This window comes from Mustela nigripes, chromosome 8 (assembly GCF_022355385.1).
Source record: "Mustela nigripes isolate SB6536 chromosome 8, MUSNIG.SB6536, whole genome shotgun sequence".
Classification (NCBI taxonomy): domain Eukaryota; kingdom Metazoa; phylum Chordata; class Mammalia; order Carnivora; family Mustelidae; genus Mustela; species Mustela nigripes.
In genome coordinates this window covers 71,605,611-71,828,902 of record NC_081564.1, presented here as the reverse complement: position 1 = coordinate 71,828,902, position 223,292 = coordinate 71,605,611, and the positions used below count along the sequence as shown (strand labels likewise).

At 39.3% G+C, this 223,292-nt stretch overlaps 2 protein-coding genes across 7 annotated transcripts; one reads left to right on the top strand and one right to left on the bottom strand.

The window, feature by feature from the left end:
* Positions 1–36,376: 36,376 nt before the first annotated feature.
* CCDC68 (coiled-coil domain containing 68) lies at positions 36,377–96,679 on the top strand. Of its 6 annotated transcripts, none has more exons than XM_059409707.1 (13): positions 36,377–36,543; positions 46,782–46,874; positions 49,515–49,645; positions 50,775–50,861; positions 54,623–54,763; positions 55,976–56,101; positions 56,363–56,491; positions 62,460–62,542; positions 69,636–69,741; positions 71,061–71,144; positions 81,145–81,221; positions 83,393–83,491; positions 96,593–96,679. In XM_059409707.1, the coding sequence occupies exons 3-12, from the start codon at positions 49,529–49,531 to the stop codon at positions 83,451–83,453; spliced, it is 1,011 nt and encodes a 336-aa protein (XP_059265690.1). In that variant the 5' UTR covers positions 36,377–36,543; positions 46,782–46,874; positions 49,515–49,528; the 3' UTR covers positions 83,454–83,491; positions 96,593–96,679. The 6 variants fall into 6 exon arrangements, with proteins under 6 accessions (XP_059265690.1, XP_059265688.1, XP_059265689.1 ...); XM_059409705.1 differs by lacking the exon at positions 96,593–96,679 and adding an exon at positions 43,464–43,543 and having other exon boundaries at positions 36,378–36,543; positions 83,393–86,383; XM_059409706.1 differs by lacking the exon at positions 96,593–96,679 and adding an exon at positions 43,464–43,569 and having other exon boundaries at positions 36,378–36,543; positions 83,393–86,383.
* Positions 96,680–98,588: 1,909 nt separating this feature from the next.
* On the bottom strand, positions 98,589–150,814 carry RAB27B (RAB27B, member RAS oncogene family). Its single transcript, XM_059409711.1, has 6 exons — positions 150,561–150,814; positions 110,275–110,446; positions 108,518–108,603; positions 103,612–103,715; positions 100,274–100,397; positions 98,589–98,785 (listed from the first exon to the last, which is right to left on the bottom strand). The coding sequence occupies exons 2-6, from the start codon at positions 110,425–110,427 to the stop codon at positions 98,596–98,598; spliced, it is 657 nt and encodes a 218-aa protein (XP_059265694.1). The 5' UTR covers positions 110,428–110,446; positions 150,561–150,814; the 3' UTR covers positions 98,589–98,595.
* Positions 150,815–223,292: the final 72,478 nt, after the last annotated feature.

The following is a 223,292-nucleotide window of genomic DNA, read 5'->3' as shown; positions in this document are numbered from 1 at the left end:
TATATATATATATATATATATATATATATATATATATATATATATATATATATATATATATATATACTGGAGCTTTCTGCCTTAGTTAGTAAGCATGATGCTAGACCCTCTGTCGTACTTCTCAGTCGTAGAGCTACCCAGTGCACTGGACATTGACGCTTTCTATAAAATCCAAGCATACACCAAGTCCCACCTAGAATTCTACACTTAGACCCTGCAGCGCAGTAGAGCCTGTGCTCAGATGTCTCTAAACTCAGGGCCACACAACTAAAACAAAAGCCATGTTTCGAAATTCAGTTAATTTTCTCAAAAAAGTAGGCTGATGGTGTCTTGTATAATGAGCTGCGCTAGTGATTTCTTTTTAAACAAAAACATACACCGGGGGGAAACTGAAAACTAGGATTTACAACATTACATATAATTACAGAGTAACGAGGCTGATAGGCCACATGTGGTTCTCATTCTCCATAACTCATACACATAGACATAACTTTCTGTTGCCAGAAATCTTTCTTGCCCAAGCACTGTTTAAATACATGAGCTTGTGAAACTGTTCAAAGAACTCGTAGCAAGAAAACACTGGTAGGCAGGTATATTTTTTAACACACGTATGCCATGTTTTATAATTTTTTTCCTTTGAAAGAGTAAAGATGATGATCATTTTTTAAAAAGATTTTATTTTTTATTTGACAGAGAGAGATCACAAGTAGACAGAGAGGCAGGCAGAGAGAGAGGAAGGGAAGCAGGCTCCTCTCTGAGCAGAGAGAGCCCAATGCGGGGCTCGATCCCAGGACCCTGAGATCATGACCTGAGCCACCGAAGGTAGAGACTTTAACCCACTGAGCCACCCAGGCGCCCCATGATGATCATTTTAGAAGATGGAGAAATAAAGGAGAGCCAAGAGAAAAAACAAAAGAGAACCAAAAGTTTACAATTTTTAAATAATCACCAATATTTTGATCTATTATGTTTTAGTCTTTCTCTTACAAAATTATTTATTAATATTGTGTATTTTATGAGCAAATATGTTATTTTAAGGGCCTGGAATGCTGAACATAATGAAGTGAACATTTTATCATATTATTAAGTATTTCTCACCAGTTGGATCAATCAACATGTAGTCTAAATAAACCGACTTTTAAAACAGGAAAACAAAACTGATACTTCCATTTGAAGTGTTAAAGAATATTTATCATTCTTAATCTATGAGACTAACTAGTCCATTTCATTTCATTAAAAAAATAAAAGTTGATACCTCTTTAATTTTTAGAAACCATTGCTATGATTACTGGAGATTTAAAATTTTTTTCATGGGCTGATTGGCCAATTATATATTATCTTTTGTAAACTAGCTGGCCCTATCCTCCCTGTAGTTTGTTGGAGAAGGAGCATGAAAGGTTTTATTTGTTTCTTACTGGTTGGTAAGATCTATCTCTGGAAAAGAATAATAAACCTCTGTCATTTATTGCAAATATTTTTTCTCAGTTTGATGTTTGGCTTCCTTATGGTCAGTTTTAGTGGTAGAAATTTAATATTCTCTGTGTTCAAATCTCAGAGACTTGGAAAGAACCACAAATGTGAGTGCATAAGTAAATAAATCGTTCTAATCAGGACATTCCTAAAATAGTTTGGACCTGGGAGTGCGTATGTTTGTGTATACAGGTGGCTGCTGGCTGGTGCGCCTCCAGCCTCACCCCTACGTCCTCTAAGGAAGCGGGTGGTCAGCTTTAAAGTGCTTTGTTGCGATCGCTTTGAGGAAATGTTCCAGGCAGGTAAGGCTCTCTCTCTCTGGTGCTCTGTTGGTGAACTTTACAAAGGACCCAGTCAGAGAGTGAGTTTCTTTAAGATAAAATGGGAAGAAGACCTGTAAGAGAGGGAACATCTGGGATAAACTCATTTTTGTGCGTGAGCACCAATGGAGATGCCTGTCTGGGTCGGCTGAACAGCGTTTCGATAGCTGTTGAAAATTCATTTCATTTCATTATCAGAACTGTTGAAGCACCCCGGTTTGGATCAGGAAACAGCTTCTTAAACCTGCAGGAAGCTCATTTACCCCTGCTGAGGCTCCAGCTCCCTTTCTTGTGGGAAGGTAGAGGCGGCTTGCTTACAAATCCTGGCAGATATATGTACATATGTATTTCCTGATCCTATATATAAATATAATTTGTACTGAAGGAACATGGACATTTCTCAGGACCTTCCGTCTCTAGCAGCCTTAATATTATCCTTTTTCTGTTTGATTTGGGTCTGTTTCAAGGCTACTTTCCCAATCTTTTCATCTGTTAAAAAGACTGCTCTCAGGGCATTAATACCCAGAGAAGTGCCTTGGAGGTAGTGCGCAGTGGAACAAAGGACAGAGCATCAATTCTCTCAACAGCCAGCAATAAGCCAAGTGGTAGTATTTGTTCAAACAACAAACACTGATTGAGAAAACTTTTAAAGAATCCCGAATGGCATTTACAGATTCAGAACAAAATTAATGGAGGGGGGAAAAATCCATATAATTTGAAGTCTTTACAATCAAAGCCATAAGACTTCTACCTGTTTCTCAACCATGACACTTGCAGACTTGAAAACCTTAACTGCAAGGGTGTTCTTGGATCTTCCGTGTCAGGAGGGAGTCGAAGCCAGGAGGCATCGGGTAGAGGCCAAGTGGTTTGGAGACACAGGAGAGCGTCACACTGTTGCAGGGGTGGGGTGGGGTGGGGGAGTGGTGATTAAGGTGACACACAGATTCAGGTAATACTTGGGGCAATTTGGTGGCCAAAGAGTAGAATGGCAAGGAGTGGGTGAGGGTCAAGACAAGTCAGCCAGTGGGTACCAGCATCCCAGGAACTGAGGAAGAGACGCTGCAGAGACATCCAGACAGGTGGTTCTCAGGTCAAGGTGAGAGAGTTTAGAAAGTAACTCCGGAGGGGACTCAGCATGGCCTCCATCCCTCGGTCACTGGCAGGAATAAGCCACCATCATCAGCTTGGGAGGGGTCCAGGGCAGGCTCCTGAAACACAGACTCAAGCTCAGAAAAATATCTCCCAATACAGACGACTCTCAGGGAGCCCAGCAGCCCCACTACTTACTATGTGGTATGTTTCATGTGAATTGTTTCCTTTACAAAAGTCCTAAGAGAAGGGACTATTGTTTTTCATACTCACTTAGAGATGAAGAAAGTAAGTCTAAATGTAAATGAAAACATCCCAAGACCTACTCTGCAGAGGGGTCTGCTCGCCGCCCCCCTGCATGTCTTGTGTTCTGGCTTCTTCTCTTCACCCCACAAATAGAGGATTGGTCTCACACTGGTAGTGTGCTACCTCTGCGGCAGAGGAAGAGACCAGTCGGGCTAAGGGCAGATCCATGTAATAACAGTGTGGCCAAGTTCTGCTCAAAATACTGAGCAGTATTCATATTCTACTAAGTTTCAATGGTGGGCAGATTGTGTGTGTGTGTGTGTGTGTTTAGAATTGAACTTTCATGTAAGCTGATTAAATATTTCCGACTGAAAAGGCCAGATGGGGAATTCGTAGATAAGGTAAGAAGTAGAGGGGTAAAATTTGGAAGCCCAGTGCGCCCCCAGAAGAATTTTGGCATTAAGATTCCCAGTTTTAAGCTCTATTATTTTTTTTCCCCTCCCAGTGTATTTCTTTCCTGCAGAAGCTCTATCATGATGCTATGCATACAGTGGGAACAATATTAATGTATGCTGCTGGACTGGAATATCTTGGGAAAATCAGGGAGATTAGCATTGTGGATAAGCCACTAGAATCAGTTCCGGTCCAGAGAGAGCTGGGCTCTGCTCTGTGGAATGAATGAGTGGGTCACGGACCAATAGGGGCAGTCAGTGCCTGAGCCAGCTCTGTGGCCAGATGCCCTTGGCTGAGCATTTCCATTGACTACTTACTATGTGGTATGTTTCATGTGAATTGTTTCCTTTACAAAAGTCCTAAGAGAAGGGACTATTGTTTTTCATACTCACTTAGAGATGAAGAAAGTAAGTCTAAATGTAAATGAAAACATCCCAAGACCACAGAAATAAATGGCACCACTTGCATACAGATTTCTCAGACTTGGAAGCATACAATGCTATATACAGTAGCACGTCTTCTTGGTCTCCTAATACTCATTTTTATGTAGCCTCATGCATACCCTGATTGATTCACTGCTGTACTGAAAATGCAGGGTCACATATCTTGTCAACACAGGATATTTTATTTGAATTCCCGACCTTCAACTGGTTCACCCTTTGCCTGTGTGAAATTAGTAAAATGGCTACATTAACATTTCTTTTAATGCTCTTTTTTAAAGAGTACATTTTTAAGCACGGAAATAATGCATTTAAATGTGCTCTACAAAATGTGCATTTGTTTATAATAGGCCAAGAAAATTGCAAATGCAAAAGTACAAATTGTTTTAGACACAAGCAATTTTTGTACTTATAGTACTTATAGCACCCTAAAATACACATTTTAGTGTATATGTGTTGAGAAATGTGTTTTTAAATGTTGACTTGCAATAGAGACATATCAAAAAATTCTCATTAATTGCAAATATGTCCTAGTTATTACCTATTTCTTAAATTAGAACAATATCTACCTCATTTTAATGACCAATATAGAACAATTCACACATACGTAATTTCTGAGTAGGAAGCAAGATGGAAAATAAATGTACAAAATGGCAGTCTGTTAACTCAAAAGAGAAGTGCTTTTATCTTATGTATTTGAACAACTGCACTTGTTGTTTGATATGATAACAAATAAAGGGGGAGATGAGGAGACAGAAAAATAGGAGATAAAATGGCAGGAGGGAAGGAGAAGTAGAATTAATGGAGGGAGTTAGGAGGATAACATTTATTTATCCATATGAAAAATAAAAATGATTTTTGGCAGAAATATTTCGTTAAGGTAGGACTGTGTCTTTTTTACTCATTTATATTAAATTTAAATGCCAGAAAAACGTTATTATTTTGCCTACTCTTATTTATTAAAATCATTTTTAAAATGCAGTTCCCAGACATCCATCTGTCATATCAGGAAATAAACTAATGTTCTCTTTCTTTCCTTTTTTTTTTTCCAAAAAGAAATTAGATAAACGAATGCAATGTAATTTATTATACATTTTCTCCACTACATAAGAATGCATATACTTACCAGGAAAATTTTGAAGTAGAAAAATAGAGGAGAAAAATCAATATTTTCATCACACAAAGGAAACAAATCCTACCATTTTCGCGAACCCCCTTCCTTCCAGTCTTTCTTCCCCCCCCATACCTACTTATCGGTTTAAACCACCATTTTTGCAAACTGTTAAAATATCTGGAGTTCAAGAAATATTAAATATATCATTATTTTCTCCCAGATTGAAAAGAAGCAACAAAAGGCTTCAGAAACGGTAGTTTATGCATCTTGCTCCAATTCCAATAGAAATGATGTTTTAGACTAAACTGAGTTAATTTCAACCTTGCATCCCTCACTGCTCTTGATGTATCCAACCATATGTGCCACAGAGCAGAGCTTCCATCTCCTGTTCCCAGTCTGTCTCCCAAGTGTATCATAATGATGATGGAACCATGAAAGCAGCGTCAATGAAGAAATTGCACAATTCAGAGTGTCGGTGCAGAATAAATCTGATGAACTTAATGTCTCAGTAGGTATCCATTGGTTCCAAAATTGGGACATAATACATGGGTAAGAATTTTCTTCCCTGGAGATAGTAGCTGGGATATATGTCTGCTTTGATTCCATTAGCTCAATTTAAAGGACAAGTTGCTACGTAGCCTTTTACCAGAAGTTGATGAGAAGACAGTCCATGTTATCCAAGGGCTATGTCAGTCCTTCGGTGTGAAATTCAGGTTCTAAAAGAAAAGCCTTTGCATACGAATGTACATTTTGGACTTCACGCCCACTTGGAGTTTGGTTTGTGTGGCTACTTGAATGAGGAGTCAGGAGACCTCAGAAGTTGAGTTTGGACAGTCACTCAATAGCCTGTGCCTTATACTATTGTCTCAGGTTGAGGTGTGAGAGAGGTTGCTCTAACTTTTGAGAACTGAGGAGATTTTGTATGGATTGTAACTGATGTGGCTTATAGACTTACACATTATGGACTCAGACTATGGAGGTTCATTCAGAAGTTAGCATTTGGTGCCTTCATCCATGGGTGGCCAACCCTATACAGAGGAAACGATAGGAGATTCTGTAGCTTTGGCAAATTTGTCCCACAGAGTCAGGGATTTCTTCCTCATGGAAGTAGTTCTGGCCTGTTTTATAGGACTTTCTGTCTTGGGAAGGTGCTCTTGCCTTCATCTTCCCAAAGGCTTGGTAACACAGCACAGAATATCTTCCAATCTTTATCTCTGCATGGGCAGGGTGTTCTTGTTTATCTTCATGTAATGCCCAAGAGGTTGACATCTACTTGACATCAGCTGATCAGAGAAATAGATTTGGCTGACTTCTCTAGGCTCGATTTTTGCTGCCTTAGTTGTCTTATAGTTAAATGTCCGCAGTTATGTGTGCACACGTTTTGTTTTTAGTAATAGTATACAAATGACTGATTAATTTCTGTATTTTATTATTGCCTTGGAGTACAGACCTATACAGTGTGAAGATGGCATCCCTTGTTTGTCTTAGTTGATAATATGAAAGTCTGTACTTCCTTGATCTTCCTTATCCTTCCCATGCCCCTTCAGTGGGATCCTTTCCCTTGCCACAAAAAAGCCAACTACTGTTTATTCTTTGAAATTGTTCTGCTTGGGTGATCACTTGTTTCTACAGCTGTTGCTAGTACCATTTTGCTTGCAAACTAGTGAATCAAGGTAATACTCTAAGAGAATTTCTTTAGCATTTCTCTAAATATTTTATGTTCTTTAGCTCCCTTATATTCTTTCTTGATTTCTTAAATTTTCTTTATGGTTTAGGTGAGGATATGGCAAACTTTTTCTGTCGGGTACCAGATGGTAAATATCTTGTGTTTTTCTGGCTGTGCAGTCTCTGTGGTAAATATTCGATTTGACCACTATAATACAAAACACTGTAGATAATATTTAAATGAATGAGTTTAGCTATGGCCTAGTAATGTTTTATTTATGAAAAGAGGCAATAGGTCAGACTTAGCCTGGGGGGGGTCACAGTTTGCCCACCCCTGTTCTGAACTATCAAGTCAGACTTGCTGTTACCACATAACACTTTTGGCACATAAAGAATTCATAAATATTGGAAAACCCAGAAGACTCTACTCCAAATCTGCTAGAACTTGTACAGGAATTCAGTAAATTGTCAGGATATAAAATCAATGCACAGAAGTCAGTTGCATTTCTATACACCAACAACAAGACAGAAGAAAGAGAAATTAAGGAGTCAATCCCATTTACAATTGCACCCAAAACCATAAGATACCTAGAAATAAACGTAACCAAAGAGGCAAAAAATCTACTCAGAAAACTACAAAGTACTCATGAAAGAAATTGAGGAAGACACAAAGAAATGGAAAAATATTCCATGCTCCTGGATTGGAAGAACAAATATTGTGAAAATGTCTATGCTACCTAAAGCAATCTACAAGTTTAATGCAATCCCTATCAAAATACTATCAACTTTTTTCAAAGAAATGGAACAGATAATCCTAAAATTTATATGGAACCAGAAAAGACCTCGAATAGCCAGAGGAATATTGAAGAAAAAAGCCAAAGTTGGTGGCATCACAATTCCAGACTTCAAGCTCTGTTACAAAGCTGTCATCATCAAGACAGTATGGTACTGGCACAAAAACAGACATATAGACCAATGAAACTGAATAGAGAGCCCAGAAATAGACCCTCAACTCTATGGTCAACTAATCTTCGACAAAGCAGTAAAGAATGTCCAATGGGAAAAAGACAGTCTCTTCAACAAATGGTGTTGGGAAAATTGGACAGCCACATGCAGAAATATGAAACTGGACCATTTCTTTACACCACACACAAAAATAGATTCAAAATGGATGAAGCACCTCAATGTGAGAAAGGAGTCCATCAAAATCCTTGAGGAGAACACAGGCAGGAACCTTTTTGACCTCAGCCACAGCAACTTCTTCCTAGGAACATCGCCAAAAGCAAGGGAAGCAAGGGCAAAAATGAACTATTGGGACTTGATCAAGGTCAAAAGCTTTTGCAGAGCAAAGGAAACAGTTAACAAAACCAAAAGACAACTGACAGAAGGGGAGAAGATATTTGCAAACAACATATCAGATAAAGGGCTAGTATCCAAAATCTATAAAGAACTTATCAAACCCAACAGCCAAAGAACAAATAATCCAATCAAGAAATTAACAGAGGACATGAACAGACATTTTTTCAAAGAAGACATCCAGATGGCCAACAGACACATGAAAAAGTGCTCCACATCACTTGGCATCAGGGAAATACAAATCAAAACCACAATGAGATACCACCTCACGCCAGTCAGATGGCTAAAATTAATAAGTCAGGGAATGACAGATGCTGGTGAGGATGTGGAGAAAGGGGAACCCTCCTACGCTGCTGGTGGGAATGCAAGCTGGTGCAGCCACTCTGGAAAGCAGCATGGAGGCTCCTTAAAAAGTTGACATTAGAGCTACCCTATGACCCAGCAATCGTACTACCGGGTATTTACCCTAAAGATACAAATGTAGTGATCCGAAGGGGCACGTGCACCTGAATGTTTATAGAAGCAATGTCCGCAATAGCCAAACTATGGAAATAACCTAGATGTCCTTCAAAAGATGAATGGATAAAGAAGATGTTGTATATATACACAATGGAATACTATGCAGCCATCAAAAAAATGAAATCTTGCCATTTGGGACAACATGGATGGAACTAGAGGTTATTATGCTGAGCAAAATAAGTCAATCAGAGAAAGACAATTATCATATGATCTCCCTGATATGAGGAAGTTGAGAGGCAACGTGGGGGGTCTGGGTAGTAGGAAAGGAAAAATGAAACAAGATGGGATCAGGAGGGAGACAACCATAAGAGACTCTTAATCTCACAAAACAAACTGAGGGTTGTTGGGGGGGAGAAGCGGAGGGAGAGGGTGGTTGGGTTATGGACATTGGGGACGTTATGTGCTATGGTGAGTTCTGTGATGTGTAAACCTGGCGATTCACAGACCTGTACCCTTGTGGTTAATAATACATTATATGTTAATTAAAAAATTTAAAAATTTAAAAAAAAATTAAAAAAAATGAAATTGTCAAACTGTTTTTAAAAAAAATTTATAAATATTTACATGCACAGTTATGTTAATTATTAACCATAAAGAAAAGCTCATGATGATGATGATGGTGATGATGATGATAATGATGACATTCCTTGAATACTTACTATGTCTTAAGTACTATGTTGAGTATAGTATAGAATTATCCCATTTCATTTGCTCCATTGCCCTATGAGATTGACTCTCAATGAGTCTCTTTACAGTGAGGAAATTAAGGAACAGAGAGGTGAAGTAGCTTGCTCAAGATGTCCTGTTAAAAGGAACCCACGTGCTCTACTTTCAGAACCCACTCTAATAACCACACCTTTTGTGTTGCCTTCCATAACTTAGGATGTATGGTTCCAGGTGTGAGGACTAGACAACCAACAGCACCATGGTCAAATGGCCACTCAAGGATGTTTTAAGTAGTTATAACCAAAAAAATAACAACAGTGCCATTGTTGATCATCCATTCCTCAATGATATTCAAGGTTAAGTATAATTACGTTGGAAGCCACTATCCAGCATTTTAGCCAAGGTGATTCCTTTTCTTTCTTGTTACCTTTTGATTATCTAGAGAATTGAAGAGGAGATTTAACTGTTAGTTGAGAACATGTATGGAGCACTGAAATAATTAGAGTCTTCTAGTCAAGGATGAATGTCAGCTGCAATTCAGACAACTTCTAGCTTCTGGCAGAAATTTTGAGCTGGAATAGCACATCCTCCAGGGTTGACTCTAACTGAAATCTGTAAATAGCTTGTCCTTACTTCACTTCATAAAATGTAGATGAAGGATTGGTTAGTTACCTATATTCTATCTTCTAGTAGAACCCTTAACCTCTGTGATATATAAATACATATTTATAGAAAATTTTAGCCTATCCAAGAAAACTACAAAAAAAGCTGTCTCTTAAGTGAAATAGTTCAAGAGTAGCCTGTGTATGAAAATGCTCTCCCAATTTTTGAAGGAATGTTTTTGTGCCAAAATGAATGAATATTCTCTGAGCTTTTATTATATAAAAGATATGTATTCATTGCTTAATATGTAAGTCATTGTTACATAGGAGATAAATAGGATATTTATTATATAATTTTTAAAAAACTGCCAACAATCTTTAAAAAAAGTGATTATTTAAAAAGGTTATTGTAGAAAATCTAAAAAATAAAAGAAAGGAAGAAAAAAAATAATCTTCCTTAATTCTCCATTCAAAGAAAACCATATTACCAGTTTGAGGTGTTCCATATTTTCCTATGAATACATGTAAACCATCTTTAAAAGATAAATCAAAAGATCTACTTTCTTCTGTACATACTCTGTAGATCATTATTGGGGTAATACAGAATATGACTTTACATCTTTCTTTTTCCATTCAACATTACAGAGAAAGCATTTTCCATGTCATCAAATGCCATGCAAAAATATCATTTAAATTGTACATTATATTCTAATTCATGCTCACTAAGTAATAGAATTCCTTTCTCACAATTATCTGGCACTTACTCACAATCCTCATCATTTAAGAGATGAGGAAAGTTGAGACCTTTCCATTAAAATAGTTAAAATTAAAACTTTGTGGATTTAATTTTGGTTTTCTGGAAAAGTCACTTATGCAAAAACTTATAATGGTAAATAAATGAGCTGTTAATGAATGCACATCATGTCTAGTCCAAAAACGTCTATCTACATGACAGAATGTAATCGCTATGCCTTTAAATTATTGCAGAGAGGTAGAAGCTATGGTATCAGTAAAGCTACAGGTTTAAAAGAAAATCTAAGGACTATAGGTAGGTAAGTCAAACAAAAAGTGAACTGACCCCTTGGCAATATTAATTAATATGAATCACTACTATAACGCAGATACTCAAGAACTTCTCTTTTAAATTAATGTTTTGAATCTTGCTACTCCCTTCCCTTTCGAAAAGCATGCACTCACACAGCACATACACAACAAATACACACAACAAACACACACACATGCTCATAAACACACATCCAATTCCTGGATCAGTCAATCAATTTTCCATTTTGCCACAGAGTTGAATCATAAGATTTAGTGACAGATATTTTTCATATCTTGTCATATCTAACTTGTAGAATCATGTACATATGGTGGATTTTGGTGCAGAATCATGACCAGATTTTTTTCTAAGGCATCAATCAAAACATTTTGATCTTTCATTTAATATAAGCAATAAAACCCCTCATTTTACCTTTTTTTGTAACTTTGTAAAACATGTGATTGGGCGTGGGGGTTGGTTTCACTGTATCAAAAAACATCTTGAATCCCTCTGCCTTTTTTTCCCCTCCTTCTCAAAGGTTCTTCAACTTGGAACTCAGTTCAAAATCTGAGTCTAAGTAAAATTCAATTTAGTTGTTAATCCCATAAGAGGATACAATAGCTGCTACACATTCTGGCAAAAATCTTCAAATTTTTACTTTTAATAATGTTTTCCCTCTCTCTAATTTCCTCTGTAAGAAAACATTCTCTTGGACAATTACCCCCATAATGGCCTTGCCAGAATCCATTTCAACGTGAGCTGTCTCAGAGAGTTCAGGAGCAGTCAGATTTTTTTCCTACAATTTTTGTTTTGTTGCCCAGGAAAACCCAGTTTCTTTTTTCGTTGCCTTCTCAAATGCCTTCACTTATTGTTAAATGCATATGGGGCTTATATGTATTAGTTTTAGTATGATCACAATCCTCAGATGGTCTCCAACTTACAAATGGGTTAAGTCCCAAAAATCTTTTTATTAATCATTTGAAGTACGTTACATATCTCCTCAGTGGAATAGTGGTAGCATTAAAAGGTAGATTCCAAGAAAAATTTGAAAGAATGTAAACTGTAATAAAGCAGCATAAAGCCCCAGAAGCGATATCTTAATGACACCTAGTCACCCATGATACTAAGAAAGCATTCCAAATTCCAGGACAGATACCAAGAATGCATCTCTCCCCATTCATTGGTTTCTCTGCAAGGGACATAAGGAATGGCATGTGGGGTTAGGGAGGAATGGGTGATATAGGCAGAAATGATGCCTATGCCAATATCTTGTTAACACTCTACACTTCAAAAGAAAACACATTTCTTTAGATCAATCACACTCGATGGGGTCCAAACTGAGAAAGAAAGGATACATTTACCCAGAAGAAATGGGAGCTCTATTCTTCAATATACTCAGTGGCCTGGTGTTTGTCTATCAGATTCTTTTTTTTTTTTTCCCTGATAAGAGGGTAATTTTTTTAATAACATAAAAATGTAATGAACTTCAAGTTGCACAACACTGGAGGCTCAGAGGCCTCTCTCCCAGCATCACTGCATTTGTCATAATTTCATAAGCAAAAGTAACCAGCAAGTTGGCTGCAAGGAGCCAGGCAAAAGCATCGCGTGTTCGGTGAATACATCGCCGCTGAGGGACTGAATGGCAACTTCATGGTACCCGAGTGGCCGAATGGCTAGTCCACTTCTTATATGCCATTCAGGCTCATTCATCAATTGTCCCCTTGTTGTCTGAGGAGCCTGAATGAAGTTTCAGAATCTTTTCCTATGATGGAGCGGCTTTCTTTTCATAAAAAGAATACCTAAAAATCAGTCATTGTAATCTACTACGTGATAACACCAAACAAGAAAAACCACATGATCCTCACAAGAAATTCCAAAAAAGCATTAGACAAAATTTATTCATAAGAGCGCTTTGCAACCTGGGGATAGAAGAGAATTCCCTCAACTTGATATTGGGCTACACATGTTTAATGGGAGAGGGCGGAGAACCCACTCAAGGTCAGAAATAGGACCTGCTCCCCATCAGCCAGACCAAAAAAAAAAAAAAATCTTATGATTCACAGGGCATTGGATGGTAGCTTCCTCAAAGTGATGAATTTCCTTAAGTTGATAAGGAACATCCACAGAAATGTTACAAGTGACATCATGTTTAGAGATGAAAGATTAGACCCTTTTCCTCTAAGATCAAGTAAAAGAAAAGGATGTCCACTTTTACCACTTCAACATTGTTCTAAAGGCTGTAGCCAGCAGAATACAAGAAGAAAAACAAATCAAATGAAAGGCATCCAGATTTGAAAGGCAACCTTGTATGCAGATAATGTGCTCATCTATGGAGAATACTCTCTGAAATTTATAAAACAAAAGACACCAAAACTAGTAAGTGGGATTTGTAGGACGGCAAGGCCCAAAATCAACGCAAAATTTAGTTCTATTTTGATTTGCTAGTAATCAAAAAGCAAAAATTGAACTTAAAGTAACATTACCATGCATCACTATGAGTGATTTAAGATGACCTAGATAAATGGAGAAATATATCATGTCCATTGGTTGGAAGGCACAATAATGTTAAGATGGCGGTTCATCCTAAGTTCACATATAGATTCAATGCAATTTCAACCCAAATCCCAACAACCTTTTTAGCAAAAATTGGCAAGCCAGTTTTGAAAAATGGAAATACATAGGGCCTAGCATACTCCAAACAATTTTGGAAAGGAAGAACACATTTGGAGACGAACACTATCTGATTCCAAGGTTTACTTCTACACCCAAAGTATAGGGTTATGCCTTTTACTACTCCTAGTGCCCAAAGTGTAAAGAAAATGATGTACCATATGACAAAGCTCTTGGAGCATTCCACCCACTATCCTTTCCTTACCAATCAAGGGGAGATCAAGACAAATGGAATTTTAAGGAGTCTCCTAAACACTATTGGCTGTATGAGTTTGGGCAAGTCAGAACTTGTCAGTCCTTGATTTTCCCAGCTGTAGAGATGAAAAGATTATACAGAATGATCTCGAAGGTCTCATTCAATTCTATGCAGACACATATGTTCCCAGGCCTTAGCGGGTTTGCAATCTGGTAGGAGTGGAAGACTAACCATCCTGAAAAAAACAGCAAGTGTTACTAAAAAAAATACAATTAGGTGTTCAATTATGTGGTACAGATTCTGAATGTTCCAAGGATTTGGTGCACAGTAATTTCTGAGGTTGGAGAAACAAGTCAAGGAAAGCTTCATGAAGAAGTGGTGTTTTCATCTAGGGTCTTAGACATGACTTATTAGCGTTGTAATTCCAAAATCCATTGGGGCAGTGGCTAATTTTCAGGGCAGGAACTGTGTCTTCCTAATTGTAGCTGGTCTCCCTAGAGCTCCTTGTCTACACCATTGGATTTAGTTCCAAATCCAGTCTGTCTTGTCCTGCTTACTGTGAATTCATGCGTGCTCGTCCAACTATATTATGAGTCTCTCAAGAGCCAGGCCTCTATCCTACCTTTCTGTACCCAGATTCATTGACTCGGTGGTTCAACACCAAAGTAAATCATACTCTTTAGGTCACCGTCATTCTACACCCTTCTCATAGAACGGAAATCTATTTAAAGTATGTGATAAGGGCAGGCTTCGAAGGAAAAGAAATTATTGAGGAGAAACCCAAGGAAACTGGGAGGAAAGGGTGGCAATGGTGAATTTTATGTGGCACATGTGTACACCCCCGTTTTGTGGTCATGGGCTGAAAAATATGAACAAAACAAATATGGTTGTTTTGTTTTAGCCTGATTGTGTTCAGTTCCACCACCTTCTGCCCTGCTTGCTGTCTTAAAATCTTTCCTACACTCTTCATAATTTGTGTATCCCATGCTGAGGTCATTAGAGAATTACAACCTAGTGATGACAGTGTCTGCATCCTTCCCCCAGCCTCCAGTATGGATCTGGGCATAGAGTGGTGCTTTATAAAATTTCTGTTTCTTCATCTATTTATCCCTTAAATTTAATTTGCCTTAGGTAATCAAAATGTTAGTTGCTTCATTAAATTAGAGTGGTACCAAATTTCAGAGCACAGTTGATTCTGATGCAGTAATTGACTAAAGCTCTAGGCCCATTGAACCTAGATCTGCTTGAATAGTGTAGAGATTTGGGACACGGTGGCTCAGGGACTTGACCCCTGGAGCCTGAGTATGGCTTACGATTCGGTTCTGTGCAGAGCATGGGCCAGGAAGGGTATCATAGATGGTGTTAATGGCCCCAAATATGCTCAACCCCTTTCTGAACTCATGCCCTTTGCCCACGGGTTTTGTACTTTTAGCAAAGAGGTAAACTCCACTTCCCCTCTCCTTAAGTTTGAGCTGATGCTGCAACTTGCTTTGGCCAATTGAATACAGAGGAAATAATGGTGTGCCAGTTCCAAGTCTGGGCCTCAGGAGGCCTGGCATGTTCTCATTTGCTCTACTCTTGTTCCTCTTCTGTAGCCAAGTACCCATGCCTGGGTGAGCCTGCTGAACCAGATACAGGACCAGAGCTGAGTTGCTCCATCGTCCCAGCTAAAGCCAAACTAAACATATGATCGCAAATGTGTGTTGATCAGCCAAGATCAGCAGAGCCCAGACCATGTTGACTGAGCCCTGTGAACACCCTTTGTGAACCCCCAAAACACTCATTGTTTTATGGCCCGAAGGCTTGAGGCTCTATGTTACACTGTATTACTGTGGTGACAGGTCACTGTCACAGAGGGTTCACTGCAGCTGTGGAAAGTGGGACTGGTGTTCATTCAGCTATAGCTCTTTAAGGTCCCCTCTGACACATCTGTACTGGGGGCCACCAGACTCGTATTCCTTGGACTTGTTGGTTCTTGCTGGGAAGCCTGTTGGTTACTAGGAAGCAGAACTGGCCTCTTTTGGACTGATAAAATGGAAGAGGTTTTTTGGCAAGTTGAGGGGGACAAAAGGTAGAGATTCTATGCTTCCTGCTCAAAGGCCAGAGCTTTCTGGGGGGATGGGAGCCTCAAATGATCAATGAGGAAAATACTAAAAGAGACATGAGTATATTTTATAAGTGGGCCATACCAACTGTACTATACTCAGGTAACTTGGGGGAAATAAAACAAAATGAAATCAACTAAATGTGGTACAATTCCTATATGAGATATAATGACATTGGAATCTATTAAAATGTCTCAAAGAGGGACACCTGGGTGGCTCAGTCAGTTAAGCGTCTGCCTTCAGCTCAGGTCATGATCCCAGGTTCCTGGGATCAAGCCCTACATTGGGCTCCCTTCTCAGCCTACTTCTCCTTCTGCCTCTGCTGCTCCCCTTTTGCTCACTCTCTCTCTCTGTGTCAAATAAGTAAATAAAACCTTTGAAAAAATGTCTTGAAGAGATGGGCCGATCTATCCATTTATGCAACAAGTATTTATTCAGCAGCTCCTATATGCCAACACTATTTTGGACATTGAAACAATGTCCATGAACAAAACTTAAAAACTCCCTCTACTTGTTGAGCTTCCGTCCTAGTGGAGGAGAAGATGTAATAATCAACAAATATATTAAGTGAGGGATATGATAGGCTGAAAAGTGGTACACGACAGTGGAAAGAGAAAAAGTAGAGTAAGGAAAGGGGCATTTGGTGGTGCCACAGGGAAGGTGGGGGAGCAGTTAGAGTTTCAAGGTGAGATTCAGAGGTGAGCGATAGGTGACGTGGGAGGAGATCCAAGGGAGAAGGTCCAAGCAGCTGCTACAGCAAAGGCCCTCCATGGTCTCTTGCCAATGGGTAAAGAGCAGCAAGAGGCCATGGTGACTGGGAATGAGCTGGATGTTGAAGAGCAGTAAGAAGAGGTCAGAGAGGTAGTAGGAGGCAACACTGTTCAAGTTTCAAAGGCCATTATGAGAACTTTGCTGTACTTGGGGAACAAATGGGAGCTTTTGGAGGGTGGTGGTGAGCTTAAAGTTGTTCATAATCAGACTCAGCCATTAGCTAGGTGAAGCCAGATGCTCGTGTGGGGTGGGGGGCACAGAAGACCCATTAGGCACCTACTGCAGGATTCCTAGTGATGGCTGGTGGCCTGGCTCAGTGCTGGCAGACAGCGTGAGAAGAAGCAGGTAGATTCTTGGTGTATATTAAAGGTAGAGCCAGAAGGATTTGTTGGTGGATGGGATATAACATGGGAGAGGAGATGGAGTCAGGATGACTGTAAGGCTTTGGCCGGGAGAAACTGAAAGGATGGGGTTGCCCTTACTTGAACTGGAAAGACTTGTGAGAAGGATGGAGTTAGTTCCATTTTGGAAAGTTAGGGTTGAACCTTCTGCTAGCCCTTTAAGTAGAAATATGCTGTCCCAGGTAAAACCAGATCTAGCTTTCTGGATTCAGTGGAAAAACTAGATTCACTCTCTATTTAAGCAAACCCAGAAACCCATAGATTTCTGATATTCTAGAAGGATGGTGATTTTCAATATCTGTTTACTTTTATTTATATTTTAAATGACATCTCCATTATATTGACCCAAACTCTGCATACATGGTGTGATTGTTTCTCATCCTGATGGGCTCAGTTATTACTTCCAAATTATGAATTTTGTTTGGGGACGCCAATGACCAATCAATACAAAATCTTTCAAAGCACCCCCTACATCATCATTTCAACTGCAGGGTAACAACAGAGTTGAATAAATCAATTTACTGTCAAATTGTACAGTTAGGTTCTTAATTTTAGATATACTAAACTTATTTCATCTATCCAGCAAATATTTCCTGAGTAAATACTGTGAGCCTGGCAACATGCTAAGTACCAGAGGGTCCAGAGATTTTTTTTTTTTTTTTTAATGCCATTTCTTGCTTTTAGACACCTGTATGAGGCAGCAGTGGAAGTGATGGAGATAAGTAAGAGGTTAGTGAATAGACTGAAATATTCAATAGAATATAACCAAATCCTGTAAGTAAAGCTCTGGACAAGTGTTGGGGGGGCAGTGGAGAGAAGTCATCTATATCCTTTGCTCGACATGCAAATTCCATCTCCAGTGTTGCAGACAATTCCTTGTTTACTAGCTCTGAGATTCAGCACTTTCCCACTTCTGAGAGCATGAGAGGGGATAAGGTCAGAGGGAGAAGCAGACTCCCTGCTGAGCAGGGAGCCCAAGGTGGGACTGGATCCTGGGACTCCGGGATCATGACCTGTGCTGAAGGCAGTTGCCCAACCGACTGAGCCACCCCGGTGCCCCTCACTTCCTCACTTCTAACCCAGCAAGAGATGCTGGTTAGGTTCAGAAACGACAAGCAGAAATGGCTTAACTGATCACATATCCACAGCTTCTGGGCTACTGTCCCAGATAACAGTGCTTCAGCCCTTAAAAAGTGGATTTGAATTCACTCAAATTTGAATTCTGGCAAGTGCTCTGTCTGGTGGGAGTAGGGAGGAAGTGGGCTTCCTTATTCCAACGCAGGGGACATGTGGCTTGAGGTCCTCTTGTTTCCATTTTTTGGAAGCCGAGCTACTTCAAGTATCATATACATTCAGTAAAGAGTGTGAAATTAGCCCCCAAGAAGCCATGTTTTAGCAAATTAGGTCCAATCCCCTTCATTGGCTCATGATAAACCGAGTCACCTCTGTTCACACGATGACCTGAGCTTTGCATTCAAGCCACAGCTCCACAGCTTGGGACCACGTGCTTGGGGTAGTCACTTACTTTTATGCACTGATTTCTTAATCTGTAAAAAGAGGGTTTAGTATAGTAACGGGGCTGCTGTAACGATGGTAAGAGATAATCTAGGTAAATCTTTGCACAAAGAAGGTGCTCAATAAACGTTAGGCATTTCTCTCACCTGACTTTGATTCTCAACTTTACAATCCAAATTCTGATGAGTCTGAAGTCGAAGGTGATGGTGTCAAACAAGAGGGTTGTCTAGAATCGTGTCAAAGTTCCCCACAAACCCAACGTTTTATGATCCTAAGTAACTGTGTCTGGGAACCGGATGTCTGGAAATTTTATGAAATGTCCACTAGGTGGCGACATGTTGTCATCTTTACCGTCCTCGCTGCATAAATTTGTAACTGGAATCCTGAGAGACTATGTTCACCTTTCACATAATTAAGAATGTTGTTGCCACAAACAAAGATGGGCTGGCTACAGTTATTATTTGAAGGGGAAATGCTCCACTAGTGGCTTCTTGTTTTAAAAAGAACATATTTTTAATTCATGTTTGAATTGATTATCCTTGTATCATAAGAGGAATTTAATGTTAACTATTATACTCTAGGATTTACCTATTTCCTATTCTTAGGCTCTTATTTATTTGATCTTTAAGTGTTCTAACTTGTTGGCTACCTGACAAAGGATGAAGAATTTGGATGTTTTTCTCTGTGATTCAAAAAATTTCATTTGCATGCCTTTCTGTTCATTTGCCCCGACATTAGCAACTCAGAGAGACAAAGAGAGAAAAGTTTCTTCACTTGTGGATTTTATGTTTAGATCCAAGTATTGATGCAGACCCCAAAGTCATCAACAGCACATGGGACTGCCTGGGTGGTGAAACAGGCTGGCATTTTTCACAACTATCAAAGTAATCTCTCTAAAATGAACTTCCATTTTACTTTCTTTTGCTATTTCTTTGTCGCATGTTTAGTTGGAGAGGCAGAGGAAAGGAAGGAGCAAGGAAGAAGTAAGTGAATATAACCTCAGTGAGGCTTTGGAAGCAGCTATCAGTGAGAGAGGGGTGGGTCAGCGGAAACAAGATTTTGTCAGTGAGGGAGAAAACATTCCCACTGATGGCAACCGGCATCAAAGAACTCCATCCAGAAGACGGACTTCAGGTCATATGTGCAACACAATTACACAACCAAACCATTAGAAGGACACAATTTAGGAAATCTTTGTATGATGGAATGCTCTATTACTTTCAATAATGCATATTGAATACATTCCCGAGTCCTTTGGGGGCCATGCACACTGGATCACTTACTTACATTTACTGTAAAGCCTTCAATGGATGGGGGATGGTTGATATTAACTAGTAAGATCCTGAATGTGTCTGTGGGCTGTCTGTGGGCGTCGCTTCTGAAATCCCCCTGCCTGGAATAAAATAATCATATATCCTTGATCTCTACGTATGGCAAGTCTTCTCTTTTTCATTGAAATAGTCATGAATTCTCTGACTGTTGACTCAAGGAAATTAACCTCCAGACTATTATCAAATTAGCATTCTCAAACTCAAATTTTTAAGCAACATTTAAAATTGCTTGTTATGCCCAAGTTTTCGCGTCCGAGAGACCACCAAGGAGCCAAGCACCGACGCTATCACACGAGGGTTTATTTGACAAGCTTAAGCTTGGGCCCAAGTATACCTGGCACAGAGGAGTAGGGACTTGAACCCCGAACCAGATTACAGTCAGTGTTTTTAAAGGTAGAGTAGGGGAGGACTCAGCTGTGGGTCAGGACAAAGGGGATTAGAGATGGCATAAGTCTCTAAGGAATTTTGGAAGCAAGGTCTCCAGGACCTTGAGGGGCTAGCTATTGTTGGGAGAAAGGTTATTTATTACCAATTATAAAAATCTTTTCGTAAGACCCTTTAGATGTATATCAGTGGGCCATATGCTTGGGAATGATTCTTGACACTATCTTGGCGATTTAGAGATAAAGTTTCCTAAAGTAGACTTACAGGATCCTGGTTGGACCTGTTGGAGCAGGAGGTCGGTCAGGCTAGGATTGTCCTTAGCAAAACCTCAAGTTGAGTCCCCGGGGAGAACCACTTTGTCTGTTTCAAGGGCTTGTCAGTAGGTGGGGAATTTGAGTGATTTTCTCCTGCCTCTGTTTCCCACATCAGCTAAACCTGAGGTGGGATGGCCTTAGTTTTCTCGGCCTCCACATGCTTTTGCTGTTGTTAGTGATGGTGCTGCGATGCATGGTGGAAAGGGAGGTATATTGATTACAACACATACTATTGAGGGAGAGTCATCGACTATAACCCTCCAATTATATTGAAAGTCACTTGTGATAATATATTAATATTTTCTAATGGTATATAGTAGGGGTTTATCTGTTTGTTTGGCAAAGAACACAGGATCTGTACGTGAATGGTTTAGAAGTTATTTAGAGTTGTAATGGGGGCACCTGGGTGGCTCAGTGAGTTAAGCTTCTGCCTTCAGTTCAGGTCATGATCCCAGGGTCCTGGGATCGAGCCCCACAGTGGGCTCTCTGCTCAGCAGGGAGCTGCTTCCTCCTCTCTCTCTCTCTGCCTGCCTCTCTGCCTACTTGTGATCTCTGTCTGCCAAATAAATAAATAAAATCGTTTAAAAAATTAAGTTGTAATTTCAGAGAGCTGGAAACTTAGCCTTAGCGAGAACAAGGCATATCATTGTTCATTAAACAAATATGTACTGCCTTCCTGGGAAAGGCCTTAGGAATTCAGTGGTGATCCGAACAGACATTGTCTCCACCCTCACGATGGTTCATAGGTTCTAGTAGGAAAACAGACAATGAACAAACAATCGTAATACATTTAGCAATGCTGGGAAAGCAAGCTACTGGCAATCAGAAATAAAAGTTTACCCATAGTACCCACCGGAGTTTTTCTCTACTAAATAAAGGGCTTGTGCATGTAAAACCAAACCAACAAACCCCACATTGTTTAATAACTAATGAATGACCGACCTTTCACATCCTCAGTAAACATGTGGCACTACCATCTTGTTGGTAGCCTTCAGGCCAGCACAGAATCTGCACAGAAATTCTTCATCTGATCCTCACCCAACGACTCCCAGAATTAAAGCTTTCAGGTCCATTCCATTGGTAAACTCTAGGAGTCATGCTCGCTGTCTCTGGATACTGGCAGCTGGGGAGGGAACGCTCTCAAACTTGCAGACACTCTACTCATGTTAGTGACTTGCACGATTATTAAGTATTACATTTTTTCCCAAACCTGTGTATGTCAGTTCTATTCGACATGTTGGGTTTGTAATTTATTTAAGTATTTTATAAACAGATGGAGTACCCAAAAAATGAGTAGTTGTTTTTACGAAAAATAAGCTGAATGCTTTGAAAAGACTCAAGTGAGTTGCTAAAAAAAAAAAAAAAAAAAAAAAATGTAGGTGATGAGGGAACAGAGGGCAAGCAGAGGACAAAGCAGAAGCTGACATCCAGCCACCACCAGGCCCCCATGGGATATATGTGGCATTCCTCAGGCATTCCTGGCTGCCCTAAAGGAAAAACAAATAGTTAGCTTGTCGAGATCGCCATTCTGCGGGACCTGAGTCTCCCTCAGTTTACAGATGTCCTAGTGATTTACAAGGAAGAAGCTTTCTTATCAATAGCCTGACTTCCAGAGAGCCGTCACTCAGTTCTTGAATCTCTGACATCATCCCCCTCTCCATAAAATTGAGGGAGGCTGAGGCAGAGGGGAAATGTAAATAAAGCTAAATTTCTTCTCACCTAAAACTCATCGATAAGGGTGTGGGATAGCAGGAACATGACATTCCTTTAGGAAGCTCCCAACTATCTTACTGTAATGCCTTACTAAAAGGAAAAGCAACCTTAACTTGACAATGGCAAGGCCTATGGTATCCTGTAGGTCCTCTTTAGCGTAAGAAAGTTCTTTCAAACCCTCCCTTTCCCTTACCTCGCCCAACCCCATAGTATCTAATCAGCCACCCCTCACAACCACGGAGTGGCTGCTCTTTCTGTCCCTGGGTCCTGTCTCCGTGCTTTAATAAACCACCATTTTGCACCAAAGACGTCTCAAGAATTCTTGGTCGTCGGCTCCAGACTCTACCCCCACTGAACCTCACTTATATTCTAAAACTCCGTCATTGTTAAGAAAATGTTTCCTCTCAATATGGTGTAGGTAAGAAAATTAATGCATCAGCAGCAACAGTTAAAGTCTAGAAGATCCTACACTGACATTGTCTCACAAGTCTGTTTAAGTCCTTGCTTTTCTTTAAAAGATCTGAATTTGCACATTTTAGACCATGCCCATTTGAGTGTGTTTTTTTAGAGCTGAGATGCCCCAAATGATTCATCAGAGGTCAGCCACCTACCGAAGACCTTGCCTCACCTCAAAATACTGATGAATAAACATACACGTAACATTTTAAGTTGAAGTAAAATGTTTAAAGAATCTACATACTATTGTTTTGTGATTATGCCACTCTAGCCAACTTGTTGGACCCCACTACCAATGTTTTCACCAAAAAAATTCTTTAAAGAGTAGTCAAACATTTCCTGCCTCGATTTCTTTACTCTTCTCACTCCTGAATGCTTTGAGGCAAGACTGCAGTGATCACTAGTGATCCCCCCCAGAGCCCAACGCCCACAGCCGATGGCAGTCTTGCCTGTCTTCTGTTTATCCCCAGCCCCTTCCCGCTTCGTCCGCATTTCCCGTTCAGTCCAAGTTCAGGCTCTTCCGTTTTGCAGAAACCTCCGAGCTAGCCCACGGCCTCCAATCTGCTGTATCCATTGCTGCCAGGTTAGTCTTCCTAAACGACAGTCTTACGCAGGTTGTGCCGTTCGTACTTGAAGATCTGTGGGACCTGGTAGGAGTAGGTTTGATACAGAGGGTGAGCGAGGGGGAGGATGAAGGGAATGGGGGTGCACGGAGGGTTTCCTGAAGCAACCTGTACGAACCCTGTAGATCCTGTCAGCTGAATTCACAAAAATAATCCATACCGTTGTCAGGTGGGAGCCGGGAAAATTGTGCCACATATGAGTGCTGAGGGTAAGATTGAAGGGAAAAACCATAAGAGGAAATAGGATTAGAAGACAGAAAGATAGGGCTATATTATTGAGCACAGTCTAAGTAACAAGAAGGCCCTAAATGGCAAGAAGGAGTGTTGGGGCTGGCTTTTCCTGAACTAGGGGATTGAGTTGATTTGGGATCGGGGTTCAGTTGCGGAGCTGGGGCCCCTTCCCAAGTCTTCTGCCTATCAGTGGGCTATGTGACAGGACTGCTGACTGAGATGCTCTTCCCGATGCTGGCCAAATGATGAACCACAGATACATAGAGATCAGAGTATTCTTTCTCTTAGAAATTTGAACCTCGAGTGGAGAAAACCAAAACCATCCTTAGATGACTGACGGTAACATCAGTGCATTGGAGAGGTTTCCAGGGGTCCTGTTCCTAGATCCCTAGGAAAGCTCTCTGGGTTTCTCTTCTTCCTGAGACCTGGTCGTCCAGCTTTTCCTTTGACTCCATGATCTTTTTCCAATTCATTAATCCAGTCAGCTCTGCTTAGGGCACAGTTACTTTTTCATGCTTCCTGATTCTCCAACTTAAAGAATTATCCTGGCCAAAGACAATGGGGGTCTTGCTGTCCAAACATTCAGTGTTCACCTCTGATCTGGTGAATGACGTGTACGTTCCTCACCATGGAGTTTTAGGCCTCCCAAAAGTCACAGCAGTCTACTTCTTTAGTTTTAATTCTTACTATTTCCTTACTGACATCCTGGTCTCTAGTCAATAAATTACCACCTGGGGTAAATCACTCCAGTAAAGGCTGACCGTGAATCTTCACTCTTGGTACTCATGCCTCTGTGGAGTCCCTCCTGCATTGACCTTGGGCTTGATCTTGTGATTTTCTTGACGAAGGGGGCATTAGTAAATATGACAGAAGCAGAGGCTAGAAAAAAGCTTCTCCACTGGGGCCCGCCCCTCTTAGAACATTGCTGCCACCATGTGACGAAATCGGGTCTAGAGTTTTAGAGGGTGAAAGCTGACCAGGAGAGAGGCCAGCCCTCCCAGCCCTCAGCAAGCCTCCAGCTGAAGTCCTCATGAGTGACCTAAAGAATCAGATCACGAGAACTGTTATTTTAAGCTACTAAATGTTCGGGTCGTTTGTTGGAGAACCGAGACAGAAATTGTTCCCATCTCCTTAATCAGAGCAGTAAGTTCATTAGACACATGTTTTATCCTCCAAGCTGTCTTCCAGGCCCGGGTTGCCCACCTGTTTAACTGCCACAAAACATGGGTCTGGGCAGCACCCTGCCAGCTTCCTCCAGCTGTTTCCCCTCCCCTGCTCTTCCAGACCCCGCCATCAGCTTCCTTGCTGCTCTGCTAGCCCCTGCCTGCTGTCTGGGCACAAAGTCAATGCCCCATGTTTGCATTTCTTTTGCTATGGCAACACCTGCATAGCCAATTGTCTCTTTCAAAAATATCACAATCATATTTTTTAAGGTAATACAACTTTAAAAAAAAAAAAAAAGACTCTAAATGCCATCTTCTCCATGAACGTTTCCTCCCCTACCAAATGTAGTTTCTCCTTTTTTGGAGATTTGCACAGTACTTTGAACCACTCTCATGGTACTTAAGATTTGCATCATATTCTCCTCTGCTTTGTATGGTCTTGTGGCGTTTTAACAGATGTCAGGGCTCTCATCTCTGCAATCCCTATCTAGTACTCCCCAAAATGTGCTTCCCAGACCAGAAGCAACGATGTCACCCGGGAATTTGTTAAAAACGCCCAACATCAGGCCCCACCCCCGAAATTACTGAATCAGAATCTGCATTTTTCCAACACCTCCAGATGATCTGAATGCATGTAGAAGTTTAAAAAGCGTTATTTTAATGCTTTCTTATGCAGATGCACATTACAGTAATTTGAGGACTTCAAATATATATATATCCCAATGCTTAGGTACCACACCAGATGAATTTAATTCATTTACAGTCTGGGTTGAGACCCACTGTTCTAACGTAGAATTGGCAGATGTAGCAAACAAAACTGCAGAACACCCAGTGAAATTAGAATTTCAGATCAATAGTAAAGAATTTTTTTGTATGTGTCTCAACTATTGCATGAGACATACTTATATGAAAAAATTCCTTGCTGTTGATCTGAAATTCTAATTTCACTGTGCATCCTAGATTATATCTGGCAGCCCCACTTTAATGTTAGTCCAGAGCAGTGAGTGGTTTTCAAACATTAGACTCACTTGGAGGGATTCATCAGCACAAAGTCCTAGGCCACAATGCTCAAAATTTAATTTCTGATTCAGCGGAGCTGGGATGAGGCACAAGAATTCGTATTTCTGATAAGTTTCTGGATGAAACCGTTGATCTGGGAACCACATTTAGAACCATTGTCTACCATTAGATTTGTCTGAATGTGCGCTTTAAATATGCACAAATCAGTGATTGAAAGAAAACTTCTGAGTAGAGACTATGGCTATCTTCATCAGCAATAGTGAACATGAAAATAAACCTTATAACGGAGGTGGGAATTGTAGGAAGACCAGGTGCATGGGCAGGAAAATAAGTTCCTCACTGGACATAATGAGTTTCAGGTATCTACAGGACCCCACTGTATACCCTTTCCTCCAGGGGCAGTTGGAAGGTTGGCTTATCTCTGTTTAAGAATATGGCTCTAAACCAAAGCTCTCCCAAGAATGCGATGTGAGCCACAGACGTAACTTACAGAATTTTTTGAGTTACAGAAAAAGACTTAAAGAAACAGGCGAATACATTTTCATAATAGATTTAATTCAACATGCCCGAATTGCATTATTTTAATCTATAATCATTACAATTAATCAATGAGACCATTTACAGGATTTTTTTTTTTTTTCACACTAAGTCTTTGAAATCCGGTGTGTATTTTATGCTTCTGTTACATTACAGTCAGGCTGGCCACAACCCAGATGCTTGGTAGATACATGTGGCTAGTGGCTGCCCTATTGGACAGCACTGTTTGGAACTATTGGCTGACCCTGAGCTTGAGGACAGGGTCCAACCTTGGAGTGATCAACAGGTGCAAGCACTTCACTCTTCTCTAACCACAGGCTGGGGCTAGTTCTCAGGCCAACTGTACCCGGTGAGTTTTCCTTTTCCTGATTTCCTAGCCTTGCCCTTCCTCTCCTTTCTCCTGAGCCCTTGTTCAAGGGGAAACCACATGAATGGAAATCTCAATGTCAACAATAAAGAGCCAGGCTTACAGCAACCTTGTCGCCCGTCCAATGTAACGTGAAGTGGCTGAAATGTTGCACGAGTTCACTGAACCTTGGGCTTGGACCGGTTTTTCCTTCACACGGGAGACTTCACGAAAGTCTCAAACCAAGAAGCCCTATCGAGGTCTTGTTTAGTCAATCTACTTTTAAAATCACAGGTGTTGGTCAGACTAGCATTTTTCTAGAATAGCTTGAATCCCATCGCTTTCATTTTCAAAGAAATTAGCTTCATATAAATAACCCAAGTAAAAGCAAAGAAAAATCACCACAAAGTAATGGCCCAAAAGTCTTAAGTTCCTGGGTAAAAAATAAACAGGGTATAATTGAAACCCTCATTTATAATTTTTCACAGGTGGGTGGTATATTTATCTCTTATTTGAAAAGTATTGATATAAATGTGTCAAACAGTTTAGTGTTTTTACTTTTAAAAATCAAAAAGAAATGATCAGATGCATTACTCCATGAGACTGAAAAAATATGTACAGATTGTATTTTATTTCTATGTTCATAGCCAAGGGAGGTTCAGATAAGTCTCCATTGTAGGCCTGAGGCTTTGTGGAATCTGAAACTTGCTTACAAGTTAGTAGAGAAACAAATAGGCACGTAAGGCATTCTAAATCCATGATCACTGCTGTGATCTGGAATTATGTTTGAGGTCCTGAGACATGGGTTAAATTTAACTTAGATCATTAACTAGATGAATTTTCGGCTAGGATTTCAGCTGTAAACAATCTGACAGGGTGATTGGCAGCCTCTCATTATAGAGGCGTAGTGATTAATTAACACAGAGCTTAATTAATTTTGTAAGGCTAGAAACAGTATTTCTTTGCAGTGAAAATCAATATTTGAATATTTGGAGCCCCTTCTCTCAGTTAATTTCACTCAGATATTTAGCTCACTTTAAATTCTCAGTTCTTAGTTAATATCATATGCTCCCAACTATTAGAGTAATTGGGAATATTTATGATATTCTACCCGAAGCTATTTTTGGAAGAAGGTGAAATATAAATAAATACATTCTTTTATTCTTGTTTCAATTTCAAAAGCATATTTCTTTTTTAAAAAATTTTTAATCTATTTATTTGACAGAGATCACAAGTAGACAGAGAGGCAGGCAGAGAGAGGAAGGGAAGCAGGCTCCCCGCTGAGCAGAGAGCCTGACACGGGGCTCGATCCCAAGACCCTGAGATCATGATCCGAGCTGAAGGCAGAGGCTTTAACCCACTGAGCCACCCAGGTGCCCCCAAAAGCATATTTCTATTACTATACTCATAAGGATGTTAAACTACATTGTTGAAGGCAAAGCTGAATATAGAAACTGTGGACAAGTATCTTTCCTCCTGCCTTGCTTTTAGTCGGAATGACCTGAATGTCATGCTCAATGCCCATTTAAATCATTTCACCATTGTCAGAGCCTGAGAAGTATTTTCTTAAGTACTGGAGTGAATCGTAGGGACTCCACAAAAAGGAGTTCATTCCTCTGGCATGTGACTTAACAGTAACCTCCATTCTGCAAAGAAACCAAGAATGGGGCGTTGTTTTCAGCCTGGAAAAGTAGTTTACTGGGAGGGTCTGAGGAGAACCAGAGGCTGGAAACTAGAACGGCTGGGGTTGTCCCTCGTGTCTGGGAAAGAGATATGCCCACCAAGAAGTTCAAGGTGAAGACTGAGCTACATGGCAGTCTCAGGGACCATCCAAAGTCTGGGCTCAGGACAACAAAAGAAGAGGCTCACTTCCCTGAGGAAGGCAGTGGTGTCTGTGGCGTTGACCAGCTGTATAGCACAGACAGAGATGCAGAGGGAGATGAGACAAGGGGTGGGGGGTGTGCCTCATGGGAAAAGGGACTTGAAGACATTCCTGGGGGGGGGGGGGCAAGAAATAGCTACAAGGCCAGAAGCCCAGGGAAATCTTGGTAGTGTCTTGTTTCTCTTTCTGCTACACCAAGAACGGGCGCCAGCTTGAGGGACACTAGTAAGGCTGAGTGAGGTGAGCAGAAGGGCAATGACTCTGCTCTGAAAGGGCCAGAGAGGCAAATGGGAAACAGTGACAAGACAACACAACCCACGACTCACAGAACAACGGAAACACACCTCAAACCCATGGCTCTGGAACTCGACATCTGTGAGAACTGTATTTGACTTCAGGTTGCGAAAAAACTTCTCCCCAAAGTAATGTAGTAGTTGTTTGGTTCAGCTCAGTTTTTAAGTAACTATCACTCCTTCAAGAGTCTCTTTAAAGTCTTGGGGGTGCAGTGTCTCCTTAGGAGTCAAGTGTGGAAGTGCTAAGGAACCAAAAGCCAAGGGAGACTCAGTGCTGCAGAACAGGAGATGAGGTACCAGAGAGATGATTATTCTTATTTCACTGTTCAACATAAGGAAAACACACGTAAGCTTTAAATGATTAGGTACCAGTCATAGTGCTTAATAGGTCAAGCTGACTTTCAATTGAATACTCTCATTGTCACCGTGTCATGAAATTTACCAAAAAAACTGGCTCTTAAAACTATGTAAATCCAGCTTTTCTCCCAGCTGAGCAGTTTCGTCTCAATCTTTGCTACAAACTCCTCTGGCTCTGTCGTCTCAATGTTTCTTCTCGAGACTCATTCCCTTGATTCTTTGTTCAGTTCTAGATCTTTCCTGTACCTTTAATAATCCATATATGCTCATTTTCTGTATTTATGGAAACACAGTCTTGAATTCTAGATTCGTATATTCAACTATCTAACCCTAGGGTTAGGGTTAGGGTAGCTAACAGGCACATTAGTTGTAAAAGTTTGAAAATAAAACACTCAATTCTCTGAAACTCCCTCTTTCTTCTATTAACCCAATTTCATAAATTAGTTTATTCAACAAATATCATTGAGTACATCTGATCTGCCAGATATTGCTTAAGATTAACCTGTGGGGGCACCTGGGTGGCTCAGAGGGTTAAACCTCTGCTTTCGGCTCAGGTCGTGATCTCAAGGGTCCTGGGATTGAGCCCCACATTGGGCTCTCTGCTCAGCAGGGAGCCTGCTTCCTCTCTCCCTCTGCCTGCCTCTCTGCCTACTTGTGATCTCTCTCTGTCAAATAAACAAATAAAATCTTAAAAAAAAAATTAACCTATGAACCAAAAAAAAAAAAAAAAAAAGGAGGCAGAAATGAAGCATCAAATAAAACACCCCAACGAATCCCCAGTGTGTTAGCGGGTAGGAAGTGTTTCGTAAAAATAAAAAAGGAAATTAAATCAGGGTGCACTGGAAAAAGGCCTGCGTGGTTATACCAGGTGGCCAGGGAAATGTCACCAAGAAGGTGGCATCTGAGCAAAGACTAAAAGTTGGTAAGGGAGTTCAGCATCAGGAGTCTGTTTAAGAAAGAAAAGAGTGGGGCGCCTGGGTGACTCAGTGGGTTAAAGCCTCAGCTCAGGTTATGATCCCAGGGTCCTGGGATCAAGCCCCTAATGCAGCTCCTAATCAAGCCCCGCATCCAGCCCCACATGGAGGCTCTCTGCTCAGCAGGAAGGGAGCCTGCTTCCCTTCCTCTGCCTACTTGTGGTCTCTGTCTGTCAAATAAATAAATAAAGTCTTTAAATTAAAAAAAAGAAAGAAAGAAAGAAAGAAAAGAGCAATTGGAGGTAATAACTCTTTTTTCTTCCAAGTAAAATTATTTTTTAAAGTTTTTATTTTTTTATTTGAGTGAGAGAGAAAGCACAGAAGTAGAGTGGGAGGGAGAAGCAGACTCTGCACTGAGTGGAGAGCCCGATGTGGGGCTCGATCCCAGGACCCTGACTCCCAAGACTCCTGTAGTAGTCTTGTTACATTTTCCCTGACCTGAGTGCCAGCCATCTCCTGGTGGTACCAAGCCAGCTAGCAGTAGCATGCTATCTTCTGCTGACAGGGGCTGCTTTTCTCTTTTTAGTCCCCCCAGATTTGGGCCAAAAATAAACAATGTTAGACCGCAGGGCATTCATCTTGGATATGCATCTTTTTACTGTTGCCACGATTTTGCTGGTCAGGAGGATGTCCTGAGTATATTGCCTGTAGCTGGAGAAGGTTTAGTGTTTCCTGCTCTTTTTACTCCTGGATGAGTTATTCAAACCCATTGAGGGAGCATTTAAGAATATGAAAAAGATATATCAGCCATCTGCAACCCAGGTGATTACCAGAAGCAACCTGTCCATTGCTTCTTGTATTAGACTCTCAAACAGGGACCTAGATGATCATCTCAGGGAATGAAAATATGTAACGAAGGCTAGCTGGTCTTTGCTAGAGACCTGGATGTTTTTCTCATCCTTATAATACAGAAGGAAAGGACACTTATTACTCTAGCTATTGCTAACGCAGTGCAAACCAGCTTATCACAGAAAGAGAGGATGTAACAATCAAAATTGATTAGTTCCAAAGGAATATACCCAACTGTGTGCTTTCAACGGGAATTTTTAAAAGAAAGCGAAAGAACATCTAGTTATGCTAAGATAGCATAATAGTTTTGAAAAAGGCCTGTTTCAACTGGTCACATAGGTTCGTCCACACGAGTCCATTATAACCAGTAGCTTTTCTGACTGGTCGGTCGGTGCCACGCCTCAATCAGTAGGCGCATATTTTGAACATTACCCTTGCTTATGTTATGGTTTCTGTGTCCATTATGTGAAAGGAGTCTTAGAAAAAGATCTACCTGTTTAGACAGACGTGTATATACAAGCAGACACTCATTTATTGTTCATAAATATTTGTTAAGCGCTTTACTGATGAACTCAGAACAATAATCTGGGTTTCATTTGCCACCATGATTTTTCCTTCTTTTCTTAGAAGAGAGGAACAAGAAAAATAAATTATTAACCTGACCCTTCTGTATTTTACACGTGATTTGCTCGCATCTCTCCGTTTTGTCTCCTATGAGTCTCTTCGGGTCCCGCTGGACTGGTCTTCTTGATAGCTCACAAACCTGCCTGAACTTTTGCTTTCTTTGTGCCTTTGCCCGTGCCTGAGCTCAAAAGGCTCCTATGCCCTTCCATGGAACATGGTACTGATGTGGGAAACACAGGCAAAAGAAAAATTCAATTTGCTTACTACCCATAGGCCACTGACAAGTCCTTGAAACAGGCAAAGTGACATTCCTCTAGGAGCTCAGCTGTCTTGATATTAATACTTTGCTAAGGGTAAAAGGCAACCTTAACCCAACCCCCAGGATCCTGTAAATCTACTTTAACATATAAAAACTCCTTTGGAAACTTCCTTTTTCTCTAACCCCCAAGATATATGGTAGCAGTCATCCCCCAAGCCTATGGCTCACCCATATAGATCTGAAGGGTCTCACGACTAAGGTTTTATTAGATGACCTTTCCCTAATAGTAGCTAGCCTCCTCAAGGTCCTGGTCCTCCCAAATCCTACTACCTCTTGAGGAGTTCTCTGGGGCACTGACTTCCGGTACTCCTTCCGGTGGGGGTAGTAGGGTGCCATGGGAAGGGGAGAGAGAAGAAGGGAAAGGCAGACAGAGGCATCACTAAAAAGGAATGGGAGCATGCCTCGAGAATGGTGCCATGCCTTCTTGATTTTGTGGCATAAAAGATGTAATATTTAATAACAAAATTCAACATTTGAGTCATAAAGTGATTTAGCAGCACAGCCGTGGCAAGCAGAGTAATGGCCCCTCCAAGAGGTCCAGGCCCTAATCTCTGGGACCTGTGCATATGTAATCTTCCAAGGCACAACACATTTTGCAGATGGGATTAAGATAAGAATCTTACAATGGAGGAGATTATCCAGGTGCATGCAGTGTAATCCCAAGAGTTTTTGCCAGTGAAACAGGAAGAGTCAAAGTCAGAGAGAGACTAAGTTGCTGGTTTTGAAGACAGAGAAAGGAGCCAAGAACCAAGAAATGCAGGCAGCCTCTAGAAAGGATGCAGAAGGCAAGAGAACAGATTCACAGCAACACAGCCTCCTGATGTAGTGATTTTATTTTTTTTTTTTAAGATTTTATTTATTTATTTGACAGACAGAGATCACAAGTAGACAGAGAGGCAGGCAGGGGGTGGGGGAAAGCAGGCTCCCTGCTGAGCAGAGAGCCCGATGCAGGACTCGATCCCAGGACCCTGAGACCATGACCTGAGCCGAAGGCAGAGGCTTTAACCCACTGAGCCACCCAGGCACCCCTGATGTATTGATTTTAGTTTAATGAGCACCATATCAGATTTCTAGCCCACAGAATTGTAGGATAATAAACGTGTGGGTTTTTTTTTTTAAAGCAACCAAGTTCACGGTCATTTGTTACCGCAGCCATGGAAAACTAAAACAATCTAACAAATGCAATATATGGAGCATTTTGAGGGAAGACCTAAGTGAGCTGCTCAGTGTCAGTGAGGGATCTCAAGGGACGGCTTCCCGGCACATACCAGGGAAAGGGAGCAGGAATTTCCAGGTGAAGAAGAGGGGGAAAGACATTCTCGTTTATGGGGGGGTGGGGGTGGGTGAGGGTGTGCTTGAGTGGGGAACTAAGGCAAAATGGAATATAAAGTGAGAAACAAGAGAGGGTGTGGAACAGTACAAGCCATTTCACCTGACTGGCAGACAATGTAGGGATTGGGCAAGAGAGGAAGCAGGGTGGGAGACTTCTCTGCTGGGGGCTGGGGGTGGGGTGGGAGGGAGGGTGGTTTAGGCTTTAAACCCAAGGTCATGAGGGGGTTTTAATGAATGGTAGTGGTGGTGGGGTGTGGATGTGGGGGATGTGGATGTGTGTATTGGGGGAGGGGGAAGAGCTGAAATGACATGGTAGGATTTGCATTTAAAAATACACATTACAAAAAATCCCATATTATATGCAATTTAACAAATAACCCCCAAACAGAAATAAAGAACAGTGATTTCAGATATGAGCCCCGGTCTGAATGCCACAAGGCAGAGGCTCTGAATGTGGGCACCTGATTTACGGTCGGATCCACTTTTAGCCAGGACAACAATCTATAGTGTGCTCTAAGGGGCAGACCGCACCTGCTACTTTGTTCCCTGGCCCGCCCCCCCCCAATCCTTCCTTTTTAGTGAACCCCGGACACAGGGTCAGAGTATTTATTCAGGGAGGGTGCTGAGGGGGCTTTAAGGTGCTCTAGTCCCTACAACCCAAGCCATTCCAAAAAATACATAATACTAAAATACCAATACTTTTTTTGAAATGTGGATAACCATAGGTAAAATGTGAAGAAAAGCGGCTTTAGAATATATGGTATTTAAAATGATTTATGTATTTTTCTGACATAAAAATAGCAATCAAATGCTACAGATATGAGAGAAATCCATAAATATTGATCTACCGTTCCTCTATTTTCATCCTCTGAGACATCCCCCTGGAGTTTTAAATTTAAGGATGGTTTATGGATTTTCCTAAGCAGCACTATGCAGGTTGTTTTTTATATTTCCGTATTCTCCCTAATTCTGAGTGGGTCCCTGCTCTCCCCCCCAGAAAGTTATTAAAATTATTGCGTTAAAGCAACCAAGTACTTTTGCAGGACTATGAAATACAGTCAGTACTTGATACTGACCAGAATGATCCGTTTCCATTAAAGTCCTCTCTCCCTCCAGGAAAGTGCACAGAAGTCTCACCTTCACCTCTGATCTTCTCAGTTTCTCTGGGATATGGTGGGACTTAAATACAAAATGGAAAATGTTTAGTTTTTCAAAACGGAAAAGCACTTAAGTATTACTACTTTTAGTAACTTTGTCAAAAATGTTTAAAGAGTAGAAAATCTCTTCACTCCGTGGTCCTGGATTACTCACTGGGCTATCCATCCTGTGTTTACCTGGCAAAACTGGGACTAATGGAGTAGGTTTCCCTCTCTGAGAAAGGTTAAGGCCAGAGAGAGAGGTGAGGGTCACCGAATGCAAGGCAGTATCCCAGATTCCAGCTCAGAAGGAGGAAATGTAGTGTTTAGGGGACCATGTTATGCTTATGCAAACACAAGCAATCGAAACCCACATAACAAAGGATTTCTTCAATGAATAACAAATAACAAAGCTGGATTTCTTCAATGTTTAATGTCATTATAAACACCCATGGCTAACTTTGGAACGTGATTTGTCTATAAATACACATATATCTATTAACAGACCCACAGGGATTAGTTAACCAAAATTTTTCTAAAGAAACATCAACTTTCACTTCTCCAGTTGGGTCCCAATCTACAAGCTCATCTGTTAAGAAAACACACGAAGAGACAAAATATTTCTTTGTTTCTTTCCTTTTTTTTTTTTTTTTTTTAAATGGGGCTGGAAACGCAGTAATCATAGGATTCCCAGGAAGATTCAGAACAGTCCTCAGATATTAGGGGGCTGGGGTTTCAGTTTTCTGTATCTGTTAAATGTGAGAAGGGTGGAGCCAATAATTAGTGAGGTTTTTATCCGCAGCCCCTATATGTTCATGAACTTTCAAAGGGACACAGGACCCAACCCGAAAGAGCTCCCAGGAGCTCTTTGTTCCCAGCTAGAACAATCTGAACAATATTATACATAACGTGGTATTGAATTATAGCTCAAAGTATAAAATGAATATATATGAATCCATGCTGATGTAATAAATAATCAAATAGATAAATCAATGGGAGAAGAGGAATAAATCCTCTTTACAGAAAAATTCCGATAATATATGCAGATACTCCCTCTCACACCCTGGTGGACTTTCATTCCACCCTCCCTTCTTGAGGTGAGTCGAACTTAGTGACTCCCATCCAAAGAAAAGAATATGGAAAAAAGAAAACCAGTAACTGTGCAGTGGAGAAAGCTGGCAGATAGTACTTTAACCAGGTGTTAAAGATTAATATCACCAGCAGTTAAGTCCTGTTGCTCTCATGGACCCTGATAGGATGCTGTGATGAGAAAGGCACTTTCCCATCATGGTCTTCCTCCACCAAACCCATAACCATAGTCTCGTCGTGAGGAAAGCAACAGACAAAACCAAAATGAGAGATAAAGAGATATCCACAAGATAGCTTAACAGAATTCTTTAAAACGATCAAGATTAAGAAACGATTAAGAAACTGTTACAGACCAGAAAAGAGTAAAGAGACATGGCAGTATGCAGCGTGGAACCCTGGATGGGATCCTGGTACACAAAGATATTTAGCTGAAAACTAGTGAAATCTGTAAAAGGTTGAATTTAGTTAATAGCAGGGGCCCAGTGTTAATTTCTTAATTTTGACACATGAACTATGCACACGTACACATGCACACGTACGGAGACGTGGGACGTGAATATTAAGGGGACGCTGGCTGAAGGGTTTAGGGAACTCTGTACTATCTCTGCAACTTTTCCTCAGACCTAAAATTACTCCAAAAGAAAAAGTTTTATTATAAACGACAAAGACAAATGTTCAGGAACTGAGGGCGCAAACAGAACCTTCTTCAAAATCAGCAACAGCTGCCACCGACGGGAGCGCAGCGTTCCGGACGGGGGTGGGGGCGCAGGGAGCGCACCCCGGGGTGCGTGGAGCAGGGCGTGTGCGTCCCCGCGGGAGCGCGGGCTCCTCCCCGGAGTCGTCCAGGCGCCGGACTCTGCCCCGGGCGCACCCTGGCGGGGCGGAGCCCAAGGTGACGGCGGCGGAGCCACCCACGCCCGACGGAGCCGAGCCGGGGCGGGAGGCGGGAGAGCGAGGCCGGGACCCCACCCTCGCTCAGCGCGCTCCAAGGTAGGCGAGCCCCGGCGACCCGCGGCGACCCGCGAGCTCAGCCCCCCGGGGGAGGGGGCGTCGGGGCCCTCGGAGCGGGTTCCCCCAGCGCGGCGCCCCGACGGCAGAAACAGGCTCTCGGTGGGGAGGGGATTCCTCCCTGGATTCCTTCTCCGCTCGGGGCGGGAAGTTTCCGATTCCCCGGGCGGGAAGTCTGAGCGCCTCTCGCTAGAGAAACAGTTGCCTTTCCCCGAGAAAGAACGACCTTCCTTTGGGCCGCTGCACATCTGGTTATTTATTTAGGGGACTGTTTTGCAGTCCCTTTGCCAGGGGTCCCCGAGAGTGAGAGGACCGGCCGACTTGATGTCACCTTGTGGCCGCTCTGACAGGTCCCTGGGCCCTCAATTCTTAAGACCCCAAATGAATGAATAAAGGTGGTTGTCTTCACCTTTCTTCCTTCCTTCCCTCCTGCTGGCGTCTGCAGCGGCAGGTGCATGTAGCGAAAGGAGAACAGCCCGCTGGCTGACAGTTTTCTACTGCCTTGGGATTTTAGAGCGGGAAGTTACAGAGCTCTTGGCAGGTGTGCAAAGAAGCTTTATTATCTTACTGAAGAATATAGTACAGGACAGTGCAAGGATAGTTGTTAGACTGAGTGAAGACGTGGCTGTAAATTTTTCACCTTTTTTCAAAGATGGTGTATATATATATATATGTAAAGTATATATATATATGTAAAGTATATAAAGATATATATATATGTAAAGTATATAAAGATATCGATGAATACATATTATATATGATATGTAATATATAAATGCACTGTGTATATAAAAAGATACAATATATAGATATACAAATATATTAAAATATTTTATTTAAATAAACATATAAAAATATATATAAGTATATATTATATATATAAAATAAGGATCAGAAGAAGCAATAAGCCCCAAACGTAACTGAGCTGGGTCTGTCTTCCATTATACTATAGTTGTTTTATTTTAGGAATCATAACTTTCTTCTTTTCTTGGTATATATAGACTAGATGAAATATCAAAGGGAGTTATTCTGCATTTGCAGTAAGGAAAAGATAATCTGCCCTTTTGATTTTACCTAATGATATTAAATATTCAGTTCTGCAGAAGTCTGGTTTTTCAGAAATATGATCTGAGCCAGAGTCTCAGGTACCCTGGTGGACACAGTTGGTGCTTTGTTTCCTGTTACTGACCTGTCCCTTTCCCCCCAGCACTGAGAGTTTTAGAGCAAAGGTCCCTGACACAGAGCAATTTGTGCCTAAGGCAGGGTATATACCCTAGGGGCTCCTCAGCTACTTACAGAAAGAATGAAAACAGCTTATACTTCCTGCAAATTTCCTAAGGTTCCAATCTTTGTGATTTGCTAAATAAATTCGGTAACTAAACAGGCACTAATGAAAAACACTTTTGAAATAAATACAGACACTATTTCTGTTTTATCATTCACCTATATGATTTCGTGAATTAAGAACAGGCATGTTATTTGCTCACTGACTGATTTACAATGCGCTGGACAGTGAGTGGGCTTAGGTGTCGCCCAAATTCTAGCTGAAGCTGAAAAATTAGGCGTATATTTATTCATTTGGGATCAAGATTGAAAAAGGAAAGAACTAAAAGTTATGAACAGAATCTAAAAGCCTTTCAAAGTCCTGATTTCAAATGTTTTGAACTGAGATATTTATATCAAAATTATAGGCCATTTATGAATAGAAAATAAATTCATAATGGCAAAGTGTTCCTATCAACTTAATAACATGTTTAGGTGAATTTGCATTTTACTAAGCGTGAAAACAGCCAGCTACATGGGTTTGGAAAGCAAATGCATGAGTGTGTGCACACTGAGTTTTAGAAAATATTTGGTGCCCACGCGGATTTGTGGACCCTATTCACACGCGTGCTGAGTACCTGTTGGTTAGGGCACTTTGTTCTGAGTTCAGACTGGGAGGGTGGGGTGATACAGCTTTGTGTAAATAAGTCACATTCCTGTCCTCCTGGAATTTGCACAATGCTGGACACCTCCAGGACACCTTCAGATCATAGATAAGAACCACATCAATAATCATCTATCAGTTTTGACAGTGATTGGAACTAGATTATCTTCAAATCACATACTCTCTTTCACCATTTTAAATAGTCAGCTCTAAAATTGTAAAGGAACTTACATATTATTCAGGTCTGTGTCTTTCTCTTTTGCTTGGATTGGGGAAGAATTTAGGAATCACGTGTTGCGGGTTAAATATCATGAGGAATGGAGATGTGAGGCCTAAATATCAATTTCATGCAAATTTAATAAAAACTAAATTGTAGTAGTGGGTGCCAATAATTTAGTATATAAATCAGTGAGTGAAAAACTTCAAATTGAGAAAATTCTACCCATCACATTCTTTTTCCCGTAAATTAGGAAAATATGACTACAATTTTATTTTACCGCAGAGAAAAAGATTTACTTTGTCCAAAGCATTCTTGCTTATTGTTCTTGTTGTTGCCATTGTTGCTGTTTTCAAAAACCAGCTTTTCTGGGGCACCTGGGTGGCTCAGTTGGTTTAGCGACTGGTTTCAGCCCAGGTCATGATCCCAGAGTCCTGGGATTGAGCTCCTCAATTCCCTGCTCAGTGGGAAGCCTTCTTGCTTCTCCCACTCCCACTCCCCTGTTCCCTCTCTCGTTGTGTTTCTCTCTTTCTGTCAAAGAATTAAAATCTTTGAAAAAAAAAAAAAAGCTTTTTTTTGGAGGTATAATTTACATACCACAAAATATATCCAAATGGACGATTCAATGATTTTTAGTAGGCTTCTGGAATTGAACAACCATCACCACAATTCAGTTTTAAAGCATTCTCAGCATCCCCAAAAGACCCCACTTTCCTATTTGTTACCCCTAGACAACCGCTAATCTACTTTCCTCTCTCTTTTTAGATTTGACTTTCTGGACATTGCACACAAGCGGGATCAGACAATAGATGGTCTTTTGCATCTGGCTCCCTTCGCCTAGCCTAGAACAATGGTTTTGAGTTCATTCAGGGTGTAGCATGCATGGATCAGTAGCTGGCTCCTGTTTTTGCTAACTACTATGCATTCCATTCTATGGCTGGTCCACATTTTGTTCACCAGCTGGTGGATATTTCTGCATTTACATTTAAGTGGTAAGACAGATACTTTGGTCCGGCTTCCATGGTAGCATAATTCAAAAGTAATTGATAGGAGCCAACCTCTTATTTATATTTGTGAAAACTGTATTCCCGATATGGATTACTGCTATTTTCCATGATCTTTCTGTGATACTCCCACGAACATAGTAAATAGTTAACCCTGTGCAAGTAGCAAAAATCATCAATCATTTGGGATTCTAGGTTGGACTTTGAAGATGTTTCGCTCTTGACATTCTTGTTTGCAAAAGAGAATTCGTATCTCCTTTGGTATATTTTCTTCACAAATAATGCGTTTAGAGTGGGTGAATTTTGATGATTGTTTGACCTAACAGTGAGGATTGAAGTACTCTCAAAAATCTGAGTGCTTCCTAATAACATATTTAAGTGGCACACTTAACGTAAAGCGTGAGGCATGTATAGCCCTAAGCCTTAAAAAGTTGAAGGGAGTGCATGTGAATTTATGTGCTTTTAATTTTATTAGTCTATAATTTCTACGACTGCTTTAAAAAACGAAACAGATACAACTGTTTATTTACAAAATCAGGCACTAGATTGAGTTCTTAGATGAGTGAAAATCTGAAACAGAAAAAAAAATGCCACTTCGTTTTTCTCTAGGACCTTTTTAAGGAGCTAGAGCAAAATTGTAAATTACTCTGGGTTCCTATTAAGTGGTGGTGTTTTTCTGTGTTTCGGCCAGAGAATAAACCAAATTGGAACTTTCTAACATTGCAAGAACATTGACCTTTGAACTCCTTAGGAATCAGGAACCTTGAGCAACAGTTCCGTTAGAGTTGTTCCCTTGCTGTTCACCCGGCTTTGTGCCAACTACGACAGTAAATGCATTCTTAGGAGTTTACGCTTGGCAACTTATGCTTAAAGATCCTCTTAGAAGGATTTCTCTGGTTGAGTAGAAACCCTTCGAGAAAAAGTTGGCAAATTCCGTGAAACTAAAGAGAAGACAATATGTCTCTTCACGCCTGCAAGTTACTGCTAGAAATTACACTTTCCTGCTGGGGAAAAAAAGAGCATTAATATAACTTGAAGGTCTGTTTTATTGACAACTTAGAATGCAAAGGATTTTATTTTTAAAATTCTAAAATTTGAAAACAAGATAGTCTAGATTAAATAGTGTAGTTTTCCAAAGCTGAATGTGCTCTTTTGGAACTCAGTTTTTTTCTGCTTGAAATATCAGAACAACTTGCTGAAATCCTGGGTGGGAACATTGTGCTTTTGATGGTCTGTGATTGGATGAATTAATCAGTCTCTATGGCTAATGTCTTTTTTTTTTTTTTTTTAACCTGGTTAGGATTTAAAAATCTCTAGAACAGGTACATTTTCCTAGACTTCCACGGACTGTCATTTCAGATGTCTCTTAAGAGTCATATACCATTGACAGGAATCTGTCTCCATCATTCCCACTTTTATATGCTCTGAAGTTGGCGGGGACACATGGCCCCCGTGTTGTGTCTGTTCATAGGAGAAAGGCTGGATCAGCATTGAGGTGTGAGAGTCTTAGAATTATTTTGATGAGCTCACTCCTTCATCACTCGACCACATGATCTGTCATGAGGAGCTCGGTTTTACCCAGAGCCAGAAGCCGTGCTCACCCTGGTATCTTTCTGTGAGCTCCCAGATCTCACATCTTGGGAGGACGCTGCCCTGTGGGTCCGCATCAGTATGACATCTTCCTGTCTGCTGGACAGGAAGGCGGCCATCCTGGACAGACTTTGGAGTCACTGACCCAGTTGTCTCCCTGCACATGGGCTGCGGTGAAGAGTGGAAACATGTTATGCATCTAGAAAACAGGAAGAGGATGTGTAGATGACATGAGGAGCTCTAGGTTCATGAATTCAACGTAAATCTCATCATAGCAAATATTATTTACTTCCTGTATACTTCTATAGATTTCCTCCTACTTTTCCATGTTAGTCAATAATAAGTGTAGTGAACTTTCTTAAGATGTTGAAGATTTCCCTGGGCCTCCTCTGTCACCCTATTGAATGTCAGGCTCCACTGGCTCTTCTGGCGGGCAACAATGGTTCTGCTTTACATTTTAACATTCCTCATTCCATCACTGTTTTGTTCTGGTTTGGTTTTATTTTTTTGCCATTTACATTGTTTGGGGTCAACACTTTGAATAGGGAAACAAATCCAGCTAATTGTGGCTTCCAGTTAGTTGTGATAAAATCAGTGAAGGTCCTTCGCTTTTGAAATCTCATTGGTACTTTGCTTTCTCTAGGCTGCTGTTGCATGATTATTATTTTTAAAATAAAAGTACAGAAGTTCACCTTTTTTTAGCACAGAGTTCTGTGAGTTTTGACAAATGGTTACAGTCAAGAAACCGCCATCACCATCAAGATGTAGAACAGTAATGGGACACCTGGGTGGCTGAGTCAGTTAAGTGTCTGCCTTTGGCTTGGGTCATGATCTCATGGTCTTGATCTTGGGATTCTGGGATTGAACCCCATGTCAGGCTCCCGGCTCAGTGGGGAGTCTTCTTCTCCCTCTCACTCTGCCCCCACCCTTACCCTTCCATAGATTCACTCTCTCTCTTTCTCAAATAAGTAAATAAAATCTTTTTAAAAAGTTATAGAACAATTATGTTATATTATCCCCCCCCCCCCCAAGAAAAATTCCCCTGTGTTCCCTTGGTAGTCAGTCCCTTCCCCACTTCCAGTCCCTAGGTAGCCACTGATCTGTTTTCTGTGCCCATAATTTCAAATTTTCTAGATCTCATACAAATGGAACGATGGTACGTAGCCTCCGGGATTTGACTCTTTTTGGTCAGGAAAATGCTCGGCTTCAGTACTTTATTCCTCTTACTGATGAGTAGGATTGGTCCATAGAGGAATATTTGGGCTCGGGCCCAAGAAAGTAGGCTTAGAAATCCACTCAGAATGCAGCAGAAGGCATGGTGGTAACCTGGAAAGAGCCAGTAGACTCGGGCTTGAGATCCACGACCATCATTAACCAGTATTTAGCTTCATCTTGTATAGCCTCATTTCCTCATCTGTCAAGTGGAAATAATAACGCCGACTTCTCAGGGTGTATGTGAGGATTATTAAAAGTAGCTAAGCTTAGCATGCATGCAGTAGGCACTCAGCAGACTCTGGTACCTTCTCTCGAGTCTTCCCCCAAATGGGAATGGATTCATGTGATTTGTTCCTTTTTGCAATTTAGTTGCTATACTGGGCACTGGGTGAAATCTTCAGCTGTTTTGAAAATTTCAAATTATGCCAGTGAACAATGAAGATAGATTATGTCACGACAAAGACACCTCGATCTAAGGTCAGCCTATCTGGATTCAGGTGGAGAGGTCAACTGATGACCTTGAAAAACTTGTATCACTATTCTGTGACTTGGTTGCATTATCCCTACATACATGGATGGGTTTAGATATAGCTATAGATATATAGATAATAGGTATAGTGGTACAGAGTGTAATGGTAATTTTGACAATATATAGTAAACGATTTTTCGGTAAATGGTCCAGTATTTGTCAATCCCATTGATTTGTATGTTGTGTGTGTGCCAGTATTTCAGTTCTTTTTTCAAAATGGAATAACTTTTATTTCCTACCTAAGAGCTTTCTATAACATTGGCTATGTTGTAAATATCTGTTTGTATATAAATGAGTATCACAAATGAATAAAATTAATGCTACTTAAAAAAATCTTAATTACTACTTGAAAACATTGTCATATTACTGGAGCTAAGAGTTCATGAGCATGTCTTCTGATACAGTGTGTGTTGTTTTCAGGTAAAATGCACAGTCACCTGAGATTTAGCTGGCTGACACTGGATGTCACCATTGTGCTGTAGAATGTCGTTGCAGAACAGGTGTGCTATTTAATATTCAAGACACGGTCAGTCACTTCAAGGGTTGGAGATCTGTTAATGTTCTTTCCCTCATATAACCTAATTACCCTGGCTCACTTTTCTTGCAACTTACTTTTTTAGCTTCTGATATCTAAGCTCTCTAGAAGAGTGACCAAGAATAGATGATAAAATGATATTCAGTATTTTTGGCTCAGAACTCAGAAACTGTGCTAACACCAGTCAGGGCTCTTGGTTGCAAACCAGTCAGTTAAGTTCATGGTGAGTGCTGTGATATGTTAATAAAAAATTAAAAATTAAAAAAGAAAGAAAAGAAAATACCTTTGTTAGAAGCTCTAGAATATAAACCATACCCGTATTCATTTCCTAGGATGGCTGTAACAAGGTACCACAGGCTAAGTGACTTATACGTAGTAATTGGTTTCTTCCAGTTCTGGAGACCAGAAATCTAAGATCAAGGTGTGGGCAGGGTTGGGCTTTTCTGAAGCTGTAAGGAAGGGTCTGTTCCATGCTTTTCCTCCAATTTCTTTGATTTGCTTGCCATTTGGGATGTTCCTAGGCAGGCAGAATCATCACTTTGATCTCTACCTTCAACTTTACATGGCATTCTTCTGTGTGCATTTGTGTCCAAATATTTATAAAACACCAGTCATGTTGGATTAGGGGACCCACCCCCTCTTGGGGGAGGGGGTGTTTAGAACTTCAGCTTATGAATGGAGAGGGACCAAAATTCAACCCCGTAACAGTGCCTCCTATGTGTTTATTGTATAACGAATAAGCCATTCTTACGTCATTAAACAGAGGAGTACATTATCCTTGGCGCCCAAAGACGTGTTGGTTTATTGCTCAGATTACAAATATTGTGTATAAATTGCTTTGTAAATCGGAAGCTATTCATTAGATGTTAGAATAATCAGTTGGGGATGTGGATGAATTATTGATGTGTTACTGGGAAAGATTTGTTAGTCTTAAAATTCCAGAAGCAGATTTTCCTTTATAAGCTAACTCTGTCTGCAGACTGTTTAAAATATTACCTAGTTCTTCTCTACTATTCAGACGGCTTACCAGCAATAATGGTGGATAATGGATTCATATTTTATTTACATATTAGGCAAACAGATACACATCACTTATTATTTGCTGTGCTCTGTCTTAGGTTCTGGGAAAATGTTAACTCACAAGCAACCCTATGTTGTTTGTTATTTCTATCATTATTAATCATTAATATTATCTGATTAATTAATCCCTTATCAGTTAAATTAACTGATAAGGGATCTGAGGCACAGAGAGCTTAAGAAACTTGCCCGTGGTCACACAGCTCCCGAGTGGCAGAGTCGGGCCATGAAACAAGGCAGTCTGGCTCCAAACCTTCTCATCCGTAGAATGTTCTTTATTCACAGAGAGTCTCATGGAGAAATTCAGTGTGTGAGAGAACAAAGCAGAACTGCTTTGGTTCAAGTTGAGATGGCCAAGCCCAGTCTGCTTCGCACCGCCCCTTCCCTCTGGGAGCCCTGTTTGCAAAGCCCTGATCCAGGAAATAACACCTCTTGGCATGATGCCACTTATAAGCTGTCTTCAATCCACTCTAGCATAAAACAAATACAATTCTTTTCTCACTTTAATTAACTGATTGTGTTTTATTTTGAAAATTTTATCCGCCTAATCTGCTTCTGGCAGAAATGAAATGCTAAGTTGGATTTTTCCCAGGATGGTAAAGCCATATGGCAGTTTGGACTTTGCTGGCTTAAGTTCCCCTTGGGTTTCTTTATACAAATCAAGGACTGTGATCACAAAAATTTCCTGAATCAGAGAGAGAAATGGAATTCGATGTCGTTTGAATACAGTTGGGTATAAACTTTGCAATCAGATCGGCATAAACTGTCCCCGCTATTATGGGCTGTGTGTCTTCTGTGGTTATTAATAATACAAAATAATAGAGTGACAATATTAACCATTACCGTCTATTGAGTGCCTGCTGCAACCAACGATCTAAAACAAAAACAAAAACCGTTTTATCCCTATTTTACAGATATGGGTAAGTTGAGGCTAAAATCTTATGTTAACTTGTTTAAGATTGCCAAACCAGTGAGTAGAAGAGATACGATGTTTTGAGAAATACAGGTGATTAAGGAGCAGGTTTTCTTGTTTTTAGCATAAAAGGCACAGATGAGAAAATGTTTAGGAAATATAACATGGGTCCCGAGGTGATTTTCAAATTATGAAAGACTGTGAGAATGCATTCTGAAGAGTGATTTATTCCTGTGCCGAAGTGTCTCTTACCGTTTGTTAATGTATACGGTGTGTAACATACTAAAAAGAAAAACAAGCAAGCAAATCAATCAAATGGATCCATGGATGGGGTGGAGGGGGGGATGGAACTGGAGGACCAAACAGAATTCAGACCGAATTGATTGTTTTCCTCGCCTCTTTTTAACCCCCAGATTTTGCTCCCACTCTCTGCCATCCCCAGTGCAGCAAGCTATGTCTCAAATTACTATCTAGCCCTTTACAGAAAAAGTTTGCAAACTTCTCTGCCGCAACCTCTCAACTCTGCTGTTCCAAAGCAAAAGCGGCATAAACGGACGTAAATGAATGGCTGTGGTTATTGTAGAGCAAACCTTCATGTAGGAGCATGGAATGTGAACCTCATATAATTTTCATGCAGTGTGTGTTTTGATTTTTGTTTTGTGGATGCGAGTACACGTTCATGCTGGACCATTAAAAATCGTCAGAACCATTGTTAGTTCGTAGGCTGTGCACATAGGTGGGAAGCCAGATGGGGCTCCTGTGGTTTGCTGACCACCACTCAAGCTTGACCGTCCCCCTCTGGTTTTCAGGCACATAGCTTCTTGTCTCTTTGGGTGTTTCTTTTATTCTGGATTACATTTAAACGCTGTTTGGGACCAAGGACTTCATCCCGGAAGAGACTTCCTAGGACCAAGTAGCAGAGACACATGCAGGCACATTTTATAAAAGCAGACTTGCTGAAGTGCAGCTGCCAAGTTGACTGCAAGCAACACAAAGAGAAGCCATTGTGCCTGTCTAAAGGATTTATAATAAAATGGAAAATTCTTGGCGTCCTCTGTCAATTAAATTGAAGATTAAAAGATAAATGCAGGACTTAGAGTTATCCCAGTAGCTATCTAGTTTTAAAGTGATGTTAGCAAATATGAAAATTCCTTGCATGTTTTACCAGTCTAGGTCATTGCTAAATTTTAATTTTTTTTTTTTTTCTCACTAGGGAAGCCAGCTTTAATGTGATGCAAACACCCTTGAACTTGTCCTAAAGACAAAGGCTTCAGTTTCAGCTCTGTTAGTTTTGCGGTGACATTGGGTAAGTTACCACCTACGGGAATCCTGGTTGGCTTCCTTATCAGTAAGATGAGACGGATAACCCTACTTCACAGAGCTTTTCGTTTTATTTATTTTATCTTTTCAGTTCTTTACTATTTGTTACGGAAATTTCGAACAGAACCAGAATAGACAGAGGAGTCTTGTGAACCCTGCGTGCCCTTGATCCGCTTCAGTGATTCCCTGCATTTCACTAAAGTTCTTTCATCTTTATCCCACCGCATTTTTTCTCTCTGCTAGAACATTCTATAGTAATTCCAAATGTAATGTTTCACTGTGCATGACTAAGGGAAAAGCTGTTTCTAAAGAATATCATAATTCTAATATCATACCTAGTGAAATTCCAAGAATTCTTTACCATCATTTGTTCCCCAGTCAGATTTAAAGTTTCCCCAGCTGTCTCAACAATGTCTTTATATAACTGGCTTATTTGAATCAAGAGCCAAAGAAGGTCCCTGTCTTCCATCTGGTCATGTTTCTTAAGACCCTTCCTTTGTGGCAATTTTCCTTCTCTTCTTCCTATCTTTCTTTATGTCATTTGTGGAAGGAACTAGCTATTTGTCCAATAGATGTCACCTAATTTGGAAGTGGCTAATTGCAACCTTCACCCTTATAGAGTCCTTGAACATTTTCCTCTTGTTCAGATACTTATCGTCCTTGGGTACAGAGGCTTGATGAGGTTCAAGTTCACTTCTTCTTCTTCTTTTTTTTTTTTAATGCAAACTTTGTAGGTGATGCTTTCTACTTGCAGTTGTACCATACCTAGAGGACAAAATGTCTGGGCGTCTCTTTCTACTTGTGTCAACATTGATTAGTGAGGTTCCCCAGGTTAGTGCCTTCTGTATCAACCTCTCACCGAGTGATTTTAGCCCTGGTTGACGACTGTTGTTCCGATCCATTAGCTCATAAGGGGTTGCAAAATGTAGGTCTTCCATCAATCCACTTGGATTTATTAGCAAGAATTCTTTAGAAAGAAGAATCAACTGTCTGGTCACCATGAAATATAACACACACAAGAAAGGCAAGATAAATGCTTGTTGGTGACCTCTCACTCCCTTTTTTGAGCTCATGTTCATATCATGGTGGCCTCTTTCCATTGAGTTGGATGATGATGGCTGCTGGTGGTGGTGGTTTTTCTCCTTTACTGTGACATCAGCAATATCAAAAGCCTTTATATTTTTCAATCCTTCTCAGCCATTTCTCTGTCAGGTTGGTTTTTGTGTCTTATCTTAGTAGTACTTGATCACTTTTTGCCTTCTGGCAGAACAAGATATCTCAAGGTTACCTTGTACATTTCTTGTCCTGGACCTAAATCACTCAAGAAGCCATGGTTTCTTTTTAGTAGAAAATGGTATACTGCGACCACAGTCTGGACACTGAGGGCATGACTTGCTAATATTTCTAAATTTTTGAGTGGCTGGACCTAGAATATACATTTTTAAGGAAAGATGAATCATTATTTTCTACTCGTCATTTCAGTTTGAATTATAAGGTTTTTACAGAATATTTTTGTTCTAACTGTAAGGACTTTTACTTTATGCTCAGAATCTTGGTTCTTAATGATGTTAAGACAGTGACTTTGTGGCTTTATTCTACATCGTGCGCATCTGTGGGTGCATGCATGTGCGTGCCCGTGCACATACACTAGTTTCAAAGTAGAAACATCACTATTTCCACTAACAATATTATTAGTGAGTATAGTTTATGGTTGTTTTGCAATTCTTTTTGTTCCTAGGGCAGAGCACACCTGGGATAAGTAGTCTCTGGCATGTGCTTTAAAGTCACGTCAAATAATTCATGTGGATGTGTCACCAACTTGGTGTACAGATAGTCATTTGTTTTATTTCTTATCTTGAAGAATTCCATTTTTTCTTTTTAATTTAATTTTATAATGAGGTCAAATAATTACATTGTTCAGTGTCAAAACTTAGATCACAGATTTTCCCCTTCTATCCACATCTCCCTTCTTTTAGAAATTACGATGCTATCTATCCTTTATATATCCTTTTCTGTACCATGTTGTTTTTTTTATTAATTGAATAATGCATCCTAGAGAAGATATTTAACTAGTCATCTTTTTGTGGGTATTTTGTCTTTTCCCAACATTTTTCTATTACAAATATTTCTCCAGTAGGTGGTCTTTATAGGATATTGAGAGTTAGATATGCGATATATATATATATTTGTTTATATATGTATATATGTGATATGTACATATGATTTTGTTATATTATGTTGTTTTCATTCCACAATCATTTATTAAGCACTTATGATGTGCTAGAATACAAAGATGAATAAAATGTGGTCCCTGGCCTTGAGGTTTTATAGTCCAATATGATGTAGAATAAAAAGAAATATTTATTGTGTTTCCTTCTCAGATAATTTGATTTTTATGCTTCTAATCAATGAATCCTTCAGCTGGTACTGTTTTTATATTAAATTAATTCCTTTATTTATGAATCTATACAGCTATCAATAATTTACAATATTTCTGCTATTTTAATTACAGTGCTAATACAGACTTCTTTTAGTTTATATACTTCTTTTAGTTTATTTTAGTTTTTTTGGTTATCGTATCATCAAAAAGAAGTTAGTTTTGTCTAACCTATTTATGTTTCTCCAGAGCCAGAATTCACAATGACAACGGTAACAAGGACCACAGAAGTCCCCCCAAGGGGTAAAAGAGAAGATAATTCTGCCTTGTATGAGTCCACATCAGCTCATGTTATTGAAGAAACTGAATATGTGAAAAAGGTATGCAGGTGCATGGGATCATATTAGTGTGATATGATTTTTTGAAGTGCAATCTAATATGGATCCGTGGGCTTTGTTTCTCCCTCCATAGAACCTATGAGGTACATTTGGCAAAGGACAATCCCAATAGCTGAAATTTCAACACGTGTTTAGTAACTTCTCTTGAGGACATGAACCTTTGTTCCCCCACATGGAGTAAACTTGAATAATGGGCGAGAAGGGTTCAGAACACCTGTCAGCACTTAATTTTCCCTACAACATTCACCACTGCACTTCCTACCATTGTATATCATTTCTCAGTTGTTTCATGAGTGTTGATACTGTGTTCCCAAATAGATGTTTACGAGTCTCGCTGAGTTTCTGTCTCTCCTTGGCCACTTCCTTTTCACAGTTCTGGGTTGCTCCCCTCAGTGACCCATGGTGGCATAATACTTCATTAAAAAATGTGAAATCTTATGAGATTCCAGGGATAATGGCTGACAAAAGTATATATTCTTAGGAACTGTTTCTTAGAACAGAGGGAAGCATTTGGACAGAGATTGTTGGTAACTTATTCAGATCGATTAATTCATCTTTGAGTATTTTGCAGTTCGAGAGGTCAGTAAGACATGGGGTTTATATCTCCTGCATACATTTGTATCATCTCCTCTTAGCAATTATTCTGTAGTAATTACTAAATAGTAATTATTCTCTAGTAATTACTAGCTAGTAATTATTCTCTAGTAATTACTAGCTAGTAATTATTTTGTAGTGATTACTAAATAGTAATTGTTTTATAGTAATTACTAAATAGTAAATTAGTACTAAATTACTACATAGGAAAAATAGAATTGAATAGTATTAAATACTAATTACTAAGTGGTAATTATTTTCTAGTATAATATTCACTTAGGTTATATTTTGGGTTTGACTGAGAAAGAATTATAAAGGCCAAATGTTCATTTTCTGCAATCTAAACAATATTAGCCCAAATCCAACTCAGGTTCATGGCAGTTATTTAAATCTGAGATCAGTATTTATGTATTACTTTCCAGATAAATCAGGTATACTATAGCTTGTATAAAGAAAAGAAGTATTTGCCATTAAATGCCTTTGAAAAAAAAAATAAAATATTTTTTTTTTCTTCTAGATCCGAGCTACTCTGGAAAAGATCCGAAACCAAGTTTTTAAAGATGAAGTAGGGCATAAGTGTACAAATGACAAACTAGAAACAAAGGTAATAAATTGATCAAAATGTACCACTTTCTTCCTTTATTAAATAAACATAAAACAGTATAAACCTTATTTTTAATAACTTTTTAAAGATACAATTATTAAATTATCCTTTGAAGCTTTGAATGATGAATGTTAAATATTTTGTCAGTATCTAAAGATGCTAATGGGCATATGTATGAAATATTTAACCACAGATGTTATTAGTAGGCTCAGATTGGAATGACTAGACTCTACTTGAATATTTTATTTTAATTTTTTTTTAAGATTTTATTTACTTATTTGAGAGAGAGATCACAGGTAGACAGAGAGGCAGGCAGAGAGAGAGGGGGAAGCAGACTCCCTCCTGAGCAGAGAGCCCAACACAGGTCTCAATCCCAGGACCCTGAGATCATGACCTGAGCCGAAGGCAGAGGCTTAACCCACTGAGCAACCCAGGCAACTCAAGACCCTACTTGAATATTTTCAATGGAGCTTACTTATCTAAAGTATATGGGAAGTGTCATCCTAGCCAGGATATATGGCAGTGATATTTTCTAAAGACGGATGGAGGTACAACCTTTTAGACTCGTCTGGGTCACACCAGTGGACACAGAGTTGAAGCTTTTAGGATTTGGGGCCAATTGATCAGATTATTGATAAACTTAAATTTCTCTCTCCTCTTCAACTGGCCTTCTATTCTTTACATGAAGCAATCTACACGTAGCCTTGTCTGGTTTATGCAGATTAGAACTCATCTCAGCTAAGTGCACCTCATCAATGTCAATGTTGTCCTCTAGATAGTATGGCTACCGAGAATGCAGCACATAGGATATGAGGCATAAACATTATTCCCTTTATCATCCGCAGCCTCCCAAACTGACACAACTAGCTCCAAATATTTTCTTATATTAAGTGCTCAGAAACTAGGGGGAAAAAGGTTAATGTTTGTGAATGGTAAGAAAGATACAAAATTCCATTTTGTTTCTATTGAGTTGTTTATTAGACCTCTAAGTGGAGGTTTCTAGTGAGTCCTGCATGTCTGATTCTGGGGTTGAAGGGTCTGGGCTGGACGGTTCAGGCTACACGGCAGAGATTTGGGGAATAAGGATAACGTTTAAAGTTCCAAAATTGGAGGAGATCACCAAACAAACGAGTGTGGGTAGAAATGACCGGGGGACCCGGGTGGCTCAGTCACCTGAGCATCTGTGACTCTTGGTTTTGGCTCAGGTCATCATCTTCTGGGTCCTAAGATTGAGACCCATCTCCGCTCTGTGCTCAGTGGGGAGTCTGCTTGAGGATTCTCTCCCTCTGCCCCCCACCCCATGTGCACAAGGAGCTCTCTCTCTCTCTCTCTTTCAAGAATAAATAAGTAAATCTTAAAAACCAAAAGAAAGGACAGAGTATTTGAGCACGGAGTTCTGAGATACCCAACACTCAGGAGAAAGAAGAATCACCATGCCAGGCTGCGGAAAGAAGCTGGTGAATTAGAAGGAAAACCAGGAGAGACTGGAGTCACTGAAGACGAGTGAAAAAGGGTTTCAGAAATGGGGGGAGGAGCGACTGTGTGAAATGGTGCCTATGGGCCAAATAAGTTGAGGGGTGAACCTTGACCACTGCATAAAACAATGGGGAGGTCCTTGATAGGAGGAGCTTCTTGGGAATAGAGATGAATTGTGCAGCTAGTGGGTCTGCCTTGGTCATCTCAAACCTCAGATGATTGGCAGACAAGTAACAGCCTCCAGGTACTACCCGCCCCTTCCCCCGCAATATCTGAACGACGTCCATGTAGGAATTTAGTCGTCATGATCTCGGGCTTTGCTGCTCTCCAGGTGTGGGCTGCAGTCCCTGATACTTCAGGGAGCTCTTTAGAGATGCAGCATCTGGGAAAGAAGAGCCCAAAGCAGATACTGTTTGGGGGGCAGGTGAAATTTACTGGAAAAAATTGTATATAATTGCTTCTAATTCTACTCTCTAGAGATAATCATTATTAACATTTGCTAGGTACATCCTTCAGTTTTTTTTTTTTTTCCTGTGCATGATTTTGTATATATGGCTATTTTTCTTTCTATAAAATGGTATCACTGGATATGGTTTTATAGCCTGCATAGTTCATGTAGAAGTATATTGTTCACATTTTCCCATGTCGACAAATATTCTTCTAAGGCTTAAAAAAAAAAAAAAAAAAAAAAAAGGAAAGAAAGAAAGAAACGCAACATCTAGAGCTCCACCCCAGACCTCTTGAATCAGAATCTGTGTTTTCACCAGATCTATCACCAAGTGACTCATAAGCACGTTAAAGTTCAACAGGCACTCATCCATGACCTTTGTAGCTAGCTCCTGCTGCCAGCAACCTGCCTTCTACAAGTCTCTCCCTCAAGCATTCTTTAACAAATTAAAAAACAAAATAACTTCTATATAGAGAGAGTGAGAGTATGTAGTAGGGTCTAGAGTAGAGAAAATAAAACCCTGATGGAATTATAGTGACTATATGATTCACATGCCGTATATTCTCTCTCTCTTTTTTTCTTTTCTGTAAACGTAGTCCATTTTTTGTACTGAAAGGAATATTGGCTTTGTAAAACAAATTTGGATTCTAATTCTGGTTCTGGTAGTTATTTTAGGTATAACTTCAAGCTTGTTAGTGAAACACTTTCATCTTCCATTTTCGCCTCTGTATAAGGGGCATAGTGCCTTCTAGTGTTTTAAGTATTCAGACAAAGGGGTGTTTATCAAACATCTAAAAGATTATGTGGCACATGATAGATGCTTACCAAAGAGAAGCTGTTATTTTTTAATGTTTCACGTAGGGTATGTAGAATTGTGTAATTCCTTAGTCTGTCTCGAAATAATTTGGAAGAGCAGAAAGCATAAGATGGATACTCGAGTGGCTGTTTCATGAGCTCCCCACTTACTGCATAAACTGGGCTCAGTACCTCACTTTTTATATCTGTACAATGGATGTAGTTAAATTAGATAATTTCAGATTTCCTTTCCACTGCTACGTGTCCTTGATTCCAGGTGAGATTTATCTTATGCTCTAAGTGTATTTTCAGAGGGCTAGAGTTTATACTGAGTTTATACTGGCAGTAACATTCAGTTCTGACATCTCTGAAATTTTATATGGGGTGATTACAGTGAAGCATCATTGAATGTTGAATATTATGTATGGTAACTATTAAGCCTGATTATATTAGTTTATAATACAATGTAATCAAAATGTACTTATGTCTGCAATTCAAATAAAAAAGGAAAAAAAATTGGTCCTGTAGATATTATTTATCTCCTAAAAAGGACTTAATGGTATATATAAATTATAGGAAATGTAATAGTATAAAATATGCACTGCTACCTTTTTTTTTTTTTAAGATTTTATTTATTTATTTGACAGACAGAGATTATAAGTAGGCAGCAGAGAGGCAGGCAGAGAGAGAGGAGGAAACAGTTTCCCCACTGAGCAGAGAGCCCGATGTGAGGCTTGATCCCAGGACCCTGAGATCAGGACCGGAGTCAAAGGCTGAGGCTTTAACCCACCGAGCCACCCAAGTGCCCCTACCTTTTTTTTTTTTTTTTTAATATAATAATCTAATCAATTTTGAGCAAATACAGAAAACAGCCGCTTCATCTAGAATTCCCCATTGATATTTGAAATTCAAAATACAGTATTTTCTTTGTGTTGAGCTGAATCTTTTTTGGTATATGTCATAGTGAGTGATAATTAATTATTGTCAAATTTGTAGAGGAACAGAATAGTCAGATTGATGATTTTCATGTTTTTCATTTCAGCACTGTCGAAACATTGAAAATGGCTCTGATTCTGAAGTGGACTCCTCTGGTGGCCATTTCGATCTGCTCATGGAAAGGATGAAAGGAAAAGAAGAGCAGCTCTTAGAAATGAACAAAGAAAATGAAATATTGAAAATCAAGGTACGGTTATCAGGAGAAATTTCTTTTTTTTAGATTTTATTTATTTTTTATTTTGGGAGAGAGTGAGGAGGGGCAAGAGGAAAGGGAGAGACACACTCTCAAGCAGATTCCTTGCTGAACGTGGAACCTGACGTGGGGCTCAACCTCACAACCCTGATACCACAACGTGAGCCAAAACCAAGAATTGGATGCTTAACTGACTGAGCCACCCAGCTGCCCCATTAAGAAAAATTTATAATTTTGGATTTTTGAGCCAATAAGATAGTTTCATGGATGTGTAAAAGCAGACAGACATCCTTATACATCCACAGATCCACACGGATGCTCATCTACTTAGAGAAACACTTTCCATTTCATAAATTAAATCTCACTGTTTTATTCTGGAGATGACGTTTACTATTGAAAAGATTTTACAAAAGTTCAGCGGATATGGTTTCAGTTGTGCAAGATGAATCCGTTCTAGAGATCTTTGTTGTGCCTACAGTTAATACCGTGTCTTATACTGAATAATGAGTTAGGAGGGTCAGTCTCATGTTAACTATTCTTACTAAATAATTTTAAGTCTTTCATGGTTAATTAATATTAATTAGAGCACTCAACGTCAAATGTCTCATTTTATTTAATTAATCTATTCTTGGATGCTTTATATTTCTTTCTTTTCTTTCCTTTTTTTTTTTTTTTTTTTTTTTTTTTTTTTTTTTTTTTTTTTTTTTTGGTTTGTTATGTAGGCAGTCCTTCAATGAATTGCTCTGTAGGTAAATCTTTGTGGCCATTCTTGATTATTTCTTTAGGTTAAGTCCTTTGAGAAATTCATGACACTTGCCCTTAATCTTCACATCTTGTCCCATGGCTAATTTAGGAAAATACATCTCTTAGTACTGTTGTGGATATCAATGGTACAACGCACATAAGTGTATAATCTGAGAAGGCACTGTGCAGTCTTTGAAGGGTGCAGTTTATAAACACAGGACATTGGCTTGGAGCTGTGGATTGGCCTGGTCAATTGTTGTGCAAATCCTTCTGCACGACAGTTTTCCTAAATAGGGCATTTCTCATTGTACATTTTCCTCTTACCAGATCATTTCTCTGCTCTATGTTCTCGGAGGGTGCAAACGGTACAGTTACAACCTGTTTTCTACCCCTTATCAAACTGTTCTGCCCTTAACCCATTTTTGCTGTAAATGTCAAAACATTCATGACCTCTTCTCCCAGCTGGAAGCCTCCAGACAAACAGGAGCAGCAGCTCTGAGAAACGTGGCCCAGAGGTTATTTGAAATCTACCAGACACAGTCTGAAGAAGTTAGAAAGAACCATGAGGCTGGTAAACACTTGCTGGAGGTAAGGAGCTAGCCCCATGTCAATGGGAAAACAAACACATGGAACCAATCTAGGAATACTAGTATCTCATGAATTCTACATGGCTTCAGTGTTGTTGCAGCCCATCGGGTTTGTTTTGAAGGAAACCCTGAATTCAAAAGGGTCATTTCAATCCAGTGTGAATTATAAAATTCTTTTTCACTACTCAGCATTATAGAACAAGAAAATATCTGTGTAAATTTAATAAAAGCAAGAGTTTGACAGTTGTTTTTCCGACCAAAGGTTAACAAACTCGAAAAGGAACAGCAACTGAAACAACATGTTGAAAATCTGAATCAGGTTGCTGAAAAGCTTGAAGAAAAACATAAGCAAATCACAGAGCTGGAGAACCTTGTAGAGAGGATGGAAAAGGTAAGCTCCTGGGGATAGAAAGGAATTTCTTCTGGACAGGGTTAGGGAGAGAATGAAAGAAAGTAACTCTAAAATAAATAAGATATATGTGTGTGTGTATATATATATATGTGCATATGTATACACACACATACATATACATTTATAGTTATATCTATTTATATTTATATATGTTATATGTATGTTACATGTGTTATTTATATATTATATCAATCTAATTTATAAATTTATATAATTAAATATATTTGTATAATTATATATATTTTTAAAGATTTTTAAAATTAATTTGATGGAGACAGACATAGAGAGGGAACACAAGCAGGGAGAGTGGAAGAGGGAGAAGCAGACTCCCCTCCAAGCAGGGAGCCCAATGTGGGGCTCGATCCTAGGACCCTAGAATCATGACCTGAAGCAAAGGCAGACCCTTAACGACTGAGCCACCAAGAGCCCCATAATAAAATATATTTTAGAGAGAAATTATGCATGCTAAAGCGAGCAGTGGGAGGGGAGGGGTGGGGCAGAAGGAGAGGGAGAGGGAGAATCTCAAGCAGACTGTCTGCTGACCGTAGAGCCCAACAGGGGGCTTGATCTCATGACCCTGAGATCACGATCTGAGCCAAAATCAAGAGCAGGATGCCCAACCCATGAGCCACCCAGGCACCCCTAAAATAAGTGAGATATTAATTGAAAGAAGGATTCTTTGCAATTACTAAGACTGCAGGAAGCACTCAATAATGTTAGTTCTTCCTCTTACACACTTAGAATGATCTGAATAGTCCCTGATTGCTCTACAGATACTGCGGTCATATCAGCCTCTGTCACTTTCTGTAGTGCATGTCTGCCTTAGAAAGGGGAAGCAGATGAGGCTGCGAGTAGAACCAATAGGAACTATCGCAAGCCCACCTATTACTAGTCCTCATATAGTGGATCCCTGTAATCACGGCAGCCCTGGTATTAGAGTCAGGGACATGATCATACGGTGGCTGCCCGAGTTCACTTTAGGGTTGTGAATACATATGGCTGCATTAGAACAGATATAATTCACATTAAGAAAAGACATCCTGGGGGCGCCTGGGTGGCTCCGTGGGCTGGGCCTCTGCCTTCAGCTCAGGTCATGATCTCAGGGTCCTGGGATGGAGCCCCGCATCAGGCTCTCTGCTTGGTGGGGAGCCTGCTTGCCCCTTTCTCTCTGCCTGACTCTCTGCCTACTTGTGATCTCTCTCTCTCTCAAATAAATAAAGATAATCTTTAAAAAAAAAAGAAAAGAAAAGACCTCCTGTAGGAATTAGAACTTCCATAAGAGACAATTTAGAGAAGAGTCGGGACAAAGCAAAAAATTCTTAAAAACTTCAGGCAGCGTGCCTTGAGGGGTCACACTCCAAATATATGCAAAAGGTGAGCCCATCCATTAAATAACGCATCCCTTAGAATTTAGAATACAGACAAACCGAGGAATACGGGGGTTTTAGTGGCAAAACAAACTAATAGAAAACTGGGCTCTCTGAAATTGAAATTGGGGTAGGTAAGAATATAGGCTTTGGAGGTGCCTGGATGCCTGGCTCATTCAATGGAGCAGGAGACTCTTATTCTCAGGGTTGTAAGTTCGAGCCTCACATTGGGTATGGAGATTACTTAAAAATAAAATCTTAAAGAAAGAATATAGGCTTTGACTGCTGCCTGTCAATAAATTTTTATATTTATTATAGTAATTCCCTGATTGGCCTCTTCCCTTCTCAGCCTTATTCTGCTTGATGTCTCCTTGACTTGATGCCATCTGAGAAATGTCACTTCAGAAGCATCACATTTCAATATTCATGTTTCTTGCCAAAAGAATTTGGTTATTTTCGACATATTTCCCAGTCACTTAATTTATAACATTGAGTTTGGTTGAATTTGTAGAGCCAATGAAGGTCCTATGAGGAAATTACAAAAATTAAACAAGCCCCAATTTAACTGAATCTAGTAATAATAATATATAGCTACCTCTATGTTGTGTATGTTGCATGGTGGGTCACTGAATGTGTTACTGTCCCCAGAATCTCTGGGCTAGAATATCCTTAAGCAGCTGGTTTGCTGCAGTGCAGACAGTTTATAGTTAGGATATTTTGGACAAACTGTAACATTTGGATGACTACTTTGTAGTGTTAGAATATTTATCCTGTAATAAATAGTTTCACAATCTCAGCACAAAGAACGTTTGCCTTTAGGAAAGGAAGACCATTCCGGATTGCAAATAGGGCTGATTAACCAGCTTTCATTTGAATTTAGACTTGTGATCACCTCCAACCCCAACCCAGTAACAATAAGCCAGGTTTAATAGCCAGCTGTTTCTATTTCTTAGAAATCCTGCGAAGTCTGTACTGGATGTGAGTTCATCTCAAAATTGTGGGTTACAGTCACTTGACTGTTTACTCAACAAATGCTTGCGTACTTACCATATACCAGTCAGAGCTAAAGGCTGGGTATCTCTTTGTGAATGGACCAGGTGTAGTGTCTTTGTGGAAATTGCAGTGTAGGCTATCTGGGTTCTATGGTACTCCAGGAACTTCTCCTACTTCTTTTCATTCATTCTCCTAGGGAAGCAAACAACCATATTGAAGGTAGGGGAAAGTACCCCAGAATAAAGCTGACTGGCTCAGATACCGGTAGGCATTTTTGAGAAGAAATAGCTTAGCATTTATCTTTTTTGTGTGTTTTTGGTTTTTTTGGCTTTTATTTTGATATTGACCCATAATGGTGGGCTGTCTCTAGGTGCTCTGTGACAAAGTAAGTGGATAGGATGCCCATGGTTCATGGCCATGCAGGAACCTTCCAGAATATTCTAGTTCAGTAATTTCCTGGAGTGGGGCTTATTGGAACCTCAGGGAGGTGGAGGAGGTAGGTGAGGATGGATGGAAGGCTGCTGTGCAGGAGTTTTTTAAAAGGGATATTGTATCTGTAAAACAAATAAGCAAACAAATTAAACTATAAGGAGCAAAACTTGGCAATACCTTCTTATTTTAGGGTATTACCAAGAATACTTTTAAGGCTGTGATGAATGGTTCCTCAGGTAGGGGGTGTGTATCAGAATGAGAGGAGGGGTAACTCTGGATTTCTGCCTTAGTAGGAGAAAGATAGGAGTTCAGAAAGAAAATGAAAATTAAAAATGAACACCCACGCAGAAGTTGATAAATATTGCCCTGGTAGTGGGTGGCCCCTGGAGAAGGATTCATTTTCTACTCACTTGAACAAGCCACTGCTCCAGTAAATAGCCATTAGTGGTATGAGGTCTGGTAATGAACACATTACTTAAAACCTTCACCATCTGTCCCACTTTAATCAGGAATGCAGTGGGAATGAATTCCGTAAACACAGCGATAAGCCAGCAGAACCGCCCAATAAGAGCGTTTTAATACGGCATATGTTCCTTTTGCTAGCAGTGCAATTCTGTCGCTTCATATTTGTTTTCCAGTGTCATTGATTTAGCTCTACTGGAATTTTAGAGCTCAGAGGTGCTTTTGAGACCACCTAGTTTCCTCATCACCATTTTATAAATGAGGATAGTGGGAGCCAGGACCGATTCCACTGTCCTCCAGTTACCGGTTCAACATGCTTTCCATGATGTCCCCATCTTCTCTGGCGTCAGATAAAAATGATATACTTGGTTCCTAAATCATTTAGATGTTAACATACGGCAATTATTTAAATTGGTGTCTACTCCACTTTGATCGGTAGGGCGAGGGAGCGGTTGAGCTCCCCAGAGGGGCAGTTTTGGGAAGAGTGTTTTGCCCACTGGGTGGTGCTGTGAACTCCTTTCCTTTTCCACAAGACACTGTCCCTGAGAACAAGTGCCAGCACCCATGGTGTGATTGTCCGTGTTGTCAGAGAGGAAGCATTAAGAGTCCAGGCTCCATGGTGGAACCTTGGCCAGAGTCGAATGTTTACTTGTCCAGTTGTCCAGTCTGCTTGAACCCTGGTTATGAAGATCCATTCATGGATAGTAAGTCCATTAGGAGGGATGTTAAACATCATTTTCCTCCCTACAAAGTCAAAATATATTACCAGTGATGCATTTCTTGGGTGATCAGTATCATAATAAGCTTACAAGGCATACCCATGATCCCTCAAAAATAAGTTGAACACAGCTAGGGAACACAAGTTAAATTCCTATATGTGACAAGAATGCTAGAGAAAAAAATTGAAAGAATTTAATATAAACTTTAAAAATGATGGCACGTAGGACAGGAAGTGTTTGGCACCTTCAAATTATTATAAATCGAGGTCTTAATATGTACAGGAGAAGCATGTGGGGCTTTCACATATAGTATCTCCAAACCATCCCAACCCTTTCAAATAGGTAGCATTATCCCTATTTTAGGGATGTTCAAAAAGTCATGACTTTAAAAAACTGTGACTTAAAAACATATAGAATGAATACATGTCAGATATTTTACTCAACTCATTCATTAATAAGGGAAGCAGTAAGATGGTAAAACCAGTTTAAATAGAAGATTTGGAGAAACAGGCTAGTATAGGCATTTTGAAAAAAGGAATATAGGATCAGATTACTAGATTAGATACAAAATTGCTTAGTATTTTTGGAGGCAATCAAACCAAAATCTGTGGGATTATCTTTTCTACCAGGCAGAAATCTACAAATGAACATACAACTTCACAGAGTCAGGGTTCTAATCAAATCGTAAACAATAAAGTCAAACAGAGACATTCTGCATGAGGATTGGTTATTCAACAGTAACCCAGTAGGGCATTAAATTCATAGATGATCTTGATTTCCAAGTTTTGGCTAATTTTTCTTAACAAACATAAGGCCCAGAGAGGTTAAAGCCTTGGCAAAAATTATTACTGTCCCAGTTTCAAAACTAGGTCGGTCCATGTCCAAAGAGATTCCCATATTTTCGCTCTATAACACCACATTTCTTAATTTACCCGCATAAATACTGCAGCAGGAGTGGTTTTAAACAGCATTGTAAACAGTGTCAAAGCATCTCTTGCCGTCAATGATTACAAACAACAACAATGGGGCACCTGGGTGGCTCAGTGGGTTAAGCCGCTGCCTTCGACTCAGGTCATGATCTCAGGGTCTTGGGATCGAGCCCTGCATCGGGCTCTCTGCTCAGCGGGGAGCCTGCTTCCCTCTCTCTCTCTCTCTCTCTCTCTCTCTGCCTACTTGTGATCTTTCTCTGTCAAATAAATAAAGAAATAAAATCTTTAAAAAACAACCACAACCACCACCACCACCACCACCCCCCACAATCATCCCAGCTTGGTTTTTCATGGATTACTATTTTTCTTTTATTACTATTTTTATTACTATTATTTCTTTTTCTTTTTATTACTATTTTTCTTTTGACTGGAAAGAATTTGGTTTAATAATGATATTCAGGTCTTTTTTAGGTTTTCTCTTTCCGTGTCAAGATATCTCTTCTATTCTAACTAGGAAGTGACTTCATTACGTGTGGCCTTGCTCCTTCACGAAAAGCTCATTTGCTCCTTTTCTGCTTTCTGGCAGATGCCGTGTGAGCAGGGAGGGGAATAGGGTCAACAGTGTCCTTGGGTGCCAGCGACTTGGTCTAATGCGGAGGCAGCAGGGGGGACAGAGGGAGAGCGGACGCCTAGAGAGATGAGCTGCCAGTTTGGATCTGGGTGGGGTGGAGGGGGCCGGTGACTGAGCAAGGCAAACTTCCCTTCTTGGCCGGAGGAGGAGCAGAACCTCTCCAGGCAAGTAAGGGGAGTGAGGACAGCTCGTCTTGACCTGTCACTGAGCGACTTGGAAGCCGCACAGGAGGATGCTGGCTGGGTCTCTCCCTGGGGTGGATGGTAACAGCGCCATCTGAAATGAGCTCTTTAGCTTAAAAATATTTTCTAATATTATAAGAAGTGCCTTTTGCCAACAGTTTGCAAGAGTGACTTAGCAAACACATGCACACATGCACAGAAAGAAATAAAATTATATTTTATTTCCTTCTAGGAAAAGAAAACACTGCTAGAAAAAAAACTGTCTTTGGAAAACAAGCTGCTGCAACTCAAATCCAATGCTACGTATGCTAAAAGGTCTGCAAATCTCCCTCCTTACGAAAGCGGTTCCTGACACCTTTCCTCTCTGCTGTCCACTGGCCAGTGGACAGCAGGCTAGCACCCTCCAAGGAGACAGGAGGGCTGAAAGGGCAAGACAAAGGGAGATTTCTTAATATGAACAGCCATGTGCCTCCCCTCCCTCCCACTGGGCAGAATTCCCTGGAGGTACTGGAAACCAGGGCAAGGTCAATCCTCCTGAAGAATGAATGAGCCTGTTGCTTCCCTGTTGACGGGGGTGTTGAAGAGGATGCTTCATTCCCTCCTAATGCTTCTGATTTTGTTAAAGGGTCTCAGCTGTAGCCTGCCGCAAAGCGGCTAGCCCTCAAGCAGAACTGTCAGATCCTTTCCCAGTGCTCCCCAACTTTGCAGAGTATGAAGGAACTACTCTGAATGCATTCTTAGTTCTTTGGACTTATTTCCGAATACTCGTAATTCACAAGCTGTTAACAGTCCCGAGTACGGGGGTGGACCGTGGGTACCTCCCAAGTGTTGGATTACTTCACGGCACTTGGAAAAATTCTGTGGAACATCATGTAATCCTCATGACATATAAAATTTCCTCGCTCTCCCCGCTTCCCTTCCCTACTCTTCCCTTCCCTTCTCATTCTGAACCTGGCACTGTTGCTATAGGTCCTGATATCATGTTCAAAGTCAAGCCCATTTTGAGGTGTGATTGTATCCACCTGGAACTATTGCTTCCTAGGCTATCAAGCACTCTGATGAGCCTCAGAAATTACAGATTCTTATTCTCACTTATTCAACCACATATACTCAAATATCCCTCTCTCTTGGTCTTTGATTTTTTTTTTTTTTCTGTTTCTCTTTCCAATGATCTCTCTTTCTCTCCTCACCTCTCAAAAGCTTCAGCCTTCTGTCTAGGTCATGTTCATGTAGTGGACCACATATGCCAAAGTCCAGACCTGGGCTGACCCCAACAATTGCATTTCCATATTCAGAACATGCTGGAATACCACTGATGTTCATTTACCCATGTTCTTCCTTGTGAACAAACATATAGCCCCAGGAGGTGGCTTTCTAAGAGGGCAGGTAGCACTGTGCCTCTCTGTAGAAGATGAAGGAAGTACTGTGGACGACATCCATAGGTCTTCAGAATCACTTGCGTATACTCCTAACTTAACTCTAAGTAAATCTGTGGATTATGTTGTGTTTTCTTTTTTTCTTTCTGAAAAACATCCCCTCCGTGCAGCAGAACTACTGGCTGGTACAATATGCTTTCCATCAAAAGCCCAGACAATCTGAGTCTGATTTTTTTTTTCTTTAAAAGTGATTTTTATTGATAATAGGGTTTTTGTCAGTCTTTGAGCCAAAAACGTAACCATTTTAAAAACCAAACTGAACTATTCTTTCTGTTCTATTGTATATGAGCAGTTGTTATAGGGAATTCTCAGAAAACTCTTAGGGAGGATTTAGAAATGTCCTAAGGGAAATGGATGTTTTGTGTTTCTAGAAAGGTGTTTGAACATCCAGGCTTGTGTAATTTTCATAGATTGTAGGCATCACAAATATTTATCTTACTTATTATTTGTCTGTGTGTAGAGGTATTCACTTTGCGAAGTGACAAGAAAATGGAATCGGTAGGAGTCAGGCTCTTTTGGTTAAAGCAATAAAGAGTTGGTTAAGCTACCACAAATAAGAAGATTCCTGGGTAGATGAAGATTGAACAGAGAGGGCCATAAAGAAGATGCATCTCGTGGGAAGGCAGGAGGACCACCCTTCAGCACTAATGGGTTTTTAAAAGCCCACGATTTTGTTGTTCCTCTTCAGTTATGTGCATTTGTACAGTTTCACTCCTCCTTGTTCCTTGTTTTCCCTGTGTGATTTATTAACTTTTCTCGGTGGTTTTCTCCAGCTGGCTTATATTCTTCATTTTCCTTTCCAGTTGCAGAGGAAAGAGTTTGTGAGCCTAATACTATTTCCTGTATTGGGCAGCTGGCTCGTGTTCGCCAGACTCCTACCTCCTCATCAAACCAACGGCCTTTTGGCAGGCACCAATGCCTGGTCCTACAAGTGGACTTCCCTTACCGCCAAAAGAGCCTGGAGCTGCTCCTCTGAGCAGGGGGTTCTGGGTGACTAAATTTCCCCTGGGCAAGATGGCAGGTTTGAAAGGTGCCACGATTCTCTGCCATTTTGATGAAAAGATTTAATATGTTCTAACCTGGCGTCTCTAATATTAAAAAGCATCTCTAAAAATGACGACTTTTAAGTGTTCTATAATTCAGGAGAAAATGACAGTTTTTTTGCATATGGATATGAATATATAGTTATATTATGCTAATCTCCACAATTACTTTTAACGAGAGTTAAGATGCTTGGCAGAAGCATCTCATGAAAAACGAGGTTGACTCCGTATTTGTACTCCGCTGCTAACCAACACATGTATTGTGCCTTGCTGTTGATGGAGTAACCCCCGGCACGTTATTGAATTTAATCCTTTCATCAGCTTTTCGGGGAGGAAACTGAGCTTCTAGATGGTGAAGCGATTATACAGCCTTTCAGAAGCTGTAAGAGCTGGGAGTTTGGGCTCCAGAAATCTCACAGCAGTCCGTGCTCATTTGCTATAAAAGAGATTTGACCTTCTTTGATTTCTGGAGACCTCCAGAGCCTTTCCTCAGACTGGTTTCCTAATTCCCCTGTGTGTCTATGAGCAGAAGGCAGTTTCCCAGCTTGTCTCTCTGTCCTGTGACATCACGGACGAGCACAAAGGTCCATTTTAGAGTTATTCTTTTGGAGAAACATAGGAGCTGCCCCTCAGAAAAATCCTTTAAAAAAGGATAGCCTGATGCCAGCAAACAATGAAGTCAAAGCCATTAGAACAGTGAGAGCAGAGGGTAAGGTATGGTGTGGGTGAAGAATGCTGCACTCTGATGGTGTAAATTACCCAAAGATAGATTGTTAGAGTATCCTGATGAACGGATAGAGAGCGAACCCTCCCTTAATTCAATTTCCTTTGATTAAGTGTTTGGCAGACATTGGTCATCAGAGTGATTGAGGGTAGGCTTCTTGCCAAGTACTTACACTACAATCATCCCACGTTACTAAAGGTTAAGCCATTTGTTTTCCCATGTCTGCAATTTAAAGATAGGATAGACTTTCTCTCTTGAACATTAAGGAATCTCAGAGGAAGAATGTCAGAAGTGGTGCTCTGTGCACTCTCCCTCAGTGCCGAATGGAGAGAGGACCCTCGATTCCCTTAGAATAGGGAAGGTTTTCCTGTCTTCTTGATGGGGCTTTTCTTGTTCGCTCTCTTTGGTATTCCCAGACTACAGACTTTTTCAGCTCCAAGTCTGGGATACATGAGGCAAAAAGAAAACCCAGGGAACTCACCATTGTGTTGTGCCTTGGGTTCTAAGGTCCTGAGCTGGTCTGCCTTCTCTCCACCTGTCAGAGCGTTCTTGTGTTCGTTTGCATATAATCTCTAGGTTTTTGGTTGTACTCAATGCGAATGATAGGAAAAACACGGCTATGTCTTCCCAAAGTGTAAGATTTTCAATTCTCTTCTGATTTCAGCAGGTACTGTGTATTTATATGGAGACATTGGGAGGCAGAGCATGAATTAGACATCTGTTAGAAGGGCTCCGTGCCCTTTTCTAGGCCTGACCTTTGTAATGTTTCCTTCCTGCTGCTTTTGCTTTAGTACCTCTTTATTAAGACAGAGTTGCTTTAACAGAAAGATAAAGAGCAGAGACGAAGGGAGCTCAAGGGGTGGTTTATTTCGGGATAGTCTCACATTTAAAGACCTTAAATGGGTGACTAGGTTCGTATTTATTGAACAATCCTTGGAGAGAACCTCTGTAACGTCTGTTAGTCCCCATTCTAGTGTACTAATGCAGGTAAGTCTGACAGCCGTGTTTTCAAGAGTGCTTCTAGAAATTATTTTCTTCCATCTTGAGACCTATTTCAGATTTCTGTTTTTCTACAGTGACTTTTATGGTCATACAATCACAGACTATTAGGGGAAATCTCTAGAGCTCTGTATTTTGAGGAGCATAACATCTACCCACCCCATCTTTTTTTCTTTTTTTTTTAAAGAGATTTTCTTTATTTATTTGACCGAGAGAGACACAGCAAGAGAGGGCTCACAAGCAGGGGAGTGGCAAAGTGAGAAGCAGGATTCTTGCTGAGCAGAGAGCTGATGAGGGCCTCTATCCCAGGACCCTGAGATCATGACCTGAACTGAGCAGAAGGCAGAGGCTTAAGGACTGAGCTGCCAGGCGCCCCCAATCCATCTTTCTAAAGCCACTTTTTTTCTCCTCTGGTCTGAGTTCTGGGTCACACAACAAGACCATTAGGAATATTCATCTTTAACATTGTTATAAATTAAAACAATTTAATTTTCTTACGGGCTCGTGAATAGTCTATGAGTATTCAAAGCCAGCATGCCTCTGTTAGGCATCCTGAGTGCTTTCTCCTTATCTCCCAGGGCAGTCCCGAGTGTGGCTGCCCCCTCCCTACGACCCTCCTTTTCCGCTACTCCCTGGGGCAGGCTCAGCACCAGCAGCTGTGGGCACGCTTCTCTTTGCCGTCTCTGCTCTTCTGATCTGTACGTCCTCAACTCATCTTGTGTATGTGTGCGGGATCTCCAGTCCCTTTCTAATTTTCCTACGGGGGTATCTGTCTTATTGATCGGTAGATGTATCCTTAGATATTCTGGGCACAATGCCTTTATTAATCATTTGAGCTACTGATGTTCTGAGGCTATCCAGCTCCTTCTTATTTGATGACTCCAGTCTTTCCCTTTGTGTTTAATACTGTTTTGAGTTCTATGTTAAAAAATCTTCACCTATTGCACATTCGTGAGGATGATCTTTTATATTATTTTCTGAAAGTCTGTAGGGCCCCAGCTTTATTTACAATCTACATGGAATTTATTTCTCTTATGAGGTGAGTGTAGGATTAATTTTCATATTCTTTCTTTTAGATGAATGTAGAGTTGTCTCAGCACCATTTGTTGAAAGGGTCATCCTTTTTTATAACATTCTGCAGAATTGTCTTTGATACAAATCAAGTCTGTTGGCCTATCCTTGTGATATATATGTATATGTACAATCAACGTGGTACAGATAGAGCATAATTAGTTTAGTTGGTTCTATATTGATAACCATTTAGAGTGTTCTAATTTTTATGCTATGAACAATAATGAACTACATTTTACTTATATTCTGTGTAATTGCACAGTATTTTTATAGTATAACTTATTTCATTCCATAGGGTAAGTAAATAATAATGGTTATCATTATACAATATATGTAGTTGTGCAAGAATTTCTATGGTTCCGTAGAGATTAATTTTTTTCTATAGTAAAACAAACCATTTATAAAGCTCTGTTGTGCAAAGCCAAAAGAGGGGAAAAAATTAAAAGACCTTAAATATTGCAAGTTACCTGCAAATTACATGGCTTTGAGAGAGAATATTACCTATGTTATTGAGCCAACTTTAGTGGTTCGGTGCCTGGGCTACACAAAGCACGGGCTACCGTATTTACTGGCAACAACCAGGTGCCTATTGGAAATGCAGAATCTTAAGCCCCATCTCAGCCTCCTGGATCAGCTGTGCATTTTAACAAGATCCCTCATGATTTCATAAGACCCTCCAATGCATATTAAGTTTGAGAAGCAGTGTTTCAGTACATGATGTGAAACAAAATGAGACTCTCTTTTCTTTCAAATGAGAACATGTTCTGTAATGTCACATGAGTAGCCACGGCCTTTGCAATATTTGCAGAGACTATAAAAATCGGAATTGCGAGTGCATTGGATGTTGCCTACTGATTCTAGAACCTTAATAGCTAAAGAAATATTAACACATTGTTCTCTAAAAAAGCTTATTTTCTAAAAGCATATTCTCTTACCTCCTTAAGCCCACAGTATATCCCTGTAAAGTAATATAGGTAGAATTGTTCTATCTGTTACACTGAGGCTGAGGAAGTGTGTTTGAATCCAGTCACAACACTCCCAAGTTTGGGGAGCTTGCCACAAGGCACGCCGCCTCAGAACTCCGGTAGTATTGGCAAGAAGAAAATCTTGGCCTATCAAAAGCTGTATAATCAATTCCAGTTACCTAAAAGGAGTTCCGGGAAGGTATGAATAATCTAAATTCAAACTTCATCTCTCTTTTTTCACCATGGTCAGTGTGAGCTCCAATGTTAGCTGGTTTAATTTATTTTTTTATAAAATCAATTAAAATTTATTTATATTTAAATATTAAATTTACTATTTATAAAATAAATTTATTTAATTTAATTAAATTTTAACTTAATTTAATTTCCTTTTTTTTTTCTTTTTTATGCCCTAGTTAGAGGTAGTAGAATTACCCAAAGCAGGAAGCCAAAGTAATAATAGTGATCATAATCATAAAAGACAAACACAGGCAATCCACAACATACATTAACTCTGTATCATTGAAAATTGTTTTCCCATTACATGTAAAATCTCCGTTCCTAGCCCCCGCTCATCCTGGCCCCACTATCCTTCTGTCTTTACCTGGGCATTCTGTTGAGTGCTGGGGGTGTGCGTGCTTCTAGGCCAGACTGTTGAGTTCCGTGAGTGCTTCATCTGCTCAATAGTTTGGCTCAAGTCTCTCCTGGAGGGAGGGAAGGCACAGCTGGGCGGGAGGGAGCTTTTGACATGAATGGGTATATTCATTCAAGACCTGTCTGAGCTCCTCAGAGGCTGCTCTGTGCCTGTTGATCTTCCGCATCTTTTTTTTTTTTTTTAAAGATTTTATTTATTTGACAAAGGGGGACCCAGAGAGAGGGAACACAAGCAGGGGGAGTGGGAGAAGGAGAATCAGGCTTCCTGCTGAGCAGGGAGCCGGATGCAGGGCTCCATCCTAGGACACTGAGATCATGACCTGAGCTGAAGGCAGATGCTTCACAACAGAGCCATCCAGGCGCCCCGATCTTCCGTGTCTTGTGAGGCACGTGGGACCCCCAGCATCTTTCCCACTTGATGCCCAGTAACAGTGTCCTGTGTGGGGAGAACCTGGCAGCCTGGATATAATCAATGGCTCCAGCACATCTTTATGTCTCTTTTTCCTTTTGCGTTTCCAGTTGCCACAATCTTCAAACGGAGATTTCCCTTCTCCAGGAGCAGATCTCACATCTGCAGTTCGTAATTCATTCCCAGCATCAGAACCTGCGCGGTGTCATCCAGGAGGTCAGATGAGTCGAGTGTGTTTCTCTGGTAGATGGTGTGTTTACAGGGAGAAGACTGGATATAGGCGGCTTGTCCGGACTTCACGAGCAGTGAGATTTTTCTCCCCACTGACATTTCTTTTTTAATCCTGTGCAACCTGACTCTGTTTTCAATGCCTTCTTCAGTCTGTATGCCAACACCTGTAGTGTTCTCAGTGAAGATATTGGGAAAATTGTATTTAACTGCTCTTTAGCTGTTTCAGTGATTTTTTTTTTTTTTAAAGTGTTCTGAGCCAGAGAATGTACACTGTTCTTTAGAAGATTTTGGAGATTAGAAAATTCAGCCCTTTCTGAGGAAGCAATGATTTGTTTTTATAACCCTAGTAAGTAAATTTACTTAGTAGGTGTGTGGGACAGCACTGTCGCCTGGCCATGCTTCTCTGGGACATCCTGGCAGGTGAAAGAGAGGAGGTCATGGTGGTGGCAGCCGGCTGACGGTGGGTTGTAAACTCATATGATTTACTTCAAGAAATCTATTGATCTGGTTTGGGCTGTGTCCTTTAGACCTAAAATCAGACCTTCACTCATTTTTTTACTACCGAGTATTTGTTTCCAAAAGGAATCATTTCGAGTAACTCCAGTGCCTTCCTGATACAAATGTAACATTTGGCTAGGACCTCACCAAAAGGCCGGAGAATTGAGTCATGGCTCTTGGGAGCCAGGAAGGACTTAGGGCGCATCCCACGTTCTTGTTTTCCAAAGGAGAAAATGGGGGCTCACAGTAGGTAAATGACAGAGCTGGAAATGGCAGAATCAGTCTTGGAATCCACAGGTTTCCTCTCTTCCCACTCTCTTCTGGTCATTACTTTACCTCCCCAGTTCCATGTTGCTTTTTAGCAGATGCTTTTCTTCCCCAGCAAAGCAGGCTCACCTCATTATGCCGCGGTTGACCAGGACTCTGCGTTGGGGCGCTTCCCCACGCTGGGTGATGGCCTTGCGTGATGGCTCCAGCCTCTGCATCTGCTGTATGAAAGCATTCATTGCGTGCTGGAAACAGAAGGACAGCCAAAGCTGCTTTCCACAGGAAGCATGCCCTCTGAATTTGGTTTAAACAGGTTTTCCAAAGATTACGACGTCTACTAGGACTGCCTGCGTGCTCTCATCCCCAGAGGCCACTTTGCCCTGCTATTTTCTATCGCCTACTGAATCCACCAATGCTTTGGGATGTAATTTTTTTGTTTGATGGGTGTGAGGGGACCCCAGAAACTTGTGCAGGTTCTGACTTAAGGAACTTCCCTGTTGTCTGACAAGATTTTTCCAATTGTGTTTCCTAATTCTTAGATGGAAGGATTAAAAAATAACTTAAAAGAACAAGATAAGAGAATTGAAGACCTGAAGGAGAAAGTTAAAATCCTTGCGGCCCGGGTAAGGAGGGAATCTCTTGTATGTTTCAGTGCGAATGTGAATGTGTGTGAGTGTGTGTGTGAGTGTGTGTGCGTGTGTGCTCAGTGTACCTGTGAGCCTGTGTATAAATGTGTCTGCTGGTGTACCAGGGTGACGCGGTGTATCTGGAGGTGGGCGGGTGTGTGTCTGTGTGTGATCGTGCCTGAGCATCTATGTATGAGTGCACATGTGTCTATGAGTGTCTTTTGTGAATGTGTGTGCCTGTGCATCTTCCATGCATAAGAAATTATAGATTTGTAGGGGGGTACTCCTAAAAATTATGGAAGTATTAAACATTATTTTATAATATTAAATTATTAATATTAAATAACTTAAAAATTCACCCAAATTTTCCAGAATGCTTGCTCTTTTGGCGGGGGGGGGGGCAGGTAAGAACATCTCTCCATGTGGACTTGAATTAGAAGCTGGGTCAAGACCATCTTGGGTGAATTCAGCTCTGGCCAGATAGCGGGGTTTGCTGTCATGTCTTTGTTTCCTTCCCATCCCGACTTGTCCTCTTTCCCCCTCTTTTACCGCTCACCCCCATCATCGCTGGCGCACTTTGCCTCAGGGCTCAACCCCTTTAAGAAGCCTTTTGTAATTTTCTTATTTTTCAATGATTTGAAATGTAACATAACACTTCATAATTTACTGTGATAAGATGGACTTTTCTTCCTGCCCACTCCTTCCCCTCTACACTAGGGAAGCCCTTTACAGGCTTTCAGCTGTAGACTGAGGCTTGGCAGAGCCCCGCACCCACGCCCCCCAGGAAGTGCAGCGAAGCCCGCTGAGGCTGCAGGGTCTGAGGACACCACCGCCCCCTCCCCCTGGGCTCAAGGCTCAGTTCTGGCCCCGTGGCCTCCATCAGAAACTCACCACTGCTCCCCTGGACCTGGTCACCATTCTACTTCATTCTGCAGTATTTTGACTTCCTGCTTGTCTCCCTGCCACGTTGTCCTGTCCTGTGGAATCAGAGATGCTCTGACTGCCCCCAGACACCCTATCATCCTTGGGGGCTTTTCTCGCCCGGGATAGACCACGCCCCCAGCACACGGGGGCTTTTTTCTCTCACCACCATGTTCTCTCAGCTTTCCCCAAACAAAAGGAACAAATCATCAAAACATAAAGAGGTTGTAAATCATTTTACATCTTAAATTTTGTAACCATAGCCATGGTGAGCCATTTCTCCCTTCCCAGAGGACCACCATTGTCTCTGTTCTGGAGGGCGAGCCCTTTGAGCCTCCTTAGATGTTCACCTTCTTTAGCTTACACACAGTTGTTTGAGAAAGACAATGCTTGCAACTCTGTGCAGCAGAGATGGGGGAATGATTGGCTCAAAACTCGTGTCCACTCAAGTGCCCAGTAATGACTGGTCAGTTTACATCGAGGGGCTCAGATGATGGGATTCAGACCACATTAGAGCCTCTTCATCCCCAAAAATGTCCCTATGGGGATTTCTTCACTGCTTTTTTGTACTTCGTGCCTTTTTTTTTTTTTTTTTTTGGTTGCAGATGTTACTTGATAAAATATTTTTTTCTTATATTATTTTTATGTAACTAATATATATTCATTCATTCTGTACCAATTAGGAAATATGGATAAGCACATATAAAAAGAAAATCATGCAAACTTGTTGTCTGTGGCTAATCACTCTGCACAGTTGTGTCCATCTGTATTTCTGTGGGACTCGATTTGCCTGTTACATACCTATGTGTATGTATTAAAGATATAGACTATACTGGCAGGACATTATGCCCATTTCATTGTATTTTTAAGCTTCTCTCATTTTTCACATCATCAATCTTGTTAATTCTGTAAGTACTTACTGAGTGGCTACTGTGACATAGGAGTTTTGGAACTGGCTAAGGTGGAGAAGTGGCTAAGTTTGGGAAAATAATATTGAACAAAAGAGACATGGACCCCGTACTCTGGAACTGACTGTCTAGAGAGGGAGAGAGACACATAAATGAGCATGTAACTAGCAATATTATAGAAGCACTTGGCAGGGAAAGAAGATGATGACAGGTAACACCGGGATCGAGGACTTAGCGTGGTGGTGGGTGGGAAGAAGCTCTCTAAGGAAATGAATTTTAATCTGAGTTTAGTGAACAGTTGGGTGGTAGGGCTTCTCAGAAAGAGCGACAGAGAGCCATTGTGAGTGCTCCTAATCTAGTTGAATGAAATAGCATGGGATGATCATGGAAATGTAGGAAGGCGCTAGATCATAAACCATGCCAAAGAGTTGTGGGTTTTTTCTGTATATAACAATATAACAAGAAGTCTTTGGGTGGCACCCCATACAGTGTTAAAGCCTCTGCTTTCAGCTCAGGTCCTGATCCCGGGGTCCTGGGATCGAGCTCCACATCAGACTCTCTGCTTAGCAGGAAGCCTGCTTCCTCCTCTCTCTGTCTCTGCCTGCCTCTCTGCCTACTTGTGATCTCTGTCTTTCAAATAAATAAATAAATAAAATATTTAAAAAAATAGCCACTGTATTGATATTCAGTAATTTAATGAACTCAATCCTTATTATTGGACATTAGATTGTTTTTCAGTATTGGCTTTTGTAAAAAACACTGAATTCAGTGTATATCACTGATCATTCCTTAAGATAAATTTTTAGAAGTGGAATTGGTAACTCAAAGTATATCCACTTTTCAGATTTTTGGTAGTGTGTTCTCTGACTCTCAGGGTTCTGCTTAATTAGTCATCTCCCTCAGCAGCCACAGCCCCACCTGCAGCTGCCTCTGCAGTCAACTTTTTGCTCACTTTCAGTCCTTCAGTCCTGATATTTCTGATCTGCTCTTAGTCTTATTTTTTCCCTCTTCATCATTAAGGGATTGACATACATAGAAATCCTTTGTTATTATTTTAATAAAATTGAAGAAGGGAGAGATGACGAACACATGTGCTCAGATTACCTTTCTGGACTGGGAATCTCATTTAAATCTAAGTTTATGTATAAATCAGGAAGTTTGGTGTGAGGTAGGGATCTAACTTCGTAGTTGTCTCACTTTATTGAGAAGTCTGGTCTTTCTTCATGAATTTGAAGTGCCCCTTATCCTAGACTGAGTTTTTATGTTGGAAATCTCTTCTAATGGTGTATCTCCCTATTTGGGCTCCAATGCCCTACTGCTTTAGGGCAGTAGGGCACATTGTCACACATTTTAATTGGAGAGATTGTTATGAATCTCTGAGCTTTCCCTTCATTGTGTTCCGGCCAGATATAATTAAGTGCTAGCTGTCATCACACGACCAAGGTATCATGGTACTGCTGCTTTTAATCCAATTTTATGTCCTTTAGATGTGTCTGTTTATTTATATAATTCCTAAAACAAATGTTACAGTCCTAAATAGGCTGCCAGCTTAACTCAGATTGCCCAGGTGCAATACATTATCCAATTGGTCTTTTGGTTAGTAGTTAGACCGGAACAATGTATTTGCTTTTATTGTGCTCTGTTGCTATATTTCCAAATGTAACAAATAATTGCTGATTAGCCACTCAGTGTTATATGTAAGAAAACAACAGATTTGTTACCTTCATGGGAACTCCTTGGTTGGCTGCAGACTCGGCAGCGATGTGTAAACACCTCTCAATACTGTCTCAGATTCCCTGTACGTAACTTGATTCAAGCGTCTGGTTTTTGTTTTTTGTTTTTTTAAAGATTTTATTTATTTTTTTGACAGAGAGATCACAAGTAAACAGAGAGGCAGGCAGAGAGAGAGAGAGGGAAGCAGACTCCCTACTGAGCAGAGAGCCCGATGCGGGCCTCGATCCCAGGACCCTGAGATCATGACCTGAGCTGAAGGCAGCAGCTTAACCCACTGAGCCACCCAGGCGCCCAAGCGTCTGGTTTATTTTATTATTATTTTTTTTAATGCTTTCTTTTATAAAAGAGTCTTCAAACAAAGCAGTATCTTATGAATATCTTTATGTTCTCTAAATTTCTTATCTTCAGTAGATAAATCTTTTCCTTCACAGCTAGGAGTTTGACAGTGACCCTTTCAGATTTAAAAAGTTCAAGCCACATTAATTTAATTGATTCATGAAATAGTTTTATGTGTTTAGGGTGGGCCAGGAAATGTTTCAAGTGCTGGACATATAGGTAATGCTCAGAACAGACTCGCTGCTCTCCTCTAGCTTATCCTTTAATCGAAGATACAGACAATAAACACATAAGTAAGTATATAAACAACTTAATTAGGGAGGGACACAGGCTCTGAAAAGTATAGAATGTGACAATGTGCTAGTTATAGAGTAATGGTGGTCAGAAAGGGCATCTCTGAACCTGTGATATTTGACCAGGTACTTGAATGGTTAGAGCCACGGTTAACCTACGTCTGGTCTGGTCCTAGTCGGTGCTTTATTAAGAAGTTTTTTTTTTTTTTTAAAGATTTTATTTATTTATTTGACAGACAGAGATCACAAGCAATCACAAGCAGGCAGAGAGGCAGGCAGAGAGAGAGAGAGAGGAGGAAGCAGGCTCCCCACCAAGCAGAGAGCCCGATGCGGGGCTCGATCCCAGGACCCTGGGATCATGACCTGAGCCGAAGGCAAAGGCTTTAACCCACTGAGCCACCCAGGCGCCCCAAGAAGTTCTTAAATGATATATGCAGGGATATACTATCTTGCACTGCAGATTTAAGACCATTGCCTATTCTGGAATCTATTAAATCACAGGCTAAATTGATTCCATTTATGGTAAATGGTTACCCAAGATTGAATGACCCATTTAAACACATCACCTATGTTTTTAAACTGCACAGACAGCACCATCCATACCAAAAAACATTCATCTCTTTTTTAGGCTACATGCTTCATTTTATTTAATCCTCAAAAGTACTCTGGGAGAAAGTTATTACTTATTGCATTTTGTAAGTGATTAAATTGAGTTCCAAAGAAGTTAAGAAACTTGTTCAAAATCACTTATTTGAATCTTACTGTCTTGAAAGCACATGCCTCCCCTCCCCGCATGGACAACACAAAATCTATTTATTGGAATGATTAAATAAGTGTGTGTTGGGGGTGATAAGTGTGTATGTGCATGTGCATAAAAACATGAGTGAAATACGTGTGTGTATATGATATGTATTTAGAAATGAAGAGTTGTTAAGTTTGTCTATTTATATTTATTTTTGTAATTTTCATAGTCACTAAATTACAGTGTTTTCCATTTTCCAATTTCTTGAGTCACGGTAACAAATAGTTGTTTTCCTGTGGCTCTTTTAATCCTAGCAGGTTTTTTTCCCTCTCCAGAAGGGAGACATATTCACTCAAATAACAATATCCTTTAAAAGAACAACAGCAAAAACAACTTGAAGGCTTTTAAAACTTCTAAAAAATATCACTGGAACATTTCTGCCTAACTCTACCAAAATTATTTACTTTCTTTTCTATTTTTGCCATATCTTTATCACCTTCATTTTCATCTCTAACTTTCCCTCTCACATCTCATGCATTTCTAACTTCCTCACTAATGACCTGCTGATATGGAAATGCATCTTCAGAAATTCCTCCATTTTCTGAACATTGAAGATTATTTTGTTTTATATATTCACTGTGATCCCTAAAATTAAATTTAACAAGAATGTGTTGACAGAAAGGGTACAAAAATTAGGTTCTTTTGGAAAGCCACATCAAGAAAATATCCTTGAATATAGTCATTATAATGGCAGACATATTCTGGTCAGTGATTTGTAATTTTATAAAGAAATGATGTAATAAAATTCACAGATATGGCTGTTAATTTTTTTAAGATTTTATTTACTTATTTGACGGAGAGAGATCACAAGTAGGCAGAGAGGCAGGCAGAGAGAGAGGGGGAAGCAGACTCCCCGCTAAGCAAACAGCCCAATGTGGGGTTTGATCCCAGGACCCCAAGATCATGACCCCAGCTGAAGGCAGAGGCTTAACCCACTGAGACACTCAGGCCCCCAGATATGGCTGTTCTAATTAAAGGAAATGCTATGAACACCCATGAATCAAAAATAAATACCTAAATCTAGCAGCTGAAATAAATCCATAAGGAAGTTGCGATAAATGAACATAAAGACAGTCTAACAGGATACCTCTTATGCTTTTGTATTATTTGATACTCAGCAACTTGAGAAACTAGGAGTTTATTTTGGAAAAACTCTCAATAGCTTTTAAATAATTGTCCAGCCTGGATTATTTTTATTCCTGTATTCATGGTCATCATGATGTTGTGATTCCTATCCCTTCCTAACCTGTAGAGTGCTGTACAGAGAGGAGTTTTTCTCAGCAACGTCCTTGGCCTGTGATACGTGCCTACACTTGTTAGGAGTGCGTATTAGCTTGATCTCCACTGTACAAGGAACATCTTCATCATCAATTTGTGAAATCTGAAGTACTTTTCCTACGTGAGACTTAAGTGCTTAACTCTTGAAACATCTCAGTGAAATGATCATTGTGTGTCAAGATTTTTGCTCCATTTTCGAGTTATTCTGCAGTATAAATGCTGAGGGATAAGAAGGGGCAAAATCCACATCTTGTCTCTGCTCTCCTTACTCTAGTCGCCCTTCATCTAAGAGGCACATTAGAATCACCGGCGGAGTCTTGGAAACTTTTTTTTTTTTTAAGTTTTATTTATTTCATTTTAGAGAAAAGAGGGTGTTGGGGGGGGAGGGGCAAGGTGTTAAGCAGATTCTTAGCTGAGCGGAGAGCCAGAAGCAGGGCTCGATCCTACAACCCTGCAATCGTGACCTGAGCTGAAACCAAGAGTCTGATGCTTAACTGACAGCTGCCCAGGGGCCCCATGAGTTTTGAAACCTCTTGAACCCAGTCTATAACCAAGTTAAATAGATTCTCTGGGGTGAAACTCTAACATGAGTAGATTTAAAATCTCCCCATAGAGGGATGCCTGGGTGGCTCAGTCCTTCAAGCGTCTGCCTTCGGCTTGGGTCATGATCCCAGGGTTCTAGGATCAAGTCCCACATCAGGCTCCCTGCTCAGCGGGAAGCCTGCTTCTGCTCCCCCTCTGCGACTCCCCCTGCTTGTGCTCGCTCTCTCTCTCTCTCTGACAAATAAATAGATAAAATCTTAAAAAAACAAAAAAACAAGTTTTGGGCTCCTGGTGGCTCAGTGGGTTAAAGCCTCTGCCTTCGGCTCAGACCATGATCTCAGGGTCCTGGGATTGAGCCCCGCATTCGGGCTCTCTGCTCAGCGGGGAGCCTGCTTCTCTCTCTCTGCCTGCCTCTCTGCTTTCTTGTGATCTTTGTCTGTCAAATAAATAAATAAAATATATTTTTTAAAAGCTTTAAGTCTCCCCACATAATTCCAATATACAACCAACACTGGAAACTAGTACGTTAGTCCAATGGCTCTCAAACTTGAGCAGATGTCAGAACCTTCCGGTGAGCTTCTAAAACCCCATCCCTTGACCTCCTTGGGTTTCTCAGTAGGTCTCGCTGGAGGATCGGTAATTCTAGCCGATTCCCAGGTGATACTGATACTGTCCATACTCCATGCTTGAAGAACTGTTGCGTTAGTCTTTTTTCCTCTTCTTTTCCGCCTAGGCCATTTCACTTTGTCGTCACGGTCCAGGTGAAATCTCCTTATGTGTGAAAATGTGACAAATGATTCTTGTCACACTGATTTCTGTTATACTTTCTATTTAGTAATTAATTACCTAATGCCTGTGGCCTCTCCTGAACTGCCTTTATTTATTTACATTTTTGATGTCCACGTGTTTGTTTTATCACCCCCACTCCACTATGCGTCCTGTGTACTGGAGGGAGAGATGCACGTTTTCTTGTGCTTCTTCCCACTCACTCTGCTCCCGGCTTGGTGCCATAGACGTGGCAGAGATGGAGGGATCGATGGACAGTGGCAGTAGACTAATTGTTGATTAATTTCCTGACAGTTTATTTTTTTTCTGTTTCATTATTGTTATACCTGAAATCCGTCTGGAAATCATTGAATCTCTATTCCTCCTGAGGCTCACCATTTACTTATTTGTAATAGAAGGAGGCTGAGCTAATTCCTCTGGTTACAGAAAAATAACATCTTGCAGGGAAGAGAGCATGGGATTTGGAGTCAGGCCTGCATAAAGCCTGCACATTTCTACAGAATGGGTCATCAGAAACAAGTTAACCTGAACAATTTGAGATTTGCCGCCCTTATTTAATATGCTGAAGAGTAAAAGTTATCAAAGAAAAGTTGTATGGAAAGCACCTGGCAAAGGTCTTGACATTTGCTTGGCACTCATAATTATGAACTCTCCTGCTCCCATCAAAATTCTAACATCTGTTTCCCCAAACCATGCATTTTGGTGTTGGCTTACTTCAAATCATCTGGTGGACTTCTAGGAAATACCTTTTCAACTTCAATTATATGACAGTTTAACTCCTTAGTTTCCTACTAGGGATCGGAGCTGGTGTGTTACTGTTCTTTTTGAAGCCGTGGCTCTACCTGTTAGCTTCCCACCCAGCTACCTTCCAGCCCTAGCCCCTGCTACCCTGGTGTATCATTTAAACACCTCTGACCTGCAGTGTGGCCCACTGACATCCCTACCTTGGGCATGACCCTTCACTGTTTTAAGTCTCATGTTCCTGACCTGTGAAATGAATGTGCTTGGTGTGGCCATGCTATAGGGGAAGCATTGGCTCTGGACTGGGAGGACCCGACTCTGAACCTGAGTTCTGCCGTGAACAAGAAGTGGGACACTTAAGCTCTTTGGATCTCAGTTTAGCTATAAAGATGGTACTTGGACTAGAAAATCATCACTAACTGTCTTTAAGTCTTAAAATCTGTGCCATACACTGAGCTGAGAACATACTGATACCTCATTTCAGAACCTATGAAGAAGAGACTACGATTCTATCCTACAGATGAGGAAATTGGGCCCAGAGAGTTGAGGTCACGTAACTACTGAGTGGCTAGGATTTGTGCCTGGGAACTTTAAACTCTTGCCTTCCTCATTATCAGCTATTGAATTGTCTCCTGGAATTATGAGAGTGCTCCCAGATTCAAAATATTTATAGTCATATGAGATTTATTTCCTCCAACAAGCAATACATGATAGACAAGATGTGTATCATTGACCACTAGTATAGAGATCAAGAATCTGAGGCTTTAGGGACACCTGGGTGGCTCAGTTGGTTAAGCAGCTGCCTTTGGCTCGGGTCATGATCCCAGTGTACTGGGATCGAGTCCCACATTGGACTCCTTGCCCCTCAGGGAGCCTGCTTTTCCCTCTGACTCTGCCTGCCACTCTGTCTGCGTGCTTGCTCTTGTTCTCTCTCTCTCTCTGACAAATAAATAAATAAAATCTTTAAAAAAAAAAAAAAGAATCTGCGGCTTCAGTGGGAGAATGGAGGATAAAAATGCCATGAACTCTATAGTAAAGAACAGATGGTGTTATTTTCATGGAGTTTATAATCAAGAGATTGCCCAAGAATGATAAATGTAATCAATATCGTGGATGTCTTTAACAGAGTATTTTTTTTAAAAGATTTTATTTATTTATTTGACAGAGAGAGATCACAATTAGACAGAGAGGCAGGCAGAGAGAGAAGGGAGGAAGCAGGCTCTCCATTGAGCTGGAAGCCCGATGTGGGGTTCGATCCCAGGACCCTGAGATCATGACCCGAGCCGAAGGCAGAGGCTTTAACCCACCGAGCCACCCAGGCGCCCCTTTAACAAAGTATTTTATGAAGTTTTTTTTTTTTTGCATCTGTCTATATGAAATAGAACATATTTCAGCTGTTAAATTTCGGAAGCTCACGTAGACTACTCCATTTTAATCTCTTGGAGAATTATGCACTTTTCAAGATGTGTTTGTAATTTCAGAGATCCTAAGGGACTCTCAACTGGCTACATTCTGTGTTCTAATAGGGTGCCCGAAACAACAAGCTTAGTGCCAAGAAGGGACGTCGGTGGTGGGAGGATCAGAAGCATTAAGCATGTGGCTAATGAATGTGCTACCTTTGTGATCTCTGTACATTTTTTTTTTTTCAACTGTAGAATAAAGAACTAAAAACCAAAGTGGCACTTTGGTCTGAAACGCCTAGGACAACTGTATCTAAGTCTGTCTCTACAAGGTAAGGTTTTCCTTCCCCCACTGCCATCTGCCTTCACAGCTTCTGTCGGACGTACATTCAAGAATGTTGACGTTTATCCCATTGGAGAAATACTCCAATCTATTAATACTTACGTGGTCGTTGGTTTACTGTGTTTCCCAGTTCTTGATAAGAAGACCTGTGTTACTTGTTCATCATTGAACCCTCAAAGCCTAATATAGAAATACTTACTGAAAAAATGAGTGAATAAATTTAGATATCTTTCCTTGCTTTGTGTCATTTAACAAGCCTAGTCTTGGCTCCAACACTTTCTCCAAGCAGACGCATCATTTCTTTTCTATCATCCCTGTTTCTCCATTAACTCCTGTGCTCTGTGGCATCAATGCCCACGTCTGTATCTCAAACCAGGTAGATTATCAATGCTAAGAAGGCAGGAATAGTTCCTTTATTTCCTGCATTGCTAAGGGCAAATGTCTTCAGTAACTACTTAATAATGACTGAATCAAGCAATGATAATGGCCCAGGACAGCAATCAAAATGATGATTGAAACCATGAAACTTACTTTCTAGTGGTAAAATAACACGTTAAAAAAAAAGAAAAAAGACTTCTGGGCTCCAATGTTATTTCCATAATATTCTATGAAAGTATCATTTAAAAGAAAACATAGTCTGTAATTACATGAGTCATTTAAAAAGTGATTAAAAACTTCCTGTTCTAGCAGCGTTTGAATTTCCCAGTCTAATCCCTCTAGGGCAAAAGCCTATTTTCTGAAACTCTCCTCATAGCAGTGCCTGAGGTAGAAAATCAGGCCTGCTGTGTTTAGCATCTGTCCAGGAAATCAGGTAGATCCATCTCCCTCTTCAGAATTCCCTGCAGCCCTGCTTCACTTTGCTAATGATATATGTAATTAGAGATGAGATGAAGCCATTCTGAATCGAGTCTTCTAGAATTGGGCTCCCAGATGCTAAGTTATCAACTGTTTGGCCACTGGCCCTGCAACTTTCAATAAAGAAAAGAAATTAAGCTCCAGGAGGATTAAAGGAGGAAGTGAAATACCCACGATTCAGAAACAGTGAGAGAAGTAGTCACTTCAGTGCGGGTAGAAAGGGAGAGTCCAGAGTAGAAGGGTAAGCATGACTTTCCAAGGGAAAGGAAGGTGATTTTTTTTTTTTTTTGGTTCCCTTACCAGATACCAGTCCCCTTGGGAGTGGTGAGGCATGGTGGCCATTCTCAGAACGGGGTTCTGACCCCGTAGGGAAGGCACCCAGAGTGCAGTAGAGGAGGGAGAAGCTGGTTGTTTCTATACTGTAACTACTCCAGTACGGAATGCAGATACTCTAGCTGGTACAGATGGAAGGTGCTGGAAAGAATGGCTTCTACCGCCAATGCTTTAGCTATAGTAAATTAATTGTCAAAGTTCTTTTAGTTTTAGAGATTTTTTTTTCTTCCTGTGACTTGGTAGATCTTATCTTTTTTAAGATGAAATATATCCAGTCAGCTGCTTTGAGAATGTAAGCAGTAGCATGGTTTGGGAAGTCTAGGTTCGCCCGTAGGCAATGGAATTATAACTCAAGGGAGAGACTGGAGTAGAAAAGTAGCTGTTGAGGGGGGAAAAAAATCATGTACATCTAAAGAGTAATCCAGGCAAATCTCTTTAATCATCTATAAAATGTAGTTCTATATAACTCAGTAAGTACTAAAAAGCAAGGTGTTTCCCTTGAGCATTAGAACATAGAGATATTTCTGGAACACCGAAAGAAGTGTTTCCTGGAGATTCAGGGTCATGTTCTTAGATAACAACAGCAGAACACACATAGAAGCATCCGTGTGTATGTGTGTGTGTGTGTGTGTGTGTGTGTGTGTGTGTGTGAACATATATACATACATATATGTTTTAAATACTAGACTCCCGCAGTTTAAGAGAGAAGCTGAGACTGAGAAGCCCACAGAACTAAACATGTCCTGGCAGAAGGGTTGATTTACTTATTGTCTCCAAGTCACAGCCGTGCATGTCTTCACTGTGGGGAATGGCAGATACAGGCTCTAGTTCTCTCCCCCACCCCCTTCCTCACTCTTGTTCTCATACTGGGTAGTAGAGCGGTGGTGGAGATGGTAATGGTGGTGATACAGCACTTACATCACTAAAATTTAAAAGTGCTCAGTTTTGGTAATTGTATGGTCTTTTCTAAAGCGAATTGAAGACTGTCGACTCGGCTACGCCCTATGTGATGTTGATCAAGCTCCGGAAATGAGCTGACTGGCTGAAGATCTGAATGAGAAAGATTGCTACGTGAGTCTTATTTATTCCTTGAAACACAGCGTAAACTTTCATGTTGAAATGGCTCACTGCCAGCATTCAGTGGAATTTACTATACATCAACAGCTTTGCAGGAAGATGACATTCCAGAAAATCAAACAAATGTATATTCAAGGGAAGGAACTCTTTCTTCAAAACTTACTAAATGGGTGAAGACATCAGGGGCTTTTGATGGAAGAGGAATTTTGCTTTAAACTTAAAAAAAGATCTGAATCTTTCTTGCAGATATTTGCTGCAGGGAGTGGTTTAAGGTTGTCAATGATGACTTTCTGATAGTGGTTTTTATGTAAAAAAATGGAAGAGTATATGTGTGTCTGAGTAAATGATACATTTTAAAGTTAGCTTTCGATAATAAAATTTCTCAACATGAATTTATAAATTCATCTCCTGACCCAGTGTTCATGGGAGAGTTACTCTCTACAGCATTATGGACAGGAGAAGGAGTAGGTTCTTTTTAGCGAATTCCCCAACCCACATAACCCTCCAAACCTAGAATCATGGCATCCCACCACACCTTAGAAAGCCATTGTTCTTCAGTTGGGATTGAAAATTGGTTGCTGGAGATAACCTACAAATAAGTACAAAGAAATGGAGCTTGTGACTCTGGCTTCGTGACTAATTTTCTTTTCAAGATTCATTATATTATCTACGCAAATATTTGGAGGGAAGAATAGGAACACAATGCTGTCAGCTCATACCTCCATAAAAATGTGTATGTTCTGGGTTTAGGGGAACAGTGGCTACTGTCTGCAGCCAGGAAGATGCTGAATTCATGAATTGGAATTAAATGTCCAGTGCTTTTGTGAAATGAAAGTGTATTTACATTTTGATACAGACATTCATCACAGGTGAAGTTTGTGATTGCTATGAGGAAAACCAGACTCTGATTTGCAGAAATGCAAAAATGCTGACACTCAGAAGAGAAAACCCTTGAACTAAAGGAATAATGGGCAGCCTTAGCCCCCACTGAAGGGTGAATTACTTATAAGTCTTTTGATCATCCTCTCAGACATAGGACTGTAAACATTTTCTCAGGAAAGATGCTGGAAGCCTTTCAATGTAGAATGTGAAATACCAGTATTATCTATGAAATATTTAAAAATACATACAAATGAGATAAAGTAATGTATTTATGGGGCGCCTGGGTGGCTCAATGGGTTAAGCCGCTGCCTTCGGCTCAGGTCATGATCTCAGGGTCCTGGGATCGAGTCCCACATTGGGCTCTCTGCTCAGCGGGGAGCCTGCTTCCTTCTCTCTCTCTCTGCCTGCCTCTCAGTGTACTTGTAATTTCTCTCTGTCAAATAAATAAATAAAATCTTTAAAAAAAAAAAGTAATGTATTTATAAATTCCTCAAAGTACTGTAATCCTTGAAATGTTGCATAACTATATGTGTACATTTCATGCTTCGTGTTTTTATTGCTTGCTTGTTTTTCAAGTGTAGTTATTGAATAACATTTATGGCACAGTTCTTATACCAGGAACAATTCTAAGTACTTAACCTGTATTAATTACTTCAGTCTTCCCAACAGGCCTCAAAAGCAGGTCATGTTATTACCCCATCTTCCAAGGGTGGATCCTGTGAGGTCCAGGACTTTTCCCTGCTAATGATGGAGCAAGGATTTGGACCTCTGACGTGGCTATCAGTAGTCCTTCTATTTGCCCACATGGTGGTCTGAGGTATTGCCACACAATGGAAATACCTCTTTTTGCTACTTTTAACAAGCACAGCTTCCTTGTCGGCTGTAGGCATTATCCCGTGAATGACAGTCATAAACAACCTTGACTCATAAAGTAAATGTTTTTCTGCATTTAAGTTGGTCTTTCACCTGTTGGATTGCCCTCATGAGAACTTAGTTCAGAAAAATGTCCGTACTAAAAAATCTTCTAATTCTATATTTATCATCATGACCTATGCCACATGGAAGATTTTTTGGTAGCATGTTTTCAGGCACATTTGTAGGGGCATTAGGGTCATGAACTCTGTCAAGGATTTGTGGTGTGGTAAGCAAATTCACCTTTCACCTGAAGACCACTTTGGGTTCCTTTTATACTCTAATCACCATGCTGGATGGTAATAAATATGAGCATTTGGAATGGATCCATATGACTGACCTAACAACTAGAATGATTCTCATTAGAATAATGTATTCTAGAGTCAAAAATTGGAAGACACTGTTGGATTTAATTTAGGTTTAACTCTGCTCACTTTTGAACATGGGAGTAGAGTTGGATGTGATAAGACCGGTCCTGGGTTCTCCACGTTCACCCTGGATTGGTCTTTGGATTTCCTAAGAATAAGAACAAGCAGTTTCAGAAGCTTAAAAAATGTCTGGACTCTTCAAATACAAAAGTATCTTTTTAGTAACATCAGCAGTATCATTTATTTGTCATACGTGGCTTATGTCCTATATCTTTATTGTTTCAGTTTTTATCATTTGGAATGTCTTTTGAATACATATTTCTGAGCAATAAAACAAATGATCACAGTGGGGAATAAAAAACATTAACCTAAAAGTAGTACCACACAAGATATACAGGAAAAGGAACACCAGTTCAATTGTAGTCCAAATAATTGTACTAATAATTACACTAATCTATATATTAAATAAGAAGGTCTGGGGTGGACCTGGAAGTGAATACAGGAAGGTGGGAGATAAAGAGAAACTTAGTTCACTTTGATTACATATTGTTACAAATTATCATTAAGAAATGTTTAAGCAGCAACAAAAAGAAATGTCTAAACAATTGGTATAATACATATATCTTTTGAATAATTGCTTATGGTATGCCTTACAGTAAAGAAATTGATACCATATTTTTTGTTCTTATTTCTTTTTACATTAAAATTATTATGCATAAGTGGATTAAGTCATTTTTATTTGATTGTTCATGACATTATAACCCTTCACAAATGGATTGTTTTGGCCAATGAATAGATTAAATTTAGATAGCTCCCTGAATTTTTCTCTTGATTTTCCCTGGATCCAAATTGATGGAAAAAGTAATCTATTAAGTTTTTATTCTGAATCTGAAAAAATAGCAGCATTATTATAAAATTACACACACTCCTCAAACATTTTCTTATTTCTTTATTTTGAAAATCTTCAGCTCTCCTCTGAGCTGGGAATAACTATAGAATCCTTATCAATATTGAAGTAGGGACCCAGTCCATCATGAACTGAAAATTCCCGGGGTGCCTGGGTGGCTCAGTGGGTTAAAGCCTCTGCCTTCAGCTCAGGTCATGATCTCAGGGTCCTGGGATCGAGCCCTGCATCGGGCTCTCTGCTCAGCGGGGAGCCTGCTTCCTCCTCTCTCTCTGCCTGCCTCTCTGCCTTCTTGTGATCTCTGTCTGTCAAATAAATACATAAAATCTTAAAAAAAAAAAAAAGGACTGAAAATTCCTTCAACTAATGTCATCATTATCATTCTCCCCACTTCCTCCCTTCCTTACTTCCTCACTTCATTAATTTTTTTACTGGGAAATATTAAAGATGCAATAAATATTTAAATAACCATATCTTGCTGGGGGGAGGGGGGTTGGGGGAAGAGGGGTGGGGTGATGGACATTGGGGAGGGTATGTGCTTTGGTGAGTGCTGTGAAGTATGTATACCTGGCGATTCACAGACCTGTACCCCTGGGGATAAAAATATATGTTTATAAAAAATAAAAAATTAAAAAATAAATAAATAACCATATCTGATTGCTTTGTTATTATTAAAATATATAAGTGATAAAAATTGAACTAGAATTACAGAAAATTGGGATTTATCCTAGGCATGCAAGGTTGGTTTATCACTTGAAAATCAATCAGTATAATTAACCATATACACATAACAAAGAATAAAAGCTATGTAATTGTTTTAATAAGTGAAGGAAAGTATTTGACAAAATTCAGCACTCATTCATAATAAAAACTTAGCAACCTGGGAATAAGAAATTTTACCATTCTGATAAAGAGCATTTACAAAAAAGCCTTCGGTAAATATAACTAATGATGAAAAACTAATGGTAAGACGCTTGCTCTCACCACTTTTCTTTTTTTTTTTTTTAAAGATTTTATTTATTTATTTGACAGAGAGAGATCACAAGTAGGCAGAGAGGCAGGCAGAGAGAGAGAGGAGGAAGCAGGCTCCCTGCTGAGCAGAGAGCTCTATGTGGGACTCGATCCCAGGACCCTAGATCATGACCTGAGCTGAAGGCAGTGGCTTAACCCACTGAGCCACCCAGGCGCCCTCTCACCACTTTTCTTAAACATTATATTGTAAGTCCTAGCCATTGGAATATGTCAAGAAAAACAAAAAGGGAGAAAAGGCACACAGATTGGAAAGGAAAAGTAAAACTGTCCATTGTTGTTGTTCATATAACTGTTGATGCAGAAAATGTCAATGAATCTGCCAAGCAGCTACTAGAACTAATAAGTAAAATCAACAAAATCACAGATCACAAAGTTAAAATACAAAACCCAACATATTAACGGTTTGGGATTGGTGAAAACATAGACCGATATATAAGTGAATAGAAAGGAGAACCCATAAATAGACTCATCTACGTGATTAATTTTTGACCAAGGTGACAAGGCCATTGAAAGGAGGCAGGAAATTCATCTAAATGGTGCTAAAAATAGTACAGGTTTTGATGTGAAATAAAATTAGTATCAATTCTTATCTCACACAATATATAATAATTAACCTAAATGGACAATATGCCTAAATATAAAGCTAAAACTATAAAATTTCTAGGAGAAGACAAGGTAGGCAAGATACTTAAATAGTACACAAAGAGTACACTATAAAAGAAAAAAATTGATAATTGGACTTGATTAAAATTCAAATACTTTGCTCTTTGAAAGACACCACTAAAAAAATTTTTAAAAAATCTACAGAATGGGTGAAAATATGCACTTGTATAGGATTTGTATTCCAAATAGTTAAAGAACTTTTAAAACATAATGAGAAGACAAACCAATAGAAAATATTGGCAAAAAATGTTTGGAAAGTCGCTTCATAAAACAAGATAGACAAATTACAAAGACACACATAAAAAAGATGCTTAATCCATTAGTTATCAGGGGAGTACAAATGAGAAGCTCTAAGAGATAAGCACGAAAACCACCACTAGAACAGTTAAAATAAAAAGACTGGTCTTACAGAGCTTGTGGAGCAAACAAATCATATGCTAAAGGTAGGAACGCAAAAATGGTACAAGTATTTCGGGAAATATGTAATTCCTTTAGAAGTTAAATATACACCTGCCATATGACTTAGCCACTCCATTCTTCGGGTTTTTTTACCCAAGAGAAGTAATAGCTTTTGTCCGCACAACAACATGTATCTGAATTTTTCATGGCACCTTTCTTTGTAGTACCCCAAAACTAAAATCAAAACAGATATCCATTAACAGGTGAACAGGTAAACAAAATGTACATCTATGTGTTGGAATAGAACTCAATAAAAAGAAACAAAAAGCACAAACAAATATAGGCAACAGTGGATAAACTTCAAATCATTAGACTTAGTGGAAGAATCTAGAGGAAAAAGAGAGCGGACATACTGTGTTTCCGCATGACCGCTAATCAGTATATGCCTGGGGACACGAGCAGAGAGAAAGATTGCATGGGAGTACAGAGAAACAGAGAGTAGACACGTTTGGTGTGTTGATATTGGCAATGTCATGGATGTGTTCCATGACAAAAATCAATACCTTGTATAATTTAAATATTTACTTCAATAAAGTAGTAAAAAAAATTAGTAAAAAAATTAGTAAAAAGTAAGTAATAAAAAAATTTTAAGTTAATTATATAATTATATAACTATAATTATGTGTAATTATAATTATTATATATCATATTCTATATTATTATAAAACATAATAATAATATAGAATATAATATCTTAATATATTATTATGAAATATAATTATATAATTAGTAACTGTGTTATTCTTGAACCACCCCGTCAGGTTCTCACATAAGATTCATTCATTTTTTTTCTTTCAACAGATATTTATTGAGTGCCCTCTATTTGCCAGGCACTGTTCTAGATGCCAGGGCTACGACAGTAGAGAAAGAAGAGGACATGCATGTGTCAGGGACGAAAAAAAAGGAAAAATCTCTACCTTCATGTAAATATATTTTGGGACAAAAAAACATAATAAAGTCAGAGACAATCCCATGGACAGTAAAGAAAAAGCAGAACACAGGGGTCGGGAGTTACTGGGGGGGAGGTCTTGTGGTTGCAATTTTAAGCTGGGTGATAATTTTAAATGTAACTATGGATTGGTCATTTAAATAGGATAGTCATTTTTAAAAAAAAAGATTCTATTTATTTTTCAGAGAGAAAGACAGCACAAACTGGGGGGAGCAGCAGACAGAGAGAGAAGAAGACTCCCCACTTGAGCAAGGCGCCCATTTCGAGGCTCGATCCCTGTACTCTGGGATCATGACCTGAGCCAAAGGCAGATGATTAACAGACTGAGCCACCCAGGAGTCCCAGGATAGTTATTTTAAATAAAACCTCTCTCTTTAAAGATAATATTTAAGCAAAGATAGGAAGAAGGCTAGGAAAGTGACCAAAGGTGTTATTTGGTGGAGGAGGGGTCCAGGAAGAAGCAAGCACAGGTGCACCAGCTCCAGAGGACAGGCAGACCCGGTGTGTCCCAGAATAGCCAGGACATCAGTGCAGCTGGACTGGCAGCTGGAGAATAAGTCCCAATATTGTCTAAATCATTTTCCATGCAATATGTTCTTTCACGTGTCCTTTCTATAAATCATTCCTCTTATCTGAATAATAAATTATCCTTCCAGTTCTTTGAATTCTGAGCAGTCGTCAGCTAATGAGTTTTAGGAATCTGTATCTCGGTTCTTGTTTGTCTATGTTTTCCTAACATACTGAGAAAGCCCGTGTTTTCTGGAAGGCACAGTGAAGGGAACACTCTCATGAGGTTCAGCCAGGTGGTCTTATTTTGACTTTATGCTCTTGGCCTAGAGAACTCAGGAGGAAGTGCTCTTGGAGTCAAGGGAGGAGAAGAGGGTCCATAAAGTTAGGTAATATGCATTCATAATCCAAAAACTAACTAGCACGACTCCAAATCACTCCTTCTGCTGCTGCGGCTTCTTCTTCTTCTTCTTCTAATCAGTGAATGAGTCAGGATATAAATTTCTCTGGAGACTCAAGCAAACAGATTGAAGTTGTCTGCTGTTAACCAGGCTGCTATTTTTTAAAAAATCTTTTTGGTAAGGAAGAGTCATTTTCTCAGAGACTTACATAAGTGATTTCAAGCTTTGATCATTTCCACAATCTGATTATTATCACAAAACATTTCTAATACCTATTCTATCACCTTAGTCAAATTCTAATTTGCCTCTTGGCTTTGTAAAGCATAACATAAGTCACCTAAATGAGCTTCTAACAGAAGAACAATGCTCACATTCTTAGAATTATACTTTTATTTATTTTTAATTTTAATTCTAAATTTTTTCAAGGTTTTTTTTTTTTTTCCTTCAATATATTATTTATTTATTTGACAGAACACAAGTAGGCAGAGCGGCAGGCAGAGGGAGAGGGAGAAACAGGTTCTCCGATGAGCAGAGATCCCAAGATGGGGCTCCATCCCAGGACCCTGGTCATGACCTGAGTCAAAACCAAGCGTGGACATTTAACCAACTGAGCCATGCAGGCACCCTCAGAATTAGAATTTTATATTAGAAATGAAATTGTTCTTGGTATAAGAGCGCGAATAATCCAATACCTTATATACAGTTTTTTTTTTTTAAGATTTTATTTATTTATTTGACAGAAAGACACAGGGAGAGAGGGAACACAAGCAGGGGGAGTAGGAGAGGAAGAAGCAGGCTTCCCACGGAGCAGGGAGCTCCATGGGGGGCTCGATTCATGTGATCATGACCTGAGCCGAAGGCAGACACTTAACGACTGAGCCCCCCAGGCGCCCCTACATACAGTTTTTTAAAAGTTTCTCTTTTCCTCGTTAAAGACAATGAATGTCAAGATCAACATTTTTCCCCAACTCAAGATGGAGCATGCTGTGACTATTTGAAAATCCTATACGACCATTAGGAAAAGCAAGTCCTTAATGACTTGTCACAAATCAAGATTAAGATGAAGCCGAGGGGGTGGGGTGGGCAAAGGTTCTGCCTCTGTGAAACAGCATGATTGCTACCAGGGAGTCAAGTGGAAAGCATGGTGCCAAGGATTTATTTGCTTGCAGTGGGAGAGTTGTTTATCTTTAAATTAAAAACTCATCATTATCTTGGCAAAGACTCTCTAACTAACATAGGGAATGAGCACAACACTGGGAACAAGGCAGCTTTTGCAAAGGAACATTTAAAAGGAAGCTGTATGGCCGTGGTCTTCAACTGGCCTTGAACATTAGTTCTTTCACCAGCCTGGGACTAAGGAAGTTACCATCACCTGCCTCAGCATTTTATGATGAGGAAGAAAAAGCACCCGGAACAAAAATAACCCGGAGCATAAAAGAGTAAATATGAGAATATGTTAATGCTTTACTAAGGACAGATACCATTTTGAGGTTCCAGTGGACATAGGGACAAGAGCCATTGATTAAATAAAGGATCCATTAGGTGAAAGACAAGATATGCCTGCTTCTCAAAATTTGCTAATGAGGCTTAAAGACTAAGTCAGCTGAGGGATATTAGCCATGATTTCCAAGACCTGTTGGAAAGAAAAGGAACCGGGAAACAAGTTCATAAGCACTCGAGGTGCTTATGCGTCATAGAATACTTCAACATGTTAACTGCTAATTTTACACATGGATCTCTCAAAATTACTAGAACATTTTCCTTGCAAAATCCAGTCTTTAAACAAATAATAAATGAAAAATTTTAGATAGACGGGTAAAAATCACTTGGCTAAATCCAAGTCACTTCTTATTTCCGAGTTCCTAAAGGATACCATTTTAAACGGGAAACAAGTTCTGTGTTGAAACCGATGTAACATTCAGCTTCGGCCCCAAAATAAGTTTGCTTTGAGTCCACAAAATAATTGATAAAAATGCATTTTTATTATTGAAAAATGTGCAGAAACAATCACTGAATACAGTTGGCCACCACAGTATTCAAACCCAGACACCACAAAATCATTGGATGCTATGATTTCTGAAGCCACTAGAACTTTGGTACAACAAAATAATGATCTAACAGTATTTGTCAGGCACCACAGTCTACCTGGGGACACATAGAATAAAAACTCCATGTTGAAGGTTTTAACTTACATTTTTGGCACTAGACAAAACAGACCCATGGAGACGACAGACAAAACAATCCAAAGTGCTTAGCCTAAAAATGAGAATAATATCACTTAAAGGTAGACCGTTGGAATACAGTGAAGCACTTCAGTATTATCTTAGAACATTGTCTATATTTAACACATTAAGCAGGATAACTGATTTCTCTTAGGCAATTTCAGATGCAGTCGGTATCTTTTACAAGGCAATGGACACAAAAGCCCTACTTGTACAAGGAGGATTTGACCAAGATGTAATTAATATACTATCTAGAATGCAATTGGACTCCTTGGAAGAAATGCCAGATGACATATAAAATAAAATAGAACTCGCATTTTTTCAATAACTTGAGATATATTAAACATTTTTAATCAAATACAATGATCTCAAGCTGCTTAACCATTGATTGCTTCCAGCACCCACTACTAAAATTAGTGTTTCGTCCCTGCTATGTCATTTCTTCTCACAAGTGGTTTTAATTACTATAATTTTTTTATTATGCTTAGCTTATGATAATAGTGCCTGTTTATGAAATGGAACGTAATTTACAAACTGATTTCTTAGATTCTCCTTGGAGCCTGACATGAACCCGATGGGGCACACAGGGTTTATACACTCCCTCTGAGAAGTCACTATGCTATTCAATGACATGCTCATGGTCCCCAAATTGTTCTTTCTGGCTACTTTCCTTTCTATAATACTGAGCTTCCTCTCAAAGAGCATTTGGAAAAATAACCCGGAGCATAAAAGAGTAAATATAAGAATATGTTAATGCTTTGCTAAGGACAGATACCATTTTGAGGTTCCAGTGGACATAGGGACAAGAGCCATTGATTAAATAAAGGATCCATTAGGTGAAAGACAAAACATGCCTGCTTCTCAAAATTTGCTAATGAGGCTTAAAGACTAAGTCAGCTGAGGGATATTAGCCATGATTTCCAAGACCTGTTGGAAAGAAAAGGAACTGGGAAACAAGTTCAAATGACTCAATCCAAAGACAATTCCTTTCTATAATTTTTCTTCAAAAGCTGACACCCTTTTAAATAACCCCACTATTTTGTTGCTAATGTTTTTGCTTGTTTTTTGTTCTTTCTCTATGGGAAGCTAGAAAATATCCCAACCAATACACTATTGGTAAAAGGAGATCTGTAGAGAAGCATCTTTGTGATTCTGCTCCTTGAAAAATTAGTCAAAGAGCAATTTATGAGAAAATTAAATTCAAATTGAGCAAACAACATGTTTCAAAGTTTCCCACATTTTGATGCCACTAATGAAATACTTGGTGTTTAAATGTGTTTATTAGCTTAGTTCTAAGGGCATAAACTTCCACTTGATAGATTGAAATGACAGATAAAAATTTGCCTTGGATAGAGGTACAAAAACTCCTCTGGTTACTAATTCTTTTTCATTGTCTACCTAAAAATCAGACTTGAAGTACATGGTCTTCTCTGTGTCTATACTATTTAAGAACACTCATCAGACCACGTTGAATTCTAACCTCTCTTTATAGTTCTTCCTCAACAATGTCATCATGGTTAGATCTCCACCCAATAATTCTAAGGCAATACATTCCTAAAGTTCCGTAGATTTCTAACAATGATTTTTATCAGTCCTACTTTATGAGACAAATATCTTCATCAGTTTATAAAGCATTGAAACAACATTCATCTCAGATAATACTCTATTTCTACATGCCATGTTTAAGAACTCTGCACTCTCCCCAGAAATAAGTTTATATCATATTGGTCAAAGAGCAAGAAGAAAATATAGTTTTTGGTGAATTCTCAGACAGCTTTTTTAGATAGAGACAGCATCTTGACATCTTTAGAGATCAAAATTATCCCTAAAATATTCACATACACTAGCCTTTTTTTTTTTTTTTTTTTTTTAATGCTTTAAAGCTTGGTGATATAGAGTGAAAGACAACTTGTCCCTCCCTTTGGCTAACATCAGCTCTCAGATCTCTCTTTGGAAGAGTTAATATCTCAGGAAAACAGAAACTTCAATATTATTCTTTAGTTTAAGTTTGAGATTATGGCCCCAAGATTCTTTGTTGATGAGAATTTTCCCTCAATGTTTTACTATGGTACACACTGAGGAAAGCACATGTACCCTTCTTTTAAAGTGAACAGAGATACAGAACAGTGAATAATCTTGTGTCATGGACACTGGTTCTGGGTTTCCAGTAGACCTATTCACTGTGACACATATTGCTTCTCTTTCTAGCTGATGAGTGTAAATATAAGCTTCATCAAACTTGTTGATTTCCAGGCAATTCAATTTACAGTTTGTAGAATATTTTGGCTGTAATAATTTATTGTTTATATAGTGATGTGCTTCTCTATGGTCAAGCTTCTCTCTCTTACAGAGGAGATAAGAAAGGTCTGATTAAAACTCTTGCCCAGTTCATTTTACCTGTACAGGTTGGCAGAGCATACGTATGCTAGAAAGCATAACAAAGACACCTACTGATACATCGAATGGGCCTTCTGGTGAAAAACAACAGATGAAATATTTACTTCAGAAAATGCTGGTTTTGAGTTTTTTGCAGTGTGTAGCTGATACTATGGAAATGATAGCAAATCAACTTGAGTGGTGACTTGCAAGAATTCTAAAACTTATGTAGAGACCCACAAGCTCAGTTCCTACCATTTTCTGCCAATTCGTGACTTGTGACCCTTGTCATATCAAGACAAACACGTTTTCTCAGCTATTTTTTGGTACATTTTTCAAAGGAGTTTTCTTTTTTTGTATCAAAAGGTAACCTTGTGCTCACTCACAGTTGAGTTTCAAGCAATGCCCACTTCCACTCTGTGAGAGGCTTAGGAGACTTGGAGATGGTGGTAATTATCTCCAGATTCTAATAACATCCTGTCCCCTTGCTGAAGATATCAGAGTGCCTTTAGCTGCATTAGTGTCTCACTGAGGCCTTCCTCAAATAGGATACGATAGGAAATGAGCTGTGTGGCTGGAGACAAATTTGGTCATAGAGGTATTCGAGGCACTGTGTTAGAGCAATGTAAACATCAAACTAGTGTAAGCACTCCAGAAATTATTTCTATATCAGAGAGGAATTTCATGTACATTTTAAATATTTCCCCCCAATACAATATAGTTTACCAAAGCATTTGGGAGATAACAAATAACAGGATACATCTTGGCTAAAAATTCATGCTGTTTTGGGTTAAAGGAGGTATGCCATTCTTTAAGCCTGTCTGTATACTTCATGTTCCCAACTCAGCTTGAACCTGTAAAATGAATTCTACATAATAGTTAATTCTGTAATAATAAGTAAAGGAATTTCCTGTAATGGTGACATAGAATTTGGGATCAGATGTCAAACTTGACAGAGAAAATATTTTCTCAGATCAAGTATTTATTTATTAGAGAATACAACTTTAAATTACTTTTCTTGTCTTCTTTAAATTTCATGCCTCTTAAGATTGTTGCCCAATAATTGTTATTTTTATAGGCAGAATTCTATAATTAATGGCATCATCACTCTCTGCTTCATGCTACGGCTATCAAATAATGATCTTAAAATAGACCCTGAAATAAATGCCTGTCAAATAACTAGCAATGACAGAATCTTGGCAAAAGTCAGTCAGTCAGTCATAGAACTGGAAAAAGAGAGAAACAAAAAAATCCAAAATAGAATACCTTTAGGATTTCATAAAGGCTCAGCATTCTCTATCATGGGAATGCCAGAGACATCACAATTTGAATCCAAAGGCGAGTTGATTAAATAGCCGTAGAAGTTTACCAGATTTTGCCACAGCATTGATTAGAGTGTTTCTGCTCACTTTCCTTTCAGTCAAAATATCTCAGGTGTTGGCTGAAAGTTTTTAATCCCCATGGCTCAGGCACTGAGGTCATGAAGCACATCACAGAGAAAAACAGCATTGGAGGGAATACCCAAGCACAATGGAACTTAGAAGCTGGCATTATGCTTCCGAAGTCAGAAGAACTGAGAAGTTCACACTGAGAATTTTGTAAGAACACTGTAGACAATCTCTCGGATCTGTGTTCCTAATATGAATTCTATACCAGATTTAGACTGTACAGAGAGGTTCAAAGGTAAGGAGAATGGGGGCTTGGGTTTTGGTTTTCTAATGTTTATAATTTAAAAATATGGCCAGAGTATGGAAAAATGTTTAATTGGCGCAATTTCACAGAAAGAAGTACCATCTTATCAAAATTATATAGTCATGATAAAAAGAGAAATTGAAGCATGATGCCTTTGTTATTGATGAAATGGAAATATTTAAAGAACAATTTAATAGGAGTTGCTTATGCTTATCAAAAACAAAGATTAAGAAAACAATGTAATATCAGTTTAGGCACTGTAATAAGAACCAGCCAATGGAAAATACTTTTGTAATGATTTTTAAAAAGAAAAGGCAGTTTTATATGAAAAAATAAAGCAATTAACCAAATTTTTGGAGAAAAGATACAGATCCACTCCTGCCCTGTCCCCAAATATAGTTCAGATGTGGGTATTCTGCCTCAGGCAGATGAAAACAAATGTGAGATATATTGTAATATGGCATGAGGTATCATTAATTTTTATGTGATGAATGACATGAAAACTCAAGAGTGACCATAAAATCAATCCATCATCCTGAAGTTGTTGATCTACAAAGTGACACACCTATAATTTTTGCAATTGATTCAAAAGTCAGGGTGGGTGTGGAGAGTAGAAGTGTGATTTAGAGTTTCCAGTGCTTTTATAAATTAAAAAGAAACCCACAATTATTTGTCACTTTTGTTTTCATATCACCAACATATTTTATCTAAAAACAATTAAGGCTAAATACTTTTCCTCGACTGCATTTTTAAAGACACATTTAATAAATGACCATCTTTAATTTCCCCTTGGGACCATTTACTAAGAAAAATGAAATGTGAAACTGAACACTGAACCGATTTCCAAAATTTTGTTGGAAAGGGAAACCTCTGGAGATTCTCTTAATCCCAACTGATAATGTCAAACTTCTAATTAGCTTGAGGGAAATTTGGCTAAATGATCCTTCCAGACTTCTGTAACAGACACATTTAATTTCATTTGTCCAAATGCCATATTTTCATACTTTCTTTTTTCTCTTAGGCCATTTCTCTTGTACTTTGTCATTCACAGTCCTGTTCTTGTCTATCAGCCATTTATTAAGAATAGAAAAATGACATTAATGCACAATCTCCCACATTTTAACAGAAGTCTGATCTATAATCTCATAACCTTACCAGTGCTTGAGTCACCCTAGGACAGCTTGTTGGGTGGACATAGCAATGTCATTATTAGTGATCCATTTAGAATTGTTCCTTGTATACCCATTTTTAGCTAATATGTTCCACGAATGCAAAACTAAAAGTACAAATCAAATTCTACTTAAGAAGTAAATCCAATCTTTAAAAAAAAAAAAATCGTCTTTCTATATTCTCCCTTTCGTGGCCTATTCTTTTCTCCCACGTGACATGGTCATTTTTGTTGTGATTTAAAACTCACTGATACCATCTTGAATATTTTCTTATATACTCATTTTCTTCACCAAAACAAAAACAAAAACAAAAACAAACAAAAAAACAACCCTCCAAAATTGTGCATCCATGACCGTGAGAGCACATTAGGAAATCTCTGATCTTGTTTGAATTCTTTTGAACACCGTTGACTATTCTGGTTTCTTAAAATAGATTTTTCTGGCAGAAAAAGAAAGACATGCCATTATGCATGGTCTACTCAAAAACAATTTTGTGGTTTGTCGCTGTTTTTTGGAAGTAATATTTGGGTGGGGTTTTTGATGATCAGTTCCTACGAAGTGTCTAGCAGCCGCATTTCTTCTCTGCTGGTTTTTCCCCATCTAGCTTTCCAGAGTCTCCACCATTGACTGTGTCGGCAACTTGTGTCTTCTCTACACACTGTTCCATCCGCTTCATGATTAAGTCCAGAAGGGTTTCCACAGCTTTCTCCACATTCTGGCCAGTTGCAGCACTCGTTTCAAAATATGGTATACTTGCATCGAAGAGGTGACGCATTATTTTTGAGAGGAAGAAATCAGGAAAGACACAAGAAGATGTACACATGAGGAACACAGGCAAAAACATGGCTGGCTGAGAGATGGTGAAATAATCATGGTTTCATCCACTGAGTTGGAAAGCACCTTTTTTCTCTCAGTGAGTAAAAATTGATGGGCTGCTCTCTCATATGGGTATAACAATTTTATGGACAAGGAAATAGGAGGTACTTGGGAATTTGAAGCTAGGGCATTATCACCATTTCACAAAAAAATTAAGAGGGTAGAAATACCTAAACTAGTGATAAATCTTACCATTAAGATATCACTTCCCTTCTAATCAATTATCTGGAAATTTGACTTAGAAATTAAGCAGGCACTGAATAGAAGATGCATGTAAATAAATAGTCTGTATTTATATGGAATCAAAAGTTATACATTTTTAAAGCTTTCATGGAAAATTCTTCAGCAAAAAATTGGCAGGTAGGATGAAACTGCTTTAAATTTAAAATTGGGGGCGGTGCTTGGGTGGCTCAGATGGTTAAGCATCTGCCTTTGGCTCAGGTCATGATCTCAGGGTCCTAGGATCAAGCCCCACATCGGGCTTTCTGCACAGCAGGGAGCCTGCCTTCTCCTTTCTCTCTGCCTGCCTTTCTTCCTACTTGTGATCTCTCTCTCTGTCAAATAAGTAAATAAAATCTTTTAAAAAAATTTAAAGTCTGGGGGTTGCCTGGGTGGCTCAATTGGTTAAGCAACTGCCTTTGGCTCAGGTCATGATCCCAGAGTCCCAGGATCGAGTGCCGCATTGGGCTCCCTGCTCAGCGGGGTGTCTGCTTCTCCTGACCCTCCCCTCTTATGCTTTCTCTCTCTCTCTCATTCTCTCTCCTTCAAATAAATAAAATCTTAAAAATCCAAAAATGTAAAGACAGTGTTGGAAGTCAACTTATCATTGTAGGGGGTTTTTAATTCTTTTTTTAATCTGCCATTTAGGATCAGGCTAGGATAAGAATTACAATATTATGTCCTGGTCAGGTGTTATTTCTTAGAGTTTTGGAGCTATTAGTGGGAAGGCTGTAGACTAGCCTGTTGAAGATCATGAGCTCTGATCTCAGACTGCCTGGGTTGAATTCAACCTCTGCTACTTACTAGCTACCTGGTCTTCCATCAGTTACTTAATCCTTCTATGCCTTGATTCTTCATATATAAAATGGGATGATTCTAGATCCCCTATATATGCTTATGAGAGGTTAAATGAGTTAAAGTCTAGGGACAGTTGTTAGCATATAGTAAGTATCCAGCAAATGTTAGCTGCTATTACTAGCAAGGACCCAATTTGAAAGATCACATACATTCCCCTGAAAGATCTTTTTCATTCAGGGGCCATAACTGATTCAAGGGGATTCCTTCCAATATCAACCTCATGTTCATGCTCCATTACTAAGCAGCAGTGGGCAAGGTCAGATGACACATCTGTGTCAATGACTTACCCGTATTTGTCAGCCAGCTCCCGGGCTTGCCTTTCATTGACTTCCCTCTGGTCTGGCAGGTCTGCTTTGTTGCCAATTAATACTATATCTGGATTTTCACAATAAGCATTTGCTTGCAGTTGGCCTTAGGAAGAAAGCAGACGGACCCAGCACGTTAGTTATAAACAAGTAATGTCAGATGATTGCTCATACTCTGAAATCCTTTTCTTTTTTTCCTACTTCAAATTCCTAATTTAATTGTTCACCTCCAACTTGGCTGCTTGCTAGTTAGATCATATTAGCCAAGCGACTTAACTTCACTCAACTGCAGCTTCCTTGGCTATAAAATGAAAGAAGATGATGCCTCAAAAATTGCAGATTGTGAATAGGCATAATGCTGGCTATGAACCACCTATGATCACTTATCAGTGCCCTTGTATACCTGGGGAAACGTTCTCCAAGATGGACATACTGCTTCAGACTCTTTGTTCCTCAGATATAAGTAGAGATAATAGAACAGGAATTTTAAGTGTGTAAGTCTGCTCTTTCCTCTAAGAGGCTGCTACTTTTTCTTTTTTAAAGTGGGCTCCACACCCAACATAGAGCCCAATGCAGGGCTCAGGGCTCATGAACCTGAGATAAAGACCTGAGCTGAGATCAAGAGTCAGATGCTAAACTGACTGACATCCAGGCACCCCTAGGCAGCTACATTTCTATCTCCTAAAGTCCAAGGTGATGATCTATTAGAACAGAACATTTCTGAACCACCACAAATTCATGGAGAAACCATTTAAAAATATTTATTTATTTATTTTGACACACACACAGAGAGAGAGAGAGAGGCAGCTAGAGAGGGAACACAAGCAGGGGGAGTGGGAGAGGGAGAATCAAGCCTCCTGCCGAGCAGGGAGCCCAATGCTGGGCTTGATTCCAGGGCCCTGGGATCGTGACCTGAGCTGAAGGCAAATGTTTAGCCACTGAGCCATCCAGGCATCCCTCATGTAGAAACAATTTTAAGACACATGGCTTGTTCTTCCTTTTCTCCAGGACACACTGTGCGAAAGAGAGAAGAAAGAGGGAGGGAGAATGGGAAGGAGGGAAGGAAAGAAACGATAAGAAATCTGCGAACCTACGCTTCTGAAGTCATGAGGATTACTTTAATTCCTCTCTCAAGGCCTGCTGTACGCAACTCTGCTGAGGAGGAAGACAAGGCTTGCCTGTAACACTGATTATTTGGGTGTTCAAAATTAAAGCGTCATGAGATATGCCCATTAATTACCTTAAATCCCAGTAGTATCCTTCTGGATTGTTTTTTTTTTAAATATGCCTTGTAAAAGGATGAACAAATCATTCTCTGAAAGACTCTAATAATCTTATTATCTCTTTATCTCCTCAGAATCTAATAAAACCACCAAAATTTAGAGAAAGAGATACAATAATAAAAGGAAATAGAGACAAATCCAGGATAGACCCTCAGTTGGAGAAGCAATGAAGGAAGGCAGAATTTGTTGGTATTTGTCCTCATGGTAGCAACCATATTACTGAACTCACATTGAAAGCAGTGATAGGTATTTATTATAAATAATATAGAATAGAAGTGCATATTTTTGGAATATTCTGTGCCAGACACTAATCCCAGCTTGGGGTTACTGTAATGGAACAAAGCCAACAAAGTCTGCACTTTCATAGAGCTCGCATTCTAGTGGCAAAGAGTCAAAAGGACAAGTAAACAAAGAAATACGTAATATAACGTCACATTGTGGCATGACAAAAGAGAACATAAAGTGTACTGAGGAGACACAAAGTAGCCAAACATACCAATTTACTTATTTTTTTGAAGATTTTATTTATTTATTTAAGAGAGAGCCTGAGCAGGGGAGCAGGGGCAGAGGGAGACAGAGAAGTAGGCTCCCCACTGAGCCCGATGCGGGACTTGAACCCAGGACCCAGGATCATGACCTGAGCTGAAGGCTGATGCTTAACCAACTGAGCTGCCCAGGTGCCCTGAAGCATACTGGTTTAGACGGGTGGTCAGGGAAGGCTTCTTCCAAGAGATAAAGTTTGAACAAACCCTGGAAGGAGATGAGAGAACTATCATACTCCATAAATGGGAGAAGAGACATCAAGGCAGAGAAAGTTGGAATGTACAAAAGCCACAAAGTAGGGAATGTGCTTTTTGTCCTGGGAAGAGCAAGAGACACGTTCGGCGGGAGGCTAGTGAGCTGGACAGAATAAGAGTAAATTACACAGGAATCTAAGTCCTGATCACCAAGGCCTTACAGCAGAGTGCAGGATTCTGGATTGCATTCCAAGTGAGTTGGGAGGTCCCAGAAGGACTTTGAGAAAGGGAATAACATGATCCAGTGTCTTTTTGTTTGTTTGTTTGTTTTGTTTTTTAAGATTTATTTATTTGGAGGGGGAGAGGCAGAAGGAGAGGGAATCTTAAGCAGACTCTCCACTGAGCGAGGAGCCTGACTCGGGGCTCAATCCCACGACCCCAAGTTTATGACCTGAGTTGAAATCAAGAGTCAGATGTCCAACTGACTGAGCCACCCAGGTGCCCCAATATTTATTAAAAAAAAATCCCTCTCGCCACAGATAGCCCCAACAAATCTAGAAATGACAAACCATCACCAGTCCATAGAATTGCTTGTATATTCCATTAGGATTAAAATTCTTATTTGTAATGAAAATGCAAATGAAATATTTCCTTTAGTGTTACATTAATTTTTGGAAAAGAAAAATCAAATACTACTTTCCAAATACTACTATTGATCCGTCTTTAATAACTGATTAGGCCACTTTTACCTTATGTCTAAACTGTGTAGATTTTTCATTTCAAGTCTTCCTTATATCTGAATGCCCCCACCCCCAAATGTAACATTTCAATGTGAATTGATCAACACACCGTACCTTATTTCATGTGGCTTGTCTGCTCTGGAGCAGTTTCCCACCCAATTAACCCATCCATTAATTAATTCATCCATTAGTTAACCTGTGTGCAAAGGTACACTTTTTGGAGACAGCGAACCCCTCAGAAAACACTGCTGCTTTTCTCTGTCTCTTTTCTGGATTAGATGGGGCAACTCACATAGCTGTAACAAATCCTTTAAGACTAATTAGATAAGTGGAATTAATAGCCTTTCATTTGCAATAATAAAGACCTTGAATACACACACACACACACACACACACACACACACGCAGCCTATTACTTTGAAGGTGACACAGGAAATGCTAATCTCATGGATCCCAAGGTTAATCTGTGGAACCTAATCTGGTTCCATGTTGGAAGGCAAAGCAGCAAATAGAGTGTTAGGGCCCAAAGTGGCCAACGAAAGTGACTTGGTCCCACTTACTCATCCAGTTTCTGACATTTAAGAAGCTCTGTTGACTGGTGAGGTCAAACATTAATAAGAAACCCATGGCATCTCTGAAAAATGCAGTGGTGAGGCTCCGGAATCTGCCAAGAAAGCACAATGGATAGTTCTGGAAGTTAGCCCACAGACATTATTATGGCAGTATATACGACACTATTTCCCTTTGAAATGTGAAATCCCCATGGCATCCCATGGATTCTCCTACAGAATTAGAGAGTGAGCAAAAAGATGGCTGAAAGGTGAGGGAAAGGCATCTGGCTGTAGACCTTTCTTAGGACTACATCCTGGCTTTATGGCCTAGAGCATTTATGTACACAGTTTGTAACATTCAATCACATGATGGCTTGCAGAGTCCCTTGGACTCTTTCTCTTGTTGGTTCACAGATTTCTTGTGGTCCATAACTGAAATGGAAGCTACTTTCAAATGAGTACTTTAACTTATACTCTTCAATCTCCTTTGTCTGTGCCTAGAAGAAAGCTAGCCCTTGGTAGCCTAAAAATGAATGCCTGTGATTATATGCAGAAAACCACAACTTTGGAAAACAATGTGGAGATTCCTTAAGAAATTAAAAATAGAGCTACCCTATGACCCTGCAATTGTACTACTGGGTATTTACCCCAAAGATACAGATGTAGTGAAAAGAAGGGCCATCTGTATCCCAATGTTCATAGCAGCAATGGCCACAGTTGCCAAACTGGAAGGAACCAAAATGCCCTTCAACGGATGAATGGATAAAGAAGATATGGTCCATGTATACAATGGAGTATTATGCCTCTATCAGAAAGGATGAATACCCAACTTTTGTATCAACATGGACAGGACTGGAGGAGATTATGCTGAATGAAATAAGTCAAGCAGAGAGAGTCAATTATCATATGGTTTTGCTTATTTGTAAAGAATAAGAAGTAATACGGAGGACATGGGGAGATGGAGAGGAGAAGGGAGTTGGGGGAAATTGTAGGGGGAGAAGAACCATGAGAGACTATGGACTCTGAAAAACAATCTGAGGGTTTGGGAGGGGAGTGGGGGGTTGGGTGAGTCTGGTGGTGGGTATTAAGGAAGACACATATTGCATGGAGCACTGGATGTGGTGCATAAACAATGAATTTTGGAACACACACACAAAATTAAATTAAATTAAATTATTTTTAAAAAGTAAACCACAACTTGTTAGTAACTGGAACTGGGGTTCTTTTGCAGGGAAAAAACAACATTGGTGGGAAGATACTTTCATAAACACTGTGGGGATAAGGCTGAATTTTAGTCTGGCACCTCTGTCTCATGAGGAAGAGGAAAAAACACTGGAGAAAGGAGGAAGAGGAGGATGATTAGGGGAAGCAAGACAAGGTCAGAGAGACGTAGTGGTTGGAGACAGAAAGCAAGAAATTCATCTCTACTGGAGGATTTTAAAGAATATACTCTGTCATGTGTTGTATAAAGTCTTCCTCTCCTCTGCTCTAACCTCCTCCACCCCAAACTCTTCAGTAAAATTGAAGGTGTGCTGAGATCCACTCAGTGGCAGGAATGGGCAAAACCAGAGACCCCACACAGGTACCACAGAAGGCTTGGGTTATGCTAATAACAGAAATGAATTTGGAAATGGGTTTTCAGAAAAGCACATAACTTTGAAATACAGACAATCCCTTCCTATCCTCAATGTACTCCTAATGTGTGGTCTCTCACTTTAGCCCATTTGTGGATTCTTTGGTTTCCATGGCATTCTATTCTCAACCCATTCCTACTCTACGTATGTTCGCTGAGTAATCTCATCGACTTCTCTGGCTCAGTTGTCACCTATATGTTGAATGGATAGGTGTAGATTTGTCCTGTTCTTCATGCTGTGTCCAGTTGGAGGAAACTGAGGCATCTCTAACTTCAGGGTTTAAACCCAACCTGGCCCCTCCTCCTGATCTCTTCTTCTACCCGTGCATTACCATCATTGGGTTGACCACAGCTTCTCCTTCACCTGCTGTATACAATCACCAAGCGTCTCCTGATCTTCTCATTTCTGTCCATCTACTCTAGTTTTGACCCCATCCTCTTTCATCTGAGTATCTTTAACAGTCATCTTAATAGGCTTCCTGTCTCCAGTTTTGCTTGGGACCCTTCCCTTCACTGATGCCTTCTTGCTGACTAGATAAACTCTCTGCTAAAAACATCTAAATGGTGATGCATGGCTGCATTGCTCTTAAGATGATGACTGAACTCATCAATACACTGTCAGGCTCTGCGTGAACTGACCCTAGCTCATCTATCCAGCTTCATCCCCTGAATACCCACAGGCATCCTGATCTTCTCCTAGTTCTTAGAAAGTTCACTCTCTCCCCTGGGCTCTCACACATGCTGTTCTTTCTGTGGGTAACCTGGCCTTCATGCTTCCTCTACCTCCTACCTCTTTAGCCTGGATAAGACTCACTCACTCATACATTGTGTATGAGTGTATATATATAGTCTCAGAGGAAATAACACTTTCCCAAGCAGCCTTCCTACCACCCCCCCCTCCAGGTTATAGGCTCCTCCTGGGTCCAAGTCATGGCAGAGGAGGTTTTAAAAAGAGTCTAAAGATGCTCCCTTGGTAAATGTTTCTTTTTAAAAAATGTGTGTTATTGGTGACAGCCTGATATGCATTTCGCCGCAGTGCAATGCTGACAACGCTAAATCAACACACGCAGCATGGGATGAGTGTCATTGTCACCATGGGGGGCGGGGCATGGAAGTACAAGAGGGCCATTCTGCTTAGTGGGGCTACATTATTTATTTTTTTTAAAGATTTTATTTATTTGAGAGAGAGACAGTGAGAGAGAGCATGAGCAAGGAGAAGGTCAGAGGGAGAAGCAGACTCCCCGTGGAGCTGGGAGCCCGATGCGGGACTCGATCCCGGGACTCCAGGATCATGACCTGAGCTGAAAGCAGTCGTCCAACCAACTGAGCCACCCAGGCGCCCCAGTGGGGCTACATTATTTTTAAAACATGTTTGTGTGGATCTCACAGGGGTAAGCATTTCTGCATCGACAGCAACACGGACAGGACATTCTTGTTCTAGAACAGGCTCATATCCTAGACCATCCTGCCCAGCACCCTTGTTATCCCCCTTCTTCCCAAGGTGACTCCACAGGAAAGGTCATTGATTTCCAGCTTTACTCAGCAATCTCATTCTGTCCAGTGAGTCAGTAGGGTGGAGAAAGCTGGGACCACATTTAAAAAGCAAAACAAAACAAAACAAACAACAAACAAAAAAATCCCAGAGTCACATTATTACCTTCTCCCTCACTAGGAACTAAGGCTATATCCTATAGCCTTGAGGTTTGCATAAAGTGTTCAATTTTTAGCTCGTTCCCATGATACCACTTTTATGAATAACCATAATCTTATACAGGTTATACTGCCAGGTGTTTTTAGGCACAGGGCTGAGGTGTGAGAAACTGTTTATCTTGTTGCCTGGCTACACCTTATATGTATACAGAATGCAAAATTATCAAGGGATGAATAACCTCAGTGTTACCAAGACTGTCCCTGGTTTTCCTCACTTCCCTCAGGGAGCAGCCGTCTTAGGGGGGCAGAGCAGAGCAGCCTACCATCCTGCTAGGCTGACATATCATGTGTGAGGACATATGGGAACCACATTTTCTCATATTACTTCTTCAAAAATGAATTAAATTGGTCTATAAAACATACATCTTTGTGACAACAAAACTGACATATGAACAGAAATTCTTGTGAGGAATGACTTCAGAAGAACTAGCAGTGTTGAAGAATGTGTGTAAATGGAATTCACAGTCAAAAGAGCTAACGGAGAGGGCCCGGCACCTCTCCTGGCGTTTACACTCACTGAAAGCGAGAACACTTTGGATGCATTTCAAAAACTTAAGTGTTTACAAGCATAAACATTCTAAGACATGTGATGCAGAATTTGGAGGTATGTGCCTTCTAAACATCTTCTCTGACAATCTACTGCCAATTTTTATTTAATCTGATATTGTAAAGCTTCACTAGCTTGTGGTCTTTAGTACTTTGAAACCTTGGATCTCAAAGACACATCTTTCCATCAAATAATGCATCGGCACCTCCAGCTCTAACAAACAACCCTCTTGTCTGCTGAGCTTCTTTTGCCTTGGACATCGTACCAGAGAAGATGCTAGAAAACTGAGCACAGTCTGTCCCTATAACGTTGACAATTTTGTTGGGGTAAGAAGGCCACAGGTACATCGAAGAACCACATTAGAGACAAAAACCGAAGATTTGCCTTCTTACAAGGTGGTACAGAATTAACTGAGTAGGTTAAGGATGGTTGGATAGGTGTAGGAGTTCACAGAAAGAGGGAGTTTGTTCCAGATGGGCATTTAGAAAGGCCCCACAGAGGAAGTGGTCCATGAGCCAGGCCTCATGAAAGGAGAGGATTGGGAAAGATAGGGAAGGAAAAAAACATTCCAGCCAGAGAGCAATGGTGTGGCACAAGTTTTAGAAAATTAACCCAGTCAAGAGACAAGGACAGATAGTCTGTGCAGAAGAATGGCAAAAAATGGGAAAGGTCTTACCACCCTTTCTTCAATTCCCTCTCCAGGCTGTACTCGTAATCATGTTAATTTCCCACTTTAATTAAATTCTAGAGAAGGTTTTTCCCCCCCATTAGAAAGTACAAAGACAACACAAAACTAGGATCTCCAGCGATGGCCGAAGATCCCATTTTTGAAATCTGTACCAAATCCGCAATGCTAGTTATCGTTAATTAACTGTAAATAATTTGTTTTTATTTCTTTACATAAATGTCTATTTTGGAACAAGGAGAAGAGTTGTACAACATGTGCTTTTCAAGTCCACATAACAACATTTACTTGAAGTATTTCTCGGCTGTTTGTAGCTAGAAACAAAGTAATTTACTATTACCGCTCTTGTCCGGCAGTGTCCCAGAGCTGGAGATGCACTTTAAATGCTTTCCCTGAGGAGCCATTTGGTCCCTGGGTATTATAAACCTAAAAGATACAATTTTCATCAGTTCATATCGCTTTGGATTTTGTCAACATTCAAATTCTCTGGGTTCACTCAGCATGTTTTTCTCAATTACTATAATCAAAGTTCATAGTGCAGAATAAATATTTGCTCTGTTTTTTCCAGAAGTATCACATATACTCTCACTTTTAAATGTCAAGTACAAGTATGATTTTCAACACAATTTAGGCATACTGCAAACTTAAATTAGACACCTTCTGTCATTTCCTCACGGAGGGAGCAAACATTAGATTTAGGACCCAAGTTCTAAGTTCGAGTATCAACCCTTCATTTCACTGTTTTTGAATCTTATTTTCTTACAGCAAACTGAGACCCACAATCTCTTCCTTCTTTACAGAGTTACTGCGAAAGTACATGACATAACGGATATGAACGTACTTTTAAAATGGCAAAAAGCTTTACTAATACCTGAATATCTCTTGCTGTGACATGGGCTTCCAAAGTGACCTACCCATGAAATGCACATAGAATTTCTCAATAAATTTTCACAAGATATTTCAAGTCTTCTTTTACTTGTCATTTTTTTCAAATGCTTTTTTTCTTAATGTTTCCATTTTCAAAATTATGGCCTTTTGGCTTCTAATTTAAGCAAAGCCTAACAACTTTAATACTTCATCAGCGCTCTCAAGTACGGTTTAATAGAGATGTTTATAGTGTGGTTTAGCATAAGCATGGTTTAGTAAAAATGTTCAAAGGGAAAACTTCGTAAGGACTTATCTACCTAGGTGAGTGGAGGCATTTGGGAGGGGTGAAGTCATAGGAAAACATGGAGGGGTTGCAAGCAAGGGTGCTAAGAAGACCCTAAAATATATTGATCTTCAGATGAGGTACAGGATGTATACGGAACCATGATTTAACTCCTCAACTGTGATTTCCCTTTCTTCCCCCCAAGTCTCGAGCAAAGAGTAGATTTGAGACATCAACTAAAAGCCATAGCCATGTTGGCAATCAAGAATACCTTGGGTGGCAGTAAATCTGGCTCAGCTCATGTGTCTATGCTACGCGTCTCACATGTCACAATATCCTTACTCCTGTCATTAGCGTCTAGCATAGGAGAAGAAAGCAGTTGTAATTCTCACTTAAGCTCCCTTATCTTGGAAAATAGCATGGACTGGTCTCACATTCTGTTCATAATAAGCTAGTGATTGATAGCTGAGTCTACACATAAATAAAAATGCAGCAAGCACTTACAAAGCTCATTTTCCAGCTATTTGCCAATCATTCTTTTAACTTCTCTCTGAAGAGTTGAGAAATGAACACTAGTTATTATGGAGAAACTTAACTCAGATCAAGAGTTAAGGGTTTTAAAACCCGGATCATTCAAGTTTTGAAAGACTCCTAGAGAATTCACAGAAAACACGCCTATAAACCTGTAAATTATTTCTTTGTCCTATATGCTTTTGGAGACAGGTGTAGTGTCACTCCACATTTTTCTTGGCAAAATATTATTGAAAGTTGACAACATTAAGAATATTCTCAATTGAATTAAAGTGACAGGTTATAAGTTCCCTGTGATAAAAAAGACAGACACTTTGTGGTACAATAAACATAGGTTCTTAATTCTATTTCTCAATGGGTCAAGGGGAAGAGAAATCAGCAACAAAGTTAACATAACAGTATGGTTAAAAACTCACCACACGTTTTTCCCGAAAGTCTATTCCTACTGTTGTAATGAACTTGGGATTGAATTTATTGTCCGTGTATCGATAAAGAAATGTCGTCTTCCCCACCCCCGAATCTCCAAGGGCCAGGAGTTTGATCAGATAATCATAGTCCCCATCTGTCATAGTGATGGTCTTGGTGGGCCTGTGTAGAAGAGGAAAAATAGTAGGTTATGATAAAACTCGGTTTCCCTCTACCTTCCTTCAAAACACAACATAAATGTACATTTCAAGGTTAAAATAGTTGGATACTTCTATTTTGTCAAATTATGAATTAACTTGCTCAAAGCAGCCTAGGGAGCAAGAGTACCTCCATTATTTCACTCAGTACAAATCTTTTTACATCCTGTCAGTTCATATGGGACAAAAACTATCTGGAACCCACAACAGTCATTGCCACAGTAGTAGTAGAAAGTAGCCATGGCTTTTAGTTTTACAGTCAGTGCCCTTTGGGGCCAGGAAGAGGAGGAAGTCACAGGAAACCAAAAAGCCAGCCCAAGATGATGCAGGTAGGCTAGGAAACATATGGGTACTATTACTACATATGGGTAAGTGGAAGAGAAAAGCCGAGGGAAACATTTTGCATCTAATCATGTATAATGAGCTTTCTATTATGTGCATGCAAAATATTCCTTTTTAATTTAAAAAATTTAACAACTGAGATGACAACCTTTAAAAACATTGATTTGAAATCATTTCAAAAGCAGTGTCTAAAAATCTTCTGTTTTGAAATACCAAAGCCTCTGTTCTCCAATGGCAAATCTGTTGTATTTGGCAAACCTGCTGAATATTTTCCAGACCTTGAAAAAGGAGAAAAGCTAGTAAGAAACATGACTATGGTAATTCTGCTAGTATTTCTCCTGCCTGAAAGAATGCCATTCGCCATTTTTCCCATTGTGCTGACCTCTTTTGCCTCAGTCTTAATTTCTCCTGTTGTTATAAGGACTCTGGGTAAGGCCAGGGGCTATTGCCTAGAACACCTGCACTGGTGATTACCTTTGAATTACACTATCACTTACAGAATATTTAAGGAGGTTTCCACTCTGGAGGTCAGCAAAATGATTTGCCATTTGATAAAATTTTCTGGTTCGTGAGTTGTAGAAACAGGTTAGATAGTCCTACGTAGAGGAAAGCCTGCAAAGAAGTTCTTAGAAAAGTATCTCTCCGATTAGATGAAAGGGCAGAATATTTTTCCATTTCTACAGGTACAGAAAACATCAGACTCCCCAGTTCTGGGGCAATTAAAATTAAATTTCAATAAGTTATCCCACAGATATATCTAAAAATTGCTACATAAGGGGCGCCTGGGTGGTTCAGTGGGTTAAGGCCTTCTGCCTTCAGCTCAGATTGAGCCCCACGTCGGGCTCTCTGCTCAGCAGGGAGCCTGCTTCCCTTCCTCTCTCTCTGCCTGCCTCTCTGCCTACCTGTGATCTCTGTCAAATAGATAAATAAAATCTTATTAAAAAATGGCTAGATAATTTTAATCATTTTTTACCTGTAAGAATATGATGTACATATTCATCACTTCAAATAAAACTTTATTTTTTACACAGTCATTTTAGTTAGTGATCAAAACTAAAAGGGATAAATAATGATGAAAATGATAATTAGGTACTTAGCAAATCAGTACCATTACATCATTTGGAAGATCAGAAAAATTTTTGCATTAGAATTCTCTAAAATTTGAGCTACCGTGCCGCTAAATCCTGTTAAATATATTATGGGTGCATTTTTCTTTAATTAATGAAGTGTTTTGAGAGCTGCCAATACATAACTTCTATGCTAAACCTCTCCTCTTCTATAGTATGCTTTCTTCATTGAGTAGGACTCTCAAGGTGAATGTTTGCTGAAATGTTCTTTTATTGTTGTTGCTTTTTGTTTAGTAGCTATACAAAGTATAGTCATTGCTCAGGAAGAGTTGCTTAGCTTCCATCAACAACCAGTGTTCTTCAATACAAGGATGCAGATAGCTCAGGTACTGACCTGAAATTCTTCTTGGAAAATGTCTTCATTGACTAACTACCTAGCAGTGACTAGTTCTGAGTTCAGAGGATTCTAAATACTTACCAGGACGTTTTAGTTGAAGATGTTGCTGTTCCTAGTCTCTGAGTTAAATTGGTTGTTAGAGGAGATTGCCATCAATTCCCCCCACTTGGGTCTATCTGGGCCACCATCACTCGACCTTCTTCTCTCTTTGCCTCCCAGACTTGCCCATGTGCAACTCCTCTGAAGGGTGATAACGTCTGGCATTTCACTAATAGAACTGGATGAAATTGCTGATTCTCTTGGGAAAGAAGGATTAAACCTATCCTGAGATATGTGACAAAAGCTAAATTCTTCCCTGAGCACAAGTCTTGATCAGGGGGAGGAAATTAAAGGAACTGGCTGCCTAAATACAAGATAAAGTTGGGGGATACTGTGGCCCCCTGGCCTGGAAAAATGAACATAATAAAGTCAAGAAGATATATCAGCGTACTTCCAATTTTTGCTTAAAGTTAACTATGTTTTCTGCACTATTTTTGTGACAGAGTTAAGACAAGCTAAGCCTTGAGCAAATCTAATTAAATACCTCCAATATACAGTATCAGGTCCAAAAATGAAAATTTTAAAGATTTATTATCTTAGTATCTGGCATACATACACTTAAGGCTTAAAGATGGAAAAAAAAAAAAAAAGACCTAGCTTTACAAGAGGAAATATGATTGACAGATGAGTCAAATAGTTGTGTTTTTAGTTCAAACAAAACAGTAATTTCATGGGCTGTAGTGGTCTGTGAAGATTTCGTAGAGCAAGATGAACTTGTATTTAATCTTATAACAAAGGGAGGAATTACGTATGTGGAGAGAAGATACAGGAGCACTGCATCGACTAGGACTTCCCACTTGTACAATGAAACTATCACCACTTGCCAACAACATGACCTGCCAGGTATTCCGGATCTGCAATTTGTTCTCTGTTGTTGGTACATAAACTTGCCTGAGGCAATACTGACTTGCCTCCCAGTCAGGCTCTAATCCAGAGTGAACAATTGACTAACCATGGATCAGTTTCATGGTGGCTCACATTGGCTCTCTTCTATAAATGTAGGATTATGGACACTGAGTAAAAATTCCACCTGAAATCAGTACAAAACTTGACACTATAGAAAACCTCTATTTAGTGTCTCCAGTAGACTCGTTAAAGAAATTGACAAAGTAAACTCGGTATGAGACAGTTTGTCTTTTAAGTTGCTTTCGAAAATGAATTTTCTCATTTTTTGTATTACCACTTATATACAATTATTTCGTTAGGTTCCACTTTTACTACCATGTGATTTTCTGAGTCCTAAAATCATATGACCTTGATATTCTATCCTTGGCCTGGCAAATATGACACCACAAAGAAAAATAAAAGCTTTGGCAAAGTTTCCTTTTCCAAGAACTGAGCTAAAAAAAAAAATGATCGGGGAAGGATCAAAAAGCTGACAAGTTTAGCAGTATTTATTCCTGCACAATGATTGATGTTCTTGTCACTTCTTCCTTCTATGGCTCTAAAAGTAAAGAAAAAGCCAGAAGATTGCTGTACTTCAGGAAGTATGTCTGACTCTCTCCCATTATCACTGTGTCACAAGCTAAACCACAAGAGCCAAGAGGTCTTCTAGATATCGAACCTGAAGCACCATCCTCCAAGCCCTTCATGGAAGGTAAGGGGCTGGAAGAGAAGGAAAAAGAATCCAAAAACACTTGCAAGGCTCTACTCAATGAAGAGTCTCAAAGGCAGAAGGAACTTTAAATAACCCTCTTCAGCTTACAGAGGAGAAGTCATGTGCACAAAAGTTATGTTACTTGTGGGATGACAGTTTCTAACAACAACAACAATAAAATCCAAGACCATTGTTCATTATAATTTGAAATGAAAAGTAGGTTAGATAGGTAGAAAGTAGAAATATTTTCATTCTATGGGGGAAGGGAATTTTCTTTGGTTACTGCCAGGAGCATGATTTTCATTGTTAGACTATCTCAAATGAGGCTGCCCAGAGTTTCTTTCTTTTCCCCCCACTCCTATGCCTCATTCTTGTTCAACATAAATCTCATTTGCTCAGAAACTTAATATCCCTTGTCCACTGCTGGATCCAGAGTCCAGAACAGTTGCTGGCATGATTAGGGGATCAGTACATGTGTGTTGAGCATCGGAGCCATGCAAATGTCATAATTAATGAAATTAATCTTTGAGCAGTTGGTGGAAGTGGAGTCCTTCCAAGTTCAGGACTTACATTCTCCTTCCTTCCTCAATTGTGAAGGGAATATTTAGATTAAATGATCACTGTGGGACCTTCCAGGTCTGGCTTCCTGAGCTCATTTTTCTATTTCTATAAAAACCTTCTCAAAATAGAATACTTGTATCTTCAGAGAAGCAGTTTCAAAGAACCTAGGAAAAGAGAAAGCACAGAAGGACTGTAATTTTGGATGTGAGATCTGTATCGGCAGAGAATACATAAACTTGTCAGTTGAATAGTTCAGGGGTCAGAACTGGGCTTCTCCATAAAAGCACTCATTCACCCATCTAACACATACTCACTGGCACCTTGTAATTCGCATGATATTCTGCATGACTCCAAGGATACACTCTGTTTTCTCTAGAGGGAAGCTTAACAAATGCTACAGATATGTATGGATGGCTACTGTACAGGCAGACTTCCCCATGCGAACTTAAAATATTCTTTGTGAGCTCTCCAAGTAACAATCCTAAAAATGCTGTGAAAAGCTATGACCTTGTGACTTGAACTTATTAAATTAATAAAAATCAAGTTAAATTCTTTTTTTTAAAGATTTTATTTGTGGGGTGCCTGGGTGGCTCAGTTGGTTGGGCATCTGCCTTCAGCTCGGGTCATGATCCATCAAGTTCCACTGGGCTCATTCACCCATCTAACACATACTCACTGGCTCAGTGGGAAGCCTGATTCTCCCTCTGCTTGCTGCTTTCCCTGCTTGTGCTCTCTCTCTCTGACAAATATATAAATAAAATCTTTAAACAAAAAAATCTTTAAAAAAAAAAGAATTTATTTATTTGAAAGCAGGAAAGAGCATGATCAGGGAGAGGGGGGCAGAGGGACAAGCAGACTCCCTGCTGAGCACAAAGCCCAACACAGGGCTCAGTCCCAGGACCCTGAGATCATGACCTGAACTGAAGCCGTCCAAGGTCCCCCAAACCAACTTAATATCTTAAGGCACTTTAGACAGCTTAAAATAACAAACAAAGTATCAGTGATATTACTTCGTGGTGCTTTACATAAAACAAAGCTGTCAAACATAAAATGGACAGATGCCTAATATTTTCCCATGTAACTTTATAGGACTGGTTTGTATTGGGCTCCAGTAGGTACATTTTGAGATCTGGCATTCCCACAGCAAAATGTCATTGAGTGATCGCCTGAGGGTGGTTCTCATGGTCTGACCTTGGAATTCTGCTTCCCATAACCACATCCATGTCCTAGAGAAACTGGGGCGCACGGGTGGCACAGCTGGTGAACTGTCTGACCCTTGATTTTGGCCAGGTCATGATCCCCAGATCATGAGACTGGGCCCTGCGTCCGACTCCATGCTCAGGAAGGAGTCTGCTTGAGACTGTCTCTCCCTCCTGCTCTACCTCTTCCTCCCAAAATAAATAAATATTTTTAAAAAATAAATAAATTATGGATGGTACTCAAAGGACCTATAGTCTGCGCAGCAGTAGAACAGAGGCATCTTGTGAAGGGAAGGGAGATGGGGGGGTAATTAAAAAAAACAACTATGTATTCAATAGCATTTTCTTCTGTTAAGAAGGTTTTGATTTTCATTTTGATTCTTCTTAAAGGCTATTTAAAATTAATGGAAGTGAGCCTATATGGAAAATTCAAACCCAATTATAAATATATATCAATATCAAGTTAATCAAGCAACCTTTACTTAAGCCGACAATGGTCATTGTGTCTCTTACTGCAATCAAATCTATTTTAAAAGATAAAAGTATCCATTTTGCTTCATTCTGTGATCAAGAGATCTAATGTAATAGAGATAAAGCAAGAAGTTATTGAACTCTGAAGTTCAGCTTACTTGGCCTGAAAATAAAGGGTAAAAACTCTAACACAAGTCATCTTTAAATTGATTTATCTCCATTGATATATTATTCTCACATATTTTAAAAATTATTCTCACATATTAAACTCACTTCTAAGCCAATGAATGATTTCACCTAAATATATATTTTTTAAAGTAACATTTTTTTTTCCATTGGCTTCATTTTGTGGCAACTTTTGAATCTATGAAAGGTTTTTTTTTTTTTCCTTTTTCTCTGTACTTTTTATTACAAGAAATTTCTAACATATACACAATTTGAGGGACTAGAAGTATCTTCCCATAGATCATTCAGCCAGCTTCTAAATGAATGTATAGAAGCCAGCTTCTATCCACCTAGGTCTATACCCAAAAGAAATGCAAACATATATCTACACAAAAACTTGTACATAATACTCAAAACTGTCCCCAGAAGGAAATAACCCAAATGTCCATTAGTGGATGAACAGATAAACAAAATGTGGCAGGGCCACCCAATGGAATATTACTCAGCCATAAAAAGGATAAGGTAGGGACACATGCTACAACATGGAAGAACTTTGGCAACACTGTAAGTGAAAGAAGCCAGATGTAAAAGGCCACAGGTTTTATGATTCAATACATATGTAATGCCCAGAATAGGCAAACTTATAGAGACAGAATATAAGTTAGCATTTGCCAGGGGATGCAGAGAGAAGGAATGGAGAGCGACTGCTGATGGGGAAGAGGCATTTTGGGACGGATGATGAAAATATTCTGGATCTAGATAATAATGGGGCCACATTTTTTGTGAAAGTACTATAATAAACCCCTGAATTGTATACTTTTGAAGGGTAGATTTTATGATATATGAATTATACTCCACAGAGTTATTTTAAAAGCCTAAGGAAGTAAAAATAACGTATTTTATTTAAAAAAAAATTTTTAGCTGAGCTCTACTTTCTAGGTGTTAATTAATACTTGTTTACAATGAAGTCAATTATTAGCAAGAATCAGGTGTATTCAGGTAATAATACCTTCCTGAACCCCAATGGAAAGTACCTGTAGAATATACTTTATGAGCCTGATTCTCGCATTTATATCAATTTCTTTTTTATAAAAATATTTCATATGGGATGCCTGGGTGGCTCAGTCAGTTAAGCGTTGGACTCTTGATTTTGGCTCAGGTCATGATCTCAGGGACTGAGATGAAGCCCCACTTCAGGCTCCATGTTTAGCATGTGGAGTCTGCTTGAAATTCTCTCTCTTCTTCCCTCTCCCTCTGGTGTGCACCCTGTCCAACCTCCCAATAAATAAATAAATAATCTTTTAAAATATTCTTTATTTGATAGGGTCCCAATAGCCAGTCTACTGAGCAAATGTGTTCACAATTCAGGAGTAATTGAAAATCACTGAAGAACAGGGAAGACTGGTCATCAGGACCCCGTGGAACAGCACTGGACAAGAACTTGGCTGTGTATATCATCCAGTGAGTCCCCACATTGGGGATCATCAGTATTCCCTCGAAGGTTTACAAGTATAAACTCTAAGACCTTTCCAGAAGGGCTAAATCAGAATCTCTGCAGCCAGGCCCTGGAACATAAGAGTTCAAAAATTCCACTTAAATATGACAGTAGAACAGCCAGATTTAGGAACTGTTTTTCTCCTTTTTTTCACCTTGAGACCTGTCTACAGGAAATTCTTCCAGAAGGTTAGACTCTTAATCTCTTTCAGCAACTCATTCCAGAGTAGGAAAAACCCATTGGTCAAGAAAAGAGTCAGGTGATCTGATTTGATCTTGTTACTGTCAAGAGAAATTTCCCCTTGTTGATTGCCATCAGCCACGGAGTTGCTGGAGTCCTTCTGCTGCTGATCCATGCTAGTGCAGTGCCCTTAACGTGCTTCCCTAGCTCTGTCTCATTTTGTTTCCTCACATATTCTAAATTTTGTTTCCCTAAAAATTAGGAGTATTCCTCAAAACATTATTTACTCACTCGAAACATGGAAGATATCGCATAAATGTTGCAATTAAGTAAATTAAGCGTTAAGAATTTTTTGAAAGATTTAGTATTTGACTTGGAAAGGTTTTATGCTTGTCTTCATAAGTGAGCCACATGATCTACTTTTTATTAGAGAGCCTACTTTAAAGAAAAACAAAATGCTTTTGTAGGGCCTTTCACCTAGGACTTTAACTCCAGAACAAGAAAAATCAATTTAAATTCCTTGCAATTCAACAAAGCCTCATATGGAAAGACCTGTATCTTTCCCAGGACTGGAAAAAACCTTTGCGGCAATACAACACATTAGGAAGTATACACACATCGGTTGACACCTTCCCTGAAGCCAGTCAGCAAGACCAGAAAATGGGTTTTCCTAACTTAGTGATTTCTCAAATGTGGCAGTTTTTAAAACTCCCAGACCACACCTTAAATCATGTAAATCTGACTCCTGATGGTGAGACAAAAACCTTAATATTCCAACCTACTGTCAAGTTTGAGAACCGCCACACTGCCCTTTAAAGATTTTATTTGAGAGAGAAAGTGTGTGCACCTAGGAGTACACAAGTGGGGGAGGGGGAAATAAGAGGGAGGCGCAGAGGGAGAGAGAGGATCTGGGACAGACTTCCTGCTGAGCACCCAGCTGACTCCATCTCACAACCCTGAGATCACAACCTGAGCCAAAACCTCCTAACCGACTATGCCAACCAGGTGCCCCAAGAACCATCATACTACCTTTCAGCACAGAAAGGTGCTGAATTATTTCTAATTATTTCTAATTTCAACAGCAAAAATAACTCCTAGCTTCACAATATGGCTAACAGGAGAGCTGAACAGACCATTCATGAAGACATATTGTTTCCTAAGACAGTGGTTGGATGGGAAGATGGGTACGTTTCCCACCACAGGTGCCTGCCTCAGTGGGCCCACCAGCCCCGGCCATGGGAGCTGCTTTCTTTCACCATGACAAGGGCATGTGTCCTCTACGATGACAGTCAATCTATCTCTTTTTTCTGTAGAGTTATGTGACATATGGAAAACACCGAGTAGAAGCTTCAACCCTTAACGTCTCCTCAGAGAAGAACAATATGAGTTTGAGCTAAAGAGATGAGCATTTAATAAGATGTTCTCCTAAGTTTTCAGACATTGGTCTAATAATCTTGCAAAACTGTGATCATTTTCCAGTTGGCTGCTGCTTTGAGAAGTCTTGCCAAACTTCCACTGCTTTGCCTCATTATCTGAGAAAGGGCATATTAATCAAAATATCTGCCCATAAATTTTGCATCTCTCAAATGTGAGGAAGCCAAGTTAGATAGCATCTGTGGGCTCACATATCTATAGAAAAATGAAAAGATGAGCTCCATATTCTTACAATTTTCTCACTTAAACCTAATTCTAGTAACTCATAGAGCCATATAATTCCAAAAATAAAAAAAGACAAAAAATCCATGACCTCTTTAGGAAAAGAATGTTGGCTAGCTGCTGTTTTAGTTGATAATTAACAGGAAGCATTTTAAGAGCTTAATAAATGCTGAAAAAGAGAGATTATATCTACAAAGAATGGAATTAGTCCAAAGAAAGTGCTTATTTATCTCAAGGGTTCTTTCTATATTCTGCAGATGCTTATGTTAATTGAAATTTCTGGATCAGAATTTTATTTTTGCAATATGTATGAGGCTTAGTGGAAAATACAGAATGCTATTACAAGTGGAGAGAAAATAAGTAAATGTTAAGTTTATTCATCTAATACATTATTTGAAATGAGCTCTATACCAGAAAATCTATGGCTCTAAATCTAAAAGGTATTCAGAGAGTGAAAAACTCATAAAGCCCCAAAACCAAATAATCCGGTTAAAAAATGGGCAGAAGACATGAATAGACATTTTTCCCAAGAAGGCATCTAGATGCCTAACAGCCACATGCAAAGATGCTCAACATCACTCATCATCAGGAAAATGAAAATCAAAACCATGATGAGATATCACCTCACACCTGTTAGAATGGTCAAAATCAACAACACAGAAAACAACAGGTGTTGGTAAGAATATGGAGAAAGGAGAACCCTCCTGCACTGTTGGTGGGAATGCAGCTGGTGCGGCCACTCTGGCAAACGGTGTGGAGGTTCCTCAAAAACTTGAAAATAAAATTACCCTATGATCCATTAATTGCACTACTAGGTATTTACCCTAAAGGTACAAAAATACTGATTCAAAGGATACATGCATCTCAATGTTTATAGCAGTGTTATCAACAATAGCCAAACTTATAGAAAAAAACCAATGTCCATCAACTGATGAATGGATAAAGATGTGGTATTCATCTATCTATCTATATACACATACATAAATATATATGTCTATATATATAAACATATATGTCTATGTATCTATATATGTATATATGTGTATACATATATAATCTTTATGAATACCACATATGGTATTCACATATTTATATATGGTATTATATATATTTATAATTCCATATATATAATTCCATTATATGGAATATTATATATTATATGGAATTATTGGAATATTATATATTCCATATAATGGAATACACACACATATACAATGTAATATTACTTAGCTATAAAAAAGAATGAACTCTTTACATCTACAACAATGTAGGTGGAGCTAGAGAGTATTATGCTAAGTGAAATAAGTGAGACAAAGACAAATACCATATGATCTCAATCCTATGTGGAATTTAAGAAACAAGTGAACATAGGGGGGAATAAAAGAGAGGCGAGCCAAGAAACAGACTCTTGACTCCAGAGAGCAGACTGCTGGGTCCTGGAGGGGAGGTAGACAGGTACTACAAACTAGGCAATGAGGATGAAGGAGCCCATTTGTTGTGATGAGCACTGGGTGTTGTAGATAAGTGATGAAAGCACTGAATTCTACACCTGAAACTAACGTTACGCTGTCCATTACCTAACCAGAACTTAAATAAAAATTTGGAGGAAAAAAGAAAAAGAAAAACTCATCAAATGATGCAGGAGTGGGGGCAGAAAAAATCAGGAGGGCTTTATGGAGGAGGGGAGATGAGAGCTGGAGTTCGATGTGGGGAGAACAAATGACGGGGGTGAGCAGAGCGCTCGTGTCCTGGAGGCAGCAGGTATACCCAGCGTCAGAGGCTACAGCCAATACGGCTCAGGTGGAAGCAGAAGCAGCACTCTGGGGGGCCTCGGTTGGAGAAATTGGATCTGCAGGATAAGGTGTCAATGGTGGTGTGATGTAAGAGGCAGCTGTTGGAGGACACAGGCCTGGGTTTAGAAGTTCAGTTTCAGCCATTTAGCCCCTATGTGGCCATGGGCAAACTACATAACCCTTGATTCCTACAGTCTTTTTGTTGTCGTTGTTGTTTTAATTTTATTTATTTATTTGACAGAGAGAGAGAGAGAGAAGGAGAGCAGGAACACAAGCAGGGGGAGTGGAAGAGGGAAAGCAGTCTCCCCCGCCCCCAGCAGAGCAGGGAGCGGGATGCGGGGCTCGATCCCAGGACCCTGGGATCATGACCTGAGCCGAAGGCAGACGCTTAATGAATGAGCCACCCAGGCCCCCCTATTCCTACAGTCTTTACCTGCAGTCGTAGGTACGTAAAGTAGGTAAAGTACGTGGTTCAATACATTCCATCATCCTATATTTCCCCTCCACGCTTAACTCGCCAAAACATAGGGAACCATTAAAAACAACACCACCATATGATCAATGACACAATGTAAGAAAACCACATAATAATTAATCAATTCCTACAAGTTACTTTGTAACTTAAAATGAAGTCACCCAATTTCTCAGAACAAAGGTCATGTAGAAATCCCAAGAAAAAGGCATAGCTACATTTTTAAAAGCTGGCTTTACTTCCACTTGACAAAGCACTAGATTATTTCAGCTACTTTATCCCCTGCTGAAGCTCCGATTAAAAATACAGTATGTCCACAAGGCCTAATTACAGCTTTAATAAGCCTATTGTTTACTTCTTGGCAGTAACCTAATCAACTGACCATGTCTTAGACTCACCTAGCATTTTCCAATATAAAACATTTATGATTTTGTCTTTGATGACTTTTACCCCCAGCTGTTACTGGTGAGAAAAGAGAAGTCCTCATTAGCGCAAAGATATTTACAGTTATGCACTCTTGTCCTGCTGTCTGGTGCATTTTCAAGTCTCATCAGAGCAGAGCAGAAGGCAGCTGGGTGCCTTGCTCAGCACCCTCGCTGGCCAGGGTAGCACTCCATTCTATAATATTTATTAACTTAAGAGTTGGTGAACATTGTTGGTTAATAACAATTCGAGATGGAGAAAAGTCATAAAATATTTAAAAATGTGAGTGGTTTGCTAAATTATACTTCCTAAAAAGGTTGCTACTCAGAATTTTGCATTATGCTTTTGTCCGATCTTTTTTTAAACTGAGAAAGGGACCTTCCTGTGGGAACACCCTCTCTTGACTGTTCATATCCACCGGGACTGAGCTCACTGATAAAGAACCATGAGCTCAGCAAAGAAATGCCAAAGAGTTGGGAGTTTTTCTAAACTAAGATTTGTTACAAGACAGTTCTTATGAAATTAGCTTTGCCTCTATTTGCCAGATGGGGTTTAAGAGGAGAGAAAACTCTGTAGCGTGCTACAGGAATACAGACTGGGTCATGTTCTATCTCATCTCTGCAAACATCACCGCCCGCAAGTTCCCTCCTGCCCAGGAAAAACATGATCACATTTTCCATCAAAGATTTACATTTTACTTTCCGGTATTTTTTTTTTTAAACAAAAGGACAAGTATAATAATTTACTATATTAAATCAAAACATTGAAAGGAAAAGGTTAACATCTGAGTGGGAAAAATAATCATAGCGAGCTATATGCCACACAGAATATATTTGTTATATCTGACACTTTCCAGTTTATGGAAAGTCTGCATCTCTAAGAAATTTGGGGGAATTCATCTATCTCCCCCAACATCAAAGAGTGATCTTCCTATATCATTCCCACTACTTTTTAATTTTTTTTTTTTTTTTTTTACGATTTTATTTCTTTATTTGAGAGAGTGAGAGAGCTCACGTAGGGGGAGCTGCAGAGGGAGAGGGAAAGGCAGGCATTCTGCTGAGCAGGGAGCCTGATGCACGGCTTGATCCCAGGACCCTGAGGCTATGACCTGAGCTGAAGACAGATGCTTAACAGACTGAGCCACCCAGATGCCCCTCCACTGCTTTTTTTAAAAAGGAAAATCCAAATATCTTCCTTTAGTGTCTGTTTCCTAAGGTTCTAGCAATAAGCAAACCATTTCTTTTAGCAAGCTACATTATCATAGCTAAAGTAAAGGTTTTCCTGCTGCAAGTTGAGCCCACGTGGATAGGTATTATTACAATAAAAGGAAAAAATATGGAAGTTAAATGCTTGTATATTAAATTTCAGAAGTCAAACTCCTAGTTGCATTTAATAACAAAATAGAGAAGTTTCAGATTTGTTCTATCTATATATTTCTGTTGAACACATCAAGGTGAATGTACCATTGTGCAAGACTGTGAGGGGGATTATATTTCAGAAGAAAGTTGGCTCTGCTCTTCCCTGACAATGTGACTCAGCAGCTAATCTTCTTGCTCATACATACACAATGACAGATGCAGACTCATGCCCCCCCCCAGTCCACCCCACCCCCCACTGTCTTTCCCCTAATTAAGCTAAGGGTGGGACTCTAGTATCATTCCTTTGACAGCATGTAAAAGAGCAGACTTTTCTTCAGATCTAAAACAGAAACTAGTTTTATAAACCCAGCAATAAGTAAGGTTTACTTATTGAATAATCATAAATATTAGTAAATGATACACTGTATCTCCTGGTAGACAGGTTTACATTGTCCTAAGCAAAACAAGTGAGTAGTATAAAATACGAGGAAGAAGTATGAGAATGCAAGCTGGGACATTTTTCTCCAGCCCAGCATGGACTAGGTCCCATCAGCTATTGATTCATAATGAGCACACATGCGTGTGTACACACACACACACACACACAGGCACAGAGGCTTATCAAGCATGAAAACATCAGGAGGCCTGTGCACACCACTCCCTAAAAGCCAGTCCTCTACTGAAACTGATCTTGTTAGAAGATAAATCTGCTTTGAATGTTTATGGAGGAAGCCAGAAATACGTACAATTTACAATACAAATTATATAAAATATACAAATCTGAACTTTCTTCTAGGCCTATAATTCAAAGTAGGAGAATGAGATCATCTTTTTCGTTGAGAATTCGATGCAATCTATCCAACAGGCAGGGGCTACTCTGCCTAGAACGAGTGTACTGGGTCCTAGGTTTCCTCGCCTGGAAGTAAGGTGGTGCCGGTTTGTTGGATGAGCAGCAGAGGACAGAGGAGGGGGTTATTTGTGCAAGGAGCGAGGGGAACATGAAGGCACGCCCATTATCAGCCTCTTTAATTATCCCTGACAGATTGCCCAGGTGGAGGCCTCAGGGTGCTTCAAAGGAAAGATCAGAAAGTTGCCTGGGGCCCTGACACTGTCAATGGCCAGTCTGATCCCTGCCTTTGATGAAAACTGGTACAGCAAACCCATTTACAGAACCTCTGTGTGTAGAACAGTAACCCCAGGAGCTGGGAGAAAATGAAGGAGGAAAGCGGAAATACATGTGAGATGATCCAGAAATGCTTAAGAAGCAACAAGAATGAGGCATTCTGTAAGAAACTGAGGAAAAAGGATGGGGTTTATAGTTAAAATTCGGCTTCAACACATACTTGTAGCACCGCTCCATTTCTAAAGCAAGGATATTAATCACCCCCACTTCCGCGCCTTCGCTCACCCAACAAACATTTATTGGGCACTGATCATGTGCCAGGCACACCAAGCTTATTGCAGAGATTAAATGAAATGGCATGAAGTCTCCACTACGTTACCAAGACAAATGTGACGGCTCAAGGGACTGCGTGTTCTGACGGCATACGCACCTGCCACGCCTACTCACTCTCAGAAGGGGCTCATGTGAACAAAGGGCACGGTCACTGCAGCTACTAAGAGTCTCCTAACTTGTCTTCAGGTCTGTGGCTTTGCCTTTTCCTCCGTCCTTCTCCAGCAAACAAGCCAATTTTCCTCAGAATTATAGTCGGCCAACATCACTGTCCTGCTTCCCATTTCCCAGTGGCATTCATCAAACTGCAAATAAAACCCAGAGTCCTTTCTCCTGCCTTACAAAGGGCTGTATGACCCGGCGGACTGTGCTATACCAGTTCTCTATTCCTTCAAGGAGCCGCGTTTCCTCCTGTGTTAGAACCATGGCATGGGCTGTTCCCTCGGCCTACACTCTTCCCCCACTCCTATCTCACAAATGGTCTTCTTACTATCATTTGCTTCTCCCTTTAAATGTGTCTTCATCAGGGGGATCTGGTAGGAACCCCAAATCTAACAAAGGCTCCCATTCACTTTCTCTGGCATCCGTCTAGTGTTTGTGTGGCCCTTCTTCCCAGCTGATATGGTTCTTCTTGTTTATTATCACTCACTTTCCCATCTAGGCTGCAAGCTCGAGTGGGTTGAATCCTCGCACGCTTTGTTCACTCCGGAGTCTAGCTAAAAATAGGTGTTCAACAAATATTTGCTGGAGACACTAATACATGCTCTGTTAGATTGAATTTGTGTGGTTCTGTAATGCAGAGACAGCTGGTCTCGAAGAAGTCCAGCCTGTGCATGAAAATCCCTGAACACTCTTCCTAAGAAACAGTGTCTTGACCATCAAAGTTACCTGATATGTTGAATCAAAGAAGAAACTAATCTGAAACTCACAAGTTCAGGATAAAGCTATAAAATTAAAGAACCCTAGGAGTTGAGTGTACAGTTTCCAACTCTACTAATTGCAGTTTTGAATACCTACCTCTACTCCTTTGATATTCAGAAACAAGTCCACTTAAAATACAGAAGATTTTGATGAGAGGCTAGAATTTGATGAGAGGCTAGAAAGGGTTTTAGTTAAGTGCTTAAGGGTGGGATGACTGAAGAGGAAACCTCCTTTGGATTCCTGGACCATTTCCAGGAATGGAAATGTGTGTGTGTGTGTGTGTGTGTGTGTGTAGGCTTCCCCAAACCATGGGTAAAGACCTCAGTCCCACAAGATGGCCCTCCACTCTAGGCATCAGCGGGAAGCCCATGTTGTTACCTGTGCTACAAACTGACCAGCTACAAATTGGAGATTCCAACAAGCCCTCCAATACAGATGCCAATTGTCGCTCAGAAGGGACCTGTATGTAGTTCTAATCAACAGGCTGCAAACCAGAGGCTCCCACAACCCTCTCCTTAAGTTCTATTAATTTGCTCACAGAACTCAGGAAACCTGTTTCCTCCCTAGATTACAGATATATATTACAAAGATTGTTAAAGGTTACAAATCAACAGTCAGACGAAGAGATACATAGGGCAAAGTAGCAAACAAAGGAGCTTCTGTCCTCATAGAATTTGGGGCCTGGCATGGTCGCCTGTGGAAATATTCTGGTTCCCCAACCTAGAACCCCCCAGAATCCCCTCCTTTTGGGGGGTTTTATGGAGGCATCATTACTTAGGCATGTTGGTCAACTCATTGGCCATTGGTGATTGATGCAACCTCCAGCTCCTCTCCCCTACCCTGAAATTAGCAGGTGGGACTGAAAGTTCCAACCCTCTCTTCCTGGTTGGTTCCCTCAACCCTTGGCCTTTTCCCAAAAGTTGTTTCATTGCATAGACCTGGTTGTAACGGAAAGGAATTTGTTATATATACGAGACATCCAGGTCACCTTGACGGTTCTGAAGCTATGTCAGAAACTGAGAAGGGGAGACCAGATGTTATGACAGAGATGTTCCACTGCTCTTACCCCTCAGGAAATTCCAAGGGCTTCTGGAGCTATGATCCAGGAACTGAAGATAAAGACCAAATATAGTTGACAAATACATTTTGGTCACCTGAGTGGTCAAATACATATATTTCTTATAATATAAATCACAATATCGTAGAATCTCATGTGAGCAAATCATGGGCTCAAATCCTCATTTCTACCATCTCCCATGTAAAGTTTTTTTTTGTTGTTTGTTTGTTTTTTAATGAAGCAACCCATTATCTTAGATCTCAAACTCTGAGGGTACAAAATAAAAATAACCTGTACTTCAAGAAAAAGCAAGGATCCTGTTTCAAATCTATGAAAATGGCTAGTGTTGCAAGAAAATTGAAGAAAACATTATCACTACAGAATGCAAATAACTCACATCATAGGTAACCTGAAGGAAGAAGAGTACCACTGATCTGTCTGTGACTGTTTTCACTCTGACCTGGATTCCTGGACAGAGCATACAGTAACTGCTCAGTAAGGACCTGGAATCTTAAGGCAGCTCTGTCTGGGAACAAATTTCAGCTAGTGCTGAGTTTTCAGAACCTATATTATAAAGATTTTACAGAGGATTACAAACTTTTTTACTTAATTCACTTGCTTTATTTCAGCCTCTACGTCTTAAGAAAAAAAGTTATGGCTGATCTTCCCTCGTGTGGTACAAAGGTCAGCTGCCTGAAAACCTCCTGTGTTTCTCCATATGTACTCTTTGGTAACTGCTCTCTAACGATGGCCTCTGTAGCCAGTATTTTGAGGTGTCCTAAAAGACCTGAACCTGAACCCCAGCATCTGCCCAGCCACTGTGCCTAAAACCTTCATGAATTCTTTATGAAACAGATAATCCTAAGGATCTAGTAGAAGGATATTAACTGTATTAGAGCAAGAGGTCACCAAGGAGGCGATATTTTAACTAATTTGCTCATTAGTGTTGATGAGGTTGACACAGTAAACTCACTACCTCCCACAGTCACCTAACTGTGTCTTCCAAGGCAAATGTTGATTAACAGAGTATCTGGTAAAAAGAGACACAACATATTTTGTTGAATAAATAATGAAAACGAGGCAAAAGTAGACTTAGGCATAGCTGTATCAGTGAAATTCCTGAATGGGAAAATAGGGAAGAAATTTAGTAAAATAAAGTCCATGGGCTGCTAGAGGGACACCTTAAAAAGGAGGGGGGGCATATAGAATCAAGCCCCTCAAAATTTTGTTCCTAGCTGCCCCTAAAAATGTCCAACCCATTCTAAATACCCTTATTATAATTGGTTGAGCTTCTCAGATTCTAAAAGCTATTGTAATAATTAACTTAAGAAAACCACCCTGCCCTTTACCAGTGGCATTTAATTGAATCTATAATAATCTGTACTTTGCCTAATAATACATTAAGTCTGCAGCTATGTGTTGAAAAAAGACATAAGGAGGACAATAAAAATTGTCAATAAAAAGGCAATAAAAAGGTGAGCAGGAAAGGGGACATTCCAAATTGTTGAGCCATAACTTATAAAGACATATTTGCATTACTGGATTCTGGATGTCAAAGAAGCCACAGGCAAAAGGCTACCAAAAACTTCAAATGAGTGGTCTGAAAAGCAAAGATGAAGGAAGGTGAAAACATTAGAAGTAGGATAATTAAAGACCTGGGCTGGACAAAGGGTAATTTTGGAAACTCCCACCAAGAGCTAAATATTATTCTGAGCTTATAAAGGTTAGTCCCTCCACCTAGACAAGGTGCACTAACAGTAATGCAGAGCAAGGGAACCCACTATGTGGCAAGGCATACGTGATTGTCATACTTCTAAAAAAGACAAAGTCAACAAACTTGAGACCAATTCATAAAATGAACAAATCACTAAGAAAATTAATAAGATATTAAGAAGTTGACCTGGTCTCCACTCTTCCCCCCTTCTTTCATAGTCCTTCGAGAAAACTTAAAATTTCTTTGTTGCTGTCATAGCATTATTCTTTGGATGCTGGACCAAAACCCAATTCCAAACTACTGGAATCACTCCAATGGTGGTTTCTTTCTTTCTTTTATTTTTATTGATGTATTTATTTTTAGCATCTCGCTCTGCACTGTCAGACATCACCTGCTCTCCAAAATTCACCAGGCCTTAAGAAATTCTTTCACATCTGCTCTTTGCTGAATGTTAAGATTTCAAGGCTGGTTGATCCTTTAAAGATGCTTCTAGGTGAGTTGAAATGACCAAACTTTAGAGAACTTAAGACCCCAGTGCAAATCTGCAGGTTTCTGGGTCCATGAAATGGTGCCCGGGTTCAGCCCCCCTCATATCCCTGCATAGTCAAACCACCCAGAACACAGTCTATTCTCAATTTTAAAAGAGAATATCAAGACAGCTCAACTAACATTTACGGAACATCACCTGTATGCAAGACTACCGTAAGTGCTGTAAATACAGAGACAGACAAAAGGAGCAAAGCCGGGAATGGGATTCAGTTCGATCTCTCCTCCCTGAATCTCTGCCTCAAATTCACCGGAAAATATCATTATCGGGAAGTGACCTTGACACAGATACTCACATTGTGTCCTCTGCTACAAAAACCAGAATGGTTTTGTGGTCTGTTTCTACATCATGCATCTCATAAAACATATCCACAAAGGATGAGAAAGAAAATACTCAGCGTGTGTAGGTATAGGATATGCACCCCTCCATTTTAATCCAGTGCCTTCATTTTAGTTACCCATCAAGACATGGGAACGATATACACACACTCTGAGCACAGTGATCAAGGTCCTGACCAAAAACCGCTGCTTCCTTTGCCCCTAAGTCATAGCTCGTCATTATTGCTGTTCGACTGTTTTTTTCATAAGCCCTTCATGCTCACGTGACTCAAGGCAGGTGAACCAACAAACACAAAATCCAGAACTATCTTGCAAAGGATTTACAGAGACGAGTGAAATTTGAACCCCAAAGAATTTTACCTGTTCGGTTTCTGTCTGTCAGGGTTCTCCAGAAGGCATTTTAACGGAGACAGTCATCCGCTGAGAACCAGAAACAGCTGTTCTGAATTGTTTTTCAAATTAAAAACAAGCTGTTTCTGAAGAGCGTTAAGAAAAGGGGAATCTCAGAATTAGGTCAGAGCAGGGTGTGACCCCAACAAGACTTTGGGGCCAGACAGGGCTCTAATTCCTGTTCCTCTAATGACTAGATGTGTGGCATGAACAAATTAGTTAACCTCGCTCTCAGATCCCTCCTGCATAAACGGGGTCCTACAGCATTTGTAAAACACCTGGTTAGCCACTTAGCCAATGGGGAGACCCTGAGTAGGTGAAAATAATCTTGGTATAGAGCACTATCAGGAACAATTTCTTTGTAATCTTTGCATTTCTTTGTAATTAGTGTTGCAACTGCAAACACATTAATAACATTTCCCATTCTGTGACTGCAATAAAGGACTCTTTCTCAGTGAAAGACCCCCACTGGGCCAGGGAGGGGAGAAGATACTGTTGCCTAAGTACAACCCTGAATGATTCAGATAGAGAAACCTAAAACCGGCTCAGATGATTCTCAAGTGAAAAAAAAAAAAAAAAAATCGAAAGCAGACAAAAAGATGCTAAACAGCATGACTAACAATTTAGGGATGGCACAGTTAGCAAATAAAATTCAGGACACTCAGTTAAATTGGAAGTTTGGATAAAAAGACCAATTTATTTTTTAGCATAATCGTGTCACAAATACTGTTCCTTTAACTGGAGTGATGGATTTCATCTGGCAACCCGAACCAGTGTGATAACTTGTGCAAAAAAGGGAGAAAGAAAAAAAAAGGGAGCAACAACAATATGTGTAGCTAACTCTTCAATTACACATGTAGGAAATGGAGTTTGGAGATTTGCTTCTGGGAGGGGAACTAGACGGGAGGCACTTTTTGGGCCTTTTCAGTTTTGAACCACATGAAAGTATTACTTATTTTTAAAACAAATGACATTATAAAAATTAAAAATAATTGTAATGGGAGGGAAGAATCAATATAGAGAGGACATAACTAATATAGACTATACGCTTAGAAAACAAAACTGAGAGGAATCTGTCAAAACATCTTATTCTATTACACTCTGGTTTTTCAGTGTAGACATAAATAGAATTAATATTAACAATCACTTGTTGAGCTGCCAGATTATAATTGGAATTAATATTGGCAGCCTCCTGTGGAGTTGCTATTACGCTAAGCACTTTATAGACTTTAGTTAATTTAATCCTCACAATAACCCTTGGGGGTTTTGCAAACGAAAAGGGTGAAACTCCGAAAGATTAATTAATTTGCCCAAATCACACAACTAATGATTGGCAGGCCTGGGGTTTAAATCTAGGTCAGTCAGAATCCACAGCTTGTTGCTTTTAAACACAAGACAATACTGGACTGTCTTTCAGCATGCAGATTCCCAAAGTCAGGAAATCTGTATTTGAGCATGAAAAGCAATACAGAAAGGAAGAACAACGAATGCATACATTCATTTTAGGCCAGCATCAGTCACCGAGCTATGAAACATGCCAGCCCTGTGTTTTTTTGTTAAGTAAATATACAGGTATACCTTGCTTTATGCTATGCCTATGTTCCAGGACAGTTGTTTATAAATGACATTTATGCAAATGTAATCATATTTAGAGTAAAACTGGAAGTCTGCTTTTTAAACAAAGTGTGTTACATTTGGAAGATAAGTATGAGCTCAGTTTCACTGTTTTGGGGCAGGGCACAAAACGAGATCATCTAGGAATATGTTAATTGTCCTTCAGAGTTGAGGGTCTTAATATAAAATATTACTGGTATTTTATGTATGGAGAGGAAACTTTGCTAAATTACAAAGGATTTAATCAGCTAAATTAAATTTATACCTTGAGCCTACCTTTGGCTAGTTTATTGTTTAAAAAGCATGAGTAAATATTTGCAATAGAGAAGCAGAATGTCACTTACCTTACCAAACCAGTATTATTTTCATAGCTTATCAGAGACAGGAATATGTTACAGGACTCTTTAGTTTTCTACTGTGAATGCTTTTTAAAAGATTTCTCCAAAATCTATTTTCAGCTACACATCTTAGACACATCCCCCAATGATCTGCCTTCTTTAGATGGCAATGTGTGCGGAAGAGGAAGTAGGGGTTTATCTACTGGAGTTGATGATCAAAGGCTAATAATATTTCAAGAGCTTTAAAATTAGTAATTTTATAAACAGTTGACCAAAAGCTATCATCCCATTGAAAAGAGAGCCACAGACTCCCTGAATAGTTGCCAGGATTTCTGTCAGAGGTCGGGATAGGAGTGGCTGAAGGCAGGTAAGGGTCCCCTCCAGCCCATTGACTACTAGAGCAGCACACTGAGGTTAAGGCAAGACTTGATTTCCCCATGTTCAAACTTCGTGCCTTCAAAACTACATCAACTCTTCTGAGCAGCCAGTAATCACGATTGTGAATTCAGTAAAAATCATTTCAGAAATGATCATTTAAAACCATGCCCAAAGATGCTATTGGCCAGGCAATGGCTCGATTTGTCCATCTTGGTAGAGCAGTATTTTTATCTTCAGTTAAATATTCTATTGATTTTCCTCTTTATTCCTTATAAAAGGGAGCATTTTCTTTGAAAGTATATAATACTAAAGAATATGTATTAAATGCTAGATCAACATTACCAAAGATTTTATCTAAATAGCCAAGAGTAATGGAGGATTTTATATTACTTTGAGCTCTCTGGAAACAGATACCTCCCCACCTCTTATCACCCATACCATACCATGAAATGTATTTATTTTTTATATTTACACATTTTTAAAAAATATTTTATTTATTTATTTGACAGAGAGAGATCACAAATAGAGAGGCAGGCAAAGAGAGAGAGGGAAGCAGGTTCCCTGCTGAGCAGAGTGCCTGATGAGGGACTTGATCCCAGGACCCTGAGATCATGACCTGAGCTGAAGGCAGTGGCTTAACCCACTGAGTCACCCAGGTGCCCCTATATTTACACATATTTGATTCAGTAAGTATTTTCCAGAATGCATTATGTTCTGGTAAAGTACTGCCAATAGTAAATCTGCATAAAACTCGTATTATTTCCAATAAATCAAACTGTATCTCCATTTTTTTTTAAATATTTTATTTATTTATCAGAGAGAGAGTGGGAGAGAGCGAGCACAGGCAGACAGAATGGCAGGCAGAGGCAGAGGGAGAAGCAGGCTCCCTGCCGAGCAAGGAGCCCGATGTGGGACTTGATCCCAGGACGCTGGGATCATGACCTGAGCCGAAGGCAGCTGCTTAACCAACTGAGCCACCCAGGCGTCCCTGTATCTCCATTTAATTGGATTTATTATGTGTAACTAAATCGAGTTTTTTTTTTAATTTACCCTTCTTCATTTTAAAAATAGGAAAATTGAATTGTTTATATCGTTTATAAACTATGATGGTTAAAAAAGGTTTTCCTTCAGTTTCCTGAAGCTCTTGTTTTTTCCACTCTGTAGGTCAACAGCCTAGACTTTTTTTTTTTTTTTTTTTTTTAACATGTAATGTATTATTTACATCAGAGGTACAGGTCTGTGAATCATTGGTCTTTTACAATTCTCAGCATTCACCATAGCACATACCCTCCCCAATGTTCATAATCCAGCCACCCTATGCCTTCCCTCTACTCCCAGCAACCCTCAGTTTGTTTCCTGAGATTAAGAGTCTCTTATGGTTTGTTTCCCTCCTGATTCCATCTTGTTCATTTTTTCCCTCCTAAACCCCCCACGACCTCCCCCCCGCCCTGCTCTCAAATTCCTCATATCAGACAGATCATATGATAATCAACAGCCTAGTCTTACTTAAATATCTTCTTATCTAGAGTCTGGGGAAATATATGTACATTTGAATAACTGGGGTTTTTTTTCTTTTTTTTTTCCTTTATATTTTTTTTCTCAGCATAGCACAGACCCTCCCCCAATGTCCATCAGCCAGCCACCCCATCCCTCCCACCACCCTCCCCTCCAGCAACCCTCAGTTTGTTTTTATCTTAACATTTCTTTACTCACTATTTTAGCTTATACTTTATGACTCTCTCCAAATTGTGTCAGAAAATTCTTAGCACCAGTGGTAAGATGAATTCAAAAATAAAAATGAGGACAGATATTTAAAAGAGACAGGCTTGGTGGAGTCAGTTTCTGGTATATCTCACCCCATAATCAACACAATAATTCTAATTAACACAGTGTTCCAAACTGGAGTGGTCTCTGGTGTGGGTTGGGGGCCATAGCTTTCCATATTCTTCTGGGATGCTCCATGTTGACTCTCCAACCCAAAACCAAATTCACATGTCCTCTTTCTACAGTGATTTTGGAAGCACCAAATCCTCCCATTTACCAGAAAACTGGATAATTCCATCACTTTAATAATTTCATCTGAAGTTCTTTAAAGATGTAAATGTCAGTATAACCTGTGTGATAGTATCATATTTCACTTCAGCATTCCGGAAACATACAGAAAATTTCAGATCCCCATGGAAATGCTTCATAGAACAATGAGCTAAGATTAGTGTCTTGGGCTTTCTTATAGTCAATATAAAAGCAATCATACAAGGTCCGTTTCTACATTATTTATAAAACTACAATTAAAAACATTATCCATGATGGGCTTTTTGCCATGAAGTTACTATTAAAATGTAACAATAGAAAAAGAAATGTGTCTCTCCCAATAAATTGATATACGTTCTTTAATTTGATAAGAAAAGCTATGGTCCTCATTATTTTTGTTTGTTTCTGTTGCCTGGAAGATCAGAATTCCGTGTTCTGTTTTGTTTTTTCCTTAATGTTTTAGTGATTAAAGGATCCCTGGATAAACTACTTTACTTCTCTCTACTTCTGGACTACATGACTCTGTTTTTGCTTGTTTTTTTTCTCGTTCCTTTAGCTACTTAACAGTGTTTTTATCTCTAAATTATCACAAACGTTTCTGTGGGAGAAAGTAAACAGCTGATTTTTTTTTTAAGAATTTATTTATTTAGGGGTGCCTGGGTGGCTCAGTGGGTTAAGCCTCTGTCTTCGGCTCAGGTCGTGATCCCAGGGGCCTGGGATCGAGTCCCGCATTGGGCTCTCTGCTCAGGAGGGAGCCTGCTTCTCCTCATCTCTCTCTCTGTCTGTCTCTCTGCCTATTTGTGATCTCTCTCTCTGTCAAATAAATAAATAAAATCTTAAAAAAAAAAAGAATTTATTTATTTATTTGGCAGACAGAGATCACAAGTAGGCAGAGAGGCAGGCAGGAGGTGGGGGCGGAAAAGCAGGCTCCCCACTGAGCAGAGAGCCCAATGCAGGGCTCAATCCCAGGACCCTGGGACCATGACCTGAGCCAAACCAGAGGCTTTAACCCACTGAGCCACCCAGGCGCCCCTACATAGCTGATTCTTGTTAAACATGGTAGTTTTGTTCCGTAAAGTCAACACAAATACTGAATTATTGAAGATGGAGCCATTGTTCCTAGGAGAAATACAGAATTAAGTTCCTGTGAGCTTCTGGTCACCAACTGTTCAATATAAACCTTATTTTATGTGTATTTCTGTTAAGGACACCTTGTTTCATATTATCATTGATTCACAAACATTGAACTCATGGCCAATAGCACCATAACTCATGCCTCGATGAAGCTTATCTGACACGTATTTTCTTCATAAGGCACATCACAGCCTTCTTGCACTTAAGAACACTAATCACTTCAACCATATGCTTGGGGGCATTTTAAACAGAAAACTACCAGCTAAAAGCACAAAAATGGGAAACATGTGGCATTAAATAAACCATGAAAAGGACACTCACGAGAAACCGAAAGGTAAGAAACTGAAACAAGACAGCATCAACTTGTTTGACCTCAGCTAAGAACACGCACATCAGGAGACTCACAATTTTCCCCATGTCTATGCATGTTTGCGAATGACCACAAAGATACCAGAAATCTTGATCTTGAAGTTACAAATAAAGTTTAACTAATAGGCAAATACATAATCTACAACTGGAAAATTATGTGGATTTGTTGTATGACTTCCCAAAACTAACACTATTATATTTTGGCCAACTAACATGTTAGCCACAATTAGAATATCAGATTATGGAGTGGAAAGGAGGGGCTTGAGGGAATGGGACCAGGGACAGGTACACTTTGATTCTCTTGTGGAAATGAGAGAAAGCTTACAGCAAAGGCAAGAGGAGCAGATCCCAGGGGAGCTGCCAGGGAGTCGGACAAAGGACTTAGGTTCTTGGGACAAGGATAGGAGAAGCAAGGTGAGCCTAAAATGGACACAGCATTAACCGATTTCACAACTATACTTTTTCCTATTGCGGTGACCCTTTTATTATAACCATTATTGCTTAACTAGGGGAACTCAGGGGAACTTTTTTTCTTCTCCAATAGATTCCTACCCTAAAATTAGAAAAAATATATCAGGCTATATGACCTGGTATTGAAAAGCTAGTATGTCTCAGGGAAAAGAAGCCTGATACATAATGTGTTGATTTTGGCCAAGTTGTTAGCAAAAGTAGTAAGGGAGACTCTTCTTTCTAGTTGATGATGAAACATGTTATTAAACTAGAACAGCTACTCTTACCTCCCCTACACCTCTGTCTTCAGTGACACCAACATAAGAACACACACTAGGCAAAAGCTGGTAGAAAGGTGAGACAGACACATGTGAATTTTGTAGGACTAATCGCAAAGCTGATCAGTCTGTTCAGTTAGGATGCTGCACAGAGTAGGTGCTCCAGAGATCAACTATATTAGCATTAGCTCTATATAAAAACAGATTAGTTCGTGAAGTGAAAATTCCATCTCTTTTCCTTCTCTATTTGGCTCATCACTAACACTAATAAAGCCTCCTCGATCTTTCACTCAGCAACAATCACTGGGACTATTAGCACCAGGGCACTCCAGAGATATCTCAGCTCATAGCTATCTGTCATGGTTGGTTCATGGCTAATTCAATGTCTTTTTCCACAAGGTTATTTCTCATGGAAGATACTGATATATAGAAAAACCATAATGGTACCTGTGTTTTATGCATGAACTTGGCTTGGTTCTTTAAGTCACACCATTGTTATTTCAGACCCCACCCTGATTACTATGATAGAAGCCATCTCATGGTTATGGAATGGTTTTACTTCTAGTTCTGTGGTAGTTCCACTTCCTGCCCTTCGTTTGGACTGTGATCCTAAACCTATCTGAAGGAGAAACAGACATACAGATTCTATCATATGAGGGATGGTTGCTCTCATAGTCATGGTTTTAAAGATTATTTATTATTTATTATTATTAATACATTATATATTAATATATTAATATATATTATTATTTATTATTATTATTTTGATCTCAATTATCTGAAACGGAGGAAAAATGTATAGCTCCAGTTTGGCCAAAGTTTATAAAATCTGAAGAAATTTTTAAAGGAAGACTTCATCATTTACATTTATATTTCAGAAGAATAGAAATAACCCCCCCCCCTTTCCAAATAACCTTTTTAACATGTTGGGATCAAGTAGACTGAGCTGAAGGTTAGGATATGTCTCATTTGCAAAGAAACCAGTTTTCCCTTCTTTACTGTGTAATAGTTTAACACTGGTCCCCTGGCCCAGCTGGTATGCAGCAGGCACACACCAGTGTGTCTTAGATGCTCCTTTATTCTTATTGGTCAGCAGGTGCCATGCTAGTTTTTCAACATCTTTACTATTACCCATAGTCCCTGGGGAACCAGGAGAAAAAACAGGAGAGATGAGTTCCAATTACACCCTTGATGCTATATTTAAAATCACTTCAAGAGAAAGTTCTCCCATCGAAAGCACCTTGTCATTATAGGGTAGCTTAGCACTACTAAAACAACTAAAAAAATACATTTTATTAAAAATCTAAAGTTAGGGGCACCTGGGTGGCTCAGTGGGTTAAAGCCTCTGCCTTTGGCTCAGGTCGTGATCCCAGGGTCCTGGGACTGAGCCCCACATTGGGCTCTCTGCTCAGCAGGGAGCCTGCTTCCCTCTCTCTCTCTCTCTGCCTGCCTCTGTGCCTGCTTAGTGATCTCCGTCTGTCAAATAAATAAAATAAAATCTTTTTAAAAAATCTAAAATTATAGGTACACTATTACCAGAAAACTTTAATACATATTAAATATTAAATATTTAACTATATTAAATAGAAGTATTAAATAAGTGTATTAAATACTAAATAGGAAAATTAAATATTAAAATATAACATATTTAAGAAATATTTAAATTTTGCATATGGTGCTAATTTATTTTAATGCCTTTCTGAATCTCAATCATCAGAAAAAGTTGTGGCACAAACCCCACTCAGATTATGCTACTCACTGACACAAATGTGATAAATGGTATACATGAATTTGAAGGACAGTGATTGACTTTACAGAGTTTTAGAATCTCTGTTCATTAAAAAATAATAGAAAGCCAAAAAATTACAAAGGCATGAATTGAAGATATTTACAACACATATTTATGTCTAAAACTAGCAAATCTAAGGTAAAATGGTAGGTAGCAGCAACCCCCAGACTAAGAATATTTATTAAATAGGCATTTTTTCTCTTAAAAGTAAAAGATAAAACCTAATACCAATAAATATCTTAAACTATATTATAACCAATGTTTTGATTTCTGTTTTGACCCATACCATAGTAAAAAAGGATTTCTACCTAACCTCTTTATGTGCTCCTAACGATTATTTATTTATTTATTTTTGTCTTTCTTGATATTGCCATCTAAGCTTTGATGGGCTTCAGACTGTCCAGAAAAATCAAATTATATTGAAAAATTAGTTGAAAATATCTGTCTAAATTTCTATTCAAACATAAAGCTTTATAGAACTCTTTTTCTGAAAAATAGCTCAAAATCTCATGTCTTTGAAAAGATACTGGAAGTAAAATCAGTACATTTGATTAAGTATTCTAGTAGTTCTGCAAAAAAATAAAAATTTAAAATTAAAAAATTAAAAATCCCATAAAACCCTCTTAAAAATTCCTGTCATTACCTGACCCAGGTTTTTCCTACAGTGGAATAAATAGATGACATCTTACATAACCCTTCTTACAAACAAGTGGGTCAACTACTTCCATGTCAGTTTTATAAATTTCAGTGACTTGAGATTATTTGGAGATAAGCCAAGTACAGACAGAAACCCAGGTCCAAATCTTCCCATGATGAACTCGCTAGTTTCACTTTGGGCTATTTCTTACAAAGAAGCCTCTGCTATCAGACACTTGACCTACCTTGTTGCTTGACAACATTTCCAAATAAGTTAATGTGGCAAACACAGGTCTCTGTTTTACTTACTGTAATCAGTAAGGTATATTTTTAACTCTAAGGAAAGTCAAACTATTTAATCTGTGATCCCTGTGAATTGTTTAAGTCCTCAATTCTGAACCATTTTCTTTGATGTAGTAAGTTGGCTTTTCTAGACTGACAGATTAGAAATTGGACTGAATAGTATACTGGTGTCTATTTCTGAAGGTAACAACTCAAAGGACAGTAATGGTTTTAAAGATCACTCTAAATTTACCCAGATGCAATCAACCAAGAGATCTTTGGTATCATGTATCTAAAAGGTTGGCCATTTAGTTTGTAATTGTGGGCCTGGACCCATTGAGAGGTTATGGAGCCGTTTACAAGCCCATCTCTTATGCTAGCGGTTGGCTGAGGTTGGCTCAGAAAAATGCTACCGTTCCTGATGGGAAAAAAGGCTTCTGCTGATTAGTCAATTACAATTACTTCCGTCTGCAGACTAACCACAGTGTCTGGCAGTTTACCACCTGAGTCTACTTACATATATTTGTAATGTTTATCCATGAGACAGGACACGAAGAAGTTACTGTCAAGAATATATAGTTAAGGGGCCCCTGGGTGGCTCAGTGGGTTAAGCCTCTGCCTTCGGCTCAGGTCATGATCCCAGGGTGCTGGAATCGAGCCCCGCATGGGGCTCTCTGCTCAGCGGGGAGCCTGCTTCCTCCTCTCTCTCTGCCTGCCTCTGCCTACTTGTGATCTCTCTGTCCAATAAATAAATAAAGTCTTTTAAAAAAAATCAGCACACACCCTTTCCCATTCTAAAAAAAAAAAGAAAAAGAATATATAGTTAAGTGTTATGGACAGTAATGGTGAGCAAGACTCAAACTATCAGAGGACTTATTCCCTTCCTGAGGACTGACTTAAGAGATTCTACAGAAGGACACCAATGATCCTTCCTATAACGGGATGTGACAAAATTTTCAGAATGAGGGTTTGAACACGTATCTAGCCCAGGATCTGTCCTTAATAATGGAAGACTTTATCTGAGAGCTGCTCAAGAATTTTCAGGCCATAGTAACACCAATAACATGGACCACATTAGCTTTTATTTATAAAGTTCTTTTTTTGCCCCAAATTGTTCCCCTACAGTTGCACTTCTGACATTACACCTGCAACTTCTAACATTATGCATGTCTTTGGATTTTTGCTACATAAAGTAAATATGCTCACTGGGAAGAGTAATTCATGAGCTGTTTTCAGTCATAGCTACTTAGGAGAGTTTAAGTCGTTAGAAAGAATAGTCAACAAGCCACTAATTCCCCATCTTAGAAGCAACAAAATACTAAAAAGAGAGAAAATTGGGCTCTGAGATGTTCTGAAAAAGAACAGTTTTCTCTTGACATGTACTAAAAAGGAAGTTCTTTGCTCCACTTTCAACAAATGTCAAAGAAAAAAACTCAAGGAGACAATTTTACCTCCATGACAATATGGACTATGCAATACATTTTTTTGTTCTGGCAGGAATTTATAAGAATGCTTGACCTTATAAGAACCTAACTTACTCCCAATTATGTAGGAAGAAGCTGAGGATATATCAGCTCTCTAATATGTCTCCAAAAAAAGAATCTTTTCTTCTTTAATAAAGCCTCAGAACAAAAGCAATTACTCTTAAGAATGTTAGAGATTTACTTATAGACACCATTGCTAGCGTATAAATCTACTTCTGGAAACTTGACACTGGAGTGATTATCATAAAAATATTTATTCTCCTCTTTAGTTCTAGTCTCAATTCATTTCAGATCCAGTTAAGCAGGGTAATTTCAAAGTAATGGGAATAAAATTATATTTGCTGCTTAAAAAAAAAAATGAAAAAAATGTGGAAGCAACCCAGTGTTCATCACATGAATGGATAAAGAAGATGCAGTGTATATATACAATGGAATATTACTCAGCCATTAAAAAGAATGAAATTTTCAGGCACCTGGGTGGCTCAGTGGGTTAAAGCCTCTGCCTTCAGCTCGGGTCATGATCCCAGGGTCCTGGGATTGAGCCCCACACTGGGCTCTCTGTTCTGCAGGAAGCCTGTTTCCTTCTCTCTCTCTCTCTCTGTCTGCTTTTCTACCTACTTGTGATCTCTGTCAAATAAATAAATAAAATCTTAAAAAAAAAAACACAGAATGAAATCTTGACATTTGAGACAACATGGATGGACTTAGAGGGTATAGTCCTAAGTGAAATAAGTCAGTCAGAGAAAGATAAATACCATATGATTTAACACCTATGTGGAATTTAAGGGGGAAAAAAACCCAATGAACAAAAAAAGAGAGAGACAAACAAAAAATAGATTCTGAAATACAGAGACCAAACTAATGGCTGCCAGAGGGATGGCTGTTGGGGGAATGGCTGAAATAAAGGGGATTAAGAGTACACTTATCTTGATGAGCACCGAGAAATGTGTAGAATTGTTGAATCATTATGTTGTGCACCTGAAACTAAACTGTATATTAAATAAACATGAAAATAAAATGAAGAATTAAAAAAGATATTATTCAAGATTCAGTCTACTTCTTAGATTTTTCTTAATTAGTGCTGGATTTGGTATATGTTCTCAGTATCTTGGAGGGCTAGAGAGAATATCAGGCCAAGAGAAAAACCTTAAATAGATAAAAAAAACTTTTACTTCTGCCCTTAAATTTCTTTTCATCAAGACCTTGTGGTTTGGAGAAGACCTCACTGTCACCCACATCACTCAATTCAATTCTGCCTTTAAATCATTCCTTGGGCTGATTTTGGCAATAATGTTAAAAGAAACTAGACTCATAAAGATCATGGCTAGAAGACATGTGAGACATGCTTATTTTAAACTTCTTTCATCCTTTTCATAGCTTGGCATAAATGTCTGAAACCTCAAAAGAATATATGTAAAAAAAAAAAACAACAAAAAAAAAAAACAAAAAAAAAACCTACCCAAACAGAAAGTGGTAGTAAGAAAAGGTAGAATTTGCAAAACTGTGCTCATCAAAATGAAAATGACCAAACTATTGATGTTCCTACACAATGACCAAGATTTGAAAACTGGTGCATTAAATGAATGCATTCTTTTGGTGGTAACATTTCAAAGCTGAAAATGATGGTGGTTGTTGTCAGTCTTTAATCAAGGACTTGTTATCAATGCAAATTTTCATCCCTGACAACAGGATCAAAGAGCTATAATTGATAGTGATCTACACAGGTTCATCATAAGTCACAGCTTTTATGAAAAACACATTTGTGCAGAACAAGATGTCAGAAATGATGTATCTGTAACAAAGAATGCTTTACACACCTGGAATCCAGAAGGGAAAGAGAGAACACCTCAATTTGACAAGTAGGCATGCAGAATGTTCTTATACTAGTTACTTAATAATCAGAAATATGCTTCTGATCAGAAATAATCAGAAAAATTCAGAATGTCTTTAAATGTAATGACCTATTCCCAGGACTTTTTCAAATAGTGAGCTAGAAAGCATATTGTCATGGCGATGGGAATGGGATGAGAAAAGAAGGGGTAGCAGAGAGAGAATGTCTCCCTAAACTTGTCAATCCCTTGACATATATTTACATTTGACAATATTTTACATATTGTGGGAAATAGCAAAAGTAATCATTATTAGAGAATTATTCTTTAACTCTTAGAACATCAAGATACTTACTATGTTTTGGTAAGTAGAGGTTGAGATTAAAAGTGACACAAAGTCAGTCATAGCAGAGCTAGAACAAAGCTACTGAAGTAAATGGGAGGGAACTGGTTTTTTTTTATTGATACTGGTTGGGTGTCCGTTAGTACGACATGGTATTAATAAGCCCAAACCAATAGATTCAGTCCCTCTGGGAATCTGTTAGGGTTTCCATTCCATGGCACTAGAACACATTCCTTACTGAGATACTTGCCATTTTTCACAAGTGGGGGCTGAGAGAGAATACAGACCAGAATCCTAGAGAAAGGAAGTATTACTCAAAGTGACTGCCCTACAGAAAGGGATAAATGATGTCCTATTCATAAACTAAGAGTAAAGATATCCTTAATATGTTCTTCCAATTTAACCATAATGATAATAATAATGACAACGAATATATATAATTAGATATAACCTTACATTTCCCCTCTTCTCAGAACTTAAGTGTCTTCATTAGCCAAAGCAGATCAGTGCTGACAGAAGAAGAAGAAAATCAAGAGTCTGATGTTCCGACTACTACTTTCCCTGAGAGACGACACTTGGTCTTGCAGATTTAGCCAGCATATCTCAGTCGCTGTCACCAGGCTGACCTCTTCTAGGAGGTTTGGATTCCAGAATCTATTACCCTGAACATATACAACTGAATGAGCACAGACAGCCGATGTGCAGTGTATCTTTGTCCCCTAACTTGGTTCACCATTTTTTATACCTAATTTCAATTTGGGGGACCACTTTTCACCCATCTATATTGCCTCCTTAAAAACCAGCTATTAAAACTTTATAAAAAATAAAAATAAATAAATAAAAACTTTATAAAAATTTCTTCTTTCTCCTACTATCTGGTCAATACCATTCTTTTTTTTTTTTTTTAAGGTTTTATTTATGTATTTGACAGAGAGAGAGATCATGATTAGGCAGAGAGGCAGACAGAAAGAGGAAGGGAAGCAGGCTCCCTGAGAACATGATGCAGGGCTCGATCCCAGGACCCCAAGATCATGATCTGAGCCAAAGGCAGAGGCTTAACCCACTGAGCCACCCAGACACCCCTGGTCAATGCCATTCTTGTTCATTATTTCTCTAATCTGACTTCTCTTCTCCAAGCATACAATCACTGAGCTAACTTCAGATGTTATTTCCCATTCCTAACTGATCTCTCTAGAGTTTTTAACCCCCTTAAATTTATCTTCCTGTTTATTATCACAATACTGCATTGAAACCACTAACTTAAACCTTAGCTGGTGACACTAAAATGATCTTTTCAAGGATCTCTCTAACATACCAGATTCTAAGTTCTTCAAGAGCAGGAATTGCTTTATTCAGCCTTTTTCAACCAAAATACCAAATATGTTGCTGACACATCAAAGGCACTTTATGACTTTTTTCAATAAAAAATTCAAATATACAAAAATTATGCCAGAGGTTAAATTGCTATAATCAGTTTTACTATGGTGAGCAGATCTTTTATTGCAATGAATACCACTGTCAACTTTGAGATAACGAATTCAATTTTCTTTAAAGTTTATGCTTTACAGTAGAATCTGTGCTCTACAGTAGAATCTGTGCTCTACAGATTCTTCTCAAAGGGTGTCAATAATTCTTTGAGTCCTTATTTTCATTTTCTGGATCAAGTTATCATACACAATAACATGCTTACTGTAAAAAAAAAAAAACTAATCTGAAAGCAGTTTTGAACTATTTTTTTCATCTACACACTTTTAAAAAACATAGTTCCTGTTGGGGTGCCTGGGTGGCTCAGTGGGTTAAAGCCTCTGCCTTCGGCTAAGGTCATGATCCCAGAGTCCTGGAATCGAATCGAGCCCCACATTGGGCTCTCTGCTAGGCAGGGAGCCTGCTCCCCCTCTTTCTCTGCCTGCCTCTCTGCCTACTTGTGATCTCTGTCTGTCAAATAAATAAATAAAATCTTTAAAAAATAAAATAAAATAGAACCTTTCTTAAAAAACAAACAAACAAACAAAAGACACAGTTCCTAAAAAATAAGACAAATAAAAATGTTTCTACTGGTTATAAAATAGTATGATGCAAACATGGCATCTTTCTTTAAATACATAGTCAACATTTATGAATTTGAATTGTTTCTTTTCTCTTGAAATAATTCTCTGTTCTCAAGCTGCCAAGACTCTCCCTGCATGTGGATATTTACTATATTGATTTTAAGAACCGACATTACTACTTTAGAACAAAGGCACCAGACTTCAAGACTTTATTCACAAAAATCACCCGAATTCAACACTTTCCAGGAACTGAGAGGAAACTAACTTCTGGTTTCCTTGGCCTCATGCATGGGTTTATTTTGAATGTCAAAGTGTCCTTTGAGAGAGTGACAAACTGTAAGAAGTGAGAACCACGCAGACCACACTTGATTAGAAACGCTGCTGGGAATGAGAAAGAAACATTCATGATTCAAGGGCATTCCATCTTTGCAACAACTCAGTTATCATCACACACTCGTTTGACAGAGAAAACCACAGCATAGAATTCAAAGACTTCCTCCCAGTTTGTACCGGAAACAGATGCACACCAGGCCTTCAGAAGAGACCGAGTCTGGGCCTTGAGGCAGCTTTCCCCATCCGAGGACAGCACACATCCATCCTTACGCTCCACTTTTCCTCTCGCCCTCTCATCTCTCTGGAGATGCCCTTATCCCCAGATACCAGAGATTAGATCAAGATATCAGGGATAATAAAGGTCATTTGGTGCAGCCTCCCAGCACAGGCCATCTCTTGGCTGCAACAAAGAATTTTTGGAGTGGAACATTCCTTGGTCTTCTTTGGTTGTATTCAGTCCCTGCCATGACTTCCTGAGTGGTCTTTTCAGCCCCTCTTAACCCCCTGCCTTCCACTTTAACCCTCTGTCAGCTCACTGAAGGCACCACACTCTTTCCCAGATGGAGATCTCAGCAGGTTCCTCGGCTCCATCTGGATCGTTCTGTCCTGACTGCCCACTTGAGTTGCACCCAAATATCCTTTAGTCTCCACTGAAACACAAGTTTCCTCAGACAGGTTTTCTTGACCAAACCCAGCATTACTCTTGCCCATTTAAAGAAGTTACTCCCGGTCACAATAACTTCTCAACTTCCTTTGACTTAAATTTTCTTTTGGTGTTATCAATTCCTTCCCATTTTGGAACACTATTTTCTTTTTTTGTAGAAATTAGAAGGAAACACAATAGAAACTGAGTAATTCTACTTTCACTCACATCCATTAACTTCCTTATTCACGTCTTCACTTTAAACAACGCTAGAAGAATCTTTGGTTCTCCTCAGCACTCCTTCCAGGCTTCAGCCCACTCTGGGTTTTACTCCTCTTCATTCTCTCTCGACAGCTCACAACACCTTTGTAAGGATTTCTAATTATGTGCCCCTTTGTTCATCTGTTCTAGAAGCCAGTTTTTTAAAATGGCTTTTACTAGAGCCTCTATGTAGCCTCATGAATTTCTCTAGTAGTCTCTCTTTGGGGGTTTTGCAAAATGCTCTTTCCAGCATTTGTTAAAGTTAGTTTATCTGAATTCCTTATTTTTAACAACTCTGTCTTCTGTCAAGGTTGCCTATGATTCCAAGTTGCCACAGGCAATTATCACTTCCTGGTCCTCGTCTCACTCTGCATCTTTGCAATGTCTGACCCAAGTGACCATTCCCTGTTTTTGGAAACACTTCCTGGCTTGGGTTCTGTGACAACACTCTTTTGTGGGGGGGCGGGGGTGGTTACTGACTCCTCTGCAAGATCCCTCGATGTTACAATAAGCCAGAGTGTGGTCCTTTGGTAATATCCTCAAGACCAGAGGTCTAATAGCTCCCACAGAATCTCTATTTCCAAATTTCTATGAGCAGCTGTGACTTCTTCCAAGTGCTCCAAGTTCTATATCCAAAGCCCAATTGAACATTTCCACATGGATACCTAAGAGTATCTCAAAAGGCTGAAAATGAATTGTGCATTTCCCTTTCAATTTTTTTTTTTCTCTTGGCTTCATCCACCTCAGGAAAGAGCTTCACCACCTGTCTTATAAAACTCCACACGAAACCTGATGATCATTTTGATTCTCCCTTTTCTTCAATCCACCCCCTTATCTGATTTGTCAGCAAGTCCTGTTGGCTCTGTCTTCAAAGAGGTCCTGAATCTATTTCTTTCTCTCCAGGACAACTATTCCCGATCTATGCCACTGTCATCTGCTGGCATAACCCCCTATCTAGTCTCCTGGTCTCTTCTCTGCTCACCCTATACCCCCTTCTCTTTGAGGAGGACAGGGTGATCTTTCAGAAAGATGGCCTTCTCTGAGGCTTTGCTTCCAAATCATACAGCATCCTCCTACCCCTCCCAGGTCACTCTCCTTATTTCACATTACATTTTTTAAAATAGCACTGAAACCTGGATGATTGCTAATCTGTATATTAACTTAAGTGTCTATCTCTAAGCTCGAATGTAATTTCCATGATATTAACCTCTATTACCCACTGGCTTAGAAAAATACCAAGGCTCAGAGTATGATTAGTCTCTTGAATGAATTTTCAATGGACAGTATCTAAATCTTAGTGTCTTCTCACTTCATTCAGAAAAAAAAAAAAATCAAAAGTCAACATGTTTTTCAGGACTTTCAAAGCCCTCTGTGACCCAGCCCCATTATCACCTCACCCCCATTTTTTGCTACCCCAGCCCCCTTCCAGGTGTTGCAGCCTGTTTGGTTTCCTAGAAGATGCCAGGCAAAGCCCTGCTTGTTATCCTTTCTGTCTGGAAAACTCTTCCTACTCAAAATCGCACGGCTCACTCCCTGACTTCCTTCAGACCAATATTCAAATATCATCTTTGCAAGAAAGCTTTCCCTGGGCACCTGATCTAAAATTTCAACACCTGCTGGGCCATGCCCCCACGGTTTTATATTTTCTCCCAGCATTTATCTCTCATGAAGTATAGCTTCAGCTTCTGTGTATCTTGTTTATTCCCTGTCTCACTGGTAAAAGGCAAACTCTGTGGGGCCAGGATGTTCATCTGTTGTCTGTTTTGTCCAGTTCTGTCCACACAGAGCCCAGAGAGTGCTTGGCAGTAATAAATACTTGCTAAATAAGTGAACAAGAAACTTAAATAATTTTTCTTAATACATGGAAGTTGTTCACGTAAAAAGATTTGAGATGGTATTTTTTGTAATTATGTGTTAAACAGAGTTTTAGTATCATTACTGGTCATTTAGACAAGTTTCCTTCATTCAAGGAGGACCTACGAAAGAAAGTTAGTATTTGAAAAACACGAATAATGATTGTGTGAAACAAATTAAGTAAAACTCTCAACTCCACGAATGGGGTTTACAATAGGCTTTTATTATGCTTAGTGATGTTGCTACGTTCTACTACTATATCATAAACTTCAGCTCAAGTACACCTAATAATGAGTAAAAAATCATTCTGCTTTAGACACCAACTCTAGAAAGTGACATACTCTCCAATGGGAAACACCTGGTTTGTCCTGTCTATTTTTACTGTAATTGTTTTCCTGCATATCAACATTACAATTACTTGCTTAAGAGCTGAACTATTGACTAAGCTACCTTGATGAATCAACTCAAGAAACTAGATTAATGGCGAGGTGAGCTTTATGTGAATAGTCTATGTTTCATGCTCTGCTGATCTGAAAGACCGAAAACCCAACCTGAAACTTCAAAGAGTGAGGGTGGGAAAAGAGCAGATTTCTGCTCGGAACAACCTGGAGTTTTGGCTGACTTCCACTTTTCCAGGAAAAAAACAAAACAAAACAAAACAAAACCAAAAACCAGTTAACTAAATGAAAAGCAACTCAGAAACCAGTAGATAATTTTAGAGTAAGCTGGTGTCTCAGGAGCTGAGAGGATGGATGTCTGAGGTCACCTTCGTTATCAGGTCAAATATTCCTGTTCCAGAAATGGCCCATGAGAGCCGCCATTGCTCACATTTGACAGATTCCCTTTATTACTTCTTGGCAACTATGAGAACAGGCTCATCCAGTTTCATCTGAAATGTTTGTTTTCCTTTTGAAAGCAATGATGGTAACAATTTAGGAGAGGCCCATAACCCTTAAGCAGAAAAGCCTCACTAATACAAAACTGTCAAGATGACCCTTTTTGGGTCACCCATAAGAATTTCCTCTTGCCTTCAAGAAAGGCTGATCCCATCTGGGTAGAGGATCATGCTAAGAACCTATGAAAACTAACTCTTTAGGGGGAATGGCACAAGGCAAGTATGGTTCTCAATTAATACTACAATGTGGACTTTATAATAACTTGAAAATTCAACAAACTTAAATGCCTAAGTCTGTAATGCCGAAGTCCATCTTCTCTGTTAACTTCTCAAATTTAGAACTATACAACCATGCATATAAATATGTATATTTATTAATAACATCACTGAATATGCATGACTGTAACTAAATATTAAGAATAAGTACACATTAAAAAAATAGAAACATATCAAAATTCATGGATACTGTTATTTTAAATAATAATTTTGTTGTTAATAACCCTGGAACCACATTTATTAATTTGGACTTAATTTGGTAATGTACCATTTAATCAACCAGAACCTTATATCCTTAATTTTAGATTTTGAAATAAAAAGCCACTAAGCATGATGCAGGGGTGGTGACTTGAACCAAACATGGCTCTTCCCTCCTAAGACAGCCTGCAGCCTTCGCCAGTCACCTGCCTCAGTATTTTTCGAAGAATCAAATTATGTTGTATTGGGTGGGAAGCTCTTGGAAGTTAAGGTACCGTGGCCACGTGAACAAGCACCCATGCAAACACCCTCGCAGCGGCCATGCAAGGATCAGGGTTTGGAAATAACTGAGCAAAAATACGGGAAGACAGAAATTACTTTTGATTTCTCTGTGGCCACCACACCTGTGGAAGCAAAAAAAAAAAAAAAAAAAAAAAAAATTCCTGTCACTTAGCTGGTTAGCTGGCTCGGATCACTCAAATACTTGCCCTTCTCTAAACACCACATCATCATCATCATCATCATCATCATCATCATCATCAATTATTTGAGCTGTTTGGGGATACAGACGGAAGGTTGCTGGCATTGCTGTGACTTGTTTTGGGGGCTGAGGCGGTGGTGTTTGTTTAATCCTAACCAGCTGTTTGCTACGGAAATACCCAGACAGAACGCAGCCGGCCCGGGTTTCCCGGGGCTCCGGGGCCGACCCCACCGCGGTGCCCCGGGAGCGCTGCGGCCCCGCGAGCTCGCGCCCCGCACCGGCCCCCGCAGGGCACACGCTCCGCTGGGCTCGGCTCGCTCCCCTCCCGGCCCGCCGCTCCCCGTCCACGTCTCACTTCCTTCTCGCGGGCGGGCGGCTGGGAGCACCGGGGCGGGCGGGGAGCTCATTCCTGCCCTGGCAGCGCCGCTGCCGCAACTCACCAGCCTGCGAAGTCTCTCCGCCGGAGCGCTGGGTGTCGGGTGTCGGGTGTCAGAGGTCTCGGTCCGCTCTGCCAAAGCCCGGACTCCGGGGCTCCCGCGCGCCCGCGACCGCACGGGATCTGCTCTACGCGGCGCCGCTCGTGGGGACAGCTCCTAGTTTCCCCACCTGCCGCTCGGGATCGGTCCCCAGCCCCTGCCCGTCGGGACTGCCAGGGGCAGGACGTGGAGAACCACCCCCGGGTCGGCCGCCGAGCCTCCGGGATCTGGAAGGTCTGTGTGAGAAGAAGGCGTGTCTCCCCGTCCTAACGCCGACGTGCCGAGCTCACCTCGGGCAATCTTGCTGGTGACTCAAAGGCGCGGGGCTCCTGTAAATCCTCCCCACTGCGGGGCTGTAAGCCCGGGCAGCCAGCTCACTGTTATTCCTCTATTTTCCCGTGTCGTGTTTGCAACCTCTTATTCAAAGAGCCCGGGGCACTGTGCGAGCTTCTTTCAAGGCACGGCGTTCTCTCCTCCCAGGGGATGTCTCCTGAACGGCGGGCAGAGCAAGGAACTGCCCTGGGAAATAAGAGGGGACCTAACGAAATCAATGCTTTGAAAGTTGGGACCTGGTCATTTGAATGCGTTAAGCAGTATGCACCGTCCCAATTTTTTTTGGCCTCCTAATGTCACTTCACAGAGCGGTAGGGTAGTAAGTAGAGCTCATGTCTATGACAGCAAAGAAAAATCTAGAGCGTCCACATGCACTGAACAAATAATTATAAAGTGTCTACACGTGGCAGATCCAGCTCTAGGCACGCTGGCTCCTTCTGTCCGCAACACAGATCCTGGCTGGCTCTCTTGAGGGAACAGTTCAGACTGACTCTGGCATCCCAGAGTTTATGGGCTGATGGTAAGGGGGAGAATCCAAGGTTACATATGTATAATAACAATGGAATTATTCCTCCGAGAAGAACATTTAAATGTTCCAAACCATTGTTGGGAAACAATGAGATGCTATTTAAATTTTAATTGTTTGACTCAGTTCTGGCAGGGGGCTTTCAGGACTATCTGGGAGACACCGCTGTTTCCAGCTAGGGAGCATCTCCCTGAGAATGCTGTGGGTGGAGAAGATGAAGGAAGAGCCCCAAACCAAAACCCAATGTCACACCTGGTAGTGAGAATGAAGAAGAGGACGATGGGAGAAAGTATTGGGTCCCACAAGACTCTATTAGAAAATATGGATGTTCTGTTTCCTTTGCCTCAAGGTTCTTGTCTAGAAAACTGGGATGATAAAATGCCTAGATAGGGTTATTGTGAGCAAAAGAGAATGGTGCCTAGCACTGTAAATTCTATATACACACGTGTTGTTCATACATGTTATTTTGGTAGCTCTGATCTACTTCATTATCCTAAAGTAAGGTCCAATTAATAAAAATTATTCTGAACTATTAGGAGAAAGTATAGGAGGTTTGAATTGTAGATATTCAAAATGTACTGGGAATCTGTATTAATGGCAAATCTGTTTTGTATCCATTAGCAACATCTGAGTATATAATAAGCGTGTGTCCCTGGGCCTAGAGAGAGATAAAAGATAGAACATAACTCTGAATTTATTCTACCGTAGGCAGCACATTAATTTCAAATGATTCTCAAAAAATATTTTAAAAATGATTTTCTATGCTCATCAGTGATAATCTGTATTCCTCCCCCCGTGTATGTGTTTACATTAATCCAAATAGCTATTATTCAAGCCCTGCCTGTAGATCATCTCATTTGATGTTCATCACACTGCTTTGAAAAAGGCAAGGAATCTATTATTTTTACTGTCCCCACTTTAAGGAAGAAGAGACGGAGACTGAGAAAGTCCCAACAACGTGCCCAGAATCACGAGGATCATAAAGGTAGAACTCAGGTTTGCTGACCCCAAAGGCAGGGCTCAGGGTGGTCACTACCCTGTGCTGCCTCCCCTTTTCTAGAAAAATACCTGGCATAAGAAAGTCTAACGCAGACATTTCTCATCTGCTCCCAGATAAGCGGGCCAGCTGCCTCATAGGGCCCACTTCCACGTGGACGGCCCTCCTGGTGTCACCTACCACGGAAGTCCCATCTTTGGGTTCTGAGGTTCAGAGGCATTAACATTACACAGTGATGCTACTCAGCTGCTGGAAAGTGGTGGAAGTTTTCCTTCCCTGGGGGAAGGGGGGTCCCAAGGAGAATGGTGGCAGAACAGGAGAGAAGTGATTCTGGGCCACCTCAGGAAGGCCACATTGACCAAAAGACCCCACAAAACCAGTGAAAACAGGGGGGCAGCACTATGCGTCGTAGTCAAAATAAATGCCTTCCTGTACCCTGAGTTTCTGCGGCATAGGTTAAGTAGACATAATCTGTCAATGGGTTTATCGACCAATAAACAGAGCACTAAAATAAACAGATACATGTATGTACATGGGAGACTTCATCCTCGCCCTTCCTAAACCCCTCTAATATGAGAAGAAGAGGATTTTAAAATGTTACTAAATAATAGAAACAGATAGAAGAAGAGACCTCAAACGACAAAATAAACAGCAAAGATGGTTGAAAGAGTGTAAATCAGATGGAGGCTTGTAACTGACTTGGAAGAGAAGAGTTTACATTCTGCACGCCTGTAGGAGGGGTTATGGATAAGAAGCAAGATGATTCTCTGTGCTTTAGCCTGCGAGGCTTGGACCTAGGAGGCAGAAATACCACCATAGAAGGAGGCCAGGTGGTAGGGTGAACACAGGGGCTTGGCTAGACTTCGGTCTACAGAATGCTTGGACCCAAAACTTCCTTCCCCACTGCCGTACAATCAACCAACCATAAGTTCCTCCATCTGCTCATCCCAGCCTCCAGGAGACTGGAAGTTTATTTTCTGGAGAAAGTAAACTAGAGTAATTTGTGGTTTAACAAGATGAACACATATTTTTACTCTGCTCCTATAGAAAAAGAATTAAAAAGAAATTTATATGCAAGACAGGAAAAATCTCTCAAAGTTGAAAATTTACTCAAAATTTTAAAAATTTGACAGATGGGTTGTTAAGATTCTGATAAAAAAAAAAAACTTCAGGGAAATAGAACAAAAAGTTAGGGAAATTAAAAAAAAATTAGAAAAAGGGGGAAATTTTCTGACTAAAGAGAATTCCAGAAAGTTCCAGAAAAGAGTTCTCTCTACCCAGAAAGGGTTGAAAAAGTAATTAAATGGGTAGTGCAAAAATGATTCCAGAAATCACAACCATGAATCTTTGGGATCAAAATTTCCACTAAACGTCCAAGAAAAGAATTTTTAAAAACAATTGATTAATTAAATATACCAAGATATATCATTCTGAAAAATATAAGCCCAAATAAAAAGAACATGAAACATCTTCCAGAAACATAAAGCAGATCACATAAAAGGAAAAGAATAAAAACTGCATTAGGTTTCTCAAGAGCCGTAACAGACCCAGAAGATTCTTTAAATGCCTTCACATTTAAAAATGAGATTATTTTGAACCTAGAATTGTGTACCCCGATACAATGTCAGTAAAGTGTGATTGAAGATATTTTCAGATCTGCCAGGATAGAAAAATGGACTTCTTGTACAGTTTTTAAAGAAGGGTCTCGAAAACAAGCTTATAAATCAAGAAAGAGAAAGAGATTGGACCCAAGAAATGCAGGTCCAACATAGGAGACATAAAAGTGAATTCTCCAGAACAATTGTGAAGCAGGCCTGGAGAGAAAGCAGAAGGATGAGTTAGAGTAGGAAACGACTACAGGAGAAGGAAGGAAGGATGTACATATACATTTGAAGAATTATTGATAAATGTGTGTGGTGAGACTGGAAATGCTCATCTGAGTCCATGTGCTCTTTCTCCTGAGCACCCCCACCAGATTTCATTTCTTAACCTTCTGCAGGTAGAGAGACATGTAATTGCGTCTAGCCCCTGGCATGTGGATAGCCGTGACATACACTATTTGCAGGCCTTTCCCTTAAGGTACTTAGGAGATCCTCTAAGTATTCCGTGGTACCTAGACACAAGACTCAGTAAAGAGTTCTGAGGCTTTAGAAGACATGAGAGCCCCAAGAGAGTAGAAGAAATGTGTAGCTCTGAATGACCGTGTGGTATAGAAGGCCTCCCTGCCACACATTGGACCATGACATGAGCAAGAAATCAACATACACCACATAAAGCCACTGAGACTTGGAGGCTCATTCGTTACAGCAGTTAGACTGCTCTGACTGTTACTGAAAGATCATTTGGGGGCATTTGTGAATAACTTACAGTAGATACAAAGTTTACTAAACAAATTTGAAAAAGGATATGACTAACTCCAGTGGGGAGAAAAGGCTAGGAGAGAAAAGCAACGTAGCAATAATATACAACTCTGTTCAGATGTGGATATAATCAGAAAAATGGGAACGCTGACAACAGAGGAACCATAAATTATGATGTGAGCAATAATTAAACAATTATGAACAATTAAATCTTTCTTGGTTTCCTTTGCCTGCCTTTTAACCAATTATCAGGTAATTTCCCAAGCATCCAAACCAACATTGATTGATGTCATTTCAGGAAAACATGCATTTCTTCCCAAAATATATATATGTAGAGCATGGAGATAAGGAAAGACGATCTATGTACATAATTAAGACAACTAAATCTTCAACCATGATAACAGCCCATCAGTAAACAATGTGTAAAATTGCTAAGTAAAGAATAGAATAAGCAAACCATTCAGAAATATGTAAGTACAATGAAAAAGATGACCAAAATGTTTTACTGTGGGGATTGAGACTGGGTGCTTAGGGGGCGATCTATGCTGGTTTATAAGGAGTTACCACCATTTTTAAAAAAAACTATGTGATGCAGTGGCTAACAACATAATTTAAAAAAAATCTATAAGATATATCATCTCAATCAAAATAAAATTAATATTAAAGTAGTCTTAAACAGAAGGAAACAAAACATTTTAATAAAGGCAACATTACAAATTACTAAAGTATGTGTATATATTTTTGCATAAAAACTGTTAGCCGTGGAGAAAGTAAATTCGGGGTACAGCCTGATAAAGTTGAGAGGGTCTCACAGTCATTAAGTTAGGTGTGCCTGATACTCTGCCAGGGGGATAAAGCGAAGACCACGAAAGAAAAATATAAGGTGCTCTAAGAGAAAATGAGGATTTTAAAGCTGTAAACAACAAATAGCTTTAGTTTCTTCTCTCTTGCCCTTGGTAACATGAGCCACTGATTTAACTTTCTGGGCAAGATACTGCCTTTCATTCCTTCCCAGTATGTTTAAAAGTTGGCATCGTGTCTATGCACTTGAACCTCACACTGATAGATCAGAAGTTACCTAACTCACCCTTCTATTGAAAAAGTGAGTTAGGTAACTTCTGAAGGGTGGCAGAGAAGGCTTTGCCAAGGAGTCATGCACGGGTTTGCCTCCACCCTCTGCTGGTTTTCAGTTCATATAAAGTCTGTCTAATCACAAATAAAATCAACCCCTCCCCAGTTTGAGGAAATCCCACGGCATGACTAAAAGTCACAAGACTGGACAACCAGGTCATGCTAGTTTTGCTAACTACTTTTAAAGATGCAAGTTCCAGAAATACATGTGCTAAAGTGAATTTCTACTAGCAATTAACTCGATAGACATAACACATGAAAACCTATATTAGGCATCAAAATGGACTTGTTCACGTAATTATAGGTAGCACATCTACTCTCCATGGTGTTCTTAACCTTCCACTTCTAACTTCATTTTGTCTCAGTTTCTTAGGATGTGAAATAAGCATACACTGGGACCTTACATAGAAATTACTATAAGTCTAGTTCTTTCTTTCTATGTTAAAGGACTCTTGAATGGGAAAGGACCAAATGGTTTCATGAGTAATGCTTTCATATAGCCTTTAAGCATGCCTTGACTTGCAAAGAAGCCACAGTAGAGTGGGTGAGCCATATTTCTGTATATAAATAGTATCAAACCCCTTTATTAACAAAAAAATGCTGTAAGTATAATTATGAAAGAGCTATGATTACAAAATTATTTAATTCATGTATCAAATTGATTAAGGACAAACAAATCCATTTTAATAAAATAGGAAAGAATGTAACAACACATATATACACATATATATAGTCATATATCAACGTATATAATTATATGTATAAACATAAGTATAGTCTTATACATGCACATGTATAGACACACATTTGCTTAATGTTAGCTTTATAATGAGCTACAAAATGAAAGGCTTTATGTGCCTACCATGTAAGTATAAGCAAATATATGATGATTTCTTCATTTTCCCCAAACATGTGATCAAAAAACTGTTTTTCTTCACAACCTTTGCTATTTTTTATCTGCAAACAGTTCAAATAATGATGTCATATACTTGAATAATTGAATAATTATTCAATAATAATTGAATAATTGAATCTTTCTTAATTTTTTTTGCCAGCCTATTAACCAATTATCAGGTAATTTTTCCAAGTGTCCAGACTAAAATTAATCAACATAATTTCAGGCAAAAATACTCTTCCCCCAAAATACTCTTTTGATCAAATTACTTTCATGAATGTCCCATTATAAGAGATTTATAATGACACCAGTGTAAGATAAACATCTCTTTTTTTAACGTATAATTTGAGAAATGATGTTGCCTTATACTTGATCATATATGATATTAAAAAGATAACTTGCAAAAACAACAACTAGTACATGAAGATTTGGTCACAGCAAAGAATCCCATGTTAAGTGATTACTTTTTAAAACTGTATTTTCAAGAAATAGTCTGACTGTCTTAATAAACAATGAAATGAAATGAAATATCATCTATTTTTATCATCATTAAATAAAAGTTAAAACTTTCTAGGACCATAATAAATTTTTGTTATATTTCTAATATATATTTAAATGTTCTATTTCCAAACTGACTGGAAAATTCTCAGTACCATAGCCATCCACTACCTCCCAAAATACGCATTGCCACCATAACCACTAAGTTCCTGTTCTGTGAAATTTTTAGCTACAGATTTCATTACTACTGCAGATTGAGAGAATGCAAGAAAGTCCCTGCATACTTCATGTAAAATGTAGGCTTTTGTTAGAACTACTCAGCCTATCTTAAATAAACTAGACACTATTTATTTTTACAGTTATATATCTGGTGACAGTCTTGAGAGAGAAGTCGTTTTAAAGGAACTGATAAAAACACATATGACCAGAATGAAGATACAAAGTTAATAAGAGCTTCCCATTTGCTTGAATTTCTCCACCTATAAAATGTGGTAAATATTAGTCTTCTTCTGGGTATAAGGCATTCAATCTAATGCATGTCTTGGTGGGAGTCATCTATAAAAGCCAAAGGGGTCAGACACTCCTGAGGGGGGCAATATACAGGGTCTAGATGCAGTAGCTTTGAGTGATTCCAAGGGTAGAGTTCCAATCACATAACGGAAGGCAGTTAGGCTTGTAGCTCTGGTCCTAAACCAGCTTGCCCTAGAGTGGGGGACAACACAGTATGAAACCTGAGAAAAGCAATTTTACAATTAGAAGAAATAGGGAACTTGCTAAATTATATAAGCAAGAGAGAGAGGGAGAGATGAATGGGAATGGATTCCAAGGAAGAAGGAACACAATTTTAGAACAGGATGAATTGATTAATATGGATGCCCAGGATAAAATGCAATTTGATCAAGAGTGCTAATAATTGTTTTCTCAGTTTGATGAAATTCAAACCTAGAGTTAGCCCTATCTTAATTCAAAGCACACTTGCTCTCTAGGAAGGACACTGAAACATTACAAGTACATTGAGAATGTTTTCTTTCTACATTTTCACAAAAGATCGTGCAATTATTTTCCAAGATAACTGGCACTGGGGAACAAGAAACTTTCCAGGATAGAATGCTGACTCTGAAGTGTCACTAATGACTGAATAACAGGAAAGTCACTGCAATTCAAAGATTAGAGTCAGAACTTATGGCTTGATCCAATCTACTTTACAGGAGGTTCAACAAGAGTCTCAAAACCATCCCATGTTTGCCACTTTTTCCTTAACCTATAGGTTAAGGGTCAGTGTGATCAAAAGGTTAATTTCTGGGTCTCTGATATTGAACTCATGCCAAACAAACCTAGATAACATATCCAAAGCGGGTGGGGGGGGCGCCTGTGTGGCTCAGTGGGTTAAAGCCTCTGCTTTCGGCTCAGGTCATGATCCTAGGGTCCTGGGATCGAACCCCACGTCGGTTTCTCTGCTCAGCGGGAAGCCTGCTTCCCCCCACCCCCACTCTCTCTGCCTGCCTCTCTGACTACTTGTGATTTCTGTCTGTCAAATAAAAAAATAAAATCTTTTAAAATTTTTTTAAAAAATCCAAAGGGACAAGTATTCCTGGAACTCATTGCAGATATTAGTATCACTTTGCCATTAAGAACTTGAATGATGTAAAGAAAGTAATTCCTATCACATTTCCACCTGCTTTTCTACATTGACCTAGGTAGAAAGAGAATGGGTCTTCAAGAATGACAATGAATATCTAAAAGCCTAATAAGATGATGATGTCAACTCCAGTAATGCAACTATCCGAATGGATATAAATCCTAATATCCTTGGCAAATGTGGCAGGTGGCTCTAAGTCATATATACACTGAATTTTAACTGCATTTGATTCAGATTTTAGACAAAGCACGTCTGCTTCTTACACTCTATGGCCAGGGGATTTATGAGACAAGATTTTTCTGTAGTAGAATAGGATGTTCTATAGAGACTTTCGCATTTCAAAGTTGCGGGATCATTTTGGAAGCTTCTATGTATAAAATTATAGAAGTAGGGATTTTCCCAAGTTCTGGATAGAGTAAAATGAGCAAGAATTCTAAATCGAAGGCTTAGGTTTGACTTCGAGTTCTCCCAAAAGCTATTTGTAATGACTTCATCTTTGATCTTACATGTTAAATCCACAGGGGTTTAAAATAATTTGCTTATAAAAATTTCGCATGTCTTATAAAAATTTCACGGGTCTGACATCACTATAGGTGTCCCAAGAATGAATGTTTTCTGAATGAGTCAATAAATAAAGGAATCTCTTCACTACCTTGACAGCCTTAGCAAGGAAGTTTCAAGGAAATGGACAGGAGTCTTTTGCCTTTTGTGCTTCATATTTCAGCAAATCTTTTTTTTTCATAATTGAAATATTGAAAGTTGAAGAAAATATTCAAAGCAGGAAATATTGCACTGTTGAAGTAAATGTGATCTACAATAGAATTGCCAGTAGCAAATTAAGGAAAGTCCTTGAGGCATAATGGTACAAATGTGGTTTTTTTCTCAATGAAAATTGCAACAAGAAACTTTGACTCCCTCACTATAGTTACTATAATCTTATGTCACAACTGAAGGTAAACATATTGGCAACTCTCTCTCCTACTAGTTAAGGAGATGAGTAAGCCACGGAAATACCTTGTCTATTGCTGGACACCTTCAGTCTCGCCTCAGCTCATTAGTGGCAAAACCGGATTTGTAACAACCAGAAAATACACGGCCCAAACTTGCACTTTTGAATCTATGATCCTTTAATAAGAAGTAGATGGAATACAGTCAGGAGTGAAGAAAACCCTTTCAAGGACATTCTCACCACAGCGACAGACAAGAACCACAGAGCCCTGGAGGAAGGAGTCACAGCTGACAGCAACATGAGGACAAGGTATTAGCATTTTCTAAGCCATGATATCTGGTTTATTTCTTCTCTGAATTATGCCAATTAAGGCCAAAATTGCAGAGATTTAACAGAGGACCTAGGCGTCTTCATCTTATATCCCATGATGAGACTTAGAATTCTCATTTGTATCAAGAAGATAGTATGTCATAAATGATTAGTTTTATTTGCCATTATTCCACATATGTTTGTTGTATGTGTATATATACATATGTGTATGTGTGCATATTTTGTATGTATGTATATATACATATATGTGTATGTACTTTTCCCCTTACACTAAAGGTTCAATTCTTCTTCATTTTTTCTTTAAACCACTAGAAATAAGAAAGTTATTAACAAAAGTAATTCCTAAAATGTCTTTGTTACTTAGTTTGGAATCACAGAAACTCAAATTTTAAAAGCAACCATTTAAATCAAGTTCTCTTCTAAGGAACATTATATCTAGAGATATTAATAACCATGTGTGCATTAGAAGGGTTCTGCTGTCAGACTAATTTAATATTGCTTCTGCTACCACCTCTTAAAATTCATACTAAGAAGGGTGCCTGGCTAGCTCAGGATTTGTAACAACCAGAAAATACACGGCCCAAACTTGCACTTTTGAATCTATGATCCTTTAATAGTCAGTAGAGCACGTGATTCTTGATTTCAGGGTCGTGAGTTCAAGCCCCATGTTGGGTGTAGAGCTCACTAAATAAAATTCGTGAGGTACCTGGGTGGCTCAGTCAGTTGGGTATTTAGTGAGCACTTACACATGTTATGAGGTCCTATGTTTAGATTTCAGAACCAATTCCATCATCTCTCTCCAATCCCTTATTTCTTCTTTTATATAAAAAGGCTAATAATAGCAATAGTCACCTCACAGAGTTGCATGCCTGAAAATCACTTTGACAGTTATTTTTGATAAATATGTACATAAGAAAGCACAGTATTCCCTAGAGTTAAATACTGTTCAATCAAATTTATTGGGAGCCTGCTAAGTGAGACCTCTGAGAATTTACAATGGAACCTGGAAGTTTCATTTTACCAAGAGAGAATGAGGTATGTGGAAGGGATTACAAATGAGCAGGAGAAAGCCTTGGGGATGACAAATATGGTCATTGTCTTGACTATGGAGATGATTTCTTCAGCATGTCCACATGTCAAAATGTATCATATTGTGTACCATAATTATATGCAGTTTATGTTGGTTAAAGTTTAATAAAGCTATCTAAAAAAAGGAACCTAAACATAACACTAGGCTTATTTTTCAACCATTTAAAGAAATGCAGTCATTGCCTTATTTAACTCCTCCCCCTTCAACTCAAACCCCTCAATGTGGGGTACACTGTGAACATGTGATCTTCTGTTGTATATTTTGAAAATGTTTATTTGTTTTCAACAATATTTTCAGATCAATATTCTCAATACTCCAACTTATACAAATGCTGAAAAACAAGAATTAGAATAATAAAATTATGCTGATTTAGATTCTTAACTAACAGTAACACCTGGGGCACGTGGGTGGCTCAGTCAGTTGGGCGTCCAACTTTTGATTTAGGTTCAGGTCACGATCTCAGGGTCCTGAGATCAAGTCCTATGACAGGGGTCCACCCTGGGCATGCAGCCTGCTTGGGATGCTTTCTCTCCCTTTCTCCCATCACTCCTCTTCCCTACCTCTCTTAAAAAAAATTTTAATTTAATTTAATTTAAAAAACAAGAAAACAAAAAGTAAAAAAAATTAAAACCTAACTTTTTAAGCTGTTTAAAAATCAGTTAAATAGGTGATGGGGCTTAAGAGGTACACTTGTCACTTGTCATGATGAGCATAGGGTGATGTATAAAAGTGTATATTATAGACCTGAAACTAGTATCACACTGTACATTAACTAACTAGAATTTTTTTTAAAAAAACTTTTTAAAAATCAGTATGACATAAAATATTATCACCTGACATGAATGGGCATGAATGTACTTTACAAAGCATTAAAGAAAAATAACCCATTTTTAAAAGAAATTAATGTAGGATCTGTTTAATAATGTTCATTTTTGAATCATGAATAGTATCTTATGTGGCATGTAGGTAGATGGTCAATAGATATTCTGAGGTGAATAATTATTTTATAATCAACTACTATCTACTTAACTAAAGCATGTTTAGCATGTTTGCTCCCAAACAATTGGCTTTGACTCTTGTACTAGTTAAGCTTTTATGCAACAATGTACTGTAATAAATCACTCCAAACTTCAGTGGCTTCAACCAGTGTTATTTTCTTTTCCTTTTTTTTTTTTTTTTTTGTTAAAGATTTTATTTATGTATTTACAGACAGAGATCACAAGTAGGCAGAGGAAGGCAGAGAGAGAGGGAGGAAGCAGGCTCCCCACTGAGCAGAGAGCCCGATGCGGGGCTCGATCCCAAGACCCTGAGATCATGACCTGAGCTGAAGGCAGAGGTTTTAACCCTCTGAGCCACCCAGGCATCCCAACCAATGTTATTTTCTAATTGGGAAAACTTCCCTCAGAAGTTTTTATCATGTACTAATTTCTCTAATAACTATCTTTCCTTAGGCAAAGTTCCCAGTGGACCCTGGGCTGCATCTTTTCATTGGGACCTCATTTTGACATCATTGCTTTCCTTTCTCTTTCTTTTAGCAATTTTTCAGAGTCCTGGTCTAGTAAAGACTTCTCATTTTTGAGGACAGCTAGATACTTAATGACTGCTTTTTGTTGTTGTTCTAATTATTATGTCAATTCTATTATTTTAGTAAGATGGGGGTATTTAGCTCTGTATTCCATTTGAAAATTGGAAGCTTTTCAAGGTATGTGTATGTGTTTGTACATGCACACATAATAACTGTTTTACATTTTTGACTATAGATTGGAAAAAATAAATTGATTCAGTGTGGGCAGTCAAGAACTGCATGATCAATCATAAATTAATATATTGAAAAAACGTAATCCACTAGTATATTGGCTTTGTTGGAACAGGGTGGCACGTGGCATTATTTGTGGATGACCGGGGGAGATTTCCAATGTTCCCAAGTTTCCAGCTCTTCTCTACTTCTGTGTCAATGAAGGTTTTACTCTTGTCCGCTGAAGTGTGCTTTGGTTATGTGACTGGTTTTGGCAAATGAAATATCAACAGAAATGATGTGTGCCACTTCTGGAAGGAAACATTTTATTTATTTATTTATTTATTTAAATTCAATTAGCCACCATATAGTACATGATTAGTTTCAGATGTAGTATTTAATAGTTTCTAAATTTGCTTATAACACCCAGTGCTAACCGGGCAAAAGGAAATATTTCTGAGCTGGCTCACCTCAGTGATCATGGAATCACTGGTCAAAACGGAGATGTCTGAGAACTTCAGGAGCCTAGAATACTGGGCCACTGTGCAGACAAGAACTACTCTGAAGGGTTGCCTAGACTCTATGTTTCCAAGACATAAGCTACTTAGGTATGGCTGCTTGTTTCCACAGCATTCCTGAGCTCATCCAGATGAGTACAGAAGATGAACAGGACCGTATATAGTAAACAATGAACAAAATGTAAATATTTATAACGCCATAATATGTAGCCAATTTTGTTTGTTCTTATAGGACATTATTCTAATTATGATGGAAACTCCTCTGGCTTCTGGCTGTCTTTTTTTTTTTTTTTTAATTATCAATGCTTAGCATGTAACTAGTGCAAAATTAACTCTATTTTGAAAGATACAAACAGACTGGGGTCAAGAAAAAGATGTGAAAGACAAGAACGAGTACTAGGTACGAGGTACTCCTGTATTCAGAGATAGATGATATTCCCGGAGTTGAGAAAGCAGTAAGGTGAATTTAAAGGTCTTTTCTTTTCTGAACTTGTTTCTCTGGGTGAGGTGTGGGTGGTTTTTCACAGTGTATCCTTTGCCAGCATGAAGGTGTCCCATCTCCAGAACTCACCTGTGAGTGTCAGTGTAGGTACACTTAGTCAGTTCTCCACTGAGTACTCAAGAACAAAACTATTAAAACATCACTAACAAACATTGCAGGTGGTACTTAAGCCCCGCAAAGGTATCATAACTGATAAACACTCACCATGAATAAGACAGGCTTATTTCCATCGGGCTATCAAACAATATGTATATTGATAGAGTTATCTTATCTTGTCAAAGGTTGGGGGCTTGATGGGGTGAGTCAAGTTGTTGCAGTCACCCCTATAAAGCTCTAAGTTCCTGTCAGGGTTATGTTCTCAGGGCAAAAGTGACCACTTATACAAAACCTGGCTCTTGTTGACCCCTAACCCGCAGGAAAGGCTTCTCAAATTCAATACCCATCAAAACATTCAGAGATTTTTTTCTGCATACTGACATTTAACATGATGGGTGATATCTCAAAGCAGGAAAAGAAAAGCCAAATTAAAACTAAATGCCAGTTAATTTTATTAAACCTCATAAAGTGCTTCAACATTTCAGAATGAGCTCAGTATCTTCTAATCAATCCAATCGGCCCAAACCTACCCATGTTTGCTTTTAGGGGATTTAGAATACTTCTGACACCAAGCAGGTTGGTATTGATGTAATTCTTTGTTTTTTTGAATGTTATTTTTGTTAGTCCTTAGCAGTTTAAAGATGGTGTTAATGATTTATGTTTCCTAGCTACCTAACCATCCCAGCTTGATAGTAACTAACAAAACATCCCGAAAACTAATCTAATGAGGCTAACAAAGACATTGTAAAATCACACATAAATATCCTCAGACATGTATTTGTATGCCACATACTATCTCCTTTGATAGGCCTGAAAATTTCAAAGTTATTGATTAAAAGATTGGAGCAATAAATTTTAACAATTCTTCCATTTGTTCCTGTCATCATTCATCCCCATTTTAACCCACATTTGTCCTTAAAAAAGTTTTTTTCTAAATTTTAAGAGCATATGATAGAGATAGCAAAATTCATATTTTTAGTGTGTGAGTCTGCAAGTTTGGTAAATGTATGTTATTTAGTCCACATGACAATCAAGATAGAGAATAGTTCCATCATTTCAAAAAAAATTCCTCCGTTCTCCTGGAGCACAGCCTCCCAGAAATTACTTATCTGTTTTCTCTCCCTATGGTTTTGCCTTTTCAAGAATATCAAATCGTACAGTATATAACCTTTTCAGTATCATTTCTTTAAGTTAGTTTAATATATAAGTGTGGCTTTTTTAACATGTCCTCCATTTCTCAAAATTTGGTTTATTAATTCCTATAGCATTAAATGTGCATTTCTGCCTCACTTCCTCACTGATATTTCATATTTAATAATTTCTAATGTAAGTTCTGCACACCAATCAGTTTGATTTCCTTCAAGTCTGTTAGAGCGAATTCCTTTCCACTTCAATATCTCTGTTCAGGTTGCTTTCTCCTCCTAGAGTACCAAAGCCATCACATTTACTAATTTAAATCCTTTACATATTCCTATAACCTGCTTCCTCAAATAGTTTACTCTGGAAAAAGAAAAAGCTAATAATGTATCTTTATTGATCTCATTGAATTGATTGATCCTGTAAGACCTGCATTGTTTCAGGTTTATTTGTGTTTCGTTACCTACCGTATTGTAAGGATACTGAGAGCAAGATATGGTCCTAGCATGATAAGTGTTACATATAGATGCTCAGAGGTAACTTGAGAATTCCTACAAAGAGTTTTGAAAAAAGAGTAGAGGATTTGTATACCTTTGTTATTACTGGTGTGCAGGTGAAGTGAGATATTAAACCAACTCCTTGATGAATTGCAAAATAAGGATGCTAGGGGGTTTTGTTGTTTTTTTTAATAGATGGTATGTTTCATTGGCATGGTTTTGGGTAAGATTGGTATGACCAGTGTTCGTGGATTCATTGATTGCATGAACAATCTTGGTGACTTCTTCTTTTCCCTAGATTTCACAACTAGAAGGAGAATGCTAAGATCCTACCTGAGGAGCAGGTGACTGTAAAAAAAGTTGTTAAATGATACTACTTCTTGATGTAAAGACTACAAAAGGGAATGTGAAATCTCCTTTGAGACTCATGAGATGCCAGCATCTGATGTAGCTAATCCAAGAAAAAGTCCCAGGTCAGTATTGGTTGTCAATTGTTCCCTCAAATTCCAGGGAAATTCATATTTACTTCCCCGTAGCTAAGAGTTAAGGGTATCCAAAACGAAATACATTGGCACAGCTATGTGAGAGTCACACATTTCTTATTTTAAGAATTTTCAATCTATGGGTAATTTGCCTTAGTATTAGCAGTTATATAAATCTACCATCAAAGAGCCATAGAGTCTTAAAATAAATATTTTAATGCCTTTATTTCAGTTGAAAATTGTAACATCTAGTGGGGTTTTTTTACTATTTTATTAAGTAAGCAGTTTTAGAAACATTTAGGTTAAACAGACTGAATATTTTTTTTCAAAATCCATTGAATAAGCAGAGACTGTCAAGGACTAATAAAGGTATAACCTCCCTCACCAGGCAGTGCTTGCTTTCTCTCATAACTTTCCCCCTGCTTGATAGAAGTCTTAGAGACATGTGTGTTTTTCTTCCATCCCCGGCAGGGGAATGCAGCCAACTCCCTAACACATGCTCTGTGCCTAGGTCATGTTGAAAGTGAGAAACATTTTAAGTGACCAAGGAAAAGAAAATCCGCTTTCTTAACACCCGGGTTACTTAAACCTAACACAAAAGAAAGAGCTTAAACTAAAGAATTACTATTAAGAGAATTTTCATCATGATAATTCCTGTAATAATAACTTTTGAATTAGGCACACATTTAAGCTCTTAAAAAATAGGCATCGGGAAAGAAGTGCCCGAGAATGTTGGGAAAGCTGTATTTTTTCATTTTTCCTTTGGATACGTATGCTTGTATACACTTGATATCAAAGTGAATAGCAAAGCAAGGAGCTTCAAAGAGATACTGCTCTTCCAAGCAAAGGTATGCCCCCCACGAGGTAACACACAATAGCCTCCATGCTACATCTGGCTTCATCTCCCTAAGAGGTATGTTCTGAGTGAAGCGGATGATTCAGATACTGGTACGTTTTCCAGTCCTTGACCTGAGGCCCAGTACATTGCTTATCTGTGAGGGCTGTCAACATATCTCAAAAATGGACTTTCCACAGAGCACAGAGTGTGGGCGTCAGAAACAAAAAAGGAAGCAAAAGCAAAGTGTCTCATATCTCTCAAGGAAACCCCATTGAGAACAAATCAAATGGACTCAATACATCATTCACTTTTATCACAATGGGTCTCGATTAAGCAGCTAAATCAGGTGTTCTAGAATAAAACAATTTTGGGGAAATAAGCACATGATTTCCCATGAAATGGGCTTGTCCCAACTTACAAGCAATAAATACATGATTTTCAGGGAGCTGTATTTACTTATTCAATCTGCATCTGGGGACCTAATTATATTTTCCAATGAAGAAAAAAATAAACACTTTCCTGAATCACTCTTACTATTCAACATGAAATCCAAGCTCTTGAAACCTGATCTTTGATGTAGGAACTTAAGTTTCAAACAATAATTAAAGATATCTGGTTGGTGAATGTTGAGTTAACCTTGAGATTCAGTCAACTCTATGAATATTTTCTGAGACTTTTCTGCCCTTCATTTTCAGGGCATGATAGCACCTCATCTCTAAACTTACAAATTACCTATGCTAGGATCCATAGGTCAACACTACTGGTTTAAGTGAGGGAAGTCTTCAACCACATCGGGATAAAGACAAACCTGCTCATGGATTCTCCAACATATAGACCAAATCATTACCATTTATGGCTGTGAAAATTGTATTTGTATTTCAGAGATAGAACTAGTATAGTATCTTGACAATTTTAAATAAAAAGACAAAAATTTCTACAAGTACAGGAGGGAAGTATAAAGTTTTTAACATTATACAATCATCGATGGAAAAAATTGACCAGAAGGAAAAGAAATCCAGAGTTACAAAAGTTTCTGTGGTGTTTTCTTGTAGCTTTTTCAGGACTGAATGCCATGGTGAGCTCCAGGTTTACTCAAGGTTTTTGTCTTGGGATACTTGAGATTTCCCCTTCTCAGCCTGTGATCCCACTCAGAGTAAAATGTGTGTGATGCCAACAGAGCACCTTGTGAGCCTGTAAGGTTTCACCACCCACTATAGATTTGAAGGAAGGCATTGTTGGATTGAAGTGAGGCTGTCAGAACCCCCCCCACACCACCAATTCTATCTCAACACTGCAGCAAATGGCCCATCCCAGTCAAAATTACAAACAAGGCAGAACAAAACCAAACCAAGCCAAAATAAAACAAAATAAAAAACCCACAAAACCTTCAAATGTATATAAAAAAGGTAGCTGCCTTTTTAAGTAAAAAATCCTATATACTCTTAACTCAGAAACCCCATTCAAACTCAGTCACCTATCTCAAGAATATCTTTTAAAGCAAAAGAATCCAACCCCAACCCAGGACCATGAGTTTCACTTAATTATTATGTCTATTTATTTTTCTTTAATCTAGAACAGCTCTAGCCCTTTGACCTTCATGACCTTAATTTTTTGAAGATTACAGACAAGGTGTTTTGTAGAATGTCTCTCAGGTTGGATTTGTCTGATCTTTTCTCATGATTAGATTCAGTTACTTCTTCCTAATACACATCACTGCATAGGAATCTCATAGGGATCTTTTTAAAATGCAGATTTTTAATAATTAGGACTATAGTGAAATCCATGTATGTTTCCTACAAGGCTGAGGGCATTGATGGGTCTGACCACACTTTGATTTAAAAAGACACCAGTCAAGAAGAGGAAGATATAATTAGTCCTGCATTCGGACCAATCCCTCCATCCTTCATGGTTGTTTAACACAGTCCCATCCAGAAGTCTAACAGAATTATTGATTTCACCACCAGAAATCCCAAACTTTTGGAACTATTGATTTCCCCCATCCCCACCTGAATCCAAAATCCAACCACCATCTTGGTAAATAGCTCTATCATCCACAGAGTTGAACTCCAAAACCCAGGAGATACTCTTGATCCTTCTCTCTTGCTCATCTTCCACAACCAGCCTGGCCACACAGTCTAATTCCAGCATGTCCCAAATTTATTCACTTCCACTTGTCTCTTCTTCTCCCTAGGCATCACCTCTTCCTTGTACCACTACACTTGTTTCCTAACTGGTCTCACAGCTTCCATTCTTCTCCCCTACACACAGCCACCCTGGACACCTTTTCAAAATAATGTAAGCACTTTGTTAGCTTGAAAACCTCTAATGACTACTTATTACAGTAAGGGAATAAAATCCAAACTCCCTTCTGTGTTTGCAAGGACATGTGTGACTTCTCACATCCCACTCTTGCCTGCAAGCTTGTTTTTTCTCTCACCAGCCAAGCTCCATGGTTCTTCTCTCTGGATATACTTCTTTCCGAACTTTGCATAGCTTGCTACTTCATATCATTTGGACCTCTGCTCAAAAGCCATCTAACTGGAGGACCTCCAACTGCCCTAGCTGAAAAAGCCCCCTTCCCCAGTTTCTGTACTTCTCTACCACCTTTCTTTATTTTTCGTGATAAGCATCACCACTATGTAAATTTGTTATTTAATTATTTTCTTGCTTGCTTCGTGTTTCTTTCCCCTTCTAGATATAAGTTCATAGAAGAAGGAACATTGTATTTTTATTGATGTATTTCAGCTACAGTGTCAGGAATAACATAAATACTCAGTAAACATGAACAGAATAACTAAGTGAAAAGGTGAATAAATGAGTCCTACCCTACCTAAATCAAAATATTTACATAAGCACAGAACTTCCCATGAAGAATTATTAAAGCTACCACGTCTCCCATGATCACTCACCACCACCATCTCCTTTCCAAATCTGCAAATGCTCAATCAGCTTAGACTTTAGACTAGAATGACACTGAAAGATGTGTAGCCCCTAGACTACGCCTCTTGCTACATTGAGGATCTTAATAAAACTTTTGCAGAATGATACTAGTCCAACTGAACTTTATAATCCCCACAAGGCATTCCAATGTCCCCCATTCCGGTCAGGGAATTTCTCCTGGCAATTTGAGCCTACACGTTGAAACTTCTTTTGCCACATATTCTATTGAAATAACTAAAGAACTTAAAAATAAGAAAATAGGGGCGCCTGGGTGGCTCAGTGGGTTAAAGGCTCTGCCTTCAGCTCGGGTCATGATCCCAGGGTTCTGGGATGGAGCCCCGCGTCAGGCTCTCTGCTCAGCGGGGAGCCTGCTTCCTCCTCTCTCTCTGCCTGCTTCTCTGCCTACTTGTGATCTCTGTCTGTCAAATAAATAAATAAAATCTTTAAAAAAAACATAAGAAAATATCTGTAGCCATTTAGATAAACAAGAAAGGGCAAAATCACGCAGCAAGAACCTTAAAAAGTGTCAAGAGGTTATTAAAATAATGGACATGGTCCAAAAGAGAATCTGATTCATGCTAATCAGTTTACACGTCCAGTCAGGAAAAGAAAGGACAGGCCTTGAACACACATGGAGAGGTTTCCTTCGAGTTAGATCTGGAATGACCACACAGCAGATGCAAGAGCAGGTACTGAGATGGCGGAGGAAGGCCAAAAGAAAGACTAAAGGAACAATGACCGTGGCCCCAGCACCCACTCACTTCAGTCTGCCACAACAAAGAAGCAAACAGAGAAACTCAGCCCAGCCCAGGAGTCAAACCTTAGTGTTCTCCCTCTTTGGGACTTTCTTCCATACTTCCTACTGGTTGCGTACTGCTGGAGGGAAAGCACACTCTCCAGTGACACTGCTGGGAAGGCCTGGAGCAAAGGCAAGGCAGCTGTGAACTATGGTATGACCTGGTTTCCCTGCACCTTCAGTAACTGACTCCTGGCTCTACTCCTTCCAGTCATCCCAATGACAGAAATGGCGGCTTTGCTGTTTGGGAAATCCCGTGGTCCGTAGACTTTCATCTACTCAATGGGAAGGGAAAGGGGCCAGGACACCCAACTGTGCACTGCTCTTGGCCTCTGTATTCTGAAACACAGTCTACCACTTTCCATTTCCTTGTCCTCACACGTCCCAGATTCAAGCTACCTCTCCGTTTCTGCAATCATCTCCCACACTCAACAAATGGGGGGACAGTTTCAACAGGAAATGGCACAAAGTGACCTGCCCATTTGTGGACTGAGCCCATATCTTCTACACTTAAACAATCTAGATCTGCTAAACTCAGGCAGTGGTTCTCACGGAGAGGCTATGTTTGATTGTTTTCCTTATGCAAGTGATCCTGGAATGATTGAATGAAACTGAAAAACTCCAATTTGATCTTTGCCTGAATCTCCACTCCTCTTGATGATGGTAATATTTTTTTCATGTACAAGACTTGAAGATACATTACATTAATATTGAATACCATGAGTGAAAACAGCAGTCATAAAAAATATTATTTAGTGTTCAAACAACTAGTAACTCTTGGATATTAAGTTTGGACCATGAAATACTAACAGATAACTGAATGTAGGTAACTTAGAAGTTTCAAAACTTACAAGACCTATCCTTTTCAAAGTAAGTAGTACTTTGAAATGTTGCCACTCCTGGCAACAATTTCCCTATTTTCTTTGAAGGCCTAACACCTAGAGAAACTTTGGTAGGTTGACTTAGAATGTGATTTTCCTCTGCCTTGTTGCTTATCTGGAGGGACTCATTACTCTCCTACAACAGGAATGGCATCAGGATAGAGCAGAGATAGAGCGAGTCTAGAGGCCCCATGACATCTGGTTCTCATCTGGGTTCTGCTATCATGAGTTCGTTGATTCCTACACCTTCCTACTTCTGTTCCATCATCTGCAGAATGGAATAGTTCTGTAACACAGTACCTAAGGTCCCTTCAAATCCTAACCCACCATGAGTCTATGAGCAGATCAAGGATTATGCTTTAATCCTGAATTCCGGAGGGTTTTCTCTCAGTGTCTCTCCGTCTTTGCGGAAGGGTGTCCAGAGGTTCAACCTGTTCAGAGGTAGCCAGGTAACCAATTGCTAAACAACAGAAAGGGGAAATGGGCTCTCAGTATGAAACATTGAAGGGAAAGAGAAGTCATTCAGGTTACAGAACAGACCAGTGATTTTCACAGTAGAGCCACCTACAGAGTTTTGAACAAAATACTCAGCTTCGTTGCAATCAGTTAAATCAGACTCTCCCCAGGTAGAGGTGATACCTGATATTTAAACAAGAACTAAGATAATAAAACTATGGATATTTCTCTTGCAGTCAGAATTGAGAATCCCAAGACAAGATGATGGTGAGAGTATCATTTGAGAAAGAGAAGGAATAGATCAGAAATACCCTTATGCAAATGGAAATTATTTTTTAAAATCTGCACACCTAAAAATGTTAACTGTTCTTGGTTTAGAGAGATACCACAAATCACTCTGTTTCATGAGTCTCTTGGGCAGCCAGAGTGGAGAACCACCAGAGTACATTTTAATATTTACTCCTTATTAGATCCTTGGAAAGTTAGTTAGGTCACTGAGAAAGAGAGATGGAGAGTTGTTATTTAGTCTGTTACCATAAATGAGAAAGGCTATAATTTAGGCTCAACTATTCTGAATAAAGAAGGAATGAATGAATAGTTTTGCAATTTTTAAAAAAGCTGCAGCTCCCTATAGCTAATTACAAATTCTTAAAAGCCACATATTTGCACACTCAAATGCCTGCTTGTCTTTCTTTATACGTAATTCATCCACACATAGTTGGATAGGGTTGGAAATAATATTTTCTTGATGTCAACAGAGTTAGAAATGAACCACATCAGAAATGCACAGGAGAGATGAAACTCTGCCTCCCTATTTCTGATAGGGCAAAGACTGCAAAGATGCCTCTGAAACTCTGATGTTTTAGAACCTCTATGTCTGCTTAGACCTAACTCCCTTGTGGCACAGCTCTTACTACAGCTATCCCACAGCCAACTCTGTCTTTCAAATCTACTAGAATGAGTGCCTCCTTCCTGGGTACAGTTTGTCTAAATTGTAGGTTTAAACTGGAAGAGTCCATGAAGAGAACGTATTCTCACAAAACGCTAACCTCTGATTATTTAAAACTGGGAAAAAAGATCAGACCTCAAACTTAACTACCTTACATTTATCAATTGATCAATCAGTGTCCATATGTCCCCTTTAGAAGTTGGGGTGGCCACATTTTGATGATGATGATGATATGAAAAGGAATAAAGGCAACAATGTAACTAATAGTTTTGAACTGAGGACCAGATTTTGAAGCATTAGTCTTAGAGCTAGGGATCTTGAAACTGTATTTCAATTTTACTGACTTGGGCATGTTACCAGCAGACAAGGATCAGCACGGCAACACCACACATTCTGTAGCATGAACCTGAAGTGGAAAATCAAAATTTCTTTAAAAATCTCTCCGGGAGCCATCAAAAGAAATGAGATCTTGCCATTTGCGATGATGTGGATGGAACTAGAGGGTATTATGCTTAGTGAAATAAGTCAGTCGGAGAAAGACAACTATCATATGATCTCCCTGATATGAGGAAGTGGTGATGCAACATGGGGGCATAAGTGGGTAGGAGAAGAATCAATGAAACAAGATGGGATTGGGAGGGAGACAAACCAGAAGAGACTCTTAATCTCACAAAACAAACTGAGGGCTGCTGGGGGGAGGGGGGTGGAGAGAGGGGGGTGGGGTTATTGACATTGGGGAGGGTATGTGCTTCGGTGAGTGCTGTGAAGTGTGTAAACCTGGCGATTCACAGACCTATACCCCTGGGGCTAAAAATACATTATATGTTTATAAGAAAATTTAAAAATTAAAAAAAATCTCTCTGGGGCATCTGGGTGGCTCAGTAGGTGAGGTGAGCTTTCGGCTCAGGTCATGATCCCAGGGTCCTGGCATGCAGTCCCGCATCGGGCTCCTTGCTCAGCGGGGGAGTCTGCGTCTCCCTCTGCCTCTGCCCCTACCCTGCTCATGCTCTCTCTCTCTCTTTCAAGAAAATATTTAAAAATAATAAATTAAAGTACAAAAAATTTTTAAAATCCCTCTAAAGCTCAACTTCCTCTAAAGCTCAACCTCCTCTAAAGCTCAAGTAAGGATGAGAAATTTGGGAAGCTGGTGACACAATCAGCCTGCCATGCCGTTAGGAACCAAGGGCGTCACTTTGGAATAGAATGCCTATAGTCTCTGCAGCACATAGAACACCAAGAAAGCAACAAACGTATATAATAACCAGCCATGTCATTCAGAGGAAATCACCATTTGTGTATCACATAATAGGATGGCTCCTTGCTTGTTTTTGTTTGCCTTGTTCATGATTTCATATTAAAAGAAGGAACCATGAACAGAAATGTATTTGAGGAGACTCTCGTCCAAATGCTAGAGGTAAAGCAATAGGGAACACTAAGGACTGAGGCATTCTGGTCATTGCTCCTCCACTGTCAAGGGCATACCTCTGCTCACACCAGCTGGTCACTGTACCATAGGACATATTGCCAGGTCTTCCCTTTTTTCAGAAGAAGGTGGGAATTTAAGGTGAACTACCATTTAAAAAATAGTAACTGTTATTCCAGTAATTTTTTAACATTTTATGGATCAATTGGTTTGTGACTTCTGTCATAAAACTATCTCAATATTCCTAGCCCAAGAATTATCCTACATGTAAGGCCCAAATCTCATTTTTTGGAAAATGTGAAGACTTTTTTACTCAACTCAAGTTCATGCCAGGGTTGGATGGCATTTCCCTAGTCCGGCTTAACAAAGTGCAAAAGGCATACTTCTTGATGAGATAGTGGAGCTCATTTTGATTATTTTCAGTGCTTTATTAAATGAAAATTCAATCTGACTTAAATGTCAGTGATAAAAGCACTCAGAAAAATATGCCTAGAGAATGCACTGAAGATGAACACTTAAAGCATGTTTTCTGGGTCCCAGGTTTGAAGTACTTAACATACTTTATATAATTATATAATATATATATATATTATATATATAAAATATGTTATATATATATGTTATACACATATATATTATATATATTTTTTATTCTCACAATAACCACCTGATATAGGTAGTACTTGGTTTTTTCAACCAAGGGGAGTTTGAACCAGATGACCTCTATGATCTGTCCCTTCTAATTTTCATTCTTTATCATATTATGAAATATTTGAAATGACAAGTGAGCAAATCCAATGGAAAACCAGGTAAGAATTCGACATCTCTCTTTCCATTGACCACTAAAGCTGAATCAGGATATATGGGAACCCTTCCTCTTCATCACTCATCTGTGCTCTTTTCTTTCTTTCTACTGCAAACCATGCGAAAGAGGACACCCTTTCCTGAGAGGGGAGAATTCTCAGGGAAGGAAAATGAGGAGTCAGACCAAGTGACTTCTTCCAAACTAGGTTAAGTAGTGAAGTTGAATATTTTAAATACAAAAGATTCTCCTTCTATTTTCATTCAGAGTGTTTATTCAAAGACCCAGGATATTTCAACTGACTTTTTCTAAACTAGGTTAAGTAGTGAAGTTGACCATTTTAAATTCAAAGGATTCTCCTTCTATTTTCATTCTGAGTTTTTATTCAAAAACCCAGGATATTTCAACTGTCCCTTAATTTACAAAACACCCACTGCATTTACACCAGGACCTGTGATAGTCTCATTTTTCATGTAATAATATCAGAAGTTGGCTGCTATGTTGCCATCAATAAAAAAGACAACTATTACACTATTCACCCTGGTGATGGTGAATAGTCAAAATATTTTCCCTTTTATGACTACTGCCTTAGAATACCTCCTGTTTGTTAGAAATCTGTAAAGCAAATTTTCTCCTGGCACTACTCTAGAGGACTTCATGAGCTCCTTATTACAAAAGACTGTGTGATGTATTGGAGCCCTGAAGAAAAATTATTTTTTACTTTGCATATAAATGAGCATAGTAGTGTCAATTATGGTAGTAACTAGCAAAAACAAATGAAATGATTATTTAGAATACCATGGTCTTATTCCATTTATCTTCTGTCTTATGTGTGTAAATATATTTATTTTTGCTCATTAACACAAGTGTTCTTCTGACATCCTACCTCTTACCTGCAGTCATCTGTGCAATGCAGTAAAGTGGTTTAGACTGCTATTTATCTGGCCTCACTCTTGCATCTATGATGACATAAATAGCCACGCAGAGAAACCAATTAGTAGGGAGCATGACCCAAACTAGTTTGTGAATCTGATGTTCTTGGTCCATATAGAGTTAAGGTTTCCTTTCTGTGCTTTATCTTGTTTTAATGATTTTTATCCCCCTTTATTATGCTGTAAGGCTATAAATTAATGAGAGGGATCTAAACACTTGCTTCAAATTCTAACATGTAAATGACAAATGATTAGTCACCTAAGGCCACGTTCTTATGGCAAAGTTCTTATTCAAGATGTTTCTCAAAATTCCACCTGTAAAATTGCTTTAAGTGTCTCTGAAATACATCTTAGCAATAAAAAGTCTTGATACTTTGGTGCTGAATTTGATACTTGGAAAGAGCCAAAAGCTTGTTCTGAATCAGGTATGGTAACAGAGGAGCTGGAGTTGAGCCACATCATTCTCTGTGTGGGTTAACAGCAAGCCTTGAAATATTAAAAGATAGCATAACTTTCCAGGACAACACTTTAGGAACAACATTTTATATGCCTCCTTAAAAGATAAAAAAAATTACTACAAATAGCTATTCTGAAATAATAACTGTTACAGTCATCTCTAGATAGTCTTTCAAGACTCTGGGCACATTACACAAAACATCTCCAAGAAATGATGAGTTTTTTTCTTTGTTGAAAAATACACCTCGGGGCGCTGGGTGGCTCAGTGGGTTAAGCCTCTGCCTTCAGCTCAGGTCATGATCCTAGAGTCCTGGGATCAAGGCCCACAGGCTCTCTCCTCAGCAGGAAGCCTGATTCCTCCTCTTTCTCTGCCTGCCTCTGCCTACTTGTGATCTCTCTCTGTGTCAGAAAATAAATAAATAAAATTTTTAAAAAAGGAAAAATACACCACTAAGAATATATGCTAATTACCTGACTCTTTGATAATCTAGCTTTTCGGTGAATTTTTTATTTTTCCCCTCTATATGTTAACGTGAAAGACAATCTTATGTGTTTGCTAGCATCTTGCAAGATTAAATCACAGGTGACCTTTATGTACACAAAGTCCAAAATAAATTCAGGTTGGTAATGGCAGTGGCCATTGAAGACTATTCAGAATATTTGGAAAGTAATAGTCACAAATGTACTCATTTTTTTTTTTTTTGGAAAAATGTTTCACATGTCTTTTGGATACTGTCTTTAAACACTGTAGTTAAATTTCACTCTGGTTTATATACCTACCTGTCTTTTTTTTTTTTTTTCTTTGAAATAAGCCATACTTAGTTTAAAACAGTTCATCTATGGAGATGACCTTTCATAATATCAACAAATGGCATATGTATTTCCTTAATAAAGTGAAGGTATCTTTAAATACTATCTTTCCTTTCCTGACAAACATGAGTGATCAGATGTCAATGGTTCATTTTTCTATTTCATTAATTTTCCTTCAATAAGAAGTTGATTTCATGATAAGCTATGTCTAAAAAGAGCTATGAAATCCAGCACTTGATTGAAATGATGGGTCAAACAATTTAGTCAAAAAAATTTACCAAAAAAAAAAAAAATCCAACAACAATTTACAGCAATAGATCTCAAATGTAATCAAAATAGTCCACAGCTTGAACGTAAAAGCAAATCTTAGTAATGTAGACTAGACTGTGGTGGGATTGGAATGTGAACATGAAAAAAATTCTAGTAACAGATTGTTTCCTTGTATTTAATTTCAATTCTACTAATGAAATAGGAAGCAAGCAGAAGGTAATTTGAATTTAAACATGGCCAGTCCTTCTGATATGCTAATTATATTATAGAAACTATTTGATACAAAAATCCATGCAAAAAATATGAAAACCACTTGTAGTGTGTTTTTTCCTAACAAGACATTTGTAACATCTTATTAAGTTCAAATGCAAAACTTTACTGTAGCATCCTACTAAGTTCAAATCTAAAACATAACTCCCTGGTGAAAAACAGAAAAAAGGGTTTTGAGATAGGCTATCCAAAAACTATATCTGGGAAACAATATAATCAGAGTAATATGTAAATATAGGACAATGGATTTTTTTATGACTTTTCAAATATCCATCATTTATAAATTATTGGTGCAGGAATATCTAAACAGTTTTCTGTATTTTATTGACTTATAATTAAAAGAGAAATAATTGTTATTTAAACAGTTTTTATATACCAATTTAGAAAAATATATATCAGTTTGACTGAAAGCATATCATAAAATGCCCAAATTAATGATACTGGTAGGCTAACAAAACATAAATTGAAGTCATTGGTATGAATAGAAGCACAAAATATTTCATAGCTGATGTGCTTTTAGTTCATAATAGTATTTGAAAGATGCCATGCATATCACCGTAAACCGGAACTGAACATTTTCTTATAGTTCTAGTCCAGATGGTCTATCGCCCTTCAACCTCACAGCTGGAATTAAAACTAAACTTTTTCAGGGCCATCTAAGTGGCTCAGTCAGTTAAGTGTCTGCCTTCGGCTTAGGTCATAAACCCAGGGTCCTGGGATCTAGCCCCACATCCGGCTCTCTGCTCAGTGGAAAGCCTGCTTTTCCCTCTCCCTCTGCCTATGGCTCTGCCTGCTTGGGCTCTCTCTCTATCTCTCTGTCAAATAAATAAATAAAATCTTTTAAAAAAATAAAATTAACCTCTTTCTGCCAAAGGGCTAAAAATCTCTCGCAAGATGATCAGGCCCAATATCTAGAATAAAACTTGTTAGGAAATAATGTTACAATTACTTACAACCATGAATTAAATAGTAGTTGCAGATTTCATAGTCTGCAGTTTCAGTGACTTCTTGTATGTACTGTGACAAACCAGCCCACACTTTTCAGGGGACCTCTCCTGCGCTACTAAGTTCCTTGGGATGTAAGACTCAAGCAAAGGGGCAAGATGCTGACCAGCTCTATGTTTTATTACCTGATACATAGGGAATAAAACAGAGGTCCCTCCCTACTGAAAAATGGCTCCTTTCCACACAATACCATTGGGAGATATCACTGAGTTCCTGGGCTCTTAAATGTGAATTCCATTGTGAAGTTTATTCCTTTTGCTTAGTTCCCATTTGCTGTTAATTCCAAGGGAAGGGGGGGGAATACTAGTTGGGATAGGATTTTGCTTTTGAATGATGAGGATACTAAAGGTCAGAGCTGGAAAAAGAAGAAACTGTGGACAGCCCCCAGAGTAGTAAGAAACATCTAAGAGTCAGGGTAGGAGACAAGAAGAAAAAAAAAATGTTGTGTTTTCTTTTGTGTTTTTTTTTTCCTTCCTAATTTTGTTTTAAGATTGAGAAAGATAGCCTGAGTAAAATTATCAGATTTCCAAGGGTCACCATTGTAAACTCAGTGCTCTTAAAAATCAGCTGAACCACCACATTTTAGCACCATGACCGATCAGCAGTGATGCATGCAAATATTGAAATATTTGGGGAGTTTAGGGGTCTCTCTAAAGCTGCATTGCTTCCAATTAACCCCAAGAGATATACTGAATTGTCCACAGATGTGGACAATAAGGGCGAGACACTCAAAGTTGGTCTCTTCATGAATTCTAGCCTAGTGACTTCTGGGTGACAAATGGGGTCCATCTAGATTTAATCCTTTTTAGTTCAACATTGCTTGAATGGAAACTTTCACTGGAACTTTAGACCAATTAAATTGATTTTTAAAGAATCAGTATGAGTAGATTATATGGCACAAGTTAAGACTTAACTGAGGTATGTACTTATAGGGGTAAAGCCATTATTTAGCTCTAAACCGGGTTTTCATCAACTCATGAGGGAGTAGCAAGCTTTCAGCAGTTTTCTAGCCAGTTAATATTTTCTTCTGGAATCTTACACTGATGAACTTTCTTTACATTTTATTGCATTTCCTGAAGTTTGACTCAGCTACTACCATTCTTAGATTTTACTTTCTTTATATCTTATCTCTGCCTCCATGTTGGGGGGGAGGGCAGCGCCCGTGCACGGCCGCTCATGTGCACTGAGAAGCCAACATTTCTGCCTGTTAAGCAAGAGCTAATGCTTTCTCTCTCAACAGGAAGCAATGTGATCTCCTCGCTCTCTGCCCCCCACAGAGTTATGTAGAAGTCCCCATGTGGTAGTAAGGGGAATGTTGTTTTTGTTCTCTCACAGCTCCCTCCCCTTTTGAAAATAACAACACTGCAGTGACACTTGGAGACTCACTCTCAGACCATGACTGCTTGTGGGAAGAGAACTTTCCCCAGAAACAGGGATGGGCACATGACCCAGTGCCAAAGGCTCAAAGGCAATGAGACACGATTCCAGAATAATTTTGTGTTTGCAGATGATAAACTTGAAACAGCTGGTAGCCACCTTGTCCCCACAAGGCAAGAAACTGCCCATCAAGAGAGCGACCCAGAAGAACTGAGCCAAGATATGAAGAGAGATCGAGTGGGCCCTGATGACGATTTCAGATGGTGACTCCATCCCTCTTTGCAACTCACTCTGCTCCTAAACCTTTCAGGACTCTTGCTTTTGTGAGAAATGCTAGACTATTCAGACAATATTTTGATGCTATCTAATGAAGGCAACTCTTGGTGTCCCTTTCAGAGAGTAAAATTAAAGGGAAGATATTTTTTCTGAGGTATTCTAACACCGGACTAGAGAAAAACTTTGAACTCTTTTCTGTTCATTCTTCTTCTATTGAGTATTAATTTTACATACCTCCTACCTCATCTTCAATATTGGGACCAAGTTCTTGAGTTTTATCACTCAACATATTCACTCTATCTTGAAATATTAAACTGCCTTGGACATGATAAATTAAGCAAAGTAAATAAACTTGAATCATTTTCTAATTAATCAATGCAGATGAGCACAGCAGAACTTTATTAATCTCTGTTGATGCAGAGAGATGTGTTTAAATGTTATTATTCAGCATACAAACATGTTGCAATAAATCATACCACTTCTTCATAGCTGAATAATGTTATTTAATTTAATTCACTTACGACACACATCCTTCGGTTGTAGCTGTAAAACTTCAAATACTTCACTTTTAGATAAATATATTTCAGGAATGCTAAAAAAATTAGTTGAATAATTCAGTTTCATAATGACTTTGAATCTCTCAAGCTTTTACCACATTAAAATTTCAAAGGGCATTGGTCTGTAATTTAAAGACTATTCTCACACACTTTTATTGTATATGTGACAGATGTACTATGCAAGTCTAGAGGTATGTCTAGATGTTTCTTAATCAAGTACTGAAAGATATTTTCTAATATAACCTGGTATTTCAATGGTGTTTCATATGAGACATTCTTCAGACAGATGTAGCCTATTGCAGATTTGTGTATGAAACTGAGTAGTTGTGTATTAAAGCATCACCAGGACTCAGGCAGAAATGAAGGTTGGGTCCTGGCTGCTCTCAGAGAACTTTCCTTCTCACTAGACTGAGATGTACACACAAAAGTGTGTAAATCAAGTGTAAATCAAGTGAGAACAGGTCTGGAGGGCAGGAAGTGTTGTCAAAGACATTTTGCTCTTGATATTCTTTTTTTTTTTTCCCCAAAAACTTTGAATCAGTTAAAGTAATTCTGAAAAGACTCAAGGAAAGGAATTTTATCTTTTTTGGTAAAGTTGAGAGAAAAGATCATGTTATCCAAGGAAGGAGGAAATATTTTGCCGAAGACAAAAATGATGAAAAGGTGAAGGAAGAAGAGGAGTAGAAAATCCTGAAAGGGAGAAGAGAAAGTAGAAAAAGAAGAGAAGAAAGAGGCAGATGAGCCACAGGGGGAAAAAAAAAAGTGTGTGGGGGGGGATAATGTGTTTTCGAAAAGTGTCAGTCCAATTGGCATAGGTTTACACCCCTTATGCATAACTGACAGTAGCCTGGTTTCTGGGAACTGGTTCCCCCCACTTCTTTCTTTCTCATATTTTTATGGGCAAGCATATTTAGATAACATGACTCTACCTTTGGTCACAACTGATTGGTTCAGGGACACAACCTCAAGCTGGACCAACAGGCGGCTCCCCAAGGATATGTGTAATTCAGAGAGTACAGAGTCTGGCTATCCTTTTGAGGCGTGGAGGTGAAAGCTTGAAACTTGCTGTTGGTATTCATTGGATCTTCAATCCAACGAAGACTGAAGTGGAAGAACTTGGTTTCAAGAAAAAAGGAAGAAAAAAAAACAATGCCCAGAGGGAAGAAAGGAGGTAAAAGACACAGAGAGCAGTCATACTTACTTCCACGACATTTCTGTGGCCCAGCTTCCCTGACTTCCATGAGACACCCTCTATCCTGACAATAAACTGCCTTTCACTTACTGTGAGCAAGAGGTAGTTACAGCTATATGTAATCAAAAAATTCTTAATCTAAGAACGTTGTGTAACAATTGGAGATCTAACAGTACAATAATCACTGTGTGTATATGCATATATATAAATATGTAAATATATATTTATACATCTCCACAGGCTCCACAATTAACATTTGAAAGCTGAAAGCAAAATATTTACTAATTCAGCCACTACATTCAAAATACTTTTTAAAAATGGGTATCAGAGTTGCAAAATCACAGTAGGGGAGGTGATAAAACACATTCTTCAAACTCTAAAAGAATTGTGATAATGATCATCATCAGCTTGGTGCGTTCCCAGATGCAGTTTAAAATGTTATCGTAAGAATCTTATCAATGTTATCCTAAGAAATTCATAATGACCCTGTCATTGTCTCAGCTGCACATTTAGTTCTGGTTTTCATACAGGATTCTGATACTCTATCTTGTCAATGGAACCATGTTAAGAACTGCATGGCATATTTCCAATTTTAAAAAATATGTTGCCCTTGCTATTACTTACTGATTTGTTTCTATGGTTTTCTGGAGTAGCACAAGGGTCAACATCACTACTGTTCAGAAAATGGGGCCTGTACGGGCAGTCTATGCTTTACAATCAAATTTGAACAATCATTAGAGATTTAATAATAATTTTGAAAATTACTGTAAAGGTTTCCTTGGAATTTATATGACCGTCCATGACAAATATATGTCATAGGGCCATAAAGTTATGGCCTAGAGGGGCGCCTGGATGGCTCAGTCATTGGACGTCTGCTTTCGGCTCAGGTTGTGATTCCAGGGTCCTGGGATTGAGCCCCACATCGGGTTCCTTGCTCTGTGGGAAACCTGCTGCTTCCTCTCCCACGCCCCCTGCTTATGTTCCCTCTCTCGCTGTGTCTCTCTCTTTCTCTGTCCCTTTTAAAATCTTTTTTAAAAAAAAAAGTTACGCCTTAGAGTCATTTTATAGGAGAAATAGGAAGGGCTAAGCATAGGAAGAGAAGTTTATTAGAGTATTTAAAGCATATTAAATTGTTGTAAAAAAGCATCTTCTTATATCTCTTAGCATGGAGGGTGGAGAAGGGCTGCGTACTGTGGCTCGTGAGTTAGCACACTTAGACTAAGTTTATATTTCTGTTGTCAGTATGGCAAGGAAATGAAAAAAATGTTAATATACAAATGGATTTTTTTTTTCTTTCTTTTGAGTTAGTGTGTATCAGGGCTGAAACCCTCCATGTATGTTCCTTACAGTGAAGATTTGTTCAATGTATACAATCCTAAAAAAAGATGTTGAAGAAAGATGCTGAGAGATGTGGAAAGATTTTCAAAGAATTAGAGCAACGCACTGAGCGTTCGGTCATGATGCAGCGGGAAATGGGAGACCTGGGGACCCTGAGCAGCAGCAACTGCAGTTCGAGCCAAGTCGCCGTTTTGGAGAAAGGGGATGGGTACGACTTTGAAGGTGTCTGGTGACAGGCGACGGCAGGACACTCAAGTGCAAACTCAAGAAGCACCTAACGGATTTAGCAAGAGAGCATAGGACTTACTGGCCAAAAGGAACCTGCCAGGACTTTCAACACTGCACAGAAAGTTCTTGAGAGCAAATTGACACCCAAGGTTATGATTCCGAAAAGTAGTAAATTGTTACAGCAGGTCGGCGAGGGAGGGACATCTCCCTGGTACGTGGACTTCTGTCCTAACTTGACTTCTTAAATGTTTTCCTTGTCTGACACAGTCTTGTTATTTTACATTTTCACCAGACTTGATAAGTGAAAGGGAGGGCTAGTCTGGGAGCAAAAGAGAAGGAGGTGGGGGTGGGAGGAACAAATGTCCCTCTACTCTATCCAAGGAAGTACATAAAAACCAAATCGTCAACGCTTAATTACATTTATGAGGACTCTTGTTTTTTTATTATATCATGAAGGAAATCAGGAAATACAGTTTGCCATTTAAATCTATCCTTAAGGAGGTAAAAGGGAAAATGAAGACAAATAGCAAACAAATTCAAGGTAATCCTTCATGTTAACTATAGTCTCCCTAAAGAACTATAGCTAAGAGCACAGAGAATATACTTCTTGAGTACACAAACTCCATCCGTATTTTGGTTCTCTCATCACCGAAACGAAAGGGAAGTTGTCTCCAAGCTGCTGACTGCATTTCTCCTGGATCCTTCCAGGGTTTAGGTGAGGACTTCCTACCCAACTGAAATGCAAATGAAGAACCCCTGGCCTCGCAGGCAGGCTGGGCTGCGGAAATACTGCCCTCGGTTCTACCTTTGTAGAAATCGGTCTTCACGTAGGTGGATTTCTCGAACATTTTTCTCGTTCACTGCCAGCTCCCGGACCACTGCCAGTTGATCTTGTGAGTATTTGGAACGTGATCTCGCCTTTCTCATGATTCACCATCCACATTCTTGACACCTGTCCCTTTGCTGGCCCAGCTCAAATTCTCCCATGCTTGTAAGAACGCGCCTCCCTATGAAAGGTTCCAAATAGAAGTATTTCTCTCACTTCTTCCCAAATGTATTCATACGAATCTCCCCAAAACACTTCTCCCCCAAAACTGAGTAAGGAAGGCTTCTAAGCACCCTACTTTTATATATAAACCTATGCTATGGTGATCAGTTTCTCTCATTCACCAAACAATCTGTGTGTGACTGACCGGGAGCTGGGGGTATTCTAGGCACCGTGGGCACAAAGACAAACAGGACCCTAGAGGCTTTTACAGTCCAAGAGACAGGCACAGAAACCAGCGATGGCAGCCCAGGGTTGAAGAGGCCTACATAGAAATCTGCACCTGGCGTCATGGCAACACCCACAGAATCTATCCTCCAGGACAGTAAGGAAGTCATCTATTTTGCTCACTGTTTGTCTTACAATCTCCCAAAAAAGAGCTATGACACCTCTCTTCTGGGTTGTACAGCAAGGACAACCTGTGATTGTGTGCTGTGATTCATTAACCACAGAAGATGGAGGCTTCCAGAAATGAAGGGACAGAGAGCAACTACTTGAGCTTTACCAAGTCTTCCTGCCTACAACTCCCAGGGCCCAGTAATACTCACAGAGGACTCCGGCTGCCCCTGCTCTCTGGGGGTGGGGGTGGGGGGTGGCTGATCTTATGAACGGTCAAGGCCATGGAGAAGGGCCAGTTCCCTTGCTCTTTGGGGTGGAATACAAAGCTGTGTGCAGAGTAGCTGGTGAGGGGCTCTGCTTGTAGCCAGGATTGGCCTATCTAAGCAGGAAACTATTCCACGATGGAAAGGTGTCCTAACCCCCTTCTTTCCCTGTAGCTGAGATTATGAGCCACTTTCTTTCCTCACTGGAAACACTGAAGGGCCAGTTTCTGTCTGTTTCCTAAAAACACTGCAGTTGGGTAATTTCCATTTGCAAACAAACAGGATTTATACCAAGAAGTTTGCAAATACTACGTGTTCTGTCTTTGGGCCACATAGAACCTGTTTTCTGATTATGCGGCACATAAATCTTAGAGTAAATTGCTTAAAGGCTATGATCACAGCATGTTAAGTGCAGCATTATTTCCACGAGAACTCATTTGGGGAAATGCCAGAGGGTCGTCCCATTTTCTGACAGTGACCTTATAGCATCACTGTTTTCCTCAGTATCCGGCACTCTGCGAGTACATGATGATGAGTGAGAGCACCGCTCAAACCCGAGGCTGGGGGATCGGGGAAACTGGGAACACTAGGAACTGGCTGGGTCACTAAGAGGAGGGGCACGATGGATATTCAGGAAGAGGAGAACGTGTGAGCAAACACAGAGTGGAGGCAGCATGGCTGACACGAAGCCACTTCATCAGAACATAGTAGGGGATGAAGCTGAAGAAATACACAAGGGCAGGTCACCTGGGTGGCCCAGTCCCTAGGCATATGCCTCTGGCTTGGGTCGTAGTCTCCGCATCCTGGGATAGAGCCCCATGTTGGGCTCCCTGCTCAGCGGGGAGCCTGCTTCGTCTCCAGCACCCCTGTGCCTGTGTTCCCTCTCTATCTCTCTCTGTCCTAAATAAATAAAATCTTTTTTTAAAAAAAATAGACAAGGGCTAGATTTCAGAGGATACGATGTCCCATTCAATTCACTGGAACAATTATTCTGGGGTCAGATTCCATATGCCCCACATACATTAGTGGCATCCTGAAGGCCACAGTGCAAAAGTTGGCAGTGGAAAGAGTCGGGGGGACTTCCTGGATGCTGAAAGGACCACATCATTGCCTGGGGCAGCAGACTGTTGGAGCACATCTCTAGACACTTTTTCCTTGACAGTAGGATGCCAGGATGACAAACAGTGGGCCAAGAAATTCAGCCTGTTCTCTGGTAGAGTTCTGGATGCAATATTGTTAATTTGGCATCAATTCCAGACTCAAGGAAAAGGTCTAAAGTGCATCTGCTACATACCATCATCGAGCTAATGGGAGCTTGAGGATTTGCCAGACATCCCTTCTGGACTTCACATGACTTCAGAGCTAATTTTTGTTGACACTGTGGTCATTGCCTCTTCTGGGTCAGGGCTGCATAGAAGGGGAATGGTAGACACACTCCCAAGTTGAGAATGGATGAAAAGCTGAACCGCCTTCCCCAAGGTCAGGACCTTGGAAGAAGCCGTGGGAAGGACAGAGACCCAGTTCCTCCCAGGATAAAAGCGCAGTGACTGACAGCCCCCAAAGCACACAGGCCGCTTTTGTGTTGTACCCTTCAACCACTGGGCGATACTTGTCCTGAGCCTCGTGTCTCTAAGGAAGGCTCTGGGCTATGGGGACACAGCAGAGAACAAAAACATAAGGAGCCACGGATGGAGGGAGGGGAGAATGACAACACACAAATCAATACAAACTGTCAGGTGGAAGTAGGTTCAATGAAAAAGAATAGTAAAGCAGGATAGGGGGATTAAAGAGTGACAGGAGAAAATGCTAATTTCGGGGCTTGAGCAATTACTGAACAGAGTTTCTTCGTTGTAAATTAGAATTGAATAGTCTCAATCTCTGCAGGTTATAACAAGACTGAAATGCAATGTAGTCACAGAAGACTTCACCATCTCTCTGAAAGACAGCAAGTAGCTGGCAATCAGCTGAGGGTAAGACCATTCATAATAATTAAGTTCTTTTAGAACTCAGAATGCCATCAACCTTCTGAACCTTCTGAACATATCAACCTGTGTTCAATTTCTGTTTCATTCCTCAGAATCCATATAGGCTTTGCCAGTTACTTTTTCTCTCTAGGCCTCTGTTCTCTTGTCTGTAAAATGGGATAATAATAGCACCTTCTTGTTGTTAGAAAGGTGACTGAGATAATACACACCAAGTGTTCAGCTCTGAGCCAATCACATCAAACAGATGTTCAATATAAGCTATCCATTACAAGGTAATGGATAGAAGGTAACCTCTTCAAGAAAGTTTTTTCCAGCGTGAAAAAAATCAGCCTTCCAGGACTGCAGTTATTTCTGAATAGTAATACAAGATTTTTTTTTTTCACGTAGCATTCACTTTTTTGGGTGGGGAGGGGAAGTAAATTGTTGGTTGAGAGCACAAATAGGTGGAAATACCATATGTGTTTTAGCAATTCACATACAGTTTCTGAAAGACATTTCAGAAATGGTTAGCATTTGAAGGCAATGATATGTTAGGAAAAAAATAGGAGATGTATTTCATACTATTCAAGAGTTAAATGAATTGCTAATTTCTGTCCTTGGGAAGTGGTATCTATCTTGCTTCATGGCCTGGAATGTACATTCTCACATAACGAAATCATCCTTATAGATTCTTCCTTAGTCACCTAAGTCAGTCCCTGACAGAGTTAAGTGCTTGGAGGATAAGGTTAAATTGACCTGAGCAGCACCATGGAAAGGAATACATAAACAGTCACGGTGACAGAGCAGAGACAATCAAACTAGGTCACACTTGTATGGAATGGAACGGGGGGCTCATCGTCATGGCAATATCCCCCTTCCCTTTCCTCTACAGAGCCTCCATGGTCTGTTTCCTTTGGGGAAGTTCAGGCCAAGGTCATCTCTACCTTGGGTGCACTCCCCTCCTCTGCCTCTTCAGCCACTGCCCCCAGGCAGCATGCCATGGGAGCTGAACTTCTATTTAGAAGGTCCATCCAGGGGTATTGGAGAGGATGAACATTGCTACATTGACTCATGGCCCTAAGAACAGAAACTTATTGATCCCTCTGTTTGCTTGACTCATAAAAACATTCATTTTCTTTTGTGGTTTAGAGAATGAAATTTCAAAGCCAATGTCTATTCAATCCAATTAAATTCAGGACAAAATATGGCGTGATCTTTGCCAAATGAACCAAATATGATTGGTGAAGATAAAAAAGGAAATACTGGCATGACTATTGGTCTATGGCTTTTTAAAAAAATTTCTGAAAATACATTGGATTTGTCGTTGCATATAAAAAAGTAATCAAGTACAAAATGCATGAAAAGAGCATGGAATTAAATTTGAAGAAAACTAGTATTATCCGGCCCGACAGCGAAGGGAAAGTTGGATGAAGAAATGAGCAAATAAATGAAAGCAGTAAGAAGCAAATATAAGAAAGTGTATACACTGGGACAGCATCTAGCCTGCTCATTGTATACAGTATATCTTCAAAACAAGTTTGTTTAATAGGTTAATAAGTAAGAAGCATGTCATTATATGTGCAACAAATTGATTATAAAATACATCGTGAGTATTACTTTGCAATAATTAATAAAGGGACCTGGGTTTCAAGTCAGAATTTCAACTATCCTAATTCAATGTAATTAGCTCAATGCAAAACATCTCCTGTTCTCATACTGAATGTCTATTTGAAATTTGGATGCATACAACATTTAAAATGAAAGATCTCACATTTTGATTCAAATGGCTGCATGGAAATGTGGGAACAATCAATACGGATAAGCCTAGAGGCCAATGCAGAATTAAGGATGAGCCACCAAAACATCCTCTTTTCTCCAGCAGAGGAAGGAGAGCTCTGATTCCCAGGCTTCATTTGCACATGCTGTTATTCACAGATGAATAAAGCGTGCCACTTTGTTAGTCACCCCCTGGGTCCATAGCACGTAAGCATGGAGAGGAAATAGTCCAAGAACCATTGGCATCCAACCCATGCTACATTATGCTACTAAATATCTGGCATGGCAATTGGCTAAACCTCATCAGCCAGCTGCCAAATGTCATTTAACAAAGCAGTCCCCATCCAGGACCTCTATGTGACTGTACTGATAATATTATCATTGGAGGTGAAGAGACACATTCCCTAAAGAAACTCCTCATTAGAAATAAACATGGTAGCTTGTCAAAAGTGAAAGCAACAGGAAGAAACTGAAGAGGAGCTTTTACACATACCAGTGTGTTTGTGTGGTTTTCCATGTGTGCTAGGTGAGTATGTGCAGATGTGAGCCTGTAATTCACCAAGTAATATACATGATATATTTTCCTCTTAATTGCCTTAATGCATTACTGGACTTTCCCAACACCATAAATAAAACACCAATGCCTGTTCCTGCCAGCAGTCTTCAGATCGCAGTGTCCAAGACGGCTTGAGTTTTCGTGCTTCCTTCTAACTATTTTGGGAAAACTGAGTGAAGATTTCTCCTTGGTCTGGCTTCTTTACAAGTAGAAATATCCTTTGTCACTTGGCCAAGCATGAAGTCAAGTGTGATGTTTCGAATTGAAAGTGGGAGCGTTCCTTTAATGAACTTTAATCTTCTTATTTTGCATGGCCTTTGGGGCAGTATCACCCTTAACCACACAAAGGCACATGTATGCACACGCACACATGCACACATGTAACTATCGCTTCTGATTCTCCTCTTCTACTTCTAACCCAGATCTCGCACCTCAGTTCCAAATTCATATCTATTATTAGGCACTTCAAAATGAAATGTGTCCAAGATTGAGCTCATTGTCTCTCTCTACTCTTCAAAATGTTTCCCCGGCTCTGACTTCTCTTTATGAATGGCACAGCCATGAATCCAGTCACAATCTGGTCAATCTCCTGAGCCAGTAAATACTCCTATGTCTCCTTCAGTTTCGGAATCAGTTCCCTTAAAAATTAATGTTGAGTTTTACCTGCCGAATAACTTTCTTCAATACCCTCTTGACCCACCGGTCACTGTCAGCCTGGATTCTGCATTTTCTGGATGATGGCAACCACCACACACTGGTCTTCCTATCCAGTCTTCTTGCAGTCTGATCTGTCCTCCATTTGGCACTGAACATTTAAATCTATCCACCTGATCATGTCTAGCCCTAGCTGAAGATGCTTCTGTTTAATAGAAAAGGGACAGAACCCAAATGAGGAAAACTATATTGTCTTTGTTCCTAAAATTAATATATAAATTATAATGCAACTCTAATTAGAACCCAATAAGATTTTTTTCAATAGGATTAAATAATGCTAATATTTATATGGAATACTAAGTACTGGGAAAAATTTGAGAAAGAGTGTTAAAGGAAGGATAAGCTTCATCAAATAGTAGAAAGTACTATGTGGCCACTATGAAAATGCATGGTATTGGTACAGGGATAGAAAAATAGATCAAGGAAACAGAATTGAAAATCCAGAAATAGATCTCAGAATATAAAAGAACTTAGTGTATAATAAAGTTATTGTATTTCAATGCAGTGAGAAAAAAGTTAGTTTATTTAATACACAGTGTTGGCCCAATGGGCTATTAACTGAGAGGAAATGAAATTGGGCCACAGATATGTTGTATACAAAAATAAATGCCACAAGGGTTAGAGACTTAACTGTAATACATAAAACCACAAAACTGTCAAAGAATATATCCCAGTATATGTATGTGCAATGCTGGAGAAAAGAAGACTCTCTTAACCACAACTAGAAATCCAATGTTATCAATTAAAAGATACCATACAAAAGCTAAATCTTTCATGTGACAAAATATACTACTCGCAAAGTCACTAGGCAAACAACAGATTTTGAAGAAACATTACCATTGTAGAGTATAGACAAAGAGTTCGCAAAAATTAACAGAAAAAGAATTAGAAAGAGTAGAAAGAAGGTAAGTTCAAAAAAGCAAATCCAAATGGTAAAGAAATATAAGACAAGGGGCTCTTGTGTAATAATGTGATGGAGTTTGATATACAATGAACTGTCAAAGCAAGAAAGAACACTATTGCCCTGTGCTGGAAAAGTTGTGGAATGAAATTCTCTAATATAAATGTGTATTGTTATAGCTTTGGAGGAATGTAATCTGGTAATTTATTAAAATTAGATCTTTACCCTAGAAAAATAAACACCAGTTTTTAGGAACATATATGTATATGTATAGGACTATATTTATCAGAAACAAAGAAAATCATACAAATAGATGGATAGATGAATTATTATATAACATGGAGACTTAAAAGCAGAGCTGATTTGAAGGAATTTCAAAAAGGCATGAAGTAAGAAAGGCAAGATGTATACAATAATTGCAGACTTTTAGAACACAGTGGCAGCCCCCTCTATGTATGTCTGTGTGTTTTTATGTATTTGAATATGATTGTATGAACCATGAGAAAAACCATAAAGGTTAGATGAGATCGTCAATACTGATTGCTCCAAGTGGGCAGTTTGGTGATGAGACTATAGGAGGAAAAGGCAAAATCAAATATAGAAAGACTGTATGTATTCACTTTTAAGATATATGTACAGATATATAGATAGATAGATAGATACACAGATACATAGATGCATAGATAGATTGGAGTATAGGAAAGAGAATTTTAAAAGTTCTCAATGTCTCTTTATTGGCTTTGGGTAATTTAAAAAAATAAAATTTTAAAAAATAAAAAACATATTTTTTCTCAAAGATTTTACTTATTTGAGAGAGAGAGCACAGGAAGGAGAGGGAGGGAGAATCTGAAGCAGACTGTTGAGTGCAGAGCCCAATGCTGGGCTCAATCCCACAACCGGGAGATCAGGAGCTGAGCTGAGACCAAGAGTCAGATGCCTAACCAACTGAGCCACCCAGGCACGCCTTCTTTAAAAACATTTTAAGGGGCGCCTGGGTGGCTCAGTGGGTTAAAGCCTCTGCCTTTGGCTCAGGTCATGATCCCAGGGCCCTGGGATTGAGCCCTGCATCGGGCTCTCTGTGCAGCGGGGGGCCTGCTTCCTCCTCTTTCTCTGCCTGCCTCTCTGCCTGCTTGTGATCTCTGTCAAATAAATAAATAAATAATCTTTAAAAGGATGTATCTTTAAAACAAACAACAAACAAACAAACAAAAAACATTTTAAAATTGTTTGCTGAGTGCCTGGGTGGCTCAGATGGTTAAAAGACTGCCTTCGGCTCAGGTCATCATGATTCCGGAGTTCTGGGATCGAGTCCCGCATCGGGCTCCCTGCTCCATGGGGAGTTTGCTTCTCCCTCTGACCTTCTCCCCTCTCGTGCTCTCTCTCACTGTCTCTCTGTCAAATAAATGAATAAAATCTTAAAAAAATTTTTTTGCTATTCAAGCCTCTTCACTACTTCACACATGCTTATTATCGCAGCCTCCCATGCCTGCATTTTCATGAACACCTTCGTGCTTTCTCCATAGGGGAACAGTTTTCCATTCCCATACATACCCCATCCTCTAATTCTATTGGGGGTTTTGGGGGGGGGGTATTTGCTATTGAAAGGATTTCCTCTTTAATTCCCCAGTGAATATCTACTTTCAATATGAGCTCATTCCGTCTCCTCCGGTGTGCCCGTCCACACCCGCTATACCGTCCCTGTCTCTCCTCTGCCATGGCTCCTACTAGTCGCACTGTGATTACTATTCACCTGTCTTCTCCACATCTCTATTAGCCTGGGGATTCTCAGGAGAAAGGATGATCTCTTATTTATCATTATATTCCTAATCATCATTTAATCTTCCCACTAGGTCCTTCAACACAGGCATTCCCTGAAATGATCCTAGGTTACTTTTATGGTGCAAAACATTTCTTTACAATCTAATTACTTTATTGGAGATAAAACTGAGCTTCCTGTCCACACAATAAGTAAAGCTCAATCATACAATAATAATAATATTCCAGACGCAGAGGGTGGTACCCGTGGTTATTTTGTGTGATCTTATGTGAACTGTGGGAAACAGGCAAAAGAACTAAGCACAGAGGAGCCTGGGTGGCTCTGTGGGTTAAGCCTCTGCCTTTGGCTTGGGTCATGATCTCAGGGTCCTGGGATTGAGCCCCAAGTCCTGCTCTCTGCTCAGTGGGGAGCCTGCTTCCCCCTCTCCCTCTGCCTCTCAGCCTACTTGTGGTCTCTGTCTGTCAAATGAATAAATACAATCTGTAAAAAAAAAAAAAAAAGAAAAGCACAGTCTGACATCAGCTGGTTGAGGACTGACCACATGAAATGAAATGAATGTATTAAATAAGATAAAAATAGAAAATAAACAATATTCATGGACTTTGTCGTATTTGGGGTCATTGTCTAAAATGTACAAGTGATTGACTAATTGTGTTTGTGAACTCTTGAGACAAAAGGTTCCTATCTCTATTATTTTCAATTGTATCTTGCTTTTTAGAAAGGCCATTGGGGCGTCTGGGTGGCTCAGTGGGTTAAAGCCTCTGCCTTCGGCTCAGGTCATGATTCCAGGGACCTGGGATCGAGCCCCTCATCGGGCTCTCTGCTCGTCAGGGAGCCTGCTTCCTCCTCCCCCCCAACCCCCACCCCGCCTGCCTCTGCCTACTTGTGAAATAAATAAAAAAAATCTTAAAAAAAAAAAAAAAAGAAAAGAAAAGAAAGAAAGAAAGGCCATTACCCAGTCACCATCTTCTTGTGGTTCTTTCAGAAATACAGGGAGCTAAATAACTATTGCAACTAAATGCCCTACAGCCATTATCTTTCCAGGGCACCATACTATGAATTCTAACTATTTCACTGTTAGAACAGCTGGGCAACTCCTATAAAATCAATACTGAGTACTGTACATCAGTGGGAGCCACTGAGTAAACCCTGATTAGATGTGGAGTTATTTACTCTTCCAGACTGTTTACCCATATGAAAACCTGCTGGGGGAGTCTTAGAGCAAACATTTCCAAGAGGAAATGGAGAAAGTGGTTCGGTGTTTCCCTTCCTTTAAGCAATATGTTGAAAGTGCAGGTAAAAGAAAAGAAAATCTTTGGTATTCAGAGTGGGGAAAACCTTTGTCATAGACTAAAGTTTTCCCACCTTCTCTGTTGGAGTCTAGAGTCCAACTTTGCAATCATCCACAAATGAAGTGAGTTGGATGTGTGCCAGCTGTGGCCAAATGCCTACATTCTTCTCATTTGGCACAATTAAAGGAAGAGCTGAAAAGGAACCACTAACAACCTTCTAAAGAAGCCATTAGAAAAGTCACATTACAATGCATTAGTGATGATTTAGCTCTGTGATTTACATTGAGAATTCCCCAGGCGACCATTGCTTCTTCACTTCAGAATGCATAACTGAAATGACATTTCAAAACTAAGAGAGTATTTTGTCTCTGGGAAACCGGCACACAAACCACCGGAGAGGATGTGAAACACGAGCCAGTCACCTGCACATGTCTTACATGGATTTCTAATATCTCATGCACTACGCCTATGCCTTTAGGCGCACCTCATGGATTTCTATGTGCAGGTGAGTCACAGCTGAAATATAAAGAAGTTGCATACCCCAGACATGGACATTTTGGCTTGGGAGGTATTTTAGCACTTACTTAACCTAACCCGCTCATTTTATAAATGAAACCCCAAAAATGGGACCTGAACAGATTCAATGACCTGCACGAATCAAAAGGCAGTTGAGGGCAAAGCCGGAAATGGAACCCAAGTGTCCTAAATCCTAACCTTGTGCTCTCTGTACATGCCTACCAGCTTCTACTCATCCCACCAAACAACCTCTCTGAGCTAAATAGAAAGGGTCATCGCTACCCTTTTACTCATCAGTAATGACCCCATTTATAACATCTTGTGCATGCTTTATATTGTTTTTATGACTTGCTGCTTTTGATAATGCCTGCAAGGTATACCATGTAGATGATAAAATGGTGCGATGGAATGAAGCCATGTGGTCCTTTGTGCAGCTATCACAAACCAAGAACTGAACGCCAGTCATTCTTAGGTGTACTGAGATCTAAAACTGGCAATTCCAGAGGCATGAGTGTTGGCACTAAATCCACAAATGTGTCCCAACAAAAACATTTTGAGTTTTATCATAAAGTAAGTTGGAGAAAGTAGAGTCCCCACTAGAAAAAGTCAATGCATCTATTAGCATATTCAAGATCTGAGAAGTCCTACTGTAAATAAACTAGTTTAACTTGACTTAACCCATTATTTATCAAACATATTTGAATATGGAAGCTCTTTCTGTGTGTGAGCCTAACACCAATTTCTGTCAGAACTAATCATCCATGGAAAAAAACATGAATAAGCTGACTTGTCATAATGGGCACTGGGGTGTCGGCCAGCATCTCAACCTTCAGTACTTCAATTTACTGAAAACTATACAAAAGTTCTTGCAGGCAGTTCACTGTATGGTAGAGGTAGGTAAAGGAAAGGGGAGGGAGAATTTACATCTAGGGAAGGCTAAGAGGAAGAGAGAGGAATCCACAAACAAGCCAAATGAAGTAAAAATCATTACTTACTGTTTCATGGGTACCTACTACATGCAAGACAGGGCATGGTTACCAAAGCACATGCAAATGAAAAAGAGTGATGTTCCAGAAGTCAGGACTGGCAAAGAGGATGGTTGAATTAGAGATGCAAATACCTCAACCAGGGAGTGAGAACTTAGAAAACATTCCCTTCTCAATACTTCTTCCCCTCAGGCTAACCAAGAGTGGAAAATGGGCTCAATTAATACCTCTTATTCATTCAACTTTTCCGTTTCTACTAGGACCAGACTCTTTGGCGTCCTGGGTGGAGTATGAGGTGGAGTATGAGGCTTTAGGACTTAAAATGGATGGGTCAAGGGAGAAGAAACAAATGATGCATAGGGATTTAAGGGCAAAAGACTGAGTCCTCAAGTTTTTCAAATATATTTGAAGGGCACGCTCCTCCTATCCCTGTTTCTCCCTCTCCCAAACACAATTAGAAGAATCAAATAAAAACAGTATGATGTGCAAGATACTCCCGCCTATCGTCTGCCTCTCCAGCATTCTCTCCCACTAAAGCCGGACAGACACACTGCCAGATCACTGCATTGCCACATTTGCCACATTTGCCAGATCACTGCATTATTACACAGTGTATTACTGTGACATTACAGGTGCTGGGGACATGGGTGTGAGAGAAACAGTAAAAACCCCACCCATACAGCCTACAGAGTAAAGGAGGAGCCATAAAATATGCAAATGAAGTAGTAAAATATTTGCCAAAGAGTAATCAGCACTAGGAAGAATAATAAAGCAAGAAAGAAGGATAAGCAGTGGGCAGGGGAAAAAGGAAGATGTGCAATTTTAACTTTCTTTAAGATTTTCTTTCTGCTCTAGGTCTTCCTGTTTTTAAATTTTATTTCCAGTATAGTTAATATACGGTGTTATATTAGTTTCAGGTGTGCAATATAGTGATTCAATGGTTCTATGCATGACTCAGTGCTCCTCATCAGTGAAATCTAATCTCTTTCCCTTATTTCACCCATCCCCCCACTGACCTCCCCTCTGGTAACCATCTATTTGTTCTCTATAGTTAGGAGTCTGTTTTTTGGTTTGTCTCTTTTCTTTTCCCCTTTGCTTGTTTTGTTTCTTAAATTCCACATGTGAGTGAAATCATATGGCATTTGTCTTTGACTGACTTATTTCACTTAGCCTTATACTCTGGATCTATCTATGTTGTTGCAAATGGGTCATTCTTTTTGATGGCTGAGCAATATTCCATTGTGTATATATGCCACCTCTTCTTTCTCCATTCATCTATCAGTGGGCACTTGGGCTGCTACTTTTGGCTATCATAAATAATGCTGCAATAAACATGGGGGTGAATATATCTTTTCAAATAAGTGTTTGTGTATTCCTTGTGTAAATACCCAGTAGTGGAGTTACTGGATCATATGGTAATTCTATTTTTAATTTTTTGAGAAATCTAGATACTGTTTTCCAGAGTGGCTGCACCAGTCTGCATTCTCGTCAACAATGGATCAGAGTTTCTCTTTCTCTACACCCTCAGCAACACTAGTTATTTGTTGTGTTTTTTATTTTAGCCATTCTGACAGGTGTGAAGTGATAGCTCACTGTGGTTTTGATTTACATTTCCTTGCTGATGAATGATGTTGAGCATCTTTTCATGCGTCTGTTAGCCATCTGTATGTTCTCTTTGAAGAAATGCCTATTCGTGTCTTCTTATTTTTAATGGGATTTTGTGGGGGGAGTTGGTGTTTGGTTGGTTTGATGTTTGGTGTTATACAAGTTCTTTACATATTTTGGAGACCAGTCCGGTATTGGGTGGATATGTCATTTGCAAATATCTTCTCCCATTCAGTAGTTTGTCTTCTGGTTTTGTTGACAGTTTCCTTTGCTGTGCAGAAACTTTTTGTTTTGATTTAGTCCCAATAGTTTATTTTTGCTTTTGTTTCCCTAGTCTGCAACATATGTAGAAAAGTGTTGCTATAGCCAGCGTCAGACAGATTACTGCCTATAACTCCTTCTATGATTTTTATGGTTTCTGGTCTTACATGTAAATCCTTGGGAGATGAGCAATTTTAATAAGACAATCAAGGAAGATCTCAAAGATAAAGTAATCTTTAAAATTTTTTAAAGCACTTAAGGAAATGACTGGACAAGCCACGCACACACCTGAGGGAGGACTGTTCACAAGAAAGAGAATAGCAAGTGTAAAGGCTCAAGACAGAACTATAGGGGTGCCTGGATGGCTCAATCATTGAGCATCTGCCTTCGGCTCAGTCCATGGTCCCAGGGTCCTGGGATTGAGCCCTGCATCCAACTCCCTGCTTGGCAGGAAACCTGCTTCTCCCGCTCCCACTCCCCCTGCTTGTGTTCCCTCTCTCTCTGTGTCTCTCTCTGACAAATAAATAAAGAAAATATTAAAAAAAAAAAAAAAGACAGAACTATAGGACGAGCAAAGAAGCCAATGCGGCTGAAGCAGAGTGAGCAAAGAAGAGTAGAAGGAACTAAGGTCAGACTGTTAGGGAGTGTATTAGTTTTTTAGGTCAGCCATAATCAATTATCACAAATTGGGTGGCTTAAAACAACAGAAATTTATCAGAAGTCTAAAATCAAGGTGTAACCATCTTGTACTCTTGCCTAGCTTTTAGTGATTGGTGGCAATCCTTGGCACTCCTTAGCTTGCAGATACATGGCTCCAGTATCTACCTCCATCTTCACATTTCCTTCTTCCCTGTGTTTCTGTGCTTTGTCTTTTTCTTTTTCACATAAGGGCACGCTAATTGGATTTAGGACCTACCTTACCCTAGTAGAATCTCATCTCAATCCTCACCTCAATTAATTCTGTGAAGACCTTAGTTCAAATAAGGTCACATTCTGAGGTGGGCATAATTTGGGAGGAGACAATAATTAAACCCATTGTAGGGAACAAGGGAGAAGTATCAAGAGCAGTTGGGAGGCCATTCAGACATCAATAATCCATTTGTGGGATCATGTGGCTTGAGTTGGTAACACAGAGGTGGTGAGAAGTGGTTCTACGAGATATATTTTTTATAATATGGGATTTATTAACATGTAGGATTATTGATTTATTGAGATTTTCTTCTTCACTGATATATAAATAAGAAAAGCATTGTTATTTGGAATAAAAAGAGTAATGTGGCAACTCAGTAGTTGTTACTACCTAAATAGAGGCATAAACACAAATTACAATTTACAAACAATTGTATCCAGGCAGAGGAAGTAAGAGCCCTTTTTCACTTTTTAATATTTGGCGTTTCTTATCTGATGTTTTTTATTAAGTATGCTTATGACAATATATTTTATTGCAATTCAAATAAAGCAAAATTCTAAACAACAAAATTCTTTGAATAACAAAGGGGTTTGGGGCACCAACCCCATTCAGTTGAAAATCCAGGTATAAATTTTGACTTTCCCAAAACTTAATTATTAATAGTCTACTGTTGACCAGAAGCCTTACTGATAACATGAAGTTGACTAACATGTATTTTGTTTGTTGTATGTATTATATATGTATTCTTACATAAAGCAAGCTAGAGGGAAAACAATGTCCTTAAGAAAATCTTAAGGAAGAAATAATGCATCTAAAGTACGATAATGATGTATTTATTGAAAAAAGATCTGTGTACAAGTGGACCACGTAGTTCAAACCCATGTTGTCTGAACTGACAAAAGTCAACAGTAAATTGTTCTGAGAACAGGAAATACAGTCACATGACAGGGATAGATAAATGTATTACATTTCTTATGCAAACACTAGAACCCAAACAACCCTGTATTCTGATTCACTGCATCTATTTGCATGGAAACATTTTTCTTTAGGGAAGAAAACTGATCTCACCCATCTAAGAAGAAAGCAAACTTAACAACTTAAAGAGCCTTAGGAGTTGGGCTGGAAAAATAATAATGAGAATCAATATGAACTTCTAAGTGCTTTGGTAACAGTTTCAGCTGTAATCTTGATTTACTTCCCAAGCTATAACCTCAGGGAGACAGGACAGGCAGGGAAAATGAAGGAAATGAAATACTATAAATTATTCCCATTGCAGTATCAGATCCTCGAGCAAATTTCCCAGTACTCAGTACAAAATCAAGACCAAGTAAGCCTCTCATTTAATAATTTCCTCTCTTTGGTCTTTCCCTATGGATTTGACAATGGTCTCTTGTTATTTATTTATTGCCTAAAGAATATTCCATATCCTAAGACTGGCATCCAAAGACCTCTTGTCTGACTCTCAAACTTTGTCCTCCTTTCGTAAGAGAACTCAGGGCTCTAGTTAAAGACATTCAATGTCCCTCCAAACATGGGATCCTCCTAATACTTCACCACAGGCGTTGTAGTATGGATATCACTTCCTTTCACTGAAAAAAGCACTGATCTGACAGCAGCTTGTGAGTAGCTAACTAGAAATATCTTTATTATACGTCTTTTTTAAAATTGAAGTATAATTGACATAAGAAGATATTAATTTCAGGCATATAACATAATACTTCAATATTTGCATATACTGTGAAGCAATCACCGTAATAATGTCTAGTTACCATCTATTACCATCCATACAAAATTTTTTTTCTTGTGATGAGAACTTTTAAGATTTACTCTCTTGGCAACTTTCAAATATGCACTACAATATTTTTAACTGCTGTCACCATCCTGTATAATATATCCCCATAACACTAATTTTACAACGTGAAGTTTTATAACTCTTGACCCCATTCACCCATTTTTCCCAGTCTCCCACCCACATCCACTCTGGCAACCACGATCTGCTCTCCGTAATCTATGAGTTTTATTTTGTTTCTTCATTTGTTTTGTTTTTTAAACTCCATGTATAAGTGAAATCATATTGTATTTGTCTTCTGTATGACTTATTTCACTTAGCATAATACCCTCAAGGTCCATCCCTGTAAATGGCAAGATTTTGTTCTATTTCATGGCTGAGTAGTATTCGCGCGTGTGTGTGTGTGTGTATACACACCACATCCTCTTTCTCCATTCAACCTTCAATGGGCTCAGCTTGTTTCCACATTTTGGCTCTTGTAAATAATGCTGCAATGAATATAAAGGTATATATAATATTTTTGAATTAGTGTTTTCATTCTTCTTCAGATAAATAGAATTCCTGGATCATACGGTAGCTCTATTTTTAATTTTGTGGGAAATTTCCATGTTGTTTTCCATAGTGGCTGCACCAATTGACATTTCTACCAATAGTACACAAGGGTTCCTTTTCTCTGTAGCCTTTTCAATACTTACTATTTCTTGTCTTTTTGATAGTAGCCATTCTAATAGGTATGGGGTGATATCTCATTGTGGTTTTCATTTGCATTTCCCTGAGATGGTCATGTTGAACATCTTTTCATGTGCTCATTGGCCATCTGTATGTCCTTTTTGGGAAAATGTCTATTCAGATCCTCTGTCCATTTTTAAATCAGATTGGCTTTATTTATTTATTTATTTGTTTATTTATGCTCTTGAACTATATGAGCTCTTTACATATCTTGTATATTAGCCCCTTATCAGATATACAAGTTGCGAATATTTTCTCCCTTGCAGTACATTACCTTTCCATTTTATTGATTTTTTTTTCTTTTGCTGTGCAAAAGCTTTTTAGTCTAATGTAGTCCTACTTGTTTATTTTTGCTTTTGCTGTCTTTGATTTTGGAGTCAGATCCAAAAATTCATCACCACCAATACCAATCAATGTGAAAGAGCTCATTTTCTATGTTTTCTTCTAGGATTTTTGTTTCAGGTCTTACATGCAAGTCTTTAATCCATTTTTAGTTCGTTTTTATATATGGTGTAGGAAAGTGGTCCAGTTTCATTCTTTTGCATGTGACTGTCCCATTTTCCCAAAACCATTTATTCAAGAGACTGTCTTTCCCCATTGCACATTCTTGCCTCCCCTGTCTTAAACTAATTGGCCATATATGCATGGCTTTATTTCAGAGCTCTCCATTCTGTTCTATTAATCTATATGTCTGTTTTATGCCAATTCAATATTGTTTTGATTACTTAGCTTTGCAGCCTAGTTTGAAATCAGGGAGAATGACGCCTTTAGATTTGTTCTTTCTCTAGGTTACTTTGGCTATTTGGGGTCTTCTGAGACTTTACACAAATTTTAAGATTGTTTGTTCTGTTCCTGGGGAAAAATGCTACTGGAATTTTAATTGGGACTGCATTGACTCTGTAAATTGCTTTGAGTAATATGGACATTTTCACAATATGAATTCTTCCAGTCCATGAACATTACATATCTTTCCATTTTTGTGTGTGTGTCCTTTAATTTTTTTTTTTATCAATGTCTTATAGTTTCCAGAGTACAAGTTTTTCACCTCTTTAGTTAACTTTATTCCTAGGTATTATTTTATGCAACTATAAATGGGATAATTTTCTTAATTTCTTTTTCTGATAGTTTAATTGTTAGTATATAGAATCACAACAGATTTTTGTATATTGATTTTATACCCTACAGTTTAGTAAATTTATTAGTTTTAACAGTTTTTTGGTAGTGTATTTAGAGTTCCCTATATATAAAATCATGTCTGCAAATAGTGACAGTTTTACTTCTTTTCCAATTTGGATGTCTTTTATTTCATTTGCTTGCCTAATTCCTCTGGCCAGGACTTTTAATACTATGTTGAATAAAAGTGACAAGAGTGGGCACCCTTGTCTTGTTCATGATCTTAAAGGAAATTCAGCTTTTCACTTTTGAGTATGATGTTGCTGTGGACCAATCATATCTGGCTTTTATTTTGTTGAGTTACATTCCCTCTATACCCAACTTTGTTGGGTTTTTGGCATGAATGGATGTTGAATTTTGTCAAATCCTTTTTCTACATCTATGGAGATGATCATATGAAATCCATTTGTTTTATTAATGTACTGTATCATGATGATGAATTTGCAAAATGTTGAACCATAAATAAATAATGTTTAACCCTAAAATAAATCCCAGTTGATCATGGTGTATGATCCCTTTAATGCATTGTTGAATTCAGTTAGCTAAAATTTTGTTGAGGATTTTGACTATCTTCATCAGGGATTTGGCCTACAATTTTCTTTTGTGGTGTTCTTGTCTGGTTTGGTATCAGTGTATGCTGACTTCGTGAAATTACTTTAAGAAGTGTAATCTTTGAATGTTTGGCAAAATTGATCAGTAAAGCCATCTTGACCTAGACTTCTGTTTTGTTGGTAGGTTTCAGATTGTGACTTAATTACCTACTAGTCATCAGTCTTTTTATTTTTTTAACAAATTTTTTTTAAAGACTTTATTTCTTTATTTGAGAGAGAGAGAGAGAGAGCACACGAGCAGGGGTAGAGGGAGAAAGAGAAGCAGACTCCTCTGCTGAGCAGGGAGCCTGACATGGAGCTTGATTCCAGGAACCTGGGGTCATGACCTGAGCTGAAGGCAGATGTTTAACCAACTGAGCTACCCAGGCATCCCTAGTAATCAGTCTAATAGGATTTTCTTTCTTTCTTTCTTTCTTTCTTTCTTTCTTTCTTTCTTTCTTTCAGATTTATTTATTTATTTATTTATTGACAGACAGAGATCACAAGTAGGCAGAGAGGCAGGCAGGGTGTGGGGGAAGGAGGCTCTCCCCTGAGCAGAGAGCCCAATGCAGGGCTCGATCCCAGGAGATCATGACATAAGCTGAAGACAGAAGCTTAACCCACTGAGCCACCCAGATGCCCCAGGATTTTTCTACTTGTTTATAATTCAGTCTTTCTAGATTATCCAATTTATTGGTGTATAATTATTTATAGTAGTTTCTTAGGAACCTTTCTATTTCTGTGATATTAGTTGTAACTTCTCTTTTAACTACTTTTAAGTTCTAAGTTAAAGTAGTAAATAAGTTAAGTAGTTAAAAGAGAAGTTCATTCATTGGTTTTTTTTCATTGTCTGTTAGTCTCTACTTCATTTATACCCACTCTGATCTTGTAATTTCCTTTCTTCTACTAACTATATACTTCATTTGTTATTCTTTTTCTAGTTCCTTTAGGTTAAAATTAGATTGTTTACTTGAGATTTTTCTTATTTCTTGGTGTAGGGCTATATCTTCTCTATTAGAAGTGCTTTTGCTGCATCCTACAGATTTAGATATGTTATATTTACATTTGTCTCAAGGGGTTTTTATTTCTTCTTTGATTTTTTTGTTATTGTGGACCCATGGGTTGTTCAGTAGCATGTTGTCTAATCTCCACATATTTGTTCCTAGGGGGTACCTCCAGACCAGGTGGTTTACAGTTCAATGGGATCAGCAGGGTTTACAAGTATAGTCCCACATGATTATACATATTTGCACACTTTAAAAGCTGATCTCTGAGGATCTGGTTTCCAATCAGCATAAAACTGGTGTTAATTGAGATCCCCCCTTTTAGAACACTGACAAGTCTTGGTACACCCTCAACAACCATGATCTATCAAGAACAAATCAGGCCACTTCAATAATCACAAAGGTTTGAGAGACAACCAAGAACTAGGGCAAGGTTGAACTATAAGTTTCATCTCCTACACAAGGCCACTCCTTCAAGACTGAGAGAGGTAGCTATTTTGCCTAACACAGACAAAAAAAAAAAAAAAAAAAAAAAACACAAAGAGACAAACAAAATGAGGAAACAGGGGAATATGTTTCAAATGAAAGCCAAAGATACAAACCTTAATAATAAATAATTTACCTGATAAAGAGTTTATTGCCCAACTACTGTGTGCAAAGGTCAGTGCTGCTCATTGATAGAATACACAATTTTTTTTAAAAATGAAAAAGAAATGTTTGCTTGCCTCTGGTCAGAATATGATAATAGAACCTGGTGCTAGGTTTGTACTTAATTATACAATTCCAGAGCTATAGAGAGAACTTTGAAGTCTTCTGGCCCCCTTTCCCCCACAAATTTATTTCACTAACTCATATCACTAACTCCTGTTTATTGTCCCTACTTCACATACTATAGACCACATTAGAATCAACAGCCCAATATCTTCATTTTAGGGACAAGATAAATGAGAATAATTTGTCCAGAGTGACATAAAATGAACTTAGGGAAAAAATTAATATTAGAAAGCAACACGGCGGGGCGCCTGGGTGGCTCAGTGGGTTAAGCCGCTGCCTTCGGCTCAGGTCATGATCTCAGGGTCCTGGGATCGAGTCCCGCATCGGGCTCTCTGCTCAGCAGGGAGCCTGCTTCCTCCTCTCTCTCTCTGCCTGCCTCTTTGCCTATTTGTGATCTCTCTCTGTCAGATAAAAATAAATAAAATAAATAAATAAATAAAATAAATAAATAAATAAAATCTTTAAAAAAAAAAAAAAGAAAGCAACACGGTCCCTTGGCTATATTTCTTTCTCTGTTTTTTATTTGATTTTGGTCATTTGCAAGCTCAAGAGAGGTTCCTTGGTCTACAAATCTCTCAACCTTTGAGGCCCATCTCAGATGACCCTGTATTCAGGAGGCTTTCCTGATTCTTCCCAAACTTGATATATATTTTCCCTATTATTTGTTTATAACATATTTCAGTTATTTCTCTTACTGAATTTTACACTATATTTATTTGGATGATTATTTAATTTCCTTTACTGAGTTGTCAGTTCCTCAAAGGTAAAACCTTTATCTGTTTTATTTTCAGATTGTCTACAGTTATTAACATAATACCAAAACATAATGGTTTTCATAAGTATTTGGTAAATTGAATGAAATTCTTTAGAAATTATCCACATATGTAGCCGTTTTGTAAATTACAGTAAAGACAGTTTCTGAATCAAATGACCAGGGAATTGACAACAATTTTAATTGCCATGCCTCCAACTAGAAACTGGATTTAAGGGGCACCTGGGTGGCTCAGTTGATTAAGCATCTGGGATCAAGCCCCTTGTCAGGTTCCCTGCTCAGTGGGAAGTCTGCTTCTCCCTCTGCCCTTCCCCCTGTTTGTGCTCCTTCTCAAATGAATAAATAAATTATCTTTAAAAGAAAGAAAGAAAGAAAAGAAACTGGATTTAAGAATACTTGGTTATTATCTAATAGAGGGCAAAGCACTGCCTGGAAAACACAAGAAAAACTTGGGTTTTACAAGACATCCATTAATCTTACACCTAACATTCCCCAGATTCTTCAAAAAGTAGTTCTTTGTTCTAAAAATCCTTCCTCCTTCCACAGAGAAAAGGAAGACCCTACATTCACTGAGTCACAACTGGTTTCACAAAAGGATTTCTCCCTGTTTCAAAGGAATAATAAGATCAGTGACAGAAAAGTGCAATTCTTGATTTATGCTGGGTTTCCTACAGCATGACATCCTTTCCAAAGAAGATGGCATTGCTATTTCTTTGTAGGGGGTAGAGGAGGGCAGAGGAAAATTTGATAAATAATCAAATGAACACTCCGAGGAGAGCATTCAAGAAAGCCAATTTGATGAGTTAGGGAAAGACATAAATCAAAACTATAAAGGAAATTTTGAAAGGATCATCTATGTTTAACTAAAATGCCAGAGGTTTTAGGCACTAAATTTTATTTTGGATCAAATCATTCAAACAGGTGAGCTACATGTAGAAGTTCAGAGCCTTTGCACTAACTGGTGGAACAATTTGAGTTAACACAAAATTTAAATGGATTTTTGGCAGGTAATAATTCATGAAATAATAATTTCATTTAAATGTCCAACAGCTTTTAATCTACCAAACATTATGAAATAAAATCATTTCTTGGTTCAGATGAGCTTTATGTTTTATTCTTGGCTCAGTTGTACAGTGTAGATGATATTAATAACCACCTTTATAGATTTTACATGACTTAAAGCAACACTGTTCCATTGGAAATATGGAAAAACAGCAATGCCAGAACTTGAGAGCTTAGTGATAAGAGTCAAGTTTATGTACATAAGCTTTGGGAAAATTGAGATATGAAGAATAAGATTACTAAATAATGACACACTTGCTGTACTTAAAAATAGATAATAGTACCTGGAAAAAAGTATCAATTCAATAAAAATAAGTCACTGTTTATTGAGATTCTGCTCCATTTAAGGTATAATCTAGATAGCTATTTAGCAGGGATAGAGCCCAAGGAAGAATCATACATTCTTTCTGATTCATAGTCCAAATTAGAGTGGACCTTCCTAGGTATAATATGGTGAGTATGCATGGCAAGGTTTAGAAAAATGCCAAATCTGTGGTGAGGAACCATCAAGTTATGGTTGGCTAGTATTTCTTCATCATATCTCAAAACAGGACACATTACTGGTAGTTTAAACCAGTTCTGTGTCACTCTGAGTATATGTGTGTGAGATAGATAAAAAGCTACAGCTTTTATTTCCTTGTTCTCCAAGTATCTGTTTTTCCTCCCTACTTTTTGTATCAGTGTATTTACAAACACTAATGCAGATGTGATTGCTTGCCAAAAAAAAACCAACCAAACAAACAAAAAAACTTTACAGTATCACCTCTTTCTCATTTGGAAATGATGATTTGTGTGTGTGTGTCTGTGTTGTGTGTGCATTACCTAGTGCCATCCAGATTCTTAAATAATTGGGTCATATCTCATACTTTCATATGCAAATCGCATATGTGTTATGTTAAGAGTCATCCATAAGAAGATTTGCCACAAATGCAATGAAGCATAAATTTCAGGCCCCCTTACTTGCCTAGGATAATCAAAGCATCATGGATTTTGCTAAAAGTACAAAACTACAGTCTTTGCTGCCACTGGTGAAGAACACTGTCAATTTCCATTACGATTTTTCCTCTGTCATGTTTCCTCTCCTATCAGACATATATAAGTGGCCATGAGTATTGGGGGCACATCACAAGGGAATGTGGAGTTGAAAATTGGCTATTTTAACCACAATTTACAGTCTGGGTATTTACAATATCCTGACTTCATATACATGAAAAGCACTTTCTTTAATCTCCTTAACAGCATTTATTAAAGATCTGAGAGAATACTCACATAAAAAACTAACTGAAGATTAAACAAAAGTAATAATGAGCATGATGAAATCAATCAAGTATCAAGAAGAGGACTGTAACTAAAAAATAAATAAAATAAATTATCACACATTTAAAAAAAAAGAATAGGACGGTAACAAAACATTAGATTAAAAAAAATTTCTACCAAAAGCAATAATTTATTGAGAAGAAATACCTTTTAGAGAGATGTAATGAATCAATGCTCTTCATAGTGGGATAATTTAATTAATGAAGAGGTACAAATCCATCAACCCTGGAAAAAGATTTAAATTTCTTTTTCAGATTTCACACAAAATATGGATGGCAACAAGTATAATACAAAACTCAGAACTCACAAAAGTCATTACAACAAGGACATCAATGACAAACTGGTAAATGAATTTCACCATTTTTTTTTTTAAGATTTACTTATTTGACAGAGAGAGAGCACAAGCAGGGGGAGCAGCAGGCAGAGGGAGAAGCAGGCTCCCCTCTGAGCAGAGAGCCCCACGCACTTGCTCTCAGGACCCCAGGATTATGACCTGAGCAGAAGGCAGATACTTAACCAGCTAAGCCACCCAAGTGCCCCCAAAATCAATTTAAACAGCACTTAAGATTTGATACTGCACAAGAAAACCTAAAATATCTTAAAAAGTGTAGATGAGGAAACCTAGGAGAGGTTTACCAAATTTGTTTACAATTCTATAAATTTGTATCATGCTACCAAAAAAAAGGTGTGAAGCTAAAAAAATTCTTTTTGACATAACCAGTTATATACATGTGTGTAAATATGCCAGCCTGTGCACACATGCAGATTCTGATCAAGTATGCTAATAGAGACCAAATTATCTATTCTTTCCATAAAAAATAATCTTACAATTTTTTTTTTTTTTTATCAGAGAGAGAGAAGGGGAGAGAGCAAGCACAGGCAGACAGAATGGAAGGCAGAGGCAGAGGGAGAAGCAGGCTCCCTGCCGAGCAAGGAGCCCGATGTGGGACTCAATCCCAGGACGCTGGGATCATGACCTGAGCCGAAGGCAGCTGCTTAACCAACTGAGCCACCCAGGAGTCCCATCTTACAAATTTTTATCATATAAAGAACATAAAGCCAAAAATAACCTCATAGGAAAACAAGGTATTATAGAAGTGTCAATTTATTAATAAAAATATTTCTAGATTTTCAGTTTGCTTCTTGTATTTTTCAGATTTTAGAAGACAACATTTCTTGTGTTTTTTTTTTGTCATTTCAGATAATTATTTGCTTCCATATCTAATTTTGTGTTCATAATTAATTAATTTATAATCAAATGAAAGAGGCTTCCTCCAGAATTTTAAGTTTCAGGACACATAAAACCTATTATTTTCCTTTATTACAAGGGTGATTTCAACTACCACTATCTTGTTCTTAAATATTTACAAAGAAAAATAAATATGTAACCCTTTTCCATCTCTATGCCATCAAAACACTCTACCTTAGAAACAGATTACATTTTCCTGCTACCTTTATACAATAGGTTCATATTCAGTTTTTAGTGGGCATACACACAAAAAGATATAGAAATTGATAAAAGTATAAAATTCACAGCTTTCTCGGGAAAGGGTGGATTGAATTTCATACTATCTTTTTTATTATTATACTATCCATTACTTCCTTTCAAATTAAGATGAAAAAGCTTATGGCCAAAAGGTATGACTAACTGCAAATATTACATAAGGAAATAGTCCTTTAATTAAAACCAAGAGACAAGTTGCAGTGGTTAGAACCCACTCAGATGTTGCACAGAAACACCTCCTCTGCTGTCCCCAGGAAGTTCTGATTTTATCTGCTGATTTTGCTTCCAACTTACCCTGATACTAGCTCGGGTTTCCATGGGATCCCAGGATCTCTGTTTTGTTCTGACTCTCGTGTCCTTTGAAAATTTGTGATAGGCCTGCTTTCTTACTCTGTTCATGCTTCACGTATTCATTTTTGTGTATAGCTCTTAACTGAGTTCCTGCTCTGAGACCAGGACTGCTGGGTATGGGTTCCTCTTAAGCTAACCCAGGAGCTTAATGGCCCTATGCCCAGCGGATTCCTGGCTCTATCCTGACCCCTAGCGCCCACTGCAGAAACCACCCTACTGGAAGCCCCTACCGATGGTGGGCCTCATCCCGTGGACCTGGTTGAAAGATCTCAACGAAGATGACCCCAGGAATTTTTTCCTGGTACAAAGTATGAAACAGAAATAAAGAAATTTCTGAAAATTAAGGTGATGGAACAGGAAATTCATCCTCTTAAGTAAAAGGAAGTTTCTCAACTGACCTTGGTAATTCATTCACGTATCTTCACCTTCCTTCATCCGTTCATTTAAAATGAGTATCTGGCAAACAGCTAAGGTAAACTGGACACATTTCCATCACAGGGTGGCCTAGAGCTCGCCCTTGTGTGGACTCATAAATACACTCAGCCTGGAAGGCGGCAGAGGAGGTGTCTGTCCAGCAACACAGTTCTGGAGTGAAAAGCCAAAGCATTCTCTTATCACATTGAGCATGTAGTTCCAAATAAGAAAGTGGTTGGTTCCCATGCTTAAAAAACAACAACAACAACAACAAAAACCTAACATTTTAGGGTCTGGAAAAACTGAACAAGCATTTGGTGTTCTGAATGACTGTATGATGTAGAGTCACTGAAATAGCTTTGAGACCTAATCAGTTAGGAGCACTGTGGAATGGAAAGAAAAAATTTCCAGCTGAAAGAGGACCAGACAGTAGACATAAAGAAAAGGAAGAAACCATGCCAATGATTGCAAGGAAAAATAAAATGGTACTTTCATGTTGTACTTCTGTTACTTAAAAAAAAATATGTCACTGGAGGTTGGGAACTTCTTGATCGTTCTTGTTGAATTTTGTATGGTAGAGTTCATGTTAATTACTTAGTCAACAGACCAATTATCATCTCACACTTTTTTCAATAGATTGATAACACTACTCAGTTATCATTCTTACTCCTCAGTGGGAGATGTTTTCACTTTCATAAGAAACAAATGAACTGCAGATAGGCAATACTACTAAATCCGTCTTGAAATGGCCAAGGAAATAAAGTCGCTATTAATGGATTGAGGTCTCCGTGAGTTCATTGTTTTTGATTTCATGCAGAGCTCTGGACAAAGAACAGATTATAGTGACACTGTTATTTGTTTTCCCTGTAATATTCAGTGTCCCCTTGTATAATATCTTTCTATGACCATTACCCATTGACATCTAGATTACTTGTTTACAGATTCATTTGGCTTAAGGAACTCTGATGGCTCTGCTGGAATAGGGGCATTTGCTATTATTGGCCTTTCCTACCAGGAACTCACACGGAATGTTCATAAAGATGGGGGATATGGGGTCAGACCAGGCATCTGCACAATAACACCACTGCTGAGTGGTGATCCCATCCCATGCAGTCCATACTGTTGGCCTGATTTCTTGGATTCTACTTAGCTCCAAAGAAAGTAAATGCCAACACACTTAGAAGGATGAAGACACCTGTGAAAGCCTACAGAAATGTTTGTTTTAGAGAAAAACCTAGGGGAGGATATGACAAATAAATAAACAAAAATATTTAACAAATAATGTACAGAACTGCTGTGTGGCTTTACCCGTTTTCTTCTGGAGCTGACAATCTGTCTAGTACTGTGCTAAGCATTTCAGAAGTATTACCTCCTTCAACGTTCACAACCAACTTGGGTACAGAGGATGAAACAGTTGCCAGAGGAATTAAAATGCCCGAAGCCAAAGGACATCAAGTAACCAAGCCTACAGATCAGAGTAAGAGTCTTGGAATGTGTTGCCTGTATGGAGATACACAGATACACAGAGAAAGTGGAGAGGCAAGTGGATAGTTTCGAAAACAGGAGAAGAGCACAAAAATTGCAAGATAAGTAATTATAACTATACATCTGTCATAGCTGTTCCATTCTTGTGGGTGGGGTGAGTAAAATGTCTGTCACAGCAGGCCTTTCTCTCCTGCTCTGACAGGAAGGCTTTCAAAGACATCTGGCTGCTTGAAGGAACATAGATGTCCCGATTTCTATGCCTGAGTCAGTTCCCCACCCTAAAATAGGTACTTTTTAACATTTAAGACAACAAACAAAACCAAACCTATTCCATGATCCTTTTTTTTTTTAAGATTTTATTTATTTATTTGACATACAGAGATTACAAGTAGGCAGAGAGGCAGGCAGAGAGAGAGGGGGAAGCAGGCTCTCCGAGGAGCAGAGAGCCCGATGCAGGGCTCAATCCCAGGACCCTGGGATCACGACCTGAGCTGAAGGCAGAGGCTTTAACCCACTGAGCCACCCAGGCACCCTCCATGATCCTTTTTAGGACTTTTTGCTAGTTCATTCCTCAACAGCCACTTAAACAATGTGATTATAGATTCATATACATGATTTATTTGTACATAGGCAATGGGTTTCTTCCCCCACGACTGATTCAGCAAAGCAGGTTGCCAGCGGGGATTCCCGATGTTGCCTGCACATTAGAGGCACCACATGAATGCTGGGGCGCTAGCCCACCACAAGTGAATCACCATCTCTGAGAGAGTGGGTCAGCACGTCTTGCTTCATGAAAGCTCCCCAGATGATTCCAGTGGGCAGGTAGTGCTGAGAGTTCCCATGAAACCTGAATGAAGACAGGTTCATGGCTTAAGTTTACAGAATTATTCAGAAGTGGGCCAACCACATGCTATGCTCCCCAGCCTCGATTTACACGTGAATTGAACACAGAAAAATTTATAATGGTGTGTTATGAAGTGCTAAGTGAATGCTTGCAAGCAACAAGAACTTCTCTGACTAGAAGAACCATGTCCTCATCCTCACCGCACAATTTAGGTCCTAGAATGTGAGCCAGATGGGGCCACTGAAGACGACTAAAAACCCCTGACTAGTAGGAACTCTTACTTCGAAGCCCCAGAACTGTTAACTTCAGGAAGGATCTTCCCAGCTCAGCATTTTCTCTAATTGCTATGACTCTTCCCCAGGTGCCTTCTCACAAACCGGATAGATGTGATGCTCGGTTTTTATGGATTTTCTTTATTCCGTGCTTTGTTAATTTCCTTTCATCTTTTATATCTTCCCTTCTGCATTTGGGTAGACTTAACCATCTTGTTAATCATATTTTATGGGATTAGAGAAAATATAATCCACACATTTGCTGCTGGTTTCAATATCTTCTGAATTTTTGGTTTTGCTTTCCCCATTTCAGTGGATCCCTGAATTCACTATGCTCAAAATCTTAACTTAGATTTTTTTTTTCAACTGCCCCTGTCGTCTTATAAGTCCCAAACCTGTATCTCTTGCCTAGATTCCTTTCACCTTCGAATATCTCACCACCTGTGGTGCTCCTCCAGAATGATCCGGGCACCTCAAAAACAAGGTGTCCAAAACCAAGTTGATCATCTTCCTCTTCATGCCTTCTTCCCCCAAATTCTGAGTTAGTGTCATAACCACCCATCTAGTTAACTAAAAGCCAGAACTCAGGGCATCATTTTTTATTTTTCCCTTTTCACTGCTTCTCATGTCAACCCATCACTAATACTAATCTCATCTCCTCTGTGATTCTCCTACCATTCTCTTCAACCCTCCCCTCTCAGCCCTAGCTAAGGCTCTTTTCTCTCCCAAAGAGTATTCCTGCAAAGCGCAAAGCTGCTGGTATTGTCTTTCTCAGATGCATCAGCCATGAAACAGCCAGAAGATAAAATGTAAATTTTATATTGTTCCACTGCTCCCTTAACTGACAGTGTATCCCCAGGACGAATCAAGTGCTGTGTCTTCAGCTGGCCTTGAATCTTTCTGTGGACGGGCACCTGTCTCCCCAGCTCCTCACAGCTTCCAACAGCCTTTGTCTAGGACTCCGTTCTCCAGAAATAATAAATCATTTGCAGTCCCCTCCAACTTGCTTAGTCACCATTGCCTTTGGCCCTCTACCTTTTGTTTGGCTAACTCCCACCTAACACGGAAGACTCGCACCTATGTTACATCCTCTTCCAAGAAACTGTATCTTGTCCCCATTGGCTCCCAAGTTCGTCTTTTAATAATATTTATTTAATAATGACTAATTAAATTAATTAATATTTTAATTAATAATTTAATAATATTCTAAGCAATTATCTATCATTAAAGTTAATCCTCTTTCTCCTCTTAGTCTACAATGTAAGCTCCTTGAATTCAGCCACTGCCCTCTGTCAGTAGCTAGACAGAATCTGGCACTCAAACAAACACTGTGAATTATGAGTACCTCTGCGGTACTCGGTATATACTGCTTTCACAGTCCTTGTTGCCTTGTATAGTACTTACTGTGCTCTTTCTCTCCCTTTTCAACCAGACTATGACCTCCAGGAGAGCTGTCAATGGCAGTTTTGCGTTCATCTTTATTCCTTTGGTCTTAACCATATTGCCTGACCATGAATAGTTGCTCTCTCAATGACAACTGAAAGAAAGGAAGAAACGAGGAAGGGAAAGGAAGGTCCTATCTCCACCTGATGGCTCAGAACCATTTGAAAATGATAAACCTGAAAAATCGAAGTAAAATGTGTGATATTATCCTTCCCTTCGCTACTCAAACAAATGAAACAAACCTTCCTGGAACTTTGAGAGAGAGTTCTGATCTTCTCATATCTGAATGGAAAGAGAATGTTTGTCTTCTAATATTTCAGAGTTGAATCATGATTAAGATCCTGAAAGGGGTCATCAATTTCTGGTAGAAAACTGAAAGAAGTAGTTCCCTTGACAGGTATGAACAGTCAGAGACATACTTGAAAGAATGGCTACTAAGGAAAAATGGAACTTCCGTTGTACATAAATGCAGCATGAGTCGTTTCTCTTTCTAAAATAAGACTGAGGAATCTCAGCGTTTTTGTTTTTTTTTTTTTAAGATTTTATTTATTAATTTGACAGAGAGAAATCACAAGTAGACGGAGAGGCAGCCAGAAAGAGAGAGAGGGAAGCAGGCTCTCTGCCGAGCAGAGAGCCCGATGCGGGACTCGATCCCAGGACTCTGAGATCATGACCTGAGCCGAAGGCAGCGGCTTAACCCACTGAGCCACCCAGGCGCCCCTCGTTTCTCTTTCTAGCTCAAGCACCATGTTGTTGAAAACACGACACTAATTAATGTAAAATCTCAAATCAATGATTACAAATTCAAGAACAGTAGGTATTTTTAAGAAGCTTGTCAGTAGGTATTTTAAAACAGTAGACTTTTTTAAAAGCTCAAAGCAAAGGGCATAATTAATAAGTATTAGTCGATTGTAAAAATATAGCCAACATTGTGATAGCTTGCAGGAAAGAAAAGTACTGTTCGTGGTGTTGCTGGGGAATGCTACGGATACTTAGTCAAATCTTGTTCTTTTCTTCCTTCCCTGTCATCTTTCTGCACGTCCAGAACAGTCACTCATAATTTTAGCTTTTTTGGACTCCCTTATCTCACCTATTTAGTAGCTTTTTAAAAATATTAACATGTTCAGGTGCTAAGTAGCTTTTAGATGTTCCTCATGTTCTGTTTTACTAGATCTCCTTATTGTTTGCCATGGACTTTCTAATTCTGTTGTTTTAATGGTACATTCATGTTCATTGGGACCATTTACAAATAAAATAAATTAACTTTACTCTTAAAAAAAAATATTAACATGTTCTTTTTGGAAGTAAAAAAAATTGTTTTTCAGGGTTTTTTGTGCTATTATTTGTAGGGAGATGTGAACTGTAATTTACAGCAGCCCTTTACAATCTCTGTTAGTGCATTGGAGGAGGAGGGTGACTCCTATCAGGAACTGGCAGCTGTCAGCACCTGTCATAGGAAGTTAGGGTTTGTGAGCCAAAACTAGGGACTGACAACATGCCAGTGAGTGTTAGACTGGGAGCTAAGACAAGGCATTCAAGCTGGAAGGAAGGCACGAGCTCTGTGGGAGACTGGCTGCCGTTGGTGATGTCCAGCCACTGTTTGTGAAAATGTGAACTCTACCCACTGTGTCAGAGTCCCCTGGGTTGCTGGTTAAAGATCCAGATTTGTGCCTCAACCCAGACCTATGACACCACATTCCTTGAAAGTAGGGCCCAGGGATCTGAATTTGACTAGTCTCCCCAGAGGATTCAGAGGCATACTAGAATTGGGGAACATCTCTTTTAAACCACATACAAAAAGTCTATACCTACAGCCCCTTTCCCTTCCACTCAAAAGAATCACATTATTTTAGGGAGAGCCTTGATTCTGCTTACATAAGGCTATGTGTTTGGGAAATTTTGCATTTTACTAACATGAAATTGTGCCATTCCACATCGTGAATCCCAAAGTGTGTCAAGGCACAGATATGAGAACTGCCACAAAATTCTGGGAGAATCCAGCTCATTGAATTCTCACAACGGTTATTCTGACTTTTCTACTCAAAAGACTTACCCTTCAGAGCCATCCCCACAGAAAATGTTAATCCTTATGAGAACTGAGATGATTCTGTGGATGTAATATATTGGAACTTTAAATAGGATAGGGTCAACCACTGAGAAAGTCTTAATAAAGAGAATATAAAATACTCGAGCTGGAAATTCTAATTTCACAATCTAATAACTAGCACTGACTATGAAATCTGTGAATATTTTGGAATGTCATAATTATCTGGTAGGCAGGGTGTGGGAAGCAAAAAGAATTTAAATGAACTCATACACAGGTGTATGCAGACACCCACACATACACACACACAAACATACAAAACAGAAACAGCAAGAACTATCATTCACTTTTGTTTTAAAATCCTCCCACATTCTTTAGACTGAATCATCCACTGTGGTTTTCTATAAGACACTATAAGCTATCACTGGCAATTCATAATTCATGTTCATGGCAAAATGGCAGGGATCTAATCCCATTTTGGTAAGGTTTTTATTTTGTTTACTCTACATTTAAAACTAAAACTCCTAACGATGGATTCAAAGACTTTTGCTGCTTTTAACCACATCACCTGGGAGAAGGCAGCCATGATTATTAACAACCCCTATTATATTAACTTGTATTTGTTTGTAATACAAATTACAAATTTGTAGGTAATACAAAGACTGTGAGATATTGGGCTAGCCAACCTTGGTCATTGGTATTGGAAAGAAAAAATGAATCTACAGGACGCAGTCTGTCTTTTAGAAGTAAAACTAGAAGACAACTCAGAAGTAGCATAAGCCTATAGAGGATTTGAGATTGGGAGAAGGGGGTCTATGAAAGGGAAAGCCAAACCCAAACATGGAAATTTTGTCTTGGCTAGTCTGATGGAATGTTAACAGGGGAATATGAAGCAGATGCACATTTCTCAGCTTCGTGGAGATCTGAGAAGTGGACAGCTCAAGGAGAGACTGATTTTATTTTACTTACAGGGAAACACTAAAATCTCTGTACTGTGTCTCTTTGCTATTAGGAAGCCATCTGCCTCCTGTCCTCCAAGCCAGGATTCTTAGATAAAGGTTAGTTTATGTAATAATACTGAGAATAAGTTACTTGGAGTAAAACCACCATGGAAAGACAGGCATACAAAAAGGGAATTGGGGGCTGAGCTTAACAGTAACTGTTATGCAGTAAGCACTTAGTACACATCACCCATTTTTCTAAGTGTTTTACTTGTACTAAGTTCTCCTTCTCTGTAACCACGGGATGAAGGTCCTGCTCTTCTCAGTTGTTCAGATGCCAAAACAAAGGCTAATTCATGTAGCAAGGATAGTAGGTAGGGAATAGAGCAAAGGTTTACACTCAGTCTGATTTCTCCAGTCTGTCTCCACTGCGAGCTCGACTGCCTCCCAAAACCGAGTGTTAACCATGTAAAGAGGAGTAAGTGTAAGATTTCTATACCTACAAGCGACTCTGATCTATATTAAATAAGGTCAAGTTTATGTTTAAGACTTGCAAAGTTTCAGGAACATTTTCAAAGATTAAGGTCTGACCCACAAAATACTTCAAAATAGGTCTTTCAAAATTATCAATGTCACTGAGGGCTCAGGCCTTCCACAGAGCTTCCCAATAGCAACAGCTATATCGAATAACATTCCTGCTGTCCAGACACCAACATCAACTTCCTGGTTTTTATCTTATCCAATCCGGCAACTAGGATTCTTACCTAAAAAAAAAAATTCTTACCTCATACTTGGGGCCTCACTAAAGGTTATTTTTGCCATCTAATAACCATGCTATAATCTTCCTTCAAGTTCTCCCCCAGTTGGGGACTATTTCTTTCTTTAGAAGAACCACTACTAATTTCACTCTTCTCAAAGACCGAAACTACTAATGGACTTCATCATCCGCCCAATCTCCTTCTAGCTTCATTTCATATATCAACACCTTCTGAACCTCTCACATCCAGTGAGATACTCTCCTCTCTAGGCTCCCATAGCATTCTGCACATACATGTCCCGTAGCTTGTGCCTCATGCTTCTAGACAGCTGTGGTCCATGTGCCATTGCCCCAAAGAGACTGCACCTCCAATTCTGTATCTGTCCTCACCAGCATGGTGGGCAACCCATGACCATCTCTCAATAAGTATTTGTCAACTGACTGACTGAATGAACAGCTTCAATGACTCCTTTAGAAGTATTCTTCTTTATCAGATGACATCAGTCCTGACCTTCTATGCAGCCTTCAATAAGAGGAGACAAGTGACAAGTCTAGATTGTGGGTGATGAGATACAGGGTCACCTATGATCTGTACCTCACAATTCCAGCATTATCGGTGAAGTCCAAATGGTAAAGGAAAAAAATGGTTTCTATGTTCTCATAGATTTCTTGATCACATTTTGAAATAAAAATAACTATAAACCTTGTCCTGACATGAAGTAGGAAAAGGAAAAGGAATATTAAAGATCCATATCTGTTGATCTTCCTCTCTGAATCCAATATGAGCTGCCAAAAAGATGTACATTTAGCCGAGGCTCAAAAACCTTCAAATGAACAAAATCAATCTATTGAATTAACATGACACCCATTCACTGTTTTAGGCAACACAAATGGTCAAGAGCCCAGACACAGGCACATTGCTTGGCGCAAATTCCCTCAAGGGATGTTTGCCATATCAATTATGTCAGAATTACTCCTCCACCTACTGGTTTTAATCACTACTATCTCTCGTCTGGATTATTTTGACAGCCTTGGAATTGGTCTTTCCGCTTCTACTCTTGTTCCCTTGCCCTCAACACCTCCGCTAATGGCTTCCCATCTCCCTGGTCACAGTTCCACAAGATTATGCATGCTCTCCACTCTGGCTGTCTCTTGTGTATCTGATCTCACCTCCTATTATCCTCTCTCTTTTTTCTAGCTATATTTACCTCCTTGCTCTTCTTGAACATGGCAAACACAGTCTCGTGCGAGACCCAGGGCACTTACCATTTACCAGTTACCATTCTTCTGCCTTCTAGACTCTTTGCTGCATTTGTTATCTGTGTGTCCCATTCACCCACTGAACTTGAGTCTCTGCCTGAGGAACACACACTCAAGGTTTCATTCCCTCGCCACGCTCAGGGCCCCTGCTCTTCATGAATTATCCCATCTGACATACCTTAGATGCATTTGTGTATTTTTGGTGTTCTACCCAGAACTCCAGGATGGCAAGGATTCTATCACCAGTCCTTAACAGAGGACCTGGTTCATAGTAGGCACTCAACAAATATCTGCTGGATAAATAATAAATAATAAACAATAATAATATATAATGCCTCTGAGTAAAAAGCATATAATTCAGTTTGTTAAGAGGATATAAAGTGTTGAAAACAGATAACAGCTAAGTAGCATGATACTTGAATGATAAGTCACATGGTTGTAGTATAGAATGAAGGGTCAGAGGGGTCATAATTGGCATCAAAAATGAGTTTGGGGTGTCTGCATGCTTAAAATTATGCCATATAGGGCCAGGAGGGAAAACTATTCTGTTTCCGCCTAGAGGCTGAGAATCCCTTCTCATACCGAGGACAGCAGGTTCTCAGAGGCTTCCAAAAGTAGTACAGGGTTGGAATATCCTATCAAAACTTGTCCCTATGATTTGACATGAATGCAAAATTGATAGGGTTGTCTAGCACACTTTTGAGGAGATGAGACCTACCATTGACACCTGGGATATGGCCACCAACTGCAGAGGGAACCAGAATGTTATACAATGGGAGCCTTTGGCCTTGAGATTCAAGTTGTCAGTCTCCTCCTCTGGCTTGACTCCAGGGATTAGCTGTGCTCCCTCTCTGACAGTCTAGAAACACAGAAAATGGGGAAGCCAGATTGGCTTCCACCTACCACTCAGCTGTCTTCAGGGCACCTGTTTTTATAATTACTTGCTTTATACTCAGAAAATGAACATAAACTTGATTATTAACAGATGCAAAACACAGAAACGAAGGCATATCTATTACAGAAATAGCAGATGAATTCTTAGTAAATGAGTTAAGAATGGGTTAAGCGATCACCACTTCCTCATATCAGGGAGATCATTATCTTTTTTAATATTTGTGTATTCGACCCTAACTTCTTCCTGCCTTCCATCATTATAAATTCAGATAATTCTATACATGTTCTTGCGGGTTTTTAAAAACAAGCTAGGATGCTTATAAACTCAGAAAGATAAAACTATCTCCAGAAATTTTAGCTACAAAATAAACTGCATTCATCACAGTGACTCCAACACTGAGCCACCCACCATTCTGACTCACAGAAGAGCCTCTCCTGTACTTTCCTAGGAGATGTTCCGAGAAGTATATACTTTCCTCCAGGGTGACAATTAAGTCACCTTTACAAGTAATTGCCTTGGAAAGGTTTCGTCCTGGGTCATTTGCCCTACTCAGAAAAAGAAGACTCCTTCAGATTCCTTTGTCCTTTCAAGATTTCCAGGTGAAAACCTTCACTCTTCGATGAAAAGCTGCATTAACATTTACACTGAAACACCTTTAGTCGCATTACAAGCCTTCAGGCCAAAATCAATCCCGCAAAACTGATTTTGCCGGAAGGAAGGATGTCAAAATTCCCAGAGCTTATTGTCATGGGTAGTTAAACTCTAGAAATGTCTTCAAAATTTGAAGAGGCCTTGAGTTCTTACCAATTGCCACCTTCTGCCTCTAGGCAAGAGGAGAACTAAGTCAGCAAGGCTGAGAGGTAGGTCACTTTCTAATTAGCCAAAGGGCTTGCTTTGGCATATTCAATAAGGCTGAGATGCTGCATGGAAGCTTTGCATGGTCACCCTCCAGAGGTGACATACTCATCTATGTGGCTTGCCAGACACACACACACACACACACACACACTAAGCTAGATGCACAACAGTGCATGTAGTATACAAACTTTTGTGTCACCAAAGGGGAGGAAAGAATTGAAGTGCATATGTGTCTGTATTGGCATAGAGCAATACGGAGTGGGTAACAGAACCAGTTCGCTGTAGGGAGCAGAGCTACGGCGAACTTGACCGGTGAGGAGAGCATTGCTGCTCAGTCTTCTTGGTGCAGCCTTATTGTTTGAGTTCTGAACCACGAAAATGTATTCCATATTCAAAATTTCACAAGGTCCTGTCGGGAGATACAGCCTCCCTTAATCATATTTCATTTTATTTTGTCTTTGAAAATAATTGTGACACCGCCTGGCTCTTTGGTTTTGTGTGCCAACGGTATTATTAGATATTCATCACTTCCAAGGACATGCTTCTTAATGATGAGGGAGCAGGAGGACCGGCTGAAGACAAACACAAGCTGACACTCCCCAACCCCCCCCCCCCCCCCCCGCAACCCTCCACCACTGACTCCTGGATGGGATTTGTAGGATATTCTTGCAGGAAGCTCCCAAGTGTCTTCCTGTTAATGACTTGCTAGAGGGGAAAACATCTGAACTTGACAAAGGAGAGGCCTCCAGTATTTTGCAGGTACTCCTTAAGTTCTTTTGAAAACCTCCCTTTTTCCTTACTTTTTCTTTACTTCCCCTCGGACCCCGTAGTATATAATCAGGTGCCCCTCACGTCCCAGAGCCGGTCTTTCTGTCCCCAGGTCCTGTCCCCAGGCTTTAATAAAACCACCTTTTTGCACCAAAGATTGCCTCAAGAATTCTTTCTTGGCTGTAGGCTCTGACCTCACCCTACCAAACCTCCCCTACATTCAAAAACGATCTTATTAAGAAAGTAGACCACTATTAAATTATTATCTTGACCAAAAACCTATGTAGGATTTATGGAAAATAAAATTCAAGTTTTTAATCTTGTCATTTTTTTCCCTGCTGAATTTCTCAGCTATCTTCTATTAATAAAAATGTACCAGAAATAGTATTTCTCTCTATATTTCATCATTTGCATTATTAATTGATTTTTTAAAATTTCCATTTAGTGGGAGGCTACTATGTTCTGGTATATATATCCTAATTTTTACATTTCACAGACAAGGTAAACTGGCCGAGGACATTTAAGTGACTAAGTCAACAGTACTGAGATCTGCCTGATTAGAAAGCTCTCACTCTTGTCCACAGGATCATTTTATGCTCTCCCAAAGCACTGTATCTACTTGAAAGTAAGTGATACGTTGTCTGGAGATGTTTCACTGCTAAGCTGAGGAAATTCAGGCAGGCATCTTATAAATGAAAAATGAGAAGTTTCTTTTTCCTTTCCTGTTCTAACATCCAGATGAGTTATGCTACATTGCAGCCAATAATGAGAATGCGTTCTGGAAATGTGTGTTAAAAAAAAGGATCTGACTTCTGAAATGTTTATCCAATGGCTGGAAAGAATGTCTTATCATTCCTTCCTAACCCTGAGGCTCTATAACTCTATATATACATAGAATATATAGGAATATAGGTTCTGCCCACCATCCCCCACTTCGAAGCCAGTTTCAAGGATTCAGCCTAGAGAGAGCAATGTGCTGTTGAGACTTGGGAGGACAATGTCTCTGAATCATTTCATTATCCAAAGGACTAGTTAATAAAAAGAGTAAGATAAAATCACTCTTACAAAGATCCTCAGTATTACTGCCTTCTGTAGAACCAATCAAGTAATGAAATTTTCATAATATTAGCCATGGGATGAATTCTTCCTCTAGTCATGGATTTGTCACCAGACCATGCACAAACCACAAAAGACCCAAAAAAAAAAAAAAAAAAAAAAAAAAAAAAAAAAAAAA

Coding starts and splice junctions, on each gene's coding strand:
- CCDC68 (XM_059409707.1), top strand. CDS start 49,529: ATGACAACGGTAACAAGGACCACAGAAGTCCCCCCAAGGGGTAAAAGA. Junction 49,646..50,774: donor AAACTGAATATGTGAAAAAG/GTATGCAGGTGC, acceptor TTTTTCTTCTAG/ATCCGAGCTACTCTGGAAAA. Junction 81,222..83,392: donor TCTAAGTCTGTCTCTACAAG/GTAAGGTTTTCC, acceptor TCTTTTCTAAAG/CGAATTGAAGACTGTCGACT.
- RAB27B (XM_059409711.1), bottom strand. CDS start 110,427: ATGACAGATGGGGACTATGATTATCTGATCAAACTCCTGGCCCTTGGA. Junction 100,398..103,611: donor AAATGTCAGAAACTGGATGA/GTAAGTGGGACC, acceptor TTTCTTCCTAAG/GCCAACTGCAAGCAAATGCT. Junction 98,786..100,273: donor GAGCTGGCTGACAAATACGG/GTAAGTCATTGA, acceptor CTTCGATGCAAG/TATACCATATTTTGAAACGA.